This window comes from Ixodes scapularis, unplaced genomic scaffold (genome assembly GCF_016920785.2).
Source record: "Ixodes scapularis isolate PalLabHiFi unplaced genomic scaffold, ASM1692078v2 ptg000712l_1__unscaffolded, whole genome shotgun sequence".
Taxonomy (NCBI): Eukaryota; Metazoa; Arthropoda; class Arachnida; order Ixodida; family Ixodidae; genus Ixodes; species Ixodes scapularis.
The window spans coordinates 1,247,714-1,512,523 of record NW_024610026.1 but is presented as its reverse complement, the minus strand read 5'-3'; the positions used below and the strand labels follow the sequence as shown (position 1 = coordinate 1,512,523).

The following is a 264,810-nucleotide window of genomic DNA, read 5'->3' as shown; positions in this document are numbered from 1 at the left end:
AGCGTCGATTTCGACGGGGGGAACAGTTCCAGGCCGAGCTGCGACGCACCTTTGCCAACCAGCAGCGACGACAGCGTGCCGAAAAACTCCTCCAAGCAAGACACCAAGGGCCAAACGAGAGCGTCACAAGCTTCGTCGAAGACGTTCTCCGCCTCATGAACCGCGCCGACCCAAGCGCTCCCGAAGAGAAAACGTTGTGGGTCCTAATGCGCGGCGTCAAAGAAAACATCTTCGGGGGCCTCGTGCGGAGCCCGCCTACGACTGTCCAGGGTTTTATTACTGAGGCCACCAGCATCGAACGTGCCCTTCACGCACGGGCCTCACACTACCAGAGACTTCCCGGCTTCGCTGCCCTATCGCCGTCCAGCTGCAGCATCCCGGACATCCGCGACATCATCCGGGACGTCGTCCGGGAAGAACTCAGGAAGCTGCTGCCTGCTGCCAACCAGCCGGCTTCGCTGTCGATAGCCGAAGTGGTGCGCGAAGAAGTTCAGCGCGCAATTCAACCGAAGACTCCTGCCAGCGTGGCCGCAGCCGATGAGCCGACGCTGACCTACACCGCAGTGGCCCGAGGACCGTCACCAACTGCTCAACACTACTAGGTGGCGCCACGACGAGACCCATCAACGCAGGCGTACCCCCGTTGCAACGACGAAGTACGTCAGTACGACCGCCGAGAACAGCAGGCGCCAAGGAAAACCGACGTGTGGAGGACAGCGGATCGACGACCCATCTGCTACCACTGCGGGGAGGCCGGCCATATCTACCGTCGTTGTCCCTACCGGCAAATCGGCCTGCGTGGGTTCCACCCGAATGACCCACGCCCGAGGTACGGCGAACGCACTCGCGACATCGAGGAGTACCTCCGACGTTCGCCCTCCCCAGTGTCGTCTCTCCGCCGTGAAGCCCGCTCCCCATCGCCACGACGTTCAGCCTCCCCAGCTCCAGGATCCCGCCGAGAGAGCCTGTCTCCCCTGCGTCGTCGGAAAAACTGAGTGCGGCAACGCCTGGAGGTGACGTTGCCGAAAACGACGGAGGCAAACAGCCTCCAAGAACGCCGGAGCGCTCCCACTCTCTCGACGCCCCGCATTGCACCGACGCGCCTGCAACGGTGTCCAACAACCTAAACGTTGTTATAGATGGCCAAAACGCATCGGCACCGGGGCAGACTACTCAGTATTGAGTGGGAAGCTCTCTCGCCACTTTCGAAAAGTCACGACGCCGTGTGATGGACCGCAGATACGAACCGCCGGAGGGCACCTCATCACGCCTGTCAGAAGGTGCACCGCTCGTGTCGAAATTCACGGCGAGACGTGTCCTGTGAAATTCGTCATTCTACAAGACTGTTCCAGAGACGTCATTCTCGGCATGGACGTTTTGTGTGAATACGGCGCCGTCATCGACCTTGGAGAAAACAGATTGACGCTGCGGACACCTGTTCCGCCTTCAGAGAAACTGCAAACTGCGTCAGCCGCCGTCCGAGTCGCTGCCGACCACGTGAATCTGCCGCCGCGATCAAGTGTTGTCGTACCCATCGTGACCCATGCAGCTACCCGTAGCGAAGTTCTTCTGGAAGGTAACCTCTAGTTGCTTCTGGGAAGAGGAATAGGCGTCGCACGAGGAGCAACTGAACTTCAGGATGGCCGCACTGTGGTCCTCGTGACGAACTTCCGGAATGAAACGCAACACCTCACAAAAGGTGCAGCCGTTGGCCACGTCGAGGATCTCCGAAACTCCGCCGAAATCGCCGCCATTACTGATGAATCCTCGCCACCTCAGCAAGACGGTACGTCGCCAGCGCAACTCGACATGGACCCTAAGCTTCCGGACCCAAAACGACGGCAGCTGATTAACCTCCTCGCCGAATACCGTGCCTGCTTTGCGACGTCGTCGAAGGTACGCCAAACAGCCGTTGCGAAGCACCGCATCGTTACCGAGGACGACGCGCGCCCTGTGCATCGATCACCGTACAGAGTCTCCGTTAAAGAAAGGGAGGTGATCCAGGAGCAAGTTCTAGAGATGCTAAACGACGACATAATCCAGCCATCAAGCAGTCCGTGGGCCTCTCCAGTCCTACTGGTTAAGAAAAAGGACGGAACGCTTCGGTTCTGCGTGGACTACCGGCAGCTGAACGCGGTGACGAAGTAAGACGTCTACCCACTCACCTGAATCGACGACACGTTAGACCGACTGCGCCACTCTCGATACTTCTCATCGATGGACCTGAAGAGCGGCTACTGGCAGATCGAAGTCGACGAACGGGACCGAGAGAAGACAGCTTTCGTCACGCCGGATGGGCTGTACGAGTTCAAGGTAATGCCCTTCGGACTATGTACGGCGCCAGCAACTTTCCAGCGTGTTATGGACACCGTACTGGCAGGACTGAAGTGGCAGAGCTGTCTGGTCTACCTCGATGACGTCGTGGTGTTTTCCAGCGACTTCGACGAGCACTTGTGACGACTCCGAGCTGTTCTTCAAGCCATACGGACCGCTGGACTCACCCTCAAGCCGTCAAAGTGTCGGTTCGCCTATGACGAACTGAATTTTCTAGGTCACGTGGTTAGCAACGAAGGCGTGCGCCCAGACCCTGTGAAGACTCGCGCCGTCGCGTCATTTCCAGCGCCGACAGACAAAAAGGCCGTGCGAAGATTTCTTGGACTTTGCGCCTACTATCGTTGCTTCGTTCCGGATTTCGCACGGATTTCCGCACCGCTCAAAAACCTCACGAAGGACGCCGTGAGGTTCGAATGGGCCGAGGAACAGCAGCAGGCATTCGACGAGCTGAAGCGACGACTCCAGACGCCTCCGGTTCTTGGACATTTCGATCATTATGCGGACACCGAGATTAACACTGACGCAAGTAACTGAGGACTTGGCGCGGTACTAGTTCAAGTACAAGAAGGCACCGAACGAGTCATCGCCTACGCAAGTCGGACACTGTCCAAGGCAGAGAGAAATTACTCCACGACTGAGAAATAATGCCTTGCGGTCGTCTGGGCAATCACGAAGTTTCGTCCGTACTTGTACGGAAGCCCGTTCCGCGTAGTCACGGACCACCACTCGCTCTGCTGGCTTGCGAACCTCAAGGACCCGTCAGGACGCCTCGCTCGATGGAGCCTCCGGCTGCAAGAGTTCAACATGACTGTGGTTTACAAGTCAGGACGCAAGCACTGCGACGCTGACTGCCTGTCCAGGGCCCCTGTTGAAACGCCTTCCGGCAGCAGCGACGACGATGATGACGAGTGCTTTCTAGGGGCAGTGAACACCGATGACATGGCACGACGTCAACGAGGCGATCCGGAGCTGCGAGCCTTAATCGAGCACGTGGAAGGGCCCGGCGGTACCGTACCCCGTGTTTTCTCACGAGCCGTGGCGACCTTCGCCATTCGACGAGGTGTACTCTACAAAGAGAACCTCGGGGCTGCTGGTAATCCCGACCGACCTTCAAGGGGAGATCTTTCAAGCATGTCACGACGACCCGACGTCCGGACAGCTTGAATACAGCCGGACACTGGCCCGTATTCGTGAAAAGTATTACTGGCCCAAGCTCCCCAGGACCGTCCACCTGTACACACGATCATGCCACGAGTGCCAGCGACGCAAGAAACCTCTGACGAGGCCGGCCGGACTCCTGCAGCCTATTTCCCCTCCAACTTCACCCTTCCAGCAAATCGGAATGGATCTACTTGGTCCTTTTCCGCCTTCGACATCGAGGAACCGCTGGATCATCGTCGCCACAGATTATCTCACGCGGTACGCCGAAACGAAAGCTCTTCCTTCGGGGACTGCTGTGGAAGTTTCCAAGTTTTTCATTGAGTCCATCCTCCTCCGGCACGGCGCTCCAGAAGTTCTGATTACAGATCGCGGATCATCGTTCATGGCACAACTGACCCAAGAAATCCTCTGACTCGGTCACACCAGCCATCGTCGTACTATTGCGTACCACCCACAGACCAACGGGGTGACGGAGCGACTCAACAAGACAATCGCCGATATGATCTCTATGTACGTCGACGTAGAGCACAAGACGTGGGACGAGGTGCTGCCCTACGTCACGTTCGCCTACAATACGGCGGTTCAAGAGACCACTGGATTCACCCCTTTCCATCTGGTACATGGTCGGAAGGTAACGACCATGCTGGACGCAATGCTGCCCCATGAGCCATCTGACAACGAGAGCGACGACGCCCAGGCGGTTGCTCAACGCGCCGAAGAAGTTCGCCAGCTCGCCCGACTCCTGATTCAAGACCAGCAACGCGTCGACGCCGGCCGCTACAACCTTCGTCGCAGGGACGTCCACTTCCAGCCCGGGGATAGGGTGTGGGTATGGACGCCCATCCGTCGCTGTGGCCTCAGTGAGAAATTGCTGAAACGATACTTTGGACCCTACAAAGTGCTTCGTCGACTCGGCGAGCTGAGCTACGAGGTGATGCCCAACGGAACGCGGACTTCATCACGCCGCGCTCCACGACCGGAGGTCGTCCACGTCGTGCGCCTCAAGCCGTACTACGCGCGATAAGAAAGCGAATTGTGATCTTGTGCATCGCTTGATAGAATTGTGTTTCGCGAGCCTTCGTATGTTCCGATTCTTTTGTTTGTTTCGCTCTATTTTTTTACCTTTTACGTAGCATCGAGACGATGCCTTTTTAAAAGGGGGAGTAATGCCGCGCGCACAGCTGGCGAAGTAGGCAGCGCGCGCGTGGCCTAACGGTTATCGCGCTTGCTTTCCACGCTGAAAGCCAGGGTTCAATTCCTGGCCGCGGAGGCACATTTTTGTTGACTCTGTAAAGTAATGTTCTGGTAATTTCGAGAATCATCTTGCTGATTCGAGGTTAGAATGTTCTACGCGCCGAACCTTCTACGCCGAACGATCCAGAAACCCACGAGGCTACATAAGGGATTCCGCAAGGCGAGCGGGGTCAGTCTCGCCCCAGCGTTCGACTCTGCTGCCACGCCGACTTCGACGCCCGCGACGCTCTATTATTATCTTTTGTACTCTTTTATTTTTGGCACAAGTTCGCCACATTAAACGTTTATTTCTTCCTGCTTATTTGTTATTTATGGTCACCACCCGTGACAATATCTGTTCGAAAATTGCAGTGGATTGTTATACATTATTAAAGGCGGGCGAATATTTCGATTGATTGATTTTGCGCATGCTCTATATTGCATTCGTGTGCAGTCAGCTCGTTTATTGTATTGGATCCTGGGGTAAAACTTACGGTACATACATCCGGTAACTCGCTTGCAAAAACGGGCGATACGCTTTTTAACATTTTCAAGAGCAACTAACCCTAGTAGACCTATTCTCCAATCGCGAAACGTGTTGCCATTCAGCTGTCTTTACAAGTAAAAAATTGCTCAAACAGTTTGTAAAGTCGAGTCTATAATAAACCCCTTTATTTGAACTTATTTTGATCTGCCAGAAGACAAACATTGGCTGCAGCGAATTTTATGTTTAATTTACCGTCATGCCATAATGCATTTGGACAAAGGCTGATTGAATTTTATGGTGCACTAGTTTGGAATAAAATATATACTATTATAAAGTACGAAATTAACTTTCCGCCCTCCTAAAAATATTATTTCATGAATATGGAATGCAGTCACGCGAATTGCTTTTAGAGTGTGATTTTTTTTGCGCATTGCAAAATTTTATTCTGCCGATTTTTGAACGTATAATGCAATTGAACTCCGGACTAGCCTCAACGGGTGCGGGACGAAACAGTCGTTGTGTGCTTTGAAAACAATTTGGAAATAATGCGATGAATGTATGAATGAATGTTCGTTCCGCTCGTTCGTTGTTTTCGCTAAGCGTGCTACTGACACTGTATATGTGTCCGCGGGATGTACCCGCGGCGACGGCATCAGGGATGACACCGTAACTGTGGCCATGATTTATTCTCTGCAGCGCCGGATGTTGGTTTGCGCGTTCGTAGTTTTCGCTAAACGTGCTACTGACAGTGTGTGTGTGTTTGTGTGTACCTGTGGTGCACCTACTCGGTTGTATCAGCTAAACTACCGTACATCTAGGAATTTACCCAGCGGCATTGTGAATACCTTGGAATAATTTTTTCACAAAGAACTAGGATGTTCCAATTTCGTCTGAGTGCTTTTGTCTAAAGCTGTGCAAGTAGTTTCACTGGTATCGACCCTGTGGAATAAAGGCATGGAACATTCAGGCCTAGTTGGATGAACCGTTCTAATTGTTAGCGAATCGTCAGCATCTGGTAAACATACACGACCCACGGTTCACAGGCTTCTTCCTAAGTGCCTTCCGTTGACGCCCGGAAAAAAAAGAAAAACGCGGTAATTTCCGGTGAATTGCGGCAAACCCGGTGACTTCCGTTAATTTCCGGTTTTGCTGGGCGTGAAAAGAGTTCCTTAATCCAGTAAAATAGATATTTTACCGGGAATATAATTTTGGTAAGAGATCTTGTGACATTCCGCTGAAAAGTACGGTGACATTCCAGTAAACATTACGGTGACATTTCAGTAAATTCTGGCTTCATAGGAAGTGAAATGAGTCCCATAATCCAGTAAAATAAATTTCTACTGCAACTGAAATTCGGCTAACAAATATGTTTCAATAGGGAGTGCACTAGAGATAATATTTTCACTGATCAGAAAATAAGAAGCATTGTTACGCCAGCATAAAACGCTTAAAGTTCCCATGCAAAAACAAAAGACACGCTTTTTCGCGTGTTCTGCAGCAAGAGGCACCCATCGACTTTTCACAGTGTTTAAGCAAGTTGAGAACAGTTTCTCTCTTGCAACCTGGGTTGCGAAAACTGCCAGGCATTGTCGCGCCGCGCATGCGAGGGTCTTATACTTTTCTTTGCCTTCAGTTAGTTACCAGTAAATTTTGGCTGTCGGTGTGTGGCAAAACTAATAGCTGAAGGAAGTCGTACACCTCTTGCATTAGACAATTTGGTGCATCATTCTTCTTCGACAATGACAAGCTGTTCAATTTCTTCTACACTGAAAGCTGCTCACTGGTTTAAGATTACTGTTCATCACAACTTTCTTCAGGCGTGAGCGTTGTTGAATCTGGTACATTCTGAAGCATTTTACTTAGTAGGAACTCTACATTCTCTTCTTCTTTCTTGTTGTTGCGGATGTCCTTTAACCAAGAATCAAGCGAGAGGGCAAGGGCTTGAGGTGCTGGTGTCTTTACGTCAAGGAACCTTGTTTTCGCTGATCTGAGAACATTCTTAGACGACGCCTTGTGTTGGGTTCCATTTGCGCCCTCAGAAACCACCATCTCCACACAGTGCACAAGTTGAACAACTATGGCAAGTGTCGAAAAAACTTGGCGGAAGCAGCTGCTGTGGCTTCTTCAATTGGTTGGAGCTCTGACACAAAGGCTCTTACAAGACGCCATTCGTTCCTGGTCCAGTTCTCAACGCTATCGGTTTCTTCCGTGTCTATTGCAACATTGACCTCGAGCTTCAGCAGGCGTGCCAGCATGGGGTACTCACAATTTCATCTTGTTGGTACATCCAGCACCAGCTCGAGAAAACTTCTATGTCCATTCTCTTTTTATATCTTGCAGTCTTGCCCTTGCATCGCTGCTCGGCTTGAAGTGCCCCACTGTGGTTCGCACTTTGGAGCATACATTTGCGAACCGTTTGGTTTCTTTCTTGGCATCTTGAACGGATGGCTGTAAGGCATGTATAAAACATGCAATGAGCACCCGGCGTTCGCGCAGTCGCAGAAACGAAGTTCTGAGCGTTACCAGTGAGCACAAAGCAAAACAGAGTCGGAGGTACGCCCCGCTCCTCAAAGACGGTCTTAATCAGAGAACGCAGATTCTCCGCAGTATGGCGTTCACGTATGCAGCGCCACACAAGCACAAAACTGTAAGGCACAAAGTAATCATTGAGCACGTGGCACATATGGATTTCTTCCAATCTTTCAGTGACACCGTGGACTTTAGCAACAAAATGTCTATGCGACCGTTGGGTTCAATGGTGAAAACAAAACAGCACCCTCATCCTCCTCTTTCTAAAGTCTCGATCAGTACTTCAATTCCATGTGTTTTCTTCTTTCGTCTCTTCAACTTCCACAACACCCTCCCGAACAAGCAAAGCTGAAAGAATTTCGAGTTGATGCAGCTTTTGAACAGGTCTCCGATATATATTTCCATCTTCGTTTCTGACGACACATGCTCTTACACACCCAGCTGTTCCAGCGTAGACCTCTTTAACTTGGGCGAGTTTTCAAAACATTTCGAATACCTTTTTGTCTTCTAACAGAACTACATCATCAACTTTCAACGAAGCAGCCTTGACGTTTGGGTACTGATGAGCCGATCGCAGTTCCACGATATACTTTTTACTCCACCGATTCCAAAAGGGGCCCATAATCACTCCTCTGTACCTCAGCCTCAGAGTGGGTTCCCTGTAACTCATAGCTTGGGAAGTTGAAAGTTTGAACCGATGTCCGGAGGAACAATGACGTTTTGTCCAATTAAAAGAATCAGCTGGACTTACAGGTGTGGGCTCCTTGAGGTCGGAGTAAACGCATTTTAATGGTCGGGAATTAATATTGGCTTTTGTTTTCACAAGCACAGTTGCTAGCTCTTCAAGCTTGATACTGCTTACTGAGCGACCTAACCTCTCCCACCATCCTCCCCACCAAGGAGCGCTTTCAACAATACATTTCATCTAATTCTCCGTTGAGCGAGGTATGACGATACGTCCTGATGACTCAGAGAATTCCAAATTGCCCTTAGGTCAGACGACACCCCAGTGAAGATACTAACATTGTCAGAGTATATTGTACTTGGTATTCCTTTTCGGGAAATGAATCTTCATAGTGCTAGAAAAAAGGCTTCTGTGGAAAGGTCACTCGAAAGCTCCAGATGGACAGCTCTTGTCGCGCACGTAAACAAGATGTTATATGCCTTAGAGCTGTTAGTTCCTGCACTGACTTCCTTCACACATTAAGGTCCTGCGAAGTCTATGCCGGAGATTTCAAACCGCTTTGTAACATTCACTCGTTCCGCAGGCAAGGGGAACGAACGGCACAAGTGTGGGCTTCGTGCGAAACCTTGAACATAGATAGAAGACATTTTCGGATAGTCTTCTTAATTACCTGTCGGGCTCTAGGTATCCAAAATCGCTGTCGGAGTGTGGCCATTGTGCTAGACACTCCTTCATGGCCGACTTGATAATCAGCGCCAGTAATAATCTGCTCCATCAGACGATGATCACTGGGTAGTATGATCGGCTGCGTTACGTAGCAAGAGGTGTAGATTTGTTGCAACCGTCTTGTTACCTTGAGTGCATTGTCGTGATCCAGAAATGGGTGCAGATCTGAAAGAGGAGAGGCCGGCTCAAGTCGTGGTTAATAGAAAGCAACTAAATCTCCCTTGAGAAAGCTTGTCCTTGAGCTTGCTTTATCTAGTGTCATTCTGCTGCAGACTATCCTACGGCTTCCAATGTGCCGACTTGTCTGTTTCCTCTAGAACTACTGTTACGCGCAAGCCTCATCACCCATGTTGTTATTCTAAGTACCTTGTGATACCAGTTGTACTTCTTTAAATCAAAAAGTGCGGCCGTGTTTTTACCTGATATTTGCTGGTACATCCGGGTAGGTTTCAACTCGTTTCTTTCGAGCTCATTGGGTTCCCTTAATTGATGTGGGGTTTCCGGACAGTCACCTGCTCCAGAAATGAGCCATTTAAGCCCTTTCCACCACAGAGAGCTGTCGCGCAGAATTGATGGAGATTTTCCTCTTGTCAGTAAGTCCACTGGGTTACTCTTTCCCAGGCAGTGTCACCTATTTTCTGGAACGCTCTTAGCTTGATTTCCTAGAACGCGGTGTTTGACAAATGGTTTCCACCTGGCCGCAGGACCTCTTATCCAACTTAGCACACCTGTCAAGAAAGTCCGCACGGTGTATGTTTGGTTAACCTGTGTGTGCGTACAACGAAGATGTTCCAGTAGCCTCATTCCAATTGTGGCTCTTATAAGCTCTAATCGTGGCAAAGACAATACCTTAAGAAGCGCCACTGTTCACTTTGCGGTAACTAAGGTAGACACAATTTGCTCGCTGTTATTTGTGATTCTGAGACAGGCGCATGCTTTATACTTTATATGCCTGAGTGCTGACGTCCACGAATATGTGCAACTGTTCTTCTTTAAACGGTTTCGTTAGTCCATTCTTAATGTGCCTTGGCACATTTTATGCGTAGATTCTATGACTACCTACGCACCAGTTGCACCATTCGACATATAGTTCCTCAAATAGTTCCTCATCCCAATTAACTACCAGTTTTCATAATTTCTGGAAGATTAGCTTAGCTCGTACCGTGAAAGTGTCCGGTGTTGCATGTAATATTTGCGTTTCTTGGTTTAATCTTTCAAGTCTGATGGCACCGCTTCCGTATGACCTAACTTTATGGACTGACGGGTGGTGGTATCGTACCAATAAAGTAAATCTTCTTTGGATTAAAGTCGTCTGAGCACCGAACGCAAGCGTAAAACAGCTATGTATCGATTGTTGTTCAAAAGCTCTGCGCAATCCTCCTTCCGAAGAAACGGTACTTTGAACCGTTGGTAATCTCTGACTATGATTTTGTCGAAATATGCGCGGAGGTTAGATTGTTTTCTGTAATTTTTTTAACGGAAATTTTCATGGCATTCAGCTCCTAGAAGACTTTTCGTATGTGGGATGTCATTCTATCTTCTGTCAAATTTCGGGTGTTCAGCACACGCTTCATCAAGTTCGATGCGGACGTCAAGGATACTTTCTTTGGTATAGACGGTCCCTGCAGTGTCCAACCTATTTTCGTATCGACTGCCACCAACCCATCGCTTTCCTTACATCTCATGACCTCTCCAGTGAGGATTTTCCAAAGTTAGCAATTTGGGCCAGCTGGTTCACAATCACCTAATGAAGCGCAAACAAATACAAGGACGAGGAAGTAAACAAACAAGAGCACTAACGGAGTTTGTTCTTGTCTGTTTACTTCCTCGTCCTTGTATATTTTGGGCTTCTTTAGAACATTTTCCAAAATTGGACGGATCCAATAAGTAAGCTCCTTCGCGGCGTAACTTGCACTTCTGCAACCACTGCGTCATCTGCTAGATTTCTATTTTTCAGACGTAAGGACTGTATGAAGCTCTCCACAGAAACGTGCGCTGCAATGTCTTGGCCAATAACCGGAACGTGTTACCGCTTCGATTACGCACGCGCTATCGTTAAATTGAGTCTTGAGGCGGACATTCACTACATTGCTATGTTTGAGTTCCTTGCTGGAAGTGCTGCCAAACGTGTTAAGGTTAAGCTTCGTCTTCCGTTGAATCTTGAAATTAAACTGGTGCGCTAAGTTTCTTTGAATAAATGATCCCTGACTGCCACTGTCCCGATTTCCTCGTATATATCGGCCGGTGTCCTGGTTGATGACGGATGCTTTAAATGCCTGTAGGTGGACTCGATCTCCGATTGTCCGTTGGCACCAGCCATGTCTTCTTTTGTACGGCTTAGGCGAAAACACACAGGCGACTGATCCTTCTTTTGCTCGTATGTATGGTAAGTCGCACATATTAAAGGCATGTCGACCACCACATCATAAGCAAATTAATAAAATGCTTAAATTGTAAACTTGGTACATCATGGGAAATAGGCGCCGAAGGAACACAAACCAAGACTAGAGTAACAATGACACAGGGCGCACTCTCAATTGAATTTATGGTCAAAACCGAACAAAATACAATACCAACGGGAGCACACCATCAGACATAACACGTCACGTTAGTCTCCACCAGCCGATGTTTTAAATATCCAAACTCATCCGTAGATAGAGTCAGAGAAGTATCGCTAATGCATTTTTCACCCTTACTCCTAATCTAAAATGCCTCATAAAGCTCACGTGACATTTTGTTTTTGTATTTTACAAAATTCTAGTGTCGTCAAATGACGAGGCGCAGGGGGATCTGCTCCAATGTACAGCCAAATGCCCTGACGGTGTGGTTTTAGTCGAAGCGGCGTGCTCGCAGATCCAATAATTGACACATATTCCAGTTTTCCCTACATATCTTAAACCACACGTCATTGGGACCTTGTTAAGGACGCTGGTTCTGCACTCAGTGTATCTACTCCTATGCTTGGTATTGCACGCGTTTGTTATCGGTTGGGGGTCATTTTTTCTCCTGCATAATTGCGACATTTTGTTAGGCGCTGAAAACATGACCCAGGATATCGTAACGCCCGGCCACCTTTTAAAATAATGTGAGACGCAGTGCATATATGGGATCACCACAGGTCGAATGTTAGTCTTTTGGCACGGTGGTTTCTTCGTCCCTTTGAACTTCTTTATCAATCTCCCAGCCACTTCGACCAATGAGCTCGTTGGGAAACCCCTTTTCGCAGACGATCTACTTGTCTAACAAGACTACCCTGGGCGCTATGCAGGAAAGACTTTCTGAGAGACGCCTTCAGACACGAGCTTTCGATGCCTTTCTTCACGAGCTTGGAATGGCAGGAATCAAAGGGAAGGTTCCCCTTCTTAGATCTTGGGGAGTACTCAAAGCAAATAGGCTCACCTATAAAACTGAGCTTGAGGACAACGAATCGCATAATCTCTTCTTTAGGTGTATAGTGAGTAAATGACAATTCGCGGCAGCATGAATTAAATACCTTTAGCGTGTCTTAAGTTCACAGCTAGAGAGCTCGAAATTGCGTCGGAGGATGAGGAAACCATCTGCATACCAAAATACCTTGTATTTGCCATCACACATCACCGAGCTATCCACTATCGCCTTTCCTACTTTTTGACTCAAAAAGTGGTGGATTAAATTTCATAGACCACTTTTTGAAACTGCATGCTGGTGAACCCTGGTGCCCTAACTAAGGTGAAGGAGCGCGCTGGACCTGTGCCGCACATGGGAGCTGCCCACGGTCCTAAAAAATGTGAGAGCAAGCAGGAAATCGATGTTGGACATATTCTTCAGCGCTAAGACTCATAAACCTGAGTGCCCTTTTAAGGCGATAGTGACAGAGAGAGTCCCGCGGCAGTCGTGGATAGGCGAGTATTTGCGCAAACAATCGCCTGGGTTAAAACTGGATGACCCGTTTCCCGCGAGAAACTCGGCGCGTGTTTTTCCACTTTTGAGGATGGCACACCAGGGTATGCGTAGTGGGTTTTCGATAGATTTCCGAAAATTGTTTTATTCCGTCCCTCATGAACCCCTCTACCTTGCGGTAAGAGATTGCATCGACCTGAGTGGGGTTGCGGCTTACCAGAGTTCCTGAGGTATTAATGACGAAGGCTTACTTGAGCTGCTGTCTTTTTATTTGAAAAATACATTCGAGATGTTTGAGGGGGGGGGGGGGGGTATTTACAAAACAAGAGAATTGGCATCGGTGCCAGTGTGGTACCGGTTTTGTGCAATATCTTTTTAAGTAAGTGGGGAAATGCTATGGTGGATAGCTGGATGATGAGTGATGGCAAGTACAATGTATTAAGGTATGTAAATGATTTTCTCATCCTCGCACGCACTTCTGATCTCTCTAACTGTGAAGTTACAGAGACGCTTAAGGTATTTAATTAATGCTACCACGGATTGTCATTTACTCACGAGACACCTAAAGACGGGATTGCGCAATTCCTTGACCTCAATCTCAGTTTTCTAGGGCAGCATATTTGCTGGGAGTACTTCCCTAAATCTAATAACGGTATCTTTTCCTTTGATCCCTGCCATTCCAAGCTCGTACAAAGAGGCATCGCAAGCTGGTGTCTGAAGGCGTCTCTCCAAAAGTGTTTCCTTCATATCCCCCAAGATAGTTTTGTTAGACAAGTAGGTCGTCTGCGAAAAGGGGTTTCTTAACAAGCTCATTGGTTGAAGTGGTTGGAGCTTGATAAACAAGTTCAAGGGGACGAAGAATACACCGCTCGAAAAGACTAACATTCGACGCGTAGTGATCCCATTTCATTTCATTTCATTTATTTACTCTCAAGGCCGAAGCATTACAGAGAGGAGTGGTGAAGCAAAAAAAAACAAAAAAATACAACATGAACATAAACACAGCAGGGAGATTACAAAAAATGGTTGCAAATGGCGCTTTTGAAACGGTCGCTGTCGGTGATTGAAGCGATGGAGGCGGGGAGGTGGTTCCAGTCTGTGCAGGTTTTTGGAATGAACGAGTGGAAGTGCAAATTGGTGCGGCTGCTTGGGACGCCAACCTTGAACTGATGGTCGCTGCGGGAAGAAATGTACGATGGTGGCAGAAAGAGAGAGTCACTGAGTAGAGAATTGAAATGATAAACCTTGTGAAAGAGACAAAGACGAGATAGTTTACGACATAATGAAAGATCGGGTAAGTTAAGATTAGATTTCATGGAAGTGACACTGGCAGTTCGAAAGTAATTTGAGAAGATGAAATGCACGATGTCTCACATAGTGGCCAGGCGTTACGTTACGATATCCCGGTCGTGTTTTCACGGCCTAACAAAACGCCGCGACTATGCAGGAGGATTAGTGGCCCCTCACCGATAACAGACCCGTGCAATACCAAGCTTAACAATCCATAAACTGAGTGCACAACCGGCGTCATTTACGAAGTCCCAATGACGTGTGGTTTAAGCTATCTCGGGCAAACTGCAAGGTGTGTCAATGATCGGGTAAGCGAGTACGCCGCTTTAGCTAGAACCACAACGTCCGGGCATTTGGCTGTACATTGCAGCAGATGCCTTGGCGCCCCGGCATTTCACAGCACTAGAATTTTGGGGAAAGTGCAAAAACAAAATGACACGGGAGCTTCATGAGGCATTAGCGATATATCTCGGGCTCTATCTACGGACGAGTTTGAATATTTAAAACGTGGCCTGGGCGGAGACTAACGTGGCGTGTTATGTCTGATGGTGTGCTCCCGTTGGTACACGTTTGTTGGTTTTTTTTCTAATAAATTCAATTGAGAGTGCGCCCTGTGTCGTTGTTATTTTACTTTTAGTCCCTCGGCGCTTATTGTCCATGAGCAGATCAATCTTTTTCGGCAATCGCTAGCACGATGCCCTTTTGTAGTACACCGGAAGCACCTCTCATCTCTTCCTAAGAACTTATTTTTGTTGCACAGCGCCTCCAGCGCCTCCTGAGCATCGCAAAATTGTTCTCGTGCTTCTTCGAGTGACAAAAAAAAAAACACATTCCCTTGGTGCTGAAGGTGTTGAACTATGGAGCACTGAAGCCTCCGGCGGGTTCTTCGTCTCGTCTGTTAGCTCCTTTCCTCGAGCTCCGGAGTGGTCGCATCGCTCTCTGCTTTCCACTTCGATGTGGAGAAAATTGAGAATATCATTGAGATTCAAAGAAGCAGTGGATGTCTCTGATGCGGAACCGTCGTTATGCATTAATTCTGCGTTTTTTGAGAGCTTGTAGCTGACTTTCCGATGATATTGTACGACAATGTCATGTGGCATTGGCTTCATCAGACTCGCTGAGCAATGCCGCAAAACGTGCAGTTGGAACATCTAGGGCATTGATGCAACGTATATTAAGCTGCGTTGAATCATATAGCTTGCGAAGACCTCGGATGTCAAGCGAAGATCGTATCTGGGGAAGGTTCTGAATTGCTGATAGATGCTTCTGTTCTTTTCTTTTTTGGCTCTCTGAAGCACTGTCTCAGGAGTTCAATAGCATCCGCGTTGCAACGCTCGGTCGTTGGTAACCCAGCAATTGCCGATGCTGCAATTCCTCTGAGGTAGCGGCGTAAGTAATGGAACTTGTCAGTTGTAAACAATGCTCGACTTGAGTGGATTGTTCCATAAAAATTCTCCCAGGGAGGGCGCCAGTGGCTGATGTAGCCTTTAAAAATTATTATGTCTAGCTTCAGGAACCTTGAACCACTCACTGAACGATGTTTTCATAAGCACCTTGTAGTGGGCCCGTGTAGAAGGAACAGGGTTACGTCTGACGATCTCTACGTGTTCGATTTTGTATCGCAATCTGCGAAAACCCTGATGGCGCGGTCTTGGTATTCAGCTACCGAAACGCACTCGTTTTCCAGCTCCACCGTTGGCAATAGCGGCCCCAGCTTCTCGTTGATGTGGTCTAGCTCGATGTTGCTGGCAGTCAATCGATCGTTGACCGCGTGGAGCCTGCCAAAGTCTGTCTGTGAATCGTTCAATATCGTGTCAGCGTCGTTATCAGCCGTGAGTTCTGGGCTCGTCGGGCTGACCGCTTGGTATTCAACCGATCCATGGCTAAGGACGCTGTGCAGTTAAGGGTGGAGAACATACCTAGACGCATCGTAAATTTCCGCACGACAGTCCACGAGAACGTCGTTCAAGAAAGGACCTAGTACTCAGGCACTGCACGCTTCATCAGCTTTACCGCAATTCAGTTGTGGTAAAGCAGATAATTTTTTTTGTTAGTGCCCTCGCTCAAACGTTCTGATTACTCAATCGGAGCCTGAGAGCCGGTATTATACTTACGTACTTGGGCTTAGGAGCATTACGTTGCTCCGCCGCACCAGCTGCGCTTTCATACTCCTTGCGGGCCGCAGGATGACGCTTCAGCTGATTCATCAAAGGCGTTGTCGTGTCGACGAAGCAGCGCAGGGGCGATCGAAGAATTTCCACACTCCGTAGAGCTTTTTCTACGAAGAAATTCCTGCTTCAAGCACTTCTACTTCGCTCACGCTGAGCGGCGGCACCGTCGCAACCAGTTCTAAAATGTCTCCCTGACAACATTTTTGAAAACGTACACAAGCAGTCTCATGCGAACGCGGTTCCTAATGGAGGCAACAGCAACGTAAGAAATGACAGAAACTGCTACTGCCAATGGTAATATTCACTCCCTAAGAGAAGAGGGTACAAATTGCCATCTTGCGGCACGTATGAGAAGCGCGCCGGTGCGTTGTGGAACGCCTGTGAAGAATCTTGCTGCGCGGCACCATAAAGACATTTCAGAAATTATTCTAAAAGTACTCGAAACTTTTAAAACTTATTCCTCGATTCAATTAACGAATTAAATAGAGTAATATCTGATTCGCTATTTAAAATTTTTCAATATTCGCACACGACAAGGGGCTACAAAGGACCTACCACTGTCCACCCCAACGGCAGACGCGCCGACAAATTTACAACCCCGACAGCACTCAGCGAGGCTCCAGAGATCCACTGAAGCAGGGCACACAACGAGGTTCTCCTAATTTGGACAATTCGGTGCCGCAAAGGACCTTGCGCCGTCCAACCCAACGGCGGGCACGCCCATTACCTAATGACCAAGACCGTACTCAGTGGTCCTCCCGAGATCTAGCTCAATAGGGGACACAACGGGGTTCTGACAACTGTCAGGATTCGGGACCGGGAAGGTCCTTCCGCTCTCCGCCCCAACGGTGGACGCGGCGAGTAATTTACGGCCAAGGCCGTACTCAGCGAACTTCTCAAGATCCTCCGCAGCAGAGGACGCATCGGAATCTCATAACCGTTAGAATTCGGGCCGCAATAAACCTTCCGCTGTCCTTGCCGAAGTCGGTTGTACCTGAGTACCTCAACACCAATATATAACTCAGCAAGCCTCCCGAGATACGCCGCCAGAAGGGATGCAACGGGGGTTTCTAACGTGAGGATTTGAAGCCGTAAAGAGCCCTCCGCCGTCCACCCGAACGGCGGACGCAAAGCGTATGTTACGATTGAGACCGTACTTAGCGGGCCTCCCGAAATCCACTGCAGCAGGGGACGGATCGGTGTTCTCCTATTGGTCAGAAAACGGGGACAAAAAGGACCTTCCACTGTCTTCCCAAAGGGTGAACGCGCCGAGTACCTCGTGACCGAGACCGCACTCAGTGGCCCTCCCTAGATCCATTGCAATGGGGAAGCAACTGAGTTCTCATATTCGCTGGAATACGGGCCACAACGTACCTTCCGCCGTCCTCCCCAACAGCGGAGGGGCCGAATACCCCATGACCAAGACCATACTCAGCGGGCCTCCCGAGATCCGCCGCAAGAGGGGACGCAACGGAGTTGTTCTAACTTTCCGAATGCGCGCGGCTTTAAAGGACCTTCCGCCGTCCACTGGAACGGCGGACGCGGCAAGTACCTCATGAGCTAGACTGTACTCAACTCAACAAGAGGAAAAAGAAGATAAACACTCTGTTAATGCGATTTTTTTCTCTTTTCTCTCTTCCTCTTTTCGTGTACCTTTATAAGTTTAGCAGACATCTTCCGTATCGATAATTACTTGTTTGCGGTCGTGGTGTCCTAAATTTCCGCTATTCCAAGTTTAAGTTTCTGGCGTAGCCTTCGTCAACACGGAAGTATGGGGGATAGGCTAAACTATGACCACAGCTCGCGGGAATTGTCTTGTCCCCACGGCGTTGGTGACAACCTTATCGGCTGAACTCTGGAATGCACAGAAGTGAGTCTTGTTCCCGAACGGCAAGTTATTAATAGCTGCTTCCTCTAGCGGAGTGGATCTGTCTACAGGCGAAATCTTGCAAAACTTGTAAACGCAATCAGAATACAAACGGCAGAAAACGTCGTCCCCTTCCGGAGTCGACCACACCGACGGGTCTGTCGTTAGACGCGAAATTTTGTTTTACTCTCGCAGCCAGGGTGGTTCACATGGTCATTCGTGTAATCAACTCCGAAAGAGCAGGACTCGGAACAACCAGGGAATGTCTTACTTCTTTACTCAGCTTCTCGCACCGAATGCCTGCCCGAAACGCGGTACATCCCCCCGGCAGGCGGGAGTGCCACCCCCCCCCCCACCCTCCCTCTTTGCTGGGCGCTACAGTCGGGTCGCTCTATATAGTGGTGGTTTGGTCGCAACAAACTATATTTTAGAAATTAGTTTTCATCACCTAAGTTCTTGTGTGCCTTTCTATTTAGCGAATACCTAAATACGTTGTATCGGGTTGCTAATAATATCGCACTCTTGTGCCAGTTGCATTTAATTATGTAGCAATATATTCAACTGGCGTCTGCTCTTCGCCACCCCAACAGAATGTAGGTGATGCTCGGCAGTGTGAGGTCGTATATGTACTTTGTTCATTACTAAGTTGACAGGGTAATGAAAGCTACATTCTAAATGGACCGGTCGTCCGTCCGTCTTTCGCCACACACTCTCAACAAAAGGGTAGTCGTAGGGTACTGCATTTGGGGTAGTCAGAAGCCGTCACAGATATCGGTACTTCCCCTTAGTAATACTAACGACCCCATGGGTAGTCACGCGGCATACAATGAACAGGTAGTCACAGTGAGCACCCCCAAAAGCAACATGGCGGCTGGCAAGCGACAGTGGAGCAATACGAGAAAGGCCTAGCGAGCTGGACTGCTTTTTGCTAAAATACGATTCTCAAGTGCGTACGCCCGTCCGCTGCCTTCCGTGCGCTCCAAAACGCGCCTCGAAGCACCGGCACCGCACCTATTACGAGTAGGGGCGGCGATGTGAGGGGGGGGGGGGGGGCATTCGAGGGGGTTCCTCAGCGACTGCTTTCGCGCGGCCGGCTGCATTTACTTCGAGGCCAGAAAACATTCAAAAAAGGAATCATATAGCGACAAGTAAAATGATGTCTTTTTGAATAGAGAATCTGCTTGCTGTGCTTGCCGCAAGTGATCCGGCGTTTTCGGTTGACAGCGGCGAGGCGAGGCATCACCGATTCAAGCGGCGTCGGTTTGGATCGCTCAACGCTCCTGCTCACGTGGGAGCGTTCGTTATGCACTTCCAAGCCCCTGGTAATCCCCACCGCGCCTGTGCACGCACTATTCACCGCACGGAACACCCATTCAACTGGCTACGGGACTGATCCACTGATCTCACTGGAACGAGAGGCCGAGAACCGAACCCTTTGTGGCTGCTCCGTGGAGCCATGAAGTGCCTCCATGTTTTTCACTCAAATAAGTAGACACATAAACGCGCGACTCCTTGAATTGGGCGGCGACTGGCGCCACCTAACGAACATCGCCCAAACTAAGAAAAAAAGAAACCAACAGTGTTTGCTCTGAGTGCCTCGCCTGACATGCACGTATTACATTTCCACACCACACTATATTATACATGACCGCGTTCACGAACAGCACACGGTACAACATGAGATATGGACACTCTACATTCCTATATACACAACTAGTCGACACCACCAGCTTATAAAATGCTGTATTTTCCGTGACCGTTTAGGATGGTGACCACTGTCATTTTTTGCATAAATACGAAAAGACTGTGCAAGGTTTATCCGTATATATTATTTTCCTCTACTGCAGTTAGGAAAGCGCTCGTATCTCTAATGTAATTCATTGCAAAAGCGAACTGCAAGTTATAAATCCAATTGAATTGTCACTACACGTCACGTTTTGATCAGTTTCGTTTTCTCGCTTGCCTACACTTCAAGTATACAAAAGCCTGTTTAATTAATTGTATTAATTATCGAAACCAATTTCTGCAATCACAACTTTCTGAACACGCTGATGCATTTTCTTTTCTCTTTTTACATATCCGAATGACTTCAGCGGCGGTTCACTGAGCGCGCGCAGGTGATTCTAGCGAAGCCCGTCCGCCGGTCCTCCCGGTCCTCCCCGAAGCGTTGTTTCAGTTTTATTCTTTTCGCTACAATTGTTTCTGCTCAAGCGCGTGTCTTTCGAATATGCGTTCTATGCGCTCGCGCTCGCGCCAAGAGGACAGTGCAGAATTGCCGTTTTTGGGCCGTGCCTTCACCTACAGCGAACGCGAAATGCGTATGCTAAATTATCTGAAGCCTGGTTTAGACAGAGCGAAGCCAGGACATCCCTGCTGCTTATATCGCGTGCCAAGACGATTCCTTGAATCGGAATCCACGCTTCATACGAAGCACAGGTGTGCCGGTGAGTCGCTTTCGGTTGTCGACGCAATGCTGTCAAACGCATTCAAACTCAAGTGTCTTAACTGGCCTCAAGCATCAAAGAACGCCGACAACAGTTCTCTGCGCTGTGCCTGCTCGCTTGTCCAGCAGTACTATTATAAAAAAAAAAAAAGAAAAACGAAAAAAATCTAAACTGAATACACCGTGTATGTTTGCCAACGCTTTATTTTTGGATACTGTAAAACCCTTTATTTTCGCGGCCCCTATTTTTCGCGAGTCGGTCACAGATGACATAATCGCGACCACTAAATTTCGCGAATTCCAGACGCCTGCATAGAAAATCTTCAGGACCGAAATTTTTGCGCGCCCTTAAATTTCGCGAATTCTTCAATTTGTGAAATTTGCGAAAATTGAGGGCTCGCGAAGATTAATTGTTTTACAGTATTTACTTGGAATTCTTTATTGGGTAAAAGGAACGCGTGCCGAAAGGCCTGAAATCCTAGTCCCCTTCAAAGTACTCCATCATGGATGACACACACTTCTTTGAAGCATTTTTTATCAAGTATGCTCGATGAAATGTGCCAAATGAGCCAGTGAAGGCGAATCATATATCCTAAGACAGAGAAATATTGAAATACACAGCCATGATCCCAGATATCTGTGTACATTCTTCCTGTCCGGCCTCAGTCGTGGTGTTCGAAGCTCCATACTTCACTGCACTTGAAAGCTAAAAAATTGGGTATGACAGGCGTGCAAGTTCGGTGGACCGGGAATGCCATTTGCAACTGATCTGCAGGCAGAACTGACCGATCACACCTTTAATGAGAGCACGCTCTTTACTGAACCGCAGAATAAAAGACGACAAGAGTATCTCGTCCGGCGAACATTCCAGTGAACTCACGCCTGTGCGTAGCGTCCTGTGCTTTTCTAATGATTTGGTTAAATTCCTCGAGCACGACGCCAGCTGCCAGCTGTTTACTAGCAGTACATGGTAAAACCCGCGACGGAACCAAAAAGGACAACCGCGATACTTTTTATCTGCCTCGGGTTTTAGTAGGTGCCTACCAAGGTTGCCTGTACTCTTTGGCATGTTTGTTTTCTGCCAGTTTAGGTGAACTGAGCCACACGCCTGTTTTGACCGGTTTAAATTTGAATAAATGGTAACCAACTCAAAAAGAAAACAAGTTTGAAGTACTTTTTAAACTTTTTTAAGTGACTTTTACTATTGAACGGCTGCATGCATTTGAATGTTCAATTCAAGAGTTTGTAAGACGTGACTACCCATGCTTGTCAGTTGCCAACAGGGTGATAACGCTCAATGGCTCGAGCCCAGCAAGTAGTTAAGTAAGCCTGTGGAGTAGTTACAGCCGTCAAAACGCATGATTACTAGGGGGGGTGCTCACTTTTTCTTAGAGTGCATGACCGCAGTCCCGGCCACGGTGTAAGATAGGCAGGTGGGGAAACGGCCCATAGAAGCCTACCGCAGCGCCGTTACCAGATTGTGTACTCGTCTGCTTGCGGGTACCCCCGATTTGCGACAGATGGCGCTGCGCCGAGAGGAAAAAAATTGGAATCGGATTTGCTAGGAACTTTATGGGAGAGTGCGCAAATTAAACCGAGAGAACGACAGTCCTTTATGGAAAATCCACGAGAAATCATCTCCGTCAGTTTAGCCGGTCGCCACCGGTCGCCCACCCGGAGTGAGAGTTCGCGGTGCTCCACATAGATGGCGCCACAGAAAAAGAGAAACCCGAGGGGGACACAATCCGGTCGCTCATTTGTCTCTCGTTTCCTCACCTGTCTATCTTACACCCTGGTCCCGGCCATGCCCTCGTGCAAAGAAAGCAGGATCAAGCTACAAAACAGAGGAGGTTCATTGGTCCATCAAGCACGCAGCTTCCACGTTCCTGTCATCTTATCGGCAAACGTTGTGTAGCTGCCTCAAGGCTAACATTAGCATGCATCTTGTTATAAGATTTTTGATGCAATACTTACGATATAAAGGCAATCATATGTTGTTTGGAACAGTCGGAGAAATGTTCATTGCCTGGTTCGAAAGGATGCATAATGAAGTGACCATCTTCGCTATCTTTGCGGCAGTCGTTTCTTGGCGGAAGACGTTCATTCCAAATATGTATTACTCCATCGTGAGGCGCGCCGAGACTGTAACATTAGGAAGTGAAAATGGAAAATGGTAGATTTTTCTGCGGTACACTTCACCTCTTCTTACCCCGGTCTATCTCTCTCTTTCTCATATGTGCATTATTTTTTCCCCTTTAATTCGATCGTTCACTCCTAGCAGCTCTTGGCCGATCAATTCTACGGATGTGTACTTTAAAAATATGACCCCATAATTCTTCAAAAGAAAATCTCTCAGATGTAAAAAAAAAAAAAAACAAGCTCCATTTTTTTTTTTTTTTTTTTTACAAATCAAAAAAGAGAAGTACAGTAAATTAAACGTCCTCAATGTTGTACTTCGAAATACGTAAGGCATATTTTCCCACGAAATGCAACTTTGTTGTCTGGAGTCAATTGTCTTGATATCCCCCGTACACACAATTTACAACCCCCAGACATTAAGCTGTGTTGTATCTGTATTTATAACGCATTTAATGGTTCGGCAGGGGGTAAATAAAACACAAAAATGTTCCCGTACGTCACACAGGTTTAGCATGGCAAACCAAATACAGAATAGAGTGGAAAAGAAAGATACTAGGGATGATTAAAGGGGCGATGCAACAATTTTTGTTCTTTGCGCAAATAACGCTTAGTACGGATCCCTCACGTTGATGACTTAAGAAACACGCGTTTGTTTTTCACCCCACGCAATAGAATTTCTAGAAAAAAATAAAGAAAAACGAGCAGCGTTCACCCCTCAACTCGCAGCCAAAACAAGCGGCCACGTGATCTGGAGCCGACTATATGCCGCCAGTGTTGATCATAACCACGCGCTGGGGTTGGAAAAGCACAGGACACGCGCTGAGTTCCAGACATTCTCATGGCTCGGGTATTGTCGTCGTTGCAGCGATTGGACACGGGCCACTTCCCGAATGCACGTCGAGGCATCGATTGTCACGAACCCAGATCGAATGCGTACGTAGTCTTCGCGTCCACTGTGTGAGCAGCATTTGAACGTCGTAACCGCAAAGCTCGATGACGCATTCGCGGGGATCGTACTGTAGCCATTGTACTCACAGCTCCGTCATCAAATTTTGCGAAGGAGCAAAAGGCGGCTTTGAAAGAACAGGCTGACAGAAAGGCTCCGCTTTCATCCTTTGAGTTCCGCCGCGACGAAGACGCTTCTTGGTCCGTGGCGTTGCATTCGAGTGTTCTTGGGTCCCGCTAGTGCCAGCAAGCTGGTGTAAAGTAAGAAATATTCCTACCCAATGTCGTTGCATAGCCCCTTTAATCAACGTTTATATTTACGTTCCAAATATAATACGTATTTTTTAAAGACTACTTATAGTGGTTTTCGGCGAAATGAGGAGAAAAAAAATGAAAGCCGTTTACAGCTCCCTGTTACGCCGAATTAGAGCGCAGCTCTTGAGGAGGAGGAGCCAAGGCCATAAAGGTCATCGACCCCCCCTGAGGTCACGTGACCCCCTCCCAAAATCACGTGAAGGTCACGTGACCCCTTAGGTCACGTGGCCTTCACGTGCTTTTCGGGAGGAGGTCACGTGATCTCATGGGGTCACGTGACCCCCCCAGGTCACGTGACTCCCCAGAGAAAATTTTCCGCTAGATTTAGTGGGGAAATTTTTCGCTAAATCTGGCGGGGAAAGTTTTCCGCTAAATGTAGCGGGAAAACTTTTCCGCTAGACTTAGCGGGGCAAATTTTCCGCCTGAATTAGCGGCGAACTTATTCCGCTGGATTTAGTGGGGAAATTTATCAGCTAAATTTAGCGGGGAAATTTTTCCACTAAATTTAGCGGGGAAATTTTTCCGCTAGATTTACCGGGGCAATTTTTCCGCTAGATTTAGCGGGGAATTTTTCCGCTAGATTTAGCGGGGAAATTATTCCGCTAGATTTAGCGTAAAAATTTTTTCCGCTAGATTTAGCGCGGAAATTTCTCCGCTGGAGTTAGCGGGGAAAGTTTTCGCTAGACTTAGCGGGGAATTTTTTTCCGCTAGATTTAGCAGGGAAATTTTTCCGCTAGATTTAGTGGGGAAATGTTTTCCGCTAGATTTAGCGAAGAAAATTTTCTGCTAGATTTAGCAGGGAAACTTTTCCGCTAGATTTAGCGGGGAAATTTTTTCCGCTAAGCGGGGAAAGTTTTCCAGTAGGTTTATCTGGAAAATTTTTCCGCTATATTTAGCGGGGAAATTTACCCATAATGCACAGCGCAGTTACGGCGACGGCGACGGCGACGGCGACGCCGACGGCGACGCCGACGCCGATGCCGCTCAAGCCGGAAACGGGCTCCTAAGAGCTGCGCTCTAAAATGTGCGGGTGTTGTTTTAGAAGAACGATTTGGTGCCTTATGGTTTGTTAGACCTATGTTGTAGATATTTTTTTTAAAGAATCGAATATGTCTGAGTTATACGCAGTTTCACCTTTTACTATTTGTCTGTTACAAAAGAGTTCTGAGGATGAAAAATTAATTTGGTATGGTAGAAATATATTAGTTGGAGCATAGCCAAAAAACGATGCTTCTCAAAATAAGCCGCCTTATGGATCAAAAAGCCGTATTCATGAAATAGGTTGATCAGGATAAAAATAACTCAACAGAGCTTACATATATGAGTTGACTGGTGCAGCTACATTGAAATCACACACGCTCAAACGCATACACACATGCTCAAACAAACACGCACACAGGCATATACGCACGCACGCACGCACGCACATAGAACGGCAGACACACAGACAGACAGAGAGATAAACCTGGGCGATTCAACCTTATTCGGTTTGCACGCGCGGAATCCAATACCGATATCATATATGAATACTTTGCTTTTTGCTCTGAAAATTGGGTATTCGGGTGTTGTATATTAAATCGATACTGATTTATGGTAAGTCACGTAGATAAATTACCACGCAATCATTTGACACGCCTTATGATATCGGAGTAGTGTTGCTCTAGTTTAGATTCATCCAGTACTCCGAAAACACATTTTTATTATATTTGGACTTGTCTGAAAGAGGCGACAAATGCTTTCGATGTTAAATAGATAATAACAGAGAATACGCTGAATATCCAAGTAACGTGATTATTTTTAGTCCTTTTGCTGTAAATGACAGATTAAGTGTTCATACTTATCAATTGCTTAAAAACAAAGTGTGGCCATTGCTCCGTTCAGAATTACTGACAACGTATTACATTGTATTGACAAATACCACTATATGATGTACTACTCAATGCTTAAAAGGCGGCATGAATGAATAAATAACGGCTTTATTTGTTATCAGTAAGGTTTATATGACATATAAAGTACCAATGAGGGAATGGTTATATTCGGGATACCATCTGAAATCAGTATATTGGAGAGAATCCGAGACACCGATTATGGACCATAATTGGAGATACAAAAATCGGGATATTATCGGAGCTTTGTATTTCCGACTGTATCCGTACCAATCGGAAATGCAAAGTTGCAACATTCGCTGCTAAAAAAATTAAAATTTTAGTTAGTTTTCTTAGCAGAGGACAAGCTCCTTAGGTGAACTTACGCATGTCCCAGTTCGTGCGGCAAGAGGCTCACCATTCCAAATGACATAGGCACGTCCTCCACCATTACCATGCTGTAACGTTCATTGCAAACGCCACCTAGGCGGGCCTGTCCTGAAATAAATAATAAAAAAAAATATTGGGATCTTCCTAATGTAGAGTTTTCGAAAATACTGTAAATTTTACTTTTAGACCTGTGTTGCGTACACTCGCCATCTAATGGAAAAACAGTACGCGGTTGCCGACAGCTCTTTACTGACATTAGAGAGTTTCAGCGAATCGTTGTGCGTCTCCGAATGGCACGGATACGATCACCAATCGACGTGCGCCAAAATGCGTCATCGCTTCGTTCACAAAAAAAAAAAAAAATTGTGTCGCCAAACAGGCTGAACACATGACGGAAATTAACCGAATTCACATACTTAAGGAGCAACCAGGAAATGGTTTGTTGAGGAAGATAGTAAGAAACAAATAATAGCTAAAAGGCAAAAAAATCCTAAGCTCACCTTCTTAAAATGATTCCTTTAACCTTCTGAAAATACTGATATATGCTAGTTTGGATTGGAACTTAAGACAATAAACGAAATAAAAGGGGGAAAATGGTCGAAGTGCACGCTGAGGTGGTGCGCATGAATCACAATTTCAGCCTTAGGATGGGGATTTATGGCTTCTATATTTTGGGGAGAGGGACGTCGTGGGTGACCTAGAGAGGTGGGTATAAAAGCTTCAAAGCCAGCATTTTGCACCTGAGTTTGAGACGCTATCTGTCTGAATTCTTCTGTGCCGGGGTTAAAAAATATATTTTAAAAAATGGCTTGGTATTCAAGATGATTGGATATGCGAAGTTCTGGATTTTAGTCAGTTTGAGGTAACCTATATTTTCTTATTTTTAGTTTGCATTTTTTTTTCTAGAGCACTGCTCATGTAAGTTAAACACTAATTCACATTCAGATTTTTTTTTATTCTTCTTGTCTCCTTGCTGATTTCAGTAGCGTTTCGGCGAGATCACTCGCCAGATCACTTTTTAGTTTCATACCCCTGCTGCCGTTTTCCTATCTATAAAGCAAAAGCAAGTACGAAACTTCTCTTATATGTTACAAAAAAACAGAATATTCAATCTGTAAGCAGTGTCTTGTGTCTCAACCATAACATGGGTGAGAGTGCTTACGATCGGTATCAGCGCTTGGGACGACCGAATGTGTACAACCGATCGCGTACAAAGGTTTGTGCGTGCTTCATGACGGAGTCAGCGACGAGTGCCTGGCAAAAGGTTTTGTAAGATAATGTTACGGTTTTCAAATGTAGGCTAATGCACTCTGGTGTACAGAAATTATTTTAATTTCCAAAAAGGTATAAGGGAACAGCGATAGCAAACTATCGAATGATTTGGCAACTGCTTTCGCCGAGTTGCCACGGTAGGCGCTAAGGGGACAAAACAAACAACAAAAAACTAAAGGTAAATAAGAGTTTTAATCGAGTTATAGTGCAAAACAAAGAAAAGCGAGATTCCAATGGCTTGAACACGGAACTCTACGCACCGCAGCCAGGCGTCTCAGCCCCCTTGGCTCCCAGCCCAAATTAAGACCTGGGACTTTTCAGAGGTTTATGCACAAACGTACGCTCGTACTCTCAGGTGCCTTTCTTTTTCGTTTGTTACTTTTTGTTAAGATCTCCGCAAAAGGCTTTATGCGTCACTCCCCAGGTACGCACCAACAGTTCACATCGGTCACATGTCCAGCCTCGTTGTCCTATTTAACGAGCGATATAGCATTTTTGTGACCAAACCGAGGACTCATTTTTTACACACGTCAATTTGCAATCGATCCGAGATTCAAAGCGGTTCCCTAAAACCCTCTACTGCCTTGAAGCAGGGACCGGGCTGCCTGTGTGCCCTGCGAACCGCGCATGGTAGGTCGAGAAACAAAGCGTGTAAACGAACACGGCTGGTGCTCCATTGCGGTGCCAGTGGGAAGTGGTTAACGATTGCATGTTCACCTTCAAATGGATAATGCCTGTATTTCTTCAGACCTGTTGTCGCCATTTGCTTCTCGAAGCTTGGTGAATATATAGGATCGCTAAAGTGCGCACAGAAAGCTTCTGCAGGTGGCTAACTTTTTATCGAATCCGATACTCACGATTGTCTTCAATATGTTGTAAATGGATTGGTAAATACTAGGCGCTGTCAGAAGAAAGAGGAACATGGTCATCAAGACATAAATCTCACCTGATTTATATACTATTCTCGCCCCCTTCAATCGAGTTTTCTTTAAGCATCCCAAGTGTGATCTCGCCGCGGTAGCCTAAAGTTCCTAGACAAGAGCTTCCACAAGTAGCGATATTCATTGAAGCGCAGACTGCGTGACGGTGCAGATTTTAGGAAGCAAATGGCGGCGCACAGCAGAAAACTGAACTGAATGACGCCATTTTGATTTTGATTTTTCTTTTTCAAATGTTGCTGCTACTTGTAAAACAATTACAAGGCACTTTTCGTTCGCCACGCTCAAAGAGCCTGCTGTGAGACGCTGTTTTGAACCGCTTGATGTGCAACTTCATTTTCAGTCAAACATCCAAATTCCGTATCTGACTCGTCAACTACTTCAAACGCTATGCCATTTTGGAAAAAAAAAAGGGGGAAAGGGGAAAGCCGGTGAGCCTTATTATTTACTGCCCAAAAACTTTCATCCGGATGTTATTGTGGGTAGACGGAAGCGGTTGTCATCATGCCTGAGGCAGTTTATTTTAAGCAATGGTATGGACATTTGGATTACCTATGATTTGTGCCTCAGCCTAACCAATATAAACTAAGAAATCGTGTAAGAAATCGATCAGCGCAGACATTTGATTTACTTTTGTTTTGTGTGTTAAGGGGGGCGGGGGGGGGGGGGGGGGGGGGCATTGACGCGCGGCCGTTCAGACTTCTAATAGCCTTCCATGAAAGTTATACCCGTTTTTTGTACTTCGGTGCCTTTGCAAATCTTAGTTCTCCCCACGTCTTCATTACCCAATGGGGGCGTTCAGTAGCGCCTTCCTCAGCTCCAAAAGGAGTTACTCGAGTCGGAGTCATGGGAGCGCCTACTGAACGGCAAAAAAACCCGCGGCTCCAAACCTGCTTCTACGCAACTTCCGCTTCCTCCCCTGTGCCAGACGGTCTCCGAATAAACTGGAAGCAGACGATGGCGAGCACGATCGCTTTTATTTGACGCCTGTATTGAAGATGTATTGAAAGGGTCGTTGAAGAAAAAGCGGGTGATTGTACACATCAGCGATGCAACGCGATCGAGCCCTTCGCTTCGCGGTGCAAAGGCAGCTACTGTTATAAAAACCGACAAAAAACGTCGTCAGCCCACGCTAAATATAGAGCTTGGCGGACCTACGCTGCCGGTTGCGATACTTTTATACGGTCATACGTTTTTTCTGCCCTTTGTATCGAACTTCCTATAAAAAGTAATCGTATACACACGGGAAGTTCGGCCGCGCTCGGCGATCAAGGTTTTGTCGGCCGAAGCGAGGCTCAGCCAACGTGCACCCCGATTTAGCTACGCAAACAAAACATTAATCGGTATCATGCTCTGCGTGAGTGTCTAACCGGCTACCGAATTCGCGTTCATACCCTGGCTTGCTCTGTTGAGCGCGGACAGGACTATCGTCAATATTACCGAGTTTCGGTGCAACGGCGGTCAAGGCACGGCGTCAAATGAACGTTTACGTTGTTTATTAGCGTATTCAAACTAAACAAATTACGGCCCAATGCACATTCCGAAAAAGCCTTACCTGAAAAAAAAAAAAAAATTCGAACGCGGTATTCGTTTTACCTTGAGCACTTTTCGCGACCCAAACCGCATACCCGCGACAAACCAAAGCAGTTTAACGCGCCATTTTGTTTGTTTTTTTCTCTTTTAGCGCCGGAAATAGTCACCAGTCAGAAAATGACGTCACCTTTAGCTCCTTTGACTCTACGTGCACCGTCTCCGGACTCGGTGCTTCGGAGCTTGACTCCGAAGCCCCGGAGTTACGTTCACCGGAACTGACTTTTAGCCGTCCAGTGGAAGGAGTCAGTGACTCCTTGACTCCGGGGCCGCTACTGAATGCACCCAATGCCTCCTCAGGGATCGCGAGGACCTTTGTAGCCAATTTATCTTTGTTTAGCAAAGTTTGACGTTCATTTTTTTTTCGAATCTAGGCAGGATGTAACAAAAACACCGAACTAAATGTTATGTTGTAAGCTTTCTGGCCTTTTCCATTCACGCCATCTGGGTGATAAAGACTTCGGAAATTATTTGCCGACGTCACCGGCATATAACTATCGCTCTTGACGATCAGATGGTATAGTGTAGCTTTATTATGACAGCCCTTCAGGTATAGAGACACAAACTCGACTATTCACGTAAATCATCAGTATTTTCGTTTGACGATGCCAGTTCGCGGTACTGTCATTTTTACATTATATTACCCTGCACTTCACCCTGTGACACAAGTGCCGTGAATCGGGTTGTTGGAAGCGCAATTAATGTCTTAAACTTGCTGAAGTTGTCTCGATGTGATTTATTGTCGAACGTTACAACAAAAAGCATTGCTTGCTTCGAGAAGTGGATATTGATGTCTTACAGCTGTCTTTCTTAGTGCCTTTCTCGTGTAAAAATTGACGGGAGTGTTCCGGAAAGATGTCTTCGCGGGAAAGATAGCAATATCGTTCCCAGGCATTTACTCTTCACTTCGCCGTCACCGCTGCGGCAAGGCGCGCTACTGGTCTATTGCTGTCTCTTCCCCCGGGCTCCTCCCCCCCCCCCCCCCCCCCCCCTCCAGTGTCCCATCGTAACTTAGGGCATTTGGAACATTGTCCGGCGACTTTACACGGCGCTCATTCACGTTCCCGCCCACCCCCGGCACAACCTTAGATATGACCAGGCCGTGAAAGAATCGCTTTCCGTATGGATAGTGGGAGTGACAAGCTCACCGCGCTGCGCAGAATGAACGGAAGGAAGCAGCACGACAGCAGTAAAAAGCGCAGGACCAACGCACGAAAGGCTGCGTATCCTAGGCAGCCCAGGCCACTGACTAATATTGGGAATATCTGGGAAAAAGTGTGCCATCATCGACCCATTGAGTCCTCTCTGTAACCAATGTTGGAAATTTCTTTCAAAAATATTGTCCTGATTGGCCCCTTTTCTCCTTTCTATGACCAATATTGGGAATCATTTGGAGTCCCATTAAATAAATTGGGACCACTTCCAATGGGGTGCCAATGAGTTTCCAATATTGTCCATTATTGGATGGTCATTGGCACCCCAAGGAATAAATTGGAAACTACTTCAAATGAACTTGCAATGAGCTTGTAATGTTGTCAGATATGGGGCAATCATCGGCACCCCATCAGATAAAATGGGTATCACTTCTAATAAAGAACAATTGGACTTGCAATGTTGTCAAATATTGGGAAGAAATTGTCACTAAATTGAATAAATTGAATACCACTTCGAATGAATTGCAAATGGCGTTCAGATTTTTTTTCAATATCCTGCTGTTGTCTGCACCTAACTGAAAACGTTTGGGCACCATTCCAAATAAAGAGCCAATGGGTTTCTAATATTATCAAATATTGTGCAGTCATTGGTACCCGATATGATAAATGTAATACCATTTCTAACTGAGTGTCGTGGCCTTCCAAAAAAAATATAATATTTGGCAGTTATTGGCGCCCCATTCGATTAGTTAAATAATTCAAGTAAAACCCCAATTGGCTTCCGATCTTGTCGAATATTGGCTAGCGATGAACACCACATAAATATTTTGGATGACATTTCAAGTTAAGTGCTAATGGGCTTCCAGTGTTCTCCAGTATTAGGCAGTTAATGGCACTTCACAGCATAAATTGAAAACCACTCCCATTGGAGTGCTAACAGTCTTCCAATGTTACCAAGTATTGGTTAGGTATTGGTACCTTATTGAATAAAATAGATATATTTTCCAGTGAAGTGCCAATGGGCTTTCAATGGTGTCAAATATTGTGCACTCATTGGCACTCTATCCGATACATTGGATACAACTTCCCGTGGAGTGCTAATGTGCTTCTAATGTGTTCTACTAATTGGCAGTTATTGGTGCTCCACTTGATAAATTAGATACCGAATTCTAATAATTTTCTAATGTTGGACTATACTAATGAGTAATTGGAATTTTTTTAAATAAATTGGATATTTTAATAAATCAATGAACTTTGAAATGACTCCCAATACTGCAAGTTATTGGGGAGTAACATTAAATTTGACAAAGTAAACACCATATTCAATAAGCTATTCATGGTTGTTTTCGACTGTACAATAACGGTAATTTATGGTTGCCTTAAAATGTTGAACCGTACTCGAATTTCGTTGGGAAAGTACAATGACCTATTATAACCTAGTTCTAAGGTTGCACAGTAATATATATTCACTGCATAACCGGAACCCATGTTCCCTAGTTGCCGCTCAATATTTACATCAGAAATAGTTTTAAATTCTTAATTTGATTGCGTGTCAAAATCAGAACTTAATATGCTGCATGACGTTCCTACGAAACGTGCTCGGATCTCTATCTGAAGCGTCAACCTCTTTGCTTAAACTTATGACAAAATTAGGTGCGACGTTTTGTACACCATCCTATTTTGTCGAAGGCTTGTGGCCTAAACGCAAAAGTAGCTGCGCGAGAAGTGAATCAGAAAGCCTTCTTTTCACCATAGCGCTGACCCGATTGTGTCTCCAGTTTTGCAATGAATCTTTCAAACTTAACGCGGGCATCAGCGTAATAATCGTCATTTTTACATGCCGATGGACACGAGCTAGTTCAAATTTCGTTCTCAATTTTAGCTGCGACCGCGCGCTTCTTCGACCGTGGCAGTCGAGGAGAATTTTTTAATGCTGCGACTCTGCGCCTTCCACCGCGCTTTGGGTGCTTGTGAGTCCAATAGTCATGAAAGGCTGAAGGCTTTCACTGGCGGTTGAGCATAGTTTTTGCTTCATAATCTTTGGTTGCATTACATAAGTGAAGACTGCTCATGCACAACTTGGGTGGGGGCTCAAGAGGTGCAAGCGCACGTGCGCCGAAATATTTGACTACTAGGCCATGGAGAGTTGTCCGCAAGTAGATAAGTTTACGCTATAGCGTACCTTCGCGCTGCTGAAGCTCTGCGCTGCTGCAAGAGCACGGGCGTTTTCTTGTGTCTCATCCGGAAGCTACGGCAATCTTGACAACGTAGCACGTACACGCGGTCTGCCGTTTGCTTCGTGTGGACATTGTGCGCCACTTTTAGCACGAACACAACATATTTGCGACTTTTCCGTTTTTCTTCAAAGCCGCATTTGACAGGTCTTACTTTTTACAACTCAGGTCATTCACTCAAAAGAACACTTTCGCCTCAATGATGAAGATTTTTGCAATCATTAAGTTAAAAAAAATTGCAATCGTTTTGTTCGCGCTAGGAAAACAGCGCAATGTACTTAAATTCCGTCACATCTGCGGAACCGTTCTTCGAGCAAAACCGCGCAAAAGCAATACGGTCTCAAAACTTTGAGCCCATACTAATGCAGTATTTTACCCAGAAACAAGGAAAGGACGCAATAAAACGAACGCTGGAACAATTAATGTAATCCACGCCTGTGTGAGCGATTGGTAAACGGTCGTTATTACTGAAGGTTATGCGCCGAGAAATCGAGGGAGATGAGGAGACGAGAGCGCGCGTGGACGTCAGAACGGAGAGTTCTGCTTAGGATGATTAGTGGGCAGACATAGAGCTAGCTGCCTTTGTCTCCACTGCAATCATCGAACGGGTTTTTAGAATGCGGAACGCCCGCGTCTGGCGTTCGACTCTCGTAATCGAACGACTTCGACGAATGCAGTGGACGCATGGGCCGCTAGCTCTAGATCTACCCTCTAATCATTCTAACCAGAACTTGATGTTCTGACGTCCACGCGCGCTCGCGTCTCCTCATCTCCCTCGGTTTCTCGGCGCATAGTAACAATTTATAATGCCGACGTAAATCGAAAGACTATAGTAATTTTTTTGTTGCTAAATATTATACTCTTTGACCCCAATAATTTTGATAGCGAAGTAAGATGAGCGTCTCAAAGAATACCGCATTTCAATGCTGCTGAATAATTTTGAATTTTACGGCTGGGCTTGCGCTGAAAATATGCGGTGCTTGTCGGGTGGCTTATTAACGCAAAATAATTAACTATTTCACGGATGGAACCGGGGCTATCAGCTGTTGAAGGCGCGCCAAACGGCACCTAAACTCCCCTGTCAGATGGAGCGAAGCCTGTAGTCTGTATCAGCAAAACTGAGAACTTACTGAGAACAAGCTCTCCCGCGCGCCCTAGTTTCAAGGAATGCCAACCCATGGCGCTGCTGCCCCGCGCCGGTAGAAGGAACAGGTTAAAGGGATGCTGGTGCGAGGTTTGCACTTGGCAAAATAAGGCCGCAGAAGCGTTGAACGGGACGCTATGAACTCAGAAACGACACTCATACGCCGAAATTTCAAACGAATGGCCGGATTTCTGGAAATTAAGGGCCCGCTGAGGCGAGGAATGTGACGTCACCACTCTCTTCTAACAGTTGAGAAGCAGAGGAAGCACCATCACCTCTCTCCTCCTCGCTTCCGTTCACCTGCTCGTGGTGAGGACGGCGCGAAAAGGAAATGGAATACGAATTGCTGCGTCACACGGTTCGTCAGCCTCGTCGGCCGTGTGCGAGCGCGCACTTCTTTTTCTAAAATACGGACATCCGTTAGAGATATCAAAGTAGGACTGATCTTTTGGGGTTTTGCAGCGTCCCTTCCCCCTCCCCCCCCCCCCCCCCCCCACACACACACACACACACACACTGTCGCCCTAGCCTTGTTTCGTGAGCTCCGAATTTCGCTTCAGCATCCCTTAACATGGTGGCGCGCGCTCGCCAAAGGCCCCGAGGGTCGAAGGAAGGGGGGGGGGGGGGTGCTCCTCTTGGCGCCGACGAACATGGTGGCGCCTCAATACTCGCACGGCAAACCTCGAAGGGGCACTCAGCGGCGTTCGATTCGACATTCATGTTTTCGCATTCATAACTCACGAGAAGTGCTTAGTTGTCCTCCAAATGTGCTTTATCGTGATTTATTTTGCATAGATAATATTTTATTCGGGGGGCGGGGGTGACGGTGGTGGCGAAAAGAAAAAAAAAGTGACGCTTTTTGAAGTCGCTTCTTTCGACAGGATTGCGATCTCCCTACTGCGTATTTCCGGGAGGGCTCTCCAAGGTGACACAATCGCCTGCCCTTGTGCGAGTCCCATTGTAGTGCTTGTAAAGGTACGCGAAATCCTTTCCTCCCCCCCCCCCCCCCCTCATATATAAAAAAAATATAAAAAAAGTGAAAGAAGGCGGACCGCGCAATGGAAAAAAAAAAGATATCTTCGGTTTCACCATACGATGTAAACCAAGGCACGCCCCGAGCCATCTTAGCAAATCCAGAGCTCCGCGAGTGGCACGTGTTTGATGCTCGGAGCGTGGCTCGACACAACCAAAATGTCACGCGACACCCTTTGAGCTTTGGACTGTATCTGGTAGGTTCTAGCGTCCATTGTGGTCTATCGTAAGGTGAAACAAAGTATAGATCAGAGGCGAGGAACCACCCTCCTCTTTGAGCGAGTAAGTTACACTGTAGATGCTGTGTTTGAGGACGATACGCATTTTTACCTAGAGTAGCAGCGTCCATCGAGGCTTCTGTGCTGAGTGTCTATGAACTATTTCTCTAGCTGACTGTATGCCCCAGTTCTATAACTTTCTGCCGAAAAGTGGATTACCAACAGAGACGCGTTCTTCAAGAGAGGTGTTCGCGATCCTTCTTTCAATGCTAACGGCGGCACGTGTCTTAGGTTTGTGAATTTCGTTTGCACATACAGTCCATGTCATGTTTATTTGGCAAAATTATCTCTACAAAGCTGAGTTCTTGCTCAATATTATGATAACATCACTATAATTCGCTAGAAATTTATGATAGAACGAATAAAAAATAGGTTGCGAAATTTTAGGTTTCCTACAACCTACAAAAATTTATATATAAAATAAACACTCCGAAACAGACTAGAAGTGTTATTTCAAAAGCCAATGGAGGAGCGGAAAGTGCGTAATATTTTCTTGTGAGAGTAAGTAGAACATTAAGCATTATTAAGCATGCAAAACAAGGGAGATTGGTGTCATTGTGTTTAAACTCCCTCTCACGAACCTTGACAATGTAGAAAATGACACAGGCGAGCGATCCTGAAATATATTGAATCCCTTTTCTATGAAATGAACCTTGGGCATACACGTGTCATTTTTTTAAAGCCGCGGTGGGGTATTGTAGAGAAGGCATCTTCTAGCCGAGCTTTCGGTTCCACGTCAAACGATCTCCAGGTGAAAGATATTCATCGCTACAGCACTGCACTGAACTTCAATCTGACAGCTCTGCTTTGCATGTGTTTTGAGTATTGTCTTGGTACTATATAACTTCGAAAATGAACCTTAGGAGATGTGACAAGAGTAAACTTGTTTATCTTGCCTTGTTTAAGTTTTTTTGCGTCCGAACATTACGTGACCACGCACAAGCTTACAAATTTTATCGCTTCCAATTTTCGATTTTATTTGTGCACTCTCTATAACAACGACTGGACACACGTGTTTTTGTACAGACCGCACTCTTGTTGTTGTTTTTTTTTGCGTAGTTTTGACTGAACAAATGAAAGTACTAAAATGCGTCAAATATGTAGTTTACATTTAACGATAATATTGTTCTTAAAAGCAAAGAAAAAAAACTTTTATTAATTTGTGTTATGTTAATTGGGTATTTTTATTTTTCGATAAAACGCAGATAATTCTCTCGTACAACTGTGTATTGATTGCACGATATATTCGCTAAAACAAGTTAATGGCGTGCGAATACTCAGAATAAAGCGGCGTTTTTCTATTTGCCCAAGTAAACTAATCAAGGATGGGATAAAATGTAAGCACTACATACGAGTGGTTATGATTGAGAAGCATATATCTGCCTTGGTACAATAGCATTTGACTTCATACGGCTCGTCCGATTTCTTCCACTGGAATGGGTTGTGTCGTACTCGTTTTTCCTCATTTGCTTCCTTGGAAAGATTTACGAAAGAACAAAGCTACTAATTCCTACAATTTTTTTTTCTCTATGATGTCTAAAATTTTTTTTCGCGCAATGGAAGGCAAATGCAAAACCTATATATTAATTCATGTTGCTTTGTTCGTTTAACACACCAAGGAGGGTGAAGCTGGCACAAGAACGTGAAGGGGGGACTTCTGATAAGCCTCAGAATGGCGTGCCGACGTTGCACTAGGAGACCTAGCTTCTTCAGGGCGCCTTTTGAGTATTGGTCAAAGAAATACCTAGTGTGTGAGGGAAAGGAAAACGGTACGTGGGAGATTAGAGCAAGATGTGGTACAGCTGTTGGGAAAGGGAATAGAAAAGGTAAAGTTGAAAAGGGAACATTGCTGGACTAGATTTCCCCCCCTGTGGTATTCCGGGAACAGTTTCTGTAAAAAACGCAAACTGAATTTTATGTTCAAGCGACGCTCGTCATTGTTTGTGTGACTGGAAATACCCTGGGGTTTTGCAGAAGCTCCCTCTTCACACACAGTACGTAAGGTTTGCCATGCATCAACCACCTACCCGATCTAAATTGTAAAAACAATAACGCCTTCGCGGATTTGACGGCAAGCCACCTTGCATTATGTTGTTTTTTAGAATGTATTCGATATTTTATGACGTAAGATTATATAATTTTTTTTTTCAAAAATCTTTTCACTTTGCGACCTGAGTGACATCATCGCGCTGGGAATCCTGCCGAAACACCTTACGTTTTGGGAACGAAAATGTTCAATGCAGCAATGTTTCTAAAAAACGATAATGTCAATTTGCAGTTAAGTTTAAGGGTTACGATAGAACTCCGCTGCGAGGAACGAGCGGTACGCCATGGTAGAACAAGACCAACGTTACTAAAACCCTCAGTAGGGTAACTCGCCCTTGAAACCTGAGCCGCTGGCGTCTACCGAGACCGAGCTATATACGATAACAGCGCACACCTTAGCGACGAGTTGAAATATCAAAGTTGCTTTACGTAGCTACTGCGAGGTGACGCCACCGGTCCTAGCCCAATTCGAGGTGCAGCCGTGCAGTTCCCGTAGTGGACGCTGCAGGAGAAATGGCGGCGTTGCAATCTCCATTAGCTCGGTTCTCGAATACGGATCGGAGCCACCTTTTTAAAGCTGGCTCCATGGCAGTTTCCCGACTGAGTGGCTCTAGTAACGTTGAACAAAACCAAGCAACAATTTAAGGATGTTCATTGGGATGGCATAATGTGCGATGACTGTACAAGAAAAACGAAGATTGAGTTTCTTCAGTTGATGCTTCAAAGGGACATTAATTTGACGAGCCTTTTACTTTAACTGATTTGCAATTGACAAAAAAGGCCGACATTCATTAGTTTCGCAACGGAGGTTGTCACTGAATAAATAACCAAGAACCTTTTAAAAAAGAAATGTTTTAGTGTAATGCAAACATAGATGACTTCAATTTTATCATATCTGACATCAACAGTACTAAAACAATACATAAGACACTGTAGGAGTAAAGGCTTGGTAGTAGTGATGCAAAACTATCGATGAATCGACTATCGATACTATCGATAGTTTTGGGAAAACTATCGATAGTGTCGTAGAACTGTCCATAGTCGACTATCGATAGTACTATCGATAGTTTTTCGATATTCAACTATCGATAGTACCATCTATAGTTTCTCGATATTCAACTATCGATAGTACTATCGATAGTCAGATTTTTGGCGGCTATGGAGAGCATCTATAGTACTATCGATAGTTTTGCACCACTACTTGGTAGATCACACTCTACATACTTATTTGCAATAATTGCACTGTCCGTTTTATTAGCTCTTTCAGGGACCTGTTGCCGAATCCTAGAATCCCTGCAGCTCATGGTGCAGGCACATCGTGTGTCAATAGCTCGTGCCTGTCCTGTGAGCCTGGCGCCGTTCAAGCGCTGAATAGCTGCCGCTAGCTGCCGCTCAGATACGCCCACCCCGTAGCAAAAAAGGTCGCTGGCGAGCGTTCGTGACGTCAATGAGGTGCGTGGGCAGGCTGGTGTTCATCTGGAACCTTGCGCGAGATGGCATTGGAAGGTGTGTGGTTCCGGATCTGCAGAAACTGGGTGATAAGTGAGATAACTGGGCTCTGTCCAGAGATACTGCTTCTTTTAGACCGTTGACACCAAGGGTCACGCTCTTGTTGTCTAGACGCAGTATTAAATAAGGGCCTTTAATGTAATACCGGGCTGCCAGGGTTTCTTCACACCATCGCGCCGAAGAAACACGTGCGTAGGTTTGTCGAGGTCACGGCTAACAAAATAGTGTATTGTGGAAGCCGTCCTTGGGCAGGTCAACTGAGGGAATGTCATTAGTAGCCGCAGCCACTGGACGTAGTTTACTGCTGTTTCCTGTGAGATGTTGGCTGAGGAAGAAAACATTTCACCAGGCAAGCGGAGTGAAGTGCCGTAGATGAGCTCAGCTACACTGCAATTAGTGTCCGACTTGAAGGTTGTTCTCATACCCAACAAGACGAGTGGAAGAGCCTCTGTCCATGCTGGGCTGTTGGTTTGTGTTTGATGGAGGCTTTCAGCTGACGATGAAAACGCTCTGCCGTGCCACTGGAGATTGGATGGTGGGACGTCGTGTGAATGTGTTGAACTCCAAGGAAGTGGGTGGGAGTGGGCATGGCAGCACAATACGGAGCATGACGGCTAAACTGTTCTTCCTGATCACGCAGCTGTTGCTGATACTCGCTGGACGCGATCCTGCATCTGGCCCGTGTTCAACTTCACAAGTGCGGCGTCAAGACCTTGCTTTAGCATTCTTCTATCACCAGGGTCTGCCCGGACCACGTGGCTTCGTGACGTCACCTTCATTCCCGATACCAGCGCCTTCGCCTACAAAAGCCTCGCTCCCACAAGGTCTCGCCAGTGGGCATGGCAGCACAACACGGAGCATGACGGCTAAACTGTTTTTCCTGATCACGCATCTGTTGTTGATACTCGCTGGACGCGATCCTGCATCTGGCCCGTGTTCAACTCCACGAGTGCGGCGTCAAGACCTTGCTTTAGCATTCTTCTATCACCAGGGTGTGCCCGGACCACGTGGCTTCGTGACGTCACCTTCATTCCCAATACCAGCACCTTCGCCTATAAAAGCCTCGCTCCCACAAGATCTCGCCAGTGGGCATGGCAGCACATGACGGCTAAACTGTTTTTCCTGATCACGCAGCTGTTGCTGATACTCGCTGGACGCGATCCTGCATCTGGCCCGTGTTCAACTTCACAAGTGCGGCGTCAAGACCTTGCTTTAGCATTCTTCTATCACCAGGGTGTGCCCGGACCACGTGGCTTCGTGACGTCACCTTCATTCCCAATACCAGCACCTTCGCCTACAAAAGCCTCGCTCCCACAAGATCTCGCCAGTGGGCATGGCAGCACAACATGACGGCTAAACTGTTTTTTCTGATCACGCAGCTGTTGCTGATACTCGCTGGACGCGATCCTGCATCTGGCCCGTGTTCAACTTCACAAGTGCGGCGTCAAGACCTTGCTTTAGCATTCTTCTATCACCAGGGTCTGCCCGGACCACGTGGCTTCGTGATTTCACCTTCATTCCCAATACCAGCACCTTCGCCTACAAAAGCCTCGCTCCCACAAGATCTCGCCAGTGGGCATGGCAGCACAACATGACGGCTAAACTGTTCTTCCTGATCACGCAGCTGTTGCTGATACTCGCTGGACGCGATCCTGCATCTGGCCCGTGTTCAACTTCACAAGTGCGGCGTCAAGACCTTGCTTTAGCATTCTTCTATCACCAGGGTCTGCCCGGACCACGTGGCTTCGTGACGTCACCTTCATTCCCAATACCAGCACCTTCGCCTACAAAAGCCTCGCTCCCACAAGATCTCGCCAGTGGGCATGGCAGCACAACATGACGGCTAAACTGTTCTTCCTGATCACGCAGCTGTTGCTGATACTCGCTGGACGCGATCCTGCATCTGGCCCGTGTTCAACTTCACAAGTGCGGCGTCAAGACCTTGCTTTAGCATTCTTCTATCACCAGGGTCTGCCCGGACCACGTGGCTTCGTGATTTCACCTTCATTCCCAATACCAGCACCTTCGCCTACAAAAGCCTCGCTCCCACAAGATCTCGCCAGTGGGCATGGCAGCACAACATGACGGCTAAACTGTTCTTCCTGATCACGCAGCTGTTGCTGATACTCGCTGGACGCGATCCTGCATCTGGCCCGTGTTCAACTTCACAAGTGCGGCGTCAAGACCTTGCTTTAGCATTCTTCTATCACCAGGGTCTGCCCGGACCACGTGGCTTCGTGATTTCACCTTCATTCCCAATACCAGCACCTTCGCCTACAAAAGCCTCGCTCCCACAAGATCTCGCCAGTGGGCATGGCAGCACAACATGACGGCTAAACTGTTCTTCCTGATCACGCAGCTGTTGCTGATACTCGCTGGACGCGATCCTGCATCTGGCCCGTGTTCAACTTCACAAGTGCGGCGTCAAGACCTTGCTTTAGCATTCTTCTATCACCAGGGTCTGCCCGGACCACGTGGCTTCGTGACGTCACCTTCATTCCCAATACCAGCACCTTCGCCTACAAAAGCCTCGCTCCCACAAGATCTCGCCAGTGGGCATGGCAGCACAACATGACGGCTAAACTGTTCTTCCTGATCACGCAGCTGTTGCTGATACTCGCTGGACGCGATCCTGCATCTGGCCCGTGTTCAACTTCACAAGTGCGGCGTCAAGACCTTGCTTTAGCATTCTTCTATCACCAGGGTCTGCCCGGACCACGTGGCTTCGTGACGTCACCTTCATTCCCGATACCAGCGCCTTCGCCTACAAAAGCCTCGCTCCCACAAGGTCTCGCCAGTGGGCATGGCAGCACAACACGGAGCATGACGGCTAAACTGTTTTTCCTGATCACGCATCTGTTGTTGATACTCGCTGGACGCGATCCTGCATCTGGCCCGTGTTCAACTCCACGAGTGCGGCGTCAAGACCTTGCTTTAGCATTCTTCTATCACCAGGGTGTGCCCGGACCACGTGGCTTCGTGACGTCACCTTCATTCCCAATACCAGCACCTTCGCCTATAAAAGCCTCGCTCCCACAAGATCTCGCCAGTGGGCATGGCAGCACATGACGGCTAAACTGTTTTTCCTGATCACGCAGCTGTTGCTGATACTCGCTGGACGCGATCCTGCATCTGGCCCGTGTTCAACTTCACAAGTGCGGCGTCAAGACCTTGCTTTAGCATTCTTCTATCACCAGGGTGTGCCCGGACCACGTGGCTTCGTGACGTCACCTTCATTCCCAATACCAGCACCTTCGCCTACAAAAGCCTCGCTCCCACAAGATCTCGCCAGTGGGCATGGCAGCACAACATGACGGCTAAACTGTTTTTTCTGATCACGCACCTGTTGCTGATACTCGCTGGACGCGATCCTGCATCTGGCCCGTGTTCAACTCCACAAGTGCGGCGTCAAGACCTTGCTTTAGCATTCTTCTATCGCCAGAGTGTGCCCGGACCACGTGCCGTCGTGACGTCACCTTCATTTCCAATACCAGCACCTTCGCCTATAAAAACCTCGCTCCCAGAAGATCTCGCCAGTGGGCATGGCAGCACAACATGACGGCTAAACTATTTTTCCTGATCACGCAGCTGTTGCTGATACTCGCTGGACGCGATCCTGCATCTGGCCCGTGTTCAACTCCACGAGTGCGGCGTCAAGACCTTGCTTTAGCATTCTTCTATCACCAGGGTGTGCCCGGACCACGTGGCTTCGTGATTTCACCTTCATTCCCAATACCAGCACCTTCGCCTACAAAAGCCTCGCCCCCACAAGATCTCGCCAGTGGACATGGCAGCACAACATGACGGCTAAACTGTTTTTCCTGATCACGCAGCTGTGGCTGATACTCGCTGGACGCGATCCTGCATCTGGCCCGTGTTCAACTTCACAAGTGCGGCGTCAAGACCTTGCTTTAGCATTCTTCTATCATCAGGGTGTGCCCGGACCACGTGGCTTCGTGACGTCACCTTCATTCCCAATACCAGCACCTTCGCCTACAAAAGCCTCGCTCTCACAAGATCTCGCTAGTGGGCTTGGCAGCACAACATGACGGCTAAACTGATTTTCCTAATCACGCAGCTGTTGCTGATACTCGCTGGACGCGATCCTGCATCTGGCCCGTGTTCAACTCCACGAGTGCGGCGTCAAGACCTTGCTTTAGCATTCTTCTATCACCAGGGTGTGCCCGGACCACGTGGCTTCGTGATTTCACCTTCATTCCCAATACCAGCACCTTCGCCTACAAAAGCCTCGCTGCCACAAGATCTCGCCAGTGGGCATGGCAGCACAACATGACGGCTAAACTGATTTTCCTAATCACGCAGCTGTTGCTGATACTCGCTGGACGCGATCCTGCATCTGGCCCGTGTTCAACTCCACGAGTGCGGCGTCAAGACCTTGCTTTAGCATTCTTCTATCACCAGGGTGTGCCCGGACCACGTGGCTTCGTGATTTCACCTTCATTCCCAATACCAGCACCTTCGCCTACAAAAGCCTCGCCCCCACAAGATCTCGCCAGTGGGCATGGCAGCACAACATGACGGCTAAACTGTTTTTCCTGATCACGCAGCTGTGGCTGATACTCGCTGGACGCGATCCTGCATCTGGCCCGTGTTCAACTTCACAAGTGCGGCGTCAAGACCTTGCTTTAGCATTCTTCTATCACCAGGGTGTGCCCGGACCACGTGGCTTCGTGACGTCACCTTCATTCCCAATACCAGCACCTTCGCCTACAAAAGCCTCGCTCTCACAAGATCTCGCTAGTGGGCTTGGCAGCACAACATGACGGCTAAACTGATTTTCCTAATCACGCAGCTGTTGCTGATACTCGCTGGACGCGATCCTGCATCTGGCCCGTGTTCAACTCCACGAGTGCGGCGTCAAGACCTTGCTTTAGCATTCTTCTATCACCAGGGTGTGCCCGGACCACGTGGCTTCGTGATTTCACCTTCATTCCCAATACCAGCACCTTCGCCTACAAAAGCCTCGCCCCCACAAGATCTCGCCAGTGGGCATGGCAGCACAACATGACGGCTAAACTGTTTTTCCTGATCACGCAGCTGTGGCTGATACTCGCTGGACGCGATCCTGCATCTGGCCCGTGTTCAACTTCACAAGTGCGGCGTCAAGACCTTGCTTTAGCATTCTTCTATCATCAGGGTGTGCCCGGACCACGTGGCTTCGTGACGTCACCTTCATTCCCAATACCAGCACCTTCGCCTACAAAAGCCTCGCTCTCACAAGATCTCGCTAGTGGGCTTGGCAGCACAACATGACGGCTAAACTGATTTTCCTAATCACGCAGCTGTTGCTGATACTCGCTGGACGCGATCCTGCATCTGGCCCGTGTTCAACTCCACGAGTGCGGCGTCAAGACCTTGCTTTAGCATTCTTCTATCACCAGGGTGTGCCCGGACCACGTGGCTTCGTGATTTCACCTTCATTCCCAATACCAGCACCTTCGCCTACAAAAGCCTCGCCCCCACAAGATCTCGCCAGTGGGCATGGCAGCACAACATGACGGCTAAACTGTTTTTCCTGATCACGCAGCTGTGGCTGATACTCGCTGGACGCGATCCTGCATCTGGCCCGTGTTCAACTTCACAAGTGCGGCGTCAAGACCTTGCTTTAGCATTCTTCTATCATCAGGGTGTGCCCGGACCACGTGGCTTCGTGACGTCACCTTCATTCCCAATACCAGCACCTTCGCCTACAAAAGCCTCGCTCTCACAAGATCTCGCTAGTGGGCTTGGCAGCACAACATGACGGCTAAACTGATTTTCCTAATCACGCAGCTGTTGCTGATACTCGCTGGACGCGATCCTGCATCTGGCCCGTGTTCAACTCCACAAGTGCGGCGTCAAGACCTTGCTTTAGCATTCTTCTATCACCAGGGTGTGCCCGGACCACGTGGCTTCGTGACGTCACCTTCATTCCCAATACCAGCGCATTCGCCTACAAAAGCCTCGCTGCCACAAGATCTCGCCAGTGGGCATGGCAGCACAACACGGAGCATGACGGCTAAACTGTTCTTCCTGATCACGCAGGTTAGTATAAGGTATATGGATTACGATGAATCCAGAAGTAACGATGTCTGTCTCATAGTGCTGCCATGCCCCGGCACAATCCTCTGTATCCTCCCGGATTGTGTTCATTCAGTGCAGTTGTGGTTACTCTTAGCGGAGAACGTTGAAACTAACCCCGGCCCAAATACGGAAGCAATACAGGAGATGCTAAAATGTCAGAAGGACGTTGCCAAGAACATAAAGGAGATGGGGAAGGAAGATCTAAGCCTAAAGGAGTCGTTTAATGGAATTAACAAGCGGCTATCTACTATCGAAGCGACCATTAACGAGGCCAGAGGCACGGCAAAATCTTTTGAAAATTACAAAACTAAAATGTTTGAGTTATCTAGCACCGTTTCCCACTTGACGTCAGCAATTTCACAAATGGAAACGAAGGTTGATGACCTTGAAAACCGTAGCCGACGCAATAATGTAATTGTTTACGGTATACCAGAAGACCCCCGGGAGAACCCTGTTCAACTAAGGCAAAAGTTTTGCACTCACGTTTTCGATGGTATGCTGGATGTAACTGTTATTTCCATTGAAAGGATACACAGACTGGGTTACAGTAGGGGGACTAAGCCACGGCCTGTTTTCCTGAACCTTCGTGATTTCAGTAAAAATGTGTATCTTCAAAAATGCTCGGAAACTAAAAAATACCGGAATTTCTGTTTGCGATGACTACTCCAAGCCAGTCCGGCTACTTCGCAAAAAGTTATACGACAGCGCAGCCCAGAACAGGGAACAGGGAGATAAAGTCACCCTCGTATATAATAAAATGAAGATGAACGGTCTTACTTATGAATGGAACGCTGCAAACGATACCAGAGTTTGTGTTTCTAGACCAAAACAAAACACGAGAGCCTGATGAAGGTAATTTGTCACCGTGACATGACGATTTTTGTTCAAACAAGTTAAAACTGATAAATGTAAACGCTAGAAGTTTTGTAAATAAAGTTGTAGATCTTGAATGCGTGCTACATGACTATGATCCTGATGTTGTCATCGTGACGGAAACATGGTTACACGAGGCAATCACAGATTCCGAGATAATTCCTCCTCCATATAACGTACTTCGGAATGACCGAGAATCTCGTGCGGTGGCGTTGCCATAAACTTAAAAATCATTTAAATTTTGTAGTACTTGATGAAGTTTTGGAAATTGAGTCACTGTGGCTAAAATGAACTAGTTTAACTACTCCTGGGTCATTTCACGCCAAACAATCCAGCCCCTAAATCGACCATCACGGATTTCGTTTTAAAAAATTGTAGGCGCTTAAATCGACGTAAAAGTAATCTTCCCAATATATTTTTGCAGTAAAACGTTTTTTGCTCCTTTGGCGACTCTTGATTACCCCGAACAACTGGCTTCGAGGGCTATATACGGCATTTTTTTCCTGACGGTTTTGAAAGTAGGCTGTAAAATAACACTGTTTGTAGTAACTGAATAGGTCCCTCTAAATGTCCAAATATTTACTTGCATGTAATTTCAACGTTTTCTTGAAAATCCGGGGCACTAGAAATAGCCTAAAATGCCAATATTCACCTCTTTTCCCTTGGAAAAGGACAAAATTCTAGGGCATAAATTTTACTTGTTTTAATAGCACTTAGATTGAAGTTCATTATAAAATATTTTTGCGTATAATATTTGTTGCGGTGTTTCGACAAAAAATCGCCAATATTGAAAATAGCGCAAAAAGAGCGACTTTTACTTAAGAATAACGGTGTGAGGTGGTCGGTCTAAAAGTATACCGTCAACGGAAATACGTCATTTAGAACCCAGACATCAAATAAGCAATGTTAGAAAAAAGTGTTATTTATTAAACGCGAAAAAATAATTTTTGAATTTTGGTCGCCGCACCGTCGCGTCCCTGTCTAGAGACGTCGAACCACATAGAGATCAATGCGTCGAAAAGCGGCGTACCACAGCGGCGACGCCGCCGGGCAACAGAGCAGACGGGTTCGCTACGCGAGCGCGCAAAGCAGACGGGTTCGCTACGCAAGCGCGCAAAGCAGACGGGTTTGCTACGCGAGCGCGCAAAGCAGAGGGATTCGCTACGCAAGCGCGGAAAGCAGTCGGGCTCGGGTTTGCTACGCGAGCGCGCAAAGCAGACGGTTTCGCTAAATAGGCGTGCAAAGCAGACAGCAGAGTCTAAAACGTGGTTGTGACATCATATGATAGTCGCCCAGCGGCGTGGGTTCACATGTAATGGGTGTAAAGTGAACAAACCTTTTCCCATGGAACCTAATAACGCAGGTAATCTGGCCTCCACGGATCATGCCATTGAACCTCAAGGTAAGTTTTAGGCAATATTTTTTACAAGTTATTGCTTTTAAACTTTCTAAAAGCGAGATTTTAGCCTCGTACTTGTTACAGTAATTCCAGAAACGCCGCTGAAATTCAGTTCTTTGAGTGCACTGAGCAAACAATGCGTCTTTTTTCAGAAGACCATCTTGTGCCGTGTTCATTGGGGCCAAAGGGGTGCCATAAAACGACGGCAGTCAACAGGAAGTTTCTCGTGACAGAAACAGACTGTGACAGAAAGAGAACAACGCCTTTTGGCTCTGCGTGCAAAGAAGAAGACGCGTTCAACACAATATGCGTTCATCATTACCATACTTACGTAAAGAGGTATACCACGCTTCTGGCTTCCAAGTTCTGTATGGACCCGTTCCTTGAACACACCAGGAGCCGGCGTGGGACATCAGTTATATCACTAGAGCTTGCCATAGCTCTACCGTCATTAAAGCTTGTTCCTGGAGAAAGGTTGTGCCCCGGGTGCAAAGTTCGCTGCTTCGAAATGGACGTGAGGTGCAAGCAGACTACTGACACGCTTACTGAAGAAATGGCCTCCTCTGAAATTAGCGACCAGGAAGAAGTATTCCCCTTATCGTTGGTCTCAAATTTTCAGCAGTTGGGGAAATTCCCCTGTCCATGGGGCAGAAGTACGGACAAACAAATACGGATATGCAAACGACGCTGGACAGTCGAAGCCGGAATGTCAGTAACCTGACCAACACTGCGGACGTTAACGTCTCGTCGACATCTAGACCAGCACCTAGTTATGAGTTCCGGACAGGCGACTACAGACGGCTCATGGAAAACGTCAAGAACCGCTTTGGCGAAGAAAGAGACCGATCAAAAAAGATTTCGCTTTTGACCCTGGCCCGAGCTCGTGGTCGCGAAAACGGATCGCGCAGTATTTTGGTGCCTTTGAAAGACAGGTTCGCCTTGCCATGTCAATGAAAAAAGAGAAGGGCATCTTGAGCTGCTCAACCAAAAGGGTGAACAGACCACTAGACGAATCTCCTAAAAGTTCTGTCAGAAACGTTTATGAAGACGAACTTGTTTCCATCTGCCTTCCAGGCAAAAAAAGACGTCGTTCTTGAGAGCCATAAACGATTGCTTTTAACGAACTTGAAGGAAGCATATGAGGAATGGAAGGAGAGCAACAACGGAGTAAAATGCGGATTCTCAAAGTTCGCTGCTTTACGGCCCAAGCACTGTCTGCTTGCTGCAGCTTCAGGAACGCACTCAGTCTGCGTTTGCCTTTATTACCAGAACCTGAAGTTACTTCTTCACTCATCAGGTCTGGAACACAGAGTTGATTCTTTGGTTGGAATGACAGTGTGTGACTTAAACAATGAAGACTGCATGCTTGCAGGTGTAAGCAATGCCCAGGCATTATGCACGTCGCACAGTTGCTTTCGAACTCCGCAGCCCTTGACCCCGACTTAGTGAGCAACGTTACCGTTTGTCAATGCGTCAGTGGAGCACGGTGCAAACTCGAAACGATAGTTCTCACGCCAGAAGAATTGTCCGAGCGGTTGCTAGAGATGCTTAAAGAACTAAAGACGCATCACTTCCTGAGCAAGGTTCAGGCGCGTCATCTAAGCGACTTAAAATTGCGTCTTACGCCAACAGAAGCAATTGTGCTGCTAGATTTTGCTGAAAACTTCAGTTTTCTTCTTCAGGACGCTCCACAACCATATCATTGGGATATTACCCAAGCTACAGTTCATCCCGTCGTCGTCTATTTTCGTCCACCAAATCGTCGTGACGAGCTCCACGTCATATCCTACGCAATGATATCGGACTCTTCGGACCATACCACTGTAAGGGCCTCGACTTTCCAGAAAATGTTGCTGGATGACTTGAAAGCCCAACTGCCTCACGTAGAACAGATTCATTACTCCTTAGACGGTGCGGCGTCTCAATACAAAAACAGAAATAACTTTGTAAACCCCTGTCATCACCTCAGTGCAACATGAACCTTTTTTTGCCACATCGCATGGAAAAAGTGCCTTCGATGGAGTGGGCGGAACTGTGAAGAGACTGGCTGCGAAGTCAAGCCTACAAAGACCATTCAGCAGACAAATTTTAACACCACTAAGTCTCTTCAACTGGGCACGCGACAACCTGACACAAATTCGAGCGATCTGGGTGCCGGAAAGTGATGTTCAGGTGCGGCGAGAGATGTTAATATCCCGGTTCAATGTGGCTCTACCTATCCGCGGGACTAGAGGACTCCATTACTTCTAGCCAACCTGATTGACCGAAATGGACGTCGGCTTCAGTTCTCTTTCAAGAACAGTAAATGTCACGACGGCGTCACGTCCTCAAGAAGGTTAGATAGAGCAAGTATTCCGAAGACTCCCTACCCATCATCAGCTTGAGTGCCCGCCTTGGGGCCGACCAGCTGAGTTGGCCCGGATTTCAAAAATTATTTTTTTCGCGTTTAAGAAATAACACTTTTTTCTAACATTGCTTATTTGATGTCTGGGTTCAAAATGACGTATTACCGTTGACGATATATTTTTAGACTGACCACCTCACACCGTTATTCTTAAAGAAAAGTTGCTCTTTTTGGTCTATTTTTAAGATTGGCGATTTTTTCGTCGAAACACCGCAACAAATATTATACGAAAATTATTTTTATAATGAACTTCAATCTAAGTGCTATCAATACAAGTAAAATTTATGCGTGAAAATTTAGCCCTTTTACGAGGAAAAAAATGTGAATATCGCCCTTTTAGGCTATTTTTAGCGCCACGGGATTGCAGGAAAAGGTTGAAATCACATGCAAGTAACTATTTGGGCATTTAGAGGGACCTATTTAGTTACTAAAAACAGTGTTATTTTATAGCCTACTTTCAAAACTGCAGGAAAAAAATGCCGTCTATAGCCCTTGATGCGAGCTGTTCGGGGTAATCAAGAAGTCGCTAAAGGAACAAAAAAAAAATTTACTACAAAAATATATCGGGAAGCTTACTTTTACGTCGATTTAAGCGACGTAAAAGTCAGTTCTTTCCGTAATAAATCAGTTCTTTCCGTAGGGCCTCATAGAGCTCATATGCGGGTCAAGAACGGAGAATGTCGCGAACCACGGATGCGGTTTACTGCGGAAAGGCCGTGACAGCGTAGTCAAATTTGGTCAATGATGAGGTGATACTGCTCTTACGGAAAATTAATTCCGCGGTCAGAAACCTCAGTTCTGAATCTGACGACCAGAACTCAGGGAACTTGATGTTCAGACTTGTCGCCCCCAGTGCCGTCGGGGCTCCGAGAGAGTCGCCATCGTCTACGAGGCTCATGGTGTGTGCACAAAACTGGACTTACCCAAAGAACATCGAGCACGGCCTGCAAGCCCGAGCCAGTCACTACAAGTGACTTCCCGGCGTCGCTGCCCTCGGGCCATCTAGCGGCGATCTTCAATTCAGCATCCCGGGCATTCGCTAAATCATTCGCGACATCGTACAGGAAGAGGTAGGAAGCTTTTGCTTGCTTTCAAACAGCCGACTTCGCTATCGATCGCCGACGTTGTCCGCAAAGAAGTTCATCGGGCAATTCAACCGGAGCTTCCAGCCAACGTAGCAGCACCCGTGGAGCTCACCTTAACCTACGCCGCACTAGCTCGGAGACCGGCGCCAGTTTCCCGGCAGTATTTGACGCCGCTTCGTCGTGACCTACCAGCGCCGCAGTCTTTCCGACGTCGGGAAGGGAGGCCAGCTCGTCCAAAGCAAAGCGGCGCCTAGGAAGAACGGATGAGTGGCGCACGACCAATCAACGACCGCTGTGTTATCTCTGCGGTGAGTCCCACCATATCTACCGCCGCGGCCCCTACCGGCAAATAGGGCTGCGCGGCTTCCGCCCGAGCGGTCCATGTCCACGCTACGGTGAACGACCACGGTTGATCGAAGAGTTCATCCCACGGCCTCAGTCTCCCAGCCCGCATCTCACCGCGGGTTCCGGTCACCGTCACTACGACGTCCAGCTCCGCCAATGCACCGACCCCGTCGTGAGAGCCTGTCGAACTTGTCCCGCCGTGAAAACTAAGCACGGTAACCCCTGAAGGTCGAGTCGCCATTGACCGACGACACAAAGAGCTTCCAAAAACACCGGAGACATCCCACTCGACCGAAGATGTGCATCGGAGCGGTGCTTTTGCAATGGTGCCCAACGCCCTCAACGTGACCATCGACGGCCGCGACGCGCCGGCAACCGTGGACACCGGAACAGACTACCCCGTCTTGAGTTAAAGGCTTTCACGCCGTCTGAAGCAAGTGACAACGCCGTGAGATGGCGCGCAACTACGAACCGCCGTGGGGCACCTCATCACACCAGTCAGGATAAGCCCTGCTCGCGTCCAGATCCACAGTGAGACGTGCCTTGTGAACTTCGTCGTTCTGCAAGACTGTGCGGGAGGCGTTATCCTCGGAATAAACTTTTCCTGCGACTATGGCGCCGTCACTGACCTCACAGAAATCCGGTTGACGCTACAAAAACCTGTTTCACGACCGGAGGGATCAAAAGCGACGTCATCCCCGGTCCCAGTAGTCGCAAACCACGTGAGCTTACCGCCGCAGTCGAGTGTTTTCGTACCCGCTGGTATGGATGAAGCTTCCTGTGGCAGAGCTCTACTCTAGGGAAGCCTCCAGTTGCTTCTAGAAAGAGGAATCTGTGTTGCACGAGGAGTTACCGAACTTCAACACGGGCGCGCGACGAGAAAAACCGCCCTTGGAACTTGACATCGACCTGAAGCTTCCAGCTACTGAATGAGAACGGCTGCTTCCCCTTCTGATGGGATTTCGCGAGTGTTTCGCAACATTATCAAGGGTGCGGGAAACAACGATAGTGAAGCCCCGCATTGTTACTGATTGCGACGCGCTCCCTGTCCACCAGTCGCCGTACAGAAGCGTCACAGTCTTCACCGACTATTGTGACGCTAGCGTTCTTCTATTTTGGCTTGGGCGCAAGTTCGCCCAATTAAATATTTTGTTTTATTCAGTCATTCGTTGTCAATATCGGGGAAAATGGGTATGCAACTAAGTAACCAAAGCGGATAAATGGTTAATGTTTGCATTACAATATTGAAAAAGCCGTCATATAATTGGCTAACATTATTGCACTAAAATGTCGTACAATTGGATACCAGTACCAGAAATCATGGCTTAATATTGAATACCAATATCAGATACGCTGATTATAATCATATACCAATATCTGATTTCTCGGCCCACCATTGGACACCAATATTTCAAATAAGAAAATAATATTGGTATCCAATATTTATGATGTAGTGGCTAGGGAATCCGAACCGACGAAAAGACGACGAGAAGGTTCGCGAGCAAACCAGAGGCGCGTGAAAGAAGCTCGAGCTCAGGAGTACGATTCCGAATATCGACGGTGACAGACACCCATCTATCTGTCACGCAAAGAAGGATCCTACCATAATTATGGCGTCAGATTTATTAGTTGTATTAGTACAAAAGAAAATGAAAATTCTGGATTATCCACAATTCCCCCGACATGAACTATTTCAACGAACAAGCCTTTTTGAACGTGTTTGCATAAATATTATTAACTCTAGCCGCAAACCATGATATTATTACGTGAAGTTGTTTGTACCGCCCATTACGGCAGTGATATCGGACCATGTCTTGTTGATATGTCGTTCACAATATGTCTTCTCCCTTCATGTTAACTAGACGGTAATGCGAAACACCGTCGCTAAAAAAACTTTCTTTGTTCATATGCTGTTTCGCCGCATATGTTTTCCTCCGGACTGTCAGTTTTTTTGTTTTTTTTTTGTAGTTGATTGAGTTATATCTGCCCTCTTTAAATATATGAACACCATAAGTTTATATTAGAAACCAGCCGTATTAAGTAAAACGTTTTAGATTTAAATAAGATAAATTTAACAAGGAAAAAATGTACTTTTATAAATAAAATTCATTATAAAACAACTTCCGTTCAAGAACCTCTATCCCCTGGCTAAAGAGTTCAAGATCACACAAGAAAAAAAATATAAAGGGTAGAAATAATCAATGAAATTATTAGAAACTATGACTACAAAAAGCTTCTATCCTTTTATTTTGTATTTAGCTACGATTTATTTTATAGATCACAACCAAAAGAGACCAAATTAAGATATATGGAGTGTACCTGCAGTCCATGTATTGATCCTTCATACAAAGACCTGCAAGAACGGATTTCAAAATCACATAGAAATTTGAAGTGAAAATTGAGGTCCTGGAATCTCGATGAATTCTTAACCATTAATGAATTACTCAAGTCTATGAAAGGAAAGGCTATGTGAAAGATAGTCGAAAGTATAACGTTGAGGACAAAAAAGTGAAAACAATCGTCTAGGTGTTGAAATAGAGAGAGAGAGAGAAAATACCAGAGGCCAGATTCACGAAGAGCTTCTTAGTTTACGACAACTTAGTTAAGAAGTTCGTAAGTTAAGAACATGGTAAGAAGAGGAGAAATCGGTATTCACGAACGCGTTCTTAAGTGAGAGGAGGAAAGCCGCGTTGTCGTACGGAAAAACTAAAACTAACCGGTGCTGTTGCTATGGCGACGACATCTTCCGCAGCACGAACAACCAATCGAAGAGCTCGGCATTTGTTCGGAGCCGTTCGAAGCCGTTCGGAGCACGTGGATTTTTCATAACACAGGCGGCCTTTCTGCCATGGCTTGTCTGGGGTTCGTATCCGTGTAGTGATATGTCGACGCTAACACAATTTAAACTCGCCCGAATGCCGAAGCCGGGATGCGTAACCACCCCCATTGACTGCTACGAACTCGATCGCTACCAAGTCAACACAACTGTCATCGTTGGTAAAAGACGGCCCGTAGTCGTTTGCAAAGCGACGTAGATGGGAACCTATCGCCGCGGCGTTTTTTGCGGCCTCGGAGATGCAGGAGCGAGCCAACGTTAAAAAAAATACGTTTGAACTACGACAGTGTAAGCAAGAGCCACGTAAATGCTTGTTCACACTACGGAGCGGACGCGCGCGTTTGATCGAAGTGCTGGATTTGCGCTGTTGGACCGCGAATTGATAAGCGCTTCGGGACCGATCCTTTACAATTGCAACTCGATGCTGACGTGACAACCGGCGAAGAAAGGTTGGACCGGCATTGCGACCCACGAACTGTTACAGCGATCGACAGTGAGGTGCAGTCGTGTCAGAATAAAATGGAATACTAATAACAAAGTGTACATACCATGTCGCGAAGGTAATCCATACGGCGTTTATTTGAGCTTGATATCACACAAAACAGAGATAGAATCGATGAGAGCCCCTTTTCGACGACAGCGTTCGTCACCGTTGCGTCGGAAAACAAGGAGATGACAAGAGGAAGAGATTGACCTCTTAATCTAGAATTGAGGTCAGCGATCAAACTATAATACGGGAAGGGTTCACAAGGATCGCGCGGGCATATTCCATTCAGCACGCCAGCCGGTCGTGGACAGACGGGCTTCGCCAAGGACCGTTAGATCATCGCTGGGCCGAGTCGGAGTGCCTGCTAGGCCTATCTGCCGATCGGTCGGAGTCCGTACTCGTGGCCCTTGGAGTTTTTCCCGGGTGTCAGTGGATCCAGCGTTCTTGTTCGTTCGTCGTGGTCTGTTTCAAGTACTTTTTACTTTTTTCTTGCTGCTTGAAGTCGGGACACGTGAGAAGCGCACGTAGAAAAATAGACATCCGTTGGTTGTCGCGACCAACTGAGCGACGCTGTCGGCCATGCTGATTTGATCGTAAGAAGTGCGTAAGACAGCTTCCGAGCTGTCGTAGGATTTCGTCGTAACCTGCGCAAAACTTACGAAAATTTCGTTTCGTGAATACGGATTTGTTCTTAAGTTTTGTCTTACGCACATTTTTGGCGTAAGATCGTTTCGTGAATCTGGCCTCAGGTTATAAAGTATGGTGTAGCCCTCCAAAAGATTGATATCATGCCCAGGTAGCATGCCAGAGAAACGCCCTACTTTTGCGAAACTGTGGCGAACCTAAGGGCCTAACTATGGTGCCTGGAGCGCATCTCCGACTGGTGTTTTTACCGTCTTATTCCGCCCATACATCAAAAGTGGTTCCCAAGTGGCAACAAATGACGTCGCAGAAGCCGGAGTGTCATGCTGTTGCCTGTCGCGATGCTGGCGGTTGGCCGTAGAAATGCTGGCGAAAAGCACTAGCGAACGCGAGTGTCGCTGTCGTCACGGCGTCCCAAGCGTCCCAACTTTCGGCTGCTGTAGGTTCCATGAACTGTCACAGTAGAGAGTGACCTACAGCAGAACAGGCGTCTGCCATATATACCACAACTGTTGGGACGCCGCCAGGATCGCAACCGGCGACAGCATGACACTTCTATGACGTCATCAGGCGGAAATCGAGGGACCACCTTTTTGGGCGCGGTAAACACAACAGTCGGAGACGCGTTCCAGGCACCATAGCCTAACCTAGGCCAAGTTATGTTGTGCCCCGTGGCGCTTGTGATTTCCAAAGTACGTTGCCTAACTATAGCCTTTTTTGGGCTATCCTAGGAAATGCCAGAGTTCGGCTTTTGACTGGTCCGTCACAGGAGTACCAAAATAAGTGTCATTCTTGAGCTTAAACTGCCAAAATAAATACTAATTTCAGGATTCGGGGCGTGCCAACGTTTCGCTCATCCCTGGCTAGTCACTGGAGTACCAAATAAGTGCCAAAAGTGCCAAAGAAAACCCAAAGGCCTGCCGAAGTTGGGAATTTCTCTGGTGGGCCACAGAAGTGCTCTTTGAAGAGCTCCAGAAGAAAATTGGATTAAATAAACGCTGAAAACACGATGGTTAGAAGTCATCGTCTCCGTTTCCAAGCAGCACGACGATATTTCGCAGTGTCGTGCCAGGTCCAGCCGAAAGTCGCTTCAAACATCACTCAAGTGTCCAGTTTTGCACCACCGTTTGATATCTGGCATGTATTGCCGTACAGTCGTTCTGCTCCGGCCTAGTGTTCACGCAATATCGCGTAAATACTCTACGATGCGTCTGCTCCGCATTGGCCTAAAGTCGTGCAATCTGTGTTGTATAGAACTTTGCATATCATTTGTTGCATATCAATCACATACATGAACGAACACATTTTTTTTCGATCGCTCCCAGAAGTCTATTAATCCACTATCATTACACGCAGCTTATTCTTGACATATTTGCAAAGGTTATTCTGCTGTGTAAAACGAAAAAACAAATTATAAAATAGAATTAACGCTGAATTTATCCCAAGCAAAACTCGTAAATTAAAGAAAAAAAAAAAAAAAACCGCGGAGATTAAGTGGAAAGCAGAACAACTATCAGAAGCATGCTCGCACTACACTTACTATAAAATAGAGATATCATGTATTCCTTCGTGGATGCATAATCCTACTCGGGCAACTCCAAAACACAGTCGAGAAAGAAGGTTGCGCACATTCAACTGACGTCTCGTCGTCGGCGAATAGTATTTTCGTCGAAGCGCGGAACGCACTCCCGTGAAAACGATGGCGATTACCGAAAAATTGGCATGGACGTGTTCCGGTCGTTTAAGGCGAAAAACCACGGCCGTGTCTGCAACGCACAAAAGGAACGGAACACCGAAGGGCTCATTTTGGGAACAGGATCTACGTTGCCGACCTATGTCAATAACTTAGCTAGCGGCGAAAACATCCCCAGAGAAATCATCAGAGCGGCAGAGTCACGCGACAAGTTTTCGCCCAAGCGTTTCTGTCCTACGCGTATTACAGGGAGAGGTCGAGCGTTTCGCTCCCCCTTCTGATCTGCTTAAAGGGGCCCTGCGATCATATTTAAGCGTATGCCTTTTTTGTGGTGTCCACGTCTCTTGTGATTCGTGCAACCCAGCGGGCACGGAGAGAGTAGCTAAATATCAGTGCATCATATTTCAACCAGACGACGCGGAAACGGGGACACCCTACCCCATGGAGTCGAAATCGTGACGTTGTTGGTCCTGGCGGGTCGCTGCAAGAGCGCGTTTTCGCCTTGCGCGCCTCCACTGCCTCTCCTTGACTGTACACCTCCCCCAGATCACGCGTAGTTTTCGAGTTGGCCCCGCGCGCATCTCCTGTCCCGATCACGTATTGTTTACGCGCTGTGCCCGCGCTCTGAATCACGTTCTCTCTTAGTGCCGAGCGGCGCTTGGCGCGTCCCGCTCGGCGCGTTTGCATTTTCAGCGGCGCTTCAATCATTTAAAGCGGCGCGCTTGGCGCGGCGTCTTCGGGGCGCATCACCTGGCTTTCCAGGATTACGAGACGCCCATCGCAGACTGGATGAATAGCAAATAGAAAGGTATTCTCTTTTTTTTTCTTTTTTCTGTGATCGCGGCGTCGCTTGACTCCGCGATTTATTCCTACATTTATGCGATTAATGGGCCGGGAATAATCCTGCCCAACCTAAGTATCCGAAAGATAGATTCGGAAACTCGCAAACCAAAGGCATGCCGAGGGCCTGGCATTTTAGTGAATTCCATGCACCTATATTCTACCTTTGGGTTTTGTATACCACACACGAAACGCGTGGTTAGTTCAGCCAAACAACAAGCAACGAATGACACTCCGTAGCACCCTGCGGAATGGCACTAGTGCATACAGTAGGATGCATACAATAGAAGTTGCCGGTCCATTGCACTTTGGCTTGGAATATAGATATGCTTGGCGCTGGTGTACTTGATGACAACACTTGAAAACTCGGACATTACTCGCCCGGACCTTCTCGACGCGCCCAATCCTGGACACTGTGCTGGTGCGCTGTGTGAGTGTGTTCTGTGCGCCGTGTTTGTGGCGACGCCTCAACGACCGTATGCTCGCCGGAATTCTACAAATGTTTCCTTCCTTCCTCAGTTCTGTCGCCTCCTTTCAGCTGCGCTTTGTGCCTCCTCGCACCCCGCTTCTCGGCCATTGGGGAAACACAACCCTCCTGTCTTTCACAATTTTCTTTTCTATCAGCTGTTATCCACCCCCCCCCCCCCCCCCCCCCAACTAACAGTGACCGTTCGGCCCTTCGCTGTAACTCCCACGTTAGTATTTTCTCTTCCGCAAGTCTTCTCTATCCCTCGGGTTCCGGTCAGAGGAGGAGAGAGAGCTGCCCCGTTCCCGGGCAGCTCTCTCTCCTCGGCTTCACCTCCTTTTCCTGTCTTTCCCTCCCTCCCCACATTCCTCAGTCACCGCGGTCCGCGGGCGCGCGAAAAGGGGGGACAGAGGACCGAGGGCGTCATGGAGGAGGTTATTGTTTACTTGTTTTTGTAATTTTAATATGCCTATAACTTTTAAAATGAAGAGTTTTCGAGAAAAGAAAAAGTTCTCTGAGTTACTACGTTCAGTGCGCTCAGCTTCGGTGCAAGTAAAAAAAAAAAACAGCAAACAGTCGTTGCAGGGCTCCTTTAAAGCGGCCGCCACGCTCGCTGATAGTCTCACTGAAGACACCAAAGCAGGTGGGGAGGATTAGCAAAAGGCGATGTCGAAGTGGGTATGCAAAACGCAGCTATGCTCGGCCTGCATTTTTTTGTGGAAGTGCAGACATCTCATGGCTCGGACACGAGGCTTGAAATGTCACTTTTGGTTGCTTTGTTTTTTTTTTTTGGGGGGGGGGGGGGGGCGGATGAAAGACTCTGAGGGAAAGGAGTCTCTAAGTTGATGCCATCCAATGCCTCGAATGTACTTTAAAAAAATCGACCCCGCCAGGATTTCATTTTTGTCTCCCTGAGTGTAAAGCGGGCGCAATACCGCAGGGCGCCGGTCACTTCCGCTTTTTGTTATCACGAGGATTTGACAGTGCTCAATCGCAATGCTAGGCATGCACAGATCTACGCTCGCTTTTGTACTGCGCCGCCTATTAATGATATCTGTTTAAGAGACGTGCGCGCATCACTCTCGCGCAGCGCTTGCTTGATGGTAGCCGTTTCTGTAACGTCGAACCGGCCTCAAGGCGCGTCCTGATGTTGGCGTGTGTACCTACGCGCGACTACAACAATCCTCAGCAATCTGCGTTTGCAACGCCTGGTTTATCCCCGATAAAACATTCAGCCCACTTTTGGCCTGGAGAAATCAAGACAGACCCAAAATAAATAAAAATTTGCGAGGAAAATAAATAATGATTTCTATTTAATTAAGTCGTACAACACCCGTATATATGCAATACCTCATCAGTAAAAGTGCAAGGCAATAAGCCTAGATATGGCACTTGTTTGGCGATTTTGGCGCAAACAGGACAGATAACAGCCACTCCGCCTGTTATCTGGAAGCCTAACTTTGGCACTGCTTTGGCGAATTCGGGCCGGAATACACTTATTCTTGCTAAAGAAGAACAAATTTAACTCTACTTTGGCTTCTTCAGGGTTTCAATATCCACAACTCACAGAAATTTGCCAAATTTTGTCCCAGAGCTCTGTGCTAGTTTGATGGATTGAGAAAATAATTCATAATAAAGCTGTCATCAAATTTTAAGAACAGGAATTAGAAGGATCCAGTAAACTTCTGAAAAGTAATTGGAATGAATATTGTAGTAACTTAATTTCAACAATTGAAAGGGGCAACGTATATTTCTCTAGCATATGACGTAAAGTATGAGAAGGCTGTGATCACAGTTTAAAATAAGACAATTGTTTTATGTGGGCTGTACTCTCAGCTTTACACCCAGCAAACGATCATGTGATAGAGTTTCAAAATATGAAGATTTTTACAAATTATTATTTTTACGGCATTGAATTTCCGGTCTCAGACAAAGAATGTCAAAAGTTTGTAAGAAAGGATAAAATAAAAAAATATTTTGCTTGCCATTCATTACAAAGTACTTGTACTCTATATGGGAAATATAATTGACTATTAAAGTACAGTAAACCTCCCCTTTTATAAAAAAATATGATTGTTGGATAAAACATTGCCACAGATCAGTATCTCACTCAGAACATAACAGAAAGGTATATGCATGCGAACGATGTCTTTGTGAAATCACACGGGAAGATATTTTGAATGATCAACAAGAAATTTGTAAAAATAACGAAATTGAAAAAAAACATCAAATACCAAAACCTGAGGATATTGAATTCAATAAGTCTTTTCGTAAACTTGAACTGACGCATGCTTTCCATGTTGGTTTTAATCACCTCTTCAGCCAATAGACGAAAGTGCAGAAGAAAATGCAACACGATACCAAAATCGCATACCATCCAGTTTTGGAATTTATGTTTTCAGTGCTTACAATATCGTAGAAGTTCCACAGTGTATTTATGTTACAAAAATACTGAATTGTTATTTTGTGAAAAGGTAACGAATAATGGTAAGGAAATTAATAAATTACCGAGAATAAACAAAGATATTATTCCTCTAAATCAGAAATAACGCAAATACACAATAATGCACAATTGTGCTACAGATGTCGAAGCCCATTTAAGTAAAACAAGGTGTAGGGTCACGGCCACTGAGCTGGAAAATATGGAGACCCGGCCTGTAACAGTTGTAATGTAAATGATCATTCCTCAAGTTTTATTCAGGTTCAACTTCATAACATATCCGAATATTACTGTCATATATTTATAAAAAAAAACGAAAAAAAAATCTAGGATATGACAAACCAGAAACTTTCAACCTTTCTGCTCAAGTGAAGAAGGAAGATCGGCAGAGCTGCAGCTTCTGTTCTTGACTGTGGCTTTCCAGGCGAGCGATTTGCTCTTCTTTCGTAATGGAATCTAAAGCGCTCGACGCAGTGGAACTACAGTGGCTTAAAGGGATACTTCAACGAAATTTTGTAATCCCGTCGTGTTCAAAAATAGGTTGAATATGATCCACAATATCCGTAAATGACAATCGCATGTTTGTATTTTGAGCCTGGTGGCTGTATTTTTCATTATAAACGGCCCACTCTGGCAAGCGCTCGTAGAAGGCCCAGTAGAGACACGTGACACCCAACGCCATCGTGACGTAGGTCGTCTCAAGACGAGCAAATCTACGGCGAAGCTGACGTCGAGAAGATGACCTAGTCGTTCCAGCCACCGAAGCGGCTGCTTTTGTACAAATTTTGAGTGACGGGTTAATCTTCTATAATCTTGTAGGGGGACAATAGCGACTTCTGCGACACACTAAAGGCATCCTCGGGAGGAGGGGAGTTCCTCCTGCCCCTCTTCTCTCGTCGTGGCCGGAGGCGAGACAACCTCCGTCACTAGCTGCCAAGGTTCCTAGACGGGCATTACAAGCGAGGCGTTAGCGACATCCACCAGGTGCTCTTTGCTAATCGTTTAATTCGTTTTAAAATTCTTTTTCGTGACTTTTTTAACAAGGTATTGGTATGTTCGATTTGATGGTGCTTTTTTGAACGCATATAGACCAAAAAATGAGCGCCGAAATTTCGTTGTAGTATCCCTTTAAAGAGGGTAGTGTAACGAACGAAACCGGAGAAGCGGCACAGCGTTGGAAGACGGCCGCTGGTGGCGCCGTCGTTTCGGCTATGGCTCCGCTTGGCCGCTTGGTCAGCTTGGCTCCGGCCGATTCGCAGCTCTCGACAACACTGTCGTCTGCTAGTTTCATAGTTTTATTCACCTTCGAACACAAATCATGTCGTTGGAAGTTCGCTGGAAACAAATAATTGTTTTTGAGGTGTTTATATTGCTTATGAAGCGTGTCAGGGTGCCTCTATCTGCCGGCCGACTGAGGCTCCCAACGGGGCTGCGGATCGAAGCGCCACCTACACCGTCTTCCAAGGAGCGGCCTTTCCCGATGCATGGTGGAGGCTACGCGATAACCAAACCAACCCCTTTAAGCCACTGTAGTGAAACTCGCGCTGCTGTGCACATCGCCGCTCGTTCGGCTACCGTTCTTCTTAAACTAAAGAAGGGTTGCGGCCATCTATGAGCGATGATGGCAATCAATTGTCTGTTTCCCGCCGTCGGTCATAGATGGCGATAGCTTTCTAGAGTTCCATGTGATCATTTGTTCGCTGGTGCACACGATCCTGGGGAACATAGCCCTTATCAGCTCCGCTAATTAGAACCTTAATTCAAATAACACAAATACATAAATCAATCTCAAAAATAGGGTGATAAGTGTAACAACAAAAACGGCTTGACGCAAAAAAAAATAATTTTTAAAAAATTTAACGTTTCGCCTTTAATGCTGGAGGCATCTTCACTAACACAAACAGCAAATGAAAGTCACAGGGAAAGTTCGGCTATTTAGGCATGAAGTTTTTGTACACATCCGGCAGGGGGCCAGGGGTCTTGTTGACCAGCGATGAGTCACTTCCACGTTTGTCGTTCTGCATGAACGAAGATTCCAGCAGCGTTCTCAGTCCCCACCTTCATTCCCCCGCCAATGTCGATGCTTTGTCAAAGTCAAATTGGTGGCCTGACGTCCCTGCGTTGTCGGCGATTTCGGATTTGAATCTAGTGGCGTTGGCGGCCTTGGCGACGTCCCGTGCTTGTTCTTTTAGTCTTGTTTTCCCTTTCCGTCCTGTCTCTCCAACGTAGGAAGTGTCGCATTCCTTGCACTGCACGTGGTAGATGACGCCTCTTTCAGTCTCTGAAGGGATGAGGTTTTTGATTTCGAGATAATATTGCCAATCGTTCTGTAGGCAAGGACAGAACGAGCGGGTTGGTAGGGATAATTAAACTTCAGTTAGAAAACGAGAAGGAACGTCCCTTCTCGTTTTCTTCAAGTTTATTTGTTCTGTAGGGTTTGTATACAGTTCGTATTCCCAACGGCCTAAGCACGCGTCCCAATGCCTCCGAAACTCCCTAGACGTACGGAATGCATACGACATCACGTGTTCGTTTGGCACCATCCGCGCGCTGAAGGTACATTTGTTTCTTAACGCGGTTGATAAATCGGTCGGTGGAGTTACGTTCCTTCAAAGCCTCCCGCACACGGTTAAATTATTGATTGCTGAATGACGAGTTAGATGGGACTGTTTCTGAACGATGAAGTGACTGTCTTACAACATAACTTTTTTGTTGAGTAGGTTTATGAGAGTGGTAGTTAAGAAAGTTTTGTGTGACATGGCTTACAATATAGATATTAAAAATAGCGCAAAAAAGACGAGACAAAAACAGGAAGAAGCACACAGGACAAACGCTAACTGGCGAGTAAAGTTTATTGAATGCTTCCAACTGTGCTATCACCGTGCACGCGCGTAATCTCGTCAGAACAAAAACACCGCGTACCGCCAAATCAGTAGATATAGCCCGCCCACCGCCTGTTCTGAATGTTAGCAAAACAGCTAAATCACCACGCCGAACAATCCGAACGCGGAAAGAAAAAAAAAAGGGGGAAGAAAAAGCCGTGTTAATATTTACAAGCTAGATAGCGTTAATGAATCTTTACTCTTTCGGTTGTATATACACTGATGCGACGCTGATGCCAATGTATTAGTCGCATGCATGCATTTTTTCCGCCTCCAGCAACTCTCTTTCTAACCTTCCTTTCTTGCGTACCTCCACGTACGCACCGTCCAGCATGGGGGTTCAACCACAAGTTTTAAAATGCCCCGGAAAGTGGGAACCGTAATTGTTGCCAAGAGAAGTCGCATTTACTCGAAGTCAATCATTTAAGCAACGTCTCGTCTGGCCTATGTAAACACGTACACAAGTTAAAATAAACCTGTAGACCACCTCAGTGGCACAAGGCACAAACTTTGTCACGGGTGTCTTGCTGCAAGCAGGTTTCTTCCCTTTCGGCCCCCTCACCATAGAGGACATTTTAGACAATCTGCGCAAGGCAGAGAAAACAACGTCCACGTCGAAATTAGATGCCATCCTTCTCAGATTGTGCGACTCTTTATGAATGTAGGGCAGCACTACAAAATTATTTGGTTTTCTCTTAGGTGCAACGGTAGAGCTTTGCAACGTTTTTAGGAGGGATTCCGCAACACCCTGTATTAGAAACGAGGGAAAACCGAAGTGATCTAAGCGAAGTGTCTGGAGATCAAAACTATCACTAAGTACTTGCGGACAGGGCTTCCGGAGTGCCGACCGGAGGCGCACCGAGGTGATTCCCCTCTTTGTCAATTCAGAGTGGGCTGTGTCAAAAGCCAAAAGGGCCTTTTTTTGTGCGTCGCCTGTACATCCAGCACACATGGTCAAGGGAGTTAAAGGACAACCGAACATCTAAAAATTGTAAAAATCCTTCTAACAGAAGTTCATAGGTAAAATATAAATGCTTAGAAGATCTGCTAAAAATCTCCCGAATAGTCTCGACTAAAGAGACCAGGCTTTGCTCTAAAGGAACACTAACAAAAATAATAAAATCGTCAACGTACCTACAAGGCTTTACAACAGGGGCGTCAGCTAACTCATGCAAAACCGAGCGGTCAAACGTGGCAAGAAAAATCTCACATAGTAAAGGCGCCACACTACACCCGATACAAATAACACGCCTCTGCACATACATGTTGTCCTCAAAGCAAACAAGCCTTGAGTTTAGGTAGCAGTCCAACACTTTCAGGAAAGCATCAGCCGTAAGTTAACACGCATTTTGAAATGGAAGAACGCCCGATGTCTCAACCAGTTCCCGAACAGCAACTAGAAGTTCGTCGTATGGAAGGAAATAAAACAAATCCTCAGCGTCTAAGGAGAAAGCTTTGTTGACTGCAGGTAGACCCTCCCCTAGTACGTCAATGAGGTGGTCCGAACTGTTCACCTTGTATGAGTCTTCTGGAATGAGTTTACTCAGGTGCAGCTGCAGAAACCTGCTCACTTCGGCCTGCCAGCTGTGTCTCTCGGTGGCAATGGCTCTGAAGGGACACTCAACTTTGCGCGTCTTTGCCGCAAATAACATTTTCAGGACATCCAGTTCACACTTTTTTTGCACGCTTAGCCAAAGCATCGAGGTTCAACTCCTCCAGCATCTTAATAGCTCTAGTTTTTGCCGTAGCCGGTCGTGTGTCTGCTAGTTTGAAGGTATTGTTGATGGCCAGCGTAGCTTTCTCACCAAATAATTTGTTTGGGAGTACCGTGAAGCTTTGTTCTTTGCCAGTCAACAGGAGCGAAAGGTCCGAGTCATGGAAGTGACGGACAACCCTCCGGAGGACGGACCGATTGTCGTTGCTACCTTCCTAGCTCCTGTGCAAGGAATCCACTCCTTCTGACACGCACTGCTCCTTTTGCTCTGTGGGAGTCTTGTCTGCAACCCCGTGGACAGCTGCCAAGAGTTCAAGTTTGTCCGCAGACATTTCAAGACTAAACTTTGGTCCTCTTCCCAGCACTCGCTCCACGGCAGGTGAAACCGGAGCACCACCCAAAAATACCACGGCGGCAACAAAACTGTCGCCTTCTTCTTCGGTTGTGACAGCTTCAAGCGAGTTCTGCACCAATGAAATTCCGCCGTCGCTACCGCCAACCTATGGTATTCTGCCAATCGGGTCACTCCAGCTTAGCCGTCAACACACCACTTGAAGCAGCTGACTCTCAACCAGTTGTGAAGGAATCGAACTTTGGGCCAACACTCGTACTTGAGGATCTTACAATTTCTCTTCCAATGCCCGATGGACAGACCCAAGTCCCTAAATACGGGAGAAAGGTCCGGTGGGCATTTTCCTTTTCGAAGGCAGTGGACAAGGGATCTGACCTTGCACGTCGAGAGGGCGATGAGACTCGTGCACTGCGCGCACTGCTCACATAGTGAAAACTTACACTGAAAAGAGCCCAATGAAGAAGAAATGTATTGTAAAAGCTTGGTCTGCTGAGCACGTTGGTAATTGACATTCGATATACGATATACTGGTGTCTCCATCACAAAGAAAGGTTCACTCGTCCTGTGGACACGTACCTCTAAAAACGGCAAGGTACTGCGAGTTTTATGTTAGCAGGTGAACTAAATAGCGAGGTGGACACTATTCAGATTGCGGTGAAAATAGGTTACATGCACTCTGTTAACTGTTAAAAAAGTGTCATTGACAAAACGACGGTAGAAGTTTACGGGGAAATAAATGCGAGACATCTAGTTAAGATTCTGATCCCTCTTACGGAAAACCATAAATTTTCCGTCTGCCATTCCCAGGAATTTGTTGAAGTTATGCACGCAAAGATCCTGCTATTACACAACATTATGGTATACATTGATGTGATTTGAATATTTACGAATGTACCCAATGATCTGGTGGTTGATGTCGCCCGTGACCGTTTGTTGGAAGACCAGTCATTGTGCACTCGCTCAATCCTACTTGTTGAGGACGTTATACTTCTTTTGCGTTTTTGTCTCAAGCAGTGAAATTTTAGTTTTAATGGGGACATATATCATCAGGACAGCAAATGCCCTAGGGAGGTCCTGTTTCCGTAACCGTCTTAAATCTCGTCATGGAATATGCTGAGGAAAAGGTAATGACTGGCATTGATTTCCCCGTAAAGTTCTACCGTCGTTTCGTCCATGACAATTTCGTAATAGTTAACAGAGAACATGTAACCGATCTTCACCGCAATCTGAATTGTGTCCACCCCTCTATTCAGTTCGTCTGCGAACACGAAACTGGCAGTACCTTGCCGTTTTTATATGGACGTGTCCATAAAACGAGTGAACCTTTCAAGTGACACAGAAAACTTTCTTAACTTTCACTCTCATCACCCTACTCAACACAAAAGCACATTTGTGAAATCGTTGCATGATAGTTCAGAAACCGTTTAATCTAGTTTGTCACTTAGCAATCAAGAACTTAGCCATGTGCGGGAGGCTTCAAAGGAACGTAACTACACCAAATGATTTATCAACCGCGTTAAGAAACAAATGTACACTCAGCGCGCCGGTCGAGCCGAACGAAGATGGGACGCCATAAGCACACCGTATGTTAAGGGGGTTTCGGAGGCATTGGAACGCACGCTTAGGTCGTTAGGGGTACGAACCGTACACAAACCCTACGAAACAATTGTCAACGTTATCTCGAAGCTAAAAGACTCCATCCCTACATACACAGAAAGAGGCGTGATTTACCAGGTGCAGTGCAAGGAATTTGACGCTTCCTACAGTGGAGAGACGGGACGAAAAGGGAAAACAAGGTTAAAAGAACACTCACAGGACGTCACCAATGCCACGAATGCCACCCACTTCAAATCCGAACTCGTCGACCAATCATGGACGCCATGCCACTAATGTGACTTTGACAAAGCATCGATCTTGGCGAGGAGAAAAGTTGAGGAGCGTGAAAGCTTATGGAATCTTGGTTCATCCAGAACTGCCAACGCGGAGGTGGCTCATTGCTCGTCAAAAAGAACCGTGGCTCCCTGCCGGATGTGTACATAAGGTTATGCCTAATTAGCCGAACTTCCCGTGCCACTTTCACTTGCTTTTTGTGTTACATTATATGATTATTTTTTGTATTGTCAAGCCGTTTTTTGCACTAGAGTTATCATTTTTTGCCCGGCTTCTAGGGTATTTTCGCATTCAAAAATAGTAACACCAGGTAAGAAAAGAATTGAATTGTAATTTCTAGATATTTTTAAATTTATAAACTACGGTTTGCATGAAGTCATTTCCAACCTAACCAGGGTACGGTTAAGACAGGTCTCCAAATATATCAATCACGACATCCTGTTACAAAATGTGTATATCCTTAAAATTAGATAGAATCACCTAAAATATAGGATGAAAACAAATTTCTTACGAAAGATAAATTTACGAGTAAGGTGACAAGAGATGAAATAAAAACGACGAGTATGAAAGAGGAATAACCGTCAATAAGAAATACTGTAATATGCTAAGAGAATACTCTGATCTTTATATCAAACAAAATTATTTATTGTTCTCAAATGTATACGAGAACTTCCGAGATGTTTTTCTGGAAGCATATAAATTAGACCTATATGTTTGTACCATGAACCTGAGGGCTTAGCGTGGGACGCGTTGTAAAAATTGACTAAAAGTAAACTCCAAGTGATTAGATTATGGATATGTATCTTATTATCATAAAATGTAATAAGAGGTGTAATGTCCGATGTAACACACAACTATGCGGAAGGGAATGATAAATATCCACCAGATTACAATCCAACCAAATCATCAAACTTTCTAAAGTACTTAGAAGCAAATAACCTATATAGATGAGCCGCACCTCAACCGTTACACTATGCTGATTTCGAGTTTAGAGATCTTCCTGTGTCCTCATCAAAATATTATAAGTTACATCCTCGAAGTTGATGTTAAATATCCTGAAGAAATACACAATATGCTAATTGTTCATTTGCACCAATCAAATCAACCGAAAAAGTTCTCTTAACACCAGATCATAAAACAAATATGTTATTCATTATCTGGTCTTAAAGTTGATCAAGGATTACATAGACACAAACATAACACTGCAAAATCAAATTACAAATCCGCTTCAGCTGAAGAGCGTGATAGTAACATTGACTGGGAACAGAAAGAATAAAACAACCTCGGGACGTGTTTGTTTTACTCTTTTTGTTGCCAGTCAATATACGTAAAAATGCCATTGAAAAAAAAACAATTCGTTAGTAAACGATATTGTTTAAGGAACAACAATTAAAAACGTAATAAAAAGCCAAATCACAGAATTAGTTTCGGATCAAAAAGGCTTAAAATTAAAAACGAATTTTAAACTTCATATCCAGGAAATTGTTAAGTGAGGATTTGGTTTCAATTTATTGTAATAAAATAAATATAGTTGCTGACAAGCCAATATATTGCAAATCAGTTCTCTATTTTTCAAAGACCTTAATGTACGACTTTGGAAATTTAGTGGTTAGCTCAGTGATAACTGTGTTGTAATATTACCAAAAAACATACCTACAAAAGTTTAAACTCTCCCAAATGACACCTGATTTCCTTTCCTTATAAAGATGTTGCATCTTTGGCATCATAGGGAATGTGATCTCGCCACATTCGCTTTGATTTAAACTCCCCCTGATAATCGCTTTGATAGTCACAGTGGATAATTTATGACCTCGTGAAATATTTTAGCTTGAGTTTTAATTTTGGTAAACAAATAACACACAGTTAGCTGAATTTGGTGATGAAGGTGGACGCAAAATTAAAGTGGTCCCAAACGCCTAGTATGACTAGGATGATCGGGAGTCAAGTGTTTTCCGAGTTCGTCTGAAGTCTGCGATATTCTCCACGCTCTGGTGAATGAGCTCAGAGTTTTGTATTTTCAACTTTTCGATTTCAATTTGTTGCCTAGGCTAACGTACTCATAAATCCGAGAGAGAGGAGAAAAACAAAAATAAAGGAATAACACAACGCGGCTTTTTGTTCTTTTTTGTTCTTTTCTCAGTGTTTTGAAACTAAAAGCGTTCGCCAGCTAACCTAGGTTATTACTCTTATTTTGAAGCTACAGTACTCTTGATCACCACCAATCAGTCATGGCCAACCACCCTTTTGCGACGCGGTGTTTATATGCTTTTTTTTGTATTTTGCTACCCTACAGAAAAACGCAATGTGACATTTAGCTATACGAATTAGGGAACTAGACATCTATCTGAATTTTTTCTGGACTTCAAGTTTTCAAAAGTTATTTCTTTGTTGGCAATTCGTATTTTAATTTTCGAAAACAATTTCAGTTAGAACTCTATTTCCATAATCCGGATAGTGAAAATGTATACTGGGTTCTCCGGTAGGGTAAGAAAAATAATAAAATTGCAAGGCCATCTTGTTGCTGATTCAGTGATTCAGGCGGTTAATAAACAAACAATTCGCTGTCAGTGATACGAAAATGCCTGATCTTTGAGTAACGAATCTCGGTACAAAGGATGACAATTATAAATATTCTTAAAGCGTCAAATTGGTTTTAACGGAACATAATCCTCATTGAATTATTCGGTTTGTAGAGCTGTCCGTAGATTCTTTTTCTAAATGGAAGAAGGAAATTACTTCACGTGACCTTACATAACTTGACGCACACACTAATTGAACTTCCTCACTACTAAATTTTGAGAAAAAAGTGATGTCATCAGTTTTACTTCAGTTTCCCTGCATTATTAAACAATAGGTTCCTCTTCACCCTCTCAAACAATTGTTTTCTGTTTTCTAAACGAATTTACACTATCGCCCCTTAAATACTGCAGTCTCGCATTAGCTGAGTAGCTGTAATTTGTCTAAAGACCACATCTTTTGGGAAGAGCATTATTAAAGTATACACAGAACTCAAAGTCGCCCAATAAATTATGTGAATCCCACTCTGAAAACTATTTTCCCGTTGCTGTACAACATAGATCATCTCAGAATATCATGGTGAAATTAATTGTCCTCCACCTATCGCCGCGTACGGTGAGCGGTGTATGACGCCGAGCTTAATAATTTTGAGACAAACAAGTTTGCAAGATATAAATTCGTATTGTATCTGAATCGGTATTTTTATTTAATCTCAAAAACGGTTTTGGGGTCGAATTTAAAAAAAAATACTAAAATATGCATGTCATGGCAGCATTCTTGAGATAAAGACCGGGAATAGTCAAACGTAGCGGATTTTAGTTATTGAGGTATTGAAGGTTGAAAAGGCCGATGCGAAAACTGACTTTATCCCATCGGTCGGTGATTGCATGTTTGAACTCTAGATTTTTCTCATTTCTCAAAATAAAACACTAAATCTGTTTTTATGACGCTCTTGATGTGCGTTTATCATTTTGCAGTTACTCTTCACGGGTTTTTGCGTAAGAACTACAGGGTGAATCAGAGAGTGATGGCTGTTTGAAGGGACCGCATAAATTAGTTCGTGAACGTATTGAGGTAAACGTTCTTGAAAGATGACCAAAGAGCGTCCCTTTTGGATATAAAAATAACGCAAAGCTCCTAACTGCGAAGGTCGTCTGCTAAAAAAAAAGCGTCTGACTGGCGCAACAGCCGATAGACGGCAGCATGTGAAGTCGCAGGCGGTAAGATTGCCTAGATTGTAGAGAAGGTCCATCTGAAACCGTGAAGAGAGTTTGAACTTTAATGGCAGACATCTTGTGCGGCGATTGGTAGCTATTGTGCATGAGCTGCATTTTCGTGTGGTAAGAAGGGGAGCAGAAAAAAAGCTGGAAACGTCTGCAGACGTTCAACGCTTTCGTTACCTCCTCGCAGCTTGCATTGTAAAGCCGGTCCATAAACCACGTAACCCGGATCGCACAGTTGAAACGTCTCTCTAATACTACAGGCTGCCTGGAGGCGGTACGCTTGAACGGTGCTGCGGTGGCAGATAATAACAAGGCACATCGGCGTCCGGAGGGGGGCAGTAGCAACTGTCAGCACGTCAGTATTTTATTCTACCGATAAGACATAAAACAATTGAATAAAGCATCGAGTTTAACCATTTTTAAGTGTGTCTTGTTAAATACATTTTAATTAGCTTGAGATAACTGGGAAATTCAATATTAGTTATATTCATTGAATTCAAATGCAATATAATATACGTAAAATAAGTTATTTTACATCCATTTGAACGAGCTAATGATTTGAAAATCTAGCAAATCTGAAACCATTTTTTTTAAGCCTATATATTTTTTGCGTCATCTTTTATTGCTAGCAAGATAAGGTTTGGTTTATCTGTTAATAGGAAAAGAAAATGTAGTAATTTGTTTGTATGACCGCCATTAAAACATTAACCTTGTCAGTTGTTATTTGTGACTGCGTCAGCCCATAGGCATTGGTTTGGCCTACATTGTTGCGCGTTATCGTCACTTTCCTGATGACAACCGTTAATTTACATTTAAACTTATCGGTAAGTAAAAATGTGCCTAATGCAGTGGAAAAAGTGTTTTACTCCACAACAAACTTGCACTATTATAACGCATCTCTGACAAGGTTGAATTTTTCATCGCTGTATTATGAACAAAAATATAGAATATTTTACTGAAATATATAAACAAACCGCTATCTACATTGCTACCAATAAAAAGTCAAACTAATAAAATATGTATTTTTAAGAATATTTATTCCAAAGTTTCTTAGCTTTCGAAACGTTCATTCATTCAAATGTGCGAAACATATTTTAATTTGTACAGATATTATTAAACTTGTATTCATTACCAAAAGCTAAGTTTGAGACTTTTGATGATGTCAAGATAATTCAAATATCTTAAGTAGGGCACACGCAAGACTTCACCGAAATTCGCTAAAATTACCAAAGCCACACTGTTCCATACTTTTCTGATATTTCAGAATATAAGATTAATTCTTTTTAATAATTAGGCCTAGTATATATACTTTGATGGTGTATAAAAAATATAAGCGCCTCATTTTGAGAAATTAGAAAATGGCGAGCGGTCAAACAATGAATCCCCGAAAGGGGAGGAAAATGTCAATTTTCGTCTCGCCAACTTCAATGGTCAATACCTCAAAATAAATATGAAATTAACTAAGCTTGCCACTTGCGCTTTCATTACAAGAATGCGCCCAAAACAAAGAAACTTTAGTAAAAATTGATAAAAATCGACCCCAAAACGGTGCTTGAATTAAGATGAAGACCCCTAAATACATGTGTAAGAATAAAAGTTTCCAGGAGTTTTTGGAAAACATTATAATCGCAAAAAAGATTAAATAAAGCGATATTTTTGCGGGGTTGCAAGAACTGGTGGCAAAAAGTATTTTTGTTAGGCATATATTTTTAACATACCGGATAAATATTACTGTATTTGGGCATAATGCCTGTAAGTTAAAATCATATCTCTATATTTTGGTAAGATGACATAAAGGAACAAAATACGCACCTTGTACATTTGCAAAAGCAGGGGAGTAATAATCAAGGTCATCTGCGAGTATTAACCTGCAATGTTATGGACAGTGTTAGGACGTAGTAGATTACTTAAACGGTACTGTGTCTCACGAGTAGTGTTTAGTGCTAGAGAACGAACTTGAGGGAACGAGCAACTTTCTAAGATCTTCTCGTGTGCGAGTGCTTGTAGGAATGAAACGTATTCGCAAAGCTATTGTCTTACGGCTGTGCCACTGGTCGCACTAGGGACAATATTTTACATACTCTTTCACGCCAAAAGTGAAACCGTTCAAGCTGCGAGTAATAAAACAATATCTGCTGCATTTAAATCAATTTCGGCATAATTTTTATTTTATTCTGAATAAGCAAAGTTCCTGAATTCCAGTTGATTAGCTATTCGAAAAGATTGTTGACCGTCAATAAAATATCAAACTAGTAAGAACTAAGGAAATAGCTCATTTTCAGATAGATAATTTGTGTTTTAACTAGGCCTCCGTTTTTTTCGGTAAATACTAATATACACCGAAAAAATAACCCAGGAGGCGGTTTTCTCAATAACAAAAAAAACCCGACCAACCCCGCATCAAAGCTGGTTTTTAATTAGAAAAAAAAACAAAGCTTCAAGAGAAGTAAATGTTTTATCTAATGCTAAACCTTTGGTAAATGGGAGGTGTAACGAATTTCTAAATTTGAACAATTTATTGGTACACTCAGTCACTGTGAAAAACGTATACAGCACAAAAAGGTTTTATTTTCCTAAGTGCTCTAGTTAAAAAAAAAAACAATCAAATTGAAGGGCAGAGTACCCCTTCAATCAAAACGCCAGCCACAGAAGCCTTTCTTCAAGTGACGTAAAAAGGTACCAGGTGGTTTCCAGTCGGGTTTTGCTTTAAAGACCCCAGCGGTTCCACCGCGATTGTCGACTTCTGAAAGGCTTGCAAACGCGCTCTTAAACAGGCATCGACTCGAAATTCTCTATTAAATTCACCTGAGGCCGCTTTTGCGCTTCAGCCGACCTCGGCTCCACTGGACGATATACTCGGCTATTTTCACGAGAATCTCAAGGTAGCTCCCGAGCAACATTGAGAAGGTTTTCGAAGCAAGTTTGGGATGTAGTTTTCGCCGACGAGTCGTTCGCGGAATTTGTGAACATCCTCTTAAAAGCAAAATTTCGACTCTGTTGCAACGAAGACGACAGCCGATCGATTAATATGCGAAGACGGAGTTTCAGGACTCGCCTGAACTCGCTCAAACATTTCGACCGGTGCACCTTTCTTGCGTGGTAATGCTTTATGCGAGGGACCGTTGAGAGCATGCTCCAGTCCGTGCTTGTGGAGAACGCGAATAATCAGGGAATGACTGCCACTCTCATCGAGGCTTCAACTCCTCGTCGATCAGCAATTTTAAGGTGCCGGTACGTTCTAAGTTGTTACTGGGGACCTTGTGAACTTGTTGCAGAAGACAGTGTGCCGGGTTGTGGAGCGACTTCCTCGGCTCCTCGCACGTGCTCTCTTCGATCGCCAGGTGAAATGACCGGATGACATAAAACCTGTTAATACTGCAGATTGGGCGAGTTGGTAAGGTATCATAGCGAACCAGCACACAAATAGACAGTTACTCAAAATCCCAACACACAGAAAAATACGCTCACACAGCGCTGAATCAGTTGATAGTTCAGCGCTGTGTGAGTGTATTTTTTTGTGTGTTGGGATTTTTAGTAACTTTCTACCTGTGCGCTGGTTCATAATAATGACCGGATGACGCGACAAACTTCAACGCAGCCATGCGTGACTTCTACGAAAGGAAGTTTTCATGCGTTATACTTCGTGCAATGATTGCACTTGCGCCAGGATGACACGTCCTGACGGTCTCCATGGACGTTTTCAGCCACCTAGAAGGATACTTTTCCTTTATCATGAAGGTAAGTAACTTTATAGTTGGTGTGGCTCGTAGTTCCAAATCTATATAATCATCACGCTGAGGTACTCTAGCGAATGTATGAAGTCGGGCGTAATTAATCAAAACCTATGAACAAATTTGTGTCTTGCCACAATTTTCATAGCAGAGCGTGTAAATCGCGCGCCGGGTCTTGAAAGAGCAGACAAATACGTGTAAATAAAACAAAGTGCCGATTGGGTTCGCCAGCACAATTATAGTAGCGGCCAGAGCGCCACCTCCTTGTAAGAATGATAGAAATTGCATTTCATGTTTGTTGTCCATTAGTACAGCATTCGCTTATGCTACACGAACCTTTTGAAGATGATATACTGGGATCCTCGATATGAAGTAGACTTAAAAAATAGTAACAAATTGAAAATTGTGAGTCAATGTTTAGTTTGTCATTAAGGTCGGTCGAAGCACTAACAATAAACATACACATAAAAGCCTTCAGTTAATTGAATGCATTACATAATACACATTACTCACAATACCTTCGTTACGTTTTTCCTTGTTTTTTTTATTTAGTTTTATTCGGGTTATCTGTGTGATTTGTTACTCACAACAGTCTCAGATGTAACCAGTTTTTGTTCTTGCATCGGTTTGTGTCATATGCTCCAAACTGTGTGACGAGTACCCACTGGTTGAGAAGGTTTGTTGCTCCTTGACGTTAGAGTCTATTTTCTCTACACTCCGTGGGCACTTCGAGAAGCGCAGCGATCGGACGCGCTCAGCACCAGCTCCGTTTGTCAAACGATCTTTTTGACGAAAACCACCAAGGTAGGCCCACTTTTGTTGACGTAGAGTTTTCCAACGAACTACAGCACGTATCGAGTAATTTTAGACCCAATCCGTCTGGAACTGTGCAAGTTACGACCGCATTTTGACCCGACCACGCCTAGGCCTAAAGCCGGCCGAGGAGCGTTGCTCCGCTCCGGCTGCCACGCCGGCCGCAATGGAGTCGGCAATGGAAATCGATGCTCCCAAGGACTCCAGGACCCCTTCCGTTGAGACGAAAAAGAGGAAGTTTCAAAGCGACGCCGAGGATTCCGTTTCACTGACCCCTGAAAGCGACGACAACGCAGGTGCAACGTCGCCGCCGCTTGCCTGCCAAGTGCTCTACTGCCACCGCCGAAAGACTTACCAAGGACAAATTCCTCGTGTTGATTTGTCCGCGAGGCTAGTATCCAATCACGGAAATCCCCAATCGTGTCCTTGGCAGCGCTCTAATTAAGCTCGCTCCGCACCCATCGCTTGGCAAGTACATGTCTACCAAGATGGACGCTCGCAGCAACCCGATCACGGTCACCGCATATAACAGCACGCATGCCGATCGGATTTGCCAACTTCACCAGACTTAGAGGGAGAACAACACGCCCTTCTAAATTGAAGCCCTGCACCTCCGACCCCGCGGTACGTCTCGTGGGGTTATTTGCGTCGACCCGGTGGGGACTAACGCACTGCTCAGGGATAATGTAGACTGCGAACGCGCCGCGGTCCACGACGTCAAACGGATGGGACGAAACAATTTCGCCATCGTCACCTTCGACACACCCCGACTACCCAAGACGGTGCGCTACTTCACGGAACTCTGCAGCGTGTCACCCTACGTTCCGGGAACGCTAGTGTGCTTTCATTGCCACAAAGATGTTCACCTCCAGAAACACTGCCCCAACGCCGCGGTTTGCAAGACATACGGTAGGCAACAACACGAAGGCGCCTGCGGAACCCCCGCTGCTTGCTGCACGCTCTGCGTGGCGAAGGGTCACCTAGCAACGGATCCTAAATGCCCAGAACGTGAACGCCGACCTCAGAAAAACAAAAGCCGCACGGAGCGCCGGTCACGTAGCCGATCGCGCCGGCGCACCGCCAACGCAGCTGCTGCGCCACTCCGTGAATCGTCTCCGACGCCGTTAGACCTCAGCACCGACTTTCCACCACTGTTCCCGGACGCGACTCTTACGCCGGTGTCTATGAAAGGATCGTACCGCAGTCCCGCGCACAAAGCGGTGAACTTCGCCTCGTCTTGCACTATAGTGCCACTGCAGCAGCTCTTGCACTATAGTGCCACTACAGCAATTGCGATATCCGGCAAGGCGAAGAGGTCCAAGAAGGTGTCCGCTTGCACCAAGCAAGAGATCCAAAAACTCACTACGCGAATCGGTGAGATTCAGCAACGACTGGAGGAATTATATCAACTCCAGAAAGAAAAAAAACAGGAGGAAGAGAGGGAGCACCAACAGCAGCTCCGCGAGAAGAGGCGTAGGCGTACGCTGACGAACCGCAAGCGGCGTTTATCCCAGTCACCTGCTCCACTCAGGCGTACCGAAAAACTACACCCGAGCCGGCGGAAGCCATCACGCTATCACAAATACGAGAAATGATTATCCAAACGCTCCGCAACCAGCTCCGGCGTCTCCTCGCGGAACACTTCAAACAACCAGAAACGACCTCCTCGGGAACTCCCCAAAAGAGCCATCATGGCCGCGCCAAGTAAATCAGTGCTCCTCCAATGGAACTTCCGTACCCTCGCGACCAACGCGAGTGAATTAATTGAGCGTTTAAGGACACTAAAGAACAAACCTCTCGCGCTCCTTCTCCAAGAAACGCGGGGAACCGCACCTGGCATAAACAGGTATAAAGGATATTTCCAACCTAGTATACTCCACCACCCTTCCGAAGGTCCGCCCACCATAGTGGCCCAGGCAGCGGTGTTTGTGCGAAAAGACATTCGTCACTGTCAGACAGACACCACAAGTTTCGGCACAGAGTACCAGGAAGTGGTGGCCGTGGGCATTTATCTCGTACGCGGCCGCGCGCTCCTTGTAGCCTCCGCTTACGTCCGTCCTGGTAGCGTTAGAAACCTAAGCGATAACTACCAATGGCTCAGTAGACTGCGCACTCTATATCCACTGGACGAGGTATTGGTGGGCGGCGACTTCAACGCCGCCAACACATCATGGGGCTACAGATGCATTTCCCCGCGCGGCCGGCACCTCGAGGAAGAAGCGAACGATGCGGACCTCTTCCTTATAAATGATCTCGACTACCCTACAAGATTAGGTCTCCATTCCGGACAGCGAAACACGACACCGGACTTGACCTGGGCTACGGAGAAGACCATCCGAGAGTGGCGCTGCAACGGGGACCCCTGGAGCAGCGACCACTTTCCCGTTTGGCTTGAGCTTCAAGGTCGAGTTGCCGAGAGGAGGAAGAAAGTGAAGTATGTGGACTAGGATGAGTACCGTGAATTTGTCCAAGAGTCGGAAGAGGCCTCCCTTCCTGTAAAGATTCTCCAAGCATCGGAATCGGCAACACGCTTGATTGAGTTGAATGCCGAAACTCCTGCTCTCGATAAACATCTCCTCAACCTCTGGACGACTCGGGAGCAGCTACACGACGAATATCTGCAGAAAGGCAAAACCCACGCAGACGTAGTTCGCGTTCGTCACAAGACAGCGCAGATTCGCCGCCATTCCAAACACCTCGGTAGACAGCGATGGAAGGAGCACTGCGCGTCCTTCGGTAAAGACACCAGCTTCCGCAAGCTGTGGGACAGGAAAAAAACGCGAGGAGTTGTCGAAACGGTGCTGCTGACCCAGGGTATGAGTCACGAAGAGTTTGAAGAGGAGGCCGCTAATACCTTCTTCCCGCAACGTGCACGCAAGCCCCCTTCCTCCATCTACGAACCCAAACCGGTGGACGAGACAAATGAACCCGAGACCCCATTCACGCCAGCCGAACTACACACTGCTCTTGAGCAAGTCCGGTTCCAGAGAGTACCAGGAAAAGATGGAATCACCTGGACCATGCTCCAGAACCTCCCCGCACAGGAGAAAGTCACACTTTTGGATACTGTCAACGAGATCTGGGTGAGTGGCCAACTTCCGCCTTGGATGAAGCACGCCGTCATGGCCCCCATACCTAAAGCCGGTAAACGCCCCAACGAGGTTCCAAACATTCGTCCGGTGTCACTCACATCGACGATCTGTAAGCTCCTCAAGCGGCTTTGCTTCAACAGCCTGAACCATCACTTAGAGGAGGTTTCCTTCTTCTTCCATCCTCACCAGACTGGCTTCCGTCTGAACCTGACCACACAACACAGCACCTAACTTCTGAGAAGACTCCTTAGTACCAAACGGGGACGCAGGCTGACCGTGCCTAGCATCCTCGTTGCGGTGGATCTAAAGAAAGCTTTCGATTCGCTCACCCACGAAGCAGTCATACGAGACCTAAGGGAGGCGTACCCGGGCAAGCGGATGCTGAATATTATTAAGAGCTTCCTCTGCAACCGAACCTTCGAAGTCCGCTCCGGGCGCGATGAACCGAAGCAGTTCTCAAGTTGCGTAGGAGTGCCACGGGGGGCCATCCTGTCACCACTCCTTTTCAACGTAGTGATGACCGGAGTTGCCCGCAAGCTTGAACTCATCCATGGCGTACGGTTCACGCTGTACGCCGACAACATTACCATTTGGACAGAAGCAGACGATCACGAGGACACCGAATCGGTAGTCGCAGCCCTCCAGGTGGCGCTGGCGGCGCTGCACGACTACTTGAAACATACAGGAATGGAGATATCTATGCAGAAGACGCAATACATTCTCCTGAGAGGCTCCGAGGCGGAACAAGCCAAGGTTACTCTCACCATTGGAGGCGCGTCCCTGAAGCGATCAGACACAGGCTGGATACGCATCCTTGGTATACCCATCTTCGAGCGTGGTGGTGCAGCCGAATGGTTAAAGCAATTGACGCCCACTTGGAAAATGATAGTACACATCATTAAACGAATTTCAACTAAATTTGGAGGCGCCACCTCCGAAATCGCGCGCACCCTCGTGTACGGAGTCCTTGTGTCTCGGGCCACGTACGGGGCTGTGTGCTTCCAACTGACAAAGACCTAAGTCGAAAAACTGGAGACCCTCTACCGAGCCGCCCTTCGGGTGATCACCGGCTTGCCTCGCCACACCTGAGTGGAAGAACTATATCGCTACGGAAGAATCCACACTACGGTTCATTATACAAGATTGCCGCGAGGGAGCCCAAGACCGCCGTCTCCTCACTCTTCAGGGGCAGCGCCTCCTTCTCTCAGACGACCCCACCATGGCTGCCATTTTAGACGAGGTTCCACCGCACGTGCCGCCGTGGATGGACTTCTCCGTCACGGACGGCAGACCACTGAGCCGGAAGACCAACGCCCAACGCTATAGCCCGCAGCGCGCCACTATCGCCCGCGCACTCAACGAGCCCTCAACAGACCCCACGGAGATGCGGCTTTTTACGGACGCATCCTGGAATCCGAACACTCATATCGCTGCCGTTGTGGCGAGAACCGAAGACGGCTATCATCGCCTACAAAATTACCACCTAAACGAGATACCCTCCACCACCGAAGTGGAGCTCCGGGCGCTCCAGGTCGGTGTAAATTGGATTCTCACAGACCACCGAATCGTGAACGAGCAAACCAAGACGGTCACGATCTTCACTGGCAGTTCCACAGCTATCCACGACCTAATCGGTTCTCCCAGAGTCGGAACCACAGATTACGCCATAAAAAGGGGCTGCAACATAATAAAAGCACGAAAAGACGTCGCAGTAAAAATCCAGTGGGTGCCTGGGCACTCCGGTCAAGTGGACAACGAGGCCGCGCACGACCTGGCGAGCGAGGCTTGCACTTCTCGCCGCTCGCAGGGAGTGCCGATCTACCGTTCATCGCTTGACCACAGCCCGGAGGAAGAACGACGACGACGGAAGCAAATTCGGAAAAACCGGTTGAAAGATCATGTACCACCCCTCGAGAATCCATTGCCTAAAGGTCTACCTCGGGGTGCCCAAGTGCTTGTTGTTAAAGCGCGAATGGGCTTCGCTATCACAGAAGAAATGGTGGCAAGGTGGCGGTACAACCAACTGTGCAATCAAGAAGGCGATCCCCCACCACCTCCAATCACACGTTGCAGCAGCTGCTCCGCAGATAAAGCACCGACCATCAGACATCTCATCTGGGAGTGTGACGGACTGAAAGACGTCAGAGAAAAGCACCGACCACCAGGTGTCACCTCCTACGAGGGATGGGTTACTCCGGTACAGAACCAAAAAACGACCTTGCTCGCACTGTGGAGCTTCGCTTGCGAAGCCTCCATAGTGCGCCGCACCTAACTCGTAACACCCCTTTAGCCCCTTCCCAAACAGGCCAAGTGCCACCCTTTTTCGGAATAAATTTGTTACTACTACTTCTCCTTGACGTTAGGATAAGATATGATATATTTATTTTTTTCCCTTTGAAGAGCGTAGCGCCGCAGAAAGGCAAATCGCCCATACCTTGAAGGCCTCCACAGCGCTGCTTCTAATGATGATGAAATGGTATAGTACAAATGAATTGTGCGAATGATGACGATGATAATGGGACGATCAAGCGGGTGAAGACCGTCAGGCAGCTGTCTTCGCGACGAGGGCTTACGCGTTGCCGTCATGGGCTGCTGACTTCTAGCAGACCAGATTCGATCACATAGCATGGGCTTCCTGCTTTCCCAGCATGCCGGCGATTCGGCCGAATTTCCAAAGACGCAGAGTCCAGCACCCCTGTGTTGAAGTTCCATGGGTTGGCGCCGGTGTTGGCCGGGCGGTGGTCTTCGCAAAAGCGGGCCTTGATGTTTCCCAGGTTCTGGTCGAGCTTGTAACCGAGCTGCTTGAGCACCCTGTCCATCGAAGGCATGGAGGGTGCTACTAGCCCGGTTGGCTCTTTGACGATGGAAAGAGCACGACTTCCACGCAGCTGGCTTCCACCTCTTCCATCGCAAGAAGAGAAAGCCAGAAGATGAGGTTGGTAGGTTATTCTTTTCTGCTAAAATGCGACTAGGGAGTACGAGTGACACGAATGACAAATGATGATGATGCAAATAACTGGGAACTAAACGTTTAATGTGGCGAAAGTGTGCCCAAAACAAAATAAAAGAAAGTTAGCGTCGCAGGCGTCAATGTCGTCGTAACAGCTGGATTGAACGCTAGGGCGAGACTAAATCAGGCTCGCGACGCGAAGCCCCTTAGCTAGACGCGTGGGCCTCTAGAACAATCGGCCTAGAAAGTTCGGCGCGAAGACCATTCTAACCTCAAATAAGCAACACGGTTATTGAATTTACTAGAACGCGACATTAAAGAAACAACGAAAGAGTGTAGTCGCGGCCAGGCATCGACCATCGGTTTTCCGCGAGCGAGGCAAGCATGATAACCGTTAGGCCAAGAGAGCACTGCTCACTGGGCCAGCTGCGCGCGCAGCATTGTTCCCCGCTTCGAAATGTTCTTCGCCAAAATTGAACAAAAAGGAAACAAAATAGAACAGAAGAAAGAACGGTGACCTTGTGAGTCATTTCGAACAGATAAGGGCTACAGTCTTATTGAGCGTAGAATCGCTTGAGTAGAACGACGTGAACCATCTCGGATCGCGGTAGGCGTCGCGCTGATGCGTGTGTTGCGTTGGGCACCATTTTGTAGTTGATATCTACCAGGCGTCGAAGGACATTGAATGGTCCAAGGTGGCCCTTTAAGAGCTTCTCGCTCAGGCCGCGACGCCGTATCGGTGTCCACACCCACACCCCATACCCACTCTCTGGGCTGGAAGTGAACTTTTAAACGACGAAGGTTGTAGCGGTCAGCGGCGACACGATGCTGGTCTTGGATCCGGACTCGGGCGAGCTGGGGGGCTTTTCTGCTCGTCGCGCAACCAACTGGGCGTCGTCACTTCCGTTACCAGCTGGCACGAGAGATAGTATGGCGTCAAGCATTGTGGTCACCTTGCGACCATACACAAGCTGGAACGGTGTAACACTAGTGGTTTTCTGAATTGCTGTGTTGTAGGCAACCGTAACATACGGCAGGACCTGTTCCCATGTCTTGGGTTCCACGTCGACGTAAGTCGGCGCCATGTCGGTGATGGTATTGTTGGGCAGCTCGGTCAGTCTGTTGTTGTGCGGATGGTATGCCGTAGTCAGAGGGTGTTCGGTTTGACTTTGACGATGCACCTCTGATCAGCTGCGCCATGAACAGTGATCTGCTATGTCGTAGGACAATGGACTGGACGAAGTATTTTGCGACTTCCCAACCAGTCCCCGACTGGAGGGCTTTAGTCTCGGCATATCGTGTTAGATTATCCGTGGCCACAATTATCTAACTGTTTCTCAGGGTCGACTGCGGAAAAGGGCTAAGGAGATCAATTCTGATCTGCCGGAAGGGTTCTGTTGGCGAGGGAATTGGCTGCAGAAAACAGTCTGGTTTTGCCAGAGGTTTTTAGCGTCGCTGGCACTTGTGGTATGATCGTGTGCATAGGTGGACGGTTTTTTGGAGCTTAGGTCAGCAATACTTTTCACGAATACGGGCCAATGTCCGGCTGTAATAAAAGGTTCTCGAATGTCCGGTCGTCGTGGCAGGCTTGAAAGATCTCCTCTCGAATGTCGGTAAGGATTACTAGCAGCAACGGCGAGTTGTGGTCGCCGAAGCTTTCTTTGTAGTGTACACGTTGTCGAATGCCGAAGGTCATCAGTTCTCGGGAGAAGACACGTCGCATGGTACTCCCTCGCCCTTGCAGCTGCTCTATTAGCGCGTGCAGCTCAGAAACGTCATGTTGACGTTGTGCCATGTTGTCGGTGGTCACTGCGCCTAGGACACACTCGTCGTCATCGTCGTCCCTACTCCCGGAAAGTGTTTCGACAGGGCTTAGGACAGGCAGTCGGAGTCGCTGTGCTTGCGGCCTGACTTCTAGGCCACAGTCATGTTCAACTTTTGTAGTTGGAGACACCAGCGAGTGAGGCGTCGTGAGGGGTTATTAAGGTCCGCAAGTCAGCAGAGCGAGTGGTGGTTCGTGACTACGCGGAACTGGTTCCCGCACAAGTACGGACGAAGCTTAATGGTTGCCCAGACGCCAGCAAGACGCTCTTTTCAATTCGTGGAGTAATTTTTCTAGGCATTGGACAGTGGTCCTTCTTGCGTAGGCGATGACTCGCTCGGTGCCCCCTTGCACTAGAACCAGTATAGCACCAATTCCTAAGTTACTAGCGTCGGTGTGAATCTCGATTTCCCGCTTCCTGTTTGAAGTGTTCAAGAACAGGAGGAGTCTGGAGTGTCCGTTTCAGCTCGTCGAATGCCTGCTGCTCCTCCTTGGTCCATTCTATCTTCTGGACACCTTTCATGAGGTTTGTGATCGGTGTGGAAATCATTTTAAAATCCAGAACGATGCTCCGATAGTAGGCACATAGTCCAAGGTATCTTCGCACGGCCTTCTTGTTTGTTGGTGCTGGAAATGCTGTGACGGCGCGAAACCTTTCTGGGTCTGGACGAACGCCTTCGTTATAAACCACGTGACTTAGGAACTTGAGTTTCTCATAGGCGAACCAATACTTTGACGGCGTGAGGATGAGTCCGGCGGTTCCTGTGGATCGGAGAATGGCTTAGAGTTGTCGCAGGTACTCGTCGAAGTCAAAGAAAACCACTACGATGCCGTCCAAGCAGACGAGAAAGCTCTGCCACGTGTGTCCTGCCAGTATGGTATCCATGACGCACTGGTAAGTTGCTGGCACCGCGCATAGTCCGAAGGGCATCACCCTGAACTCGTACAGTCCATTTGGCGTGAAAAAGCTGTCTTCTCTCGGTCTTGTTTGTCGACTTCGGTCTGCAAGTAGCCTCTCCTCAGGTCCATCGATGAAAACTATCGAGACTGGCGCAGCCGGTCTAGCTTTTCGTAGATGCGGGGGAGTGGGTAGACGTCTTTCTTCGTCACCGCGTTCCGCTGCCGCTATTCCATGCAGAATCTAAGCGTTCCATCCTTCTTGTTAACAAGTAAGAGTGGAGAGGCCGAAGGACCGCTCGAAATTTGGATCATGTCGTTGTTCAGGATCCCTTGTTCTGGCTCATGGATTACCTTCCCTTTCTTTTACGGAGACTCTGTACGGCGATCAATGCATAGGGCGTACGTCGTACTCGGTAACGATGCGGTGCTTCGCAACGGCAGTTTGGCATACCTTGGATAATGTTGCAGAGCAGTCACGGTAGTCGTCGAGAAACTCAAGTTCCTCGACATCGAAGAACTCAAGTTCCTCAAACCCAAACTCTCAGGGTCAATGTCGAGCTGAGCTGGCGACGTACTGTCTTGCTGGGGTGGCGAGGATTTTTAAGTATTCATAGTTGCGGAGTTTCTCGACTTGGCTCAGAGCTCTACCTTTCGTGATGTGTGCCGTTTTTTGTCGTAAGCTCGTCACTGGGACCACAGCTCGCCCATCCCGAAATTCTGCTACTCCTTTTGCGCAGCCTATTTCTGTCCTCAGGAGCAATTGAAGGTTGCCTTCCAGAACAATTTCGACGCAGGTGGCTTCATCAGTCACGACGGGTACAAAAACACTTGACCGCGCCGCAGGTTCACGTGGTCAGCAGCCACTCGGACGGCGGCAACGCTGTTTGTGCTTTCTCTGCAGGCGGAACTGGTGTCTGCAACGGAAATCTGTGTTCTCAAATGTCGATGACTGCGCCGTATTCACACTGAAAATTTATGCCGAGAATTACATCTCTAGCACAGTCTTGAAGAATGACTAATTTCACAGGACACGTCTTGCCGTGAATTTCGAAGCGCGCAGTGGACATTCCGACAGGCGAAGTGAGATGTCCTCCAGCTGTTTCTATCCCATCCCACGGCGTCGTTACTTTTTGAAGGAGGCGAGAGAGCCTCCCATTTAATACTGAGCACTCTGATCCGGTGTGCACGAGTGCCGATGCATCCTGGTCGTTGATAGCAACGTTTAAGGTGTTGGGCAAAGTTGCAGCGGCGTCTTTGCAATGCATGGCATCGGGAGAGTGGAGCGCTCCGGCGTTGGTGAAGGCTCTTTACGTCGTTCTTCCTTGGCAACGTCAACTCAGGGAGGGTCCGCGCTTAGCTTTCGCGGCAGGAAATGGGAGCCAGGTTGTCACAATGGAAATGCGATGCAGAACGTCAAGGGGATGAAGAGCGGAAACCTCATGATGCTGTGAGCGCTTGTGATGGAGAGTGACGGAGGAATTCCTCGATGTCTCAAGGGATTTCGTCGTACCTTGGGCGAGGATCGTTCGGGCAAACTCTCGTAGGCCCATTTGGTTGTAGGGTCGCCTCCGGTACACGTGGTTAGCCTCTCCGCAGTGGTACCACAGCACTCGCCCGTCGGGCGTCCGCCAAACGTCGCTCTTCCTAGGCGCAGCTTGTTCTAAGCGAACGTGCACACAATCTTCCTGGCGCCGGTGTACTGCTGCGCTAAAAGTTCCCAACGTGTAGGCGCCATGTACAGCGCGGAGTTGGTGGTGCTCGTCGGATCATTGCGGGGTAGCTTAAAGCTGGCTCCTCCTGTGCTGCTAAGGTGCAGGAGCACCGAGCTGAAAGGCTTGGTGAACCATCTCTGGGACGACATCGGCGAGTGAGGAAGAACATGGGCGATCTGCAGGAGATAGGATATTCCGGAGCTCTTCCCGAACGATATCTCGGACGATCTTCCGAAGGCTGTTGACACCGCTTGTATTCAGGTCCAGAAGGTAAGTGCGACGGTTGGAGCAGTAGGCGCGCCGGCGAGTCGGTGGCATTGTCTTGCTCAGGCCGTCAGTGCGCGTACATTGGCGGCTCAGGTTACAGAACCATCGATAATCGTCGGGTGATTGCGGGCCAATCCTCGGAAACTTTTACTCTTCACGCCGCGTTGAGAGCGTGAAGTTTCTTCTCCTCGGCAGCCTCGGGCACTTAGACGCAGGACATCTTCAAAAAGGCGTCTCAAACATTAGCATGGCACTACACCCTTGTTTGAAGAAATTCCTTCACTCGCTGCCGACGGTGGTGGTTGATAAACATCCGCTTCAGTTCGGCGGCGCATGGCTCCCACGATGTAAAAGAAACTTCGTGGTTTTCAAACCAGTGGCTCGTAGCGCCTTCAAGCGAGAATTAGAAGTTGTGGAGGCGGTGCTCATCTGTGTATCCGTTGTGGCGGGCTACACGCTCATAATGATGCAGCCAGTCCTCTACATCCTCGTGGGCTTCGGCGTGAAAGGGCGTCGGAGTGCGGGGAGCGACGTGCAGGATGACGACAGGGGCTGTAGACAGCGTCACGGTCCTCTTCTTTGGCATCTGCAGCAGGAGTTCAAATTTTGAGTAGAATTTTGATAGGGCGGCTTGCTCGAGCGTTGAATTTTTCTGCGAAGGTTAATCTCCCGGGGCTGAACACCTCACATGGCCGGGGCGTCTTTGGAGGAGTACGCTTCACGGCCTAAAATGTGATATCTTACACCTCCACCAAAAATGTCACGAATGACAAACGATGAGGCGCAAAATAACTGGGAAACTAAACTTTTAATGGGGAGGACTTGCGCCCAAAAAAAGATAGAAGTTTAGCATCGCAGGCGTAGATGTCGGCGAAACTGCTGGATGGAACGCTGTTGCGAGCGTCACTCCGGCTCGCCAAGCCTAGCCCCTTCTGCAGACGCGTGGGCTTCTGGAACAATCGACGTAGATATTTCAGCAGGTAGAATATTCTCATCTCGAATAAGCAACAGGGTTCTCGAATTTGCTAGAACGCGACATTACAGCAGCAACAAAAAGGTGTATCCCTGGCCAGGCATCGAACCTCTACTTTCGCGTGGCTGGCAAGCACGATAACCGTTAGGTCACGAAAGCTCTGCCTACTACTCCGGCCGCGCGCTCGCCAATATGACAAGCGAGCAGGACTGATGGCTGCTGCCATTTAAAGTAAACTCTAGGGAGCTTAATTTTCAGCGAAGGCCCTTTCCGGCTTAGGACAAAAAGCTGTGTATCGACATCTGAAGGCCCCTATGCTTCAGAACCTTTTCGATCAAGATCAGTGCTTGGACCATTCATTGCAAATACACTGCTTCACAAACCATTCCTGCGTGTCCTACTCAAATAAAACTTGTTATCTGCTGCTCTAATATGAAGAAGAATTATTGTAAAGCACCACTAGAAAAATATTTGCAGTCTTGTGTAAATACAGTGTACAGTCACAGCGATAGCAGCGGCACGTCACGGCGAAGTCGTTGAACGTGGATGTTAGCGTGGCGCTCGAGATATCTCGAGCAGCGGGGATGAAGCGTCATAACTAGGGCTGGTCAAAATGTTTGAAGGAAATAGTCCCGTTGAATTGCCATTGGGACAATAGACGGCTGTCTTGACGTCGCTTGGTCTGACGTGGAAACCTTATGCAGACAGCGTCTCCGTCTCGGCAGAATACGTGATTGAATTTTTCCGCTAATGAAGAAACACAAGCATTTTGCACTCCACAGGAACGCGCGCATGCACGTATGACCGCCCAGTTTCCCCCGGTGCCGACTCTACCACGAGGTTCTCGTTCGCCTTTGCATCGACGTGCGCCTTCGCTCCTTCGCGCTCTCGGCGGGACAGCCTTCCTCGCTAATCTCGTCGGGAAAAGTAAGTGCGACAAAGCTTGGAGGTGGTGTTGTCAAACACGACGGAAGTAAAGCACCTCCAAAAACGCCGGAGCGCTTCCGGTCTCCCGACGCCACGCATCGTAATGACGCTCCAGCAACGGTGCCCAACTACCTAAATGTTGTTATCGACGACCTCGACGCATCAGCGCTTGTAAACACCGGAAAAGACTACTCAGTCATGAATGGGAGGCTCTCTCGCTGCCTGCGAAAAGTGATGACATTGTGCGATGGACATGAAATACAAATCGCTGCAGGGCACCACATCCCGCTAGTCAGGAGATGCACTTTCTGCGTAGAGATTCACGGTTTGGCGTGCCCCGTGAATTCCAACATTTTGCAAAACAGTGCCAGGGACGTTACCCTAGGAATGGACTCTCTCTGCCATTATTGCCGATCAGGTCAGCCTGCCGCAGCAGTCGTGTTTTCGTAACCGTCATTACCGACGCAGCCATGTGCGGTGAAGCTCTTCTGACTGTCAGCGTCAAACTGCTCTTTGAAAAAGAAACTTGCTTCGCGCGATGCTTAACGGATCTCCAAGAAGGACGTACAACTCTTCTCGTGACGAAAGTTCGAAAACAGCCGCATCACCGAACGAAGGCTACCACCATAGTCCACGTTAAGGAGCATCAAGCACCAGCCGTGGTCACCACAATCTTTGACGAAACGTTGTTATTACAGCTCAAAAGCAAGTTGCCTCCACAGTTCGACATCGATCCCGGGCTTTCAGCTTCAAAGCGTCGACATCCATCAAGGAGCCTATAAAAGTGGATTGATATAAGCATCATTCATCTCAAACGTCAACTAAAATAAAGAAAAAAAAGCAAATTTAATTCCAATATGACACGTGAGCTACAGACTGATTTAATCAGCAGGGTTGCCCAGGTTAGAGAAATCTAGTTTCTAAAGGATTTGTCGACTTCTCTGAGGGATGACCCTGAGAAAGTTTGGCGGTACCTGTTGAACAAGAATAATCCTATTATAAATATGATAAATGAGAGTTTTTTCTCAGATTAAAAATAAATTGCTAAGTATCTGATCCTTTATTTTAATTAAGCTTTTGAAGAAAAAAAAACGAGTGTGATTGTCAGGCCTCTTCATCACCCATGACTGCTGATTGTTTTTCCTATAAATGTACTTTGTCAATGCTGTTAAATCTAAAAACGAAGTCCTTGCATAGGTCCAGATAAGATTCCAATATTTTTCTAGAATGATACGCAAAGGCACTGAAAAGTTTTTTTGACGATACTCTTTTATAGTTCATTTGTCACTAGAGCGCTTCCGATATACTCGTTCTTAGCACGTGTCGTCCCTGTATTCAAGGAAGGAGACCCATTATCGATAACGAACTACCGTCCCATTTCTTTCACATGTACCTGTTGCAAACTGATAGAGTACATCATTGCAAACGTTATTTCTTCCTTTTTGGAAGAAAACAAATTTTTGTCCCTTTCCATCATGGTTTTAAAAATGAAGTTTCCACCGCAACTCTGCTTTTAACCACGGTTCACGACTTCGTCGATAGCCTCGTTAAATCTCTGTCGGGTAGACGTAATATTCTTGGATATCAGTAAAGCCTTTGACAGCGCACCTTATAAAAAATGTGTATTTAAGCTAGAAAATGATCTTCCGATTCTTTTGTTAAATATATTAAACCATACGTACGAAGGCGTGAAACGTTTGTTGATATTGTAGGGGAATTTTCCGATCGGTTGCGTGTACCTTCGGATGTTCCGCAGGGAAGCGTTTTGGGGCCCTTGTTATTTCTAGCATAATATAATGAAATTGTGTCAGTCATCGATGAATGTGTAAGCATAAAAAGTTTTGCGGATGGCTGTGCTCTGTTAATATATATTACACGCTCATCTGACCAGTATGCATTAAACTCTTAACTTTCGTAAATTGAAGACTGGTGTGGCTAATGGGAAATAAAATTGAATTAAAAAGATCTGTTTCAATAAGGGTTACCAATAAACAATTTCCACTTGAGTTTATTTAGTAGCCCTGTTTGCGAAGTCTCGAAGTATATATACAGCATAAATATCTAGGACTGACGATTTTTAAACTCTCTCGTGGGATACACACATTGATAATATCTGCTCATCCGCATTTTCTAAACTTCGTTTCCTTAGGCGCAAAATAATGAAAACACCATATGGTGTGAGACGTTTAGCTTATAACACTTTTGTGCGATCGAAACTTGACAACGCAAGCCTTGTCTCAGACTCCATCACTAAAAAAAAAAAAAAAAAAAGAAATGAAAACAAAAAAAAAACATTTGAATTAGAGAATGTTTGAAAAGCGCGCGGTCAGATTCATCTATGAAAAATTTAAAAGATTAGACTCTCAATCGCACCTTATAAATACAAATGGCATAGCTACACTTGAGCTCAGTGGGAAGCTCTCCAGGCTAAAATTTGTATACGCTTCGCAAGTGAGCTCATTTTCGTATTCTGCGCATGAGAAAGGAAGTAGCGGTGACGTCAGAACGCCGAGCCCTGATTGGCTGATCGCGACCCCCTATCTGAGCGTCGTCTGCTCCTTTGCAACGTCGTCTGCTCGCAACGTCGTCTGCGTCTGTCTTACCTTTCCTGCGAAGGAGCAGACGCAACGTCGTCTGCGTCTGCGACTGTTGCCTGAATGGCTGATCGCGGTCGCGATCAGCCAATCAGGGCTTGGCGTTCTGATGTCACCGCTACCCCCTGCGCAAGACGCAGACGAACTTGCCCTCCGCATTGCTTATACTAGGAAACCATGTATGGCGTGGCACACATAATCTCATCTCGTTTACGTGGCAACCTTCAAGGCGCCATAATCAATATTCATTAAGATCAATTATTCCACGCACTAATCGTTTCAAAATTTCCCTCTTTCCCTGCACCACCTCGGAATCGAACTCTCTACCTTCTAGCGTTTCTGAGGCTACCGAGTTTCGTGATGCTATTGATTGTTGCTTTTCTTAAATGTGCTTACGTTTTCCGTATAAAACATCTTGGATGTTAGTGTTTTTCACGTCACTCTCTCGTAGGACATTTGTTGTTATATGCCCCGAATACGTAAATCCATGTTCTTTATTCTTGGTTTCAAAAGTGCGTACATGTATTTTAATTGTGGTTATTCCTATTCCTGCTTGAGCCCATCTCGGGACTGCAATATGTTCTAAATTACAGGAACAGTTTTGCCACTACGTTGACAGTTTACCAAACACCAGTGGCGAAACGTTTTATTGGTACCGACGGCGACGTGCACCTAGTTCACTATAGTCACCATACCGTGTTTCCCTGAACGAAAGGCAAGTCATCCAACAACATGTTCATGAAATGCTCAATGGTGACATCATCCTGCCGTCAGGCAGTTCACGAGCTTTACCTGTCGTACTCGTAAGGAGGAGGGCCGGAACCCTGATATTCATTGTGCACTTTTCCCGCCTCAATGCCGAGACATTGTAAGACGTCTACCCGCCTTCCCGTATCGACGATACTCTAGACGGTCTGCGCTACTCCCGATATTTTTCATCGATTTATTTGAAAAGTGTCCTGTGGCAGATCAAGGCTGACAAACGGGACCAAGCGAAAACTGCCTTGGTCATGCCGGATGGATTGTGCGAATTTAAATAGATGCCGTTCAGACTATGAACAGCGCCGCCACCTTCAAGAGCGTCATAAACACCATCCTGGCAGGCTTAAAATGGCAGAGCTTTCTCGTCTACCTCAACGACGTTGTGGTGTTCGCCAGAAACTTCGACGAGCACTTATGACGACTTCGTGCCGTCCTTGTACTGGGTGTATCAAGGAGCGGCCAGGCTCTTTAAATCGACCTCAAAATTCGCTTCCTTAACGTATCGCGCTACAATGTTGTGCAGCGTTGCCCACAAATAGTGCGATTTTTCTATAACAAACGCAAAGAGCAAGCTTACCTGAGGAAAAAAGAAAAAAAAAAAGAAAAAGGCTTAGCTCCCATGGAAAACGCGGCGGAGCCACCAGTCTTCAAACCATAGCGCCCCTGGGTTTGCAGACCGGTGGCTTCCCTTCGTTTTCCATATAAGCTAAGCCTTTTTCTTTTTTTCTTTTTTCCTCAGGTAAGCTCGCTCTGTGGGAATTTAATAAAAAAAATATGCACCACCTGTGGCCAACGCTGTACAATATCTGAACGCGATAGTTTAGGAAACCGAATTTAGCGGTCGATTTATAGAGCCTGACTGCTCCTTGATACACCCAGTAATTATCAAGGCCGCTAAACTAACTGTCAAGCCAACTAAATGTCTTAGAATGGATGCTTGGGCGGGTTGTGTATTCATCGTGTAGGAAACAGCTCAAAATTAAACTCACTCACATCGAAAATACATGCACACCAGAAAAAAAAGATCATTCATTCCGCGCTAACTTATAATTCAGTTTGCAGTTTTGTCTTCTTTTTTGTTTTACCCGTACGAAAATTTAGGATATTGCACTTCGTTGCCTTCTGCACCAAACAGATGGCAATGTCTATCACACATATTACCTCCGAGTCTCAAGATATAATAACATTTTTTCAGTAAGCCTAATGGACGGACTACTAGCACAAGTATTACTCATTTTCATGATATGAGTGCAGTGTGCCATCAGTAATCTAGATGGCGCCAAAAGTTTACGGTGCGAGTTCTTACAACTAGATGGTGCCACGTGACGGAAAGCGGCACGTACCGTCTCTGGATGCATGTAAACGTTGTAAATAGAACCAGTCTTGATCGAAACTCCGACCTGGCTTGGCGTGCCTTTCCTTACCCGGTGTGGTAGCTTGGTCCCTGGCCACCGACCATCTCGCGTCCCACGCGCTACGTCCCACGCGCTAGCCTTTCACTATATTTACAGGCCTTCTGAGGCGCTGTCTTTGTCGGTACTTTTCCTGTCTCTTTTCATCCCTCCATAGTGGCCCTCCACAATCACTACAGTTATCTGCCTCAATGATCTCACGTGCTAATTAGTGATAGTTCTTTCCAATTACGGTGCTATTCTTCAAGTCCGTAGTGCACCCACAGTCACGGCAGTGAATGCCCAAACGTCCTAAGTTAGTACTCGGGTGTTGTTATATTCTCTTAACCTGTCATTTCCACATCTTCAGTCTGTCCTATGTACAGTTCGCCGCAAGAAAGGGAAAAGGAAGAAGCCACTCCTTTTAAGCAGGGGATGAATATGGTTCTATGATTTCTAGGGGAACCTGTAATAATTTTTCTTAATGCGTTAATTTCTTTCTCATATACCTCAGGGTGTTTTGGATGCTGAAAGGAATGCATCGAGATTTTCGCGGTTTCCTATCGTCTTAAGGTTGTGATAATCGTTATGAATTTATGAATGACTACCGGTCTTTGGTTACTGTGTGTGTCGCGTGACCTGCGGGGAGTGGTTTTATATTTGTTTAATCCGTTTAAGGAGACTTTCGGCGACTGAAGTTAATATGTGGAAACGATATCCCGCACTCTGTATTCTAGATACTAATCGTGCGAAGCTTGTTACGCTTGAATGCGGGCAAAACTTGAAAATTTAGATTTTAAACACTCATTTTCTATGCCTCTCCTTGCCAACTTAGAATACGCCAAAGTATAATTTACGAGGTTTTTGTTTTCTCTCGTTTTATACGAAATCGATGTAGTTTACAGCCCCCAAAAATCTTTCAGGTTTATGTAAAAAAGTTAACGCCTGTTGCTCGGAAAGAGCAATTATTATTTCTCCTTTCATACCGCAAATAGCACATAGGAGAGACTGGAAGATGTGTAAACGACAGATCCAGAAAAAATTACAACACCCGAATACATAAATCAGGACTTTTGGGCATTATCTACCGTGACTGTGGGTGCACTGCGAACTTCAAAAATAGCACCGTAATTGGAAAGAACAATCACCAATTAACCCGTGAGATTATTGAAGCAGCTAGCATCATGAAAATGAGAAATACGTGTGTTAGAAGTCTCTCTATTTCGCTTACTGAAAAAGAGTTGTTATATCTTGACACTGGATGGTAATATTTGTAATGGACATTGCCATTTGCTTGGTCCGGAAGAGAACGAAGTGAAATATAGTAAATATTTATACGGGTATAAGAAAGAGGAAGACGAAAATATAAAGCGAGTTGCAAGTTACCGCGACGTGATTTATTTTTTTTTTGTTTTTTGTGGCGTGCCTGCATTTTCTGTGTAAGTGAGTTTAACTTTGTGCTATTTCCTACATGTCAACAAAATGTCGGTTCGCTTATGGTGATCACAAGCTCTTGGGCCATGTCGTGAGTGGCGAGGGTGTTTGTCCTGACCCCGAGAACACGTGCACCGTAGCTGAGTTTTCCCCACCGTAAGACAAAAAGCCCATGGGAAAATTCCTACTCCTCTGTGTTTATTACAGGTGCTTCATTCAAGATTCGGCGAAGTTTTGTGCACCATTGATATACATTGCAAAAGACGCCGTAACGTTTCAACGGACAGAGGGCACCAGCGGGTGTTCGACGAGCTTAACCGAAGATTTCAAACACCTCCCGGCATATGATATTTCGACCAGCGTGCAAAAACAGCAATTCACGCGGACGGAAGTGACGTAGGGCTTGGCGCGGTGCTAGTCGACACACGGGAAGAAACAGGGCGGTTAATCGCCTATGCAAGCCGGACACTGTCCAAGAAGGAAGGCACCGTATTTTCCGGTGTGTAGGACACACTTTTATGTTTCCAAAATTTTCGGCGGTGCGTCCTATACACAGGTGCTGCTTATATACTAATTTTTGCTCAGAAAGTTGCGAAAAGTGGAGAATGTGTCTTATACAATGATGCGTCTAAAAAAAAAACCCAATTATTATGCACAATTTTCGGCGCTGCGTCTTATACACAGGCGCGCCTTATATACAAATTTTACTTAGACACTTGCGGAAAAGGGGGGAGGGAGGGGGTGCGCCTTATACACAGGTATGTGTTATACAGAGGTATGTCTTATACACAGGTGTGTCTTATACACCCGACAATACGGTAATTACTCCATCACGGAGAAAGAATGCCGCGCCGTAGTCTTTGCCATCATTAGTTTTCTCCTTTACATTTACGGAAATCCATTCCAACTGGCTACAGACCACTCGCTCTGCTTGCTAGTGAATCTGAAGGATTGCTTAGGGCGCCTCACCCGGTAGAGTCAACGACTTCAGGAGTTTGACATGACCGTGGTGTACAGGTCCGGCTGAAAGCGCAGTAACACCGATTGTCTGCCAAGCGGCCCCGTCGAGGACGGTCCTGCCTGCACTCTAGACGACAACAACGATACGTTTCTCTTGGTGCAACAAATGTCACAGACATAGCAGAACTAAAAAATTACCCTAAACTGCGAGGACTGATCTTGCACCTAGGCAGACGAGGAAGTGCGATTTCCTGCGTTTTTATACAAACACTCAACCTTCTCCGTCCAACAAGCTGTGCTGTACGAGGAAAACTTCGACAACAACACGTTGTGGCTGTTGGTGGTCGCTTCCACTCTACGAAAAGATATATCTCATGCCTCCCACAATGCCCCGGCGGCGGGACACCTTGGCTACAGCAGGACGCTCTGCCAGGATACGCGAGAAGTTCTACTGGCTATAAGCTTACAAAAACGACCCATCACTAGAAACGTTCTAGCCATGAGTGTCAACAATGAAAGAAACCACCAACAAGACCGGCAGGACTTCTTCAGACAATTGCGCCGCCATCTGCCCCATTTCAGCGAGTTGGAGTTGATTTACTTCGACCGTTCCCGCCGTTGGCGCGTGGAAACCGTTGGATAAAGGTGGCAACTGATTATCTCACTTGCTACGCCGAGACAAAAGCACTCCCGACGGAAACCGCGATGGAACTAGCCAAGTTGCTCATCGAGTCCACCGTCCTCTGGCACGGCGCCCTCGAAGTCTTCATTCCGAAAGTAGATCATCGTTCATGACCCAGCTCACTAAAGAAATCATTCGCCTAAGTAGCACCAGCCACCGTAGAACCACTATGTGCCATCCGCAGGCAAATGCACGAAAAGAAAGGCTAAGCAAATTTATCGCCGGCATTATCTTCATGTGTGTCGACGTAGACCACAAGACGTGGAGCGATGCCTTACCCTACGCCAAGTTTGATTACGACAATGCGGTGCAAGAGACCACAGCTAAAACACCGCTTCAACCGGCGCATGAACAAATAAACCGACTATGCTCGACGCAATGCTGCCACACGAACCAGCTGACAATGGCAGCCGCAACAGCCAGGTGGTTGCAAAACATGCTGAAGAAGCTCGCCAGCCCATCCGACCTGAAATTCAAGATCCACAACGTGTTGACGGTACCCAGTACAACCTTCATCAGATTGAAGAGGTGGCCAAATTACGCATTTATTGTGATAAAATTACATTACTAATTACTTTTCTAAAAATGTCTGAAATGTACACAAATTACATTTAAAAATTACCACTACACGAAAGTAATGAATTACAATTACAGGTGGTCGGATAAAGCTAATGAAATTACTTTCAAATTACTGTTTCACATATTTTAAAGGAGGTGCTAAACAAAAAGAAAGAACGTACTCTGCTGTGCATTCGCAAAGTAACAGTCAACACCGCATTAAGCTACTAGGCAAAACCAAAGACAGATAAGGCGAATCAACATGTTCTCCCAAACCGAACCGACTGACCTTGGGTCTGTCTGTGTTGTGGGTTCACATTTTTCCGAAATACCTATATACTGCGCATGCTGTCGGTCCCTGGATGTGCCTGGGTTCGGATTGCTTTGATTTTGATTAATCTTGTGGGATGTGTCTTTTTTGTGTGAACTTCGGGGCAAGAAAATCTTCAAAGGGGGGGGGGGGGGGGGATGTCATGTTTGGGGAAGCCTGTTCATGGTCACAGCAACAAAAACCCAGCAGGATTTTGGTGGCATGACCCTCTAGTCCGAACTAAAGTGCCTTCAAGTAAAGCCTGATTCACATGGTGCGATTTTCTTCTACGAATTCGGTGAAGCGATGGACCGCACATGCGAAATTTCGCGTTTCCTTTCACATTGATTCAGAACATATGCGATTTTCCGCACTTGCGAAGCACATGGTTGGAACCCTTGAATTCTTTCGAGGTTACTAATTTCGATATTTAACCAAATTATAAAATTTTCAGATTTATTTATTAGCTTATGGTTAAAATTACGCGATATGCTTATATTTAGGGCCGATTCAGACGTTTACATCGACTACATTCGCATCAGCGAAAACGACAAAAACAACGAGTACCCCAAATGCGACAAGGACACCGGGAGAGCCACAGCTCATAACTGCTTGAGCAAGCTAGTTGTTGCGTTGCTTGGCATGTCGCGCAAGGCGAACAGTTGTCCCGGTGGCTTCGTCACGTGGACGATGTTCCATATTGAAAAACTGCAAGCAGCAGCGCGTCTTGACTTTCATGGAGCATGATGGCCGCTACTCTAGATGACCGACGAGTTGAGACTGCTCTGTAAAAAGGAATAATTCCTTCTGCGGAAAATAAACTGCTGCTCCTAGACGGAAGCCCGCGGTGATGGTGGGTCAGGCCGTGCTGGCAAAACAGAGCCAAAGAATCGGAGTTTTACTGATCGGTAAGTCCACTTGTGCTTTTCTGCGAGCAGGCTTCTGGAATACTTTTTCTCTACAAACCCTCTTTATGCTGCACAGGGACCCGGAGCAGTTTCGAAGATATTACCGGATGATGCCGAACACCTTTGAGAGACTCCACGCTCGCCTGGAAACAAAGCTTACGAAGCAATATGTCGTCCGAGAGCGCATTTCGTCGCGAGTGCGGCTTGCTATCACTTTGAGGTAAAATGGTATTCTCTTTAAACTGCACTGTTTGGAGTGGATACGTGGTGCAATTAAACTGGTTTATATGGCGAACTCATTACTAGTTTCTCGGCTTCCAGACATTAATATACACAGCAATGTTTTGTTTTTATTCAGGTACCTGTCATCGGCAACGTCAATGCAGGACCTTGCACTGCAGTTCAAGATTGGAGTGTCAACAGTGGCATCCATCGTGCATGAGAGATGTCCGCATATATAGAAGGTTCTTCGCCCAAAACACATGAAGGTAAGCAAAGAAATATGATTCCGTTTTTGGTAACTTGTGGAAAAGAGGACGGTTTCACATGGAGCGATTCTAGTTGCAATTTCGCAGTTGCGACAGCGCTGTTGCGGCAATCAGGCAGGTTCAATGCGATTATGAAACAATCGGAGCTGCGTCACTTGTCAAACATCTTTCGTGACGTCACCAGCGCCGCTACGGCGGTACGGAAAGACAGCCAATAAAAGCCAACCGCGTATCCTTAATGTCGCATGCATGCTGTGAAAGAGTCGCTGGCGTCTCATAATGAAAAAAATGCTTCAAATTGAGGTGGTATTCCGGTCGTGTGGTATTCACTGGCGACCATAGCTTGCGCTGGTGGTTGTTGAGAGCACGTGCTGTTAGTGGATTTGCACAACGCTTCTGCAACGTATATTTCACACCGTCAAGATTGTTTATCTTTGCCAGCAGTGCGTAGCAGTTCTTTTTGAGCTTTAGCTGCGAACAATGCGCGTCAATGCGACGTCCACTAAATAGCGCCTTTAAAGATGTAGATCATTACGAACACCAAGACTCACGGTGGTGGTTTTGGGAAAGTGATGAGTGATGAATGAAGAAAACACAAACAAAAACGGAGCGTTCCGCGGGAGTGAAACCAACTGTACGCTGTTAGAAAGTCTCTTTCGAAAGTGCACAAAATTGTTTTAGTGCGCCTATTTATATAAATAAGAATAACGAGGTAATGTTTGAAATCTTCGCTTAAAATCCAAGGTCTGAAATGGCAAGTTGTAGAGCGCATTAAGAAACACTCAAATAAACCATTTTCAACAAGGTGCACTTTGCATGCTGCTTTTTTCTAGCCTTCAAAAATGCTCCCGCGAAATACAAAAAATTACCGCGTGACAACTCGCTTCCCCAATCACGGCGTGCAAGCGCGCCGCGAATGTGCGTTGTTTGAAGGCCGGAAAAAAGCACGAAAACGTATTATGTTTCAAACACTTTAATTGGGTGTTTCTCAATGCGCCCTGCAACTTTACAACTGACATCTTGGCCCTTAAAAGAATATTTGAAAGGTTAGCTCATTAATCTTAGTTATTCACATAACCAGGCGCATTAAAAAAAGCTGTGCACTTTCTCAAGACGCTTGCTAACGACAGTTGATTCCTGCAGAACCCTCCGGTTTTTTTTGTTTTTTTTTAAGTATGGTGCAAGTTATCTGGGACGCCGTGTATGTTGGGCGTTCTGGATGGAAAGAACAGTCTCAAATTGGCCAGAAAAATCGGCGCCTGCATTTAAAAAGCTGACTTTTCAAAGGTGTTTCTTTGAACGGCTGTATTCCAACCTGTGAAATTTCATGTCATATAGCTCCATTCTCGTGAAATGTTAAGAAACCCCGTTGACAACTCAATTGATGATGATAATGCAGAGGCGCCACCATTGGGAGATGCACTCTTCAAAATGAGTCAGGAAATTAACGAGGAAATCTTTGGCAGCTCTATTCCTCGTGAGAATGACGCACCGCCGTCTTCTGAAACTGTGTGAAAAAAGCCATAAAGAAGAGGAGCATTGCAGTTTTCAACTGAAAGTATGTATGTGTAGCATACAAGCATTATGATCAGTGTTCTTCACGTAATTGATAAGACAGAAATTGAAATCCTACTTATCACTTTATTCAAGTTTCCGAGCCTGCCTCACTGTACACTCTCCTTTGTGATGATGGTATGCCATTACATCCTGCGTAAAAGGAGAAGAGAAAATTACCCTATGCCACATTATGATATAACACCACATAATTCGCTCAAAGGACCACTATATGAGGAAGGCAAGATAGTAACAACTTCATCCTAACAAAAGGGTGAGGAAAATCGGACAATATCGTTGCTGAAAGCCTGATATATCAGACATTGGTGGTGTGCCTTCTTTGCATGCCCAGGGCTATGCAACAGGTAATAGTGTTCATTGCAGGGCACAACATTTATTACCTCAAATCTTAGGCAACATAAAGAAAAAAAAAGAAATATTCAAGGTTGCAGCTTCTACATTTTAAGCACATGGTTTGATGAAGGCCACAAAGAAAACGTCTGAGAATGGCGAATTTCAGGGCTGCGTCTGCTAATAATAAAATTGTATTTTAGAAGTTTAGTATAATACGGTATTCGATATTGGTTTCAAGATTAATTGTACCACTGTAGATGACCTAATTTTCGCGAAGGCTTAGTTTTTGCTAGTTTATCGAAATTGCTCGAAATGGGTCCTGCAAAAAAGTAACCCCATGGATACAAATGCATTGAACATTACTCCTGATTGCAAACTTTTGTACCTAGAAAGTATTCTCAGCACTAACACTTCATAAAATTAATGAAATATTGAGCTCGCGCAAACAAAGTCGTTTATGCCATTCAAACCTTACAAAGCGCTCGCACAGTCACCATTGCGATAGATTTGCTTTGTTCAGTGTGCTTCTCCGCATCTGTCAGTGCGCTGCAGAAATTAGTTCTGGATGAAACCCAAAGAATAGGGGGACATACACATTTTTGATAAAATAGAATCTAAAAATGTTCACGTCGAATGGCTTCCCAGGAGACTTCTCGGGTCCGGATGCACTCTTACTCCGCAACAAGTTGGCTCTCTTGGGATGACAAGAAAAAACTTAGCGCCCTGAACGCTGTTCGAACCAGCACTCGGGAGAGTTGAAAAGACTGTCAAGCGCTTGCTATCGGGACAGGCCGCTTACTTACGGTGGCTTCATACCTGTCTGCTCGATGCATCATCCAGCCACCCATAATAGAGATCAGTGGGCGGACGTCACTTTTACTCTTGTGATGCAGGTCCCTGCAGGTTCCCATAGGTTGCAACCTTCTAGCCCAACTGAGTCAGTCCTGCAGCCCTGCGGGGAATGTCAATTACACTTTTTTAGATGTAGGCACCCTCATTTTGCGTGTACCTGAAAGAAGCTCTAACACAGTGCGAACAAAATGATTGGTATTTTTTTAATGCCTCCTTTTCTTTTGCTGAGAACACACATACAAGTCCTACGCTATTACACATTCAGTGGTGCGGCTAAATTTATGATAAGCAGTTCTTTTTATATACCTTCGAGCTTTTAGAGAAAAGATTCAATATAATGGCCGGACATAAAAGGTTGCAATGAACTATCCTATATATTTACACATTATCTGATATCATAAAAGCACTGGAGCAGGGTAGGGGTGTACTGCATCAATTATAAATTTCTAACCAATTAAAAGTTGGGATTAATTTAATTTATTAGTATTAGCTATTATTCTTTGCCAAAGGATAACCGGGCGAGTTGGTACGTTGGTAGTCTTTCAACTCTATCGAATATTCAAGTCCTTTTAACATGTTTTCAAGCTTTTGCTTTTTCTAACTGCTCTGCCTTTTGTAGCGGCGTTCGCCGCCACTAAAAAACGTGACATCATAACTCATTTTATTCACAACACGCAATCGCAAACTTGGAAAGCGTGCCGCTTCGGCATACGCAAAGATATCGTCCGTCTCTACGGCACAGGCATCAGCACGGGCAAGAAATCATGCTGCTCGCTCTCGTAACATTTTTCTCGCTCCGGCTTTATGAAACAAATCGTTGGCAAGAGGCTGTTGGGACCACACGTCAGAACTAGCATGACCTGTAATTGCTTGAGCTGCCGTCAGACTGTACTTGAACGCTCCGCAAGAGCGTCGTCGGGCGACCGTCGTAGGGACGGCGCCCAGGACAGGCCCTCGGCTGGCCCTCGGTTCCGCCGCACGCGAATCTTTCTCACTTTGCGGAGGGAGCCGTGAATTTTGAAAATACGCTCTTCTCAAATAACGAAATAAAACCGGATAGAGCATAGTGAGAGTCAAGCATAGCTTAGCAAGCACACGGTACAAGACAAAGTTTGAAACAGCGGCGCACTTCGCAGAAACAAAAGAAACTTCCTCACCTTCGCTTGCACCAGTCGGCCATGACGGTCTGCCACTTGCGACGCTGTGTCTCACAGCTCTCAGTAATCGCTTGCTATTATTGAACACGGTATTCGTAAGTAAGCTATCTAAAATATCCGCTAAAACGGCTAAAACGTAAAAAAGGAAGCGATGCTCCAACCCTCCGGTACTCCAACTATGGTGCCTGGATCGCGTCTTCGACTGGTGTGTTTAGCGTCCTATACCACCCATACATCAAAAGTGGTCCCGATGTGGCAACAAATGACGCGAGTGTCATGCTGTTGCCTGTCGCGATCCTGGCGGTTGGCCGCAGAAGTGCTGGCAAAAAGCACGAGCGAACGCGAGTGTCGCTGTCGTCACGGCGTCCCAACTCCGGCTGCTCTAGCTTCCGTGAACTGTCAGAGTGGAAAGCGACCTGCAGCAGGACAGGCATCTGCTACACGCACCACAACTGTTGGGACACCGCCATGGTCGCTACCGGCGACAGCATGACACTTTTATGACGTCATCAGGCGGAAATCGAGGGACCACTTTTTTGGCCGTGGTAAACACACCAGTCGGAGACGCGTTCCAGGCACCCTACTCCAACGGCGGCCGAACGGAAGCTGAATCTGATTGCAATAGCGATGGTCTTGCGCAGTTTTCAAAAGTCTCTTATTTTTGTCCTTTGTTTTTTTGTTTTTTTAAGAGAAAACTAGGCAAATCAATATATTAATAATAATAATGTCACTTTATTATATTCGTAAAAAAATTAACAAAACGTTTATTCTATCTCAGGTTTTATCTAAACTTTCGGTTTTCTTTTTCTGTGTAAAACCGAAACTATCTCAAGCAATTTCTCCCTTGTCGCCAAGGCTATTTTGAATTTTTGATTCACCAGCGCATGCTTTCACCGCTGGGATTTTGGCTTTTCTGGAAGGATCGGCTCTCGCGGCACATAAATAATGAGGGCAACCTCGTGTTTTGAAACAATGAGCGTGCCTGTCTTTTTCGGCGAGGGAAAGACACGTCAAATTTACGTCGATTTTTTACAGTGTGGCACTCTCGATCAACGGTGTTGTTCCTTGTTGCAATTGTCAATCTCTGTTCACGTGAATCGAGATGTCTTAGAGTTTTGCAAGATAAATCTACACCATGAAACGCTTTCGGTGAAAGCTTGAGGTTGTTGCATGAAGGCGCCGATTTCTCCAGCCAATTTCAGAGCGAGCTTCCATTCATAGCACCACTTCGCTTCCGAGGTTCAGAAGTTGATTTGCCCTGCATGCGACTATGCAAGGTGGAGCATCTTTTGTCCCCATTATTAGCCGTGGTTTCTTTTGCCTTTCGTTCTTTTGATTGCTATGGATGCAGATATCTGAAACAGCGTATAGTTGCGCTGAGACCTGCACTAAAAAAACACCGGATTATCCTGCAAACGTAATTTGTCTACTAGCCTATGAGGCAGCACGCAAGTGGCGGTGCACTTTGAAAACAAAATCATGGGCATTCTTTTTCGTCAGCAGCGTTAAACACTTGGTGCGTTTGCCTCAATCGCCTAGCTTCCGAATAGTGCTAACAGTTTTTTTACAGTAAACTTTTATTCCTCAATAAAGGTAACAAATACAGCTCAGTGAAAACAAAAGCTATCTTTGTAATAAAAGTAGACTTTTCAATTGCTAAATTTATAGAAATAACTAGCTAAAACAATAATTCACAAGTTAGATAACGCTACTTTCCGTGGCGTACAATGTAGCTAATTTTTCTATTTGTGCTTTTTTTAGGCGTAAGTCCATGATGCATTTGCGACGTAAGTATGCTATGACAGTGCCGGTCGTTTCCCCGGGGAACTTTTGGACCACGTGGTGTGCAGTGAAATGAGAAATGAAGCATCCCTTTGTCACATTATGTCAGCTATACCCGGTGATATTTTTTAATCAACTGGTTTTAGGAAAATTGGGGGCTCACTGTCATGTTGATGCACACTTCATGTGTGTCGTGCGACTCGGCGGACATTAGATGGGTGAATAACCGTGGCAACATTTTTTTAAAATTAAAATCCGTAAATTTACTTTTTTATTATTGCTGTTTTAGAGGCAGTCGTTATTATAGCCTAACACAACCAAAACTATTCACGAAACAGCCAAGGGGCTTTCCGGTATTTATTCATCAAATTTTGCACTTTTTTCCCTCGATTCAAGAACCACGCGCGGCAGGGGCGGGCAAAGTGGAGAGTGACTTGGAGGTTTTGACATGGCATATCGGCGATGGCATGTTTGTTGGTGTTAGCGAGAACTTCTCATACTGGAGTTCTATGCATTATTTAATTTTTCCAGTGAAGTTACAACCCTCATAAAGTGCTGTTGTATTCAGCATGAACGAAGTTGCACATTTTTGACAGCGTACCTTTGGTGGATGCTCCAGCATCATGCTTCCAACGGTTCGACTGAAGGGAATACGTAAGAATAGCATCCTGCGCTCTGTCCAGCGCGCTGTTTTTAATCAGGCGACAAAAGGCAGAGTTTGAGCTATGAATAACCCAAAACTCTTCACCTTTTCGCAAATTGTTTCATTTGGGCTAAAGTTTATTCATAGCGTCTTTAAAACTGAAAATTCAACATGGTCAATTACACTGTAAATTAAAAAAGCTAATTAGACAACGTACTGTGACGTTTATTTACTCATCTAATGTCTGCCGAGCCCCAAAAATATTCTGTGAAGACGGCATCGGCGTATCTATCGCGTTTTTAGTGTGTTGATGTTAAAAATTACACTATATATATATATATATATATATATACACCGGGTGTTCATTTTTAATTCGAACAGATTTATTTAAAAAAACCGTAAAAGATGCGCTGATACGGTTTGTGCAGGTGAGTTATACGGCCAGGGGGACATATTATAGGGGGCTAATCGTAACGATTAGTTGGCTAATTAATTTAAATTCGTTTCTTAACTTTTTAATTAATGAAAATAGACATATGGTTCCAATTAGAAACTTGCACAGCGTCACCGAAAACCACTAAATCAGCCATTTTCAGAAAGACTTTGAGCGCGTGAGAAGCGTAGTAGTGGACAAAAGTTACGACTCGTGGAGCAGGTACAAGGCTGGGGCTAGATCAGAGACGGAAAAATCGCGCGGGTGCCTTACCACAACCGCTAGCTTTGTACCTGCTCCACAAGTGGTAACTTTAGTGCACTACTACGCTTCTCACGCGCTCAAAGTCTTTCTGAAAATGACTGATTTAGTGCTTTTCGATGACGCTGAGCAAGTTTCTAATTGGAACCATATGTCTATTTTCATTAATTAAAAAGTTAATTATCGGATTTTAGTTAATTAGCCAACTGATCGCTACGATTAGCCCCCTATAGTATGTCCCTCTGGCCGTATAACTCACCTCCACAAGCAGCATAAGTGTAACTTTCACGGCTTTTTTTGTAAATAAATCTGTTCGAATTAAAAATGAACACCCGGTGTATACCCGTTATTATAATTTGAGTACACCGACTGCAAGCACTGAAAGTAGACCTTTAGTATACTTAAGTGCACTTTCTGTATACTGATTTTGAACTACTTTTTACCGCGGGCACTACGATTTTACTACATGGACTAGTTTTGTACGGACGAGTATACTTTCAGTCCACCGCCATTTTTACTGGAAGTATACTTTAAGTACACTTAAAGTATACAATCAGTACAAAGACCGCACTGAAAGTATGCTTTTAGTATACTTCAGTAACTTCGAGTGTACTGATTTTGAACGGCTTTTCGCTAAGGGTGGAAGGAAGATTCCGAAAACTCCTTTTGTGACATCACGCACCTGGAAGGAGGGCCTTCGGCGGTACTTTAAACATGATTTTCTGGAATTTCCATGAACCAAATTACAAAAAAAAATAATTTCGATATTCGAGATTCTGGAGGTGAAATGAAGACGATTTAAATTTGTTTCCTCAAATACAAAGCCGCTTCAGCTTCCGTTTAACTTGGTGCGTGAGTTATTGGAGCAGTCTCCGAAGTATGTGCATTTAGGTGTTTCAGGTAGATGTGCAACGTGCTGGAGGTAGTGTAGTGTTGAGAGGAAGTGTGTTTGTACACGCCGAAGAAGCGTAGCATCTGCCCTCTCTGCAGTGTGGGGTGGGCTGTAGGGGGTTATGTGGTTATGACGAAACTATAACACAAGGCACGGCGAGTTTCCTTCGCTTCGTGCCTTGCGTTGTAGCTTCCGGGTCACGTAGGGGTCGATTTCGTCTGGCCATTGACAAGGGGTACTCGGATCGTCGGTGGCGTGCGTAGATGAGTGGGCGGCCTTGCAACACCGGCGCACAATGCAGATATTTGCCTTTTGGCGCCGGTGCACCCCATGACTCCAGCAACATGTTATGTTCCTTTTTATTCATATTTGATGTCTGCCAAAAAGGTGAGCCTGTACTTGATTTTTTTTTTTGTAATTGCAACTTTTTTTGTCGTTTGTTAGTTATTATCTTTCAACATTTAAAGTGAGTAATAAAAAATTTATTCCTGGATCACCCCTGTCTCATGTCACCTCTCTAGTCCATTTCCACACCGGACCTGTTGCCTGCAAATCACTCAATTTTTTTTTGTAGAAAATGGGTTATGGTCTTTGCCTATTTTACGGGCAAACAGGCGTACACTTTCTGTGGCAGGCATAGCCCAAAGTAGATCGACAGAGTACCGGTTGACCCCACCCCGAGTGAGGTGCTATTTTCCTGTTTTAGTTGGGCGTATGCTGCCCAAGCGGGTCTTTACTTAACACATAATGCGTTTTATCGGCCGATTTTCATGAAATGAACGACACGCTGGACCACACACACAACGTGTGTGTGTGTGAACGTGCAAAACACATTCTGTACTTCCTCAGTGTAGGTCAGCATGAACAAACTTACGTAGATGTTTAGCTTTTTTTTTAATTCAAAACAATATTAGCAATTGCGAACATGACAAAAACACTGAAGATAAAGGAAACGACATAAATAAAAAAACACAGGTTTCCAGATGCAAAGAAAGTCAAAACAATCATGTTGTTGAAATAATCGCGAACTATGCACGACACCAAATTGTCACAGGATTTGTATGACAAATGTCACGCGTGGCCAGTGTGACATGGGCGTAGGGAACTCATTGAATAGTATAAGGACCCTTTCTTGAAATCTGTTTGCAGATCTGACACGAAGGTCTGTCCAGAAACCGAGAATCGTTGATCGGCACCTTGTAATTAAAGCCATTTTACACGCGTGTCACTCGCGTAGCACGCGTCCAGCGCGTTTACATATCAATAGTGGTTGGCGCTTAGTAAAAATGTGAAGCTCGATTTTTATCAAATGGCTTTAATAACAAGGTGCTGTTCAGCGTTTCTCAGTTTCTAGACAGACCTTCGCGTCATCTGCAAGCATATTTGAAGAAAGGATCTTTCTACTATGCAACGATTCCCTTACGCAAAGTGATCGAACAGAAGCGTCAATTGTTATCGCCTGCAATTTTACAAAGGAAGCAACCACAACCCTCGCGTGGTACGCAAACGCCAATTCGTTTTAATACCGAACTCAAGCTTACATCCACCGGCGAAAAAAGATATTCACTTGGGAGAAGCACATCCGCCACTTCACCCCCGCAGCGAATTTTGAAGGCGACGACGTAGGTGACGCATTTTTCGTATCTTTGATTCCCACGTTGCTATGACCACCATGACGTCTTTCACGAGCCGCGTTTGTTTGGCTGTCCATCCCCTTCGCAAGAGCGGCAGTTCGCAAGGAGAGTTTGGCAAAATACAGAGTAGCGAATTAGTCGAATTCGCACCGCAACTGCGTTGCGCCGCAAGAACGGCGTCGCAATTGCGAAATCGCAGGCAAATTCGCACCATGTGAATCAGGCATAACGCGTACGCAAAGGCACCCAATCCGACCGTCACGCGAGCTCACAAATGCACGTTCCGCATTTGTGAAGCGCACTTCTGAGCTCATGAGCTCACTAATTCGCATCAAAAATGCGCTTGTCGTTTGTGACCGGTGGCCACAAACGACAAGCGCATTTGTCGGTTCTTTTCCGTTTTTTTTAACAAACTTTATTTGTTCGCAAATGTTTGAACTGCTTTCTTTTTTTCATTTTCGTGCAAATAAAAATACATGCCCGCCCCATGCAGCACGCCGGCACTGGGCCAGCGTCAGGGGAATATTGCTCACAATATTGGCCCAGTTTCATGTTTCGCAAGACGGCCCAGTATTGGGCCAATATCGGTTAATAGTCGTTCTAAAAATGAGCCAGAATCGGCTATATCATTCGAGTTCTGGGCAGAATGGGGCGAATATCGGTTAACATGGTCGCGGCTGCGGTGTCAGTGGACTTGGGCCAAGCCAACGTGTCTATAGAATTAACCGATCAGTTGTGAAATTTTGTTTATTTTTTTTTGCTTATTTTTATTTATTAGTACTCTTATTCCAATACATGGAATATAATAGGAGTGGCACACGAATGAAGCACTATGTATACAAGATGCTTGCAATGTAAGTGTAGGCCCCCGCCACCAGAATGCCACGAAAGAAATTCTGGGCTACAATTGACAGCAGTGTGTCGCCAAGTATACACACAGCAGAACATGAACAATTACATAAAAAATTATCTTGCAGAGAGTAGCAAATATGGCACAAGAGTTTTAACAGTGGAACGCCTTTGACAATGAGGCGCTGATTGAAAAAAAAAATAATATTTATACAGTTGATAACAGTTGCTCAAGAAACGAGGAAACACAGTCACAGTTGACGATATCGCGAGGTAGTTTGTTCCAATCGGACACAGTACGCGGAAAAAAGGAGTACTTAAACGCATCTACCCGAGAGGGACATTCAATAATTGTTTTCGGGTGTGTGAATCGAGTGTTTGTCCTTTGACAAAAAGCGATATATTTATCTTGAGGTATTCTTATGGCTCCATTCACGATTAGATAAAGCATTTTTAGCCGGGCTATCCTTCTTCTGGATGACAGCGATGTCAAATTCGTTTGAAGCATTAATTTTGATGGTGAGTTCGTTTTTCAGAATTTGTTGAAGATAAACCTAAGAGCTTTTCTCTGAATCGTCTCTAGTTTGTTTACGTTCTTTTGTGTGAAAGGGTCCCAAACGACGCTGGCATATTCAAGACTTGGCCGGATTAAAGTTTTATAAGCAAGCAATTTTGTAGAAGGCGGTTCACCCGGCAAGGTTCGTTTCAGAAACCATAACTTACTGTTGGCTCTCTTTATGATATAATCAATGTGAAGGTCCCATTTAAGTTCAAAAGAAAAAATAACGCCCAGATATTTAAAGGTTGTTTCCTTGTTTAGTTTGTGACCAGGTAACTCATAATTGAAGCCAAGGAGGAGATTCTTACGTGAAATAGACATACACACCCATTTGTTTTCATTTAATGCCATTTGCCAATCGTTGCAACACTTGTAAATTTTGTTTAGGTTATTGTTTAATGCTATCTGGTCGTTGCGCGATTTTACTTCAGAATATGAGACACAGTCATCTGCGAACAATTTTATGCGAACATTTATGTCGTTAATTATATCATTGATAAATATTAATAACAACATGGGTGCCAGAACTGTCCCTTGAGGTACTCCTGAGGGCACGAGCGATGTAACTGAAGCTTTATTGTTGTATGTTACGAACTGTTCTCTTCCCTTTAGGTAGTGTTCAAACCATTTTAATAATGAGTCAGATTTAAGAACAACGTTCAATTTAGTGAGAAGTTTGTCGTGGGAAACCTTGTCGAATGCCTTCGCAAAGTCTAGACATTTGATATCAACTTGAGAACGTTTATTTATAGACTCACTAAATTCATCTGTTGTTTTCAGTAGTTGCGTTACGGTTGAAAGGCATTTTCTGAAACCATGTTGTTATTTTGTTAATAACGAGTGGTTTTAGAGATGAGTAGTAATCTGTGAGCAAATTATATGTTCTAGAATTTCGCAACACTGTGACGGTAATGAAATTGGTCTATAGTTTCGTAGCCAAAATGAACGATTGAAGCCGAAATCGAAGTCACGTGCAGTTGCCATGGAGCCTGCTCTGAAAAAGTGGCATCGATCCGTACTCGAGAACTGAGCTAATAGTTATCGCAAAGCCGCCATTTCTCCCGTACCGGCCACTCAAGCAACTGCACGTGACTTCGATTTCGGCTTCAATCGGCCATTTTGGCTACGAAACAGAAACGGTGGAAGAGGCTTCAAGGGTGCCACCCCCGACTCCCAAGCGGACGCACCGCGAATTGCTTCCGAAGTTAGGATGCGCCTAGGTCGGGACGCGCTACCTGAAATCACCGCTGAGACAGGGTTGTATAAAAACAATATAAAATGTGCTGCAGAACCTTGTAAACTAAAGATTTTCGAAAACATCACGCGCCCCCGTTTTGTAATTATCTCCAATAAAAGTCACTATTAAACGATTTTTTTTTCTTTTTTTCGTTCGTTTGTACGCAAGAACCCAGTTCCAGCCGCTGATTGCCCGGCGCGCCCACGGCGCGGCTCGGGGCAAACCGCTGCGGCCGCCGCGATTGGCCGGCGCGATTGGTGCGATTCAGTATCGTTTTAGACACGGTTAAGAATTCCTAATACCGGCCTATATAGCCGGTTCAGACAAGACAAATTACCGGATAGCGGCGCTGGATACTGAATATCAGCGTGGCTTTGGCCGACCCAAGTGACGTCCCGCCAACATCGGCCACATCACGGTAATAGGAAGTATTCACTGGCGGCCATAGCTGTGTGCGCGAGTGCTGAGCGCGTGCAGATGGCGAGCTTCGACGGTTCTTTTGGAACGTGCATTCCCCACCATCAAGATTGCCGGTCTTAGCAACCTATCAATATGGGCTCGTTCTGATCATGCGCTCTAGACACCACCTACAAATATGGCGTCCAGTGAATGCTCCTTATACTGGCCCGTTCATTACGATCCAGCGCCAATAATGGCAGTATCAGATTGATATTGGCCCGATTTCTCCGATCCGATGCCAATATTGGCGCAATACTGTGTGCTGCCTGGGGAAATGTACAAAAGTAATTACGATTTTAATTACAATTAATGCCACTAGAATTATAGAGAGTTTTAGTAGATCGTTCCGATACCTCCTATAGCCCCGATAACGATACTATGTATGCGTTAGGGAGGCGGTGGCGGAGTATTGGGTATCGTTATCGGAGTCATGGGAACGATCTACTAAAACTCTCTAGTATATTACATTACGCAATTACCTGCATTAAAAATGAAAGCTGTTTACAACGCTCTGTAACGACGCCGAATTAGAGCGCAGCTCTTGAGGAAGAGGATGCAAGGGTACTGAGGAGAGGTTATACCCCTCCTCCTTCCTCCTCACCTCGTCATCCTGCCTGCCGCTCCACCACGGGGCGACGTGACCTCGGGGGGGGGGGGGGGGTGTCACGTGATGTCAGGGGGTGTCGCGTGACCTCAAGGAGGTCACGTGACTTCAGGGGGTCACGTGACTGCATGGGCGGTCACGTAACCTCAGGGGTAAAGTCACATGACCTCAGGGGAGGTCACCTGACCTCAAGGTTACGCCGACGCCGACGGCGACGGCGACGCCGCTCAAGCCGGAAACGGGCGCCTAAAAGTTGCGCTTTAAGAGTAATACACTACAGGTTACTCTCAAAACAATAGTAATTACTGTAATTCAATTACAGTGATTTAATTGCTGCCAACCTTGTCAGATTGACGTTCGCTTCAAGCCCGGAGACCATGTATGCGTTCGGACCCCGATCCGACGACGCGGTCTAAGCGAGAATCCCCTACAGCATTACTCGCACTCTACAGGATACTTCGTCGACTCGGAGATTTGAACTACGACGTGATGCCAGACGGGACAAGAACATCATCAAAACTCCCACCATGACCTCAACTTGTCCACGTTGTGCGCCTCAAGCCGTACTGCGCACTATAAGAGTGTGAACTGTGATCGCGGGCTACGCTAAGAAGAACTCTGCTTTACCAGCCTTCGAATTTTCCTTTTATTATGGTTGTTTTGCTTTGTTTTGTTTCCTTGTAGGTTGCTTCGACACGATGCTTCGACAGAACTCGAGCAAGCGCGCACGTGGCCAAATGATCATCGTGCTCCCTTCCTGCGTAAAGGGCCGAGTTTAGATGCCTCTGAGCGGACACACCTTTTTGTTATTCCTATGAATGTCTCATTCGGGTGAATTTCAAAATCCTGTTGTTTATTCCAGCTCTATATGTACTACGTGCCGAGCCTTCTACGCCGATTTTTCCAGAATCCCGCGTGTGTACATAAGGGGCTCCATGTGGCGAGCCGGAGCCAGTCTCGTCCCAGCTCTCAATTCTGCGATTACTCCGCCATCGACGCCTGCGACGCTATCCTTCTTTTATTTTGCTTTCGACAAAACTTCTACCCACTAAACGTTTAGTTCCCTTCAGTTATTCGTCGCCTCTTAAACTGCCATCCATGACAAGATGACACCAGGGCGCAAGGTTACTTACCAAACAGTCAGCCTGCTGAAACTTTGGTGGTTCCGTTTTACAGCGAAGCTGTATATGATTCGAAGTTGGAATTTTTTTGTCTGTCGACAGCGTATCCTTTAGCAAGATATTTTGACACTTGTTTCAATTATAAAATCCCAAAACAAGTGTCGGAACAACCTGACAGGTAAGCACGTAGCGCTCTCCGCATGCGATCGCGATAAAAATTGGGATAGCATAAGCCGCCGCGTCAATGGTAGCTTACGAAGTAATTCATAAATAGAAAGGTGTTTGAACAACAAAGCTGTGGTACCCCTGCTACGACTGCCAACTGAACAATATACTTTTTTTATGGCCAACGCCACCAGGTGGCGCTCTAGTCTTTGACGTGGCTAGGTGGCGTAAGCTACCGCCCGATCCAAAGGGCTCAGCCGTATTCATCCATCCATCCATCCATGTCGGTGTCCTTCCGGTTTAAAACAATTGACGAAGGATGCCTTGACATCTTTGCTTGAAAAGTAGATGATTTTTTTACCACCTATTCTCCAGGTGTGCGGCAAGAGAATGAAGGAGTGCGAGAACTGTTAAATTGTGTCGCTTATTCTTGAAAACCATTCTGGCTTCTCCAGTCTGTAATATTCTGCCGCCGAAATCCCTCATTAAATCTCCAACTTTGTTGTAGGCGTAGCATTTATGCTTTCTAGCACTGGTGAAATAAGCAAGCTCAACAGGCTCGCAAAGTCGGTGTGACCAGAAGTCACTTGGGACGCGAGCAGCTGTTTACGTTTGTAAACAGCAAAAGGGTGTAAACCAAATGTCGCATAGGAGGCGATTGAGAACGTACAATCTCAGTATCAACGTTTTATGTCACATTATGAAGACTTAAAAAAAAATATTGGTGGACATGCACCTGTTTAGAGATGATCAAAATTTAGAAAGGCTCTTACCACAAATGTTAATGTAGTAAAGATCTTGGCGTTTCGAGGCGAGCTCAGCCCATCGGTCACGGGTGAGTGCTTTTGTTCTTTTTCTTCATCTTCCATCGTGCTCGATGTTCTCATATTCTTTCAAAGAGGTCGCTATTTCTTCGCGTTTGTTGCTGATGAGGTATATCTCGACGCACCCCGCGTGATGCATCGTAAACCAGACAGGTAGGGGCTTGAAAGTGTCCCAGCTGACCGCTTGATATTGCCTAAGGAGTTTTGAATGGGCAAATATTCTAATAAATAGGCGGCTTCGCCAGTGTCTCTGCGTGTCAAAAATGGAGCTGTTTTTGATTGCGATATGTGGTCCTTCGTAACGCGTTCTGCCAGCGCGCTAACCCACCCATCGTCCTCTTTAAATTGATCGTGACGCTGGTGTTGGCGTTCAGGAAAGTGCCTACCCTAGAGAAAAATCCAGAACAACCTTTCGCTAACTGGAGTATTGAACAGGAAATCTAACTTTATTTCTTACCGGGAACCTGCAGCCAATTATCCGCAAGCTGGATTTCAGTTTTTTTTAAAATACAATCCAGTTAGATTCCCTTTTCCCTTATCCAGTTAGCAAAACGTTATACTGTTTATTACGGTAGGGTAGTTCCCCAACGCATAACAATAATATTAATAGTAATACGTGATTAAAAAAACAAGTTACAAAGAGAATAGAGATGGTCTACAAAAGCAGCGTTCTTGTTGCGCGTTAGGCCAGACAACCAGCAAATATATATGTACAAAGGTGGTCGATGTAATCAAGTAAATACAACAAATACATTCTCGATGCAAGCAAATAAATGGAGCGGATAGGTGCTTGATATAAGCAAAAAAAAACACAACAAATATGAACGCACCAAAGAATTATATGTCGAGAAAAAGTTATTTGTACAGCAAGAGCAAAGTAAAAATATTTGAAGAATGTATGAATCAAGCAGACACTCAGGCACATTGCACACAAGGCCAAAAACAATGTCACAAACGAAGGAAAAAACATAAAATTCACAATAAATCCCTCTCAGATTTTTAAAGAACTTTTATGTTCTTTAAAAACCTCAGAGAAATTTATTGCGAATTTTATGGGGTTTTTTTTGCAGCATTCCTAAGGAGCTAGACTTTTGTAGTTTATTGAAAAATGAAGGTACATTATGAATCATAGAGTACCTTCATTTGTACCATCAATCTATCCCGCGGCCGCGCGAGGTGGAGTGGTTAAGGGTGTGATAAAGAAGTTTCAAATGCCTTCTTCTTCTTGTTGTGAGGTCCAGAGAAGGAAAGGAAAAGCCGGGAGAGATGTTGGCCTCCTTTACGGGGCGAGTAGCTACCCGGCTTGAGGAAGGGGGAGGAGCCGTAGGTGGCTAAAAGAGATAGTGTGGAAATTTGGAAACCAGTCCAATAGTGTGTTGGGGGTTTGGCACAAGTGTGTGTTTCAATTTAACAACCTTGCTGCTTGCGGTGTCTGGTATTTGATCAAAGACGGTCTGCCAAACCAGTCTCACTCAAAAAATCCAAGAAGTCTTTGTAAGCCCTCTGGACAAGCCGACGTGGGGCTTGTGGGATGAGGAGTTCCCGAGTGTTGGAGGAAGGAAGTTCATTGAAAGTGTAGCGTTGAAACAAAGTTTTACGCTCTTCTCCGTATTCTGTGCATACTAGTAGCACGTGTTCAATGTCCTCTAGGGCTCCACAGTGTAGGCAATCAGGACTATTGACTCGTTTAAGTTTGTGCAGAGTTGACCTTGTGTTTGCGCAGTTTGACCTCAGCCGATGTAACATTGACGCTTGTTCTCTTGACAGCTTGCGGGGGATTGCTGGAGGGGGCCGTCCTTCAACCGTCTCTCGGTGTGGGTGGTGTTTCTGGTAGAAATTTCGAATAAATCGCCATGCTTTGTTGTACCGGCGAAGGGAAATGGTTGGGGTCTCAAGTCCATGGGCTTCAGTAGCGAGGGCATCCGCCTTCTCATTTCCCGCAATTCCAGTGTGCGCAGGACACCACTGAAAAGCAAGTTGCCAACCCTTTCTTTCAGCCGACCTGGCAGATGCTACAGTTGTTGCAGTTAATGGAGTGCCAGTCTCGGGGTTCCGGAGAAGATGAAGAGCAGATTTCGAATCTGTGAGGATGACTGCTCTCCCTGGCGTTCCTCTTCGCACTAGGAGCTCCAAAGCCCGCCAAATAGCCACCAGCTCCGCAGTAGTAGAGGTTGTGGCGAAGTTTAGTCTGTCTGCTATGCAGACGTTGTGAGTTGGGATGAAGACTGCTGTCGTGGTAGTTCCTGTCGCCGGACTAGTGGAGCCGTCGGTGTATACTTGCAGCCATCCAATATACTCTGTGTAGAGTAGTTCCTGGGTCAAAAGGCGAGAAATTGTCCCAGAAACACTTGCCTTGCTATGCATGTAAGGGAGAGTTTCACTTATCGTCAGTGGTACTTCTAGATGGGGCTGCGGGGGTGAAGGGATATGTCCGGGCAGTCCTATAAGATCTTCAAACTGTCTAGCCAAATAGCCAAAGCGGGAGTTGGGGCGGTCAAGGACGTGCGAGAGTAGTGAACTCCCAGAGAACACACCATGAAGTCTCGCAAGGTGACGGCAGGCGCGCTCATCAGCCCGGAGAAAAACAGGCCATTCTTCGGCAGCAACGAGTGTGGCAACGTTTCCCGCGCATCGCGGCAGTCCGACGCACATCCTTAGTGCCACACGGTGAAATATTTCAGCATCACGTTGTTGTGCTGGTCCGATGTTGAGAAGTGGCAAAGTATCATAGGCGGGAAAGGATTAAACCTTTATATAACTGAAGGAGCGCGTGTTGTGGTGTTCCCCAGGCATGGCCGCGGAGGCACCGTAGAACTCCGAGAAGGCTGGGGCACTTGGAGAGAACTTTGCGGACTTCCGGTCTCCAGGTTACCCGATCATCCAACAACAATCCAAGATATCTATGTGTCCTCACTCTCTTGACTGGCATCCCAGCCATCTTGAGTTGCAGCGCTCGTTCGGGGGGGGGGGGGGGGGGGGGCGTCCTCTCGGACGGTAAAGCAGCTCTGCTGTTTTCTCAGGGGAAAGTGTCAGTCCGAGTTTTTCGATGGCAATGCAGATTGTATCGAGTGCCTCTTGGAGTTGACAACGAATCTTCCTTGCCCTTCGAGTTGGGCCAGCGCACCAAAGAGCCACATCATCCGTATAGATGGATATCTGTACAAGGAACGGTCCCTGCTGGCGAAGTGAGCTTCGAAGCGTTGCCATGGCCACATTGAAAAGTAAAGGACTAAGGACACTTCCCTGAGGAACGCCCTGAGTCACAGTACATGGACTGCTAAGCGCTCCCGGCACCCTGACCCGAATCGTTCTACCAGAGAGAAATGCCTTAATATATTCAAGCATTTTCCCTTTTACTCCGAGATGTCTGAGGCGCTGGAGGATAACGATATGCGGAAGTGTATCAAATGACCGCTTTATGTCTAAGAACACACAGTGAAGCATGTTGCGGCGTGCTTTTGCCTCTTCGATTGCAGATGCCAAGTCGCCCATTGCGTCTGTTGTACACCTCTTCGCACGAAATCCTGACAGCTGCTGTAGCAGCGCATGTGATTGCTCTAGATGCCATGTCAGGCGTCTCAAGACCAGGCGCTCAAGTATCTTTCCCAGGTAGCTTGTCAGGGACACAGGTCTATGGGATGTGGAGGAGTGGCTCGGCCTACCGCATTCCAATACCGGAATTGCGATTGATTCTAGCCAGGACATAGGCAGAATGCCTGTGCTCCATATTGAGTTGAGTGTCTCTAAAAGTTGTGGATGATAAGCTTGGTCTATGTTTTTCAATGCTTGATACGTGATTCCATCTGGCCCGGTGCACTTCGGCGTTTGCAGTGTCGGAGCACAAATTGCAGTTCAAAGATGGTGAAGTCGTCATCTGATGTGGATGCTTCAGAAATGGAAGGGCCTATAAGCTCTTGGGGTAAAGCAACGGCTGGTGGAGGAAGGGAGCACACAAATTCATCAGCTAGCAGCTCTGCCGTTTCAGTCATGGTTTTGTCGTTCCTGATGGCGAGTGCTGCAATTGGGTGACAAGGGACCTTCGCAGCTGCCAAGGCGCCAACTAACCGCCAAGCTTGCGCGGCTCCCCTCGGATTCCCGAAGGAAATACATTTTTGAGCCCACTGATAGCGCTGCAATATTTTCGTGTGCGTCCTGAACGCCGCATCTATTTTTTTGTAACGTGCCCAGTCGTATTCTGTATCTCTGTGCATAGCCCGTCGTTGGGCTTGTCTCCGTGCCGCTCGGAGGTTGAAAAACTCTAGGTCCGGGACAGGTCGCGTGATGGGAACTTTCACTAGTCGGGTCGCTCGTCGAATACAGTTTTCAATGATGGCGGGTAGGTCTGTAGCGTCAGCCGCAGTTACCGATGCTGCCATATATTCACGGTAAAGGTCCCAGTTGACTACTTTGCATGTTCTGGTGGCGACTGCACTTGCGTTCAGCGAGGCTATAATGATGGGAACATGGTCGCTACCCCATGTGTCTGGCTGTATCGCCCACGACACTTTGATCGCAGGCGATGCAAATGTGAGATCAAGGACGCTTTTTCTGACTCCTTTACGGATAAATGTGGGTGCTCCGCTGATTAGAGTTGTGAGGCTCAGGGCCGCAATGGTGTCTTCCAGGCGTCTTCCCCTTCTGTTGGTTCGGCTATCACCCCAGTTCATGTTGTGTGCGTTGAAATCTCCAGCTAATAAAAGTTCACCTTTAGCTCTCAGTTGAATTTGGTGCAACACATCAGGGTCCCATGTGCCCCCAGGGGCTACGTAAATGGAAACTATTGTGGTGTCTTGCATGCCGAGCCTTACTATGACTCCCGCATACTCTGCCGTTAATGAGCAGAGATCTGAAAGGTCCAGGACGCTTTGATGGAGGCTTGATCTCACCAAAAGTGAAACTCGAGACCTAGTATTTGAGTCAATTGTGGTATAGTTGTAGAAAACATATGGAGAGAGTCGTACCTCACCTTGTAGGATGTTGGTTTCTTGAAGTGCAACTACATCTATGGTTCTCTGCTGTAGAATTTGCCGAAGTTCAGGAATGCGTGTACGAAGGCCGTTCACGTTCCATTGGAGAATCGATGGGAATTTGGGGTTCCGGTTTCGTTGACACGGCCTGTTAGCTTTCCCTCCCTTTACTGTGACTCAATAAGAGGAAGAATCATGTTAAGGAATGAGAGGAGAAGTCGCGCCCAGTGCGCATCCACAGTAGATAGAAAAGCGTAAGCCATGCGGGTTGCCTTCTGAAGAAGTGGAATCCAGCTTTCCCATGCAGATTTAGCTGTAAGTTCAGTGTTCAGGCTGAGAGGAGGTTGCGGCTTCAGTGCAGGCGTCACATTCAATGCTGGTCTGACAGTTTCGGCTTTCGATTCCACAGTGCAGGTGTGGTGGTTGTTCAATTCAGATGCCGCCCTGCGTCGTTTTGCCTTTTCGCTGAAGTGCTGCAGCGTAATTCACAGCACTGACATTGTGGCCACGCGCCACTATGAGATCTCTAGAAAAAGAAGAGAAGGTTGAAGCGCGAGGGGAGTAGGATAAAAAGCCCAGTTGGATTTCGGACATCAACCTGGTCGGTCGTCTCTATAGATTTGGTGACCCGGACGTGATCAACCGAACTACTCTATCATGACCGACGAAGGACAACCGGGCACTAGCGGCACGACTGGCCGCCAACCTGGCAACACCGGTCCACCCACCCTTCAACCACACGGCGACATTGACGAAGCAAGCGGGGCTCAAGTGACCGGAACTCTGCCTTTGCGATTACCACCATTCTGGCCGAAAAACCCTCAGGTTTGGTTTACCCAGGTGGAGGCGCACTTCCATCTGCGAAAAATCACTACGCAGATATCCCGTTTTTACCATGTCGTCGCCAGCCTACCACCTCAGGTTGCAGACGAAATAGACGACGTGCTGTCGCAAACACCACCCGACAACGCGTACGACCATCTAAAGTCTGTCCTCCTGACTCGGACAATGGCAACAGAGCGCTCACGGATCCAACAGCTGCTGACCTCACAAGAGCTTGGTGATCGCCGGCCGTCGCAGCTCCTCCATCAGATGCGTCAACTGCTCGGCTCACATAACCACGACGGTCATGACGCAATCCTGCGTGAGCTCGTCTTACAGAAGCTACCAGAAGGCATGAGAATGATCCTAGCCGCTGCAGACGACATGTCGCTGGATCGTCTCGCAATACTAGCAGACCGAACCGCTGACTACTCCGCTCCGGCTGTTCGTGCAGTCACAACACCTGCTTCACAATCATGGGAAACGGCCGCCGCCAAAATTGAATCGAAAATCGAGCAATTGGCTGCTGCCATTGCCGCCTTCGGACCTGCCCAGGACCGACCAGATCGATCAAGGCCGCGCAGTTCTTCTCGTGGCCGATCGCCCTCTCGCCGCACTACCAACTCCGGTGGCCGGTCCATCCGCTGGTACCATCGCACCTTTGGTGACCAAGCAAGACGCTGCACCCACCCCTGTTCATGGACGGGAAATGCCGAGGCCCGACACTAATGGCGGCGGGTGATCCCGGCCAACCCAGCAGCCGCCTGTTCTATGTTCGCGACACTCTCTCAGGCATTCTGTTCCTCGTGGATACTGGCGCGGAGGTCAGCGTGTTACCTGCTTCCCCTGCTGATCGCAAGCTACAACCGACTAGGCCGTCTCTTCGGGCAGTCAACAGCTCCGCAATAGCCACATACGGTCAACGTTCCCTGACGATTAACATTGGGCTCAGGCGGACGTTCAGATGGGTATTCGTCATCGCGGACCTACAACAGGCCATAATAGGCGCTGATTTCCTGGATCAATTCGGAATTACAGTCAACATTAGCAGCCGCACCCTGACTGATACCACCACAACGTTGTCTGTTCAGGGTATCATATCAAACCTGACAGTTTCCCCAATACGACGTTCTTCGGCTCCATCAGCGTATGAAGCCATCCTTCCCCAGTTCCCATCTATCACACGACCATGTAACATGGAGTCTCCTGTAAAACATGGAGTCATGCACCATATCACCACAACAGGTGCGCCCGTGTCTGCGCGACCTCGTCGACTCGCTGGTGAGCGTCTGCAGATCGCGAGGAGAGAATTTGAACACATGTTACAGTTAGGCATCATCCGGCCATCTTCTAGCAACTGGGCATCACCACTTCACATGGTCCCGAAAAAGGATCCAAATGACTGGCGCCCGTGTGGAGACTATCGGGCACTCAATGCTTCCACAGTGTCCGACCGATATCCTCTCCCACATATACAGGATTTTTCTGCTAACCTCTCTGGAACCATGATTTATTCCAAGATAGACTTAGTCAAGGCGTACCATCAAATTCCTGTGGCGCCCAGTGATATCCCTAAAACAGCTATCACCACCCCATTCGGCCTTTTCGAATATATCAGAATGCCCTTCGGTCTGAGGAATTCGGCCCAGACATTTCAAAGGTTCATTGACGAAGTCACCAGAGGGATCCATTTCATATTCGCCTATGTCGATGACATCCTCGTAGCCAGTTCAACCCCGGCCGAGCACGAACGACACCTCCACCTGCTTTTCGATCGACTTCAAAAAGCAGGCATTGTCGTCAACCCAAGCAAATGCCAATTCGGGGTCAACGACTTGGACTTTTTAGGTCACCGCGTCACGCCCCAAGGAATCTTGCCTCTTCCAGAAAACGTTAAGGCAATCCGTGAATTTCCTCGCCCCACTTCTCTCCGAAAACTTCAGGAATATCTGGGCCTGGTCAACTTTCACCGCAGGTTTACACCTAACTGCGCCGGCCTCCTGCAACCACTAACGAATCATCTAAAGACCACAAAGGGCCCCCAAGCGCCTCCACCGTGGAGTGACCAGGCCGAATCAGCATTTTCATCGGTAAGGGACGCTCTGGCAAGTGCAACGCTTCTTGTTCATCCGCGGCCAGACGCTAATACTCGCGTTATAACTGATGCGTCAGACACTGCTGTAGGCGCGGTGCTACAGCAATATCTGGACCGCGAGTGGAAGCCCATAGGTTTTTTCTTTCAGAAGTTAAAACCAGCAGAAACGCGCTACAGTCCATTCGGGCGAGAACTGCTAGCCATATACCTAACTCTGAGGCATTACCGATACTTTCTCGAAGGAAGACAGTTCTATGTCCTAACAGACCACAAGCCGCTGACGTTTGCTTTTAAGGGTAACCACAACGCCTATTCTGCACGGGAAATTCGACACCTAGCTTTCATCTCAGAATATACCGTCGACCTTCGTCATATCAAAGGACAAGATAACGCAGCGGCTGATGCCCTGTCACGTGTCGGGGCTATGTCCTCGCCCTGCGTAGACCTCGACCTGGAGACACTGACTGCAGCGCGAAAGGAAGACTCTGAACTTCAGCATCTCCGAGACACATCCACGTCTCTGCAGCTGAAAGAGATACTCTTCCCACAATGTCCCACAAAAGTCATCTGCGACATATCCATGGGAACCAACCGACCCTACATTCCTCCCAAATTAGGTCGACAAATTTTCGAACAACTCCATGGCCTCAGCCACCCGGGCGTGCGAGCTACGCAACGCCTTATTGGTGCACGTTACGTGTGGCCACGGATGAACACTGACGTTCGAGATTGGACTAAACAGTGTCTCTCGTGCCAGCGATCAAAAATTACTCGACATACCAACACACCTCTCATGCCATTTCGCACCCCAGATGCCCGCTTCGATCATATCCACATTGACATTGTGGGACCTCTTCCTCCATCCCGCGGTTTCACCTACATTCTAACATGTGTCGACCGCTACACTCGTTGGCCGGAAGCAGCGCCGATTCCAGACATTACGGCACAGACAGTTGCGGCGACCTTCGTTAACATATGGGTCAGCCGTTTCGGGTGTCCATCCATTGCCACAACAGACAGAGGTCAACAGTTCCAGTCCGCTTTATTCTCATCATTAACACAGTTGCTAGGAACTCGCCACATCCATACAACAGCCTACCACCCCTCTGCCAACGGCATGGTGGAACGCCTACATCGGCAGCTCAAAACCGCCATCGTAGCATGTGAAGGCCGAGCTAACTGGGTAGACCACATACCCATGGTGCTCCTAGGTCTACGCTCTTCATTCAAAGAGGACCTCAGCTCTACATCAGCAGAGCTGGTGTATGGCTCACCATTACGTTTACCGAGCGAGTTCTTTATTCCCACACCGGACCACGGCAACGCCCCTACCCCTCACCAGTATCTCGATGAGTTACGAAACTTCATTCGTCGCTTGCAACCTGTGCCACCACGCCAACCAGCTCATCCAAAGGTTTTCACCAGCCAAAACCTTACCACTTGTACCCATGCATTCTTACGCAAGGAAGGAATTAAGAAGGGCCTCACCCCACCGTACAATGGTCCCTACAAAGTTCTGACGCGGACTTCCAAAACATTCACGCTGGACATCAACGGTCGCGAAGAAGTTGTAGCGGCCGACCGCATAAAAACTGCGTTTATGGATAGTGCTGGCCCCACACTCCCAAACAGCGTACCACATCTTCCTGGTCGACCCATCAAGCAGGTTTCGTGGCATTTATAGTATCGCTTCTTCAGCTCGCAACTTTGGGACTCCATCGTTCATAGCCCACGACTTGGATTCCTCCAAAACACCATGCGCACCTCCCTCGCGCCACCTTCGCCAGAACTGTCCTGCCTTCATCAGAATACAAGCCTATTAGCCTTGATTCCTGGGGGGGAATCCTGTGGCCACGCGCCACTATGAGATCTCTAGAAAAAGAAGAGAAGGTTGAAGCGCGAGGGGATTAGAATAAAAAGCCCAGATGGATTTCGGACATCAACCTGGTCGGTCGTCTCTATAGACATTAGGCTCCTTGATGGGATCATTCCTTTTTTTCGGTGGGCTTGGAGAGGCTGACCATTTTGATTTACGTCGGCTGTCTTATACTGTTGGACAGCTGTCCTTGCAGCACGAAAATCAACGGCATGTTGACGTGTGTAGTTGCGAGTCTCGCTTTCTTTCTTCCATTTGGGGCAGGATGAAGAAGTGGCAGCGTGAGGTTGTCCACAGTTGACACACTTTTCTTGCGCCGAACACTCGGTGCTGCTCTCATGTAAATCTCCGCAGCGGCTACAAATAGGAGTTCGCTTGCAAGTCGCTTCTCGGTGTCCATACGCGCAACACTTACGGCACTGTATGGGGCGTTCCTTGAATAGAGAGACTGGGTGACGAACATGGCCGAGGTAAACATAACTTGGCAGTGTCGTTGTAGAGAAAGACAGCTTCACTGCTGTGCTCTTGCCAAGTCGTCGCAATCTTGCCACTCGACCTTCCGGAGATCTCACGTTCTGTTCGATCTCTACTTCAGAAAGCGCAGGATCAACGTCTGTGATGACTCCGACGGCGTAGTGTCGCGGAACCGGCTCATATGAGCATATGAGCCGGTTCCGCGGCACTACGCCGTCGGAGTCATCACAGACGTTGATCCTGCGCTTTCTGAAGTAGAGATCGAACAGAACGTGAGATCTCCGGAAGGTCGAGTGGCAAGATTGCGACGACTTGGCAAGAGCACAGCAGTGCTGTGCTTCATTCCACAAAGCTCGGAGCAGGAAAAGAGCGTTCGAGTCGTCTGGCCATTGCGTGTGTCTACTGCAATTAGGTTGAGTCTTTTGTTGGGACGGACCTCAAGAATGCACTCCGGGCACATTTGTTCCAAAGCAATTGACAGTTTAAAGCTGCTGAGTGTTGCGATGAGCTGATTTTCAACCGTTGATACAAAGATGACAGTCAGCCCTTCTGCCACTTTCGGCGAGTGGGTAACTGTATCCGTGCTTTTGCTTGAGTTTGAGTCAGTCTTCTTGCGTTTTTTATCTCCTTTGGTCTGCCAGCCTTCTTCGTCGTCGTTGAGCTCCATGTCACAGAGTTGTGACTCTTCGGCATTCAATACGTTGATATTTGAATGTTGACAAGCTGTGAGGTCTTCTGCCAAGTCAGCAGCGGAAGCTTCGTACTCCGATTTTGCAAGAGATGTACCGCGTATCGAGGAACTCACGCTGTATCGGTCGGTTGCAGCTCTTTGACTTGCCGTTAGTGAGGTAGTTCTAGTGGACATAGCGGAGTCATTTCAGAAAAGCCGAGGAACAATCCCCAGCCGAACGGCACACCTGCCCGCATGCAGTTGGAGGCAGGCTTCGCACTTGTATAGGCTCAAAGAAAAAACGTGTAGAAGGTTGATACTATTAAGATATAGCCACAAATAAGAGAGACGAAAAGAGCACAGACCTATTCGAAGCACGTCTTCTTCTTCCTTTCCTTTCAACTGCCCCTCTTCCCTATTTTATACAATCTCTTGTCCATATTTTTCAGTGTTACACCCGAAACATACCCTCTCCTTTCTCTATATTCCAAATCCCATGGCCCAAACTGGAAACCCAAAGAGGGGCTTTTGTCGTGACACGAATGGTACGGTGACCTGTTTCCCTGAACCAACCTTGACGAGACAAGCCGTAAGACCCCTTTTTGACACCGGTCCGAGGCTTGAAAGATAATTGTGGTGTTATTTTCCCAGGACCATTCCTCCTGCGCTGCTCAAATTGTAAAAAAAAAAAAAAAATACTTTTTGTTTTGTTGTTTGGGGGGTTTAGGGGGGGGGGGGGGGGGGCTGGCATGCGGACATAACAATTCGAAGTTTATCGGATAAATCCAAATTGACAGAAATTTTACCGGCGGGTGTTTTTCGGAGTTTTTTTGGATTTATCCGAAAACAAGGAGCCCTAATTATGATTTATAAATCAGTTTCAGTATTGTGTATACCCTCAAGGGATCTTAAACCTCTTCGTGCGCCGTAAGTGTATTTTTTTTCTTGCGAAACTCAGGTTAAGAATAGAATCATAGTAATAATTTATAAGCGTAACATATATCTTCAAGTTTTTAAGACAATGAACTCCGGAGTGTCTTCGCTTAATTTTCTAGATCTAACGCTTCGTAAAATGTTTAATAGGCAGTGTTGTTTGTTATATGTTTTAAAATTTTGTTGATAGATTTCTTTCCTATGGCGAACAGTGCTCAAATAAAGTAAACCAATTTCGTAGAATAGATTTTGCTAAAATTTAGAGCACTAGTAATCTTATGTTCAAAATACACATACAGTATTATTTTAAATAAATAGGCTGAAACGGCGCGCAGTCTTTTAGTTGCGTATTCAACGTGTTGTAGCTATGACAGTTGTTCGTCATCATTAAAACTTAAATACTTGACCGATTGATCATAAGGCAAAGGTTCACAATAACAATTAATACACTGAGATGAGTGAAGTAAAGTGTAGGTGACAATGCAATTGGTTTTTAAGAATTTCGGAAGCAAATAAGCTTTGTTTTGACAACATTTGTTTGTTTGAGAGAACATTTGAACTTAACCATCCCATTAATGTATTTATATATTCTTGAAAGAAAGAAATTGCCTCCTCATAGCTATTATACGGTAAAGCTAACATATGTATAATAAACGTACTGATATGTTTTAGAGCGCAACGGCGAAATTCCTAAATCAATTAAGTGAATATTATGTAGCGTGGGACCCATAGTGCTTTCCTGTAGTACACCGACGTCCACTTTATCTGTACGGCTTACATTATTCATTATTTTATCTAAGTGCAACCTATCATTCAAATAGCTCTGAAAAAATTATAGGACGGGCCTCTGAAATCTTATCTGTCAAGCCTATCTAGCATTCGAAAGTGGCAAAAAGTATCAAAGGCCTTCAATAGACTTATAAACAGTGCTAGCGCAATCTTATTTTGTCCAGTGATTCGCTAACGCAATCTTCAAAATCTTCCTATAGTGGAATACTAAATTTTTGTTGTTGGAACCCATAGTGTGTATTACTTAATAAAGAAAATATGTCGCAGAAGCTAGTCATCGTAGTGGGTACCCAGTTTTTAATATATAAGTTAAGAGAAGTAAAATCGCAATTGGACTGTAGCTTCCTGATATATGACATTTTTCATTGTTATATAAAATACATAATATCGAGACCTTTAGGTTATTGGGAATATTTCCGGTATACAGGACGCCAATATTAATTTTTGTAAGATCTACTTCAGTTTATCGAAGTGATACCTAAGAGATCGGAGTCTAAAGTTGTTAAACCCTGGTGACTCAGTTATTGGCCTAAACTTAATAATTCGCAAAATATCACATTCTGTTATATAAGCGAAATACGCTCAAAAATGTGCCTGATTTGTGGAGTGAGAGGAATGGAACTAATCAGTGGAATTTAGTTTTTGTTTCTCTATTTCTGTGCGGAGCCGCCACCCAACGTTTGAAGCAGCGACGGCCTCGCATCATACGCTGGGAAAACTAAAGATGTCCCGGAACGCCTAAGCCAGCATCAGTGTGATGAAAGAAGCATGATGTGCAGGGTAGCGAGCTGACAAAACACGTTGCGAAGACGGGCCACACCATCGCAATCAACAACAGCTCTGTAGAGGCTTGCAGCGGCAGCATCGTCTTCCCCGCAACTCGCTCCCTCGAGCCGCGGAGGAGGCTGGCATGCACCGGGGATACCCGACACCAGCTCGGGGGCCCGGTTGCGGGCCAGACGGCCAGACCTCCGTGAGGGTAGATGAAACAACTCAAGTCGCCCCCACGGCAAGAGAGAAGAGAGGAGAGGGCAGACGCCTTGCGAGCAGCGCCCGGTTAGGACGCAGGAACATTCCTCGTAGTTTTAATGCCCTCATTATTGTGTAGTCCCTCAGAAAAATAAAACGAGTTCAGTAGGACATTATTTGACTCTACATTGGTGACCCGGACAAACGAAAAACCCGACCTCAAGCGCTACGATGAATCAAGAAGAAAATGCTTCTGCCAACTCCTCAACCACGGCGCCCCCTGCGGAAGGCGTCTCCGTCGTCGCCCTCAAGCTCCCACCGTACTGGCCTGCGGATCCCGAGCTGTGGTTTTTACAAGTGGAAGCGCAGTTCGCGACTCGGAAGATCACCGCTGATCGCACCAAGTATCTTCACATCGTGGCCAGCCTTCCACCAGACATTGCCACCCATATACGCGACCTGCTCCTCCAGCAACCAGGCACAGATGCCTACAGCACCCTCAAGCGGCAGCTGATTCGCCGCACAACAGCTTCTGAGGAAAGACAGTTACAACAACTCCTGACCACCGAGGAACTTGGTGACCGCCGACCTACCCAGTTCTTGCGCCGCATGCAGCAGCTGACGGGTGAGAAGGCATCTACAATCAACGCTTCGTTCCTGCGGAACCTGTTCGTCCAGCGACTGCCCCACAACGTGCGCATGATCTTGGCGTCCGTTGGAGACCTCGGGATTGAACCGCTGGCAGAGCTCGCCGACAAGCTGATGGAGATTTTGACTCCGGTTGTATGGGCCGTCGAAACTCCTACGGACGAGATACAACAGCCCCGCGCGGAGATCTCCCGCTTGACGACTGCCGTGGCGACCCTGCAGCAACATCGCGGACGTAGCCAGTCGCGGTCCCAACGACGCCGCCCATCTTCACCAGCACAAACAGGCATCTGTTGGTACCAACGCCGCTTCGGCGATAATGTCACAAAGTCCACCACACCCTACACGGCAAACGGAACCGCGGAGCACTAGAGGCGGCAAGTGCCTCGGCCACTCCGGACAGCCGCCAACGCCTCTTTTACGTCCCCGACCGCGACACCGGGCTCCGCTTCCTCGTGGATACCGGTGCCGAGGTCAGCATACTACCGGCAACACCTAAAGACAAGCAGATGTCAAGCACCTCGCAGCTTCAAGCTGTGAACGGGACGCAATTCCCACCTACGGTGAGCGTTCGCTAACCTTGAACCTCGGTCTCCGACGGACCTTCCGCTGGGTGTTCGTCGTCGCGGACGTGCAACATGCCATCATTGGTGCGGACTTCCTCCGACACTTCGGACTTTTGGTGGACATGGGACGAAGGCGTCTCCTCGACACGATAACTAACCTCTCCGTGTCGGGCGTATCATCCGCAGTGCCTTCTCCAGCTCCGGCGCATGTCATCCCTAACTCCCCAACACAATTCATAACCATCTTGCGCGAGTTCCCGGAATTGACGCGCACTGGCTGTGACGAACGCCCTCTGCAGCACAGCGTTTCTCACGATATTGAAACCACCGGAGCACCCGTCCATGCTCGACCGCGTCGTCTCGCCCCTGACAAGCTGCGAATTGCTCAACAGGAATTCCAGCACATGCTTAAATTGGGCATCGTGCGACCATCGTCGAGCTTATGGGCCTAACCACTGCACATGGTACAAAAGAAAACAGCCGGAGACTGGAGACCATGCGGCGACTACCGCGCATTAAACCGCGTCACTGCTCCCGAATGTTATCCGATCCCGCACATCCAAGACATTACATCCAACCTCGACGGAGCATTCATCTTTTCAAAGATTGATTTGGTGCGCGCTTATCACCAAATCCCTGTCGCCCCGGACGACGTGCCGAAGACCGCGATCATCACGCCATTCGGACTATACGAATTCGTCCGGATGCCGTTCGGTCTTCGGAACGCCGCCCAAACCTTTAAGAGGTTTATCGACGAGGTACTCCGGGGACTAACCTTCTGCCGTGCCTATGTCGACGACCTCCTCATCGCAAGCTCCTCACCCGCCGAGCACGAACAACACCTCCAAGCTGTGTTTGAGCGTCTCAAGAGCTACGGCATCAGCATCCACACCGCCAAGTGTCAGTTCGGTGTAGGTGAGCTGGAGTTCATGGGACACCACATTGACCACCAAGGCATCCGTCCACTTCCCGCGAAGGTTGAGGTGATCCGGAACTTTCCTCGACCGTCAACACGAAGCCAGCTGCGGGAGTTCCTCGGAATCGTAAATTCTTATCAGCGTTTTGTCCCCCACTCCGCAACAACCCTCCAACCGCTGCAAGAATGCCTCAAAAAGAGCCCGGCGAGGCAGCCGCTTTGAACTGGGATCCAACAGCGGAGCGCATGTTCACCAAAATCAAGGCAGACATCGCGGAGGCAACCCTTTTGGTGTACCCCGAGGACAACGCTCCGCTGTGCGTCATGACGGATGCTTCGGAAGTTGCGATTGGAGCGGTCCTTCAGCAAATGGCAAAACGACATCTGGAAGCCCATCTCCTTTTTCTTCAAGACACTGTCACCCACCGAGCGCAGATACAGCACCTTCGGACGAGAGCTTCTCGCCGCATATCTGACGCTTTGTCACTTTCGGCATCTCTTGGAGGGAAGAAGCTTCTTCATTCTCACTGACCAGAAGCCACTGACCTTCACAATACGATAGCTGAAGTCGGATATCCAAGCCCACACAACTCGTGAGCTTTGCCAAATGTCGTACATCTCGGAGTTCACGACGGACATGGGACACGTGAGCGGCCACGACAACCCGGTGGCGGATGCCTTGTCACGCCTCTGCATCGGCGCCGCTGAACGTCCAGTGCTGGACTTCGCCACCCTTGCTGCTGCTCAGAAAACAGACACCGAGCTCGGCCAACTGCACACAGCTACGCACTCGATGGAGCTGCGCGAGGTACCACTGCCCATGCATGACGCAACTCTGTGGTGCGACATGTCGACGGGAGCGCCTCGTCCCTTTCTTCCCGCACACTTCTGTAAAATGGTGTTCGAGAAACTGCACTCGCTATCGCACCCGGGCATACGAGGAACACAGCACCTCGTCACTTCTCGCTTCGTTTGGCCCGGCATGAGGTGCGATGTTCGTCAGTGGGCTCGAGAGTGCATATCCTGTCAGCGAGCTAAGATCCAGCGACATACCATGACGCCCCTCTCCACCTTTGCTACTCCTGATGAAAGGTTCGACCAGGTCCCCGTTGACATTGTCGGACCGCTACCACCATCACAAGGCCAGCGGTACATCCTCACGTGCATAGATAGGCTCACACGCTGGCCGAAAGCTATTCCCATCTCGGACATTACTGCCGAAACCGTCGCTCGCGGTTTTGTGTCAATTTGGATTTCACGTTTCGGAGTACCGTCCATCATCACGACCGATCGCGGATGCCAGTTTGAATTGTCACTCTTCACTCAACTGACGCGCCTGCTCGCATGAAAGCACGCGAAAACAACCGCCTATCATCCGATTGCCAATGGGATGATTGAGCAGTTCCATCGGCAAATGAAGGCAGCCTTGAAAGCACACCAGCGTACCAACTGGACTGACGTTCTGCCCTTCCTCCTTCTTGGTGTCAGGACAATGCTCAAGGAAGACCTCTCGTGCACAACAGCAGAGTTGGTCTATGGCACTACACTTTGATTGCCTGGCGAATTTTTCACATCAGCCAGCAACAGAGACTTGTCCGACCCAATAAGCTACGTGACCCGCCGAAAAGACGCCATGGAAGGACTACGCGCGACCCCACCTCGAACGGCTCGTCGAGACAATTACGGCAGCACACATCTCGGCACCTGCACACACGTGTTCGTTCGACACGACGCGGTGCGAACTCCCCTCCAACAACCGTACGACGGCCCCTACAAGGTCGTAAAACGGGGACCCAAACAATTCACGGTCACAATCAGGGGAAACAACCAAGTAATCGCCACCGACCGCCTGAAGCCCGCTTTTGTAAACACCGCTTCCGACGCCGATTTCCCTTTCCCCATCCTTCCACCAGCTACAAATTCTTCGCCTCGTTCTTCACCGGCTTCTCTACCCGCGCAAGACCAGGGAGTGCTTCCTATCTCGAGAAAGCCGGAAAGAACCACACGCTCCGGACGGCGAGTTCACTACCCGGACAGGCTTCAATTCTCCCTGCGTAAACCATAAACTTCAAGTTCTGCTGCTCGTGCCACCTTTCTGCGTTCTCTGCCACTAGGGGGGGGGGGGGGGTGATGTAGAGGCTTGCAGCGAGAGCATCGTCTTCCCCGCAACACGCTCCCTCGAGCCGCGGAAGAGGCTGGCACGCACCGGGGATACCCGACACCAGCTCGGGGGCCCGGTTGCGGGCCAGACGGCCAGACCTCCGTGAGGGTGGACGAAAAAACTCAAGTCGCCCCCACGGAAAGAGAGGTGAGAGGAGAAGAGGGCAGACGCCTTGCGAGCAGCGCCCGGTTAGGACGCAGGAACATTCCTCGTAGTTTTAATGTCCTCATTCTTGTGTAGTCCCTCAGAAAAATAAAACGAGTTCAGTAGGACATTATTTGAATCTACAGCTCTATTTGTGACACGGAGAAACAAACTAGCGAAAACGCCTTTTCTGAGAGTCTCGGCACTTTCAAAACACAAACGAAAAACATCAACCGATCAGTTGGGACAATTCCAAGCGCCTACGGGTCTGGTTTACGATGCCCAATGCGGGGCTCGTCGAGTTAAACGTCATCAGCATCATACGCGAAGAAACAACCCCTTTAAAAGAAGACAACACCGCGCCCTATGAAATCCGACGATTATGGAAGTATACTTACCTGTGATCAAAGGGCTGAGCTGACGTCGAAACGTCGGGATCTTTATCACTTTATTATTTGTGGCCAGAGCCTTATTTAATAAATTTTTATCATCAAGACTTGGGTATGTTTCTAGTTTTGACTGTATCTCGTTTTTGTTGTTTGTTTTGCGTTTGATTAGTCTTAACACTTTATGCCTTTTCAAAATGTATTATTTGGGAGTTTTAGATTCACGTACCAAGTTTCACCGCGCGTTAGCGCTAAATAAAGTTTTAATGTGATTGCACGTTGATATATAGATATTTAGAATAGCGTTTTTATGCAACACGGCAAAACCCAAGAATTTCGCACTTTTAACTTGTAACGATACAAAGGTTCTATTGATTGACACACGAAATACTCTACTATACAAAATGAGTGTTTAGTCCTGAATATATATATATATATATACATATATATATATATATATATTAAATGCGACACGGGCGTCGACCGGTTGTGGCATATTCGAGCGGTTTTCTACCGACCTTCGCCGAAAGGTCCTTAACCGTCGCCAGCAGCAAGCTGCCTGCGATTGTTGCTTTTTTTAGTGGGATTTGCGAAACAGTTTGTGGAATGTCCATTGCTCTGCGGTGGGAGAGAAATGTGGTTCTGTATCGAAAATCGCAGTGTCGAGGACACGTCAAACGTGACTCACAATTCGGCCGCGGTTCAGAGAGCCACAATTTTCGAACACGGTCGGTCTTGGCTTTAGCCCACTTCCACATTTTTTGCCTCGATACAGTGATGCAAAGTTTTGGAGGCAAGTTTCAGTAAACACGTTGTTTTAAAGCATTGCGTGAGCACCGAAAAAAATAAAACACGTTTTTTTGTATGGTGCCTGCAGCGGCGGCGTTGGGCAAACTTAGGGGTGCGCTATACTAAACCTCTATATTATTTTTGTGTCAACCAGATGGCCATCATTCCTACTGTGCGCTTATTTTGAGTTTTACTAATTTCACTCAATCTCGCCTGTACCAAAACCAGAAGCTATACTTTAATTCCACCACAAATATTGACTTATAATATTAGCACTAAAATAATACAACGGGTTTTGTATATATTCATTTAACTTCATATTAATATATCTAGCTAAATTCAGGAAAAATATCTTCTTTATCTATTAACAGCTCACATACTTCCTAAACTTGTACTAGTTTATCGCTTGTTTTATTGTTTAATTTGTAATAATTGTTATGCTTACCCGGTCACAGCAACCGTAATATCTGCGGGACTTCTTCCGTACTTATCAAGAAGGTGCTTATAGGTATCGTTTGCGTCCGCATAGGTTCTTTGGGTTGGCCAACCAATATCGTCATCCTCGAAGGTTCGCGCAAATCCCTAGAAAGAGACGCACATATTAAAGTGTTTACCGAATGTGCGCAGACGAATGCTTTCCAATATATTATATTACATTTAAAGCTTTCGGCTGGGCCAAGCAATCATCAAGAATAATATTGTGAAAGCGACACCAACCTGCTCCTTTTGAATAGATGTGAGCAGGAACTGTATGTTCGGACCTGACGTGTCTTCATAGCGCATGTTGACCTAATTGGTAATAAACGTTAATAATTAAAACAAACCAGCATACATAAAGCTCGTAACCTATTTGGGCCCCGTAACAATAAGGTAGTGCGATAGCCGAGATCACGAGTTCTAGACCGGTTTACATTAAATTCTCAGTCGCCTTGAGCCAGACTAGAGACATTCTCCGCTATTTACTTCAATAACTGGAATGTTAATTTGTCAAGTATACTAGTAGTTCGATCCCTAACAAAATGTAAGTTTATGGCATAATTTGCTTTAAAACTAATGTTGATATTGACTCCATATTATACTGGAGTGCTAGGGTGATCTTTAAGAAAGAGTAATATGCCATGCAGTCGTTAGTTTTAGCTTGAATATCGCGCGAAGGCGAAATTCCAGAAGGTTGGTAAATATGGAAAATCTACACATTACGGTCTATGGGAAATGCATCCAAAATTCGCGGGATATCAATATGGAAAACAGGCACCACAAAAATTATTACATCGGTCATTTGTAAACATATTTTTAGGGGCAGTCTGGTACGAAACTACCTGCCGATAGTCAATAATATCTACAGGTTTCTGGGCGTGTTGGCGACTTCAGTCAGGGATTACCTTTAAATCCATGTTGGAAGAGTCGCTATTACAAAGTACGCAACCTGAAGGCTTTCTTAATATGCGGCAATAAGGAGGGTGGAACCGGTATTTAGTAGTGCGTTATCATCAATAATTATAATTTCCTTCGGTAGATCTAAAACTTCGGAACAGGCAAATAGATGGCGTCTTCTATGCCCGGAATGTCACTGAAAGTGCTTTCTTTGGACGCGTATCTTAGTAGTAGGGAAGCAACGTGTGGAACCTTAAGAAACCGATTTCTCTATCCAATTTCATTAAGCCACCGCTGCCGCTATACATTTAGGGAACTTCAATCTTGTGTATGTGTTGGAAACTGGCGGAGGCTCTGCGCGCGCAGGTCAGGTGACGGCCTGGCCGTCTGGTGTACTGCCGCCAGCCTCCTCTGAACTCAAGTTATGAAGGGGGAACTCATGTGTGGAACGCTTAGTGAAATCCGTCTATTTTGATCCTGCTCTAATCATCTGAACGAGCTCCTCTACCGTGGCGGCGTACAGAAATATTTTACATTGCGAGTGTTTATACAACGAAAGGACAGTGCTCCCCTTGATTATAAGAATACTGAATTTACGCTGATGGTTTCCACACTGCTGCTTATATTATGATTCCGACGTCCGCTACAAAATAGTAATTTCCAACGGCCAGCCGTTACATTTCGCCTTTATATATGATAGACTGCCCTATTCCTCTATTTCCCTTTGAAATGGGCTTTTGCCTGACATTTATTGTACATCGTTAAATCTCGCGTTCCTTGGAGGTTTAAATGCTCAAAATTTTACAGATACTTTTGATGACCTTTTTTATAAGGGGTTCATTACTTTCCATGGTTCTTCCGTGAGGAGCAGCTGAACAACACATGCATGGGTTTGCTGGTGGTACACACATTTTATATTGCGGGCGAGAATTTTGTGTTGGATCTTCCGTCTCACCCATGTGCCACCATCAATTAATCTTGTCGTGAGACCTCGTTTTATATGCCGGTGACGCGTGCGCACGTTCCAATGAGTGTGTTGTACTGTGGGCGACACAGCAGCGTGCACGCAAGCGCTCGTAGTGGTCTGCTGTGGCAGCTGGTGACCCACCGCCGACCACGCGCCGTATTTGAGTGGACGCTCGGGTATTTTTTTCTCCAGTGTATCCCATCCCACACCACTTTGACGGTATGCTTATATTCAATAACATCTAATAGAGAGCTTTAGATGACTGCCCTCCAACTTTGCTAGCCAGATATTCGTCCTAAGACCGTAAGTAGTTGGTTTGCCTCCTTTAAAACTCTGTTGATGCTCTAGACCTTTATGTCTCTGTCTTAAATTTGGAGCTAATGTATTTGCGCAGTCTATTGCCTAATTTTTTCGCCTCTAACATTCAGCCAGATAGTCTGTACGACGATCTGTTGCGTGAGACACAATTATTTACAAGGAGAGCTCTCAAAGACTTGTTGGAAGGCTTTTGTGCAGTGGACTGTTTAGTGGGCAAAAGCAATAAACACGACTGTGATACAATAAAAAAAAGGCTCATTGTTTAAGTATCGGTTGCCATCGGCGTATTTCTGATGAATTGTTTGCTTTCTTCTTGTCTATCTTTTTTTAAATCAGTAACAGCACTTCTTGTGTCTTATATTTCGACTAAAATGAACGTTTTTGCTTAGGATGTATTCCAACTTTATATAAACATCGTCATACACTAAGCACACGACCATACATTTTGAAAGAATTACCCCTATTGCAGAATAAAAAAAAAACACTACTCATTTTTATCGGACTCATAAACTCTCCCCTCATCTCTCACCGCGTAATTCATGAGACTGAGTGTAGCAAGAAATCAACCTCATAAAAACTTTTACATATCCTCAACTATTTTTGAATTTTCTATTTGTTTCTATAATCGGTATCGCAACAGATTAGTCATAAGCAACTAATAAAACCTAGTATAAATCCAAAAAGAATTTCTATGACCTATTGACAATTGATTATTTGAAAGTCCTGGACCCTGACCAAATGTGCAACACACAACGACGCAGTACCCTTAGCGACCCCGCTACTAGAAGTCCCAAGATGCGCCAATTTATATTATATAATTCCATCTCCCGATGGCAAAATACCGATAGGTACCCCGAAATCGCTACATATTCTCACCACTCTGGGGTCGGAATGAGCATACATGCTAAAAGTGTTTGCTTTTTGTCTCAGGATTTAGATGATGATGTTTAACAGCCAGCTCACCAGTGGACTTCCTGTTTTGACACTTATTCCCCGGTTGAAATACCTAGTGAGCGAAACATATGACATTGGAGCGAAAGCAGCCGAAGTGGTCGCAAGCCGCATGGAGCTTCAAACTAAGCCCGCAGCATTACAAGAGAGTTTTAGTAGATCGTTCCGATACCTTCGTTAACGATTCCCGATAAACGCCACAATGCACGCGCGAAGGCAGCGCCGGAGTATCGGGTATTTACATTGGAGACATCGGAACGGTTCACTAAAACTCTCTACTGACCGAAAACAAGCCGGAACGCCGCCCTCCAGCCCATTGGAAAGGAAAGTGATTTCGCCTCTCCTACACACGTTCTCACTCCTGTCGATCAGAGTACTTCTCAAGTGGACCTGAAGACCCTTCTGCTGCCATGCTGATCAGGAGGACAGTGATAGAAATGATAGTAAATCACTGAGACCGCGAAGCATACCGCTTAAACATGCTGACATTAAGCCACTTTCATCTGTTTTGCGAAGGCGAACGCGACGAAGGGCCGACCACTGGGAGGAGCCGTGTCAAAGAAACTCGGAAAGATTAATGTCAGCTACTCAAACGCGTCGACCCACTACGCCTCTTAGTTGATAATTAATTCACTCATATATTGCACTAGGGTAATGCTCTACTTTGTTCTTTCTTCAGAAGAAACCTCAATAATCTACCAACGAGAGAAAAATAACACAAACCACGCTTAAATGTTGAGAAATGTTTAATGTTCTGACCCTTCCTAAACAGTGAACAATACAGCGCATCAGATCGAAGCAACATCAGTTAGGAATTCACAGGCACCTTATACAAATATTTATTTGAGGAATATAAGACTCATAGCAATGTGTGTACTTGGACGAGTCGGTGCACGATGATAATAAAAGAAACAACATGGAAGACGCGAGGCGAAAAAATTAGATTTCCCGGTTTCTTTGTTTTCTTTTCTTGTATTGTATTTAGTTATAAGAAAATTAGGGTCGCCAGTAGGCGCTCTGCGTGTGAGTCTTCTACTTCTATTCGTTTCATCTTTTTTTTTATTTTGCGCTGGCATACTTATTTGTATTAAATTTGAGAATGTAGAATAACGCCATTTCATACAAGCTGGAGTGAACACACACACACGCACACACAAAAAAAAAAACGCCGTAAGAAGTCGGTCTCGTGCAAAATTGTAGCAGTCTATGGGATACGTTTAACTTGTGGTTTTAAGTGGGTATGATAAAATTCAGGGTGTACCAATAGCAAGTTAATGGAATTAGAAAAAAAAGAAATTTAAAGAATAATGCTGCAAATTTTAAATTAGCTAAACACGTGAACGAATGCAATAATTGTAGTGTGCAATGGATGAACAGAAATAGTACACCAACAGGTAAATAACACGAAGAGAGTTGTAAGTGAAACAGTCCAGATAAGAAGACTAGTAAACTCTATCAGTCAAGCCTCTGTGAAGCTTCGTAGCATTTCAACGAAAGTTTTGCAGCTCGTGTTGCACATTGTTTTGTTTGTACAATATTTTCAAGTGTTTTGTTCGTCCCCTTGATGGTCTTTCCTGTGTACTAGAAATCGGAGTTGCAAGGCTTGTGTCAAACATGGAGCTTTTGCCACCCTTATTAATCACGTTTCTTTTTTTCTCGTTGGTCGATTTCTTTCATTCTTTGTCATAGAAAAAAGTTCTATTCAGTCAAGACTCTATTGAAAAGATCACTGCGTAATAATTCTCAACGGTGCAAACATTGGCTATGTGCCAGAGTATTTTTTTTTAGTGCTATCACTTAAGATGGTAGTTAAGAAGCTTTGCGTGTAAACCAACCAAAGCTATCATTGTGTGTGTGAATGTCTGCGGCATTCGTCTCTCTTTTTAGACACCAAAAATTCGCTCTGGAGGACATGTAGCTCGTATGGGGAGCTGCGCTGATATTTAGCTGTCTAATTCATGGGCATCATCTCAATGCTGGTGACTGCCTTATTCCGAGATGGCATATCGTTCCCCAAGATTTGCACTTGTTTACAAAAATATTTTAGTTTGAAACCAAATCAAAAGTTTATTTTTCTTATATCTTGCTCACTTTGCTCAACATCCAAACGTTACGTCACCAAAGGGAAGCATGGCGTACGGCTGCGCATCTGATTCTCTTACCTTCATCATGCTCGCCACTAACAGTCAGCAAAGAGGGTCGTATGTGCTATCTTATTTTATAATTATCCTTTTTTGCACAAAGACTAATCTTGGCTTACGTGCTGCCCTGTGAAAAAAAAAAAAAGAGGCACCTGGGATTTTGAGGAAACCGTTTGTGCTACGCTCGACCCACGGCTCACTAATTTTGAAAACAAATGGCTATTAAAAACACAGACTCTGTTTGCGGCACTGGGCAGTGGTGACGGCTGGTTGTAAATCGTCCTTAGAAATCTTCGCTAACGTTCCAGGTTGACTGAGGTTGATACCGAGCGCGGCTGGAAACCCCGATTTTATGCTTCCGACGGATCACGGTCGTCGACAGGCGAAAACGGCACAGCAAAAACTGCAACGCGTCATCGTCATCAAAACCGGCACGTGCCGGCTGCTATTGGTCATCTGTTAACCTGGCCCAGTGACATCTAGGTACAAAATACTTGGTTCAACTTTCTGTTCGCGGCACTTGTCAGTGTTGGCGGCTGGTTGTACATCGTCTCCCAAAATATTAGCCACCGTTCCATGTTGGTACTTGTTGCTTACGACCTTTCCCTTCTTTTTTTTTTTTTTTTGTCGCACCAACACTAGTGCCGAAAACAGACTGTTTTTGCTTATTGTGTTTCAAATAGTAAACTGTGTCTGGGTTTTTCTTGGTCATGTCTGAAGAGATAACTAAAATATTTTCAGGCCTTAAGGATGATATAAAAAAAATAACTCAAAATGCTCGGTGACTCACCTGAACGCGAGTTTAGGTCCAATTTTCGCGAAACTTATTCAGAACTGAAGAGCATAAACGGGGAAATGGAGTTCATAAACAAAATGTTTGAGGACATTAATGCGAAATTAACGATAGTCATGAAAAAAAATTCAGCCCTGGAAAAGGCGATTGCAGCTTTAAGGAAAAATAAGATATCAAGAAAAAGAGCGCCCGAGTTGCTGAAGTGAGGCTCACCCAGTGTGAACAGTACTCCCGAAACCGTAACTTGAAAGAAAGGGAATTCCAAAAACCAATGATGAAAACGTCATGCTTTTAATCAGTAAGGTAGAGAACCTGGTGGGCGAGCAGATTACCGACTCAGAGGTTGAGTTATGCCACCGTGTGCCAACCAGGGATGCAGCAATCACTAACCTTATCGTACAGTTTGCACAAAGGAATAAGCGTAATTCAGTTTTGGAAAAAGCAAAAAAAAAAAAACGGTCATCTGCTTTTGAATTAGGTTTTAATGAGTCAACACCTGCGTTTGTAGATGATCACTTATGCCCTACATTGAAAAGGCTGCTTGGAATTACCCACGCAAGAAAAAAAGAGGCAGAGTGCCAATGGCGCTTTGTTTGGATTCGAAAGTGCAAGATAATGGCACGAAAATCAGTTGGCACTGCGATTGTCTCAATTACACATGAAGAGGATCTTGTCCCGATTTCTTTTGCTTTTTGTGTGTGATGCACTACCACAAATTAATCTTCCCTTCTGATATCAAAACTTGTCTCGATACGAAAGCTATTTATGTGTTTCATCTCAATGTCCGTTCAATAAAAAAGAAACATGATAGGCGACATTATCTCTCCCCTTGAAATGTGTGAAGTTAATGGTGAAGGCGAGCGGGTTGAACATGAATGCGTAAAATTGAAAAAAGAAAACACGGAGTGATTGTTCTGTGCCTGTGCTCTGTGTTTTATTCTTTCAATTTTACGTGCGAAGTTAAGTTCGACATTATAATGTTTTCCGAATCTTGGTGTCGAAACGAACAGGATATGTTTGTTTTACCGGGCTATAATTGCTTCTTTCTGAACAGAAGTGAACGAAGAGGGTGAGGTGGTTTGATAATAATTACTAACGCCCTTCAGTGTGAAATGCTTCTTTCGTTTACCGACATTACTGATGATTATGAAATTTTGAGTGCACGATGCAAAAATCAACGTTTTTTTTTTGTTGCTTATTGCCCACCATCAGTGAATTTCTGCCATTTTTTGTCTTTTTTAGACAGCTATTTGGAGTTTTTGTCTGCAAATAATTTTTCTGTTATAATGGGGGGAGATTTCAACGTGAATATGCTCAATATTGCTAGTCTATCTTCGCAATTCAATAATACCCTCGCTCCCTACGGCTTTCAAAACGGAATTATGTCATCCAAAAGAGACACTGAATGCTCATCAAGTGTCATCAACCTCTTTATTGCAAATAGAAGCACCAAGATGAATGCCGCGGGCACTATTTCCTGCGACGCAAGTGATCATATTCCGACTTTTGTTTCCTTTTATTGTAAAAATCCTATTACTAAAGTCAGAAGACAGCCTTTTTCTTACCATTTTCTATCAAATAAAAACCTATTGTATTTTAACAATGAAAATATATCTAATGATGGAACACCGATACTGTCACAGATAAACATCAACGATGTGTATGAAACAGGGTTGGGCAGTATCGCGATACAAATGTATCGCGATAGTATTTCAGAAATTCATTTCGTATCTGTATTTCTCGCGATACACTTTTTTCACCAGCATCTGTATATCTATATCGAAATACATTTGGAATGTTTCTTTGTATCGCGATACAATCAGGGTGAAATGTATTTCGATACATCTCTTGAGAGATACCCCCCCCCCCCCCCCCCCCCCGAAGAAAAAATCCGAACCCGTCTATTTTTATTTTATTGTTTTACTTCTGAGGTGCTAGGTCAAGGAGATGCTGGGGCATTGTTACCATGCCGACCGAGTTCCCTCCGATTCTCCAAACTATTTTTCTATGCGTCCTGTTCTCTCTTTTGAGAAGTGTTGCGTAGTCGGGGACTCGAACAAGGTGGCGTGCCAGGAGTGGAGTGGGTGCATCTTCTGCCCCAGGTCCTTATGTAGGGATTCCTTCAGTCATTGTTTGCTGGCATCCAATGCCCGCGGCTAACCGCCTCTCTTGCCTTAGCTTACATACACAGTCCGCTGCAGCACGAGCCTGGCGGTGGTTGACTTGAAATAGATAGGATGACTCACGCAGTGAAGTTCAACACATATTCGAAGGCATCTGCGGCTGCGCCCGTAATATTGAACGGCTCAAGGATGCGTCATCAGCCGACGTGAACGTGACCCGCTGCTCTGGCGATCCGAAACCCAGAAAGGAGGCCAGACGTGGCCTCGCTGTGCCGGCTCATAGTTCGTACACCTGCGACTCGTCTCGAGCGCGCTGTTTCTCGAACGGCTCGCACCTGTGCCGGCAATATCATGTCGCAATCCACGAGGCCTGCGTTTGGATGATGCTTGGCGAAACTTGAGGACTGCAATCCATGCGTCGGTGGCGGATGGTCGGCAGGAAGGACCTTCACAACAGGAATGCCACCGTATCGTTTTTTCAGCCGTAACAGAAGATAAGGCATGTGTTCCAGAATGTTCAGGTAGTTCACTATTCTCGAAAATTCCAAATGCGCCTGCATGATCTTCAACGAGGTAACCTACAGCGAAAGTACGTATTGTCTTTTCATACAGCAACGTGGTAAAGTTTCATGGTCAAGGCCACACCCACAGATCAAGAATTTCAGTTCATTCCACCGTGACGTCATGTGATCAATGTTGACAGGGCGTTCTTATTACAAAGGGGCGTTGTGACATTTTGATGGGATTTAGGATGACATATAATTTATTTAGAGGTCAAAGTCTTTTCGCATCCCTCGTCAGAGAGACAGGATATCAGGGAAGGGACCGCGGACAGTCCTTGGTAAAACATTTTTTAAGCCCATTGGAGACTCCTCCTCGTCTGAAACCACTACCTTCAAGGCAAAGTGCCAAGCCTACGGGAAAGCAATTTCGGGATCAAAAACTTCCACTTCCAACTTCAAGCTTCATCTCATTTGGCGTCTCAAACAAGTTCGAAAAAATGTATTGCAGTATCAGTATTTCAGTATTTGTATTTCTGCCTCGCTAAAATGTATTCCTGTATTTGTATTTCCAAATACCTTTTGCCTCTATTTATAATGTATTTCCGATACGTATCGTGATACATTTTTACATAAATATTTCAGTATCAGTATTTTAGCTACTATTTTAATGTCTCCCAGTATTTGTATTTCCAAATACATTTTTGAGTATTTCTGCACAACCTTGGTATGAAAACTTTCTTGGTAGATTAAAAACTGTTTATAAGAAATGTTTTCTATATCAGACAATTACCTTATAAAATATATTCGGAAGCCTTGGATAACGCCTGTTCACATCAAAAAGATAAGGCACGAAACTTGGTTGTACAGAGGTTATATCACTACGAAAGACCTAAATAAATTAGCTATCTTCACGAAATATCGCAATACCTCAACAGCATATCTAAGGAGGGCAAAGTCGTCGAGGAAACGCCCAGATATTGCTTGGAAATCAATAAAGGAAATCCTACAGCGCAGTCGATCACACAGTTCAATAGGAGAACTTAGAATATATGGCAGATTGGTGCCTGATGCCGGGCTGGCTGTACGTTAATTCCGATTTCGTAAATCTTGCCTTCAGCTCATACTGCGAAGCAGCCGTGGAAGACATTTCATGAGGAATCAATGAATCTATCTTTCTGGATCGTGCTACTTTTGATGACGTGTTTAAACCATTTATGGGCTAAAAAATAGTAAAACATATAATATTGATGACCTAAAAATTAACCCCATTAAATATATTCTTGACATTATTGTGCCATATCTTGTACATATCTTCAATTCGTTCATGTCGTGCGGAGATTTCCCTAAGAAAACGAAACGTGCAAAAGTCTCAGTGCTGTAGAAGGGGGTTGAAAAGAGTTATATGTCTCATTATACCTATATCGGTATTACCTAATTTTCTAACGGGCTCGAAAAGATCATTTTGTGTCGTTTAGACAGCTTTTTTTTTGTTTTCGCAAACACTCAGGAATTTTTGAGCCTCAGTTCGGTGTTAAAAAGGGAAAGTCGACGTAATCCGCACTCCTCTTACAAAAGAAAATATTCTACATAAGATCGAAAACAAACTTTTGACGTTAGGCATATTTATAGATGTTAGGAAAGCCTTTGATTGTATTAGACACAAAATACTCGTTGATAAATAATACCAGAACGGCATTCGTGGTCCCTCACTTTCACTTTTGTGCTCATACCTAGAAGATCGTATGAAGTATGTTTGCATGGATGGACATTTATCATGTTTTATGCCGATCAGATATGGTATCCTACAAGGTAGCTTATTGGGGCCCTTAACGTTTACTATTTAAATAAAGGATAATATGAATACTGAGGAGGACTCTCATTTAATAATGTCTGCAGACGACACCAGTCTGTTCCCCTCTGACGCGGATGTGGATAACTTAATAATCAAAGAAAATGTCATGCTCTCCAAGTTTGCAATGTGGTCAGAGTCAAATGGGCTTAAAATTAATGAAACAAAAACTAGAGTAATAGTATTTAGATCAATCAATAAACATGTAGGTGTAAACAAAACTCTCCGGTTTAATTCTAAGCCGGATGAACCAGTGAAAAATTATAGGACATTGGGTGCTATATTTTCAGAAAACTTGTCTTGGGATGAACTTAAAGAGCATGTTACCAGTAAATTATGCAAAATCGTCGGTATTATTGCTTGATGTCGTTTCATTCTCCCTGCAAATATAAAATTACACATATATCGCGCATTATTTAAATCCCAAGTAACGTATTGTCATTTCCTTTGGGGTACGACGACGAAATCAAGTCTAAATAAAATACCATTGCTTCAAAAGAGAGTGTTACCCTTTATTGGAGACGTCCATTGTTTATTCCACACCGAATCATCATTTCAAAAATACAAAATTATAAATATATATCAATTGTATGAATACCTTCTGACTAGGTCATTTTGTTTTTCATCACTAGAAGTGTTTTTTTTTTTTTTTGATACATCAAATTTAACCAGAAATATAACCACCATCCGCGCCCACTGCTCGGAGGAATGAAGGGTATCCCGTTATTGCACAAATCACGGCTTGTAGTTTCTTCATTATAACCTAACAACATTACTCAATAAATATTATTTCGATAATTTTACATTTATAGTCTAGATAGCAAATCACTGTACCTACTTTTTGTATGTTACGTATGAAGTTATATTAACCTTTTAGTTAACGCGTTTTTTGCATATTTATTACCCTCATTGTTTTTTCTGCATCTTTGTCACCATCTGCCAAGCCCTCGGGGCCAGGACCTCGTCAAGCCAACAAAGATTGCCTTTTTTCTCCGTTGCTCCGGCATCTGTACTTGCGGATACAAATAAATTATTTGGATTTGAAATTGAGGTATTGTTTTATTACAAGATTTAAGGATTTGCGGCCTCCTCGGCTGAAGTGCTTATCGCACGTCTGTTAACTCTCGCCGCATTCCACTCTACGCGCACCAGTTTGGACCAGAGAGACTGCGCTCGACGGCGATCATATCTGCGAAGCTTTTGCGTCATTTCGCTGTTCGTGAACATCTGACACCGTGCCGTGTCTTCCTACAACACAAAATATGCAACCCGGCAGCAGCACTATCGCATCTTTTGTGCTACAAAACGAACCATGGTGCTGCACTTTAATGGTATTTGTGGCATTCTTCGCTAAATTTCTTATCCATAGTTTGTCACATTTCGCAACATTCCACTCTACGCTCATCAGTGTCAACCAGCGAGGCTGCACTCGACGGCGACCATTTCTGCGAAGCTCCTGCATTACTTCACCGTTGCTGAAGACTGGACACCTGGCCTTGTCATCGTGCAACACAGGGTCAGCCACACGGCTGCGGCACTATCGCATCTTATAGATAGATAGATAGTTTATTTAGTGCCCGTCAACAGCCGTGAGGCCTACAGGACAGTACAATTTGTCATGTTTCGCACAGTGGCGTTAACAATAAAAAGGGTATTATATAGGACAGTGTGGTTGCCGAGGAGCACAATAGAAATCAGTCTGACGCGTCATCAAATCCTAGTTAGTTAAAAAAAAGTGGTTGCCACGGGCACACTAAGATAAAGTCAAGTGAATATGTCATCTTGTAAAAACATTGAATTGTATGTACCTTGTAACCGAGTCATTGGACACTTTGAATGAATATCTGTATAAAATGTGTGAATACATTTACACGCCTTCCCAGATGGGACACGGAAGCACAATGATGACAACAACCCGTCGCAATCAAGAGTGCCATGCACAACTTCTCTCAAAAAGTTCATATCATGTGCAAGTCTCCTGTCGTGAAGAGACTGGAGGCCTATGTCTGCTAATACCGAGCTATAGCTGTAAAAACGCCGTCGAGCAATGTGCCTATCGTATACAATACGAATAAATTTCCGCTGTACCTCTTCGATTACATTGCTGTAGCCGAGAGAAACCGAGTTCCATATTACGGATGCGAACTCTAAACGCGGCCGGACAAGTGAACAATATAAAGAGAGAACACAATGAGGGCTTCTAAACTTTCTAGTTATCCGTGACAGCGCACCAAGACATCGCAGGCCTTGATTAACTATCTGTGACACATGTTGATGAAAAAAACAGCCTGGAGTCCACTTGAACACCAAGATCCCGTACAAGAGATACACGCTTTATGTGCCCTCCGGAAAGGTTGTAGCTGAACACTATGCTCTCGTGTTTCCTGCTGATTGACATGACTGAAGTCTTCTTGAGATTAAGTTGTAGTCTATTTGTTATGTACCACTGCTCAATTGAACATGCGTCGTTTTGTAACAACAGACAATCCTGTACATTCTCTACCCTCCTGAACAGCTTCAAGTCATCTGCGTACAATAATGCTTTGGAGTCCAGCACCTGCGACGGCAAGTCGTTGCGGAACACTAAAAATAACAACGGCCCAAGGTTAGAGCCCTGGGGCACACCAGATAATGATAAAAACGGCCCGAACAAACATTCTGAGAAACTGACTTGATTCTGGCGGTTTATGTGCTACGAAACAGACGGTCGTGCTGCGCTTTTGGAGATTTGCGGCCTTTTTTACTGAAGTGCTTATCAAACGTCTGTTACATATCGTGGGTATGAACACTGCATCCTTTTCTCTAAGTAATGCTTTCTTGGCGGAAATTCTAAAAGTGGGCTTTTGTTTTAAGTGTTCGTAGTGTCTCCTGCCAGGGCCATCTGACTTGCCGCCAATTGTGCTCCTATTGGTCGCATTTTTTGAGCTCGCACAGCAAATAGAAAACGTTTGTTGTCGCCTAGTCTTAGTTTGTCTACATAGAAAAACCGATTGATATTTGTCACGGTGTGCGTTCGATTCTTGTAAATTCTTGCGGGCCATCTCTAGACGAATCCGAGGCTCAACAAACAGCTAGACAAACTTCAGACTACCCTCGAAAAACTCGTGCAGAATACAGAAGACTACCAGAAAAAAATACAATAAATATGAATATCACAGTCGGCATTACGAACTTAAGGAAGAAAAAGCTGACGATCGATCAATGTGCCAGGATGAAATAATTGCAATGAAACAGATTGTTAAATGACTCAATAACAAGCTACGGGCATTATGTGTGACGTGAACATTTTGAGACAGTAGCACGACTCATACATGTTCTCACTAACCACCTGCTAGTATCATATTTAAATTTATCCCAAAATAACGCGGGGAAATACGGGATCGAACGGAGCAAATTGTTAGCGATCATGTCGAAACGTACTTGAAAGTAGATCCCGGCGAATTTGAACGATCACATCGTGTTGGTAGAAAACGGGATGGGTTCAATCGTACGGTTGTTGTGAATTTTCGAGGCGTTAAGAAAAAAAAATCAAGAATTACTGAGTAGAGCTCTGACTTTGATAAATGTTCAGTCGTAAAAGGCATAGATTGACGAGCATTTTTCTCCTACTATTTAGGGAGCACAAAGGAACCTAGGTAATTCGGCAAACAGCATCGCGAAGGTCTGAAAAGAGAACGGCTCAGTTTCGATAAACTTACCATTGATGATAAATAGTTTTTGATGACCCCCACCTAAACCAAGTTGTTGAATTACAATTCAATACGTTGAGTCTAATACTTCCAATTGTAGATAATCGGAATTGCCGGTCTAACCGTTATTCTAAGGTAGACCGGTTGAAGTTACTTATTGCAATTTTTGAAGTTTGTTATTAAAGCTAGATGAGCGTAATTATGCTGTTGAGGTATAGTGCCCTCAATTTATTTTCCGAAACCTGGCCTTCAAGTAATAAAACTAATGGCCAACATCCAATACTAAGTGACCTTATCCCTCACTGGACAGACAAGTTTTGTCCAAAACAAGCGGCGTACTTGTGGCAATAAAAATATATTCCTCCTCAGATGTTGTTAATTTACTGGCTGATAATAACATCTACTTTTTTGTTCGAGCCAGGTTTGAATTTTCTTATACCTTGATAGGCGCTTCTTATAGACCTCCAGATCCGGATGTCATGTTCAGTCAAAAATTCTATAAGGTTCTTAATTATGTAACGCTGCGTTATCCTCAGTGTCCACTATTTCTTTGGGGTGGTTTTAATAACCCTGGAATTGTCTGGATTGAGTGTTTGTCTGATACTATTTTCAGAAATATTTCACACTGTAAAGAATTCATAGACATTTGCACAGCTTGGTCATTTTATCAAGTTGTGTCAGTTTCAACGCGTGAAAATTCTTTTCTTGACTTCTCTTTTGCATTTATTTCTGACCTAATACCACCCGTTTATGTCGGTGATGCAATGCGGGGTAATTGAAATTTCTTGGTAAATGCAAACAATGCTGTTCTTGAAACATTTTGCGACAACAGGCTGATTTTTACAATTCTAGAGCATATGATTCCGAGCTCGCGTCCACCATTTAAACGTGTCTGCTAGACTTCAGGCTTCCTGAGATCTCAGTTGAGTAAAAAAGAGCTGGAGCTTTGTCAAACACAATCTTTTACAAACTCTGAATCTACTTATACCGAAAATAAAAATAACAACTAACAATCAAAACCCTTGGTTTACTCTACCAGTAAAAACAAAAAATCTTATTTAAAAAAAAACGACTTTATTCTAGAGAAAGAACGACAAACATTACAGATTTATAAAAAAAAAATTGCTGAGACACTCTAAACTTCGTAAAGACCCAATTAAAATGCAAAACAGGGATTCTAGGTAGAATATTTAACGAATTTTCGAGCTCTCAGCCTAAAAAGGCTTGGAAAATCATTAGCCCGCTGAAGAATGAGCACGCTTTACGTGGCGTTATTGATGATTATAGTAATCCGTTGTCTGACCTGGAGAGTCCAATTTTTTATTTCTTTTTTTTTGTGAGCATTGTAACGAAGATGTTATTACTCTGCCTGTATGTAATATAAATTATGCCAGAGCGGTGCCTTTGTTGTTAAAATAAGCATCGAGTCCCACGGGATTAACCAGCATACACTCAACGTCTCAAATGATCCTATTTCGCAAAGTGGTGGTATTACGTCGACACTACTAAAGCTCACTTGCCACCTTCCAGTGCTCTGCTGCCACTATTATTCTTACAAAGTACAGGCCAGGAATTACCACCTTAATACAGGACATACAAAGGTTATTCCTATTTCGAAGTCTGAAGACAATTTCCCTAATAATTATCGCCTCTTGTCCTTAACCAGCATACCACGTAAGCTCCATGAACATGTTATCTCCAGTCACGTCGTTAGTTACCTCTCAGGTATAAATATTTCTTCCCTAACCTGCACGGACTCCGTAAATAAAGATCAGGCGAGGATCCGTTTTTTTTTATTTCTTAGGGATGTGCACGAGAGAATCCGTTGTCGGACACAGACTGCTGCTATTTTTGTTGACCTTTCAAAGGTGTTTGACCGAGTCCCTCACCAGCGTTTAATAAAACAAAAACTTAAGAAGCTCTTAACGTCCAGCAACCAATTCTTTTATTGATCAAGGCACTTCTTTTCGACAGAACCCAATCAATCTCAGTTCGTAATGACTCGTCTTATAAAATTCTAGTCAAATCAAGAGTTCCACAGGGATCTGTCATCGGCCCGCTTCTTTTATTTATCTATGCGTGTAAATGATCTCCCTAATTTAATCCGCTCCAAAAGCGGACTTTTCACAGATGACGGCGTAATTTTTAGGCGAAGAGTTACCAACGACGATCGCTTTACCCTGCAGCGCGACCTCAATTCTTTGGCATCATGGTACGAGAATTAGCAAATCGGCATCAGCACTGCGAAGACTAAACTTCGGATGTTTTCCACACTGAAAGCGATAATTACTTTTTATTACAAACAAAATGGATTGATCCAGAAAAAGTAGGTGATCATGAATATCTAGGTGAAATAATTACAAAAATTTAGATTGGAAACACTATAATGATTAAATCACTGGAAAAGCATATTGTACACTGGATTATTTCAGAACGAAAATTATATTCAGCACATTTTGATGTTCGCTTGTTAGCTTACACGTCCTTCATTCGTTCGTCGGTTGAATGCGCTGGCCTAATATAGGGTCACAGGAAAGATTACTTCACTAAAAAAGTTGAATATATCTAATACCAAGCCGCTAGATTTTTTAATTAATTGTTTTGCGTATAGTGTCACAGTTAAACTTTTAAAGCTAACCTCGCAGTTTTATGCGTCAGACGCAAAGTTTCGCGGCAGACCCTTCTGAACCGAATATACAACAATAATTCGCATCTTAAATGTCGACTTTTATTTCCTCCCTCCCACGTCAACAAAACTTTTCCTAGGTTCGATCTCCAGCACAGAATCCCGACGCCCTAATATCGCACCAAAGCAGTCTTCCGAGACTCTGCTAATCTGTTGATTAGGAAATGTAATTACCTGCCCGAGAATTTGGTAACGATATCTGAATATTGTAAATATGAGAGTACTTGCGAAGAATTATTTCAGGTATTTTAACCTTATGTACTACATTAGACCGTACGTATTGCTTTGTTCGTTTCTTTTTAGCATGCAATTTCGTAAGACCTTTTTAAATAGTGTGTCTGTTGCATTCAAATTATTTATTTATATGTTTCCCCCTGTGATGCCTTTTGGGTGCGTTGTGGTCATTAAATAAAATAAAATAAAATAAAATTAAACCAATTACTTTGACATAGAAAGGTCGAAGACACGCGCAATACGCCCATCGCCAAATTACCCAGTCACCAAGCAAAACTCTTGGAATGTAGACACAGGTACTTTACCAGTGCGCCTTTACTGAATGAACGGTTTATTTCGTCAGATTTACTCAGGCAGGTTTACTTTTCCAGACGGCAGCAGGCGTAGCTACTCTTAAAATCTTCTCTTTGATGCTTTGACAATTTACTAAACTGTCTATAGACGCTTTGCAGCAGCTCTGGAAGGGCGCCGCCATAACGGATCTTTGGTTGTTTTTCCTCTTATTTTGATGTCTTCGCTCTATCGTTACCAGAGGAGGATAGGGTATTGCCATTTTAGATTCGACAGTGTTTTCCCCTGCATTGTTTTTTGTGGAGGCTCGTCAAAGCCCGCTTCAGTGACTTGGTATCTCGGGAAGACAAGAGACGGTCAGCAATGGAGGCTGTAATCTGGCGCTTTTGCAAAGCGTCTGTAGACCATTCCGGAAAGCCGCTACTGGTTGGTGCCATTGCCAGCGTTTGTGCCTGTGGCGCGCGATTTGCTGACCTTCCGCGGTGAAGAACAGGCACGTGCTGGGTTGTGAGCTGACACGTGGGATTTCGCTTTTTTGAAAGCATTGAAATTGTATACACAGTAAAATTAACTGCACTCATACCCACCAGACGGCGTCCAAATGTACTAAAAATTGTTATACAATAAAACTAAAACAACTCCGTCACCGCCAAGTCAGGCATATATGAAAGTGCAATGAAAATATATAAAATACAGAAATAAAATATCGTACCTTCGAAAGAATGATATTTTTGTTGAAGATTCATTAATGCCGAAAGTGAACGATTAAATCGTGAATTTGTTAACTATCAATATAAAGCACGAAAAAGTGTCCTAAAGATGAAGTGGGACCATTTTTTTTTGGCAGAGTAATATCCTGCGCGTTCAATTCCTGATCTACTAGCGCTGATAGGAGGGAAGGGGGGGGGGGGGTACCGTTAAAATATATATATGCATATAGGCTTTTTCCATTTCAATAATTTTGGTTCTACACATCCTCAATCAAGGTAAATTTACACGTTCCTCTTAATGACGCCAGTACTTAATATGGCATTAGTATATGCTTACGCATCTTTAATATGTCTCTGTCATAGAATAAAAGAAAGACGTTTTCGCAACCTTCTCTGCGAGGGAATATTGTACGCCTTCCATTTGATAGATAAACCTTTCACAAGCATGCGTATATTTCAGCTCAGCGCCAGTTGCATAACACTTAGTAATGTCTGGCACAAACAGCAGTGTACAGAAATACATTTCTGACAGATACCTATCATTTGGTTTAGACGATTCAATTCTCGACTTCAACAGGCATCATTTTTACGTTATCGGAATGCCGACAGTAGACGGAACTATCTTTTGCGTTTATCGCCGCCTAGGGTGATACTGAGGCCATTCTTCTAAAGTGTTAATAAAATCTGATGTCTACTGAAGCCAATGAGAAACACGATATGACTGTGCGAGTCGACTACTACTATAAAAATTATTGTCTTGAGATTTCATTAGCTCACCGCTTTTAATATGGGTTTTCGTGGTACCTAACGGCATTTATTATGTGATTATCACCATTGAAAAAATTACACCTACCGACGGGTGCTCATTTCCCAGCTTGCAGCTGCAATATATTCCGAGGACTGGCGATAATGCTTCATGTGACATTGGTTCTCTCGGCGCATGGCTTGCGCAAAACCAAGGTGACGTGGTTTCCACCCACTTTCTTCTCAAAGCACGTTTCCGCCACCCCCCCCCCCCCTCCCCTCAAAGGTAAGAGTGAAACAAAAAAAAATTGAGGGGGGGGGGGGCATTCGTTTTGCCATTTGTTAGGGGGCATCGATCGCTGCCTATTGCAGTCAAGGTTCGGCCTTGGGGCTGCGAAAACAGAATCTCGAGCGCTGGCGACAGAGAAAGCCAGAAAGCGGCTTCCCGACCCCTGTACGTCACCGGCGTCCGCCCTACCGCCGGTGACGTACAGAGATAGGAAAGAGTAGGAATGTATTAGACTTGTCAGTAGAAAGTCTCTGTACAGAGCGATTGCCACTGAAGCTACTTGCAAAGTAAATAACTGCACTGAACTATTTCTTTATATAAAATATTTATTGAACAGGGTTAGAAAAGGGCTATTGATACGGTCTGCTAATTTCCTGTCAAATCGGGGGCTGTAAAAAATCGGCGGAGTTGCCTTCTAGGGATTGATCAGCGCACCTGGTTTACCAAAGTGAATATTTTCAATTTAGGTTTTATTCGCGCGACCCGAAGCTCATCCACTTTGCTCGCAGGCGCTATGCAAAAAACTGCAAAAGAAAAGGTAAATAATGTGCATACTTTTTTTCTTTTACCTCTTTGGGCCGATTCCTGACGCACACCGACTGACCCAACAAGGTCTGAGACCGGACGTATTGAACAGTGGTTTCTGCGCGATAAAATGCTACAGCGCCGCTTTCATGATCGCGTCTTTGGAGCTTCACAGGCGGTAGTGAGTGTGATCTACCAGACCAAGTGTAGCACTGCCGCGCTTCTGCTCGCACGATTCAGTGGTGGCGTCAGACGACAAAGTAGATACAGCGGACGTGGCGACAGGAAGATATTGGGCTTGCGAACTCGTTTGAACGAGCAGCAAAGCGAATCCAGTAGTAAGTGCAGGTCACCGTTCTGGAGGAAGTCGTGACCGCCAATTAAATTGCGTAACTCAACGTGAATATTTCGGGAAAAACACTCTTTGCTGAAACTTTTTTTGTTATAAAATAAGTGTCTCATGTAAGCACATTTATAAAGTCTTCTTTTATTTAAATGTTCTTTTAAAACGACGGTAGGTATAGTATCTCTCCGATAACAGGTATTCTTTGCAACCGATAACACCCCTGCCCACTGGGGCACAGACCACATCTGATGAAGAGCTACAGTTAAAATGTAATATGTTAAAGCTGATATTTACTGGATAAAAAATAACTTACCAGTGCAATGGTGAGTGCCAAATAATTTACTAAATCTACCCTTCGTCGAAACACTTTGTAATGTTTCTCATCCACCATCATGTGAACTTCAACCAAAAATGGATCGGGTACGTGCTTCAAACATGCGGAACCTGAAATCAAAATGTTCTTGTGTATGATCGAGAAAAATATTCACCAGTTGTATTTCTCTACATACAAAAGAATCCAAAAACACAAATGTTGAGGTTGATCGTCATCGTGAAATCGTTTTACATTGATCATTTATTGCGCTTTATGAGACGTAATAAATACATATTCAAAGGAAAAAAAACTCGATGCATTTGTTTATGAAGAACTTTTGTTCACGTTCATTTCAATAAAATAATCAGGGCTGAATAGAAAAACATAAACTACTATTATTTATGATGACGCTGGTTACCGCATCAGCCCTTAAATATATATATTTTTTTTTTGTATTTGAAAGTGGTGCCAAAGGTCGTTGGCGAGATGATGTTTTTGTAATTATGCTTGATACGACTGCTTCTGGCAATCATTTTGGTCACAATCGCTCGAGATAGCGGACGAGGGGGTCGAGGCACCCGCCGAGAAAGGAAACGACCCGCAGCTTCGTGATCATGAAGGATAACTGACCATGAGCGGTTGTGCTCGTCAACGTTTCGACGGATGGGCGGATGCTAACGGCTGTACCTTTCATATGAGGCGGTAGCTTGCGCCACCTAGCCTGGAAGGCAAGAACCAAAAGGATGCTTTCTTTCCTTTACCAATTTGTTTATCCTCTGAAATTTTGAAACTACCACCAGGCGGCGTGGCATATCACCCAGATGGCCTTCGGGGGATCGGGCAAACAAAAACTAAAAACTTTACCTCCCCCCTCCCCCCCCCCTCCCCGCCGAGGGAGTCGCGAATGATCCTATGGTCAAACCTTGTCGGCGTTACCCCGGCACTGGACCCACTGAGAGACAGGGTGGAAACTTGCGGCCGGAGCCACGCGGAAGGGAGTCCAAATTTTTCTTCGTTTCGCCTGTCCCCAGTTGTGCCAGCTAGTTGTAGGGCATTCAATTCCCCCTAGGTAATTTCCACCAGTCTTCCAATCTCCTCTATGTTATTAAACTCCACTCATCATCTATTCTTTCATTCTCGTCCGCAAACCATAGCGCTCCGGCCAAATCCATCTGCCCTCTCCAGGAGGGCGAGAGCTAGCCCTGTGCACCTAAAAACCACATGCTCTATCGTCTCGTCTTTCCCTTGACATACGGCACGTTGCGTATAGATTTCCTCATACTTTTTCTTAAGTGTTCCAGTCCTCAATACTCCTGTTTTAGCCTCTCGAGTAGTAAAGAACTGCCCCGTGAATTATCGTACTAATGTTTCCTTCCATATTTTCTGTTTTCGTCTCCTGTATGTCATTTAAGCCTGATATGTCCTGTAATATTCCCTCCCATGTTTTTCTGTCGGCTTCTTTTACTTCCTTTTTTACAGATGTAGTATGTTTGGCACCCGTACTTGACTGTTGCTTTTTTAATTTTAGTTTTCGGGTTAGATTTCTCCATTTACTACTCCAACTTTTCCTGTCCAGATGCTTATATGCTTTCTCGACCATTGTGTATCCTCAATTGTGTCCGGTGTTTGTTAAAACTTCAACTTAACTGCTCTCGTCTCTTTCGTCGGAAAATGCACAGTTTATGTGTTCCCGCACGCCTTTATTTCCTGTATTCCTATGCACCCCAGTGCCAGTCTAAGCTCGACTGGAACTCTTATTTCATGCGTATTACCGCAATGCCAAAAGACAACCCCTGCAAAGTGACTGTTTTATATCTTCCCCTAACAACTTCCTATCTATTGTAATTGTATGCTGCCCTATGCTTCATAATTGCTGCATTCCTTTCTCTCTTCTTTAGCGCATTTTCTTCTGGTTCTCAGATTTGTTTTTCCTTATTCAACCCTACTCCTAGGTATGTATACTTCTCGACGTGCTCCATTAAAACGTTTTGAATTTTCAGCGGGTTCTTTTTTTATTGTTATAAACCCATATTGTGGACTTGTCGCTACTGAATTTCAAGCCCAGAGAGTCTCCTTCCTCTCCACATACCTTATTCAGGTCCTGTAACCTATCCCGGCTATCTGCTAACAGTACAAATGTCGTGTGCGTAGAACATTATTGGAATAACTTGGCTTACTTTTCCTCCTCTCCCGATATATGATGTATCAAAACCTAATTTGCATTGTTCTCAATTTTTTTCATTCTACTAAGGTAGACCATAAAAAGTAGAGGTGATAGGGAGAGCCCGACCTGAGACCTATTTCATTTCTGCCGGTTCTGTAATTTCTGCTTCCCACGTTATAACAGCCTTATTATTTGACTATACTTGTTGTAAACGCCTAATCAGGTGTGCATCTTAATCATAATCTCCCATCTGCACTCAGAGTTTTTCCTGATCTACATTTTTATATGCCACTTTAATATCTAGAAACGCTATTCATTACGTGTTCTTTTTTTCTCCTCCGTGCCACCTCTATATATTGAGTGATGATCAATATGTTATAACCAAATCATCTATCTTTTCTAAACCCTTTTTCCAGCTCGCCTAAAATGTTCTTGGCCCATTTTTTTATTCTTATTTTTACTACCTGCATTGCTGCTTCTGAGACCGAAATTATTTTTATTGGGTGGCATAATGGCTATGCTATAATTATTTTCCTATGCCATTATATAACAACCCCATGCTGCTCAGTCTCAATCATAGGGTACCACTCTCCATTATTATCTGATCAGTTGCCTGTCTTAACTTTAATTTGCTTTTCTTCCTCCTGCCGTGACTAGTTTCCTTCCTATGCCATCTGAACCTGTCGCCATTCGAGCAGGTACTTTAATTTCTGCTCTGTCCCATTGCCTCGCAGTCGCCTCAGTTGTCTCCCTATTGTTCTCGTATTGTGCCATGTTGCTGTTTGCGATCTGTCCAATATCTTCTGGTTGAAGTCCTGCGAATGTTGCCTCGCAGAGCCTGGCGCGCCATCGAATGTTGGGCCGGGGACCCACATGATTGTTACGACCCCCCCCCCCCCCCCCCCGTTTGTTTTTCGCAAGCAAAAGAAAAGTACTCAATGCCCAATGCTCACGGGCCGACTAAAACTTTGCGGCTGGTTGAGCCTCCGCCAAAGTCCCAAACGCGTCAACAGCGACTGTTATCCAGGCGAGTATAATGGTCCGATAACCTCCGCCGTTGAGTATTCCGCCTGGGCGCAGGTGTTCCTGGGCGCAGGTGTTCCATAATTTCTGCGTCTTCATTATCACTGACAGAGAGGTCAAATTTTTATCGCGAGAGAGGACTAAATTACTGATATCGTCACGACACTTATGCGTTGAAAACTTCTAAATTAGCAGTAAATTCCCCTTTCATTACCAATGTTCTCCTTTCACCCTTGAAGTTTATGAAACCTTTATTGAGCAGTTTCATAATTTTGGGTTTTTATGTTATTTCTAAATAGAAGAAGTTCTGTTCCCGTCCCCGTTCTTAGTGTTTTATTCCTTCGTGTTTTCTTGTTAATTATATATGTTCCTCAGTTTTAAAGCAAAACAAGACAAAAACTCTTGGGTTTGAACCTTCCGCTTCATTGAAACACTAGTGCTGGTTGTGGTGTAAATCAGCGAATATAATTCTGGTAAACGAGCTTCTTTTTATTCACGTAGCTAGCCAAGCAAGCTCAATGATGGTGACTTCGCTCCTGTACCAGAGCCACCGTGCCCCCAAAACCAGCATTCAGCCGCTTAATTTCTCTATCTTAGTTGCTCCCCAGGAAAGCAATCGCCGAGGAGGGCTATACGTGGAAAACAATTTCGGAGGCCACGCCCCAACAAGCCTGAAGTTGAGTCCAACATCGTCATAATCTTATTGGATAAAAATAATCTTTCTTTGAGTAGCTTGAGTTAAAATTAATTGATCACAGTGACCTCCAATCGACGCTGGAATTCGGTGTATATCCAATATCTCTCAAGCTGCAAAGAGCTAGGCTTCAGATCTTAAGAATTGAAAGCAAGCTTTGTTTTTCTTCTTGTGACATTAAGTCGTTTTTTTATGTTTATCTAGGATTGCATAGAGAGTTTTTGAATCAACCGACGATTGAGCTGATTTAATGATGATAAATAGACGCGTCGTTCCGCTCCATACTAAATGTATTCCCACCTTTTTTGTATAAAATCAATTTCAATAATACACAGAGCAAATAGTCTTTAAAACATGCTAACAAACAAGACTGGCATAGCTGAGGTTATTAAAAAACTTGGCCAGTTTGGCGGATATAACAAAAAAAAAACATGACCAAATATGAGAGTTTTGGTGGCCAACTACAATAAGCGTTGGCACCTGGTTGAGTTCTGCAGGTAACGGCATAATTCTACAAGATAGAATGTCAATTTTGATGGCTTTGCTGAAACGTGCATTAAAAGGGCTCTGACAACACCAAGTTGGTTTTTCTTTCAACCTCAAACACTTAAAAAATGTAATTTATAACAAAGTAAAAAATGGCAGTTCGGAAAAAAAGCTTCTAGCGCTCCAACGTGCTTCTTAAAAAAGGCACCCTCCTTTCCTACGAGACACGTCTTGTCGATCATTTTTTTTTTGTGATCACCAGCCGCGAAGTCCTTAATAGTGGAATGTGGAGAAATCTTGAAGTAGCGAAAATTTTATTTTTATAGCATTCAATAATTAAACGCATGAAATATTTTTGTACAAACGTAGCTTGCGCACTACGACGCTGGTTTTGAAATGACAAAATGAAATTCCGGAAGGGCCTTCGTCGACACGTCAACGCTTCGACGTCGTCTCATTGCCAACTTTGCTCTGGTTTCCCAAAATGGTGACGCAAGTTGGTTGCGCCGCAAGCGAGGGCGATGTTGGTGGCAGATGGTAAGATCACGTGACTTTTTCAGTACAAGAGGGACTTTCCGACTTCGGGAAGAAATTGGTTGAACGTTCGCGAAGTTTTTGTTTGGTACAGTGCGAATCGCGTGATCGAGAGCAGAAATATTCCAATGAGGACTTCACCTAATCGTCGTTACGTTCGCCTGCATTATATTCCTGGCGCCTCAACAACACAGACTGGTAAAATCGCGTTGCGTGCATTGATCAGTTAGAAGACAACGCCCGTAACTTTTGTATTTAATATGTCCTTTCCTGCGTGCAGCGGTGCCGATATCTGTGTTGAGCAGCTTCCCACCGTACAAGGGCATATGCTCCAGATAGTTTGGGCGGAAGCTGATTCGCATGCAGCGTCAGGTTTTCAGAACTGTGCACAACTTACTTTTAATTTAACTTGTTTTAATATTGAACATTTCGCTTCACGTGATGCCTCTTGGATTTGAAATTTCGTCGGAACGACTCCATGGCTCAACCGAGCAAGGTTTTGAAATCCCAACGCCCTTGCAACGTTCGGATTTCTCTCCTAATCATAATCAATGAGGTGGCGACAGCAGACGACAGTACGAGCCTGAATCCTGGAGTTGTCCGTCAGGAATCACCTCATGCCACGCTTTCTGCTCTATTTTATTCTTCGAAAGCGTGTGTAGACGGGCAGTTTGGAATGTGCTACTGCGGGGACATTTCTTGAAGCAGCACCGACAAAACAGTGCCAGTGACGTCGCTAATCAAAGTTCGCTTCAATTCAGCTACAACTGGGCCGCTTTTGAAAGTGTTTTGGAACGCGTAAGCACAACAGGAGATCAAAATTATATCGAAATTCACAACTGAAGCGTCCTCTGCTTAACACAAATGGGCGTCGCGAGGCGCGGAGCGATATTCGAGAGCAAGCGCGTGATGAACGAGGGGAAAGAGGGACAGACGACCGACACTTCCTTAATTCGGAGGGCAGCAGAAAACAAAAAACGAAAGGTACACAAAACCTGTCTTGACTTCGCTGCGGAGCATAAAAACTTCACATTCGTCTTTAAAAAAACAAAAAACAAAAAAAAACGAATACGCCGTTTTCACGTTTCAGCTCTTGAGGGTGATGTTTACATATCACGTCCAATCGGATGGTATATTAAAATAATATCGGTTCTTTCAGAATAACATAACCTGAATTCTCTATATTTTGCTCAAACCCTCGTTTAAGAGAGCAAAGAACACAACTGTTTTTGAATGGCAAGAGGTGTCTTGTATTCATTAAAATCGCGATGCAGCCACTTAATCCTTTCATTAGCAGTGATAGAATTTATTTCATGAACCTTGGAATATCGCAATTCAATCGAGATAGAAAAGTAAACTACTGCTCACATGTTCGCGTCTTGGTGCGAGCTCGCTGTTGAGGTAGTGTATCTGGAAGAGCTAAAAAGATTAAATAACAAGGTATCACAATAAAATCGAGACATTTTCACTAAACTATTTTTGTCAAAGCGGTCACTGTCACTGAAAAAATATCGATCAAACTCCTTTAAATTCTGCCTGTAACATTCCATATTACAGACAAATCGATAACTAAAAATATTTATTTATAGAAAAAGATTTTTACAGTAAACTCACGAAGGAAATTTTAGGCACATGTTACAACTCGCTGATCCATTATTAAACATGTTTGTGCATTCATGTCACTTTGTTGGTGTAAACTGCATTCCACTCACTCATCATACGTAACTTCACTACACTGCTTAAAGGTCGGTTTACACATAAACATGAGCGGGAATTCAGAGCTAGCCCGCATACTAAGTATACTATTAATAGGTAAGAAATATTTAAACAAACGAAAGCGTTACAATTTATTTAGAACATTTATGGCAGGAGTACTCATACTTCAGAACTTTATGCCATGAACGGTAAATCTTTCTTCGAGAAACTTAAAAAAACTAATCAACTGAAGTTTCTTTTTAATTTGATAAATGAAAACTACATTTGTTACATCATAACTGCTTTAATTTTAATACACACAGAGCGACAAGAAACAAACTTTATAAAACATTTGGTGAAATAATGTGCAGAATAGATGTTCAGAACTATTAGTTTTTGTACACGTATATTTCACGAATGGAACACGCTCCCCGGATGAAATATTTCTTCAGATTGTGTGTTGCTATTTTCTATCTATTGAATCTGTTGCCAGAATTTTATTTTTCATGCTTATTCGATATATGATGTACTTGCTCCTGTTTTTTCGTTTGTAATGTGATGCTTTTTTGTATACTACGTAATATTGACATGTTTTCTCAGTCTTGGTCCAGAGTTTTGCATATTTTAAGAGTGTGGTGTTGTGCACTAAATGTGGGTACAGTGGTACAGTGGTAATTTGTGATTAAAATAAAGACACCGACTTCTCATAACCGAACAAACAACTTCAATAGAAGTTTCGCTTCCCATACCCGAGAGGCGTCATCAGTACATGCAGAGAAACGAGAAAGTATTAGTCAACACAGCCCTCTTTATAAGGAATGTCCAGATCATGCTTCCGGGACTGGGCCACAGTTCCTGTTGCACTTTGACGCATCAGCTCAGATACCCCATTACTCAAGGAGCCTGCGTAGAGCCTTGCACACATTTTTTTGTTTTTATTCGTTTTCTGTTACGATCTTACAACTGTGTTTTCCCTACCTTGACTGCCCCTTGGCGGATGGTTGTACGTATAAATAAAAACTGGCAGCAACCTTTACTTTAGAAAGTTCTAAATTGCATGAAATGCAGTATTTAGCAGTGCTTGTTTCAATTATGTCGAAAACATTTAATAGTCGCTCTGGGAGTAAGACTCCGTGTTCTTATGAATTTTCCTGGAAACTGGTTGGTGTGTAATGCGACTAGAGAGGAAAGTGGGGAGGGAACTGAAGGGAGGGGGAGAAAGAGTACTGTAATCCATATTAAAAATTCCATCAAGATACGTAACTTGGGACACTGACTGCCTATCAGCAGCCTTGGTGGGACGTGATGGACCATCAGACGTCATCTCATGGTCCCTCAGATGACGTCTGACTGCCACTGCCAAGGGAATTTCATCAACAAGGGCAGCATTTATATAAGAGTAAAGCTAAACGCACTCATAAATATCGCCAAATACTTCGATAAAACAAAATGTTCGAGTCAAAAAGAAAAAAAAAAGCCGGACCACCGCGGATCGAACCCGCGACTACTTGCGCACAAATCGGACACCTTAACCCCTGTGCTATGCCATCGCTTTGAATGCTCGATTTGAGCATTCGTTTTATACGAGATGCTTCGGCTGCAAATGCAGTTAGGCCTTCAGCATGTTATGCAAAGCACTCGTACATCACTCGCCGTAGTTCAGTTCGACTCACCTGCCATGTAGAGTACTTTCGCGTCGTAGAACGATCCGTTTGCTCGCGCGTCTCCGGCCCAGTAGACCTGGTACACCTTGTCATCTTCAACTACACCGCTAAAGTCCCTTACATCGTCGGAACTCACAAAAGACTGGGTCTTGTCGAGTAGAAATTCTACTAAAACATAAGACATTGTAAAGCCCGGGCAGGATCGACAGGTTGGAGCAAGCGGGCAAGCAAAACGAGTCGAGAGCGATTGTTCTTGAAAGCTCGCCGAAGCCTCTGTGGGCGAAGCGAAGTGGCGTTTTCGGCGTTTCGGCGGGCTTCTGATCAAGGTGTCGGTCGGCTTCGTGTCATACTTGTGTCATATCTCTAACATCAGCGGTTTTATGGGCTCACGTCCCGAAATCGTTTTCTTGTGCATAGATTATTTTTCGTATTCATAGATTTGAGGAAATAGTCGTATCCGAACGAACTTTACGTCCTTTGACCGTACGTCTATCTGCATGTCAAAGCTTTTTGACGTACAGTCAGACACAATCGATGTACAATCAGATTCGCCACCAAGACATCTTGATGGCATTGCGCGGCGGCCGACTGCCACCAGGAAACCATCAGAAAGTCGACAAGTGGAGTCTGACTGGAGTTTGACTGTTGGTCAGAGTAACTTGTTGGCCAATCAGACATGCTTGACGTACAGTCAGGCACAGTGAGCGGTCCACTAGAAAACATTGACCGCCAAACAGGGTTACATTGATGGATTTTTCCTTCGAGATGAGGGGAAGGGATGGGAGGAGGAAGAAGGAGGAAAAAAAAACAGATGGGGAAGGGAAAAGTGACATTCTAGGAGGGTGAAGCAATGGAACGAGAAAGGTAGGGGAGGGAAGAAAAAAAAGTGATGGGGGATTAAGAATTCAAATAAATTTTCCACCTAAATTCAAAGGAGAAACTGAATCGATGTCACACATGACCAGGGAAGGAGTGGGGGGAGGGGGGTAAAGGAAGGAAGCAAAGTGAAGGGATGCAGATGCTGAGGACACTAAGAAAAATGGGTAGAAAAGGAGGTGGAAGGGAGGAGAGAGGCTCAAAAGAAAATTGGCCTCTCCCATGATGTATATTATCTCGCTGAATATAGCGAAGAACTGAATTCATAGTTAGGTCACGTGACGCCAGTTTCCCCGCTAACACTAGATTGGAAATTAAATTTGTGTTTAGGTGACAAGGAGCAAACTTGTCAGTAAATTTAGCTGGAAATCTAAAATGTCGTAGAGCTCACGTGACATAAAGTTGTAACGTGCGGTCACGTGACGGAAATATTCCCACTAAATTTAGCGGAGGAATCACAGACGAAAAGACGGACGTACGGACAAATGTTTGCGAATTGAGGGTTCCATTAAAAATTAAGTTATACTTAACAAACAAAATAAATAATGCGTAAGTCAGAGCCGTGTCCATAGTGTCCACAGTACTACTCTAGCGCCCTGCTGTATATTTAAACAGGTCTTACTAAAGGATACTGTCTAAAGCAGATTAAATAACTGCATGATGCCAAATTGTGTAAAATACAACTGCATGATACTGCAAGACACAAAGCCCATAATACAAATTTATGAACATATGCTTCATGAATACGAAGTAGGTTGCCAGTTAGACAAATCAAGCTTCAATTGTAAAACTAGACTTACTGTATTAGTCACTAGCCTAGGCTCGTCAATAAAGGACATATACAAATTGTAATGTTACATTGAATTAAATGTAAAACTCGAATCAAATCTTTGATCTGAACACGGCGTGAAGTCTGTAGCGGCTTGCGTCCTAGTTTCTCGCCATTGGTTTCTTTCCCGTCGACCTTTTGAATTTGTCTCATCTAAGTACATAGCTCTGTTTTCTGGGGAGTGTATTGTCATGATTCTAAGAAATGACATAAAATGAAGTTGGTGGGGCAAGAAGGAAGAAGATGATGCCAAGTGAGCATCAATGTTAGAACAGGAAGAAAAAAATAAAAAAGGATGGCGACGCAGGGATAATCGAAAACTGAGACCGGGAGGAAGCGGTGGATGGGGTCCATGGCTGGCGCTCCAGGATGCGCCCGACCATTGCTGTGCACAAGCTGTTGCGGCGAGAGTCCCACACTCCCCTTCAGACGCCTAGGAGACAGGGGCTTCGCTGCCTTTGGCAAGTTCATTTGCGTAGTCGACGCAACGTACTGAAACTGTAAGGCCTGCTCCAAACAGCTTCTTTTCTTGCAACTGTATATGTGCTTAAGCGTGTGTGTAATATTTTCCCTTTTACTGTGTACATACTCCTTTGCTTTCCGTTGTAGCTTCGTCTTACTTTTGTAAATAAAATCAACTGTAAACTATTGGTTTTTGGCATCGCCTCTATTGCATTTGCAACGCCTCCGGTAGAACCGTGACATCCACATTGACATTGGATTTCAAGAACGCAAATGCTTTAAATATAACGTCATCATTCACATATTTTAGCCTTTAACTATGAAGGTTCTTGTGGCATCGCGTTTGATAAACCTAGGCGTGTCATTATTCACACGCCCAACGCTTTTCGTTCCCTCTTTCACACAGGGCACAAATACAATGACTCAATAAACCAAAGTGTAACCTGTTTGTCCGGAACTGGCCATGCATATCTTTCTTGCCTTACGCATTAAACTTGTTTATTGAAAGGGTATCTTTTTTTTTCTCTCTTTAGCTAGCGCCTTTAGTAATATGTGCATGCAGTTATAACGAATGCTTTTCCCCACATAAGTTGGAACGTCTGATTGTAATCGCGTATCAAGACGAAATATGAGTAGTATGGTATTAGTCGCCTTCAGGCATACTGTTATTCCAAGTGTAAAGTAATCAGAATAATTATTGCTTTAATTTGTTCTGCAGAGTTATTTTGCTAAATATTTGATGCAACCATATACTTCAGTTATTAACCTGCTGGGCATAATAAAGAAACTCACTGAAAATACATTTTAGGTAGAGTGATTTTTTTTTTCTGTGTTTCCAAAAGGCACCCAAAGCGCCACGTCCAGACGGATTTGCCTTTCTTTCTTTTTTTTTTTCAGCTATTCGTGATCATGCAACAAATGCAATAGCTTTTGTGTAAAAAGACGCGTGAAACACGACGTTTTTTCTTTTTTTTTCATGTCTATTTATTCGTTTTCGATGACGTTGAGGACGTTTCTAAATTAAAAAAAAAATATGTATATATTTTTTAAATAATTTTGTTTGACATACTATTTACAATTTCAAGTATTTTATACTCTACGTACATCAGTACATTGGCCCATTGGCCATGACCGCTAGGCGGCAATAGTTTGTCTTTTTGATCAGTAAAGTTCGCATTATAATTTTGGTGAATGTTCGCGCGAACACTCGGTATACTTGACGAGTGTTTCCCTAAACATTGAGGAAATGCTTGATATACTTGACGAAGGTTTCCCCAAAAATGGAGTAAGCACAATAAAATAATTTTGATTTACAGTACAATTTCTTAGTAAACGCCGCAAAAGTATATTTTTGTTATAGCCACTATAAAGTAAGTGATTTTAGGTACTCCTAGCAAAAGTTATCATTTCTATTATTATAAAATGTTAATCTATGTAACTATACCAGCACCATTTTCTTCCTGATTCCTAGAGGGCTCCACCTTGTAGATCCTGTGTGCAAGATGTCCCTCCTCAGATCGAGCCATCAAAGGCAAAGGAGCGATGCGTAATTTGTCATTAAGGACTCCCATCTGAAAAGGAATAAAAAATTCCCATAAAATCACCAGGCAGGACACGTGGTTTGGGTGGTTTTTTGTTCATAACTTGTTCGTCGTATGATTTTTATACTCATAATTCCAATAATTCATTCTGTACAGCAACCGAGTGGGCAATATACAAAATTGTGGGCAAGTACGAAATGGAACGATCAATACATCAACATAATCACAATGTAAGACGCACGGTGATACAGCCTTATAATTAGAGAAAAGAAGAGTTATGGCTGCTGCAATTTAGCATTCTATTCTACTTATATAAAATGTTGCCAGGAAGAGCCTTTTACTGATTTCTGGGAACTTGCAGAGATTTGAGAGGATATAATGGACGGCTAAAACTGGACGGGATTTGATGAATGGCCGCAAGATAATAAAGTTAGCGTGACCAGGTGACAGCGAAGATTTTTTTTAGTTATTCTAATACATAATTGCATGATGTCCTTATAATTTCCAAATAAATATTTAGCTGAATTGGGATTTTGTCGAGTGTACGCTACAGTCAAGTTTAGACAAACTTTGCTGAAGTATTCACGTCTTATGGAAGAGGGGTGCCAGACATCTTAATGCACACGAGACCAGTAAATTTACTTACCTTATCACACGAAAAGAACTGTTCCAAAATCGAGACCCACCTTTACATAGTCTTGAGAACGAAGTCGACTAAAGGAAATTCCGTCTATAATTGCATTTAAATAAATAGTCTTATTTAATGCTACAATTTATTTATTAAGAAACATATTTTACTTTCTTATCTCGTAAATGGTTTTTGGTTGCATGGACGCTATGACGTTTTGAAATCAGAAGGTGAGAATGTGTCATTTTTTTTTTAAACTAACTGTATCATATCTGACCAAACTATTTAATTGTTCTTCCCTATTAAAATCCTTAAAGGGGTATTACAAACTGCCTAGGTGTAAAACGAGTGAACAGCCTTCCACGAAAGGTAACGGAATTCTAAAAAAATGATTGTTTGTTGTGTAGGACTAATTTGGTATTATCAGATTGTAACCAACCATTTCACATTCTTGTATATAAACGCTTCTGGTTCAGAGTTCACACAAAGTCGTAGGTCGTGCGTTTAATCAGGGGTTGGTATAATAAATAAGATGTTGATTCAATTGAAATCAACTTCCATTAAAGTGTATCAGTAATGATTCACGCATTTGCATTTACGGACACTCTTCTAGGCTGGCTCTATTCATGAAAAATACATGATGGCCAAAAACGTACACGAATTAGGATGTAGAGATGTGTTCGTGAATAAAGGCACGCCGTGAAGTGTACGTACTGAAAATTCAGATATTAGTAGGCATACAGGAAAAAACAGTGTGACTAAATCTTATTATAATGCGAAATCCGCACAAGCAAAGAATGAACAAGAAAAATATTGATTTTCATACTCTATGCGTATAGTTTAGCGACATAACGTTGTCCAGTCGGTTCTACACATCGGCCGATGAGAAACGATAACTCACTTTTTAAATTGAATAGAACGGGCAGTAGAGATCAGAAGAGCTAGTTGTATCCCGAAGTGATCTTTTTATATTTTTTCCCTTGAAAATATTTCACGTGTTCTACTCATAATTGTTTTTGTATTTTCATTACCACGCTATGTAACGCCTGTCAGATAACAATGTTTATCGGTGTATACTAGTGCGGCACATTTGTTTTCTGCTCCACTTTCCTAATCAAACTTCTTGCGTATCTCCTCATCAGTGGTGCACTTGTACCTTGCCTTCGGTAAAAAGGAATACGCTAAACATAATTCAATTCGAATTTTTATAAAAGAAAAGTACACTTAAGGCATATTTTTACCATACATTCAAGAAGTCATGCTAAGTTTTATGTGCCTTTAGTATACTCAGTACCTCAGCAGTATGGTCACAGTGTCTACCCGGTCTTAAAACACACTGAAAGTATAAGTCCTGAGGCAAACTTTTTGGTATGGTAAAATATGCGTTTTGTTTTATAAAGTTTGAAAACAAGTATACGTATTGTGGATTTATTTTTCCCATTGGTGTTTAAAGGAAGTTGATATAAATATTGTACTTGGCACCGAACGTAATTTCTTCTTCTTCTCTTATAAACAGGCTACTTTGTGCGAGGCGCTATTAATTTTGGTTTCCGCTTTGCCCGCAGCCTCGCGCTAACATTAATTCACGTGGCTATGTCAGCGTGTTCCGCAGTATTGTCACTCTTAATTTCACCCCAAATCCCCGGAGTGACTTCACGTTTATGTTACACTTCAAATTAATTATTTCTTGAAAAAGCAGTTTGGCGAGTAACAAAATTAGAAATAATATTATGATTCTTATTGACTTAGCAACGTGGCTGTGTTAACTGTTATCGTTTATTCTGACATCGCCGAAATGAACGAGCAAACGAAATGTCTAAAAAATTAATGTTTTTTTTACTCCATCCTTCCCAAAAGAATAAATTATAGTATTGTCACGATTATATACCATGCACGTGAGTACAAAAACCGTTATTTACTGTATGGCGCGCGCAACACTCGGTGGTAACTCTATGCACCTAATAATGTAAGTGGGGCAGAGTTATCTATTAGGACCCTTTATTAAATGGTCGTATAAAATATAATGTCGGAACTATAGGGTATATTTAACCACTTAATACTGTACGGGAATGTAAGAAAATAGCGGAAATTACACATGTGAAATATTTCATGATACACCGACCGAAATGAGTTGCTACCTTTCTCAGGTAGCACGCCTGAGAAGCCCCTAACTTGGCACAGGCTTGGCAACCTTAGGTGCTTAACTTAATTCAGCCGAATGGGGATTTTGCCCCAAGGCATTATTTACTGCCAGAGTTATTTGCTTCAGCGTTCCTATATCGTGTCCTATGTTGTGACCTATGTCATATGTTGTGTCCATGTTGTGTTCTGTCCCTTTTGCGCTGTTTCTCAAGATGTCGTGCAACCAACCAGCCCAGCAAGGTATCCTGTCAAAGTACTATTATATGGAAAGCAAGATTATCGCTTTCCAGATAATCCAGTCAATTATCCACTCCAAAGGCGACAGATGACAGTCAAATATAAAGGCTAATTCTGGCACTTGTTTGGCAAATTAGTGCCAACATATCAATACTCTATCCAGAGAAGGCCAAGTATGAGCTGCCTTGGTTTCTTCGGTGTTTTTAGGGGCATAAACTCCCGGACACATCTGCATTTTGGCCCCAACAACTGTGCTACCTGGCTATTGAAAACCCACTATTCAATATCGTCAGTTAGTCGCATGGCAAACTGACGTAATTGAAAACAAACTTTTTTCTATTGTCTACTCAAAAATGGCTCGTTTTGTAACTTTTTTAACGGACTTGAAAATAATTTTCTGCATCTTCGATTCACCGATGTGACGTAGGTATACATTTGACCTAGTTTTTGTTTTTTCGCTGCGTTACTTTTACGTAATATAATGACAATCAGATATTTACACTATGTAGTGCTTTGCCAACGCATTATAGACAAAATATAAATGAGGTTTCTCTACTATTTCATACTACATATTCCCATTAGAAAAAAGCACAAGATATGCATACCACTTCAATAGAGTCGTCCACTTCTTCTACAGATACAGCGGCCATCTTCTCTCTGTCTTGGTACAAATTTTCTTCAAGCTTAGTTCCGTTCACCTGAATAAAACACAGTGGAAATTAAATTGTGTTTTAAGCAAAACCTTTTAGTGTGTATAGATTATCAATCAATCTGGAATTCAATATTCACGAGGAGTTCTCATTTTGTACCTTTATTTATTGATCTGCATTTGATTCAGATTAGATGATACAGGCGTGTTCAGTCCATATTTTATTTACTCATATTTTTTTTTATGTTACTCCCCCCCCAAAAAAAAACAACAACATGAAAAGTGAAAAAAACAAATGTATTCCTTGAGATAAAAAAAACTCAGGTCTGCCTAAGTGCAGTAATCGCCGTTTTGGCATTTTGTTTAAATATATATGCAAAGTTTGATGTCCCGTAAATTCTGCAAAGGATTTAAAAAAACTCAAATATTTTATAAATATAGTAGTTTATATTGCTATCATCCATACAATGCCTACAATTTTCGAAAATATATATCGTGCGTCCAAATTGCAAAAACCACGTACTTCGACATTTTAGCTATATAATTAAAATTTATTATTTCGTAGTCTTTCTTGGGATATAAAATGGACATTTTTTTATTATATTATTGACAAAAGGGTCTATCTGAGTATAATTTGTCGATTCTGTTCATAAAATACCCAGGCAGCACCGAGTTCTTGGCCAAAACTTGGCTTGCGTCTGGCAGTTTAGGGCATTAAGAAACCCGAAGAAGCCAAAGTAGTGCCAAACCTGACGTCCCTAGGCAACACTCTGGTTATCTTGGCCCTAATTCGCCAAACAAGTGCCAAACTTAGGCTTCGCTGCCGGGTAGTTCGGCTGTCATGTGGCATCTTCGGGCCTAAATCGCCTAACAAATGCCAGATTTAGGCTTACTGCCCGGTAGTTCGGCAGATCTTTGGCATTTCTGGGCCAAAATCGCCAAACTAATGCCAAAGTTAGGCTTCACTTTTTGATAGTTCGGCTGTCACCTGGCACATTCGGGCCAAAATCGCCACAGATGTGCCAGAGTTAGGCTTACTACCTTGTACAGGGTGCGGCCGTAAAAACTTTCACATTTGGCACGCCTAGCAAAAAAACGAATTTCAAACGCACATACCAGAAATTGGGCACACGAACGTCGTATATTCCAAAGTTTTTTGCCTATTTTTTTCAGACATCAACTCTGTAGTAGCGAATTGTTAAAAAGATAACAAAAATGGCAGACGTGCATTTCCTATGGGCTATACCCGCCCGTTCGCCGTCTGCTATCTAATTCGCGACGCCGCTCCCCGATGGCGCACTGAACGCAAAAACGCGGGAAACGCCGCACGAAAGGCTGGTGTCGGGCGAGATAATCGCGATAAAAAGTGGTTTTACCGAAATATGTGAACGATTATGCCCTTTTACTTGAAATTTAGAAACTGGCGGACGCCCTCATTTAATAAAATTATGTTCTAAAGCAGACGAACGTGTGTCTTCCTTTGTCGTCTGCTTATCTGTTGACGGGTCCGACTCCGTTCCCGGTGAAAGCTCAACTTTGGAATGAAGAGTGCCGCTGCTGAGGCATCTCGATTGTTCCTATTTATTGTTTTTGTTGCACTATCTTCTGTAGTTATTATCAAAATATTTTCCGGGCCGCCCTGCGATGCCGCAATACTCGGCAAGTGAGCGTGCCCAGGCAGTCAAGTGGTACGTGGAGCGAAACTCGGTGGCCACAGCACAACGAAAATTTCGCACTGCATTTCATAAACGCCCGCCTTCACGCCCGACTGTTTTGAGTTGGGCGGATCATTTTGTGAGTGGAGAAGACTTTAAAAAGAAGAATCCAGTCAGTGAACGTGAGAGCCTGCTGAAAAGTGAGGAGCTCATTGAAGCGGTGCTTTCTGTCTTCGAGAGCGACCCATCAACAAGACGAGCAGCTGTAAATGAATGATCTCGTCGCATCATGGTATCTTCTTGCTTGCTTAACGATCTGTCAGAACTTGACTTGAAACAGGTAATTTCATCAATCCTTCATATATTTCGTTCAAACAACTTTTTATCGCGATTATCTCGCCCGACACCAGCCTTTCGTGCGGCGTTTCTCGGGTTTTTGCGTTCAGTGCGCCACCTGGGAGCGGCGTGGCGAACCAGATAGCAGGCGGCGAACGGGCGGGTATAGGCCATAGGAAATGCACGTCTGCCATTTTTGTTATCTTTCTAATAATTCGCTAGTCCAGAGTTAACGTCTGAAAAAAATAGGAAAAAAACTTTAGAATAAACGACGTTCGTGTGCCCATTTTTCAGGTATGTATGTTTGAAATTCGATTTTTGCTAGGCGTGCCAAATGTGAAAGTTTTTACGGCCGCACCCTGTAGTTCGGCAGAGCTTTGGCATTTTTGGGCGAAAATCGCCAAACTAATGCCAAAGTTAGGCTTCTCTTTTTGACAGCTCGGCTGTCACCTGGCACATTCGGGCCAAAATCGCCACAAATGTGCCAGAGTTAGGCTTACTACCTTGTAGTTCTGTTGACATCTGGCATCTTTGGGCCCAAGTCGCCAAACGAGTGCCCAAGTTAGGCTTCGCTTCCCGATAGTTTGGCTGTGATCTGGCAGCGAAGGGGCCAAAGTTGCCAAACAAGTGCCAGAACTAGGCTTACTGCCTTGGAGTTCGGCTGATGAGGTATTTGATGTACGCGCGTGGTATTCATCTTAATTAAATAGGAATCAAGTTTTTTTCGGCTGGCAACTTTATCTTATTTTGGGTGTCTCTTGATTTCAGCAGTCCAAAGGTTGGCTGAATGTTTTGACGCGGCTGGAGCAGGCTTTGCAAACGCAAATTGTGCCAGATGTTGTACTCGCGCGTAGGTACACAAGCCAATATCGGGATGCGCCGTGAGACGGGTTCGACATTAAGGCGCGTTCACACCGGCGATGCGATCTAGTCGCGCCATAACTTTCATCGCAAAAGCGACCATCGCGGGCAAAAAGTAACGGGATTTGAGCAGTCGCTTGCTGACCCGACTTTTTGCGATGCACTCTAGTCGCGGAGAGGCCGAGCCAACCAACGGCGTTCGGAGCGAGAGTTTTGCGAAGCGACTCGCCAACGAAGGCGTTGGACTCGCTCATCGCGCACGTCAGATTGACCAACTAATTACTTTTTTTTTTTTGCGATGCGATTTGGTTGGATCGCGCGACTGCTATCCCCGGTGTGAATCCTGCTTTACAGAAAGTTCTGCTATTGAGCTAACACTGCGCAAGACGGATGTGCCCACGTCTCCACAAGAGATATCATTATTAGGCGGCGCATTGCAAAAGCGAGCGTGGCTCTGTGCGTGTCTTGCATTGTGATTGAGCACTGTCAAATCCTAGCGATAACAAAGAGCGGAAACGACCGGGGCTCCATGGCGCGGTTCCCGCATCACACTTGGGGAATGAAAATGAAATCCCGGAACTTGTACTATTTTAGCCTGTTGATACTTTTTAAACATTAAAAAGTAGAGACACAAAAGTGACGATACAGACAGGAAAATCTTTGAAATTTAAAGGCCGCTGTGCAAACGGGACGTTCTGCAGAGATGAACCTTCTGCCCCGAAGCCGGGGGACGGCGAAGGAAAGGGCCAGCGTTGGATGGAAAGATTGTCTAGAGAATGGGATTAGCCTCGGGGCGAGCCATCCTGTCGAGAGGAAGTGGGGACGGAACAAAGCTGGCCGTGGGGTTTCCGGCTACCAGGTGGAAGGAAGATAAGCTTGTCAAACGGCGACCTCGGATGCGAGGACGGGCACGTCAGAGAATTTGAAAATAGCTGATTGATTAGCTGGACAACCCAGTGCGGTCTACTGGTTCTAGAAGGTGACCCGGATGAAGAAAACCCGTTTTGCTCGAAAACTCTAAAAGCATTCTGGACGTGAACTCTTGCCACAAATAAAAATAACACATGCATGAAAAAAGTGAAAGCCGTTTACAAATCCCTGTAACGCCGAATTGGAGCGCAGCTCTTGAGGAGGAGGAGTGAAGGGTACTGAGGGGAGGGTAGACCCCTCCCCCTTCTCCTCCTCCTCCCCTCATTCTTTAATATGCTCCGGGGGGGGGTGTCACGTGACTTCGGGGAGGGGGTCACGTGACCTCGGGGAGGCGTGACCTGGGGGTGACCTCAAGGCCACGTGACCCCAAAGGTGACCTCCACGTGACCTTGGGGTCACGTGACCTGGAGGGGTCACGTGACCTCGGGGGTCACGTGACCTCAGAGGGGTCACGTGATCTTGAGATGACCTTGGAAGGGTCACGTGACCTTGGGGAGGCGACCACGTGACCTCGGGGGTCACGTGACCTCAGAGGGGTCACGTGACTTGGGGGTCACGTGACCTTCAAAGGGTCACGTGGGGTCATCTTGGGGTCACGTGACCTTGAGATGACCTTGGAAGGGGTCACGTGACCTCGAGGGGTCACGTGACCTTCAGGGGGTCACGTGACCTTGAGATGACCTTGGGAGGGGTCACGTGACCTTGGGGGTCACGTGACCTTGGGATGACCTTGGTTACGCCGACGGCGACGGCGACGCCAACGGCGACGCCGACGCCGACGGCGACGCCGCTCAAGCCGGGAACGGGCCCCTAAGAGCTGCGCTCTAAAACTACGAAGGCAACTAAGTTTCTTCTACGATGGGAGAATGCGTGAGTATTACAGGCAGAGTTACGTTGGCGCAACGGATAGTACGCTAGTTACACGATGAAGATGGCATAGCTTCGAAACCGGGCAGGGAATGTTTTTAGAGCGCAGCTCTTAGGGGCCCGTTTCCGGCTTGAGCGGCGTCGCCGTCGCCGTCGCCGTCGCCGTCGGCGTAACCGCGCGGTGCATCATGGGAAATGTCCCATAATGCACCGCGCGAGCCCCCCACCGGGGTCACGTGACCTCGTGGGGGGCACGTGACCCCCCGAGGTCACGTGACCCCCGAAGTCACGTGACTTACCTGAGGTCACGTGACTCCCCTGAGGTCACGTGACCCCTTCCCCGAGGTCACGTGACCCCCGAGGTCACGTGATCCCCGAGGTCACGTGACCCCCGCCGATGTCGCGTGACCTCCGTATGACCGTCACTGATGACGTTACCGGCATCCACATCGTCATCGTCATCATCACTGATGACGTCATCATCACTGATGACGTCACCGGCATCCACATCGTCATCGTCATCATCACTGATGACGTCACCGGCATCCACATCGTCATCGTCATCATCGCTGATGACGTCACCGGCATCCGCATCGTCATCGTCATCATCACTGATGACGTCATCAGTGACGTCACTGATGTCACCGGCATCCACATCGTCATCGTCATCATTACTGATGACGTCGCCGGCACCACATCGTCATCGTCATCATCACTGATGACGTCACCGGCATCCACATCGTCATCGTCATCATCACTGATGACGTCACCGGCATCCACATCGTCATCATCACTGATGACGTCACCGGCATCCGCATCGCCATCGTCATCATCACTGATGACGTTACCGACATCCGCATCGTCATCGTCATCATCACTGATGTCGTCACCGGCATCCGCATCGTCATCGTCATCATCACGGATGACGTCATCAGCGACGTCACTGATGACGTCACCGACATTTGCATCGTCATCGTCATCATCACTGGTGAAGTCATCAGTGACGTCACTAATGACGTCATCGGTACCCGCATCGTCATCGTCACTGATGACGTCATCAGTGACGTCAGTGATGACATCATCGGCATTGGGGGTCACGTGACCCCCCAAGGTCACGTGACTCCCCCTGGTTAGTTTAACCCCCCCAGTGCCCTTCCCTCCTCCTCCTCAAGAGCTGCGCTCTAATTCGGCGTTACAGGGAGTTGTAAGCGGCTGTCACTTTTTTTAGAGCGCAGCTCTTAGGCGCCCGTTTGCGGCTTGAGCGGTGTCGGCGTCGCCGTCGCCGTCGCCGTCGGCGTAACCAAGGTCACCCCAAGGTCACGTGACCCCCAGGACACGTGACCCCCAAGGTCACATGACCCCTCTCAAGGTCACCCCAAGGTCACGTTACCCCCAAGTCACGTGACCCCCCAGGTCACGTGACACCCAAGGTCTCGTGACCCCTAAGGTCATGTGATCCCTCCCAAGGTCACGTGACCCCCAAAGTCTCGTGAACCCCCGAGGTCACGTGACCCCCCCCGAGATCACGCGGCCCCCCAGGTCACGTGGCCTTCCTCCCCGAGGTCACGTGACCCCCCTCTCCCCCCCCGAAGGCAGGTGACCCCCCCGGAGCATATTAAAGAATGAGGGGAGGAGGAGGAGGAGAAGGAGGAGGAGAAGGAGGGGTCTACTCTCCCCTCAGTGCCCTTCCCTCCTCCTCCTCAAGAGCTGCGCTCCAATTCGGCGTTACAGGGAGTTGTAAACGGCTTTCACTTTTTTTTCTCATGTTTTTTTTTCGTTTATTTTTTTGTTTGGTCACGTGACAAGAAAAATCACATGAACAGAATTTTTTTTTGGCCGCGTCACCAGAGATTTTTTATTTCTCCTTTTCTTTAGTCTTTCTTGTTTTTTTAGAGCGCAGCTCTTAGGGGCCCGTTCCCGGCTTGAGCAGCGTCGCCGTCGCCGTCGGCATAACCAAGGTCATCCCAAGGTCACCCCAAGGTCACGTGACCCCTCCCCAAGGGTCTGGGGGGTTATTTGACTCCCCAAGGTCACCCCAAAGTCACGTGACCCCTTCCCCAGGGTCACGTGACACCCCAAGTCACGTGACCCCCCGATGACGTCATCAGTGACGTCACTGATAACGTCACCGGCATCCGCATCGTCATCATCGCTGATGACGTCATCAGTGACGTCACTGATGACGTCACCGGCATCCGCATCGTCATCATCGCTGATGACGTCATCAGTGACGTCACTGATGACGTCAACGGCATCTGCATCGTCATCATCGCTGATGACGTCATCAGTGACGTCACTGATGACGTCACCGGCATCCGCATCGTCATCGTCATCATCACTGATGACGTCACCGGCATCCGCATCGTCATCGTCATCATCACTGATGTCACCGGCATCCGCATCGTCATTGTCATCATCACTGATGACGTTATCAGTGACGTCACTGATGACGTCACCGGCATCCGCATCGTCATCGTCATCATCACTGATGACGTCACCGGCATCTGCATCGTCATCGTCATCATCACTGATGACATTATCAGTGACGTCACTGATGACGTCACCGGCATCCGCATCGTCATCGTCATCATCACAAATGACGTCACCGGCATCCGCATCGTCATCGTCATCATCGCTGATGACGTCATCAGTGACGTCACTGATGACGTCACCGGCACGCGCATCGTCATCGTCATCATCGCTGATGACGTCATCAGTGACGTCACTCATGGCGTCACCGGCATCCGCATCGTCATCGTTATCATCACTGATGACGTCCCCGGCATCCGCATCGTCATTGTCCTCATCACTGATGACGTCATCGGCATCGTCATCGTCACGTGACCCTCCTAGGTCACGTGACCCCCACCCAAGGTCACTTGACCCCCCCCCAGTACCCTTCCCTCCTCCTCCTCAAGAGCTGCGCTCTAATTCGGCGTTACAGGGAGTTGTAAACGGCTTTCACTTTTTTCTTCCTATTTTCCGGTTTACGCTTCCTTACGCAAAACTGCACCTATTTCGCGTTACTTTGGCGTTAGCCAAATCATTTTATTTATGGCAGGGAATTCTGCCGTACGTATCTTATGTTACTATTACCAACCCTGGCTTGCAATTCGCATAGAGAATTTCGGCCGGCAACCAGTTTGGGAATGACGACGCCAAATTTGTGTTATAATTTCTTTGAGGTCTAAGAATAATTTCGGCCTCGTTATCCGTCAGTCTCTAAGAGAGGCTCCTCAAGTATCTTTTGGGAAAGAGTAGACGACAGGCATTTTTAAAGCGCACGTGTATCGACCAGAGTGAACATTGCTGAAGCGCCTTTAGTGTGATTTTGGCCGTAAATAACTGGAAGCCCCGGGCAAACCCACCCAATGTAGAAAAGTATCTACCTTTTTGGTTTCATAGAGAGCTATGAAAGCCAGAAGGGACGATTCCCAGCCGAGTCAAACTACCGGCTTGCAAACGCAATCGTATTGATAATAGCGCAAAGGAGTTTGTATGACTCTCTGGCGGTGTGCAGAGGGAGACACGGAGGTGATATATGCTTTTGTTTAGTCACCTCGCGAACGGTTGGGTATCGGCTGCAGAGATCCATTTCGCGTTGTTTTATTACGAGATTATATGTTGATTTCTGTGTTCCTAGTTTCACAGACAGAACGAAATCGCTTTTCTCGTGTGGTGTCACGGCGGGGAGACAGAAATCCGTGAATGTACCGAAATTCGACGCTTGTGCTCGTTCTATAGCGCTTCTAAAAACCGTGTGATCACGGCTGTGTAACGTCAATATTGCATAAACTGCCGTTACTTGTACTCGCATTGCATGGTGAGGGACGACTATGACTGGGTAAACAGGAATAGGGAGAATGAGTGCGTGTGGGGGGGGGGGGGGGGGGGGATTTGTTAAAGTTCGAATCAACAAATGGAGCTTTCACGAATGCGATAGTATTGCATTCACTCAACCAGCTATATGAGTTCTCATACCTTTCAAGTATGCGATTCGTGTTCTGCCAGTGGTACCTCAGTTAGATTAAAAAGCAAAATCCAGTTGCCAAAAAAAAAAAGTTTACTGTGACTCGAGCCGCTCCCGGGCCGAATCGTGTTTCACGTAAGCGTAATTTTGGGTTCGATGCACGACGAGGGGTCTTCAATCATAAAAATATTTTGATTACGATTATTTGCAGCGCTAAAAATTTGAAAGCCAAGCAGTGAAGACAACGGTGTTCTTATAAATATTATATAAATTTTGTTTTACACGGTTTGAATACGCTGCCGAATTATTCGCTAGCTTGTGGCGGACAGAGAAGTCTTGCAGGACCATATGGTAGGACCTACACATGAAGGTAACCGTCTCGAATCTCGTCATGGAATATGTTGAGGAAAGGTAATGTCTGGCGTTGATTTCCCCGTGAAGTTCTACCGTCGTTATGTCGATGACACTTTTGTAATAGTTAACAGAGAGAACGTAATAGATTTTCACCGCAATTTGAATAGTGTCCATCCCTCAATTCACTTCACCTGCGAACATGAAACCAACAGTACCTTGCCGTATCATATATATCGTAAACCATGTGACAGACACACCACTTTCTTGACAACCACTCTCATCACCCTACTCAACACAAAAGCTCAGTTGTAAGATCGTTACTTCATCATTCAGAAACAGTCCCATCTAACTCAACACTTAGCAATCAAGAACTTAGCCATGTGCGGGAGGCTTTGAAGAAACGTAACTACCCCTACCGATTTATCAATCGCGTTAAGAAACAAATGTCCCGTCGGCGCCCGGATCGAGCCGAACGAACACGTGACGTCGTGTGCATCCTGTACGTTAAGGGGGTTTCTGAGGCATTGGGACGCGCCCTCCGGCCGTTGGGTAGCACTACAGAACTATTGCCAATGTTATATCCAAGCCAAAAGACCCGACCCCGCCAAAGGCAGAAAGGGGCGTGATGTACCAGGTGCAGTGCAAGGAACGTGACGCTTCCTACATTGGAGAGACGGTAGAATGGAAGCCGAACGCTGACAGACTAGGCAAGGCGACAAGGTCACCGGCAGAAGCGGCCTTTCCTTTTGTGCGTTGTTGATGCCCCTTCGACCTCGTCTTTTGCAAGTCCTCCTTACCTGCCTTTGTGTGCCTGTCAGCGAGCGCAACAGCCGCTTTATGCAAATCAAAAGGGCTGAGCGAAACACGTGACCCAGCGTGACCTCTCTACGTAGGACGCGTAGGACAAAAACGTTTGGTCGAAAATTTGTCACGTTACTTTCTCTGTCACGCTGATGGGATCTCTGGGGCTGTCGTTTTCGCCGTTTGCCTAGTTATAGAAGTAAGCGGGCCACGTAGGTCCGGTTTTCGAACTGCGCTCTTCAGTGTTCTGTTGCTTTCGTGCGTTGCAGACGCGGCTGTGTTTTTTCGTCGTAGACGGTCGGAATACGTCCATGCCAATGTTTCGGTAACAGCCGTTTTTTTCACCGGAGTTTGTGGAATACTTGTTATGTGTTTGTTGGACGCGTTTCGACAAAAACTGCTCTCCGCCGACGACGAGACGCTAGTTGAATGTGCGCAACCTCCTTCCTCGAAAGTGTCTGTGGGGTGCCTGAGTTGGATTATGCCTCTATCAAGGATTACATGATATCGCTCTTTTATCAGTAAGTTCACTGCAAGCATGATTCTGATAGTCGACCTGCTTTCCTCTCAATCTCCGCCGTTTTTGTATGATGAGTTTTGCTTGGCATGAGGACAGTGTTAATTGTATTTTAAAATTTGCTTTTCGTTTTACAGAGAAGTGTGACCTTTGTAAATATGTTGAGAATACACTGTGTGTAATGATAGTTGTTTAATAAACTTCTGGGAGCGATCGAAAAAAATCTGTTTGTCCGTATAAGTGATTGGATATGCAACAAATGGCATGCAACGTACACATACTTGCACGACGTTCGGCCAATACGGAGCAGACGCATCATAGAGTTTTTGCACAATATTGCGCGAACGATAGGCTGGGGCGAAACAGCTCTACGGCAATACCTGCCGGGTATCAAACGGTGGTGCAAAACTGGACATTTTAGCGATATTGGAACCGACTTTCGGCCGGCACTGGCACGATACTGCAACCTATTGCCGTGCTGCTTGGGAACGGAGGTGATGACATCTTACCATCGTGTTTACAACATTTATTTAATTTCTTTCTCTTCTGGGACGCGTGAAAGAGTACTTCTGTGACACACCAGAGATATTCAAAACTTGGGCTGGCCTCTCGGCTTTCTTTGCCACTTTTGGCACTTATTTGGCACTTCAGTGGGTAGCCAGAGAAGAGCCAAACTTCGGCATGCCCCGAATCGACAAATTAAGATTTACTGCGGCAGTTATGGCTCAAGTCTGGCACTTACTTCGGCACAACTGTGGCGGACCAGAGAAAAGCCAAACTCGGCGAGGTCGAAATACCGGAATTAGGCGTTTCTTAGGTAGTTATGACTCAAGTATGGCATACTTCGGCACTCCTGTGGCGTACCAGAGAAACGCCAAATTTTGGCGTGTCCGAAATATCCAAATTAGGCTTTGATCTGGCAGTTATGGCTGAATTATGGCACCAACTTTGGCGCTCCTCTGGCGGACCAGAGAAACGCCAAACCTTGGCATGCCCCGAGTTCCCAGATTAGGATTTACTATGGCAGTTATGGCTCAAGTCTGGCACCAACTTTGGCGCTCCTCTGGCGGACCAGAGCAACGCCAAACTTTGCCATGTCCAAAATACCCAAATTGGCCGTTGCTCTGGCAGTTATAGGTCTAGTATGGCACTACTTCGGCAATCCTGGGGCGGACCCGAGAAAACCAAACTTTGGCACGTCCTAAATACCGAAATTAGGCGTTGCTCTGGCAGCTATGGCTGAAGTATGGCACCAACTTTGGCGCTCCTCTGGCAGACCAGAGAAACGCCAAACCTTGGCACGTCCCAAATACCGAAATTAGGCGTTGCTCTGGCAGTTATGGCTGAAGTATGGCACCAACTTTGGCGCTCCTCTGGCGGACTAGAGAAACGCCAAACCTTGGCATCCCCCGAATTCCCAGATTAGGATTGACTATGGCAGTTATGGCTCAAGTATGGCACCAACTTTGGCACTCCTCTGGCGTACCAGAGAAGAGCCAAACTTTGGCATGCTCTAGGATCGCCCAACTAAGGCTATAGTTATGCACCGTACTTTGGCACTGATGAGTGCCATGGTGCAAAAACCTAACTGCGCCAAAGTTGGGCCCTTATGTTTGCCAGACCTTTGCCCAAGTTCGGCATTCCTCTGGCGTGCTACCTGGGTATATTTACAGAGCTTCAAACATGCATAAAGGTAAAACGTTCCGCAACTTAAACATGCAAGAAACAACATTTATTCTATGTTATTTAACCGAAGCACTTGACACCATATCTCAGTATTTTTCTTTTTTACATGTTACCTTTTTTTGCCTTCGTATAAGATATAGCTCTTCGATGCGCACATATTTGTCTACTTAGACGTTTTTACCCAAAACTGGTGAGGTTTTATCGCATAACACTTTTAAGCTCCCCTTGTTAATTTTTTTTTTCAAATTCACTTTTCAAAAGGATTTATCATCCAGAAATCAATTGATGCTATATTTTATATATGAAAGCTTTGACATTGTCTCAAACGTCTTCGAAGGTAGAACCTTTCATAAATTTAATGTACACCTTTTTATGTTTCATGTTCAAGTAATGTATTTTATAACATCGCCATGTTTTTGCAATAAAATCAAATTGCATTATCGTGAACAAATACGCTTATAAATGTACTTTTCAAAGCGAAGTTTTGTTTACAAACTGCGACCTTAAGTATTTGCTCTCTATGAAGAAGTTGGCACATTGATACTTTAGACCAGGGGTGGCCAAGCTGCGGCTCGCGAGCCGCACGCGGCTCGCGGCTATCTCTTCTCTCCCCCCTTGCACTTCCCCAAAACAAGAAATAGACCGCGTTTTAAATCGAAAGACAGGTTGCGGTTTGGTAGTATTGTGCTTCTCCTGCTTTACGTAGAGTTGGACTGCTTTTGACATGGATAGATCGAAAGCAGTTCTAGTTTCGATTATTGCTCTGGATTAAAGTTTGTCCCCCCCCCCCTCCCCCCCCCCCCCCCCCCCCCCGTGCGGCTCTTGAAAGTTTCGTGGTTTTGTTTGCCGCTCTTAGGCCGGGTCAGCCTGGCCACCCCTGCTTTAGACCCATATTATTTAAAGAAAGAACTATCTCCAAACGCCGGTCTAAAAAAGTGAAAGCCGTGTACAACTCCCTGTAACGCCTAATTAGAGCGCAGCTTTTGAGGAGGAGGATGGAAAACTACTGAGGGGAGAGTATACCCCTCCTCTATTATCCTCACCTTATCCTGCTCCTCTTCTCATTCTTGACTCTTCTCCGGGGGGGGGGGGGGGGGGGGTTCGTGACCAAGGGAGGAGGGGGTCACGTGACTTCGGCGGATCACGTGACCTGGTGAGGAGGGGTCACGTGACCTGTGGGGAGTCATGCGACCTGTGACCTCGGGGGAGGGGGTCACGTGACCTTGGGGGGTCAGTGACCCTTCCAGGTCACGTGACCCAGGGGGGCTCGTGCTGTGCATTATGGGACATTTCCCATAATGCACCGCGCGGTTACGCCGACGCCGACGGCGACGCCGCTGAAGCTGGAAACGGGCGCCTAAAGGCACGACCACATTGGCGCCGCGGAGGCCTGCGGCGCGACGGTCGGCGTTGCGGTTTGCCGACCCAAATCAGTTTTCGGCTTCAACCGCGCGACGTACGGCGCCGCAGAGTCAACCGCTCCGTGCGCGGCTCAGAGCTCGGCGCCGCTCGCCGCAGAAGAGAGGAGCCAATGGGAGGTGGCGTAGGAAGTGACGTCGCCATGCCATGGCAGCGCTCAAGCCGGTCCTCGGTGCGTCTTTCACTTTCCGAAGGACGTGTTTCGTGTCGTCTGCTCTCCTTATTTCCCCCCGATGCCTTCCCCGACGGAGCGGCACCTGAAAACTGTGCGACTGTTTCCCTTTTCATATGACATGACGCAGCCAGACTACCTAGATAAGGACGCTAAAAACAACCACTGGGAAATTATAGGACAGGAATTCGGAATTACGAGTGAGTTTCTCCATGGCACTTGTTGCATGTCGTCTGTGTTGTGACGGATGTCGTGTTGATTTGGTGTCACTTTCGAAAGTAGCCTTCATCTCTGGCGCGCCGCCGGGGCAGCAAAGCACGATGGCGCGCCAGACCTGTCCTGTCCTTCGATGTTTCGGTAGAACCAACTCGGCTGGACCCAAAACATGCGCCTCCTTCCCTTCAGAGCGCGGCGACGTCGCAAGATCAACGCGCAGGCTAGTATAATCACATACACGCTGATCACCAGGTAAGCTCAGTGAAATCTAGCCTCAACCTATCAAATCTAGCATCTCGCCGTACATTACTTCGACTATGTCTTTTCACAAGCTCTTTCATCACCCATATCTGCGCCACGATTTTATTTTGCCTCCCCCGTATATCTCATCCAGGTTGGATCATGCTTTTAAGGTTGGAATTCCACTCTGCAAAACTAACGCTTTTTTCAGTCCTTTTTCCCACGCACATCAGATGAGTGGAATCGCCTTCCTGCACCTACGGCAGCCATCGAAGACCACAATCTTTTCAAGAACGCCTTAGCTATCATTGTATGATTAGGAACGTCTTATTTGTCTTTATTAATAACTGCACAATGTTCTACTATCTTATGAAATTTAATCCACTCTCCTCTATAATGCCTCAGGCCCTTGAGGGTAAATAAATAAATAAAAACATAAATACGGACTCCTACCATGTAGGCAGCGAGTGCGGAACGGAAGAATGTAACGAAGAGCTGATGACGAAAGAGCGGGAAATCCGACTGGAGGCGCGATCGTGGGATCCAGTGCTGTAACGTGACGCCTGCAAAACGGAGGCCAATGTGGACTCCTCGCATTGGGACGCCGGACGGCGGTGCCGCCCGGCTGTGCCGCCCGGCTGTGCCGCCCTGCGGCGCCGTGCACGCTAGTGTGGTCAGGCCTTAAAAGCTGCACTCTAAAATGCTTTTCGTGCAAGACTCGTCGTATTATGATATGCTGGAGAAAAACAACCTTCTGCGTTAAGTCCTTATTTCGAACTCTTTTGGTTTGCGTACCGCAAAATCGAAAAGCATGCGTGAAGGGCCTAAGCACGGTCTTCCGCAGAAAGTACACGGTCTTCCGCAGCGCAAAGACCGTGTACTTTCATCGCCGTCACCATGGCAACGAACGCCGAATGAATAGAAGCACGCACGATACCCACCGTCTGCTAACCAAAGTTTTATAGTTTTGTGTTGAGGAGCGCACGCTGTCGCGCGAAGCGTCGTGAACGCTGAGGTGCCCCTCTCGGTTTACGACGCTTCGCGGCGTAAACACTGAGGAAGGACCTCCGCGTTCACGCCGCAGGGGGCGGGTAGCGCTCTTTCCAGTGATAGACGCGCCGTCCAAAAAGGTCATTCTGCGTTCGGTGCCATGGTGATGGCGATGAAAGCAGGCGGCCTTTATGCTGCAGAAAAACACTGCGGCGCTGCGATACGAGGTGCGTACTGAAGCGTTTCCCGCATACTTCTCAATGGGCGGAACGCGTGTAAAAAGAGTTCAAAACAAAGATTTGACGCAGAGGCTGGTCTTCTCCAGAGCCTCATAACTTGACAAGCCTTCCACGAAAAGTGTGCTTTTTTTTTTGTCACCCCGCGCATAATTTTTTTTCGTTTATTTTTATCGTTACATAGGCTTAAATTATAAAACTGCCAAAACGATTCTGTAAAACCTACGCGGAGTTTCCACACCCAAAACTTTGGCGACGATGCGGCAACACGTGAGGAGCGAGAGCGGAACCAAGGCACGGGGAGGAAGGCGCGTGGCTAGGAGACAGGTCAGCTACTTCAGCCATGGCAGCGTAAGCCGCCGAACACCGGGCTTGAAGTTTAAAGATAACTCCATCAGTACTTGGCTCCTTCCTCCGGACAAGCGTTGAGCGAGAATACCGCAAATGGCGCACCAATGTGGGGCCCGCCGCTTGTCTAGCGCCAGGTAGAGCAGTGTCACGATGGCCGAGAACATGATCCGCGAGAGACGCCTGCTCGGATGCCGCTCCCAGGCCAAGGCAAGTTTTAGGGGACCCTGATGGAAAGCTATCTGAGCTGTTACAAGCAGAAGCAGTGTTGCAACCCGCCGAAAGCCCTGACAGACCTGAGTGGGGGCGGCGGATATATTCGAGCTCTCCGCCTGCGGCTACGCGAGGGACCCCTGACTGCGAGTCGCCCTGATCTCCAAGATGATGGCCCCGGTGTGTTTCCACTCTCAACTGTGTTACGCCGTCTCGGTGGAGCACTCGTAAGAGCAGCGCTGAGGAGATCAAAGACGCCAAGGACAGTCTTCGAGAGTCCCAAGTTTAAGTAGGAAGACAGTGACACGATCACGTGAGGCGTCAATTGTCCGCTTTGTGATCCAGCTGTCCAGTTCTACCGCATTGCTCCTCCAGTCATGCTTGCGGCGCATCAGCCGAGGAGGGTGGAAAGAATATAGAGTGCAGGCTTTAACGCTAATTATTAAATTATTTTAAAGCGGCAATGCCGGCGTTTCTGTTCCTTCTCCCTTTACATCTGAGCTAGTGGTGGTGCAAGCTGGAAGACGTTTTCAAGTTAGGCAGCGCTAGTGATGATGCTCGGATGGGGGGAGGGAGACTGGTCAGAAAGCCGGCAATTTGTTATTCTCACTTTTTAGAGCGCAGCTCTTAGGGGCCCGTTCCCGGCTTGAGCGGCGTCGTCGTCGCCGTCGGCGTAACCAAGGTCACCCCAAGGTCACGCGACCCCCAAGGTCACCGCAAGGTCACGTGACCCCCAAGGTGTGACCCCCAGAGGTCACGTGACCGTCCCAGGGTCACGTGACCCCCAAGGTCACGTGACCCCCCTGAAGTCACGTGACCTCCCCGATGACGTCATCGTCACTGATGACGTCACCGGCATCCGCATCGTCATCATCACTGATGATGTCATCAGTGACGCCACTGATTACCTCACCGGCATCCGCATTTTCATCGTCATCATCGCTGATGACGTCATCAGTGACGTCACTGATTACCTCACCGGCATCTGAATCGTCATCGTCATCATCGCTGATGACGTCATCAGGGACGTCACTGATGACGTCACCGGCATCCGCATCGTCATCGTCGCTGATGACGTCATCGGAGTCCGCATCGTCACCGTCACTGATGATGTCATCAGTGACGTCACTGATGACATCATCGGCATCGTCACGTGACCCCCAAGGTTATCACCCCCCCAGTACCCTTCCCTCCTCCTCCTCCTCGAGAGCTGCGCTCTAATTCGGTGTTACAGGGAGTTGTAAACGGCTTTCACTTTTTTTCTGAATTTTATATGAGTGCTTATCTTAAACATATGTGCCAACTTCGATGTGCGTTCTCTCTCTTCACCCAAGATAGTCGGGGATTCAGCGGGTAGACTTTATTTAAATTTTAAACCAAAGCGGTGCTGTCGACGATGCTCGGTTAGAGACAAAGACCAGTGGGAAAGCAGACAAATATTTTGTCATTATCGCTTTTTCTTAATTTTAAGATGAGGTCATAGATATTGGTTACGGGAAGTTAATCATTTTTGTGAAGTGTTCCGACCCGCGCACGTGGATTGGTGCGAACGTATACAATAGTAAAGAGTGTCCGCTGGTGTTAGTGGACCATGAACAACCCAGAAGGGGCGGGGGCCAAGACGTGGGGATTTTGGACACTCAAAACTTTGGCGACGATGCCGCGGGCGCGCGAGGAGTGAACGCGGAGGCAAGGGACGGGGAGCGAAGACCCTTGGTTAGGGGACAGGACAGTTCAGTCATGGAAGCGTAAGCCGTCGAACACTGGGCTATAAGATTAAAGGTACCTACATCAGGACTTGGCTCCTTTCTCCGAGCAAGTCGTCAGCGAGAATAACACAGACTATATCCTTTTTTTAAGTTTTGCCAAAGCGTAATTTAATTTTAGATCCCTTATTCTAAAACAACATTGAATAAATGCACATATAGACTTGCGGTAGTAGTTCGAAGCATCAAAATTAATCTGTCCTATGCCTATCTGGCCTACACGCCAGATCCATAGGTCGCCGCTATGTACAGGTGCAAACTGACACACTATTCGCCAGGAAGAGACGAACACAGCACCTCCGTTGTCGCTCTCTCGGTAGAAACCATACACAATATTACAACGGAACCTTGCAGTAACACTTAACTGTTTTTATCAAATTCCCAATATTACACGCGGTCAGCACTTAGCATGTTCAAGTGTTCAAGGAGTCGTTATATAGGAATGGTGGGTATATTGCACGCTGTGTGTTGTAAGATAAAGTCAGTTTTAAGTTCTGCTTTGTCCTGCAACTTTCTAGTAGAATTCCCTTTTCACTGAAACACAAAGCACAAGCACGAAACCCAGAGTTAATATAATTAAAGAATATCCCCCGAGACTGGGGAAAAGAAGAAGGACGATACAACTCACAGAGTCTCAAGCAAAGTTATTTTTCAAAATGTGAAGGTAACGAAGCTTGCATCTTGTAAAATTAACATACAAAACGTTGGGTCACAAGCGGGCGGCTAAAAATTTAACATGACTTGAGCAAAAAAAATAAATAAATAAACGAGAATGGGGAAAAAAGGGAGCACAACAACACAGCTAAAAGCTGTGTTTGAGACAGTGTGTTCGTGTTGTCCTTCGTCTTTTCATCAATCTTGGGGGTTATTCTTAAATTAGGTTCAACCTAGACCACCTCCTTTGTGCCCTAAAGTTTTGTTTGTTAAATATAGGTTGTCGCTGTCGAGGAAGCAACCGAACATAACACTTTCGTTAATTTTTTCGAATGAAAAATCAGCTTAATCTAAGAAAGCCAGAATTCTCAACTCTGTTCTACGTGATGGGCACTCAACATAATCAGTAATTGTGAAAGAAAAATGGTCGTCATTACACTCTCTGCGGTCCCAGAGAGAGACAGTTTAAAGTTGGGCCTCGTTGTACGACTTTGCTGTGCATGCCACTTTTTAATTCCAGCGACGGGCACATGTTTGTCCATTCTTCCTTTTTCGAATTTCGAAACTCCATTAGTTGGTTTGCTTCCAAGCAGATCACGTTGACTCCTTTTAGCTGCTGGGACGACACTGCTAAGATGTCTTGGGCGTTTTGTATCGCCACGCTTGCTGGCTGTCGCAAGTTGTGTAGAGTGACCTGATATTTTTCAAATCCTCTTAATTCATCGCAGTCTTTTTCGCCATATCTAGTCGCAAAAACCAAAACTTTGGCTATAGGGTACTCATGTTTCCTAAATTTGTGCAGGTAATAACGGTCCTTAAATTGGCTCGCTGCTTCATCGCTTACATAAGTAAGTTGCCAGTAAACAGGAGCTCTGTCATCGATCAACTCCGTGACTTTTCCGAGTGCAAAGCAGGCGTGGGCAAATTCGCGACACATATTGTTGCTGGTGGCGCACGTTGACGTTGCAGACGTTGCGACGTTTAACTTTGCAGACGCATGAGAGGATTGAAACGTGCTTTTTGGCAAGTGGTAGTCCTGGACTTCATCTGAAAGCAAAATGGATCAATTGCCCTCAAAATCAAAATGTAGCTCGAGGCATCATTTTTCTTTAGAAAGCTTCTTCGTATATATCGCCTTTCTTTGAACATTCCTGGCATGAATATAAACGATCCACCTTCCTGTCAGTGTCTGAAGATATTTTACTACTATCAACAAATCCAAAACTTTCAATTAGATAATCAGATTTCCACGCCATAATCGAAAGTTCTGCTTCTGGAATTTCAAGCCGTTCGAGCGTAAAATTGCAATCCTTAGGGCACCTCTCGCAGTTGCTCTGTTTGTATGGATATGCTGGCTGAGTACAACTGTACGGGAATTCCAGGTCAGAGACGCAGATGCTTTTACCGATAACGCTTTCAAGAGCTGCTACGCAAAGTTCAAAATTTGCGCAGTATATGCCTACTCAAACTTCTTTCTGGGGTGCATTGCACACTTGACCCACCGAGGTCGGAATGAGTGAAAGTTAGTGAGGCATCTTGGATTCGGGGTGTGCACTTTTAAACACCCTAAATTTCTCTCGGAATGATCGTTTCATAAAAGGCTTGGGCATGCGTTGCTTTTCTGCTTTTAACTAACACACAAATGACGTCTCTCTTGTTTGGGTTTTGTCGAGAGCAGCCTAGACAATCCTTGCTATAGAACTTAAGAAGTAGAGATATCTCGTCATCGCTTACCTTGGACCTTGAGTGGGGTTCTGGTACAAACCACCCACCTTGGTATTCTGTCAATTTCCGAGATTTGTTCATAATATACCGAGTGGAATTCTGCACAACACTCCCTCTCTCTTCTCGTCACGGGTAGGGGAAGGAGCGTCAGTAGCCGGCAGCGTTCCTGGTGAGGAGCACATGCCGCGTGTTTTGGGACGAAAACTTTGCATCCTCTCGCTGCACTTGTTAGTGTCAGCTGGCGATGGTCTTTGAACGTGGGGTGTGCAGTGCGCCATTCTAATCCCCATACAAACAATAGTGATAACGGCAAACCTTTTCGGTTTGCTTTCTTTTTTCATAGAACTCTCTGCAGCGGCTTTTTAGTTCAATTGGTTGATTTAGTTGTGACACTTCTGCAGCAGTGGATAGCGATTCAGCCTCTCGATGGCCTCAAAATCAGAGATAACGCAATTCTAGTCTCAGGCAATTCTTGCGAACACTGTATTTTTGGGTAAAAAAATTTTGAAACAGTTTTGGCAGAGGCCATGTGTTTTCTTTACTTCTCCAGATGTCCCCTGGGGCGAATTGTTTTTGACGGAGTCGGCGCCGAGACCTTTCACACGATAAAAACTTCTCCGCTTTGTTTACCTTTTCTTGAATTTATTGAGATAGAAACACCAAATATATGTCCACGCTGTTAGAAGTTGCCAAAGCTGAGGATTGTTCTGACACGATGCAACTAAACAGAACTCGGGGATAGTTACGTTTTGAATCGTAGGACCCACACCGTTATATTTGCATTTTTACTGTGCGGCAAGAGCTAAAGGGAAGCTACGGATGTTTTTGGAAAAATTAGTTAGAAGTGAATTCTACTGTATTTTTACCACGTGAACCCCAATACCCAAATCATTTGCTGCGCAAGTATTGTTAAACACGAGAAAACGCGAAAGGCAGTCGCGGTACGTGACGTCATCGACGGCTCTTTTGGCTGCCCAAGGCTAGGAAGGAAGGGCTTCAGCCCTATTTTGAAATTGCTCTTATGGCTTTCCGGCGCGTCGCATTGAAATATAATTATCATTTCGAGTAGTGTAATATGATACACGATGGAACAGGAAGTAAACGAATTCTGGTCACGTACACGGATGTAAACAAATTGAGACCACGTACGCGGCACGCGCCTTTGTTCCATCCTGTATCATCCTCCCACGTGACCATGACGTCACGTTACCACGCCCCGTTCCCACGCCCTCTCCCATAGCCCGGTCCTTGGACCCCAAATTTCGGGAGCTGTCAATCATTCGGCAGAGTCACATGATGATGACGTCAGAGGTTGGGTGTCCCCCCACATGACGTCAGAGGACGGGTGGTCCTCGGACCCTAAACTTAGGGACCTGTTAGGCCGACAAGCATGATCATGTCATATGGCACAAGATCATTCCCTCCCTCAACACAAAGATAGCTGATCCCATGAGGCGTTAACGGAAGGTCTTTTTTCAAAGTTCTTTGAAGGACGACCCATAGAAACACTGCGTCCCAGCAGTTGAGGAACACATGCTCTAGTGTTTCCGGCTGTTTACACAAAAGACAGTTCACAGACCACACTACAGGGATACCTTTCCCTCCCAGCCACACTTTAACCGGCAGGGTTTCACTATGCAGCTTAAAGAAGAAAGTTTTGGTGTAAGCGGGGACCAACATTCGCTTGACACGTTTTAAAACATCCTGCCCGTTTCCCGCGCTGAACACCGAACGGTGCAGCGGAATGGGAAGGAGAGAAACAATGAGGTCTTTGGTCAGCCGTTTGCGCGACACACTGGACAGATATTCAAGTGAAAAACGAGCCACTAGAAACCGGTAGGAAGAAACGACCTCTTTCAAATAACCTCGAACATCGGGGCTCAGGTCTACGTCTGTCGAGACAATAAACTCTGGCAGCGCACTGCCCAGCCGCACCTGAAGGACCGTGCGTAAAAAGCTGTCCATTTGGTCCCTTAGAAAAATAAACCTGTTCACCAGTTGCTTGACAAAGAGATGCGACAAACCAAGACCACCATCTTTCACACGCAAAAAAAGGTTGGTTCGGCTCATGCGCTCCCAACGCGAGCCCCAAATAAAAACCGCTAAAACACGATGCAATCGCTGAATGTCGACTCGTGCGCTATAAGCACATTGCTTCCCAGAGCGCCTACCTGGTCTTAGTTGTCCGTGTGCGCAAATCAGATGACGTGTTTTCCTGCTGCTTGGATTTTGTAACGGAATCGCTGAGTCATTCACCGGAGGGCGCTACAGGAAAATGTGATGACGGAAGAGTTCAGGATTGTTGAGTCATCTGCCAGGAAGGAAAATGCACTGTCACGATGACGCCACAGATATGTCGGCCGTCGTCGTAGCATTAGTGACGAGAAATGCATTGCCGCATGGTTTCCCTGTGGAGCATGTGACAAGCGTCACGTGACAATTGAATCGCTGCGCGGTAATGTCTTACCGAAAAATTCTTTGTCCTAGCTGGATTGGAACTCCGAGAGTCGGGATTGAAGCACGAGTTCTGCATGCTAAGTGAAGATCACATCTCATGTTCTCGATTTCACGCGTGCACAGTTTAAATCCGGGCTTTGGGCGTATGAGCTGACACCTCGGTTCATAGATGGCGCACGTCATTTTTGCTAAGCGTCTTTGTTGTTAGCGCATGAGTGACATCTTGCAGCGTGGGTCTGACCTTGCGCCATCTCTTGCTCGCTCAAAACCGCTACATCGGTTGGTTCAGCTCCTTGTCGCAGGTGTGCCGGCTGGCTTCTGGATAATCTTTTCAAATCCTTGAAGCTTTCATTTCCTCCACCCCAAACTTGTAAAAAGAAACAAAAAAACAAGAAAAAAAAACAGACAGCTGGCAAAAAAAAAATATCAGAAAATGGCGAGGAGGAAACGTGAGGTGATTTCCTCCTTTCACAGTGGCGAGAAGGAACGTGAGGGTCGGGTTCCTTCTCTCTGCTTGCGGGCCGGCCTTTAAGCAACAAAAAGCCACTAAGTGAGTAGTGAGATATTCAATTTTTAACACACCGAGCCTCATTTTGTTTTTGGTTGAAAAGAGCTTGTGACTCTCTGGATATCCAGATGTATCCAAGCATGCGTCTCGGAGTTGGAGCAGTTTGTCGTCTACGTCTGATCCGTGAAGGTGTAGGAAGAAGGAATCCGTGTCGCAGTAAAGAGCCCTCGCTGAGGGGATCGCACGACGAAGTTGATTATAAAAGAAGTCGTACAGTACTATTTTCGATATCTCAAGAATCGAGAACCCTGCGTAGAGTGGTTGCTTGAGTTTGCTCACCTTCGGAGCGAACTGGAAAATTACGACCTGCGAGCTAAGTGCTCGAAACTGCGTCAGGTTTGGCTTCTGAAGCATTTTCAGTATGTCGTCCTCTTTAACGCAGAGTTTAATGTGTCCATGTTTACGTGCATTCTCGATCGTTTTGCCATATATGATGTTCATGAACAGTTTGGAAAGATTCTTCTGGAAGGAGTTGGTTGCTTGCTGTCTCAGCTGGTGGTTAAAATCAATAAATTCCTTCAAGAACGCTCGCTGCGAGAATTTGAGGATTCGGTGAATTTTGGTGACCTCTAGTCCTAACTGGATGTACACTTTCAAAATCCGGTAGTGCAAAACGTATTCCATTTTGTCGTGAAGTGTGAGCAACAGCTTCTTAGTGGATTCCTCTTTGGGCATTTCAAACTTGTCAATCAGACTTTTTTGATAGTCGGATAACCAATCGTAGGGAATGCTTTGCTTCACCGAGGCCAAGGGAAAGTCAGAATGAGTCTCGTGCAAGTGATGAGGATATCTGAGGTCTACCTCTAGAATGTAACCCGTCGGAGCATCATCTGGAACGTCACCGATATTCAGACAGGCAATCTCGTCTTTCATCATCCACTCAAAGTTTGACACTGGCAGGGCTTCTCTCATTGTCGCCGCATACAGACCGTTTACGTCCAAGTCCGAAATCTGGGACGATTCCTGCTGCGGGTTAAACGTATCCGTTGCCGGAACATTTGCGACAGCATGGCGGGTCGTGCACTGATGAAAGACGAGGTTGCCTGTCTGAATGTTGGTGACGTTCCATATGATGCTCCCACGGGTTACATTCTAGAGGTAGACCTCAGATATCCTCATCACTTGCACGAGACTCATTTTGACTTTTCTTTGGCCCCGGTGAAGCAAAGCGTTCCCTACGATTGGTTATCCGACGATCAAAAAAGTCTGATTGTCAAGTTTCAAATGCCCAAAAAGGAATCCACTAAGAAGTTGTTGCTCACACTTCACGACAAAACGAAATACGTTTTGCACTACCGAATTTTGAAACTGTACATCCAGTTAGGACTAGAGGTCACCAAAATTCACCGAATCCTCAAATTCTCGCAGCGAGCGTTCTTGAAGGAATTTATTGATCTTAACAACCAGCTGAGACCGCAAGCAACCTACTCCTTCCAGAAGAATCTTTCCAAACTGTTCATGAACAGCATATATGGCAAAACGATCGAGAATGCACGTAAACATGGACACATTAAACTCTGCGTTAAAGAGGACGACATACTGAAAATGCTTCAGAAGCCGAACCTGACGCAGTTTCGAGCACTTAGCTCGCAGGTCGTAATTTTCCAGTTCGCTCCGGAAGTGAGCAAACTCAAGCAACCACTCTACGCAGGGTTCTCGATTCTTGAGATATCAAAAATAGTACTGTACGACTTCTTTTATAATCAACTTCGTCGTGCGATCCCCTCAGCGAGGGCTCTTTACTGCGACACGGATTCCTTCTTCCTACACCTTCACGGATCAGACGTAGACGACAAACTGCTCCAACTCCGAGACGCATGCTTGGATACATCTGGATATCCAGAGTCACAAGCTCTTTTCAACCGAAAACAAAATGAGGATCGGTGTGTTAAAAATTGAATATCCCACTACTCACTTAGTGGCTTTTTGTTGCTTAAAGGCCGGCCCGCAAGCAGAGAGAAGGAACCCGACCCTCACTTTCCTTCTCGCCACTGTGAAAGGAGGAAATTGCCTCTCGTTTCCTCCTCGCCATTCTCCGATATTTTTTTTTTGCCAACTGCCTGTTTTTTTTGTTTTTTTTTTACAAGTTTGGGGTGGAGGAAATGAAAGCTTCGAGGATTTGAAAAGATTATCCAGAAGCCAGCCGGCACACCTGCGACAAGAAGCTGAACCAACCGATGCAGCTGTTTTGAGCGAGCTTGGCACTTGCTGTTCCCAACGAGTTGCATGGGCTTTTTTTTAGCATTGGTTTGGAAGACGTTTCTTTGCTGTTGTGAGAGCACAAATGCCTTGTTCTGCTCAAAGAAGTAGTCAATGAAGTATCAATTTTAATATAAATGTCTGATTTCGCATCTTTCGTTGTTTAGGCGGATTCATGGCGACAACGGGAAGTACGAGCAGCGTTTTCTGTATATCAGGGATGGCGCTCCATAGACCAGTGATTCTGAATCATCATGGTTCGTAAACCGGCAGAGGTGACGGAGGATCCCATCCGTAGTGGGTCTAGTACTTTTCGGTGTAGAGCGTATTGCTGCAGGGCATTTCGGTGCGGACTTTTTGGTGCACAGACATTTCAGTGTACAGACTTTTTGCTGCAAAGGCTTTTCGGTGTGAGACTTTTCGGTGCGCGGATATTTCGGTGCACGGACATTTTGACGCATGGACATTCGACGCTATGGTTTGCTCGCCGGTCTCTCTTTTCCAACGTACGTAGACACGCTTCACATCGTGTTTGTGCGTTGAGTTGATAGAGATAGTCTCCTCTATAAGGTTTTGGCTTTATTATTGGTCCTGCGTGTAGGAAACGACCCAAACCGCAAGACGTTTGAGGTTGTTTGTGCATTCAGAACAATTTTGAATATCTTCAAATGCGCCTCCTCCGCGTAATCGCATAGCTCCGATTGTTAATAATAAATTGTAATGACCTCGCACGACAAAAAAAAAACACAAAAAAACAATGTAATTATCATTTGTAACTCATTAGGGAATAAAGTAGGCGTGCGGGGGTACAAAATAAGTGTAATCAAATCAAATATCGATTTGAATCAAGTAAACAAGCCGAATTTGGTGAATGCTAAATCTATTTTATTTGGTATCAAATGTTTGCTCATTCTCGTACGAAAAAACAACAACAGTGACCACAGATCATACACAGCGTATGATGATCTGTGGTCAACGTCTCCTTCCATGCCGTAATGATGTCGCCTGACGTAAAGAACTGCCTTACAATCGTGCTTATACAGGGCGATTTTTTTAACAACTAGACATTTTTCTAAAAAAGACGTCAGAGTTACGCAATTGCGGTTTTCGCCTTATCTGTAGTCATCAAAAACACTAAATCATTCATTTTTAAAGAGATGTAGTGGACGTGAAGGGGCTGACGGTGTCCTAAAAAGCCTAATTTGGACGCGAATCGTGTTACCGCAATCTTTTCGGCCAGCGCACTCCTCGCCCCTTCTACAGTGGCGTTTTCACAGCGATGCGCATGATTTGTCACTTTGGCTTCATGGCGTTAGGCTGTGCCACGCGGAGATGGAGCCCACATAAAATCAGAACTATATTTTCGCGCCCAAATTAGGAGGACGCCGTATAATTGTGTACTCGCATTACATCTTTTTAAGAATGGACGGTTTGGTGGCTTACGATTATGGCCAACAACTTTCTAAATACAAGATGCCGTTTTCTTTTCTAATTAAAAGGTTAATTAGCGAACTTTAGGCAATCGGTCGGTTTTAGTTGCAAACGTTATTGAACCTTATCCTCGCCTGACCGTATAACTTACCTACACAAACCGCGATGGCGCTAATTTTCACTGCACAATTTGGTGGCTTTCGATTACGCCCAACAACTTTATAAATCAACTATCCCGTTTTCTTTTATAATCAAAAGTTGATTAACAAATGTTAGGTAATCAGTCAGTTTTTGTTGCGTTCTTTCTCGAACCCAATCTTCGCCTGGCCGCATAGCTCACATCGACAAAACGTTAATTTCCACGTTTTTTGTAATATCTAGTAGGTGAAAAAAAAGAAAACAATAAACGTTGTATATATAACAGAGGGCAGTTCTTTTCTGATATAAATAAAGCATGCATCTCTTTCTTTTTCCGGCCTATGAAAACAAATACCGGGACATTCGAAATTGAGTTTATGATGGGGCGGGCGCTATATTACGGGGTATTTTGTCATGTTTCATAAGCTTTATTACTAGTCAGAAGGAAGCCAAGCGAGCCGTATCACGTTGCAAACAGCTAATCGTGTGTTTCTCAGGCAGCTCTAGAACTTTCCAAATGACATTTTGGTTCTTAATGCATCTAAAAAAGTTTGGTACTTAGTCCTAAACATTTAATTTATTAGGCATAATTAAAATACTGCAACTCTCGCAAGACATCTGCCAAAAACATAAAGTTGGTTTCATTGGCGTAAAGTGGCTGCGTCTTTCATTTTTATGCTTCGTATTTAAAGATTCGTGAAAAGCATTTGCGACCTTATCTGTCAAGCCGCGTACGTGGACAGCGCGGCCTCCTCGGCAAGTTGTTCCCTCATCGAAGACGACAATGAATAAAAGGTACGATCAAAATCTTAATGCCTGAAGAAAGCGCAAGTTTAAAATAATTCTAAGGGTGTCAGTTGATTTTATTTCTGCTATATTCAAATTTCAACACTCGTCGCGGGCAGCATGAAAGGAAGCACTGCTTGGCGCGAACCAGTGCCCAGTCAACGGTCCTACACTCAAACAGGCATCACCACCCGACCTGTTTGAAAAATAAATAATTTCCAGTACTTTTGGTAGAAAATGCGAATTTTCAACTGAGCAGGATATTTTGTGGACCCAAAAGTCCTGTAGCCAAGATCGGTAGTTCATAGCTTCTGGAAGACGAAGAACGACGGATGCATTATTTCCCGCGGAAGTACTGTTTTGACTTTGAATTCCACATAAAATTGTATATGCACAAATGGTGGCACGATACCGAACTTGCTTGATTACTTTTCTTTTAAAGACAACATAACCAGGCATAATCTACAGATATTGCAGAATTCATTTTAATTGGCGTACTGCGCGAAAGACAAGTATGGACATAAGGAACACAATAGAGCTCTGCATTTCTACTGCATTTCTTTCCGTACTTGTTGATAGTTAGTCCGCATGAATGTATTCAAAAACTGTCAAATCGTGTAAGCCTACCCCTTTTTAGTTTTTTTCGTAGATGAATTGTGGCGAATCCCGGCTGGGTTCGGGTAAAGATCTCGCACGTGTTCAAGGACGCATTTCGGCATGATTTCCTGCTTGGTGACGACGTTGACCTGACGGCTGTTCCGCTTCCTTTCTAAGTAGGCGGGGAACGCCAGACGCCTAAATTAGCCAAGCAGCCCCAAAACTTGCGCTAGCATACCTTCCGAACTCCTGGTTTTTTTTTGGAGATGGCCTTCGCCCACCCTGACAAAGCCCCAAACAAGTATGTAAGGGCTGCAGAGGCTATCTGGGAATTCCATTTCTTCATCAGCGAACAAATGCGAACAGAAGAGAATGAAAACTTCGTAATACCTGCTGTCTTTTAATAAATGGCATAATATGCTACTATTGCTAGTTGCACTATTTTACGCGAAGAAAATTGTGATTTTGCGGTTCAAACTCCGTGTTTCCGGTTCTCTTTGCTGATACGCAAGATATTTGTCGGGTGTCAAGTTTTCAGTTACATTTGTTGACAGAAACTAAATGCACGTTTGGCCACGAAGAAATTTTTTTCAAAGGCTGAAGATAGATGAAATATACCATAAACCATTTCAGTTTTTATGGAAGTTTGTTTTTACTCTTCTTAGTAGCTTGAACGAGGCGGCCGTCACTCTAGAAAACACCTGTAGTACGAACCTATATATTATGCCCCAGAAATGGTCAGACTGTGTCCTTCTGACTGCAATATATTTGACTTGTAATTACTCATGATTATTAGTTTGTACAAAAAACAAAAAAAAAAAGAAAACACAATAGTGATACAATCACTCTTCAGAGTGCCGCTGTTAGAACGACCAATTTTCAACTCTCTTGGTAGAGCTCAAAGTTCAGATAAAAGTACCCATCTTCTTTCCTTCTGCTATGATGTTCAAGTTCCGTTCACTCGAGATAAATATGCGGTGCTGTAGCGTGTGTGGCCGCATGCGGAAGTATCCGAATGTAAAAGAACTCGTTGCTGGGCTAGTTGGTGTTGACTATCTGAGTGTTTTTTAGAACTGCAAAAAAGAGCAAAAAAAAGAAAAGCGAGCCAGCCCGAACCCTTCCGAGCTCATATTCAGCCTGCCTAACTAATCCCTGGTGTTTGGGATTGAAGCAGAGAACCTTGAAGGGTTACAGAGATTTTGTCAGGGGGCCGGTAAGCCCATTAGCACTAGTGCGACAAGGCCGTGAAAAGCGAGGAGGAAATGGAGGAGGAAAGGGGAGGAGGAAAAAAAGAAAAGAGGGGGAATTTCTGCCACGCTGAAGAAAATTTTGGGCGCCCGCCTTTAAAGCAACGCTATATAGCTTCAAAACAAGCAGCAACACATGTTGCGTAAGAGCCAAGGGAGTAAAGAAATCTGAGTCTCGCAAGTTCACCTACGAGCGGTACAAGCACGCTCTAGAGACGAAAACTCTGCACAGAGTGACGCAGCATTTGAGTGCTCGAAAACGTAATGAGAACAAAAGCATCGCGGTCGAAATGATTGCTCTGAATCCGTTCGACAACAAGCGATACATTTGTAGCCACGGGATTACGACGTTCCCTTTTAGTCACAAGAGCATTTCCGGAAGCGAGCGATCTGCCTCACCCCCCCCTCCCCCCCAATCACACGCCTGGAAAATATTTTGGACTACCGGTGTGTCTTGAAACTTCTTGTGTCCGTTTTTGTATAATCCGCTAGTGTACGGAAGCCGGATCTTATGTCCCTTCTCATCTCACACCCTGACCTTGTAAACATTTTTTTGGATTGCAACGCGCGCGTTGCTCTGTTATTCCACAATTTATTAATTTTTTTGTCTCGGATGTGTTTTGATACTGCTTGTGATGTACATTTTTGTGTAAAGTGTTTCTTTGTCGCGTAGAGTAAATTTAAAAGCCGTATTTGTATTTATATGTGTGCGTGTTTTTTTTAATTTTAGAGCGCAGCTCTTAGGGGCCCGTTTCCGGCTTGAGCGGCGTCGCCGTCGCCGTCGGCGTAACCGCGCGGTGCATTATGGGAAATGTCCCATAATGCACCGCGCGGTTACGTCGACGGCGAGGAGGGGGTCACGTGACCTCGGGGGGTCACGTGACCCCCGAAGTCACGTGACTCCCCTGAGGTCACGTGACCCCCCGAGGTCACGTGACCCCCGCCGATGTCGCGTGACCCCCGATGACGTCATCGTCACTGATGACGTCACCGGCATCCACATCGTCATCGTCATCATCACTGATAACCTCATTAGTGACGTCACTGATGATGTCACCGGCATCCACATCGTCATCGTCATCATCACTGATGACGTCACCGGCATCCGCATCGTCATCGTCATCATCACTGATGACGTTACCGACATTCGCATCGTCATCGTCATCATCACTGATGACGTCATCAGTGACGTCACTGATGTCGTCACCGGCATCCGCATCGTCATCATCACTGATGACGTCATCAGTGACGTCACTGATGACATCACCGACATTCGCATCGTCATCATCACTGGTGAAGTCATCAGTGACGTCACTAATGACGTCATCGGTATCCGCATCGTCATCGTCACTAAGGACGTTATCAGTGACGGCAGTGATGACATCATCAGCATTGGGGGGTCACGTGACCCCCCCTGGTTAGTTAAACCCCCCCCCAGTACCCTTCCCTCCTCCTCCTCAAGAGCTGCGCTCTAATTCGGGGTTACAGGGAGTTGTAAGCGGCTTTAACTTTTTTTTTAGAGCGAATATAAATAAAAAAGTGAAACACCATATCTGTATCGTCTTTGGTCCGTATGGATGCGACCATGCTCCGGTTCATTTCTCACATTGCTCGGTACAGCAGACAGCTAAAATTAGCGAGAGATGACATGAGCGCGAGAGTTGTCGACATCTACAAAGCTGCCGCTAACATTATCGAGAGATAATGGTAAAAGTTCACGCCACCCAAGGGATTCAGCTGCGCGCCATCTACAAACGCATTCGGCAAGTCAGACGCATTGAGCACGCGCGAAAATACGGATGGACACACCTTAGGAGCACGCACAATTTAACTCTTCAGCAAGAGATGGCGCAAGGTCAGACCCACGCTGCAAGATGTCGCTCATGCCCTAACAACAAAGACGCTTAGCAAAAAAGACGTGCGCCATCTATGAACCGAGGTGTCAACTCATATGCCTAAAGCCCGGATTTAAACTGTGCACGAGCGAAATCGAGAATATGAGATGCGATCTTCACTTAGCATGCAGAACTCGTGCTTCAATTCCGACTCTCGGAGTTCCAATCCAGCTAGGACAAAGAATTTTTTGGTAAGACATTACCGCGCAGCGATTCAATTGTCACGTGACGCTTGTCACATGCTCCACAGGGAAACCATGCGACAATGCATTTCGCGTCACTAAGGCCACGGGGACGGACGACATATCTGTGGCGTCATCGTGACAGTGCATTTTCCCTCCTGGCAGATGACTCAACAATCCTGAACTCTTCCGTCATCACATTTTCCTGTAGCGCCCTCCGGGGAATGACTCAGCAATTCAGTTACAAAATCCAAGCAGCAGGAAAGCACGTGATCTGATTTGCACACACTGACAACTAAGACCAGTTAAGCCCACTGGGAAGCAATGTGCTTATAGCGCAGGGGGTAGGGCGTCGGGCTAGTGTGGTCAAGGTAGCGAGGTCGATTCCAGCCGCCGCAGAGCTTTTTTATTTCCATTATTTCTAAGCTTTTTTAGCGAATAAAATGCATTTAGTATTTACCGCGCGGCGATTCAAAATGTCACATGTCCTTCGTCATGTGACCGTCCCACGTTATGACATCATCATGTGACGTCACCCCCTCAAGTTAATTCGTACCCCCTGGGAACAGACTCATTTATACACAGGGGCCGAGGACGGAGCCATGGGTGGGGGCTGTGGGAATGGGACGTCACGTGGGAGGGTGATGCCGAGTGTCGTCCTAACCTCTGACGTCATCATCACGTGACTACCGATTGAATGACAGGTCCCGTAATTTGGGGCCCGAGGACCACCCGTCTTCTGACGTCATGTAAGGGGGCCACCCGACCTCTGACGTCATCATCATGTGACTCTGCCGAATGATTGGCAGCTCCCGAAATCTGGTGTCCAAGGACCGGGCTATGGGAGAGGGCGTGGGAATGGCGCGTGGGAACGTGACGTCATGGTCACGTGGGGGGATGATACGGGATGGAACAAAGGCGCGTGCCGCGTACGTGGTCTGAATTTGTTTACATCCATGTACGTGACCAGAATTTATTTACTTCCTGTTCCATGTGTATCATAATACACTACTCTTCCGTTATTATGTATTATTCTAAAGTCAAAATAAAAACAATTGAAGTGTTTTTTATCAAATTCAGAAGTGCTCCATCTTCCCCTTAACTACGCACGGAATGCTGAAGCTTTTACATTAACCCCCTCTCTTCTACTTTATCTATTTTATGAGCGGAATGATGGCGGGACATGAGACGTAACTTCGGTAACCTTTGGCATACCGCTAACACTTCATTATTCTATAATAGTAATACAAACATAATGCAAAGGAGCAAGCGAGTTGGAAAAGAATGACAATAATAATCGCTGCCCCTTAGCAAAAAAAGGCCGTACTTCAAACGAAGTTGAAATATATTTAGTACGAATATTCATTTTGTATTTATTCTGTATTATTTTGGCCGCATTCGAAATACGCGCGTAAGGTACTCAAAATACATGATAAATACGAATAAAAAAATATTTTAGATATACCAAAAATATTATCCCTTCACACTCAAGATGCCATTTGTGCATTAAAAACCGGTTACACAATTTTTTTTTATTTTCGATTTGTCAGCAAATGCTGTCCCTGTGGTATTTGAAGGCACTACTAAATAAATCTCACAAAGCTACATTAGAAACGAACACAAACACAATGACGCACTGAACAGCTCCTTCACAGTCCCGTTGACTGCTCTAGAGCCTTATATAGCCTACATATTGAAGGTAATAATTTTTTAGGTGACCACCTCTGCGCTTATTAAGTTTCCAAGTATTCGATCTTCTCCTCGGGAGTCTGTCAAAGGGTAAACAGTGTTTTGAAGTTCGTGGACAATATCTCTTAGTAAAAGGCATTGGAACAACTAATAACAATTCGGCGCAATCCTTAAAACAATACCCACACAAGCGGCTCATAAAGTACATGGTATTGCTTCTCTACGTAGCACCACTCAGGACGAAGCGAATGAAGGCAGTATCTTCACTTTAAAATACTGTAAGCGACTTTATTTTCGTAAGGACCTAATTCTCGCAAGGTTCGCGAATCGCCTACAATTCCAAAAAATAGGACCCGTGAACAATTCCGGCAAAATGCAAAAACATTAAAATCTATATTGCGATCCCAGCGTGTCGCGAAAATTAGAATTTGCGAATTATTCCAAAACTCCAACTTTGACCTAAATCGCGAAATACTGAGTCCGCGAAAAATAAATATTTTACAGTAGTTGTTTTGCCTTTCAATTTTAGTAGTTGACTATATAATATGGTAGTTAATGTCACTATATTAAAGTCACTATTCACATCACGTACAGTGGTGAGTATACACGTTAAATGAACTAACATTGTGCTAATAAAACCACGCCAAACGTATCTGTACACAGCACCTGCTGAAGCTTTCCAGCATCAGCAAATGTTGTGGTTGTAGTTCCCGAACCCCGTTTGTGATTGGTGTGCAAGGAACTGATCAGGTGTCTTCTTGATAGAAAAAAAGGAAACAATAACATAAACTGGGCTGATTTATCAGTGCGATGCTTCGCAATTCAGTTGACAAACTAATCAAATGTTGTATTTAGGCGCTTCAGTGTACTCCATATCTGCTTGAAGTGAACTTCTAGAAGGGGAGCTTTTCAATATTTTGGGAGTTTAAGTCAAGCTACCAAAATACTGCAGTCAAAAGGTACTTAGAGTATAACACAACAGTATTTACGATTTTCAGGTATTTTAAGAGTATTCTGCACGTATTTTTGATTGCTCTATTTTTTTAGGGTTGGAGTATATTTTGCATGAATTAAATAAATATTTTAAGAAATATATGTGAAAGGTATTTTGTGCCTATTAATTTAGTATTTACATATTTCAAAACACATGAAAGGAACTTCAAATGCAGTTTAAGTAAAGGTATTTTAAAATGATTTTTAGAAGTATATTTGAGTACTAAGTAAAAAAAAGAAGTTTATATTTTCGGTCTATTTTTCGTGTACTTACAATTATGAACTTTATTTCAAATACACTCAAGTTAGAATGTGGTATATTTCAAACGTATTAGCTTTCGCTAAGGGGCAGAAGGGAAAAAAGGGGACAAAGGGCCACACAAATCTCCAAACAAATCGAGGTGACTGGTGCGCGACCAAAACAAATTAGGCTGGTCCTGGTATCGAACCCGAGACCTATCATTACCTGTGGAGCGCTCTACCAACTGAGCTAACCAGGACTTAAGTGTCAGTAGAGCAAACGGGTTTTATCTACAGCACCCAGTCAATACAAAGAAGGACGAACGGTCTGCATTTTAAGGTTATGATTATAACGCGATTGTTACAAAGATGCACTTTCGCTAACAAGAATGACAATAAAAATCCCGGGAGAAGGGAGAAACGGACCAAACACATTTCTCCAAACAGAGCTAGGTGACTGGTGCGCGACCGAAAAATTCCGCCTACTCCTGATATCGAGCCAGGGACCTCTCCATTTCCAGTACAGCGCTCTACCAACTGAGCTAACCGGGAGTTTGACGTCGGTAGATCAAACAGGTTTTATCAGCAACCGCCAGTCTAACGTCAACAATGGTGAGCAGCCTGCATTTTACAGTTATGATGATAGTGCAATCATTGCGAAGGTTCAAGCTAGCAGGACAATTTACTATATTTTTTGTGATGTTTTATTCTAGCAAGAGAGGAAGTGTGTGCAATTAGACCCGACGTACGCGGTAGGCTAATATTTCGGGGCTGACAGTGCGCCCTTCGCACCTCACAGATGTGTTTGTATCTGCGCTCTTCAGACGGCCGCCGCGCTCGACAGCGCCATACGGCGACCAGTGCTGCACGCTACGACTTCAGATTTCGTTCAGGTATCGGAGCCGCCATCTCCCGCGTTTCCCTTAAATTAGGCTCCATTGCGCCAGCCGCGGCGAATTCGGGGTCCGCTGCTTTACTTTTGCTGCCAAACACATTATCGCCTTCGTCAACAACGGGTAAAAGCGATAAGTCGCTCTGAACTGCACGCGCCTCGCTCGTGTGAATTACAAATTACGCATGCGCGGAGTTCACATCTCGTGACTCTGTAATAGGCCGGTTTAGGTACGCGCGTCTCGATCTATTCGCGACTGCAACTAACTAAATGTGGCCCCACTCATTTTTCAAAATGGCGGTTATAATGAGGGTCAGAGATGCGTGCCGGCTGTTGAGCCTGTCTAGTGTGCTGGCTTTACTGAGCGGCGCAAATTATCTCTGGTAATACGAGGAAGCTAGGGTGTTGCGAGCGCAGGTCACATCTTTACCCTGAAAACGAAAACGGTGTTTAGCGTAATATTTACGCAAAGATGCGCAAGATAATTCTAAAGCGAAACCGAAACTAACCTCCATCTTTGGATTTAGTTTCTCAATATAGGTCTTAATTTCTGATTCTTTCATAACTCAAGATGTATCTCACATCGTTATTATTTAGTTAGAGAAGTTGTTCGCGGAAACGTTATTTCATGACATGCATGTTTGATCCAGGCTGATATTTATAGTTGTGGTAGTTGTTGCAAAATCAGTGCTGATAGTTGTGCGTTCTCGTTGCCTTTTTTCGCTCAGATAATTGTGATGAGAAATAATGAACTGCGAGCCTTTCAATGGGGTTTGTGGTATTTAGATGATTAATTGGTTTAACCTTATTCCCAGCAAAAGAATAAGAAAATAGTCCCAGTTTTTACAATGCGTCCACAAAGCGTATAAATTAATAAAAGCTGTTCTCACTGCAACAACCCAAAAAAGGGAGTCCGAGTCAGAGAGCCGAAGTGTGTGTGTGTGTGTTCTTCATAGCCACGCGTGACGCACAGGACTTTATATTACATCCTGTGTTTGACTCTTTCTCTTTTCTGATAACGATGTCAGGGTTTTTCATACGCTAAAAAGAGAACAAAATTATTCCTTTCTGGAAAGACAATTATGGTTAGATATGGCGTATTTTCGTGATCTTGAAGTTAATTGGGCGTATACATTGCCGCGATTTGTATTAATAATAATAGTATTAAAATACAGATATTTCAATACGTAATTTTTCAAGCTTTACTATAATTTGTTGCTTATGATCTAATTTCAAACTCATGAACAAATATGACAATCAAAAGTGTGCTAATTATCATCACTGGTGCCAATTGCAGAATTTTGAAGTACCAAGTAATAAAATGAAAAAAAAAGTCTAAAATCAATAAAAACAAAACAGATAATGTGAGAAATCCATGCAAAATAAGGTATATTTTGACATCAAAGTCGCGACTTTTGACAATAGGCAAAATGTCCAGAATCACCGCTAATATCCTTCGAAACCAAGTGCCTAAAAATAAAAAAAATAAAAACAATCTTTTTAATTAATATTTTTTTCATAACATTTAGTTACTTTTATTTTTACGCACCGCCGTTTTGCCTCTCTCGTCCTTTCCAGTTCGAAGGAACGCCCACTTGCTTGCACGTCTGCTTACTGCAGCACGTTTGCAGTGAGTGTTAGTATTGCGTATACGAGCGAACGCAAGCGCTGTGTGTTTGCGTTAGCTTTGCGTGTTCCACACTGCGCGTGCGCGGAGCCCAAAATTGCGGTCTTGGATGGCGCATGGCGATGAGGCGCACGCACAACGTGGAGCACGCAACTCTAACGCAAACGCACCCCGTTTGCATTTGCTTCTATGCGCATTTTATGCACAATACTAAAACTCTCTAGCAAGGTACAATTCCATACCGGTTGCAGCAGTGCGTTAGGACAGTGAAGAGCGAGTGTTGTTTGCATTAGGAAATGACATTTCGCGAGCCATGATCGCTAGCAGTTCCGCCGTGCCCGCTGAGCAGGAGAATCGGGGGACCCTCACTAGAGCGCTTCCCGTTTCCGCCGCGGGAGGGCGAGCGTCGAGCTGGAGACGCGAATAGGCATAGCGAAAGTTCAGAGAATGGTTACCCGGTTTGCTTAACTTTGAACCCGCCTTATCTTAAAGGGGCTGTGAACGACATTGGGTAGGAATATTTCTTGCTTTACACCAGCTTCCTGGCACTAGTGGGACCCAAGAATACTTGAACACAACAGCACTGACCAAGGAGCGTCTTCGTCGCAGCGGAATTCAGAGGATGAAAGCGGAGCTTTTCGTTTAGTCTCTCTTTGCAAAGCCGCCTTTTGCTCCTTCGCGAAATTCGATGACGGAGCTGTGGGTACAATGGCAACAGTACGATCCCCGGGAATGCGTCATCGAACTTGGCGGTGACAATATTCAAATGTTGCTCACACAGTGGACGCGAAGACTGCGTACGCATTCGATCTGGGCTTGTGACAATCGATGCCTCGACATGCATTCGGGTAATGGCCCGTGTCCAATCGCTGCAGCGACGACAATAGCCGAGCCATAACAATGTATAAAACTCAGCACGTGTCCTGTGCTTTTCCAACCCCAGCGCGTGGCTATGATCAACATTGGCGGCATATAATCGGCTCCAAATTACGTGGCCGCTTATTCTGGCTGCGAGTTGAAGGGGTGAACGGTGCTCGTTTTTCTTTTTTTCTGGAACTTCTGTTGGGCGTGGGGTGAAAAACGAACGCGTGTTTCATTGGTCTTAACGTCAGGGATTCGTTTTAAGAGATATTTGCGCAAAGTGCAAAAGTTGTTGCATCGCCCCTTTAATGTCGCACTCGCTACAGTTTCACGCCGAGCTTCTAGACTGCTCTGATAATAGTCGGTGTTACACGGTCCAGCGTTTCCGCTAAATTTGATCATGATGGCAGATATTGAAGCATTCTAATTTAGACGAGACAAAATAATGCAATGCATTTTCACGGTAAGACATCGCGTTGTTTTTTTTAAATTTTTTTTTTAAATATTACGTTGAATTTGCAGAAGTTCTTATCTTTAGGCATGTTTTATTCGCCATCTTTAGTTTTATTTATAAACTAGAGAAACACTTTATCGCTAGATGTTATATACTTATAAAAAATATATGAAAAAAGTGAACGGTAAAGCTTAAAGACGTTACGAGAGAACAGCTCACCAATATTAGTAAAACAGTAAAAGCAGGCAAATATCTGCCATTATGAGCGCAATATTTTATACAAAAACATAATTCATTGTTTCAATAAAAAAAACCTTAAAAACTAGGCGATATTGTGTAAAGCATTTCGGCTTATTAAAACAAAAAGTTTATTGCACGTTGAAGTTGAGTAAAGTTTACAATAAGACAGGTGTGAAGCGCTGTAAATAATATTTTTATAAAATAAAGCACCAAAGCATTAAAAAATGATAGACCATTATATGTATTATATAAGGAGAAAGTTCAAATGCCATATCTTAAAAAAGCAAAACGGTATTATTAGTCACAAGTATAAAGAAAAAAAGTCAGAATTACAAGGATCCTGCATTTTTGAAGCGCGATTTGTAGTTTCTACAATCCTACGTAAGAATATTTGTGGGTATTAGCACAATGAACACCTTTCGCAATAAAATAGTTGACCTTTTTTATTTGCGTATCGTAGATCTTTTAATACTTTAGATACTGCAAAGTTTGACAACACGTCAAAGTTTGCAGAAAATTACAGAACGCCGAAAGGGTGTTGCCGCTTTGACGCAGCCTTGATTTCTTTTTCTTGAGATCTTTGTGATATCAGTTTCTCCATACATTGAAAATTAACAACTAAAACTATAAAAAAATAAAATTTTAACCGTACACGCTTGCATGACCTTACTTAGACAGACCAAAGAGCTACGCATTTTTCAAAACTCTCTTTTGTTTTAGCATAAAAATAAAAATTTCATTTCACAAGCTTCATGACTAAAACAGCAATGCTCGAGTGTCATCAAGGTTTCACACCAGTATTATATTTCGACACTGTAAAGGAAAGCTACAAGGATACGCTAACATACAGACTACTTTTCAGAAACTTTATTTCAAACTAAGTATTGAGCATCGCACTACAAGAATATTATTGTTAAAGAAGCCAAACATTATAGCTGTTAAAGAACTGTACAAGTATGCATAGGAGTTGTTTTTCATCGCTGTATATGGTCGACGCTTAACAAGAGATGGGTACGGTGGAAACAACTGGGGATCAGTTGCCCGTACTTTTAAATTGTAAACAACGTGTTCAGCATCTACAGCAAATGATAGAAAGTTTTAACGGGATGCAATGTGCTTGGAAATATATATTCTTGTCCCTGTTTTCGTATTTCTGCCGGTACTCGAAAAACTTTTTTTTATATGTCTGTCCCTATTGCAGCCCAATATGTCTCTCTATTCTGAACTGGCAATTTCTGTGGTACATGTAGTAAAAAATATAATTCTGTAAAGTTCTTAAACAAACTGTGATAAGGTGTGAAAATCGGCGAGTCGGTGCATAATCAAAGAAATAATAAGATCGTAACAATGATTACAGTGACAAACAGAAATCATTGTTTTAGATCTGTGTCATCTGCACGTTTATGAGTTTATTTTTTTTTATTTAACTCTTCATGAATTAAACGTTCCTATCTGGCTGGATTTGCATGCATAACAGAAACAGCAAACTCGACCTCAACTGGGCGCGCAAACATATGTATAACTGACAACGCACATAAATATTAAGGGTTGTCCAACACTGCGTTTAAAATAAAAAATAACGTGTTAATTACGGACTGTTTTATTTTACGGTTGTTAAAAAAATGCTTGGCGATTCAATATAAATATGTTTCAAAATTCCCAGTATTGCACAATTTATCAGTCGGCGTCGTCGAAGTATTAATGCGGATGTCGGTGCAATATACATGTTGTTTGTTAAAACGTCGGCAACACAGTGAAGACTGTTTTATGGCGTTAAATATTTTGATGCGAGCATTAGTTAGTGTGCATCCCCCATAGAGGCCCCGTCTGAGATTTGTTCCGTTACACCGTCGTTTCGAGGGTCCCTATTGTGATTAGGTTTGTTGATTGACCAGGCACTCTGGTAGTGAGATAAAACCTCTTTGATATGAACTGCATCCGAGGTTCATAATGCCAAATATGCAATTTTTTCTTTCGTGAAAAAACTTACGATTATTTCAGTTGCAACTCCGTCATTACTGTCAGTAAAAGCGAGTGAGTCTGCCAATACAGATAGTTTTTCCAAACTAAGAGTCAGTCCCTCTTTAATGTGCAATAATTTTGTTCCGTTTATTCCTCTTGTCTCGAGCAACTTTGGATATACGATGTCTTCAGGAAAAGGCGCTGCAAAATCAAAACAGTGCGTGGAGGTTAGTCAACATTCCGTACTCGCTGATTTGTGAGGTTCTGTGCTTTCTGGGTTGATTTTTATACGAAGTGTTGGTATGTTTATGACACTTGTTTTCAGTAATTTTTTAAAGTTTCGGTGCAGCAAAAATATTTTTGTTTAACAGGGTTTGTATAGTATAATCCAGAGAACGGGAATGACATTTAACAAAATCTAGAGAGCATGCGCATAATCCGAAAACTTGATAAACATAACCCGTAGGCGAAAATACAAAAAAAAAAATGAGATAAAACATGATTACCAATGTAGTCTCGAGGACAATTTAGTTTGGGTGAAGTTTTGTGTAAACACAAGATATAACCAAGATACAATCTTTTTTCGCATGTAGCTGGGCGTTTCTTATGCAAGAACAGTGCGATTCTGGTATGTTAGGTTTTCCAGGACTAACAAATAAGAGGCCGGATCGGCGGTTACTTTTCATGGTTGATTGGCGTGCAACAAAACACGAAACCATAGTTATTAACATAATGTCGATAAAACAGCCCAGAAAGACAAAGATTAGAAGTAAGGGTCACCCAAGGTGGGACAGGAACTGCTTCGCAACTAAAGGTTTTATTGCAGAAAACATAAAAAGGTATTACGTAAGGCAGCAATCTACACATGCTCCCAACTTTCTGCCTCATCACATAAGGCACCGGTCATTCACGTGACACGTGCTCCCCCCCCCCCTCCCTTTTGATCTCATTGTTAAAATCAAAAACAACATCTCTTTCACAGATAGCGTCACCGATGGCTCGCTGATCCACTGCACCCCGCCTTCCGGTATGTAAAAAGCCTCTATCAGCTCCATCGTCACCTTGTCTTTCTGCCTATCTAAAAGCGTGGTGTCCTCGAAGGACGGCTTGCACGAACAGCTCCTAGAGTGCACCGCCAAACGCCCTCCGACCGTGGCTCTCAGTGAATAGTTGTGCTCCCTGAGCTTATCATATAAGCACCTCCCCATCTGTCCAATATACACTTTACAACACAAGAGGGGAACCTTGTATACCACTCCGAAAACACAGCTCACAATCGGCTTTGCTTGTTTTTTGTACACTTGCTTTATGACAGCCCCTTCACGTTGTTCCTTACCCTCGAACATATCTGGATTCCCTTCTGAGGGGAGGAAAGCACCACAGGGACGTTGTACCAACTTATTATTTTTTTAAAATTTGATAGACATTTTGCCGGTATGAAATGACGACAGTCCTTGGCCCGTCCACCACTTTTTTAGGGGGAGAGGATTATTTTACCTTTTTTAACAAGGGTGCCGGCAGCATCACGCAACACAGCACGCGGAAACTCAGCGTATCTTAGCCTAATCAACTGCGCCAAAATCGTCTAGTGCAACGTTTGGACACAGGACTTGTTTAGGGCCGCGTCGAAGCACAAAATCGTAATGCCCCTTTTCATGAACTTTAAGTAGGCTGACCTGTATTCTAAGATGGCATTTTTTGACCGAGGACTGTACGCCCAGCAGATAAGACTGCCACCGAAGGAAAGGGAAAGGTCCAAAAACTACAGGACCCCCTCCTTGGGGATTCCCGACGTGAAACTGATGCCCCCACCACCCCTCAGAAGTTGAGCCAGATATGTTCGAGGGTAAGGGCCAAGGTAGAAAGGCAAGTGTGTCATAAAGCAAGTGTACAATAAAAACAAGCAAAGCCGATTGCGAGCTGTGTTTCCGGAGTGGTATACAATGTTTCCCTTTCGTTCGGTAAAGTGTGTATTGGACAAATGGAGAGGTGCCTAAATGATAGGTTCAGGGATTACAGCTACTCACTGAGAACCGCAGTCGGAGGGCATTTGGCGGAGCACTGTAAGAGCTATTTGTGCAAGCCGTCCTTCGAAGAGACCACGCTTGTAGATAGGCACAAAGACAAGCTTACGAGCGAGGTGTTAGATACTTTTTACATAGCGCAAAGCGAGCGCAGTGCATCAGCGAGCCGTCCATGACGCTGTCTGTAAAACAGGTGTTGTTTTTGTTTTCAACAATGAAAGAAAAAAAAGAACGGTTGCGAGCACGCGGCACGTGGATGACCGATGCCGTTTGTTATGAGGCAGAAATGTTGGCGCATCTGTAAAATGCTGCCTTACGTGTTTACTTTTTTTTATATATATATTCGGTAATAAAACATATAGTTGCAAGTCAGTGGCTGTTCACTCTTTGTTGTTCCTTCTAATTTTTGTAATTCTGCGCTGTTTTACCTATATTATGTTTAGCCTACACAAACTAGCCCAGCTTTCAACTTTGGTACATATTTATTAATAATTTCCAGATGTAAATGATGATTTCGGCTGCGGTGGGTCAACGAAAGTGAGGGTGTTGTGTAGCTTTTAAAATGGAGACTTTCCCAACTTAAGCATACCAAAAATATGTAAAAAAATAACAAGCGTACTTCAAGCAGGCACAAATGCTTGAATCTAACCGCGATAATAAAACACTTCTCCTTTATTTATACAAGGATTTAATTTGGTGGTTTCACTTGATTGTGTAAGAACAAAATGAGAAGATAATACGTAGAATTACAACAGTCAAGCTTAAAAGAATGTGTAATCTCTAAGCCTATGGTGTTTTTCAACATTTAAACAGGTATAGTCCATAATTCATCAATATAATGTTATAATGCAACTTGCTTCGCGAGTGGCATGCATGATATTGCAAAAGTAGGAATGACGAAGCAGCTTATATGAATTAAGCATTAGTATAATTCGCACTAACAAATTATTTTAAATCGCAAATATTTTTGTGCATGCACTCCGCTATGTCATGTTAAAAACTCTTTGTCTCTGTTAAGTGTCATAAAAAATGGTTTAGTTCTAAAAAAGAAAAAAAAATTGGGGTTCTTCTGTACTGTAACATTTAATCAATAAACTGTCGATGATTTCGTAGTGCGATTAAGACACGTCGAACTAGGATAGCTCAAGCAAACAAGTATGGGAAAACATGATGCCGTAATTTCATTATTATTTCGGAATGTTGTTACAAATTTCCTGCAACCAGATCCGTGTGTAGTTTTTGAGAAATCAGAGAAGTGGAATGGATTTGTGGAAGAAGAATTAGTACTCATGGGTTTGAAATTTTACAGTGTGTACGCAATGCGCGTTATGTCTTTCTGGCCTGCCTTAAAGGGGCCTTGGATCCTATTTAAGCGTGTACCTTTTTTGTTCAGTATTTTAGATAAAAAAAAGCCGTTTACAATTCCCTGTAACGCCGGTTGGAGCGCAGCTCTTGAGGAGGAGGATGGAAGCGTATTGAGGGATAGGTGACTCCTTGAGGTCACGTGACCTCATGGGAGGTCGGGTGACGTCAAGGGGGTCGCGTGACCTCGAGGGAGGGGGGTCACGTGACCTTAGGAGAATCACGTGACCTCAGGCGGCCACGTGACCTGAGGGGGTTCACGTGACTCCAGGGCGTCACGTGACCTCAGGGGTCACGTGACCTGGGGGTCACGTGACCTTGACAATGGCAATTTGATGACGTCATCAGTGACGTCACTGATGACGTCATTAGTGATGATGACGATAACGATGCGGATGCCAATGACGTCATCAGTAATGATGACGATGACGATGCGGATGCCAATGACGTCATCAGTGACGTCACTGATGACGTCATCAAATCGCCATTGTCAAGGTGACGTCAAGGCAACCTGATGACGTCATCGTCATCAGGTTGCATGCAACAGGTTGCATACAAATCGTTGTATGCCAGCTGCATGCAACAGGTTGCATGTAACCTGTTGCATGCAACTCCCGAAGGAACCCGAGGTACTCCCGAGGTCCTACCGAAGAAACCCGAGGTCCTCCCGACTCTCTGGACGACCTCGGGTTCCTTCGGGAGTCCTCGGGTCCCTTCGGAAAAATTTACCCATAATGCACCGCGCGGTTACGCCGACGGCGACGGCGACGGTGACGCCGACGGCGACGCAGACGCCGCTCAAGCCGGAAACGGGCGCCTAAGAGTTGCGCTCTAAAAGAAACAAATGCAGTTTATGAAGTGCAGAAACAAAAAATGACTCGTCAACATACCCTCCACCACGTGGTGGAAAAAGCGGGTCATACTGAAAAAAATGTAGTGGGATCAGCCACCGACAAGCAGCGACCGCAGAAAGGTCCCGGATGTCCGCCACGGCGCTGCGGTCATATGGGCTGGAGGATCCGACCAATTTCGAGCGTTGCGAAAAACTTCCGCGAGCAGGTTTGGCTTGCGGTTTGGCCGTTTGGCGGTTTGACTGCGTGAAGTGGCTAATGTTCTGAACTAATTTTTACCCTGTGTTTTTTTTTTATTTGTGCCCAATGAATTGTCATACCGAATTAATCTTTAGTCACGCAGAAAATGCAATGCGAGCCGCCCTGGCCGCCCGCTTCATCAAGCCTATCCAGGACATGCTGTAGTGGCGCCCTCTCGAGCCATCGACATAGAGTGCGGCAGCCGTGTGCGGTCGCTGAGCTCACTACCCTCCTCTAGTTTACGGCCACTCAAGCCAGGACCAATTAAATGATAAAGGAGGTTAATTTTCGCTTGTTTTCGTAATATAAATTAGCCTACAACTTTAGAAATAAAGCGAACTTCCAGAAATGTTTAATTAAGTTACAACATTCAGAGCGCTCAGGTTCGGTGCAAATCAAAACCATTCAAAAAGTCGTTGCAGGGCACTTTTAAGCGAGAAGCACTTTTTGACCCTGAGTGGGGACCCCTCGCATATTTCAGGGTTGTTGCTTACTTTAACGCTAGGATTACCTAATCTCTATAATTCCGTGTTTGCGGAGTTTAGTTTTCGTCTAATTGGGAGCGTATTTTCAGAGTTTAGTTTTTTCTGGAAATTCGGAGTTTATACAAGTTTATTTTGTTTCATTCTAATATCTTCAATATTCGGAACCTAATTTTGCAGTGTTCTTCTATAATAACAAAACGAATAATATCCGGGTGTATACGTATGCTAGACAATGAAAAACAAAACGCGCTTATATCAAATAATATTTCTTCAGCTGGGTTTGGTGTTGGTGCCATTGCCATTGGCGATACTAACTGGTCCCACGGCAAAAGTTGCGCACGTCTGTGGCTTGGAAAAACGTCGACACCTTAAAAATAAGCTCTTGGAGGTAGTCGCTGGGAAGAATGTATTCATCCCATCCTATTCCATGCAACCCCGCGGCCGCGCAAGGTGGAGTAAGGAAGGATGATATAGGGAAGTTTCAACTGCCCCTCTTCCAATTTTATCCAATCGCTAGGATCCATAAATAGCTTTAGCTGTTACAAAAACGCAACCTCTCTTCCTCTTAAAGCACAAATAGTATGGCCCAAACTGAAAACCAATACAGGGGCTTTGGTTGTGACCCGAATGCACAATGACATGTCGTTCTGAACCTTGACGAGATGATTGGTAAGACCCCTTTTTGTCAATGAACGGAGATTCGGAAGATAATCCCATACAAAAATGGTCTATGGTCGGCTATAGAAAATCCTTTGTATGGCCGGCTATAGCAAATTGGCCCAATTAGCTATAGCCGTTTCTATGGCTGTCTATAGCTTTCCCTATGGTCTCCCCTATAGTTGTCTATACCTTTTTCAATGGAAATTTCGCTATCGAATTCGGTATGGTTTAGTCTATGGGTCTCTTTAGAAAGGATGCTATAGCCGCCTATGGCTTTTCTTTTGGTTCCTTTAGCCGCCTACAGCATTTTGTATGGTTTGCTATAGAGATCTCTATGGCTTACTCTATGGATCTTTTTAGACACCGTGCTATAGCTGCCTATGGCTTTTCCTACGGTTTCTTTAGCCGTCTATTGCCTTTTGTATGGTCCGCTATAGCTCATTCTATAGCTCGTCTTATGGTTCTCTATGCCCATCGTGCTACAGCTTTCTATAGCATTTCATATGGTCCCTTTAGCCGCCTATAGCATATTGTATGGTTTGCTATAGAGATCTCTATGGCTTACTCTATGGATCTTTTTAGACACCGTGCTATAGCTGCCTATGGCATTTCCTACGGTTTCTTTAGCCGTCTATTGCCCTTTGTATGGTCCGCTATAGCTCATTCTATAGCTCGCCTTATGGTTCTCTATACCCATCGTGCTACAGCTTTCTATAGCATTTCATACGGTCCCTTTAGCCGCCTATAGCATATTGTATGGTTTGCTATAGAGATCTCTATGGCTTACTCTATGGATCTTTTTAGACACCGTGCTATAGCTGCCTATGGCTTTTCCTACGGTTTCTTTAGCCGTCTATTGCCCTTTGTATGGTCCGCTATAACTCATTCTATAGCTCGCCTTATGGTTCTCTATACCCATCGTGCTACAGCTTTCTATAGCATTTCATATGGTCCCTTTAGCCGCCTATAGCATATTGTATGGTTTGCTATAGAGATCTCTATGGCTTACTTTATGGATCTTTTTAGACACCGTGCTATAGCTGCCTATGGCTTTTCCTATGGTTTTTTTAGCCGCCTATTGCTCTTTGTATGGTTCGCTATAGCTCATTCTAAAGTTCGTCTTATGGTTCTCTATACCCACCGTGCTACAGCTGCCTATAGAATTTTCTATGGTTCCTTTAGCCACCTATAGCATCTTGTATGGTGTGCTGTAGAAATCTCTATGCCTTACTCTATGGATCTTTTTAGACACCGTGCAATAGCTGCCTACGGCTTTTTCTATGATTTCTATAGCTGCCTATTGCTCTCTGTATGGTTTGCTATAGCTTCTTCTATATCTCGTCTTATGAGTCTCTTTACCATCGTGCCATAGCTGCCTGTAGTTTTTCTTTTTACCGCAATCGTATGAAATGTGAAACAAATTATTTGTTGTCACTGGACATCTTTAAAAAAAACCTTGTGAGACGTGCCGAACTTTATAGCCCCATTTAAAACAAAGAGCTAACATTTCAACAAAACAACAACAAAAAACAAATGCACTCACTCAGGTGTTTGCAAAAGCACAGGTAAACAGACACAAGGTATTGTTTTCAAATCTCCTAGAAGTTTATTACACACAGCCCATTCTGTAGACAAGCACACACTAAGCAATCTCTACTATGTGAAGAGGTACTACTGAGCTGTTATACAACTGAGAATATTGTAAAGCAAACAAGAACCAAAGGCAATTCCTGGGTAGTGTCTAGTCCCCCGGCAGCCGGCCGAATTCCCCCCCCCCCCCTTTCCCCCCGAAATTCTAATGCCAGTCGCCACTCATTGGCGCTGCAATCAGTTTATCAAAAGACGTTTCATCGAGATCGTTTCATCAACACGTGACGTTTATAAACAACTCAAAATATGTTTTTTTTGTTTGTTTTTTTGTAATGATTTGCCAAGAAGTGGCGTGAACGGGTGGGCTGAGTCGGTGAGCACGCGCCTCAGGAATACAGGCGCGACGAAATGTCCCTGCAGCGTGCAATTCGCGTAACGAGTGCCGACTAAACGTGTGTCCATGAAGCGTCTATCCACGAAAAGGTGTCCATGAAACGTCTTTTCACAAAACGCAGAGAGAATAAGGATGTCAGTATTTTAACTACAATTTTCACATAATTTCAGAGAGCTAATGGCAGGCGACTGCGGTAGAATTACGGGGAAATTATTTTCCCAGCTGTCAGAAGATAGGCACTGCCAGGAGATAGACACTACAGAACGGTCAATTGTCGCCGAGTAGGTTGCAGCGCACTTACGTTCAAAATACCGGACTTGAAAGATGTAATCCGAAATATACGTCGACACGGGCACTGCAGACCAACCACTCAAACACAAAACCGAGAAGGAAGGGATCCGTGAAGATTCACCACGATGTAGCACAAGCTGTCATTTGCCGAACCGAACACTGAACGCATCACAAGAATGCCTTGGGCTTCTTTGAAGAAATCGCTTGTTGCCGACATACGGGTAGGACATTTCGATCGGGATACCTTTCAACATAGAAGCGAAATCCACAGCAGCCCCGCGGACCGCACGACACGCGAAACTATACTCCGTTTCAAACATAGCGTGCAACGTAGTCAAAGCTAGCGCGCCGGTTTGCACAGCCGACCGCGACTACGTTTGCTCCACAAAATAGTGCGGCCCCTGAAAAAAAAAAAAAAAAAGTCGAAAAGTGTACATCTTTGTAGCTAGTAACTAATAGTGGCGTTATGATTTCGAGGGAACACCGATTCTTTTTCAATAAAAAGGAAAAGATAATGTAAACCACTCCAAATTATTTTCCGTTTTCGTTCGTGCGGCACTCGCACTCGCTTCGGGTTTTCGGGTTGTGCGGCTGCCCCTGCCTCGCCGGTTTCGTGAAGATGGCGTCTTACGCGGGACGCTTTCTTTTTCGGCTCGGATATTTTCGAAGATTCGTTGTGTGAAGATCTCGCAAAAGTGCAAGCAGGTGATCGCCAACGTGTACGCGAGTTCAAGAACGTGTTTCCCGGAGACGTCGGTCCGTGAAGTCCTGGAGACGGTCAGTAACGACACCGGAGTGTCTGGCAAGGTGGCGTCCCCGAAGCGAAGACCTCGCAACGTGAAAGTTCCGAGCACGCAGACAGTATTGTGAACTGCCACATGTTGTTTCTGGTGTTGAAATCGGCCTTATGGCTTCAAAGTGAAACAAGCGTCAAGAAGGAACTGTGTCGGTGATGAATCGTGCCTACGGCTCCGTCTGCTTGGGGGACCTTACAGCAGGTGGTGCCCGTGATTGCATTCCGAAGCGTCTGGGTTCTTCTGCCTGCGGGACCGTAACCATGGTCGGCTCCGTCTGCCTGAGGCACCTTAACCTTGGTCGGCTAAGTAAACGACGCTCATGCCCGTGTCTGTATTCCGAGGCCCCTGCTTTCCTCGAAAAGGAAACAACACTCGATCCTGATCTCGAGTGCCGTGTGTTGTGTACGCGTCTATTGTGAATCACTCCCGGTTCATGGGGGCGCCGGCACCAGAGCACCGAGATACTGCCGTCTGGATGACTTCTTCCATACACCGGCGAGTATTCTGACTCTGAAGGAAACTTCCATGAAGTCACATCACGTGAGGGAATGCCAAGCCGTCTGAACAATGGCAGTGCGGTCCCCTAATCACAATATTCGTTATATAAAGGACCGTCCACCACACTCTCAAGGTACTGTCTGATTTTCACGCTACCATGTAAATAAACGGCTTTAAATAGAGACGCCCTGGATCTCGACCGTTCTTCCGTTTTGACGAGGCCGGCGCAAGTTCGAGCGGAACACCAGCCGCTAGTCTACCTTCTTATAAATAAAATCAACAAGAAAAGAGGAATTGAAATATGCACTTCCGCAATACGCACAATCTTGCACAAAAAAGCGGTCGAGAAAAAAAAAAAAAAAAAAAACTTTGCGCTCTAAGGGGATTCGAACCACCGCCACCGAGATGTCGGCATCGCAAGAGCAGCGCCTTGTACCGCTCGTCCACGAAATCTCGCGGAGTAACACAATTTTGTGTGTTTTTTCATGCGCACTACTTCAGTAGCTTTCCCAGCGTTGCACGCGATGTTTGAAACGGAGTATAGGTCCGCAAGCAGCCTCATTCCGGGATTGGCAGCGGCTATTACGTCATCCGTCAAACCACGTGATCACGCTCCTTCCGTTACTAGCGCACAGAGAGCGGAGTGAAGCGATAGAAAGTCTACGGTTGATTGGTTTGCCGAGTACGGACCTTCTGCAATGCTTTTAGCTTAGGGAGAGAGAGAAAACAGAAAAATTGAAAAGCAGAGCTCCCTCAAGGCCAGAACGGGGGTGCGATCACAAAGACTAATCCTCAGGGGCATACCAACAATGAACACAGCGAGAGAATGTGTCACTTATATCCTGTTGACAGTTCGAGCCAAGGTTGATAGTGCAGTGGATGCTATGTGTGGCCTTGGGCTTAAGGCAGGTGCCGTGTCCAGCGTTATCACCAGCTTCGAGACAGTTGTCACGGGACCCTAACCGGAGACATGATTGGCCTTAAACACGCATGGCGTCTACTCTGCTGTCACTACCGAGTGAACAGGACAGCTCCATGAAGGCCCCCCGCTTTCGGACTTCTTTCTAAAGCTGCACTTCCCAGAAGTGACCCAAAACGATGCAAATTTGAAGATATCATATTTTACGCCTTTTAGCCCACATTCTAATTCAAAATGAATAATTAATGGCGAATACTTTCTCTTTGCGCAGGATGTCCACAAACAAATAAATAAATATAAATATATATATATATATATATATATATTTTTTTCTTTTTTTACCAAGCACTTTTGAGTTATGTGTACACTGTTAGGTTCGGCTCTTTGAAAAGTCAATTTTGGGAATCGTTGCATCGTTGTGGCATCTATGATTGAGTGGTTTAAGAAATTTGTGCCGTAATACGTGTTTCATCCGTGAGTTCAGTCTATATCACTGCCGTCAATTACAATCTCTGATCACCATGATGACTCATGGTGGGGATGTGTGCTCCAAGAAGCTCCAATGAGTTTAATGTCTCATAATTTAAAGAAAAAGAAGAAAAATTAGCCACACCGCTTGCTGATTTGTTGAATTCGCAGAACAGAAAGATAATAGGACGCACCTGGTGTAGCGCGTGCCTAATGATATTAATTTTTTTTTTCGGCTGTTATTTTTGTATATTTCGCCGTTCTTGACATGAGCGTTGACGGACATTGCACCGACATTGCACCGCTGCTTACGCCCCTGCCGGGGTAAGCTTTTTTGTTGTCACGACACTCTATCGCACTATAGGCGCGTCGATTTAACGCTCATGAAGTCTCGAGAGAACTGTGAATTGTTTAGTCAGAGCAACGACGCAGCAATCGCGAAATGAGAGACGACTGCGTGGGACTCTCGAGCGTGGGACTCTCGAGCAGCGTTAACTTGCTGATGATGCAGGGCGCTGCTTTGTCGTTGAGATTCTTTGTCCTGCGAACGCCGGCGAAAACGTTCCAGTGCTCGGCGAACCCTGGGCAGCAGCGCCTGTCAGCGACCGCCCGCGCAGCATCGCAACCTTTCTGGGCCTACTGGCAGTCTGCGAGCGCCGACGATTTATCGTTGCGACTTAAATGGAAGCATTTTATGAACTCCTGCGGTGAACATGAAACACCGCGAACATGAACTCCCGCGAACATAATCCCCGCGACGGCGAACCGCCGGCGCCCGCAGACGGAGGGTTCCGATGCTGTACGAACGGTTGTTGGAGGACGCTGCGTAGGGTATACGCCGGGCGCTGGAACGGCTTCGAAGCCATTCGAAGGGCAAAGGATTCGCGACGACCAAGTAGTGTCTTGCATCTTCAGTAAGCTAACGGGGCTCGAGAGTCCCTAGCTTACATTTCCACAGAGCGAGCGCGGCCGGCCAGATCGAGGCGCAGTCAGCACTCGCGTCGCGATTGCTACGTCGTTGCTCTGCCTACAACGATGACATGTGCACCGGCATTCAAAACCGCCCTCTCGAGACTTTATACGAGTCCAATAGACGGCTTTATAGCGCGATAAACCGTCGTGACAAGAGTAAAGCTCACCTCTGTAGTGGCGTAAGCAGCGTTCTTGACGCCGCGTCGAGAACGACGAAATATACACAAAAAAAAAACATTAAATATATTTAACACAGCAGGCAGAAAGAAATACAAACATGGCAGGGACACGGACAACGTAGAAGGCGCGCTACGAAATACATATACTTACAAAATACACTGGAAACGACAGATAATTAGAGCTAAAAAACGGAAGATTGAGATGACGTCAACGCCGAAATAAGGGAATGCGCAGGGAAAGCAGCCGGCAAAACTGCAATAGCCCTATAGGCAGCTATGGACGCTTTTGTGATCGCGGGCGTATAACCTGTTAACCTGGTTGAAGAAAATTCTCGCCCCGATCGAGCGCATGAATGACTCTCTTCCACTTTCGTACATCTGCAGTAAAAAAAAAAAAAAAAAAAAAAAGAGGTTCGCGGGCTTATAGCCTAAGCAAACCAGTGAGCCGACTAAAAAAATTGGATGGTCGCGAGTCTATAGCTTGGGAGACATACATCCCTCTATAGCCGGCTAAAGCACATTGTAAGGTCGGAGGCCTATTGCATTGGTGACATAGAACACTTTTGAGTCGGCTAAAGAAAATTCAATGGTCGCGATTCTATAGACTTAGGGACACACACCGCTCTACAGTCGGCTAAAGCACATTGAATGGTCGGAGGCCTATAGCTTTGGTGACATAAAACGCTATAGAGACGGCTAAAGAAAGTTCGATGGTCGCGAATCTATAGATTTAAGGACATACACCGCTCTATAGCCGGCTAAAGAACGTTGAAAGGTCAAAGGCCTATAGCTTTGGTGACATAAAACGCTATAGAGCAGGCTAAAGAAAATTCAATGGTCGCGATTCTATAGATTTAGGGACATACACCACTCTATAGCCGGCTAAAGCACATTCAGTAGTCGCGAATCTATAGCATCAAGGACATACATATTTCTATAGCTCGCTAAAGAATATTGAGTAGTTGCGAGTCTATAGCTGCGTAGTCATAAATTATTCTATAGCCAGGTATAGAAATCGGAATGGTCGAGATTCTAAAGCTTTGAAAACATACATTTTCCTATAGGTGGCTATAGCGTGTTTTATGGTTTCTAATGGCTGACCATAGAAAGCCATAGAAGGTGATAGCTCACCATAGGATTTTCTATAGACGTCCATAGATCATTTTTGTATGGGAAACTGTGGTAGCATTTTCCTGTGACAATTGACCCTTTGCGTTGATAAAACTTAATTATAAAATACCGTCTTTATTTAGTTTATTGGAAAGGGGGGAAGGGCATTGGCACATCAAAATTCGGAGTTTATCGGATAAATCGGAAATGAATAAAATTTTACTCGCGGGTGTTTTTCGGAGTTTTTCGGATTTATCCCAAAAAACACGGAGCCCTATACTTTGTCTGATCCTACGATGGACTAAAGGCCAAAGTCATGGGCCGCCAGGTCCAATCGCGTTCCGCACTAAACTATGACATTTCTAGCATCGATTAGGGGTGGACGAATAATGCTCCGAACCCAAACGCGCTGCATCATTTCTTTAGCTTCGACACTGCAAACAGCCTGTACGTCGTGGCTTTTTTGCAATGTAACATTGTTGAGTCACTCATTGTTATTCAATTCGAACCACTGTCCGCCCATTTCCATTAGTGATCCGAGACGCAGGCCCTGATACGTGCATCAAAGCACAATACCACGCAATTTCTAAGTGGTTTGTGATCGGATCTGGTGATCCGTAGCTTCTGCCTTTAGTCTATCGTAGGGTGAGACGAAGTATAGTTATCCCCTTACTTCGTCCGCCAGTTTACAATAGAAAGCGCACTGACTCAACGCAACTTATACTTTCTTCTGTTACATTTAGAGTCGATATTCGATGAACAATACATGAACCCTCCTATGGTAAAGTAAGATGATAAAGCGTAGGCCACATAATTTGATGCTATATTACACAGCGTCTCCCGCTTTGTATGTGTTTATTAGTACAATAGCAATATACTAAGACTACAAGCACTACATCAATAAAACAAAGCGCAAAAGATAGAACAGCAGAATAGAGGCATATATAATACGCAATCACTGTGTGTTGAATGTTTGTGTGTTCTACCTGACCTAGTGATCTGCCTGCACGTGTGTCTTTATAGTCTTTATTTGTTTTTAGATTCTTACTATTTTTGAAATATTGTGACGGGTGGTGACCAAAAAAAAAAACAGGAAATAAACAGGAAGAAATAAACGTTTAATGTGGCGAACTTGTGCCAAAAATAAAAGGGTACAAAGATAATAACAGAGCGTCGTGGGCTTCGACGCTCTGTTATTACCTGTTACAAATATTTGGGTGTCTTGTTTGAAACCGATATGCATTGGAAGAATAAAATTAAAAACATATGCACAAAACTTGCACACGGATGCTACACACTACTAAAGGCTCGGGAGTTTTTTAATTCGTCTATACTGCGCATTCTATACTTTGCATTTGTACATAGTCACTTGAATTACTGTATAGAGTCTTGGGGCGGAACATACACCACGTATTTAGAGCCACTCAGTCGATTGCAGAAAAGGGCTGTGAGACTCATTACTTATTCTGGATATACCGAACCAAGTGGTCCTCTATTTCGATCAGTTGGTGTGCTGCCACTAGACCTCCTATACAACTTAAAAATAGCTGAAACAGTCTTTAAAATAATAAAAACTAACGACCCACTCCCATTACAGATATTTAAATTACCATTACGGAATACGAGAGCTGCAACAAATAATCTGTTTAATTTGCCATCTTGTCGAAATGTTTATGGAAAAAGGCTTATTAAATTCAACGGTGCCCTGGTATGGAATGATATCCCTACCGACATCAAATGTAAACCCAATATATTGCCATCCTTAAAGAAGTATTTAATTAAATTGCGAGCCAATGAATAAGTTCAGTATCATGCCCTATATATTTTTTTTCAATTAGTATGTATGTTGTTTTGTGAATACTTTGGTGTGTGCGTACATTTGTTTTGTTTGCCTGCCGCATTGTAAAGGTTATTTCTAATGTTGGACCCGTGACTAGCCTCCACGGCTATGGGTCCAAGCAACGATTGTGTATTTAAAAAAAGAATAACAAAGGAAAGAAAGAAAAGTCGGCGTAGTAGCACAGTCGAACGCTGGGGCGAAACTGACCGCAGATCAGCACGCGGAGTCCCTTATGTACGCTCGTGGGTTTCTGAATGATCGGCGTAGAAGGTTCGGCGCGTAGAACATTCTGACCTCGAACAAGCAAAATGGTTCTCGAATTTACCAGAACATTACTTTACAGAGTCAACAAAAATGCGCCTCCGCGGCCGGGAATCGAACCCTGGCTTTCAGCGTTGAAAGGACGCGCGATAACCGTTAGACCAGGAGCGCGCTGCCTCCTTGGTCAGCTGCGCTCGTGGCAATATTCATGATGTGAATGTATTTTTCTTCGCACATTCATTTTCTCTTTTTTTTTTAATATGAGCTTCGTTTTTCTTTTCCTTTCATAGAGCGCTGGTCGGTTGTACAGGTCTTTATCTTGTTGTCCAGTTTTTTTATGAGCTTTTTTTTATTATGTCGCGTCACTACCAATGTGCCCAACTCAGGACATTGCTCCAAGCACTGAGCGCAGTCTTCTCAATCTGACGATTTGTTGCCTAGTTTATGCAAAAATCTAATTATACATTTTCATGCAATAGCGCGAGGACTCGCACTTTTTTTGTTATTCGAGGCTTTGTGGCGTTGAGTGATCGTCGGCAAATGAGATGCCGGAAAAGAGAGAGCAGAGCTTGGCCAGGAAAAGAAAATAAACATGGGTTGGACCTCATGAATTGAAGGTCTGAGTAAAGGAGTGAGGTTCGTCTCAATTTAGTCAGCGAAATTTGGCCCTCATAATAAAAAATTCTAAAATGCTGTCACATTTCGGTGTAATTAAAAGCGAAGCAGCGCAAAAGCTGCGGGTTTTTATGTTTCAGGATAATTTTGTTGCGCATCCCATACAGAAATATCAGGTCATGTCGTCATCCAACCGCTCACAGTCAACGTGACATTTATTATTTTGTAGACCTGGAGTTTATTCACGAACTGAGGCAAATAGGGTTACTCGGTTCCTCTTTGAACAGAAACAAAATTGGGTATCAGAAATATTGATCAACAACGGTATACTCCTGAGTAAAGCTGAAAGCTGAGCTAATTGGTACTCGTTATACATGGTGAACCAAAACAGCTCAAAAGACAAGGACAAAAGAGGAACATAGACAACAGGAAACGCGCTGACTCGCATCTACTCGTTACTTTACTTATCGAAACGATAGAAGAAAACGCACAACGCACACAGACACTTAGAGAAAAGAAAAAAAGAAAACAAGCAGGGCATCACACATTCACAAGCACAACTTTCACCCGTGGTAGTTGGTCACTGCGGCACGCGCTGGCCCTTGATAATCATTTTCAAGAACTCCAGCTTGTTCCTAGACAACACCAGCGACGCTAAGCTTATGCGCATTTTTCGCCCACTGTGGATGTGAAATGCTTAAAGTACTTAGCGTGTCATCTTGTCATTGTGCCCTTTAACGGTTGGAACAGGCGGTCTTTACAGTGAGCCGACAGGTGGCCTCCCACAGTAACTCCTAGTAAAGACCCTTGATAAAGGTGCCAACCCCTGTTGATGTAACGTGCAAGACACGTGCTACGAGGGGGGGCTCCACCGCCATTCTCTTCCAAAGGCCACTCATTTTAGCGCTACGCCCCCGTTTGCTTCCAAGGGCGTCCAAGACACGGGCTTCGTACACTGGCACATTCGACGCTACTTGTAAAGCAAACGCAAAGACATTGACGGGCTTTAGCTCCCAGATAATACCTCTGTTTTCGTAGCCTATCGTTCAGGCTGCGTCCCATCTGCTCAACGTAAATGCGGCCACAGGAGAGTGGTAATTTATACAGTACCCCCATAGCCCATGGAACCATCGGAGTAGCGAGCTTCTCACAGCACTCGTTCCCCGCTATTCCCTTTGCCATTCGCCTTAACTCTTAAACAAACCTTAATTCTTTTTTTTTCTTTTCTTTTTGCGGGGCAGAAGCAAAATTGCATGGGTTCCCACCGGCTGCATACATTTTTGTTTTAAGTGTGTAAGATTCTGTATAAATAGGGGATTGAAGGTAAACTTTGTCCCAGCGGCTGCATACATTTTGTTTGAAGTGTGTGAGATCCTGTGTAAATAGGGGATTGAATGTAAACTTTAGGGCAGCGTTCTGCCTGGTTAGGAATAGTCACTAGATGAAAACAGGAACTCTGACGAAAAGTTTAATAAACAGTAACCCGAAGTATCAAGACCATTATGGTCCTTTTTCACGGGAAAGTGACAGAAAGAACCGTCGCTCACCCGTGAACGAGAGACCAAACTCTTTTCGAAACGCTGGGTTACTGTTTGATTAACTTTTGCTTAAAGTCTCTTTAGGAGGGATGACGACTGGTCACTTCTTTTCTACAACAACTAATGTTTTAGTCGTTTTGAAATTTCCGTATTTTTTTCTGCCCCGCAAGGTTTGTGGCAGCACCTGCCCGTGGCGCGTTTTAAACCCTGCCGAATTTGATTCGTAAATTACGACGGAGCTTGGCGCAAATCGAAGTAAGCGCGCTACGTCCTTTCCTTTCAATCGTCGGTGAGTGCATGCGGCGAGGTTGGCGAGGTCGCCGGGCCGGCCAAATCGTCCAGTGGGATCAGTTCAGATGCGTCGGTTGTTTACGCGGGATTGTGACCGCTAAAACAGTCCTGCCTCACCTGGATTAGGAGTGTGGAAAAGGGACAAATCGAAAGCACCGATATCGATCCTCAGCTTAAGAACGACAAAATGTAAAGGCGTCAAGTTTGTTTCGGCGATCTATGCGATTAGCAATTAAGGGGGTTTTTCGTAGATAATGACGGTGATACATCGTTGGTGATGCATCGGAATAAAGAAAAAAAAAACAGCTCAAACAAAACGTCAGATTAGTAGAAGAGTATACACACAGAGAAGGCGTTATATTTTTCTACTGGTACGTCGTTTTCATGCGTTGTTTTTTCATTCCGATGCATCACCAACTAGCCCAGATTTTTACGCTTCTACAGTTCAGAATGATACTAGTAAATTCGGTGAACAACGAAGAAAGATAATACTGCTCCGCGAATGTAGATTCGGTAATTACAATGAACGTTTCATAGAGGTTCTGTGTAGTGCGATTGTAGTTATTACATATGACATGTAGGGATTAGTTTTGAACAGGTGATAGTTGCGAAGTCAGGTATTCCATGCCAAATCCCCAGTCGGCTGCTGCGCTATCAAATGAAGGTCCTATCACTGACTTATACAGAAGAAGTATAAAGGATGATGCTTAGAATGTCGTATTACTTGTTTTTAGTTTATTGCGGTCTTTCACAGGAATAACACTGCGCTCAGCTCACCAAGTACACAAAGGGGAATTATTCTGCATTTGATCTCGATCTTTCTTTTTCTGCGAGCGGAATAGCAATTCTGTGATCGATGCGATGATGTGTTGGCGACGCATTATTTGGCGATTTTATCGGGACGTGGCTCGACCAATTGAAGATTAAAATCGGTTTCCTAAAAGTCTGTAATGTGTTGCCGTGAAGTTTGAAAAGGCGGGAAACCTTTCTATGCACAGCGGAAGCACACCACACACTTGCCGGAAAACTCCATCACCTTTGACTGGGAACACATGAGTCATTTGGAAAACCTTCCGCCTACATGACTCAAGCACTGCCAGTCAAAGGTGATGAGCTTTCTAGGCAAGATGATCGACAAACCAGATGTGGCTCGAGCCCCGCACGAAGAGAGAGACATAAACCGCGTTCCTTCGGTAATGAATGTTTTCAGCTACACACAAGGCTGCTGGAAGGTCCTGCATGTGGGTGACAACTTCTCAGAATTAAAAGCAAAAAGGCAACAAATGACGTCTGCAAATATGAAGGCGAAAGCCTTATATGTCCCATTACTCGAAGAAGGGTGGACGTTGTCCCCGAAATATGGCCATAAAAATACATCATCAAGCACGCGCCGCTCAAGGTCCAAAGTGGATGCGCCTCAGAAATAAAAGAGAAGCACAGCAACGCACCTGCTTCATCCCGGAAGCCATGACGTCGGCGGGGGCGCCGCGCCTACGCAGTGGTGGAGCGTGACGTCACCGCCGGAGCGCCGTGTGCAAAACGAATACGTGGCGCTCTGCTTGTAGGAATGCGCTGCGTGTAGGAATGCTTTCGCATTCCTAGGCGTAAGCAGCATAAGTGTCTGCGATATGTTCTTTAATCCGCCCTTGTCAACGTGTATGGCCGAAAACATATTCACCGGTATATTTTGATCCGAACTGTGAATACAGAGCCTTTATTATGAATACCGACTTTTTTTACAGCGAAGCTGTATACCTCTACCAGCCAAGGAAATTTTCGTGTCGTTGGCGTTGTAAGCAAGAAAACTCCCGGCGAACAAGTGAAGGCAATACAGAATATCTGCTTTGAAATGAGGCATACAGCACAAAGCTCAGAATCCGTTTCAATAAGGAAAACCACAAAAGACACATCAAAACCACATCATGGATAATAAGGCGCGTGTCAACAATAGGAACACCCTCCCACGCGTTCCGGTAAAAAGTAAGTTTGCAGCTGCTTCGGAAGGGGTTGGCGTCAGTCGAAGCCCTCGTGAGAAGTGCAAATCGATCGCATAATGAATCATAATGGCGCTTGCGAACACTGCGAAGCACGTGCCTTCTTCCCGCGTGTGTTGCCCGGTAAAGATTACGGTTGAGTAAGCTGCTTCGAGTGGAAAAGTACTCAAAAGCATGGAAATCACGTAGTGACGTCACCACGCTTTCATATATAAAAGGGAGACCGGTCTTAACAAAGAATATCTCTGCAGTGAGAAGCGAAAATCTCAGTGTGTATCGCCCTGATCATAAAGTAGTTGTGAATGTCGTTCTGAAGTAATAAAGCCTGTGGTTAAGTACATTTAACTTGTCTCTGGTTTCACTCTGTGTAGAGCCACGTGTGTGAATTTTCAAGTGACATCGCAATGGGTAATTGTCGCCGAGGTCGTTTACATCTTCTCTGTCCAACCACCTTCAAAGCGTGAATTAGAGCCACATTTTGTTTTTCACTGGCAGCCGAGTAGGCTGGGGTCCTGTGAAATTTGAAAGCACAAGCAGTTAACGTTGTGCTAAAGAAATATGGGGCTCCGTTTTTACCGTCAAAACCGAAACAGAAATAAAAAAAAAAAATACATATTCCGTTCAAAATTCATGGGGTAAGGAAGGGAATACGGTTATCGTAATCTAATAAGGCCATGCATTTGGAATCCCACTATATGAATTCACTGGGCTACGATGAGTCAATGGTTAGAATATCGATTACGTTAGAGATATGAGAAAAGTATAGTTTAGATGCTAAGATAGTTTGCACTTGCAGATAATATGGGTGTTCTGGTTATATGTTTTCAATGTATGCGTACTCTAGTTACAATCTTTAACCAGTAGCTTTTTCTTTGAATAAAAGCGAGATGCAGCAATATTCCATTGTTTGCGTTATTATTTCTTGAAGCAGCGGAAGACTGCATGCTAACTTATCATGACAGCGAAACGCACAATGAACAGTGGCTTCTTGTCTAGAACTGCATAAGCGGTGGCCGTTTATTTTTCCCTGTGCCTCAACACAGTCGTTTTTTCTTCTCACTCGCTCCACAATCGCACGAAGAGATAGCGGTACTAACATTTAAGGAGCGAAATCGCCTTAGCCCCCAAGATGCTAAAAACACCATGACTTTCAGGCAGGGGAATTTGTACACGCAGGCTGTTTTTCAAGCGATGAGCCGAGCAATTTTCCGATATCTTCTAAATAAATACCAAAAACTTTAAGCAATTAAAGATATCCTTAAAAGTAATGTTGACGGATTACTGAATTTAAAGAAAACAGACTCAACGAGCGGTCACCAAGCTTCCCATACTTTAAATGGAACAAAATAACCGCTTTAAACCTTGACTTCGCTTGGCATCGAAAAAAAATATTGATTGTTTATAACAAGCGGATTTGAAAGAAATTAATGACAAAAATACAAATTATTCGATTTTAAGATCGAATGAATCATAAAACACACACACAGACTTATTAAAGAAAAAACGTTTTCGCAAGAACTGTTTGCTGATAGAGTTTGAGAAATAAATGTCAATCTTATTTGCTACATATCCATTTGATTAATTCTTAATACCACTCACCGCAATCGACGTTTACGTAAATACTTGCGCAAAGGAACGCCAGCCGATAACCGTTAAGCATAGTGATCAATATCTGTAATACAAAAACCACACAATTAAATTTTACATAAGCAAAGGGTTTAAATATATCTAATCAGTTTACACTCACTTTTTTTAGTGATTCGGTCTCTGACTGCGAAAGCACAAGCAACCTTTCAAAAAGAAACTGCTACATGCCGCTTCGGTTAAGGTACTTCCCTCAAGATACAATGATTCTGCGATTTTACAACGTGTAATATGACGTAAAAGGTATTTTAAACGATAACTCTCTAAAAACTAAACTTCCTTCAGACAAACTTTTATCACAATTATAAAGGGCAGTTAGAAAATGTTGAGTATTAATCGCACCTAAATCTAAAGAGCAAACTTAATGGATCAAGTTTACTTCGAGTTTTTGTTTTTTGTCAAGACAGCGGTTTTTATGACCAAACTTAAAGCAGCATCTAAAGAAAGAATTTAAAAATTCGTAGTGTAAAAACTTTTTTTAAGGATGGAAGTAGTCCCGCCACGAAAGCAAGTGCCCGCGTAGCGTATCCAAATACCTGTACTTGCGACAGATTTTTTCTGCGAACTACTTCGGTTAAATATAAACTTTTCTCTTAACACCTCGGTGAAGGCTACACACTTGGGTCCATAAAAACAGGCGCTGTCTTTGAGCTTCGCAGACTGTGAAACTGTTGACCACAAACGCCGTCAGCCATGTTCATTAACATTTGATACCATAGCAGAAAATACAATCTGGTTATATTTTTGAAAAACAAAAATTCCTCTATCTATATATTGTTTCTAAAACAAAACGAAAAAGACAAATGAAAGAGTACCGGTGCACGCAGAAACAATTTTACCACGAACATTTTAGACTTCAATCATCTCTCCAACCAAGGATAGCCGAGAAATGGAGTGTAGCTAGATACGGTCCTCGGCGGAGCCTAGAGGTGTCTACCTCCACCTAAATTACGTCTAGCTGTGTAAGTATTTCGCGAAAACAAATTAGTTTCCGCGTAAAAAAGTCCAGAAAAAGTACGTTTCCCAAATCGCCGTTTAAGGAACAATTTTTGTTTTAATATCAGTGTCCCTTTAAGGTTAATAACATTATTAACACAAACAGGCAGGCTTCACTTTGTTCTTTATCTCCCCAAGTCTGTTTTACCAAGTCTATCAAGTTTGCTCATACATAATAACATGCTTTCAAATGTGATTGTAAAGTTTTGATATTAGTTTTCGATTCATGGCGACGTGGTTTTGCAATACATTCGATAGCTAGACAAAATTTTCACAAGCTCGGTGTTCCTTAAGCTCGAGACAAATCGCGTCAACATAGAAGGCGAACGATGAGCAAAAACATCGCTCACCCGGTTCTAAGGAGTACAGCGAGCATGGCAAGAGTGGGGAAACAAGTTGAGAATAATATTTATTAAAACAGCGGCCAATGTGGTGGATAGGAAATTCAATTTTCTAATAAGAAACCGTGATGGGGTCTAACAATATTTATTATGAGGTGAGCCTTACCTGTTTCTGGAAGCTCCTCGGAAACGAAATCCTCAAGCACGTCGTCTTGTGAATGAACGAGACTCGCCGAAGGGGGGAATCGTCACATATATACAACTCAGTCTAACCAAGAACAACGCAAAGCTACTTCCGGACAGAAGACAAAGAAATCAAATGGGTAGAGAGTTGAGTCAAGAGCAACGTACGAACACCTTTGGAGAAAGCATGTGTTTTATGGTTTAATTGTTATTACCACGGCGATTCCGTAAGACAGTCTTAACCAAAAAAATCAAAAGTTATCTTACAAAGGTCAACGTACTGGCATGGCGAAGTGCTGGCGGCGAGTGAATAAAAATAAAAAAGAATAAAATATTAAAATTTCCGTGAATAAGAAAAAGACACCATTTGGATGAACAGTCGGTGCTTTGAATTGATACATGTGCGTCGTCTCAAATTACTGCATGATTCTTGCGTAGTTCACGAGTTTGTATGGCTACGCGCCGATCAATGTCATTTTAAAACATAAGTCGTCTTATTCGACCTTTGAAAAACAGAACATAAGTCGACGTGATGGTAATCTACGAAGAACTCATGCACTAGGCACGAGCTTGCTGAACGTTACTGGTCAACATCATTTCGCAAGACCTTTTGTAAGCAGTGCAATAGGATTTAATTCGAGAACATGAACAGTATTTCCATGGTTTGAAGTGGTTGTCTAACGGAGAGGTTACATAATAGAAAACGGACTTTTTTGACTGCGATGGATTGGGGAAGCAGAGAAGCTTAGTTGCAAAAGATGATTTATGAACGGTTGGAAAGTGGACCAGTCTTTCAGTTTATTGACGTTAGGCTGCACTGTAAAAATTGCTTCCCGAAATTCACGTCATGAAACAAGCAAGGTAGCACCGTACTGAAAGAAAATACACATGCTGGGATTATATATTCAGTCATTATTATAAAATATCAAAGAACATGATAACATTCACATGTGCTCCTCTTTTTTAAGTTTTTGGTTTTTTCATACTAATAATAATATTAATGATATAAATTTAATATTCATAATAATATTAGCCTGTTGCAAAACGCTAGTGGAAACAAAAAGGTAGCCTATACACTTTCATCACGATCCATGATATATTATTAACGTCATAGATGCAAATATTACGGTTCCTTCATCTTGCCGTCGTGCTTAAGAGAGTCGCCATACATGCAGCCATTGAACTTCCACTTAAGTGCCATCACACTTACATTCGTCAACACGGAGTTATATTTCACTAACGTGCCATCATCAGTTCGCCACTGCAAATAAGCGACCCCTATGTTTACAACGAAGCGCCGATATGATTTGGCCGGCTTCCTTTAGCACTACTGTAACCTTGCGTAAGACGTTTTCGGTGACATTCCACCGACGTTATTTTTTATGTTTGAAACTTGCTTCAAGTTCTGAAATTTTTGCGTTGCATGTAGTTCGGTCCACAGAAATCCTACCTCCTCCGTGCATCGATCAACCACCGTGTAGCAGCCTAACATCAGCCACATCGAGGTTATTCGCAAGGGTGAAATCTAAACAGCGTCATTGAGTTTGTTGCGTCCGCGGAACACCCTGCAGAAACTTTAGTCTGGTGACTGCTGAGCCGCCGCCCACCAAAACTCGGCTGCCTCGGTGACGGTGCCAGATCTGACCAAAGCGGTAGCGAGTCTCACCTCCTTTTCATTTAGTATTTTGCTTTTCTTTCTCACCTATGGTAGCACTCCTCTCAATGCTAACAATGAGGGAGCTCAAAATTTTTGAAGTCAGAACATTAGAAGATATAAACCGTGCCGATAAACGAGGCTTCAGAAAAAAAAAAAAAAACTGATTTTGTGACACGTACTTTAAATACCTGCCGGATATCAAGCGATGGTGCCAAACTGGACATTCAAGTGATATTAGATCCGAATTTCGGCGGGTAGTGGCACAATACTGCCAAGTACCTTCGGATGGCTTCGGAACGGAACGGATGACATGTTGCCATCGTGTTTTGAACGCTTATCAAATTTAAGGTTGTCCTGGAGCGCGTGAAAGGGCACATCACAGAAATGCTAAACTTCGGCAGGCCTTTGGGCTTCCGTTGGCACTTTTAGAACATATTTGGTGATCGTGAGGCAAATAAAAAAAGCCAAACTCTGGCACGTCCGGAACTCTAGATTACTATTTACTTTGGCAGTCATGGCTAAAGTACGGCAATTGCTTCGGCACTCATGTCGCGGACCAGAGAAAAGCCAAACTTTGGCATGTTCGAAATCCCCGAATTGCGCGTTACTGTTCCGGTTATGGCTCAAGTAGGGCACGTTCTTCGGAACTCCTGTAGGTGACAAGAGGAAAGCCAAACTTTAGCGCGCCTTATAATCGGTTACAAGTCAAGAAGGTAGTGGCAAATGCACCTCAAAGCGAATCTTTTTTTCCTCCACTACCAAACACGTTTCATCGTTTCTCTGACGTCACGACCTGGGACAACCAATCTTTTTCTTGCAAATAAATAGTTCCAATATGAATGTCGGACAGCTTTTCCACGACTCCAGTATCTTGCAGCACTAATTAACGTACGTCACGCAGTAACGATACACGATCGCATGCCGGTACGATACTCATCCAGATCGAAACACAGGGGTGGAAATTGAGCCCAGGATTCTGGGTTCTCCAGCGCGAGCTTTCGCTCCACGCGCTCCGAGCTGCTGTGCGCTAGCCCACTCGACCACAGATCCCCGCCTCCCTGCCCGTGCCCGTGCCGCTAGCCTGGAGTTAAAGACCCTAGGCTAGCGGTCGGACTGCACTGGCTAAATTTATCATCTACAGCTGGGAGACTCGTTGTCTCTTGGGGCAGACCAAGTTCTAGGCTGTACAAACGCACACACAACCCAATTTGTTCTTTCAGCAATAACTCTGCTCTTTACCGCGGTTTTACACTTACCCGAGCGTAAGTCGCTAAGTCCTAACTGCGTCAACACTTACTCGCAATATGTTCTGCGTGCCAGCGTGAGGATCTGGTGATAGCATTTAAAATCGAAAAGTTTGCTGTAGGCGTGAGGCTTACCATCGTACGTCGGACACCGTCTGTTTTTTTCGTCTTCCTCAAATGGCGTCGCAGCATTGTGAAGCGAAGCAACTACGAAAAATACTGAAATACTGCGTCGCAGCATTCTTCGCAGTTGCTTCCGTGGAGCAACCTTAAAATGCAGTGATCACCAAACTCTTTTTATATTTGTAGTTGGCTGTGTGGGATGGATATGAGCGAACCGCCAGCACAGTGAGCGTCTTCACCCGATTTTGACTTGTACCTTTGCTGGTGTTAATAAATAGTCTGTCGACTAAAATTCGAAGCAGTATCTATTCATCTGTGAACCGTGGCATCCTTGTCAAGTTTCCGCGTCTCAATCAACTGCACGGTAATGTATGACTTCAATATTACCCTCGAATGCAATCTCATTCGCAATAGTGAGGTATTATATATACGTGGCATACCACTTATATATATCCAGTGTTACAAACATTTAGTTTTTTTGTAACACTGGCTTGTAATAGAATGTTATAAACATTCAATTTATATTGTTTTGAACGTTAAGAGGCTGATGTCTTCTTTCGAAAAAAATTCACAAGATTTGAGGGAAGCAGATTCGGTTCTCTAAAATTTTTCTAAATATTTTGCCTGCTCTCAGAGGGCATCTCAGTCATATGTTTATGCTTCGAAACACGGGCACATCACGCGTGTGCCCCTTCAACCCCTAAGGTTTGACCGGCGAATACGCACAACTTTCTGAATTTACTTAGATGAGACGTTTGTTTACACTATTCAATTGCTGCGATGGTTTAAAATGTGTGACAACTGAAAAGTTTGTAAATAAATATTGATTGCAAGTGCGGCTACCCTTAAAATCATGATTTGTGGCTTTCTTATACGAGAAATATTTCTTTGAACAAAATATTCAAAAACATACGGAATACTCATATCTCCTCATCTTAGTCCGAATGCAAACGGCACAATGGTTTGTCTTGTGGTCGGCTTGCCTTGCTGCATACCCGACCCGGAGGAATAACACGGAGCCAACGGTTTCAACAACAAAAAAACTACATTTAATTGGACATGGACAAGACAATTAACATTGCTACCGGCGGCGCCTGAGTCCAGGCAGCGACTCCCTGTGCGCCGCCTCTGACCCTCCTTATCAAGGCGGCGCACGCGATGTGCGCGTGGCCGGCGTGGCGTCGCCGCCACGCGGGAAAACTTCGCCACCTGTGCCCCGCAATCGGGCAACTGGGCTGGGTGGCCACCAGGGCCCGTTTGCTCGAAGCGCTAACCGCGGCTAAAGTTAGCCGCAGTACCTAGGAGAGGGATTTTGAAATCACGTGACTGGCTCGGTAGGGATACGGGGAAACATGGCGGTGCCCCGGTGAATGAGCGCCGCTCGCTTTGGAACTAATATGTCGTTATAGCTGCCAGATCGGGCGCGTTAGCCAGCAACGAACGGTGCAGAAGGCTTTCGCTTTGCCTTACCTCACTTAAATCGCAAAGCATGAGCAATGACCTCGCCGCATCGTTTAGATCGTCTTTCGATTTTGGCCATTCCTAAGCCTAAAGGAACGCAATAATTGTCGGCAACGTCTTTGGAAAGCGCATTGGCCGGGGATTTGTAGCACATAAAAGCAGGCAGCGTCCCAATAGACCTTTTTCGAAATTACCCAACCATCGAGGAGAACGCTGGAAGTGTAATCCTACGGTCCGCGCGCGCTCTCCTTCCTCTTATAAAAGATTTGAAATAAATAAACATAATAATGGCGAATTCCATGGGCGTTTTGGAGCGAGCCGGGATCAGTTGACCAAATCCGGACTGGAGCACACGATCCGAACGGGGTCGCGCCGCCTACGGAACTCCAGTGGAACATGACCATAGGTCCGGGATCGGCGGATGCTTTCCCTCATTCACCTGCCCGGTAAACTCCTTTCCGCGGCCGCCGCAATCGTTTTGAAGACGTTTTCGCAATCGCGGCGCTAACACGTGTTCGACGCACGAGCGGCGGGAGTGGCTCAGGCGCTTCTAGCAAAGATTGCCGGAATGCCCGTAATGCGGCAAATACCTTCTCTTCTCCTTCCTGGAAAACGAACCGGCTGTGGAGCGAAGGGGTAAGCAAGCGGCCATGACGAATAGGTGAGCGGCGTTTGGCAACTTCCTGTTCCTCAGTAAATTTTGCTTCACTCTTGACAAACGACGGCAATGAGCTGCGAGCCTGTGCAGGCATACTTCTGAAACATGCAGGCTGCAGTTTTCAAGACCAAGCTTAGAGAGTCTTGCAAATCATCGTCGTCGTTTGTCAAGAGCTAAATAAAATTTTCTAAAGAACCGGAGGTTGCCAAACGCCGCTTACTTATTCTTCTGATGTCGAGACAATCTAGGAGACCAGCCCGCGACGTGCTTCTTCTTCTTCTGAGGCGAGATGGGCGAGATCAGGCGAGATGCCCCACGAGAAAGGAGGTCACGTGTGTGCGCCGAGGGCTGGCCTGGCTGGCTTCCGGTTGAATCCGCCGAAATCGCGGGAGCGACTTTTCTCGGATCCAGATCGAGATCTGGAGCGGGGGCTAATCCAAGACGACCAGTGAAACAAGTCGGTCTCGACCCCGATCGCCCAGTGAAATAGGCTCGCTCCAGAAAGGTCGATCCCGGCGCGCTCCAAAGCGACCAGTGGAATTTGCCGTAAGGCTTTGACGAACGCGCGTGCAAGGCAAAATTTGTTTTAGAGTTTTTGCTTTAGAACAATTACTACTGCAGACGACAGCACGTGCAACGCGTGTAACTACACTCGTATAGCATGCACCTTGGTTCGTGCTAAATTTAAAAGAAAAGGTCGATTAAGATGCTGTCTGCTTTTGTGTTCTATCAATACCCGGCCGATTGAGTCAAGGCAATCCACTTTCCAAAGACGTTGCCATGCCGACAATTATCGCGTTTATTTCGGCTTAGAAATAACCAGATTTGAAAGACTATCTAAAAAATCCGGCGAGGTCATTGCTCGCTTTGCGATTTAAGTGAGGGAAGGCAAAGCGAAAGCCTCCTGCACCATTCGTTGCTGACTAACGCGTCCGATATTGCTGCTAGAACGACATAATAGGGAGTTTTCGTAGACCATGTTTCCTCCTCCGCTAAGCCCTCCGCAACGAAGAAGCTGCTACTGCGCCTGCGCGCCGATAGCCTAGCTTGACTGTAGAGTTCCGGGTATCGTAGCGGGTTGCGGAAGGCCTTGCGGGACGGCGAAAACGGGGCACTGCCATGTTTCCCCGCATCCCTATCGAGTCAGTCACGTGATTTCAAAATCCCTCTCCTAGGCACTGCGGCTAACTTTAGCCGCGGTTAGCGCTTCGAATAAACGGGCCCAGGGTGCTCACACCCCCCCCCCCCCCCCTCAAGCTTCGTCCGTCATGTTGACGAAGAAGACGTTCTTTTGGGGCGTCCGGGGGTGGATGTCGGTGCTGGGCGGACTGTCGTTGCTAGTCCGGCCGGCGCCTGCTGGACGAGCGCGATGGCGAGTTGGAGGTCCCGCTCGCCGCGTTGGTGGACGCACGCGATGCGTTCGGCGTCCGCTCTCCCCAGCTCCTTGGTCACATGCTGCTCTTTATGTAGCGGCTCGGTGAGCTCCAGCATGTCGCTTGAGCTCCTTGTTCTGGATCAGGGCTCGGCTGGCGGCCACCTTGTTGCTCTGGACCGTCCCTGGCTCGCCGATGTCCTTGGTGGCCCGGTGCACCATGAGACCGGCCGCCGTGTCGTTCAGATGGTGGGTGTGGTGACGGTGTTCTCCATGAGCCAGCTCCACAGAAAAATAAGGAAGCAGACGACATGGGGCTCAGTTGAGGGTTGACCCTGGCGTTATCTTCGCTACCCTTCCAGAAATTTCAAAATAACGGCTCTGAGGTGGGTACACAATCTTCTCCCCCCCTTGAAATGGGGGCAAGTCGGTGGAAGTAGAAAACTACGCCCAAAATGCGAGAGAGGCGAAGTCAAGGGGAAAAAAAAGGTTCCTCTCTGTTTGGTGACACTGATGTCGCAGGTTTATACCACCGCCTTGGTGGAAACAACGGGGTTTCCGGAACGGGACTGCGGTCAGTGTCGTTCCGGTCCTGCGAGGAATCTTCGTCTTCTGCTTGGAAAAATCGTTTAAGGTCGGTGACATGAACAAGTCTGGTTTCTTCGCTAGACTCAGAGTGAACTAGTTTGTAAGTGAGTGGTGAGCACTTTTCACGCACGCGAAACGGACGTTCCCACCTGTTTGCGAGGGAGGCTGCGAAGCCTCGAGCGGCGTCACTCAGTGGGTGAGTACGCCGAAGTACAAAATCTCCCACCTCGAACTGAGTGTCATGTCGCCCCTGGTTGTACTGTTCTGCCTGCTGTACTCGGGCGACGTCGAGATTTTCTCTGGCCTTTCGAAGGTTATCGGAGAAGCGCTTTCGCAGGTCCTCTGCGAACTTCACGTAGGGGCGAAGCCTTCCTCCAGACTCTTATAGAAAGGAGACTGTTAAAATGCGGGAACGCGAGCTTCTAGCCAAAATTCAATTGGGCAGGAATGAGACCCGTTGACCGATTAGTGGTCGCACGGATTGCGAATGCCAGCTCGGGCGGTTTCGCGTCCCAGTCCTTGTGGCGGTCTGTGTAGGTCACTAATATCATCTTAAAGTTCCGATTTACCCTTTCCGTGATGTTTGCGTGTGGGTGATACGGGGAAGTTCTTTTGTGCCTAATTCCCAGCACCGCGCAAGCGTCCACGAACACCTTACTTGTTAGGAGGCATTATCGCTCACAAGTTGTGCAGGAAAGTCGAACCTAGCGAATGTTTCAAGTAGACACTCCCAGATTTTTTGCGAATCTAGCTTCCGCAAAGAAAATAACTCAACCCACTTAGTGAAGTGGTCGGTTACCACGAACAAGTACAGCAACAAATCTGCCAAGGGCTCTGACTCACAATTGGTTGCATGAGGCCGGGGGGATAACCACCACGTGGTTTTGCCTTCTGGCACACCGAGCAGCTATGAGCGTATCGGAGCACATCCTGCCTCATGCCTGGGCAGGTAGCAATTTGGGATAACTTTCCGTAAGTCTTGCTTCCACTGCTGTGTCCTGCCAAGGTAGAGTCATGCATGTATCGGATGAAAAGCTTACGTAGCTTGCGGGGTATCACGGTCCGAAACGCCGAGCCATCCGGATCGTCGTCGGCCCGGGGGATGTAGCGCAGCAGGAGGCCGCCGTCGCTCATCAAGTAGGAATCAAACTCCTCGTCACTTGGGCGGTCGACTGGACCTCTTGCGGCCCGCCAAGTGTACACGCGTTGGCAGAGCCCGTCATCCAGCTGCGCCTTGCGAAGCTCCTCGCGGCTCACCACTGTACCCCACCGGGAATCTGGGGATCCCCGTGTCGTGGCCGCGACGGTCACCAAGCCATGGGTACCCTGCAAGTGTTTCTCAGGAAGTGGAGCACGAGAGAGCGCATCAGCAACTTTGTTAGTTGACCCCGGGCGGTACACAATGGAGTAGTCGTACTGTTTTAGCGTAAGCGCCCAACGAGCAAGACGTCCAGTCGGATTCTTAAGTCCCCTTAGCCATGATAGCGCTAAGTGATCAGATTGAGTCTGGAACGTTACGCCATCTAGTTACATATCGGAGCGCTTCAAAGCATGAATAATGGCCAGGCATTCACGTTCTCCGACACTGTAGTTGCGCTCAGCTGGAGTTAGCGTGTGGCTCGTGAAAGCAACTGGCCGAAGCACACCGCCATATTCCTGTAGCAAGACAGCACTCAGGCCACAGTCGGGTGCATCTGTCTGCAGAACGAACGGCTTGTTCAAGTCTGGGAGCTGTAAACAAGCGTTGTCAGTCACGGCTTTTGAAAGGGCTGCGAATGGACATTGTTGTTGTTCGCCCCAACACCGCTTGACGCCTTTCTTTAGAAGGTGAATAAGCGGTTGGGATATCTCGGAACAGTTTGGAATGAAATCCCGGTAGAACGCAAGCATTCCGAGGTATCTCTGTAGGCTCTTTACGTCATGTGCGCCTGGGTATTCCGTTAGCGCGCGCAACTAATCTTTGCTGCGGCGGAGCATGCCATTATCCACAACGAATGCAAGGAGGTTAATCTTGGGCGCGGCCAACTGAACCTTTCCGGGATGAATCGTGAGCCCAGCATTACGCATTCGCTTAAGTACAATGCGAAGGTGTTCGACATGCTCGTCAATAGTTCTTGAGAGAACAACCATGTCATCCATGTATGCCATGGCAAATTCGAACTTCCGAGTTCCCGAGTACAATATCCATGAGGCGTTGAAAACTGGCTGGTGAGTTAGAGAAGCCGAACGGCAGTCGGGTGAACTCGAACAACTATCTGTGGCAGATGAAAGCCGTTTTCGGAACGTCTGATGGGTGAATCTTGATGTGAAGAAACCCGCGACTGCAATCCAGCGTTGTAAACACGGTCGTGTTACCGAGCGCGTACATCACGGAGGAAATGCTTTGGAAAGGGTTGCTGTCTCGTACGGATACATCGTTAAGTCGCCTGTAATCCACCCAGAGTCTGGCTGTTCCGTCTTTTTTTCGGAGCGAGAACGACGGGGAACGCCCAGGGTCTCTTCGACTCACGTACTGAACCGGTGTCGATCATTTCCTCGAGCGCCGCATCAAGGAGTGCCCTTTTGTGGGCGCTGATCGGTCGAGGGCTGCACCTCCGAGGCGGCGCGTCACCAGTTTCAATGCGGTGCAGCAGAATGTCAGTCTTTCCAGGTGTTTCCGTGAACATCGGTGAGAAAGATTGCAGGACGGCTTGCAGCTCCTTCTTCTGCTGGCTGCTCAGCGGGACACTTTCGCAACGATTCTCGAACACCGGCAGGCAAGATGTCCGGCACCATATTTCTACAATGCTCGGATAACTAATCTTCCCGACCCCGTGTCAAGAATTGGGCACACCTACAATTCCTCTTTTACAGACACTATTGATATATTTATCAGTTACACACCGGAGTTCATCAAAGCGCTAAAGGTTAACACAACCTAAAGTTTGCTAACCATTTTTTGCACTTGATTGAGTTGCTCAGAACCAAATTTTATACTGTCGCTTTCCTTTCCTTTCGCTATTGTGGTGGTATACCATAGAGAATTTATGTGACATATGTGATTTGTTTTAAGTGCTTTTATTGTTTACTGTTTGTTTGTTGTGTGTAGTGTAATGTTTTCATGTTTCCTGAGGGTACCCGTACCAAGACCGCTAAGGTTGTTCCTGGGCACTTCAATAAAAGCATTGATTGACTGATTGATAAATTTATTATTATTATTGATATTATTATTAGAGCTCAGCTCTTACGCGCCTGTTTGCGAGGTTCAGCAGCGTCCACGTAGCCACGCGCGTTGTATCATGGGACGTCACAGTTTTCCCGCTAAATTTAGCGGGGAAACTGGATTAATTTTGAGGTCACGTGATGTCAATTTCCCCGCTAAATTTAACGGAAATTTGCGCTAAATTTAGCGGAAATTTGCGCTAAATTTAGCGAGAAATTGAGCTAAACTTTCCTGCTAAATGGGAGGGGAGGAGGATAGGTGGAAGGGTGGGTACGGAGGGCATACCCTTTCCACCGTACCCTCCCGTCCTCCTTCTCAAGAGCCGCGCTATAATTTCGCATTACAATAAGTCGTGAACCTGTTTATTTTTTATTGCATTTATGCTAAAAGTTGGAGGGGTTATAATGGCTACGCCTGACGAGATGAACATTCCTTGTAATCGAAATATTTGAGAACTCTATGGGATATCATCATCATCGTCCCCGAAAGCGGTTCTTTTTTTTCGGCAGCTCTGCTGGTTTGAACTTGTACTGGCTTTCTTTTGAAACATAAGGCGCCAGCGAGCTGTTTGTGACTCAGGAAGTTTCTGGCATCACCGCAAGCACAAGCCTTGGTCGGATTCACGGTGTAAGATACACTCTTTAGGTGAGGACACGGCGGGGTTAAACGCGCGACGCGAGGAATCGGATAGTGTTCCTTCGACGGGCATCCGAAAGGCTGCATCATTCCGCGGCCACCGTGCCCGCGGCCGACAGTGACGCCGGCGGCCAAACGGCGAAACTGTGTGAGAGCGAAAAAATGATCTCGTTGCCATGACACCCCGGTACACCGTGGTCTTTCTGCACGTGCGACAACCTCGCTGGAGCTCTGCGCGTGTGGTACATGAGCCGGCACGAGCCGTCTTGTACGTGCCCACGGGTCGACGAGTCACCTGCCGGCGCCGCTTGAAACCATAGTGAGAGAGAGTGAAGAGCGAACTTTATCGGGCACGTCGCGAGGAGCGCGCAGTCCTCACCTGAAGAGTATTATCTTACACCGTGGTCAGATTGATGTCATCTACCTCTTTACTGACCACCTCACACTAAGTAGGCCTAAGCGGTTTCGAGGCTTGACCAGACTTCCCTTCTGGAACGCTCGTCGTGCGCGAGCTCTGCTCGAGCGACGATCTTCACGGTGAGCGAAACAGCTCGCGCCGGCCTGCTCAACACCTCTCTCCAACTCAAGTGACACGGAAGCGCTGTATTGCATACCGTCTTCTACACTTCTACAATGTCTCCTCCACTCCAGTGCGCGCAACGGAACGAGAATGAATGACGGTCGGCACATATCCTGCGCCGACTGTGCAGCATTATACCATCTGGGGAAGCTTTGCTCCGGTATAGCACACTACATTCAACACAATCGGTGCTGGAAAACGAAAGGCCTGACGTTGGCGTGTGTGCAGACCACAGCAAAGCGGATATGAGTCTCGCAGTTAGGCAGATTCATCGCAATGCGCGTCTCCTGTCACTATGGAACATTTTCGATCTCTTGAAACGTTGACACCCTCCTCGAGTTTCCAACACAAATGAAGCAACTGCTAACCTTGAAGCCGGTAGTCGAGAGCCTGAAATCGGCATTAACGGAGGTTCAGGAGTCTATTGCCTTTCTCTCGGCTAAGTTCGACTCTGAGCTGTCGACAGCCACCACCAACGCAGCAGCTATGAAAGAAACCACATCACTAACAACAGTGGTAACAGAGCAATGTCACATCATCGAGCACCTGCTAGAAGAACTCAGTGACAGTGAACAGTACAGTCATCTCTCAAATCTCGAGATACGTGGACTTCCTTAATGACATTCAGCCTAATGACATAGTGGCAGTGCATCGCCTCCCTTCTGGACGCGATGGCCCTCCAGTTGTTCCGGGTTAGATTGGCATCCGTATCACTAAAAAAGCAGTGGAATTGCCACTCGAGACGGGATAACCACCACTCCAAATAATGGACGAACAATTTCATCGATGTTCAGAGTTTTCTTCTTTTCAACGTCTCTTGAGCCCAGCCAACGATAATGCTCTTGGCTTATTATATGTGAATATTAGGAGTATTCGTAAATATTGGGAGCAGTTTGTAATAACTGTAAACAGTGTGATGTCGGAAATTGATGTTTTTGTGCTAACAGTTATCAATTTTAAAGAAAAGTTTGTAGTGCAAGTTAGATGCCAGAATATAAATCATTTTTTTCTTACACGACCAACAGGTTGAGGAGGAGCAATAGCAATATTTGTTAAAGACTCATGATGTACTGAAAAACTTGATGCAAATGCTTTTCTTTGCGAGTCTTCGTTACTAAGGTTATAGAATTCTGAGGGGTCGTTGTTTCTATTGGCACATTACAGACCTTCGTCATCTAATGCTTTGAACGTTTTGGAGGAACTCCAGAGGTACACATGGTAAATTTTTGTCTGTCGGCATGTGTATGGTAGATGATTTTGATATTGACACCCTTCACCCCATTAACTTCCTTGTTTTTGATTATCTGAAATTGTTAGCGTAGTTTGGTCTAGAGGAACTGATTCTAGATCCGACACGAGATGGTCTTCTAGGTGATCATATTGTTGCTTTATATCTTGACCATATTACCGTACGAGTTACAAATATCGTTGCGCAATAAGCTGTAATAGAGCAAAACTAGACGACGATTACTTTGTTGCGTGTCAACTTACATCAAAACATAGTCTTAAAACAAAGACAGAAAAGACAAAAAGAGTTGAAATAATTGATGAAGCAAAGATTGGTAAGTTAGTTAAGGCCTGTAATTGGGACATGTTTTGTGCATTTACAACCTCGATGAACTTTGCAGTACGTTCAGAAACCGATTGGGCTCGTTCAGTGAGCAATCCAAAAAGATTGTTACTGTGAGGCGGCGTCAAAAAGCACAAGTGTTTTAACAGGTGATATCTTGTTATGAATTAAGTATAAAGACGATCTATGGGCTAAATGCTGGCGTTTTCCTAGAAATGTTCAACTAAAGATAGTGTTCTGCGCTACGCAATACCTTGCAAATACGCTTATCCCATGTGCAAAAAGAGAGATAATTTTTAAGCTAAATTCAAATATTCGTGAAACTTGACGTTTTATAAATCATTTGCGTGGCACGGGTGTTAGGAGGTACATCGATGACTCACTCGAAAAAATATTTGACCTTAGTACGACAGTGGATGAAGATTTCAAGAAGTCTTTCGCTAAAGTTTCTGGAGTAGCGCCTTAGAATGTTTCCTAGGGTTTCCTTCCTCAAAATTACCGAGCTTGATCTACGAACTTGGCTCTTCAATTTCAAAGCAAACAAGGCGCCTGGCCTAAATAGCATCAGTGCAGAAGACCTGCATCTATATTAATGGATTATGGGACTTCTTTCACTTCCAATAAAGCCAGAATTTACGAGATCACCAGATTGGCCGGAATTTACCGTGATTTTTCTTTCTCTTTTCGGACGTCTATGAAAGGCACTTAGGAGGAGGCCTCCTATGGAAGGCACTTAGAAGTCACTTAGGTAACAATTGAAGTGGTTAGTTCATATAGACCTGAAGGTTCTATGTATCTATTTAACAGGATTGATATCAGTCAAACAATTTGCACAGCTGTAGACAAACGCGATCAGACCACATAAGAACAATCGAGTTCTTTGTCGCAAAAGATATCTTTCAAGGTACTCAAAATGCCGCTGGAAAAATTCCTAGACGTACGGTAACTACACTATTAAAACCGCGCAGGTACACCACACGGACACACACACGTACACTGTCAGTAGCACGTTTAGCGAAAACCACGAACGCACAGAACGAACATCCGCCGCCGTTGAGAAATCACCGGCACAGTCACGATGTCGTCCCTGATGTCGTCGCCGCGAGTGCACCAGGCGGACACATACACACTCTCAGTAGCACGCTCAGCGAAAACTACGAACGCGCGGAACGAACATCCGCCTCCATTGAGAAATCACGGTCACAGTCACCATGTCGTCTCTGTTGTCTTCGCCGCGGGTATACCAGGCGGACACATACATATCAGTAGCACGATTAGCGAAAACCACGAACGCGCGAAACGAACATCCGCCGACGTTGAGAAATCTTGGGCACAGTCTTTTTCGATCGCTGGATGCTTCTCAAGACAGACGGACAAAGAGGCGTAAGAAACAGGTCACTGAAAAATATTTTCTTTTCATCTGCACACCCCGCTGCTTTGGAAGATGCAGGTCGCACACATGGAACGAGAAGCGGAGACTGATCGTCTGTTCCTGGCCGGCCGTTGCTCGTTGACGGACAAAGAAACCGGTTTTCTTTAAAAAAAGTCACCAAAACGATCTTCTCGCATTTTCCCCACGAACCCAATGTGAGGGAGAGAGGATGCGTGGGGACTCGTTCTTGGTGCGAGGCACCATAATGGACCTTTTTCCAGTAAGCGTCTGCGCACGCGCACACCCTTTCCACTTGACCTTGACCGCCCTTTCGCCATTTTTGGGGGGCACTGTTTTCTTGCGACACTAATCTGTTCCTATGGGAGAAGGCGAGTTCGGTTGCCCTCCATTTGTAGTAGGCGGCGAAACCGTCATGGGGCACTCCTTACTGGAAAAAGGTCCATTACACACCCAGTAACCGGCTCGTCTCGGCTTCCCCCTCCCCTTGCGTCGGCTTCGAGGGAAGTTCGGTAAACAGGGAGGCGAGTCACCCGCTTCGGGTAAGATTTCTAGCAAAACCGGGTCGTCTGGTAAACGAAAGTGGCTGCTTGTGACATTCCAGCGAAATCTGGAAACCAGATGCCGGTGAAATTCCAGCGAAATCTGTTAGCCGGCAAGTAATCTAGCAAAGACTGGTAAACTAGTTTCGGATGAAAACGGGTGTAAGTGCCCACCTTTTTGGATCGTCAAAACAGTTCGCTGCACGCACTTCTTGAGGATTTCAACGTCGTCTCGAGCTAAAACTCCTACTCACGAGAATGCCACCCGAGCAGTCGCGTACCCGCTCTGGCGCCGACCTTTGCCTGTCGCAAAAAGCAAGTTGCCGGTGATCGCTGCCCACCATTTTGGATCATCAAAACAGTTCGTTGCACGTACTTCTTGCAGGATTGCAACGTCGTCGCGTGCTAAAACACGCGCTCACGAGAATGCCACTGCATTGGCGGCCACCATTACAAACTCAGTCTCCCTGCTCGTCTTGGCTTCCTTGCCTTCAGCCGTTCCCCTTGCGTCGGCTTCCAGTGAAGTTCGGTGTTCGTCAAACGAGAGTGGCTTCCGGTAGGATTCCAGCGACGGGTAATCGAAAATGGTTTTGGCAAACCTTCCAGCGAAAGTGGCTGCCGGTAATATTTCCACCAGACTGGTAAACTACGCTGGTTCCTGGCGAAAATGAATGGAAATTAACTCGTTTGCACCAAATGACACGGGAAGTTTTTGCCGGATTTTAACCGAAAGTGACTCCGGTAACACGTTCACCGAAATCCGGTAACTGAAAGTGGCGGCCGGTAATATTTCCACTAAAAACTGGTAAACTACGCTGGTTTCTGGTGAAAATGAGTGGAAATTAACCCGTTTCCACCGAATGTCACTGGAAGCTTTCGCCGGTTTTTTCAATGGGGGTGAGCACAAAAAGCTTGACAATTACCGCCTAATTTCTATTTTACCCTGCATAGTCCAGATCTGGGAAAAATATATCCTTCAAATTATGACGAGGTTTGTTAATTGCTTTAACATTCTATCGTCAACCCAATATGGGTTTGTCAGTGGACGTGGGACTTAGCCACTTCTAGAAGATTTTGCTGATGAATTGAATCGTACGTTTGAAAAGCATCAGGTTGCTTGCGCACTTTTTATTGATATTGCAACGACATACAGTGAGTCCTATTTTATTAACACAATTGTAAAACATTGGATTCCGCGACCAATTCCTTTCACTACTTCAAAACTTTTTGTCGGGAAGGACACAACGAGTTTTCATAGGTAATAGCCGAGGCTCCAAAGTTAGCTTAAAAGCTGGGGTTCCTCAGGAAACCGTTTCGTAACCTCTCCTTTTTAACATCTTTGTAAGGGATATGTTCAAAGCAGTTTCGTCGTGTAAATTGTTTCAATAGGCTGATGACACGGTATTGCTATCACAACACCCTTATAATATTCCAGGAATCGCTTTACTCTAAGATGATTGTCACCTGCATGGCTGGTGTAGCGCTAATTGTTTCGAGATAAATATACATAAAAATAAGCTTGTTTGCTTTTATATCCCACTTAAACTTATAACTACCGATCATCCACTTTACATGCATACATCTGGGAGTACACCCTGCAACTGTTGTCCTGTGTCTTATGTGAATCAAATCAACTACCTAGGAATGCAATTAAAGGGTGACTTGTCTGGGAAGGCCCACTTTTCACAACTTTGCAGAAAGCTGCGAAAAGTATCCTGTTTGCTGTGGATTACCAAATCTTTCATACCTATATCAACCAAAAAGACAATATCTCACGCTTTAGCATACAGTGTATTACACTACGGGATAACTATTTTAGGTCATAACCCAGGACTACGGGGCAAAAGAATTGACTGTTTTGAAAGGAATATTTAAAAGCATTGTTTACGGTGCGGTGTCACAAACCGAAGAAGAAGTTCTAACAGGCTTGGGTTTGCATTTTTTTAATCCTTTACTTGTATACACGGTTGTTCTAAAATTCTTCTGGAGCGATACTTTTGAGATAACTCCTGTCCTATGTACCTCTTTGGCGTGTTGAGCGGTTTGAAGCGCTTTTCGCAGAAACAAAGTACGGAAAAAGAGTGCGAAATATTTACGTTCCGTTTATTTTCAACAATTTACAAGACGATATCTATGTGTGTGGACTCTTTAAAAAAGTTGAAAGAAACACTTCAAAGTGTTAGGGAGAAATTGTGACTGTACATTTTTTGTGCATATGTGGAATCACCATTATCGCCGACATTGTTCTGTATCTGTAGTTGAGTTTGAGTTTTAAACTTCTTGTTTGTGGGGACTCTTTCAAGCAAGAACTGTAGGGTGCTGTCCCACAAGCCTCTTCTGCCTGTGACAGACCGGTGTATCTGCCTTGTTAAATGCGTGTACAAATAAAGTTGTTATTAATATTAATATTATTATTATTATTATTAATTTTAGAGAGCAGCTCGTGCGCGCCCGTTTCCGGGTTCAGCAGCATCCACGTAACCACGCGCGTTGCATTATGGACGTCACAATTTTCGCGCGAAATCTCGCGGGGAAACTGGATTGGTGTTGAGGTCACGTGATGTCAATCTCCCCGGTAAATTTACCATGGAAATTTTCGCTGAATTTAGCGGGAAATTAATCGAAAATTTCCTGCTAAATCGGAGGGGAGGAGGAGAGGTGAAGGGAAGGGTACGGAGGGGCATACCCTCTACTGCGTACCCTCCCCTCCTCCTCCTCAAGAGCGGCGCTCTAATTTCGCATCACAAAGAATTGTAAACCTCTTTCCTTTTTTATTGCATTCATGCTAAAACTGGGTGCGACGGCAAAGCGGCGTGCTGAATCTTGGTCAAGTTAAGCGGCACTCGAAGGCATACGCTACAGTGCGAGCCAACGCAGCGAGCGCGAATGGCAAAATCACAGCGCACTCGGCTCTTGCGTCGCGATTGTTGATTCAGAGCTCTGCCTAGCCCTATGACATGTGCGCGGGTGCTCATAAACTGCTCCTCTTGACTGCACGGGGGTCAAATAAACCAAAATAAACAGCTAACAACGCGAGAGAAATCGGTAGCAAGGGTAGTATTCACCCGGGGAACGACGGGCGAAGCGGCGTGTTGTCCGTCAGCACTCCCGTCGAAAAAGGCAAAATAAAGGCACAAATGGTATATTGATGCAAAAATATTGCGCACAGAAGAGAATAGGAACACTTAGAAGCAATAAGAAATACACTGAAATAGGTAATGGAATCGAAAAACAGGGGATTAAGAGGAGGCAAGCGACAAGGCAATGCGATCTGGAGGCAGAGCGGTAAGGCGAGAGACAGTCTCTCCCACAATTCCTCGCGCGCGGAACGGGGCGCTTGGGAAAATTGCAAAGTGTCTATTGAAAGCACGTCCCGTGGAATCGCCCTATGGGAAAACTTTCTAGCTAGCATTATGACTCTGAATAAAACAGACACACAAACAGTCTTCCAGCAAAGAACAGGCGATTTACAACGCGGGCTCCTTGTTCTGAGGGTCTATGTCAGTCGACTGCGCTTGGTTGTGGGTTTTATTCTCAGTGAGATGGAAAATCATGTGCACTCGCAATTCCGAACACTGGCGGGGCATAAATTGCTGCGTGTTAGTTTTATTTTGGTTTGTTTTATGGCTCAAATATGTTCCCAGGGCGCTTGGAAGATCAATTTATTCGTATTGAATACAAATATATATATATATATATATATATATATATATATATATATATATATATATATATATATATATATATATATATATATATATATATATATATATATATATATATATATATATATATATATATATATATATATATATATACATATATATATATATTTGGTGAATTGGTGGACGACATAACGAATGCAACTGAAATGTTTGTTTCATTTTACGCATATTTTTCACGCCAACAAATATTCAGCCCTGCCAATCTACAGAGGTCTTAATAGTGGAAATTATTTGACCACACAAGATAACCGAAAGACATGTGTACTCGAAGATCCCATAAAATTCAACACGTCTCATTATTTGAATAACACATTGCAAGTACCTCACTGTTCCGCACTGTCCGAACAGGATTTCTCTAAGATCGGTCTGAAATAAAACAACATATCTAATTTACAGTGTCGACGCTTTGACTTCTCAACGATCGTATTGAACCTTAGCTTGTTTTAGGGCACGTTTTGACGGCAGGTTGCTTTTGTACAGCACCGAAGCAAAGGAACGAAAGTGTCTGTTCTGTGTCGTATCCTGCACCGTACCAGCTATTTTTTAGCAAAGGCCGCGAAGGATGTTCGGAGATTACCCCAGCGGAGATTATGCTCGAAGAACGTCGTATGGCTCGCGTCAAGCACTCTTTAATTTTCGCCCTCTCCGTTCGTTTCCCGCGAATGTCGAACAGTCTTCGAGCCCTTGTTTTCTCGGGTTTCTACAGTAGGAGTTAACGGAGAAATGGTAGGCAGCTTGAATAGGAAAATAAAAAACTTTCAAGAAAGGCCCATGAACTCCGAATGCGCAACGCAGGTGGAGATTACCGTTGACCGGACTTCGAAAGACCAGGCGATTGAGATAAACTTCTGGCTGATAGCAGCCGCGACAGTCGCAAAACGCCGTTGGCCGGTAAGGTCTTTTTGGAAAGGTCTATGGACGATATTTTGCAAATTAATATTGGTTTGCTCTTACTGCCTAATATATAATATGCAAACCTGATTTATCTTGCATTTCGGCTTGTTGGTACCGTTTGCATATTCTGAAAGTGGGTGCACTCACTGTTCATTATTTAGTCTACAAAGTAATTATTTTAAATATTGCATGATATATATGATTCCCCTTTTCTAGATATTGATATTTTTCTCTCCAAAACGTATTCAGAATAATGATTAGACATAATATACTTAAAATACATATTTAATAGTACCTTACTAACAAATAGTCACTAGAACAGCTAGGCCTGCGTATATCAACGCCCCTTTTTTAGAGTCTAGAAGCATTCATACTTGATTGCTCGACAACTTCGTTTGAAATCTCACAGTTGTCGCATTTCAGCTGTGACATATTTTGTAAAGTCATTGGCGCCTGCTTCTTCTGCGCGTCTTTCTGGGTACATATTATGTTTCCAGAAAAGTTAGAAATTTACAAATGTTTATATTTTATGTGCAGATTATTTTGGGGTCTTGCTGAAATTGGCTTCGAATACGTCTACAATTTTAGGCAGTGCGATAAGCCTTACCCAGGTAGGGGTACCCGACAGAGGTGACTTCTAACCGCGTTTTCGGTTTCGCTGCTTGTGGCAAACATCCTTTACTTTTCTTTCTTTTAGCAACGCATTGCGTGCAAGGATTGGGCTGCAATAGCAGCCCAGGTAGCACAAAATTCTGGGCTAATAATTGGCTTTGGTTTGGGTGCTTAGGGCCTTGAAAAGCCCGAAGAAGCCGAGGTAGAGCCAACCCTGACCATTCTTGGTAAGAGTCACGGCATCTTGGCCCTAAATCGCCAAACAAGTACCAAACTTAGCCTTCATTGCATGGCAGTTCGGCTTCATTTTTCATTTTTGGGCCCAAATTACCAAAACAATTGCCAAAGTTCGGCTTCACTTTTAGATAATCTGGCACCTCGGGACCGAGATCGCCGCAGATGTGCCAGAGGTAAGCATACTGCAATGTAGGTTGGTTTGCATCTGGCATTTTTGTGCCAAAATCGACGAACAAGTGGCAAAGTTAGGCTTAGCAGGTAGCAAACAGCTTTCGGCCAAAATTTCGCTAATGCCTGGGAGTTTTGAGCCTTGAAAAACCCGAAGATCCAAATTAGAGCCAAAATTTGTCCTTCTTTGGCAAGGGTCAGGGTATTTTGGCCCTGATTCGCCAAAGAGTGCCGATGTACGGCTCCACTCTCTGTAAGTTGGATTGTTATCTGTCCTCTTTGGGCCAAAATCGACAAACGGGCGGCAGAGTTAGGCTTCCTGGGTGGTAGTTCGGCTGTCATCTGGCATCTTTAAGCCAAAGTCGCCAAAAAAGTGCTAAAGTAAGGCTTCGCTTCCTGGTAGTTCGGCTGTTATCTGAAGGCTACGGGCCAAACTCGCCAAGCAATTGCATAACTAGGCTTACTGCCTTGCAGTTCGGCTAATAAGGTGTTGAATGTACGCGAGTGGTCTGCAACTTAATTAAACAAAAATCAAGTTTATTCTGGCTGCAACTTTTTATTTTATTTTGGGTGTCTCGATTTCTTCAGTCTGAAGGTGGGCTGAATTTTTTCCCTCGGCTAGACGAGGCTTTGCACACGCAGATTTCGCCGGATTGTTGCATTTGCGCGTAGGTACACACGCGAGTGTCGGGACGCGCAGTGAGACTGGTTCAACGCTGCAGAAACTGCTGCCATCCAGCAAGCGCTGCGTGGAGACAGATGTGCTCACGTGTCCTCAACATATATCGTTATTAGGATGGCGCATTGCAAAAGCGAGTGTAGCTCTGTGCGTGTCTTACATCGTGATTGAGCACTGTCGAATTCTGGCGATAACAAAAACCGAAAGCGACAGTGGGTCTGTGGTATTGCGCCCGCTTCACACTCGGGGGAACTAAGATAGAATCCAGGCGAGGACGATTTTTTTTAAAGTTGATTTAAAGCATTTGACAGCATCAACCCAGACACTACTTTGCCTCAGTGTCTTATACTCCCCCCCCCCCCCCCCCCCCCCCTTGACTCCCCCCTATCCAAACGTGACATTTTAAGCTTCGGGTACGAGTCACGGAATCTCTTCATTCTCAGTCAAAAATGCAGGGGGAGCTTAGCTGCATTGTTCGTGCCCCTTGGACCTCGCCGTTTGCTAAGCCTCCCAGTCTGCTTTTGTGCCTTCGTGTGGCTGTCAGCGAGCTCGACGGCCGCCTTAAGCAAATCAGAAGGGCGGGGCGAAACGCGTGACGTCACTACGTATGACGCGTAGTACCAAAACGCTTGGACGAAAAATTGTCACGTGACTTTCTCTGTCGCGCTGATGGGATCTCTGGGGTTCTTGCTTACGCCGTTCGCCAAGTTATAGAAATAGGCGGGCTTCGTAGGTCCGGTTTGCGACATGCGCTCTACAGTGTTCTATTGCGTTAGTGGACTGCACACGCGGCCGGGATTTTGGGTTCTAAACGGCCGGAATACGTCCACGCCAATTATTTGGTAATGGCCATTTTTTTCGCCGGAGTCTGGAATTCTTGTGGTGTGTGTGTTGGACGCGCTTCGGCAAAAACTGCTCCACGCCGGCGACGGCACATCAGTTGAATGTGCGCAACCTTCTTTCTGGACGGCGTCTCTTTGCTGCCCGAGTCGGATTATGCATCTATCAAGGATCACATGATATCGCTATTTTATTAGAAAATACACTGCAAGCATGCTTCTGATAGTAGTTCTGCTTTCCTCTCAATCTTTGCGGTCTTTTGTGTTTTAATTTGTAAGTTTCGTTTGACATGAAATTAATGTTAATTCTACTTTATAATTTGCTTTTAATTTTACAGAAAAGTATGACCTTCTTTACTGTGTCAAGAATAAGCTGTGCTAATGATAGTGATCCAATAAACTTCTGGAAGCATTAAAAAAAATTTCGCCCATGTATGTTATTGATATGCGAAAAATGATATGCAACGTCCCATACAACACAGACTTGCACGACGTCCGGCCAAAACAGAGCAGAAGTATAGTAAAGTATTGGCACAATATTGCGCGAACACTAGAGCAGGGCGAAAAGACTGTACGGCAATACCTGACGGATATCGAACGATGGTGCAAAACGAGACTTTTGTGATGAAAATAAACGTTCGGTAGCACTCTACCTGGTTAGGAATAGACATGAAGCGAAAAATAGGGACTCTAACCAAAAATTTAATAAATACTTACCCTTAACCAAAAATGTAACAAACATTTATTGAACATTTACAAACAGGGTAAATGTTTATTAAATTTTTGGTTAGAGTATCGCCGTGCTGCTTGGGAACGGAGTTGATGAGATCTTGCCACCGTGTTTCCAACGCTTATGTAATTTAAATGTCTCATGAAGCGCGTGAAAGAGCACTTCTGTGGCACACCAAAGAAACTCCAAACTTCAAAAGACCTCTGGGCCTTCTTCGACACTTTTGACACTTCGTCGGCACTCCACTGGCTAGACAGATAAGAGCTGAACTTTGGCATGCCCCGAATCCCCAAATTAGGATTTACTTTGGCAGTTTTGGCTGAAGGCTGTCACTTACTTTAGCAGAACTTTGTCGGACCAGAGAAAAGCCAAACTTTGGCATTCCCTAGAATCGCCCAACTAGGGCTATAGTTAGGCAACGCACTTTGGCACTGATGAACGCTATGAAGGAAAACCTAACTGAACCAAAGTTGAGCCCTTACGTTTGACACACCTTTGCCCAAGTTAACAATTTCTCTGGCGTGCTAACTGGGAGAGGTTTTCACAGTTGACATTAATATTATTCTCACAGTAGTGAATATAACTTTACTTTCCCTTCCTCCTATTTACTTTCTCGTTCGGTGAAAAATGACCAATCAGCGTGTAGTCACCGCTGTGTCTATTCACTTGTCTTTTGTTCTTTTTTTTCAAATTGCACTGTTCTCACAGTGTAAAATGATAAAACAAACAGCCTAGTTTCTGGCTAGTTTGATAAATATAACCATTAGTACCGTAAGAAGATGCAATTTTTATTGCTGACCGAGAGAAGTGGTCCTTGATGATATGCAAAAAAGTACACAAACAAAACACAAAACTAAAATTAATGGCAGCGTCAAGCAAGATTCAGTAAAAATTTTGATTTAGCATAAAACAAACAAATTGAACTATACTGTTTTCATTTTAGCCAATAAAATATTTTAGCAGATATATTCGGATGAGGCGTCGAAAACTGTATTGGGAACATAAGACTTTCAGGTGAAGCTTTTATGCTATGAATTTTAAAATTTACACAAAAAAGTGCGGAAATGTTTTCTTTTTACATTAAAAACTAATACCAGAAAATAATATAAAATAACATGCTAACGCTTACTTAACTTCAACTAGATTAAATATTGACAACACGCCTATATGGTAACTATGTTCTATGCACGTCCGAAGTGTGTGCGCTTCACTCAAATAAGCCTCGGCTGCATTCGATGCTGACCTTGAAACTTCCTGATTAACGAAGTGGTCTGATATCGAGATTGGCCTGCTTGGTTTGTTTCTATGTTATACAGTTTTAACTTCAATGTTGGTGCATTATAAGGATATGTTTCCAGATTCGCTCCGCACGTTTTTGTCCAAATGCCGTAACCTTTTCACCGTATTTTATTGGGTGAACATCTTTATGAAAATGGAATGCTTTCTTGACAGAAGAGTCTAATCCTAAACATTATTACCGCCCGTCCAAGAACAAGAAGGAGAAGGCATTTTTTCGACGCCCATGAAATTTTTATTATATTTCAAACCAGTTGACATCTCGCATATGTCACAAAATTGCTGCAACTGAAATGGTTCTATTTACCAATATGGATGCAAACACGAGACATGAAGATACCCGCTTCCGCTACTTGCACGTTACGCAATTAAGTTTGCAAAATAAATATTTTTGTATGTAGTAACCCCCACCTCTCGATATTACCTCTTGATAGCTGTCAGTCTCCCGCTGGCGTTGTGTATTTCTGAGTGAACCGCTCTACCGGAATCTATGGCAACAAAAAAGAATGAGGAGTCATTAAAAAAAAAATGGGATGACATCATTTTACTTTCAAAGTTTGACTGTGCACGTGACATCTTTGATTGAATGAACTTGTTTCGGTAACGTGGAATTGGACGAAGTCAAGCATTTGCACCGCTTTAATGTGCAGCAAGGATGTGTTGTACCACGTTGTAACCGTACAAAGTGAATTACTCCAGTGTATCAGTTATTTGTGATACTCTTTTACATTCACTTTAAATGTCATCGCTCATGAAATGCATCCAGAAGGATTACTTGAATCTAAATATGTGTAAAAAAATGAATTTCAATAAAACATAAAAATGCGTAAGTCGTTGCGTAGATTGTCGTTAAAATGAAATGGGCGTTCTTCCCCGCCTTGTACTGCTTTAGCGTTTTCTAAATATTTTTTCTAGTGAGTTAATCAAGAGAAGTAGGTTTTCAATTGTGGCACCGTATGCATTACAAGGGATATAAAAGCTCATAAAATATCCAAAGTTCGCCAGAGTGTCTAAAGTAATATTGTCACGAGTGACGATATGACAAACAGGGAATAACTGAAGAAACTGAAACATTTAATGGGGCAAACTTGTACCAAAAATAAAAAAAAAATTACCGCATCTCCACGTGGTAAATGTTGTTGATTGGGGCGAAGCTCTGGTGGTGCTGATGATACTAATTTTATTTATAGGCACTGCTGATGGTGGTGATTTTTGTTTATTGTTCATAGGTAGTGCTGAGTTCCGGGTTGCGTTGGCATGGAATGTGGGGCATGAAACGCATTTGAGCGTTTGACCGCAGCGCCCCCTCGTCTATAAACGTTGAGCCAATGCATGCAAAGTTTAACGCGATTATATACGCATTTGATCGCAGCGCCTTCTCCTGTATAGATGTTGAGAGTCTACATGCAACGTTTCATCCATGACATCCCCAGCTCTTGAGTTACTACCATTTCTCAGAGCCCCCTACTCGTCCCCAGTCGTGGCGGAGTGGTTAGGGCGATGGACTAGAGATCTATTAGGGTCTCCCCTCACAGGTTCGAATCCTGTCGACTGCGCAAACATTTTTTTTTTTCTTTTTTAAGAAGTCAGATGGGATGGCAATCAATGTGAGTACGGACGCCGGACAGACAAGGCTAGACCCATAAGGAGCTTCGCCCCTAAAAGGAAACAGTTTTAAGACAACAGCAGAGCGTCGCGGGCGTCGAAGTCGGCGTAAAAGCAGAGTCGAACGCTGGGGCGAAACTGACCGCAGATCGCTACTCGGAGCCCCTTATGTACGACGTTGGCTTCTGGAACAATCGGCCTAGAACGTTCGGCGACTAGAACATTCAGAACTCGATCAGTCGAGAATGTTGTAGAACTCACGAGAACGCCAGGTTGAAAGAATAAATGAAAGGACATTCCATCGACTGGAATCGAACCTAGACTTTCCGCGCGGCAGTCAAGCGTGGTGATCACTCGGCCACGCACGCAGTCGCTCGCCGACGAGAGTGGCAGTATATGCAGCTGTGTTAAACCTTTGTACTTGTTCAAGGCACGGGTTGGGTAGATGTAATGTAAACGTCAGAACCTTGCACCGTTACACACCTTTTTAGGGATATAAGGGCGCAGGCTTGCCAGTTCTCCCGTGAGATTAAAGGGCCCATGAAATGATTTTAAAATCGAGTTTCATCCACCGCACGTCGTAAAAGGTGTGAAAAGAAACACAAAAACACAAAAATAGGGAGCCCAAAAAAATTATTTGCTATAGAACTTTTAAAAGAAAACTGGACTCTTTTGCGCCTTCCTTCCTTCGCCTGTTCACTACGATGCATACGCAGAATCGGTGCACGTCAGCCGAATCCACATCGCCTATTGGGTAAGAGCCAACCTCACCAGCACCGCGATCGTAAACAATAAATAGCCGGCGAATGTTTCCTAAAAGTTTTGTTAAATAATATTCAGATCCACATTTTGTAGCATAATTAGAGATGTGTGGCCAAAATTGCCAAATTTGATAATGCTGAGAGCCAAGCGCCATCTATCGTGTGGTAAACGAAGCAACTACTGCGCGTGCGCAGTAGGGCAGGGCCGCCAGTTACTTGGGTGACGGCGACCGACGAACATTTATTTTCTTTGTTTTCCTTCCTCTCAAAACTCTGACTGACTGAACGTTTATTTTTCTACGTGTTCTTCCCGCGCGTGCCGACTTCAAGCAGCAAGAAAACAGTACTTAAAACAGACCACGACGAACAAGAACGCTGGATTCACCGACTCCGACGAAGCGTATAGGCCTAGCAGGCATTCCGACTCGGCGCTGCGTTGCTTCGTCGCAAGACCGTCTGCCTACGACCGGCTGGCGTGCTAAATGGAATATGCCCGCGCGACCCTTGTGGACCCTTCCCGTATTATAGTTTGATCACTGACCTCAATTCTAGATTAAGAGGTGAGGAGGTCAATCTCTTCCCCTTGTTTTCCGAGGCAGTGTTGACGAACACTCGTCGAAAAGGGACTCTCGTCGATTCTATCTTCTTGTTTTGTGTGATATAGAGCTGAAATAAACGCCGTATGGATTGCCTTCGTAACACGGTATGTACACTTTGTTATTGGTATGACATTTTTATTCTGACAGACTGCACGTGTCGACCCCGGTCCAACCTTTCTTTGCCGAGTGTCGCGTCAGTATCGAGTTGCAATCGTAAAAGAACGGTCCCGAAGCGCTTACCAACAGCGCGAATACAAGACTTCCATCAAGCGCGCGCGTCCGCTCCGAGTGTAAGCAGGTATTTACGTGGCTCTTGCTGACACTCGTAGTTCAAACGTATCTTTTTTAACGTCGGCTCGCTCCTGCATCTCCGAGGCCGCGAAAAACGCCATCTACGTCGCTTTGCAAACGACTGACACGGGCCGGCCCTTCTGCCAACAATGACGGGGTGGTGACAAGACTCGCTGCACTTCCCAACAGGCATACCGGTGTATGGGACTAGTCCCATGCTGTCGCTGTAGCGCAACATATCTCATTGAATTTCGCTCAGCTGCGATGTGGCGATGAGAGGCGCCGATTCAGGAAATACGTCGGTGACATCAGCGCAGTAAAACCTACCGGCGCACCCCAATCGTTGCCGCTAACACTCCCATTCTCCTACTGCCGAGAGAACTTCCGGTTCCGGAAACGGTCTACGTCACGGCTTCTTTTGCGGTCAGTTGGAGAGAATGAAAAAGTCGATATTTCAATAATTTTTTGTGTAAAAGTCAATAAACCGAGACGAAAACGGATGCCTGTTCGGCATTTAGTGAACATTGACGGTTTAATGTAAAAGTTATCTGGAAAAAGTAAAAAGGTCATTTCATGGTCCCTTTAATGCTTTAGTTCCACAAACACCAATTTCTGGGTTTGCTAAAGGTTAAGAGAAGCGGTTCTGCATTTAAGGAAAAACATCTGAATTGTTTTCATTTAGCCTCCAGGATCACGAATATCGAGCTAATTTTTCAATTCACTGCACGGAGGCTGAAGACGTTAATTTTTAAGGTACCGCTGAAGGTACCTTCCCGGGGCGTGACGTCATATTATGAGTTTTCGGAATCTCCGCCCTTGCGCACCTACATCGCCTGTCAAATCTATGCAAGCGCACTCTTGCTATATTAAAAAAAGGTCGGAAAGATCCGTGACGACTGGTGTCAGTGCGGGGGAATATTCCTGGCAAGCTCGCCATTCCACGCGCTGCCCACACGAGGGTCACGCGCTTGGCAGCACAACCATCCTAATATGACGTCCCGACTGGTCTGATGTTTTTTTGTATTTTTCGCGTTTAGTTACATCTTCAGGGAAAACAAACTTAATATTTAGATTCACGGGATAAATATAAGCGAGAATTTACCTCTAACTCGAATTTTTCAAAAATTGATAAGGCTTCCTTTTAAGCTGCATGTTATAGAAACTTCATACATTATTAAGTATGCAAATCATTTTAAACTGCAGTGAATATTACATTCAACATAATGTCGGTAGCGTGCCCTCGTAAGAATATAAAAGTGAGTATTCTACACACTACTGCATTCTTTACACTGAGTGTTTTCATGCATGTCAATTCCTGTCTCTCAATCATATATGAAAATGATGGTAACGAAAATGAACTAGTGTAAAGATGTAGCAAATTTGTGAATTGTTTACAACTAAAATCCTATGGTATTTTGGTATTACCAATGCATGTTCTGGAAATCTTCAAACTCGCCGGTGTATGGCTTAGAATGCCTGTGTTTACAGCTTAAAATTATACTCTATTGAACTTTTGGTAAATTGTACAATCATTTTGAACGGTCAGGCTGCATGATGATTTTTGAATTAGTAACACTTCGTTTAGCATTGTCAATAATTTTGAAGTTTTTTAATCTCGTTGTTTAACTCTTTGCGCAGTTATATTTGCTAATTTTTGTTGTATAATGTTTGTAAATTATCTTACTTTTCTCAGAGAACATGCAGATGCCTACCGGGTGTAAGGAACCTTACCCTCACAAGATCTCTAAACATAGATGAGTCATAACTTGACGTGAGTACCGAAGTTCGTAATTTTTGTTTTTGAGAGCGATTTATCCTGTAAATAATTAGAGGTTTAATCGCGGCAATTTCCTTAATGTGCAGTCAAAAAACTTCCGTAGTCACACCACTTCTATCAAAAATAAAACATCTGCAGTAAATACTACCGGGATCATGCCAAGAGGACAGGTGCGCTTTGCAGGAAAAATAAAGTGGCTTTTTGTGGAAGGTAAAAGGAAAAAGCAGAGAAACAAACCACACATATTGCAAACGGCGTCAAGCACTGGTATTCGAAGAGAAAGTCAGACTTCACTTCCTGATTGCATGCTTGTCATCTGAAATTTTTGGGCACAGGTCGCCACAGAAATGTCAGGGTTAGGCTTACTGCCTTTTCAGTTTGGCTCGAATATGGCATCTTTGGGCTCCAATCTTCAAACGATTGCCAAAGCTAGGCTTCACTTGATAATAGTTCGGCTGTCATCGGGCATCTCTATGCCTAAATCGCCTAAGAAGGACCAGAGTTAGGCTTCCTGACTGGATGTTCAGTAGTTGTCTACAATTTTTGGTCCTAAATTACCAAGCAAATGTCAGACTTCGGCTTGATTGTCTGGTAGCCCGGTTTGCATCTGGAATATTTTTGGGCATGAATTCCCGTATAAATGTCGCAGTTCGGCAATCAGGACGGGTCCTGTTCGCGCAGGCTCATGTTTGTTAGGGTTAGAGGACCGATTAAGTCCTGGTAGTCCGCGGGCAGTCTCCGGCCTAACTAAATAAAAGTTGAGTTTTATTCTGTCAACAAATATTTATTTTGCTTCTCGAAATTTGTCTACTCCAAAGTTGGGCGGAATGTTTTGCCGCGGCTCTAGCAGGCAACGCTGATTTTACAAGTACAGAAAGCGCGGAATCATCGTGCTCGCCCGTAGGTACACACCGTAATGTCTGATAAGAGAATTGCAACTTTGGAAAGGTGGCGCCGTAAGAATGATTCGTCATTCCTTCAACTCCTGCCATCCTGCGAGCACTGCGCGTAACTGATATGAGCAGGTCTTCTCAACACAGGTCACACGTCTGACCCGGGTTGCTCGTCGTAATTGGCAGATGCATGGCGTGCGTCGTCAGAGACACATCCGCAAAAGTGTAGTTGCTCTAGATTGTGGAAGAATGCCCTACTGCTTGACGCCGCTCGACACGCCACCTCTTTGGTGGTTCGTTGATTTCGGTAACGTGCGAAAGAAGTCCAGGAGGCCGCTCTCGCGGTTTAGCATTTCCCATTTTTTGGTTTCCTCTTGGGTCAGCCAGCCGAAGCTCGGACTTGCAGAGGAGGTCGTGCTCAAGAAGCCCACATTCTTTTAAAACGCTGAGTGGGCTTCTGAGTGTCTTTTCGCTTATGGTATTTGCCGTCGGTGCGGCCGCGGGATCTTCTCTAGGCGCCCATTTCCAAGAGATAATTCTACGCGGTGTGCAATATTTTCATCATTAAGAACTTCCTGATTACGACGCCTGGATCTGAATGTTTCTGAGTAAATAAAACTCAGCTTCCTTATTTCTGTTACAATCGTAAGACAATATAAATACATAAAGCTGTAATATTGGTTTATTGTCCCCTTGAGAACAACTCTAGAGGAAGAGAAGAATGGCTTGGGGGCCCAGGACAAACGATTAATCTTAGATATGTTGTATTTGTACTCATCACAATAGGAATGTCAAGTTTTAATCAACAGTGCAAAATGAGTATAACTATTGTGGAGACCTGGCTGCCCTCCCCCGCGCCGACCCTCCGGACCCTAATTTCCGGCCTCCGGAATACGTCATGCCTCGGGGGAGCGGCCATGGCCTCGCCTACCAGAGATCCGGGTACGGCGCTCCCGTAGGCCAACTGACGTCACGCGACTGGCTTCCCAGGACAAAGGAAGCCTCTCTTTTGAACGGCAGCTCTCTCGAACGGCGGGACACGAAGTACGGTGCAGCGGTGACAAGGAGACGAGGACGCTGGCGCGGGATTTGGCGGGAGACGGACGATGGCGCGGGGAAAGTGCGGGCAAGTCGTTGACTGGCGGACTCGACGGACGAACCGGACTGCGACCCTGGACGACGACGTCCCCATGGCGCGGTGTGGACTACCACCCCTGGGACTTGGAAAAGCTGCACTGGCAGCGGACTCCCCCCTCCGGCCTCGCTAATCACCGTTCCCCGGTCCCGAAACCCCCCAGGCAACAAGTGGGTGAATAAACCCTTTTTCCGAGAGAGAAGTATTGCTGCGCCATATTCATCCGGGGACAGGGTCTGAAGGAGTCGGAGCTAGAAGCCCGCAGTATCAATAATCAATAGTTTGCCACAATAGTTCCTCCAATCATCACCCTTGGAACGAGACACTTGCAGTCACAGTTGCTATTTTGATCGCACTGAAAATAAATGTATATTTCGTTCCATGTAAAATACATATACTCAAGCTACAAAACTAAAACAGAGGAAACACTAT

At 45.5% G+C, this 264,810-nt stretch overlaps 1 protein-coding gene across 1 annotated transcript; it reads right to left on the bottom strand.

The window, feature by feature from the left end:
- Positions 1 to 22,779: 22,779 nt before the first annotated feature.
- LOC120839938 lies at positions 22,780 to 231,616 on the bottom strand (the record flags this gene model as incomplete). Its single annotated transcript, XM_042287971.1, has 11 exons — positions 231,550 to 231,616; positions 210,600 to 210,772; positions 170,114 to 170,206; positions 166,405 to 166,531; positions 160,803 to 160,853; positions 154,534 to 154,664; positions 134,405 to 134,476; positions 134,133 to 134,269; positions 73,641 to 73,696; positions 26,456 to 26,567; positions 22,780 to 22,947 (listed from the first exon to the last, which is right to left on the bottom strand). Coding segments are annotated over exons 1-11 (1,181 nt in total), but the record flags the coding sequence as incomplete, so codon positions are not given.
- Positions 231,617 to 264,810: the final 33,194 nt, after the last annotated feature.